Source organism: Eutrigla gurnardus (genome assembly GCF_963514095.1).
Source record: "Eutrigla gurnardus genome assembly, chromosome: 9".
In the NCBI taxonomy this organism is placed as follows: Eukaryota; Metazoa; Chordata; class Actinopteri; order Perciformes; family Triglidae; genus Eutrigla; species Eutrigla gurnardus.
In genome coordinates this window covers 10,726,131-10,966,963 of record NC_139923.1, presented here as the reverse complement: position 1 = coordinate 10,966,963, position 240,833 = coordinate 10,726,131, and the positions used below count along the sequence as shown (strand labels likewise).

The following is a 240,833-nucleotide window of genomic DNA, read 5'->3' as shown; positions in this document are numbered from 1 at the left end:
TCTCACCATATCGGGATTTCCATTAGAAAGAGTGTTCTACATATCAATCCGAGCTTTAATTAAAAAGCTGCTATATTCACAGAGCCTTCGTAAGCGTGCAGGTCGTCCTGCTCTTCTCCATGAGTGGGCGAAATGGTGCATTTGGAAACCAAATGAGATCATTGTTGCCAGGCTCAAGCCTTTCATCTAATTTTATTGTCGTTACCAGGTGACTGTCACCCTCTAGTAAACACTTGATATTGTCATCAGCAGCGGTACCTTTACTCATACGCTTGGAAAGGTGACTCAGTACATAGTCAATGCAGTTATATAGAAATGTATGTATTCCTCATATGAAAAATGGGAACAAATTAAAATGTATATTTTGTATATGTCTGACAGAGACAAATTGATGAGGACAAAAAATCAATGTAATTATCAAAAAATGATAAGTACATAGTATATATTAATTCCCAATTTATTGAGTTGTAAAAATACAGCATTAACATTTTCACTGTACCAATGTTTAGTGTCATTAAAAGATGAGAAAAATGGTTCCATGTGAATGATCTTTGGACAAAATGCTGACTTTGATGAGTGAAGTGCCACAACAGGCTGATTGTTTACAGATGTTACCAGACTACACTGTACTCGGGAATGTGCACTAGTGAGACCGATTCAACACTCCGTGTAACTCCTGTTTGGACAATTAGGGGACAGATCTCAAGTGCCAAATATATTGAAATGTTCAAAATGTTCATTTTCAGTGAGGTTTTACAGCCTCCAGAATTATTTTGAGTCACTGAAAAACAGCTAAATTTGAAACACTGGGTGGCTGCAATGCCAGACATTGTATCTGAGTAAGTGCAGTAGATTGAAGGAAGATGGGACATTTTTTTATTTCATTTTTATTGTGGACTGAATCTCTTCCTTCAGTATCTGCTACTGATTTTAAAATATTTAACCTACTTTATTAAATTTTCCTGAAATTATATAAAAGGTTTCTGGCTGTTTTATATCAACCCTTTCTTTAAAATAAAATCACAATCTTTAATGCTAAAAACGTTTTCTCTGTCACATAAGTAACACAAGTAAAAGCTTCTGAGCACAAACAAGAAAGAAAGATCTTTTATAAAAGAGGTCAATTATTTATTACAAAAATAGCATTCACAGATCAATAAAAACTTAAGCAGAAACACAATAGAATTTTGTGTTGTTAAAAATATGAAAAAAATACAGTCTTTGTAATTCCACCAGTCGTGATCACCTGACATTCTCGTCTAGACTTTCCAATGGAAATCCAAATAGTCTGACTTGAAGCAGGATCTTTGGAGGGGAAATAGCGGGCGCTATAAAAAGCAGTGGTGAGTCTGAATGGGTGGCTCAGACAGGAAACCGTTTCCTCACCATGTCTGCCATTTGGGGATCAGTCTCTGACAGCATGGACTGCAGGTGCTGAAACTGCACAAGAGGAAGAAGGGCGGGGTGGAAACATAATGTTTATTTTCCACTGGAGCCTGTGGTGTATAGCAGCAGTCCATTACACACCTTAATCTGATACAAGCTCTAAAATTAATCCTAAACCCTTTTGTGAAACAATGGCACCACAAGCAGCGGTTTGCACAAGATTAGGCTAATAGAGAAAATTCAAGGTGTAATTAACTTAAATTAATAAATAATTAAAAAATTACAATTTTTAATATATTTAAGAAGCTGTAACCAACCATAATTGTATAATTATTGTATAATAAACCATTTCGGTGGTAATAAAATTAAATATCTTATTTGATTTTTGATGAGAAGTTTAAACTGTTGTGTGTGAACTGTTAGGATTGTACAATTACCTTTCATTTTAAATTTAAAAGCAGCAGGTTGACTGGAGTTGCTCCATACTTGTTTACATGTCTGATTCATTAAAACCATTTTGGAGAAAGTACTTACTGAAGTCTTAAAGTCCGGCAGTAAACTGCCCACAGCTGTGAGAGCAGTCTTCTCTGTAAGGTAACCTTTTTTTACCAAATCTGCCACCGTGTCCTACGAACAACAAACAAAACGGAATCAATATAATTCAGTGGCCCTTAAAGGGATAGTTCAGAATTTTGGACATAAGACCTATTTTCCAAGTGAGCCGGTGTGTTCGAGACGTCTGGAGACGTTTTCAAGAAATTTCATTCAGTTCTTCTAGTTGCTGAGTTCGCTTATGCTATGGGTAGCGCAAGTCAATGGTTCTAGTTAGACAGGCATTAAAAACAGTCTTGCCCACTCCACAGTGCACCCGAGGCAAATCAATCGTAACGGCAGACTATCGATGTACATATCTGTGTTGATAGAATGTTTGAAATAAAACCAACCTGGCATTTTTAAGGATTTATGTCTCAGCAGCAGCAGCAGTGTGTCATACTTCCTAGTAGACTATGGCAGCGGCGGAGTGATATCACCTAGCACTTATAAGTTACCGGTTCTATAATAGTTTGTTTACCTGCTGTCATTGCTACAGACGCAGAGTAGCCTGCAGTGCTAGTTTCTTTAATCTCACAGAAATAGCCACTTTTGGAGAATATACTGAAACTTTTGAAGACTCTGATGAGGAGTTTTTTTCCACCCAAACCCAACCGTACCTGTACGAGCCTGAATATACAGAGGAAGAATTGCGCGAGAGGGATGCTCAAAGGGCAGAACGTGAACGAGCGTCTGTGGAGACCGAGATAGCTGAAGCTGAGAACCGGGACCAAACAAACGGAGACTGGTGGAGTTTTGAGTCCGACGGAGAGTCCACATGTGTGGATTCGCGGAGCCGCCCGCTGTTGGTTTGCGGTCCAAGGGCTTTTCACCCAGCTCTGAGGGCACGAGGCCCGACTATTCGGCGGTGTTCATGTGTCTATTTACCGGAGGGAATCCCTGCAACGCGTCCGAGGGTTTACGGTTCTCTGGACGGCGCAGTGGTCCGGGTTCGCGGTGCGTAATTGTGGGTTCGCGTGGCCGTGGGCTGCCCGGTGTTTGATTGAGCTCCGAGGGCTTTTCAGACAGCCTTGGGGGCTTAAGGGCCGACAAATCGGCGGTGTTCAGGTGTGTATTTACCGGCTGGATTCCGAGCAGCGCATCTTAGAGTTTTGAGTCCGACGGAGCAAAGTAAAGTTCCACTGCTGCTGAGAAACTAGTTCCTCAAAAAATGGATGATTCATGCGATGCGAGATTAGTTTTGTTTCAAATATTATTCTATCAACACAGATATGAACATCGACAGTCTAGTGTTTTAATTGATTTGCCTCGGGTGCACTGTGGAGTCGGTATGAGTGTTTTTAATGCCTGTCTAGCTAAGAACCGTTGACTTGCGCTAGCCATAGCATAAGCGAACTCGGCAACTAGAAGAACTGAATGAAATTTCTTGAAAACGTCTCCAGACGTCTCGAACACACCGGCTCACTTGGAAAATAGGTCTTATGTCCAAAATTCCGAACTATCCCTTTAAAAGAGAAAAGGAGGGGGTGGTGCAACTTTTTTGCATTTAAAAATATCAGTAAACAATCTGATCCAAGAGGAAAGTCTTCATTTGGTATCATTACCTTGGGAATTTGAATGCAGATGTCAGCTAGAAACTCCACTGTGATCTCTGTTAGAGTCTGGAGCTGTTCATTTTTTCTGTCTTCTTTGCTGGTGCCATCATCTTTGTCCTCACTGTTGCTCTGAAGCACCCACAAAATGGTTCCAATAAGGGGAAGACCTGGAGTCAAAGGACAAAGGTATTTGCACAAAATACTAAGTTATGATTGTCATTATATTTTTCTCTGCATAATGCTACCATTTAAAAAAACAACAACATTTTATCGACCTTGATAATCCTGTGGGTCAGCTAAGAAAAATAATTAATAATGTAGATAAATAAATGTTTATCTAAATATAAGCAATGATAAACCCATTTATTTTTTAATAAATTCACCTTATTAAAAAAAAAAAAAAAACAGCCTTGTATTATTTGTTGCTTTAGAAATATTTCAAGTATCTTAATGAAAAGTGGTACAAATCTTTTTGCCTTGATATTTGATTGTCTGTCATATGGATTAACATACAATTTACCATATGAAATTGAATATGATTGAAACAGATTTGAGGAGCGGCCATTCACTCGACCTTTTCAGGTCTCAGCCGTTTCTGTGAGTACAACTAATATTAAATCAACATTCTCTCTGCTACATGCATTCAAATCTGTTATAAAACTCACTTATTTCACTTCTGCTGCACCACTGATCCTGGCACCTATAAAGAGCCTGCAGCACAGCAAATGCCTGAACCAAAATGCTCGTCTGCTCTTGCAGGACAACTGGAAGATCAGTTGGCTGGCAGAGGTCCTCACACACAACGTCGCAGACAAAGTCCCACACCGCTTTGCCGGGTCCATCAGGGGCAGCTAGAAGACAACAACAAAAATGTCCCATATGTTGAGGTTACTTGAGTCTTCTGTTCGATTTGACCAAGTCACGAACTACGATTAACACATTTCACTGCTGTGATGTGCCAACAGCTCAACTTGATAGGACTGCGCTTACCTAAAGTCTGAATGCCTTCATCTATGGTGGTGAGGAGTTGGAGGGAGTGAAGGTAAACCTCTAAGCCATTCCGACTCTCTGATCTGTGAAAGCAGTTTAACACTGTTGAATACTGAGCATCTACTAAATTAATCAGTAGTATCTTAAATACCGTGCATGTAGTTTGAACTCTGCTGTATTATCAATAAATAATGAATTGCTTTAAAGACAACGTCAACAATACCAACAAATATGCAAGTGCATTGCATCAACAAGTCATAGACAAATGTGAGAAAGAGCATCTGTGAGTCATGACTAAGGTAAATGTTCATTTAGGTTTTGGGCCATAATTCAACTCAATATGCTTTTAATGGTAAACATTTTTTCCCTATTGAAAGTAAATGTAATCATTCAACACAACACTATTCCATAACATTCTATTTCTGATTCTAACCTCAGCTGCTTGGCTGCCTCAAGAAGACACGAGGCCACATCCAGAGGGCTTTGACCATCCTCATCCTCCTCACTTGGTTGCGCTGTGATCCAACTCTTCATCAGCTCTTCATCAAGGTCAAACAGTTTGTCAAGCAGCTCTCCAACCTTCTCAAGCAGGTCAGCTGTGAAACATAGTGTAAGACTTTTAATAAGTAAGAATTTAGTAAAGTAGACAAAGGGTTATGAGGAGTAGTAAAGGTGCCCTGTGGAGTTTACATTTAGTGTTAATCATTCAAACACATTATGTGTATCATTGAGTTTTTAAAAAAAATGTGTTGAATGCATGTCCTTCTTCTGAAAATAATTTTCAAAGCTGATTTATTCATATTAATATTTTAACTCCAGCATTGCTAATTGCATCCAGTACTAGAGGTCAGAAACTCCACAGGGAACCTTTATGATATGGTATGTCAAACATTTGTTATTTCTTCTACACAAGTAAAAATCATCAGCTTATTAAAAGGAATGAGTAAAGGTGTGGTACTGTTGGTAGAACTGCACATGATGAAAAAGAGGTTGGAGCGCACAGACGTCTGCTGACGTATTCGCTGAAGCCACAGGGAACAGACATCCTTCTGAGAGACACAGGTCAGGAGCAATCTGCAGACATCACCAGCAAATATGAATACATCTCTCTCAGTCTGTCTGTCTCACGTGTCCGCAGAAAATGTTAATCTCACCTGCATGTTTCCAGAATGGTCGGAGGATCTGTATCTCCAAGCAGAAGCAACAGCACAGCACTGTGGACACACAGGGAGTTGCATTAAACATAAGAGTGTACAAAATCTATTACAAAACTATGATGACTTTCACCCACCCTAAGTCTTCATTTTGGCTAAGAGTCAGACATGTATCAGGGAAACAAGCAATGTTTCCAAGGATACCCACACAGATTTCCTAGAGGAGCAAAATAATAATTTAGGACATGTCGTAGGATTATATTTTGACATAGAATAGTTGAACTGGAAAGGATTTGACTCACTGTGAGACGTGGACAACGAGATTTGGCTACGACTCCAAGAAGGATATCTGTAGCTTTGAATTCCTGCAGAAAACCAGCCACATCCTACATACAGATGGTAAATAAACAGGCATTAGTAATCACAAACTATATTAGAGAAATGTTGATTAAGCAAGTTTGTGGTGCTGTTGTAATTTTGTTATACTAAGAGGGATTTCTATGATTTTGCTCACCCATTATATATATTAAGCCACTTAATAAAGTAATTAAATGTAATCCTACCTATCGCTGCTGCAACACTAAAGTAAAAACAAACAAAACCCTGACAAAGAATGTAATGCAGATAGGACACAAATAAAGAAATGTACCTTATCCATTGCCATATCCCAGACTCTACATAGATCTTGCTCATCATCATCAGGGAGCTGCATCTGACCTTCAGAGTCCACCTCTGAATGCTCAGTGACCATCTGCAAAAAAAATCACCATTTTCCCAAATGTTAAGACATGTTAGGCATATTGGACACTGTGTAGCAGAGAGCGACAGCACACAGAAACAATACCATTTAAGATGCTCCCATCAATTTGAAAAGAAACCTTTTCATTCCAGCGGACTTCATGTTTAAATCCATGAACATACTTATTTTTCTTTTCTTTCCTTCCTCTCTTTATTCATACGGTACCCTTACTGTGTGTTGTAATTAATGTGGAGGGTGTAGTGTGAGGCATGCAATGTCTGCATCTGTTTGATGGTGTGTATTTTCTTTAAATGGGTTTTTGAATTTTAGGCTGCCTTTTAAGATCTGGCTAGGGACAACAGATGGAAATTAGCATTTGCAGCTAACTCTGACTTATTTCAACTTGTCTTATAAATAAGCATTGTCCCGATCAACTAAATAAATGAAATTAAATGCGTCGTCTCATTAAAGAAATGGCTGATCGTCACATCAATCAAGAAAAATAACTCCAGATCTCCAGTGCACCTGTGATTGAAACGTCCTGAAAGGGTCAGTCAAATGCGGCATTAGCAATAACATCCAACCTACATGGATGAGACGGGTCAGGGTGCTGAAAAGCCAGTGCTTGCTGTAAACGGTGTCTCCGATTGCGTCCAAATACCCGTCCTCCTTTGCTTCGGCTGCGTCTGGGGGTGGTGATGGGTTCCGGTCCATTGCAGGAGATCGTATTCCAGTTGGAGACGAGGATCTCTCAGTCTCCACTTCCTCAGCAGCATCGACACTAGCGTCTATGAGAAACAAAGCGTAAAGTCGCACGGATTAGAGCTGGCTGTAGCCTTCATTTTGGCTCCCGGTAACTTTCAATAGACTCGACTGTATCATCTGACTGTTAAAACACCTTCCGTTAGCTGAGAGCATCGACGGAGGAACTAACTACACGCTGAATGCAACTTTACATAAGTTACGATGTAGCTAGCAGATGCAAACCCCGCTATTAGGGGCGGTTTGCAGTGTCATACTCGTAAACAGTACTCCCTACTTCCACTTACCCATAATGACAGCTCTTTACAAACGAAAGTACCTGGTAACATCAATGCAATATATCACTGCATGTGTTTAACACCTCACAGCGGCGTTTCCATACATTTCAGATGTATTTCAAATAGCCTCCATTTACAACATGTAACTGCGCATGCCCCAATCTTCTTCTTGACGTAGACCACCTCAAGTTAAAATGATGCCGCCACCTGCAGTGCGCAGGGGGAATTACAGGGGAAGAGGTTGTTTCCGAAGGTGTTGCTGCGAAGAGGAGTTGCTATGTTTGCGTTAACACTAAATAACGTTACTTCTTAAAAACAGTATTTTCTTTCTAGAGTAACATTAGATTAGTTGCTTTCCGACAGAACAATTTCTCCTCAATAATGTATAACATTATATGGTAATCGTCAACATAAAATAATGTTAGACTGAGGAGACCCACAGTTTGTTACTGAAATCAAAGTAAACAAAATACAGGTACATTTGCAGATTAAAACTCACAAGCATAAATCATACTGTCTAGTGTGGTCATGTAATAAATTACACTGTTTTTCCAGAGTGAGCATTGGCTGGTTTACTTAGTCTTTAGCACACTGAATCCCCTTAGGTTTAAATATATAAAACAAGACATTTGAAGACATCTCCGTGGACTCTAGATTTACAGGTCGTTTTTTTTGTTTTTTTTTGTTTACAATTATGAGACATTTAGAGACCAAGTTAGAAAGTAAAAAAGTAATCAATACATGAATTGATTATGAAAATAATATTTTTGGTTGCAGCCCTGATAGCTACATAGTTTAGCTTTAAACAATGCCATGTTTTCAACCAAACCTTCTAGCCTACAGTGTTTGGCTTCTGTTTATCACAGCACACAAAGTGTTATCTGCGGACTTTCCTGAAAAAAGGAAGGCTTGTTTTTTTTGTTTGTTTGTTTGTTTTTCACCTTTGCATCTCCAAATAATCCCATCAAACTACCGAAACCAACAGAAAAACCTCTGGGAATAGTCTGATTGATCAGACTCTTGAGTGTTAGTTAGCCCCCAGAAAACGTATATATCTCGTTCAAATAAAAAATTGAATATATTCCAAAATATGAATGAATATATAAAAAAATACTGCAACCACTTCATGTATTTGACCATTTTTTGTATATATTTCTGATATTGCTCTATGTTAAAAGTGCTGTGTTCTGACACACTTCCTTTTTTAAGTGTCATTTCAGTCTGATGATGAGAAGTGTTGGATTTTAAATAGTATATGTCAAAATATCAAATTGTGTCCTGCCTCTAATCAAAACTGTCTTGAAGTAATATATCAAGTGTACTGTTCTCCCAGAATCAACACTGTTTATGGTATCATGGAATAACATTATGCCATCCTCATCATGCAGCTGTCCAACTGTGGGTGTGGTTCTAAGCCCTGTTTGCACTTGGAGGAGCCTAAATAGCTATTCAAGTCCATACAAAACAATGTTATGTTTGTTTCCGAGATAAAAACGAATGTCACATGCATGAACAGTTCTGAAGGGTCCGAAAGTGTGTGTGGCATAAAAGATCAACCTACCAACTGGAGCAGTTAAGAAAGTTGCAAATAATCTGTTCAAACACCTGTTAGTAAAAAACAATTGCATGGGGATTACTTGGTGTTCCACTGAACTGTTAAATGGTGTCTGAGCAAACGGTTACTGAAGCCACACCTCATTGTGTGTCATTGTCGCGTCTTTGTCCAAGAGTTGGAAAGTTTGCGCCCTTTATACGTCAAGTTTCCTGTTAACGAGACACTGCAAGTAGACGATGTCTGTAATCAAGGATGTAGTAGTACAGTCAGTTGAACATCCTGTGTAATACATGACCCAAGCGCAATTTAGATAATTAAAACAAATATTTAACTAGAAGGACACTCAGAGCACACAGACATTCGCCAAGGCCATGACCTCTCTTGCAATGTTAATGAAAGTGAACTACTTTTAATGGTTGATTGTGTCCTACAGCTTTTTCATAATCAAATAATATCATATTACCTATGTTGAAATGTCCCAGAATTTTTGCATTTGTTGCATTTGCATTTGCAACATTTATGGTTGTAAAATACAGTTAGTGAAAAATAAATCATTAATATTCTTGGAAATCTCATTGTGTCCTCTAGGTCCTGAGATTTACAAACTAATGGATTATAATTTAGTTTGCAACCTTATTATATTTAATAACCAATATTCAATGTCAAACCAAATCTTGTTCATATTATAACAGTTCTAGTTCCGATATTAGGTCCCCCACATACTACTTTCTTGTTAAATACAGCATTCCTTTCATCGTAAATAAATATCATATTGCGGCAGGATCATATAATATTAATACCAGGTAGTTATACCATCTAGTTAAAACTATAGTAAAAATGAGAGCATCATCTATGGTCTTTTATTAATTAGTTTAAGATTATTAGTAGAACAATATTTAGGGTAAGGATTGGGTTAAAATCAGGATAGGGTTAGGTCACCACCTTTGCCTTACAAATTAAAAGCATTTCCTCAAAAAACATTTTGAAAGCAATCTTTTTCTTTTGATATTTTGGAGGAATGTGGCATGAGCAATTATGGTTCTCCTATTTGAATTGTGTTGTGTAGTAATAGCAGTAACAGATGGGAGTACCTCTTACTTTTAGGTTTGTTGGGTTTTTGTGCTAGGGCCATCAATGATAAAGGCTCCGAGCGTGCACAAGGAACCCTAAGAGTAAGCCATTTGTTGGATCTGGTTTGATAAGAACCAGGATTCAGATGTAGTAGGGAGGAGATGTCAGGAGGAAGTTTACCACTAATAGCTTTAAAAACAAACAGTGGCACCTCATAGAAAGAGACGGCCAGCCAACCTTACTATAGAGAGCGCAGTGGTGTGTATTATAACATCTAAGGGCGGAATGATACACAGAGTCTCATTGTTTCAAATGTAGCCGCATGCCTATAGATTATATCACCATAGTCTAATACTGATAAAAACTACTGCCTCAACGAAAAGACAAAATTAATCAATTCACTTTTCCATGTGTCAGCATTTTTGAAGTGATGTCCATGTATTGTATAAGTCATAGTATTCACTGTGACTATGATTCAAAAGAAAATGGATTTCCCCAGTGGATGACTTTGTTAATGGTCCAGCCGCCTATCAAATGTAAAGCTGATGTCATATTGTCAAAATTTCATTTATTTTATTACTATTTAAGATTGCTATTCGTTGTAATCATGATCATTATAATGAAGTAGATGCTGCTTTAATGCTTTCTGAAATGAAGTTGTGTCATTTTGCTTTGTTGACACTGTTCATAGTCATACAGTCATTTATACGGGCTTATCCTGTGTGTATCCATGTTGCATGCTCAAGCGTATCCCAGCTGACACTGGGCGTGAAGGGGTTGGACAATATTCCAATAATGCAAATACATATTTTGATTTCTTTAATCATGTCATAACACAATTCTCATTTGAACATATCATATCATCACAACACAACATTAAAAAGTTAAATGAAAAAAAGTTCACAGCATGGCGTCCTCGTCTTTGACCCTGATTTAGTGTTAAGTTAGTTAAGTTTCATTCAGAAGTAACTACTTATTAAAGCATACGTTTAATATAATACAAGGAGCACACTGTCAACAAAACATTTTTATTGCAGCCCATTCCTCTAGGAATAAAAACTCTTAATCAATGTGCATATTTGTTCAATCAAGCGATGAGGATGTCAGATTGATTATATTGGACTTGTGAAAGACGTCACACATCCATTCAGCACATGTTTCCCATGTCTTGGCAATAAAACTTCCAACTCAGACAGAAGGCGTGAGCAAAAAAAAAAAAGGGTGCAATCTCAATATAAAGGGCTGTCAAGTGCTGGTCAACTATTACCAACTTTGGTGACAACAAGCCCACACTGGCAACATGAGGTGGAGATGTGTGTGGTTGTGTGTCCTTGCTTTGTCTGTTGCCAGTGTCATCAATGTCCAAGCCAGACTGGGTAAGTTTCTGTAGTGGGGATGGATAACTTTGCTTTATTTATACATACTAATGAATATTGCATAGCATTGTCTCCAATATGAGTCATTTGGGAACTCAAACTCTTGTCTACACTTCAAAATCTTCCCCAGTTCGCAACCATGTCAGCAGCATCTGCAGCACGTGGGGCAGAGAGCACTTTAAGACGTTTGACGGTGATGTGTACCAGTTCCCTGGTCTGTGTGAGTACAACCTGGTCTCCGACTGCCACGAGTCCTACCAGGAGTTCTCTGTGCACATGAAGAAGAAAGATAAAGATGGAAACCCGACAGTCAGTCACTTGGTGGTCAACATCAATGACCTTTTGTTCTACCTCACCAAGGACATGGTCACTGTGAATGACATCCCGTAAGTAAAATGCCATATAGCTGTGAAAACAATGGTAGTTTATTTTCTATATTTGTGCATTATTAAAAAAGTCTCTTTCTCCCAGTGTCAAAATGCCATACTACAATGCAGGAGTACAAGTGGAACAAAATGCGGTTTACATCAAGCTCCAGTCTAAAGTCGGCATTACTGTCATGTGGAACGGTGACGATGCAGTCATGGTATGATACACCAGGCAGCAATGTGTCTACACAGCTAGTATCTTGTATGAAGCACATTTAATAGACTTTACGGCATGTATACATGAACAATTAAGGTAAACCCTTTTATGATGATTATTTTTGTAAATCTGAGATTGGATAACATGTTTCTTTTAATGTATGTGTAACAGACCTCCCAGAGATACAGTCATGATATTGTTCTTACAAATACCTTGAGTAGGGTTAAGGTTAGGGTTCCTGGGAAGAAGGGGTGGATGGAGGGGATGAGTTACACTGGACAATACAATACAAACAGTAGTATTATGGAATTAAATCACAATCAAAGTATTGATTCCTATTCATTCCATTCATTTCAAGAGGCAATTCACTGGCATACGGTTTGCTCTTACATTTTTTTAAAGTTACAACCTCTTGCTATGTTACAGGTGGAACTGGATAATGATTATGCAAATCGTACTTGTGGACTTTGTGGAGACTTCAATGGTGTTCCTGTCCACGATGAGTTCATTCATAATGGTATGTATGGTTAGTCACTCTGTGTATAAATGCATTTCTCCAATCGTCCACTGTATCTTTGACATTTGACAATATAATAACAATCAAATGCAGGTCGCAAAATCAGCCCCATCGAGTTTGGCAACAAACAGAAAGTTCATCGCCCGAACGATAATTGTGAGGACCCCGATGAAGAGGAAGATGAATCAGTGGTCGCTGTGCTGGATTCATGCAAGGAGTTTGTGAGTTTATTATCCACCTTAGCAAGAGTGATATTTGGTGATATACACAACAAAGTAACTGTTTCTCTTTTTTCATTTTAGCAAACCAACTGTAACCAGATGCTGCGATCAGAGCCCTGGAGCTCGTGCACCAAACTGATAAACCCCGAACCTTACATCCAGGCCTGCGTGCAGGACATGTGCGGCTGTACCAACGGAACAAATTACTTCTGTGTCTGCAGTACACTGTCTGAGTTCTCCCGACAGTGTTCCCATGCAGGAGGGCAGCCTCCCACCTGGAGGACACCTCAGTTCTGTGGTAAGAGTTTGCAGTCTCTGTTCAACTTTGTTATCATCTTTATATTTTATATGGTACGGGATGGACAGAGGGATAAAGGACTCAAATCAGCTCAGGGAAAAGCAACTCATTTGAAATGTTTCTGTCTGAAGATGATTTCAATTTCTCACGCAGCTTTAGCATGAGAGGATTATTAATATGACTTTAATAGTAATTGATGTGATTTGAAATATAGCACAAGAACATTAATGTAGTTAAAACTACAAACATGCAAATACATATACTGTTGAATAATTCACACCTACTTCAATGTTGTCCCATATCTTCACAGCTAAAGAGTGCCCACATAACATGGTTTACAAAGAGAGCGGCTCCCCTTGCATGGATACATGTTCGCTTCTAGACACAAGTTCACTCTGCGAGGACCACAAAATTGACGGCTGCTTCTGCCCTCCTGGTAAATGCTGTTCAGCTTTCACATGTTTCACTTTTCATTCACCTCATAGATTCTAGCCTCTGAAAGTTCATGTTGCATGTGTCTTCTCCAGGAACTGTGTTTGATGATATCTCCATGAGGGGGTGTGTTGCTCAAGCTGAATGTCAGTGCAAACACAACAAAATCTATAACTCCGGTGAGGTCCACCGACAGGACAGAGAGGAGTGGTAAGTCAAATATTTCATCAACATATTTGATCTTGTCTTCTCATTCATATTCATTCATATTGTTATATATTTTTTTTTATTTCAGTACATGCATTGAGGGCAGATGGGCTTGTGAGAGCCTTCAAACACCTGCCACGTGTGCAGTTGAAGAGGGCTCACATGTAACTACCTTTGATGGGAAAACCTACAACTTCCATGGAGAATGTTACTACACCCTAGCCAAAGTGGAAAGCAAGGTGTGTGAACCACAACTTAGTACAATTAAATGGCAGAATGTATACTGTATAATGAGCCGATGTAAAATGTAATATTTAATTGCACTCACTATTTATTATACTTCTTTAAGGACCCTGCAAGTCCGAAGTTTACCATCCTGGTGCAGTTGGTGCCATGTGCGAATCAAGAGTTTGACACTTGTCTTAAGAGCCTTAAAATCCTGCTGAACAATGACAGAACCAATGTGAGTTAAAATCTGTCAGACGGGAAGACTGTAGTCATATTAAGATTCACACTGATATCTGCAACCACAACCCAACTGACTGATTCTGTTCTAATTCAGGTGTTAATGTTTACTTCTGATGGCACAGTGAAGCAGAACATGCAGCCCATCACTCTGCCATACCACTCAGGTGGGTCAGACAATGAGGAACTCTGAAAGAAACATGTCATTGCCATTTGTCATTCATGCAATGACATCAGCAAATTATTTGATCTGTTTTTGTATTTTCTTTATCCAAAGGTGGCGTCAACATATTCCACGCTTCGTCCTTTCACATCATGCTCCAGACCAAATTTGGGTTGCAAATTCAGATCCAGCATGTGCCAATCATGCAAGTCTATGTCAGCCTGGAACAAAGCTACAGATCAAAGACACGCGGTAAGTTTTTTGTCTGAACATCATCAAAATGTATGTCAGAATACAGTACATTTACCAAATACATGAAACACCCACTAGAAGATATTTGGTATATATTTACAGTATGTAACCACCCATGAATACATTTTATTTTAAGTCAATTAATCAAAACCTAATTTAGTATTTCCTTTTTAGTGGTTTCAGCCAATAAAATAGTAGTATGAGATAAAATCTACTTAAATTCTAAAATATTTTGTTTCTTCAGGTTTATGTGGGAACTACAACATGGTCCTGTCTGATGACATGAAGACTCCTCAGGGGATCGTAGAGGGAACGGCACCAACCTTCAGTAACTCCTGGAAGGCTAACCTAAAATGCAGAGACGGAGAGGAAAGACTCGAGGACCCCTGTTCCCTCAGTGTCGAAAGTGGTAAAAAGCCCTGGATGATTCTTATTTAACTGTTCCTTTCATGTTTTCATGTCTGCGTATCTTAGATTGTTTTTCAGATTTGAATACTTATTTCTAGTCTGCAAGTATATTGTGCTTAAAGGAGTGTTGGGGCACTAGGAGCCGATTTGGTTATTAATAGAAAATTATTAATATCAAAAAATGTATTGATATTAATAGGATTATAAAAACAAGGCACCAGCCTGAAATCAGGGAAAAGATAATCGAACCTTGACTCAATATGAAGGGGTTTGTATTCAAATGCAACAGCAAGGTCCAATTTCAATGTTCACAGAGTCCGTAACACTCTGTGGCTCTATTCTCTGTTTTTACTCTTATTAGGCTGACTTGCGTTGCAGAAACAGTCAGTACACAAGGCTCAGTGCCACAGGCTAAAAGGAGCACTTACGTTATCAACCAATTGCATTGATTATGTGGCATTCAAATGTTGGACCAAATTATTCAACTCTGAAAGAGTGATTACATTTAGATGAAAAATGTTGCCTTAGCAATAGGATGACACAATCATAATCAGCTGTTTGTAAGTACAGTTAGATTGCATTCTTTTGGAATTTCTGAATTTTTGTAAAATTTTATGTTTTGGTTACATTTTAAAATTTTGACAAAAGTATACTAATGGAATTAATATTGCACAATAATGAAATCATGTCAACAGTACTCTCCCTCACACTGGGTACCATTTATGTTGGGGCACGAGCAGGGGCAGATTCGGTTTTTCTTAATTAATGAATTATTAATATCAATTCAATTATTGGCACCACCCTGAAATCAGGAAAGGATAACTAAACCTTGACTCGAGTTGCTATGAGGTTTGTTATGCAAAGATATAGTGTCGTAATGTCTACCTGAGCAGAGAATGAAGTCACTCTCCCTCTGTATGTGTTGTTATCCCAGCTTCTCCTTGCTTTGTTGCTTCCAATCTCGTATTAGGCACTTTTAAGGCAATTTGACAGTTTAACAGAATAGTGGACATTAAAAATAAAGGGTTATTGTTTCTCCAGAGGTGTATGCTAAACACTGGTGCGCCTTGCTACTGAGTCCAGACAGCACCTTCGCGCAGTGCCATTCGGTGGTGGATCCTGAGATGTACTACAAGGTACTGCAAACCCTTTTTGTTTTTCTTTCATTTAATAACATTTTAATGGGACTGGAATTTTATGAAAGTGTTTACTATCTTCTGCAGCGCTGCACTTATGCCAGCTGTAACTGTGAGAAGAGTGAGGACTGCCTGTGTGCCGTCTTCTCCTCCTACGCTCGGGCTTGTGCTTCAAAGGGGGAGTTCTTGACAGAATGGAGAGGCAATGTGTGCGGTAAGGATTTTATTTTACTATGATTTCTTGATGAACATCCTCCTTTTGATTAGTTCCTTTTAAATCTATTAAGTAACCATCCTCGTATTGTTGACAAAACAGATAAATACACAAGGAGCTGCCCAGTATCACAGGTCTTCTCTTACAAGCACCAGAGATGCCAGTTGACCTGCAGATCACTGGGCACTATGCAGCAAAGTTGCACTTCAGACTTCTTGCCTGTGGATGGCTGCTCCTGCTCTGAGGGTCTTTACCTAAATGAAAATGGCATCTGCGTCCCCTTGGCAAAATGTCCCTGCTACCATGACGACGTGTACATCAAGTCAGGAAAGTCCATCAGCATCAAAGATGAGCACTGGTGAGTCACATTTGTGACATTTAACTTCAGTTATCCTAGACTGAAGATTTAGCATGCTAGCAATGCCTGCAGTATATATGATTTAATTAAGCTAAATTGTAAGGTTTTAAGAACTTTTGTGCTGTATGTAATTTTATATATTTGGTGTCTTATTCTAGTGTGTGTACCAACGGAGTGCTTCATTGCCATTCATGGAGAGCCCGCTCATCAAGTACTTTTTTTTTAACAACTGAAGATTTTGGTATTAATTCTGGTCTCGTTGATGTGTAATATTTATATTAAATTGGTGTCTACTTCTGTTACAGCATGCCTTTCTCCAAAAGTCTTCTTCAACTGCTCCACTGCGGGCACAGGAGAGCTGGGAATGCACTGTGCTCGAACTTGTTTAAATCTGGACAGTGATGAATGTGTGAGTCTTTTTTTAGAGACTGCAGCAACCAATGGAGTGCCCGCCAAAGAAAACAGCACTCAGCGAACTCTTTGGCCACAAGTTATTGTTAATACATATGAAATAAATTATTTTAATTTGACCATGCATGGTTCAAAAACATTACAAAAACCCTCACACTTTATACCATGTAGCTTTCATTTTTAAAGACACATTGTCAAATAGAAATGACAGTGTTTGAAACCAATGATCTGTATATCTCAACGAATCAAGAATCGAATCGAATCGAATCGTGATCTTAAAATCAAATGTCAAACAGCAGCTTGGATTTGGAGAATCATGACACATCTATCATTATTTCTCATATCCTATCACTGTGATCTCTCTTTCTTCCCAGGACCAAACAGACTGTGAATCTGGCTGTCGTTGTCCAAGTGGCCTTCTTGAAGATGGCAAAGGTTCCTGTGTGAAAGAAAATGATTGTCCATGTCAGCATGATGGGCATATTTTTGCCCCTGGATCACAAATCCCTGACCAGTGCAACATCTGGTATGACCTTGTTTTTAATCAGACGTACAATATGGCAGAAATATGATTTCATTTTTTCCCCTGTTTGTTTTACTTGATTGTAGTATTAAAAACGCTGTATTATATTTAACCATTTCTGATCCAGTACCTGCAAAAGTGGGAGCTGGGAGTGCAGTAAGAAAAAATGTCCAGGAACTTGCATTATTTATGGGAGTGGTCACTACAATACCTTTGATCGGCAAACGTACGGGTTTCAAGGACATTGCGCCTATGTTGCTGTTAAGGTAAGCAAAGCATGTAATAATCATCCAAATGACAAGCTGTGTCTGAAATCCTTCCTTTCCTCACTCATACAGTACAGCCTACATAATGGACACATTAAATTGAGATTTCATTCACTTACTTATCAGCATATTTCTTACATATCAGGATCCTCAAATACAATGGCACATAGCAAATGTAGCTCTAGTTAGGGAGTGATGTTTTACAAATCTAGGACCTTTCCTAAGCTTACTTGAAAAAAATGCAGATAACTATATGATTTAACTATAACTTACTATTTGACTTTCCATTTTATTCCATCTCATTCTAGCTTTTCTTTAACATGTTTAAAGTATTTTGGACTATAAAGCCAAGCTGAAGTTTGATTTGAGGGAATCAGCAAAATGTTTAATGACACTCTCGCTCTCTCTGTGTCTCTCTCTTAAGAACAAATGCGGCAATAAAACAGTCCAGGACAACTTTGGAGTCATCACAGAAAATGTACCATGTGGAACTACAGGCACCACATGCTCCAAAACTGTCAGAATCCAACTGGGGGTACGACCTCATACCAACCCCTGATATGCATTCTGTGCCCACAATTATTGAACACAATCAAATAACCCTTGTATAATCCTATATAACAATGCACCCACTACAGAGAATGGAAGTCAAACTTTCAAAGGGTAAATATGAAGAGATGGACCTTGGACATGGTGCTGCGATCCAGTATAAAATAAGGAAGGTTGGCTTGTATTTGGTAATCGAATCTGCCGTTGGTCTGGCAGTGATGTGGGATGGCAAAACAACTGTTCACATCATCCTGGAACCACAGCACAGCGTGAGTCACAGCAATTGTATAAATGACACGAAAGAGGGGCTACACGGTGGTGTAGTGGGTAGCACTCTCGCCTCACAGCGAGAGGATCCCAGGTTCGATTCCTGGGTCGGTTCCTTCTGTGTGGAGTTTGCATGTTCTCCCCGTGTATGCGTGGGTTTCTCCCACAGTCCAAAAGACATGCAGGATGGGGATAGAATGACTCTAAATTGCCCGAAAGGTGTGAATGTGACCATGAATGGTTGTGTGTCTCTACATGTTAGCCCTGTGATAGACTAGCGTCCTGTCCAGGGTGTACCGTACCTTCGCCCAATGATAGCTGGGATCGGCTCCACCCCCCCCGGAATACAGGATAAGCGGTAGACAATGGATGGATGGATGGAAGAGTATATTTCTGATATGCTGTACCTTTTTTTTCCATTTGTAGTATTTACAGATACCTTTAAACCACTTACAAAAGACACTAGTGGTATTGATTTACAATAAATTAACATTCCTGAAAATGTATTGAATAAACAACATTCTTAACATGATAGTCATCTGTTTGTCAACTTGAAGTAGATCAATGCCTGGAAAATGTGTGTTTGTTGTAATGCCAAAGAATATTAATATGGAATATTTATGTGAAAGAGGTCACGACTCCTTTTGTTTGGCTGTACAGGGAGAGGTATGTGGCCTGTGTGGAGATTTCGATGGTGATGGACAGAACGACTTCACCACCCAGGGTCAGCTGGTAGTGAGCAATCCATTAGAATTTGCAAACAGTTGGAAAGTATCAAGTCAGTGTCCAGATGTCGATATGAATGCTTACCCTTGTGAAGCAAGACCCAATCGACATCACTGGGCAAAAATGATGTGCAGCATCATAACTGGAGATACGTTCAAAGGGTGCCACAAAAAGGTAATGAAACATTTTTTATCTAATTTATCATTATTTAAAGTTTGATGGTTGAAAACAGGACGGCACGGTGGTGTAGTGGTTAGCACTGTTGCCTCACAGCACCTTCTGTTTGGAGTTTGCGTGTTCTTGTCATGTCAGTGTTGGTATTCTTCATTTTCATAAATCTATGATCCATCTATATCTATATTTGATAACTGAACAGGTACCTCCCCATCCATTTTATGAAAACTGTGTGAAAGACTCATGTGCCTGCGACACTGGAGGAGACTGCGAGTGTTTCTGCTCAGCTGTTGCCGCTTATGCTCAAGCTTGTAATGAGGCTTCTGTCTGTGTTGCATGGAGATCTCCAGAAATCTGTCGTAAGTAAACAACAATTTTACCCTTATGAACTGTGGCTTCAAAAATGTTTTTGTTGTTTGATTGTTTGATTGTTTGATATATATATATATATATATATATATATATATATATATATATATATATATATATATTCACATTTGTGAATGGACACCCAGGGCCCTAGTTTCGTAGAACAGGCGCAGTCGAGGTGCAGCGCACCTGCGCCACGCCGACGGGGTGTGTCCACCTGGACTTTGCAAGTTTCGTGCACCGCGCAGGCAATCCTCCTGTGACTCCTCCCATCACTCCCACCTGCGCAAGTGGGAAAGAGGGAGGAAAAGAAGGCGTGAGTGGGAGACGAGGAGGCGACAAGGCGTGGACTGCGATTAACACAGCCGATTCAGATCTTCACCAATCAAATGAGCTCCTCTCCTCACCTTTAATGCGTTAGGGGAGGTTCAGTGCAAGTTTCGTCATTTGACAACCCAATGACAGAAGAAGTGCCGCCTCCCACCACGTGCATCATGCGCTGTGCGTGCGTATAGACATAGTAATTATAATGCCGATATTATATCACTAAAGAAATTGTAGGCACATTTTAGGCATGTCTTTCCCAAAACAGGGTCAGGGCGCACAGCAGTAGACATAATGGTGGCGAGAACCCGGTGCCTGCACGAGCCGGCCGGGCCATTAATCATCATCATCATCATCACCGTCTTCATCATCTGCGCTCCACAGCTGCACCGGATTCCCCCGTCCAACACCAGGGTTAGGGCGCGCCGGTGAGCCAAACTGCCACTCCGCCAGCTGTAATTCGCCTTGCGCCAAGAGTAGACCAGGTCGGAGCTGGCAGGCTTTCGGCGCAGTCTCGGCGAGGCTTTTTGCCACGAAACTTCCGCTGCGCCAAGCTGAATCTACGACGCCTCCCCCTGCTGCGCCGCCACAACCATCTTGGCGCAGGCAATCCACCAAACTGCCAAACTGACCGTGCGCAAGGCTGCGCTGATTGAAACTTGCATTGCGCCAGCTCCGCCACCCTGCGCTATCCTGCACCATCCTGCGCTGCGCCACGAAACTAGGGCCCCAAATGTAAATAGGCACTAGTGCAGGGGTTTATGAAGATATTACTTTCAAAGACGACAATGATTTATTTACATGATGTACACTAAGCAAAGGTGACCGGTTTGCTGGTTCAACTTCTGGCTGGCAAAGCTGTTTGCTTGTCATGACCTTACTCTCTTAATCCACATTTCCTGTTTCTCTGTGCTATCACTATTTAAGAAAAAACATATTTGCAATCCCTAGGCCTACATTTTTTCCTTAATGTAAAAATATAACATACCTGGTATCTTTTTTTCTTCAACAGCTGTCTTTTGTGATTACTACAACAAACCAAATGAATGCAAGTGGCACTACAACCCTTGCCACAAACCTTGCTACAAGACCTGTTTACATCCAGAAGAAACTTGTAGCAAACCTTTACCTAACCTGGAAGGTAAGAAAGAGATTAACTCACAATGTCTCACCTCAATTCTGAATAACTTAGTATCTTAAATGTTGAACCGATCCAATTTGGCTCACTTTATGTGGCAAAATAAGAAGAGGTTCAAAAGACCAACTGGCCAACTATAATAAACTATATGAATAACAATACTTTTACTGTAAAAAAAAAAAACAGACAACAATGTATTATGTTTTTATGCTGTGATTTGTACAGGCTGTTACCCTGTATGTCCAGAGGATAAACCCATATTTGATGAGGAGACTGGGATGTGTGTGGAGGAATGTCCAGGTTGCTTCTACAACAATACTAGATACAAAGAAGATGAAGTAATTTACAATGTCACTGACAATTTGGGAATGTGCTACTATGCAATATGCAAGAATTCAACTGTGATTTTTGAAAATGAAACTTGCTCTACTACTACTACTACAACCCACGAGCCAACCACAACTACACAATTGACTACCCTATCAACTGAACCTCCTACTACTACAACCCAGGAGACAAGCCCACCAAGTGAAGCTCCTACTACTACAACCACAACCACACAATCTACAACCCTAACCACTGAACCTCCTACAACTACAACCCAGGAGCCAAGCCCACCCAGTGAAGCTCCTACTACTACAACCACAACCACACAATCTACAACCCTAACCACTGAACCTCCTACAACTACAACCCAGGAGACAAGCCTACCCAGTGAAGCTCCTACTACTACAACCACAACCACACAATCTACTACCCTAACCACTGAACCTCCTAAAACTACAACCCAGGAGCCAACCCCACCCAGTGAAACCACTAGGACAACCAAAGAGCCAACCACAACCACACAATCTACAGCAACACCAACTGATACTAGTTCACCGTGTATTACAACATGTGATTGGTCAGATTGGTATGATGTGCATAACCCTCTAGAGGATAAAAGTGACTGGGAAACATACGAGAACATCATAAATAGTGGTAAAAAGATTTGCAAAAATCCCAAAGAAATTGACTGTCGGGCAACAGATTATCCTGACAAAGACTTCAATGAATTTGTGAGTCAGACTGGGCAAGTTGTTACTTGCGATGTGGGGTATGGTTTGATATGTAAACAAGAAGACCAATTCAGACCTCCACGGAAGTGTTTCAACTATAAGATCAGAGTATGTTGTGAGGTAGGGATATGTCATCCCACTACCCTGACAACCCCATCAACCACACCCCCTACTACAACTGGAGAAACAACCACAACCACACAATCTACAACCCTAACCACTGAACCTCCTACAACTACAACCCAGGAGACAAGATTTCCCAGTGAAGCTCCTACTACTACAACCACAACCACACAATCTACAACCCTATCAACTGAACCTACTACTACCACGACCCAAGAGCCAACCACAACCACACAATCTACTACCCTAACCACTGAACCTCCTACAACTACAACCCAGGAGACAAGCCTACCCAGTGAAGCTCCTACTACTACAACCACAACCACACAATCTACAACCCTAACCACTGAACCTCCTACAACTACAACCCAGGAGACAAGCCTAGCCAGTGAAGCTCCTACTACTACAACCACAACCACACAATCTACAACCCTAACCACTGAACCTCCTACAACTACAACCCAGGAGACAAGCCTACCCAGTGAAGCTCCTACTACTACAACCACAACCACACAATCTACTACCCTAACCACTGAACCTCCTACAACTACAACCCAGGAGACAAGCCTACCCAGTGAAGCTCCTACTACTACAACCACAACCACACAATCTACAACCCTAACCACTGAACCTCCTACAACTACAACCCAGGAGACAAGCCTACCCAGTGAAGCTCCTACTACTACAACCACAACCACACAATCTACTACCCTAACCACTGAACCTCCTACAACTACAACCCAGGAGACAAGCCTACCCAGTGAAGCTCCTACTACTACAACCACAACCACACAATCTACAACCCTAACCACTGAACCTCCTACAACTACAACCCAGGAGACAAGCTTACCCAGTGAAGCTCCTACTACTACAACCACAACCACACAATCTACAACCCTATCAACTGAACCGACTACTACCATGACCCAAGAGCCAACCACAACCACACAATCTACTACCCTAACCACTGAACCTCCTACAACTACAACCCAGGAGACAAGCCTACCCAGTGAAGCTCCTACTACTACAACCACAACCACACAATCTACAACCCTAACCACAGAACCTCCTACAACTACAACCCAGGAGACAAGCCTACCCAGTGAAGCTCCTACTACTACAACCACAACCACACAATCTACTACCCTAACCACTGAACCTCCTACAACTACAACCCAGGAGACAAGCCTACCCAGTGAAGCTCCTACTACTACAACCACAACCACACAATCTACAACCCTAACCACTGAACCTCCTACAACTACAACCCAGGAGACAAGCCTACCCAGTGAAGCTCCTACTACTACAACCACAACCACACAATCTACAACTCTAACCACTGAACCTCCTACAACTACAACCCAGGAGACAAGCCTACCCAGTGAAGCTCCTACTACTACAACCACAACCACACAATCTACTACCCTAACCACTGAACCTCCTACAACTACAACCCAGGAGCCAACCCCACCGTGTATTACAACATGTGATTGGTCAGATTGGTATGATGTGCATAACCCTCTAGAGGATAAAAGTGACTGGGAAACATACGAGAACATCATAAATAGTGGTAAAAAGATTTGCAAAAATCCCAAAGAAATTGACTGTCGGGCAACAGATTATCCTGACAAAGACTTCAATGACTTTGTGAGTCAGACTGGGCAAGTTGTTACTTGCGATGTGGGGTATGGTTTGATATGTAAACAAGAAGACCAATTCAGACCCCCACGGAAGTGTTTCAACTATAAGATCAGAGTATGTTGTGAGGTAGGGATATGTCATCCCACTACCCTGACAACCCCATCAACCCTATCTTCTACAACCCAGGAGCCAACCACAACCACACAATCTACAACCTTAACCACTGAACCTCCTACTACTACAACCCAAGAGCCAACCACAACCACAACCACACAATCTACAACCCTATCAACTGAACCCACCACTACCACCACCCAAGAGCCAACCACAACCACACAAACTACTACCCTTACCACTGAACCTACTACTACTACAACCCAAGAGCCAACCAAAACCACAAAATCTACAACCCTATCAACTGAACCCCCTTCTTCTACAACCCAAGAGCCAACCACAACCACACAATATACAACCCTTACCACTGAACCTACTACTACTACAACCCAAGAGCCAACGAAAACCACAAAATCTACAACCCTATCAACTGAACCCCCTTCTTCTACAACCCAGGAGCCAACCACAACCACACAAACTACTACCCTTACCACTGAACCTACTACTACTACAACCCAAGAGCCAACAACAACCACACAATCTACAACCCTATCAACTGAACCTACCACTACCACCACCCAAGAGCCAACCACAACCACACAAACTACTACCCTTACCACTGAACCTACTACTACTACAACCCAAGAGCCAACCAAAACCACAAAATCTACAACCCTATCAACTGAACCCCCTTCTTCTACAACCCAAGAGCCAACCACAACCACACAATATACAACCCTTACCACTGAACCTACTACTACTACAACCCAAGAGCCAACGAAAACCACAAAATCTACAACCCTATCAACTGAACCCCCTTCTTCTACAACCCAGGAGCCAACCACAACCACACAATCTACTACCCTTACCACTGAACCTACTACTACTACAACCCAAGAGCCAACAACAACCACACAATCTACAACCCTATCGACTGAACCTACCACTACCACCACCCAAGAGCCAACCACAACCACACAAACTACTACCCTTACCACTGAACCTACTACTACTACAACCCAAGAGCCAACCAAAACCACAAAATCTACAACCCTATCAACTGAACCCCCTTCTTCTACAACCCAAGAGCCAACCACAACCACACAATCTACAACCCTTACCACTGAACCTACTGCTACTACAACCCAAGAGCCAACGAAAACCACAAAATCTACAACCCTATCAACTGAACCCCCTTCTTCTACAACCCAAGAGCCAACCACAACCACACAATCTACAACCCTTACCACTGAACCTACTACTACTACAACCCAAGAGCCAACGAAAACCACAAAATCTACAACCCTATCAACTGAACCCCCTTCTTCTACAACCCAGGAGCCAACCACAACCACACAAACTACTACCCTTACCACTGAACCTACTACTACTACAACCCAAGAGCCAACAACAACCACACAATCTACAACCCTATCAACTGAACCTACCACTACCACCACCCAAGAGCCAACCACAACCACACAAACTACTACCCTTACCACTGAACCTACTACTACTACAACCCAAGAGCCAACCAAAACCACAAAATCTACAACCCTATCAACTGAACCCCCTTCTTTTACAACCCAAGAGCCAACCACAACCACACAATCTACAACCCTTACCACTGAACCTACTACTACTACAACCCAAGAGCCAACGAAAACCACAAAATCTACAACCCTATCAACTGAACCCCCTTCTTCTACAACCCAGGAGCCAACCACAACCACACAATCTACAACCCTAACCACTGAACCTACTACTACTACAACCCAAGAGCCAACGACAACCACACAATCTACAACCCTAACCACCGAACCTACTACTACTACAACCCAAGAGCCAACGACAACCACAAAATCTACAACCCTATCAACTGCACCTTCTTCTACTACAACAGAGAAGCCAACTTCAACCACTGAAGGGCCAACTTTTGTTTCGACAACTTTCACAACATTACAAACAGCTGAGACAGGTCCCATATTGCCAACGTCCGTGTATCCAACTGGCGCTGTCAGTGCATTCACTGCAACTACTACTACATCCAAAGAGCCAACCACAACCACACAATCTACAACCCTAACCACTGAAGCTCCCACTACTACAACCCAGGAGACAACCACAACCACACAATCGACAACCCTACCAACTAAACCTACTACTACAACCAAAGAGCCAACCACAACCACACATTCTACAACCCTATCAACTGAACCTACTACTACAACTGAAGAGCCAACCACAACCACTGAAGGGCCAACAACCACTGCCACTACAGAATGTTTCTGTATATTTAATGGGAAGCATTATAGGCCAGGTAAGAAATAACAATTATATCTTTGATAGTAACAAGTTCAAATAGTTCTTAAATACTCTGTATTTCCTTTTACCGTTTACCACTGTTGGATTTTTTCTTTCTCTCAACTTTAGGGGATGTAATATTTTACTTGGAACACATTGGATCAGGTGTATGCCTCACAATGATATGTTCTGATATTTGTGAGATTCACAACGAGACTACAATTTGCGGGACCATGACCACGACCTTGCCTACACCCACCCCAACCAAAACTCCTGGATGTCCTGAATGGGATGTACAGGTAAGAATCTTAATTTATCTTCTTCTAAAAAAAAAAGAAAAAATACTTCAAAAATATTTTCTCCTTTTTTCTCTTTACACAGCAAAATGAGACCTTCTGGTTGTGCAACTGCACCATGGCCAAATGCATTGAGAACAATACAATTGTAATAGTACCCTATGAATGTCCACCCCTTGAGAACATCACTTGCACCAATGGAAAGAAACCAGTTCTTGTGTATGATGAGCACTACTGCTGCCAGCATTATGCTTGTGACTGTAAGCCTCTTTGTTTTGAAAAGGATGTATGATTGATGATGTATTTATTTACTCATGTTTTTCTAGTAAGTACATTTTCGATTTTTAACAGACATTTTTGTTTCCATTTAGGTGTATGTGAAGGCTGGGGCGATCCTCATTACATTACATTTGATGGATTCTACTACAGTTATCAAGGAAACTGTACATACGTCTTGATGGAGGAGATTTCACCAAAATATCATTTAAACATTTATATTGACAATGTCTTATGTGATCCCACTGAAGACGTATCCTGTCCACGATCAATAATTATATCCTACCACTCCGAGGTTGTCACACTTATAAATCATAACCTTCTTGGCACTGCGCAGTTGGAGGTAAAATATGGTCATTTGAAAGTTTTATAGTATGTTCTGAAAAACGTAGCAATGACTGATCCTTTTGTCACAGTATATCATATTTTTGCTTGTCATGTAATGTCTTAACTTTTCCGCTGTAGGCGCTGAAAAATGGAATAAGACTGAAACTGCCTTATTCACAAAATGGTCTTAAAATCTTGGATTCTGGCATTAACTTGGTTTTGGAGATCCCTCGCCTAAAAGTGGTCATTACATTTGGAATAACGGGCTTTAGTGTCACCCTTCCATATCAGCTCTTTGGCAGTAACACACAGGGCCATTGTGGTAAGAACATCTCTCTCCAGTGGCCATATTGGTTAAAAAAATAATAATAATAACCTGTTTGAAGTTGACTATAAAATGAACTCTTTTGTGACTCTACCATCAGGAACATGCACTAACAACCAGGCTGATGACTGCATGTTGCCTGGAGGCCAGCTAGTCGAAAATTGTGCCGTGATGGCCGACTATTGGCCTGCAAAACACATTTACCAACCCAACTGCCAAATACCATCTGTGCTGCCCACCAATGTTCCTGAACCTCTACCAACCTTAACTCCATGCAGACCAGACTCCATATGTGACATGGTTAAGAGCAGGTAGACATCTAATCGATTGAAGTAGTTCACTTTCATCCCCAAAAGTCTGACATATTAAAATTAAATTTCTATCTGTGTTTTACTTCCACAGTATCTTTGCAGCATGCCATCCCTTTGTCTCTCCTGACAATTTCTACCAAGGTTGTGTTTTTGATAGCTGCCATGTTTCCAACCCAGCAGTGGAGTGCACAAGTTTGCAGACATATGCTGCTGCCTGTGCTCAGGCTGGGGTTTGTTTGCACTGGAGGAATCACACCAGGCTGTGTGGTAAGCAAAACCTCATTGGTTGTTTTTCTTTACTTGTATGCTCAGGTCGGAGGATCCATAGAGGTTGAAATAATTTCCTTTACTTTTGTTGTATCTAGCACACATCAAGCATGTTGCTGCACATTTGATTATATACAGTAGGTTGGCAGAATATATTAGTATGAAGGACCAATTCAGTTCTTTTCGTCACTAACAGCAAATGACTGCCCGTCAAACAAAGTTTACAAACCATGTGGACCTGCAGAACAGCCAACCTGTGAAGACAAGTAAGTTTAATCATAAATTAAATGTATTCAATTCACAGTTCTTTGTGCACTTTAGCATTTCCTGAAACAAAGATCATAATGGACAGTGACAACAGATATTTCTTGTTGACCACCTGCTGGCAATAAGTAGAGCAGAATACAGTGTGTCAAATTAACTATGTTTTCGAGATTTGAAGAAATAACATTTCTTGACAATTCAACACTACAGTCCAAATGAACCAACCATGAACTACACTACTGAAGGCTGCTTTTGTCCTGATGGAATGAAACTCTTCAACAAAGAGTCTAGCATATGTGTTGAGAAGTGTGGTAAGTGTGGTGTATATTCCTAAGTCTTATCATTGAGCTGAATACATCATATCAATGAAGTGCTCTTTGTCCAACAGGATGCCTCGATCCTGAGGGCGTTCCACGCGAGGTGAGTCTTCTGTTCACGTTTGGTTCAAATTCTAATCCGTGTTGTTTACCCGCCAGAGTTAATTACATCATGACTATGGTTTGCTCTTTTAGTTTAATGAGGAATTTGAATACAAATGCCAAAACTGCAAATGTGATGAGTCCACCAAGACAGTGATTTGCAAGGCCAAGGAGTGCCCAACAACACCTGTAGCAAACTGCACTGGACCTGGGTTTGTCCTCGTCAACCAAACGAATCCGTCAGATCGCTGCTGTTCGTCCTTTGTTTGCCGTAAGACATGTAGCATCAATGCAACATTTGTTCTCCAGAGGTTTCAGAATGTTAAACATTGATTATGATATTGATGGCTCTTAATTATTTACTATCATCCCCCACAGAATGTCAAAGCAACACTTGCCCAGTCAACAGAATGAATTGTCCAGTGGGATATATGCCAGTCATCTTTGTTCCTGAGGGAAAATGCTGTCCAGAACATAGATGCGGTGAGTTCCTCAAATCTAGAGACAGAGAGAAAAACACACACAACGGAGCAGCATTTCCCTCTGGCAGGGAGGGTTAACACACACACTTACATATGTCCCATGGACATAACAAATCATAGTTTGAATTTACATAAAACCTAATGATGGTAGTGGTGTTTTTATGTTATTTCCCATTTTCTTACTCTTTTCTAGAGCCTAAAAGAGTTTGTGTCCACAAAGACTCTGAATACAAGGTACATTAGAAATAGAAACATATAATATCTGACTATGGATTTCTTAAAATATCGCTTTGTCAATGAATGATTTCGGCTAGACACATTCTGATTGGCCAAAAACACAAGTATGAATACGTTACTTTTTTATTTGCTAGCCTGGCACTTCTGTTCCTGGGCCTCTATGCCAGGACTGTGTCTGTACCAATGAGGTGGACCCCACTTCTGGTCTATTCAAGATAAGTTGTGAGTTTAAGAAATGTCAAGAAAACTGTGACATGGTAAGAGAACATACACCTATTATACTCATACATGCAATACATATAATATGAAATACAAGTTATTTTCTTACCAGAATACACTAACTGGGAAAATGTAACCCCCCCCCCTATCAGGGATATGAATATCTGGAAACTGATCCAGATGAATGCTGTGGGAAGTGTGTACAGACACACTGTATCATCAGTGTTAATGATACCAAGAAGCTCTTGAAGGTAAGTTGGATCTCCTCTGTTGGCTCTGAATCGACATGATCATTTTTAATAGACTGAAGTACAGCAGTATTTTGATATGTGTCGCGTGTGTTTGTCTGCATATTCGTCTCACTACTCTCCAGCCAGGAGATACCTGGTCACCACCCGTGAATAAGTGTCAACACTACACCTGCATTAAAGTCGGTGACACTTTAACAACGTTTAAGTCACACATTGTCTGCCCACCATTCCAGCAGAGCAACTGCCAACCTGTAAGTAACATTTAATCACCTTCACCAAATGTATCTGGATTATCCGTGAGAACTGTTTAAACTAAACATGCCGGTGTTGTGAATTTACCCTCTCAGGGCACAGTGGAGACTGCAGCAAATGGCTGTTGTAAAATTTGTGAGTATGATATTTTCTTTACTTTTTGGTTGGGAGTTACTTGAAACATGACAAGCTAATTGTGCATCTCATTTGTAAAGGTGTGGAGAAGGAGAAGGCCTGCAAATTAGTATCCATGAAAACACATATTATGCACAAGGGCTGTCAGTCCTACCAGGAGGTAGATATGCCATATTGTGAAGGATCCTGCAACACTTTCACCATGTAAGGATGACATCCCTAATATGTCCCATTCCTCTCGATATTCACAAACCCATTAGGATGTGAACATTTTTACAACTGTATGTAGATTTATTAATCAACCCTGCCACTACTTTCTTTAGGTACTCTAAAGAAGCAGCTGTTCTGCAGCATACTTGCTCCTGCTGTAGGGAGACACACTCCAGCCGTCGCACTGTTGACTTGCACTGCCTGAATGGCGATGTGGTTTCCCATTCATACCTCCATGTGGAGGAGTGTGGCTGTGGCCACACCGACTGCACCAGAGCTGCTGCACAACCTGCTCGCAGGAGGCGAAGCTCACCACGTGTGTGATAAAACATCATCACTGTCATCACCTTAATGGATGTGGCACATTTCTTCCCATATTGTCTCAATCATTAAATCTCTTACAAAGTCTTTGCCATTGTAGAGAGAATATTTATCATTTGATCAAATAAAAATATGCAACTCTGTACATGTCTCATCTCTTCTGTCTTGTTCATGCCATATTTTATTGTTTGGTTTTTGTTAGTGTTTTGCTGTTTGTTGTCACCTACACACTTGTTATGATTATGAGCATTTAAATATAGTCTTAATCAACTATAATATTTATTTAAAAATATATGTATTTTTCAGTTCACAAAGACCCCAAAAGATACATCCTATAAAGTCCTTCACAATGATAGGATAGTATATTATGGTTTTGTATCAAATAAAAAAAAATAATGCCAAAAATATAGCTGGCAAAATGGACAGAATACATACGACAGGATCAAACATCTTGACTATATATATATATATATATATATAGCCGGAAAATACTTCAGTGCCATTATTTGCTCTGTCCCTCTCACTAATGTCTTCGATCCATTGTGCTTCTCATTTCAAGCCTGTGCATTATTCTGGCACACTGCTTTGTTTAAACCACCTCAGTGATACAAGTTGTGCCTATACGGATAAGAAAATAAAACTGCCCATAATAAAAACAGTTTCATGGTAATTTGGCAATTGGACTATCCTCCCTGTATCAACACAATACCTCCATGGAAACATTGTTTGCAAATTGCAGTCATGCTTGCTGATGAGCTGACTCTCGATCGGAGTGACAGCTTGGCAACGTTAGTGCCATGGGAGCAGAGAAGACGGAAGTTTATTTACACATGAAGCTTGAAGAATTCACAACATATGTCCTTCTTCATGCTAACATTTCATTAATTAAAATTCTTCTGCCAGTTTGTTGTTCATCCGACTCTTTTCACATTTTTCACTGAGGGGGCTGCATTCAAGGGCTGCACAGTGGTGTAAGAGGGTTAGAGGGAATTAGGGTTCAGCCTTCAGTCAGAGTGGAGAGATTTTCTCCTCATTCTGACACATTTCAAGCAAATGGCCCAACACCGGAGAGTCAGTTCCTCAAGTCAGGACTCAGCAGTCCATCTGCATCTATGGGATGAAGGGCACTCCTTCATGGATAGCAATGCTTGCATTCTGGCCTAGAAAGACAGATGGTTTGTGCTGACGACTTTGCCTCTCACAGTGTTAACGATGAGGTTAAATACTTACTCCTCAGTAGTCAGAAGAAGCCTGTTGGATGAAAGACAAAACATCTTCAAAAATCTAAAGCAAGTCCAGTTGCCCACAACAAAGCTTTCAACGATTACCAGGACCTGGATGACTGAGAACCTTCAGAGACATTTACTAGTTTCTTGTTTTCCCAGTGCTTAGTATTTATAGCATTCCCTGCTGCCAGCCTTTTGGATTTACCTGTTTTCCTGTATTCTTAAATAAATCACCATTAGTCTGTTCTGCGTTTGGGTTCAATCCTACAATTTCCGAACTTTTGGAACAGTTTGACCTAACACTTAGGCAAGGAATACAAGACTAAATACACAAGGAACTAATTCACTGTTGAAGCTCAGGTGTGAAGGAAAGCAGTTGGAAAAAATACAAAAACAAAACTTACTTTCTACGTTTGCGTAGTTTTCAATTTAATTTAAAGAAATTGTCTATAAAGACAGAGAATGTCTGATTGGACATTTAATGATGCACACCTGAATACAGAGGAAATGTTTTCATAAGCAACCACTTCATGGGTATGATCTTCATGGAGACAAAAATCACAATGGTTGACACCCATGATTACTCTTTTACGCCTCCTTAACTGCAAATATCCAATAAGCTATATAACATGACATCGGTAGTGTGGGACCAGTTCACTCAAGGATCATGAGAACAGCCAGGATGCTACTTAAATGGGTGATACCATGGCTCACCCTCTACCTTGGAAAAGCTGCAACTGGCACAGGTATGTACACTCAATGGCACAAAGAAAGCTGCTAATAACAGGAAGCTGGAGAGAAAATGTTATAGAATCCACCTAAAGTGTTGAATGAGTGTTTTTTATTTAATTATTTTACAAATATAAATGGTATGCTGAAACATGTCAGTATAATGCACCACTACATCCTCCAATGATCAGAAAAACAATACACAATACCAACGCCGCTGTTGTGGCTGGTAATCAACACATCTTCCATCAAAAAAAACGGAACTTAACTTTCATGAGGGAAGATTTATGGCAAGACTCGTTATTAGACTATATTATTTTTTAGCTAGGTAGACCTGATAAACTGCCAACTGTATGGTTTAATTCATTGGTAATGCTATATGAACGGCAGACACAAAGACACCAGCAGCACATTTAATAATTTGTGGTTAAATATTGTAAATTCACAGAATGTGGTACTAATTCTGTTACTTAGATGTTTGATTTCCATAATGTAAGTCTTGAAAATGTTTGCCACGAACTAAACTATAAAACAGAAAATGATGTACGTATTTAGGGCTGTCCGCAACTAAAGAAGTTATTAGTCGACTAACATAAGATTTTGTTACCATTACCAATGTTAAAATGCCTTAGATTTTTTTGCAAAATGTTATCTTTCTGAAATACAGTTCTTGAAAAAGGAGTAATTAATATTCTTTAACATCTCATGAAGTCCTATAGGTTCTGAGATTTACAGACAAATAGATTAAGTTTCAACATTAATATCTTGACTAACCAATGTTCAGTGTCAAACCAAATCTTGTTCATATTACAACAGTTCCAGTTCTAGTTCCATTTTACTTGCCAAATACTGTCTTATTAAATTGTTTTGTTAAATTCCAACATTCATATTTTCTGTATGTAATTATGTAATATTAATACCAGATTAGGCTAAGTATGCTAGTAGAGCCCTAACCCCTGCTGTTAATATTTGTTGCACATCAGTCTTTTTTTTTTCACTGCAGCATTACAGAATTTAACAGTTAACACCTGCTTCAATGAGGATCATCCTGAGATCAATAGTCTGACTGATAAAGACTGTTTCACCCAAATCAGTGTAGTTAGAGAGACCTGCAAACATGTTTGGACTGATGCTGTCTTCTCACAAGCTCATGTTTTTGACTTTGGCCTCTCGGGCTCTGTTGACAAAAAATGCACTAAATATTTAACATTTGGCACAGAGCTATAAAGAGTCATTAATGCTTTCACAAGCAATATCCTGCCCATCAGTTTTTCTATGTTCAGAGCCATTGTTAACAAAAGTGCCACATGAAAAGTATAAGTTAGATTAAATTAACAACAACATGTTCCTACACCGGAGCTGTGGATGAGTTGATAACGTAAATGATTGAAGTCATGTCCATATGTTGTATGATAAGTAGATATAGTAATCATTTTCAGGCATAACCCTACTATGACTATGATTGAAAAGAAAAGGGATTGTCCTGAAAAAAAACAAGATCCTTGATGGATGGGTTTGATCATGATCCAATAATGGTAGTAAAGGTGGTGACAGTTGTCATAATTTCATTTCATTTCATTACTATTTTTACATTGTTATTTGTTGTAATGATGATCATTATAATAAAGTACATGCTACTTTAATGCTTACTGAAAATGAAGTTGTGTCTATTTGGTTTGTGGACACTGTTCATAGTCATACAGTCATTTATACGGCCTGTGTTGCATGCTCAAGCGTATCCCAGCTGAAACTGGGTGTGAAGGGGTTGGACAATATTCCATCCAGGACAGGACGCCAGTCTATCACAGGGCCGACATGTAGAGACAGACAACCATTCACACTCACATTCACACCTACGGGCAATTTAGAGTCACCAATGAACCTATCCCCATCCTGCATGTCTTTGGACTGTGGGAGGAAGCCGGAGAACCCGGAGAGAACCCACGCTTACACGGGGAGAACATGCAAACGCCACACAGAAGGAACCCGAACCTGACCCCAACCTGGGAATCGAACCCGGGACCCTCTCGTTGTGAGGCGACAGTGCTACCCACTACACCACCGTGCAGCCCTGGACAATATGAAAATACATATTATGAATATACATAATGAAAATACTCATATGATTTCTTTAATCAAGTCATTACACAATTCTCATATGAACATATCATATCATCACAACATTAAAAAGTTGAATTAGAACAGTTAGATTCAATCAATTTGACTTAAATCTGAGATTGATTACAAATTTCATTCAGGAGGACTACTTATTAAATAATACGTTTAATATAATAACTCTGCTTTATTTACACATACTAATGAATAATGCAAAGCATTGTCTCCAATATGAGTCATTTGGGAACTCAAACTCTTGTCTACACTTCAAAATCTTCCCCAGTTCGCAACCATGTCAGCAGCATCTGCAGCACGTGGGGCAGAGAGCACTTTAAGACGTTTGACGGTGATGTGTACCAGTTCCCTGGTCTGTGTGAGTACAACCTGGTCTCCGACTGCCACGAGTCCTACCAGGAGTTCTCTGTGCACATGAAGAAGAAAGATAAAGATGGAAACCCGACAGTCAGTCACTTGGTGGTCAACATCAATGACCTTTTGTTCTACCTCACCAAGGACATGGTCACTGTGAATGACATCCCGTAAGTAAAATGCCATATAGCTGTGAAAACAATGGTAGTTTCTTTTCTATATTTGTGCATTATTAAAAAAGTCTCTTTCTCCCAGTGTCAAAATGCCATACTACAATGCAGGAGTACAAGTGGAAAAAAATGCGGTTTACATCAAGCTCCAGTCTAAAGTCGGCATTACTGTCATGTGGAATGGTGACGATGCAGTCATGGTATGATACACCAGGCAGAAATGTGTCTACACAGCTAGTATCTTGTATGAAGCACATTGAATAGACTTTATGGCATGTATACATGAACAATTAAGGTAAACCCTTTTATGATGATTCTTTTTGTAAATCTGAGATTGGATAACATGTTTCTTTTAATGTATGTGTAACAGACCTCCCAGAGATACAGTCATGATATTGTTCTTACAAATACCTTGAGTAGGGTTAAGGTTAGGGTTCCTGGGAAGAAGGGGTGGATGGAGGGGATGAGTTACACTGGACAATACAATACAAACAGTAGTATTATGGAAATAAATCACAATCAAAGTATTGATTCCTATTCATTCCATTCATTTCATGAGGCAATTCACTGGCATACGGTTTGCTCTTACATTTTTTTAAAGTTACAACCTCTTGCTATGTTACAGGTGGAACTGGATAATGATTATGCAAATCGTACTTGTGGACTTTGTGGAGACTTCAATGGTGTTCCTGTCCACGATGAGTTCATTCATAATGGTATGTATGGTTAGTCACTCTGTGTAAGAATGCATTTCTCCAATCGTCCACTGTATCTTTGACATTTGACAATATAATAACAATCAAATGCAGGTCGCAAAATCAGCCCCATCGAGTTTGGCAACAAACAGAAAGTTCATCGCCCGAACGATAATTGTGAGGACCCCGATGAAGAGGAAGATGAATCAGTGGTCGCTGTGCTGGATTCATGCAAGGAGTTTGTCAGTTTATTATCCACCTTAGCAAGAGTGATATTTGGTGATATACACAACAAAGTAACTGTTTCTCTTTTTTCATTTTAGCAAACCAACTGTAACCAGATGCTGCGATCAGAGCCCTGGAGCTCGTGCACCAAACTGATAAACCCCGAACCTTACATCCAGGCCTGCGTGCAGGACATGTGCGGCTGTACCAACGGAACAAATTACTTCTGTGTCTGCAGTACACTGTCTGAGTTCTCCCGACAGTGTTCCCATGCAGGAGGGCAGCCTCCCACCTGGAGGACACCTCAGTTCTGTGGTAAGAGTTTGCCTCAGTTCTGTGGTAAGAGTTTGCAGTCTCTGTTCAACTTTGTTATCATCTTTATATTTTATATGGTACGGGATGGACAGAGGGATAAAGCACTCAAATCAGCTCAGGGAAAAGCAACTCATTTGAAATGTTTCTGTCTGAAGATGATTGCAATTTCTCATGTGGCTTTAGCATGAGAGGATTATTAATATGACTTTAATAGTAATTGATGTGATTTGAAATATAGCACAAGAACATTAATGTAGTTAAAACTACAAACATGCAAATACATATACTGTTGAATAATTCACACCTACTTCAATGTTGTCCCATATCTTCACAGCTAAAGAGTGCCCACATAACATGGTTTACAAAGAGAGCGGCTCCCCTTGCATGGATACATGTTCGCTTCTAGACACAAGTTCACTCTGCGAGGACCACAAAATTGACGGCTGCTTCTGCCCTCCTGGTAAATGCTGTTCAGCTTTCACATGTTTCACTTTTCATTCACCTCATAGATTCTTTCAGATTTCATCTTTCTAGCCTCTGAAAGTTCGTGTTGCATGTGCCTTCTCCAGGAACTGTGTTTGATGATATCTCCATGAGGGGGTGTGTTGCTCAAGCTGAATGTCAGTGCAAACACAACAAAATCTATAACTCCGGTGAGGTCCACCAACAGGACAGAGAGGAGTGGTAAGTCAAATATTTCATCAACATATTTGATCTTGTCTTCTCATTCATATTCATTCATATTGTTATATTTTTATATTTTATTGTTATTGTTATATTGTTATATTTTTATATTTCAGTACATGCGTTGAGGGCAGATGGGCTTGTGAGAGCCTTCAAACACCTGCCACGTGTGCAGTTGAAGAGGGCTCACATGTAACTACCTTTGATGGGAAAACCTACAACTTCCATGGAGAATGTTACTACACCCTAGCCAAAGTGGAAAGCAAGGTGTGTGAACCACAACTTAGTACTATTAAATGGCAGAATGTATACTGTATAATGAGCTGATATAAAATGGAATATTTAATTGCACTCACTATTTATTATACTTCTTTAAGGACCCTGCAAGTCCGAAGTTTACCATCCTGGTGCAGTTGGTGCCATGTGCGAATCAAGAGTTTGACACTTGTCTTAAGAGCCTTAAAATCCTGCTGAACAATGACAGAACCAATGTGAGTTAAAGTCTGTCAGAAGGGAAGACTGTAGTCATGTAAAGATTCACACTGATATCTGCAACCACAACCCAACTGACTGATTCTGTTCTAATTCAGGTATTAATGTTTACTTCTGATGGCACAGTGAAGCAGAACATGCAGCCCATCACTCTGCCATACCACTCAGGTGGGTCAGACAATGAGGAACTCTGAAGGAAACGTGTCATTGCCATTTGTCATTAATGCAATGACATCAGCGAATTATTTGATCTGTTTTTGTATTTGTCTTTATCCAAAGGTGGCGTCAACATATTCCACGCTTCGTCCTTTCACATCATGCTCCAGACCAAATTTGGGTTGCAAATTCAGATCCAGCATGTGCCAATCATGCAAGTCTATGTCAGCCTGGAACAAAGCTACAGATCAAAGACACGCGGTAAGTTTTTTGTCTGAACATCATCAAAATGTATGTCAGAATACAGTACATTTACCAAATACATGAAACACCCACTAGAAGATATTTGGTATGTTGGGGTAGTAGCAGGAGCAGATTTGGTTATCAACAGCTAATTACTAATGTCAATATGATTATCGATATTAATAATTATATTTAATATATTATCATGATATAATCATGAATAAACGGGGCACCACCCTGGGATCAGGGAAAAGATAACCTAAAACTGTATTCAGTCTCAATATAAAGGTTTTACACTCACATGCCAATCATCGTGATCATTGGCATAGAAGTATAAAAACAATCGAACAATTAAAAAGGCGTGAAATTCGAGCACTAGCCTTCACAACCTGCTGTTATCCAGTGACATATACACAACAAGCACAAGAGACCGCTAGTTATAATATACTAAGATTGATTAAAATCAGTAATAATGATCACAATCAATAACACTGCAATTAACAAAGCCTTATTACCTAATTACCTAACACACAAAGCTAAGCTAAACAAGGGAAGAGACATGTGTGGAGTGTGTGTGTGTGCGGGTGTGTGTGTGTGTGGAAGAGAGAGAGAGAGAGAGAGAGAGAGAGAGAGGGAGAGATGGCTGGGCGCGACCACCAGGTAGAGCTATACCTCACAGCGTTCAGGGGCAGAGCCGCTGACGTCCGATAGAATAGAGAGAGAGTGAGAGATGGCCGGGTACAGCCACCAGATGGAGCTATTTCCCACAGCGTGCAGGGGCGGAGCCACTGACGTCTGATAGAATAGCGAGAGAGGGAGAGATGGCCGGTACAGCCACCAGATGGAGCTATGTCCTCAGTGTCCGGAGACGGAAACAGCTGGCGGAGGATACGTGTGGGGGGGGGGGGGGGGGGGGGTCGTCTGTGTGCGTGTGTGTTAGCGGGACCCAAACAACGAGAGGGAGAGAATGCGGCTCAGGCTCAGGAGGCGTGTTACTATCACACGGGAGATCGTGAAGGAACTGGCGTTCGTTCAGCGGGACCCCGTTCCTTTAACTGATAGTAGAGCGCATACTGAGCTCGCGAATATGGCTGAGGTTAGTAAAAACACCGTTACAGAAATCAACCCAGCGGCGTGGGTACACAATCAGCCTTCGAATACAACAATACAGAAAGCCACGGACTCAGCAGTCCGTGATCAAAACTTAAAACACGTTAACAAGAATTACAAGCCAGTCCTACACTATCGAATCTCTGCTTCTGCCCAGACAAATAGCCTCTTACTTTGTCGATGTGAGGTTTTCCGTCCTGTGCGGTGATGGCGTTTCTTGACGCCGGCGACGGACGGTGGTTCGCGAGTCCTCGTTCGGCGACGGAGGGTGCGACAAGCCGGCTGAATCCAGACGAGGGTGGGTCGTAGAAGTTATCCTCCTCGCGGGTCAACTTAGTTGAAGAAAACAGTTGGTGTTTTCTCCCTTCTGCAGGCAACAATAAAATCGCGGGGCTCTGCGATTTAGTTAGCTGACTTCAGACAAGAACGGGTCGTAGAAGTTATCCGTCTTGCTGGCAGCTGGGACGAAGAAAGTGTTTTTCTTCCTTCCGCGGGTAAACAGCGAGTTTGGGGGAAAGACCGCGGCCTAGGACAAAGGAAAATGCTGCAGACGTAAAAGTTCACCTCCCGTTGTAACGCGTGTCACGGTGGAGAGAGGAAGTTCTTAAGGCGGCGCCGGGTTATATACCTCACGGCTGCTCCCGCTGGGGTACCTGTGCTTGTCAGCCAATAGGGCACCAGTTGTGTGACGTTGCACTTCGCACCTCGGTGAGAAGTGAAACTAAAATGGCGGTTGTAGTTTTTTATCCCCTTTGTCCCTTTGTTCGGTCCCAACAGGTATATATTTACAGTATGTAACCACCCATGAATACATTTTATTTTAAGTCAATTAATCAAAACCTAATTTAGTTTTTCCTTTTCAGTGGTTTCAGCCAATAAAATAGTAGTATGAGATCAAATCTACTTAAATTCTAAAATATTTGGTTTCTTCAGGTTTATGTGGGAACTACAACATGGTCCTGTCTGATGACATGAAGACTCCTCAGGGGATCGTAGAGGGAACAGCACCAACCTTCAGTAACTCCTGGAAGGCTAACCTAAAATGCAGAGACACAGAGGAAAGACTCGAGGACCCCTGTTCCCTCAGTGTCGAAAGTGGTAAAAAGCCCTGGATGATTCTTATTTAACTATTCCTTTCATGTTTTCATGTCTGCGTATCTTAGATTGATTTTCGTGATTATATTTAGATCAAAAATGTTGCCTTGGCAATAGGATGACACAATCATAATCAGCTGTTTGTAAGTACAGTTAGATTGCATTCCTTTGGAATTTCTGACTTTTTGTAAAGATTTTAAGTTTTGGATACATTTTTAAATTTTGACAAAAGTATACTAATTGAATTAATATTGCAAAATAATGAAATCATGTCAACAGTACTCTCACTCACACTGGGTACCATTTATTTTGGGGCACGAGCAGGGGCAGATTCGGTTATTCTTAATTAATTCATTATTAATATCAATTCAATTATTGGCATCACCCTGAAATCCGGGAAAGGATAACTAAACCTTGACTTGAGTTGCTATGAGGTTTGTTATGCAAAGATATAGTGTCGTAATGTCTACCTGAGCAGAGAATGAAGTCACTCTCCCTCTGTATGTGTTGTTATCCCAGCTTCTCATTGCTTTGTTGCTTCCAATCTCTTATTAGGGCACTTTTAAGGCAATTTGACAGTTTAACAGAATAGTGGACATTAAAAATAAAGGGTTATTGTTTCTCCAGAGGTGTATGCTAAACACTGGTGCGCCTTGCTACTGAGTCCAAACAGTACCTTTGCGCAGTGCCATTCAGTGGTGGATCCTGAGATGTACTACAAGGTACTGCAAACCCTTTTTGTTTTTCTTTCATTTAATAACATTTTAATGGGACTGGAATTTTATGAAAGTGTTTACTATCTTCTGCAGCGCTGCACTTATGCTAGCTGTAACTGTGAGAAGACTGAGGACTGCCTGTGTGCCGTCTTCTCCTCCTACGCTCGGGCTTGTGCTTCAAAGGGGGAGTTCTTGACAGAATGGAGAGGCAATGTGTGCGGTAAGGATTTGTTTTACTATTAATTCTTGATGAACATCCTCCTTTTGATTAGTTCCTTTTAAATCTATTAAGTAACCATCCTCGTATTGTTGACAAAACAGATAAATACACAAGGAGCTGCCCAGTATCACAGGTCTTCTCTTACAAGCACCAGAGATGCCAGTTGACCTGCAGATCACTGGGCACTATGCAGCAAAGTTGCACTTCAGACTTCTTGCCTGTGGATGGCTGCTCCTGCTCTGAGGGTCTTTACCTAAATGAAAATGGCATCTGCGTCCCCTTGGCAAAATGTCCCTGCTACCATGACGACGTGTACATCAAGTCAGGAAAGTCCATCAGCATCAAAGCTGAGCACTGGTGAGTCACATTGGTAACATTTAACTTCAGTTATCCTAGACTGAAGATTTAGCATGCTAGCAATGCCTGCAGTATGATTGTAAGGTTTTAAGAACTTTTGTGCTGTATGTCATTTTATATATTTGGTGTCTTATTCTAGTGTGTGTACCAACGGAGTGCTTCATTGCCATTCATGGAGACGCCACTCATCAAGTACTTTTTTTTTAACAGCAGAAGATTTTGGTATTAATTCTGGTCTCGTTGATGTGTAATATTTATATTAAATTGGTGTCTACTTCTGTTACAGCATGCCCTTCTCCAAAAGTCTTCTTCAACTGCTCCACTGCGGGCACGGGAGAGCTGGGAATGCACTGTGCTCGAACTTGTTTAAATCTGGACAGTGATGATTGTGTGAGTCTTTTTTTAGAGACTGCAGCAACCAATGGAGTGCCCAGCAAAGAAAACAGCACTCAGCGAACTCTTTGGCCACAAGTTATTGTTAATACATATGAAATAAATTATTTTAATTTGACCATGCATGGTTCAAAAACATTACAAAAACCCTCACACTTTATACCATGTAGCTTTTTTTTTTAAAGACACATTGTCAAATAGAAATGACATGAAACCAATGATCTGTATATCTCAATGAATCAAGACATCTAACAAAATCGAATTGTGATCTTAAAATCAAAAGTCAAACAGCAGCTTGGATTTGGAGAATCTCTCATATTCTATCACTGTGATCTCTCTTTCTTCCCAGGACTCAACAGACTGTGAATCTGGCTGTCGGTGTCCAAGTGGCCTTCTTGAAGATGGCAAAGGTTCCTGTGTGAAAGAAAATGATTGTCCATGTCAGCATGATGGGCATATTTTTGCCCCTGGATCACAAATCCCTGACCAGTGCAACATCTGGTATGACCTTGTTTTTAATCAGATGTACAATATGGCAGAAATATGATTTCATTTTTTTCCCTGTTTCTTTTACTTGATTGTAGTATTGAAAACGCTGTATTATATTTAACCATTTCTGATCCAGTACCTGCAAAAGTGGGAGCTGGGAGTGCAGTAAGAAAAAATGTCCAGGAACTTGCATTATTTATGGGAGTGGTCACTACAATACCTTTGATCGGCAAACGTACGGGTTTCAAGGACATTGCGCCTATGTTGCTGTTAAGGTAAGCAAAGCATGTAATAATCATCCAAATGACAAGCTGTGTCTGAAATCCTTCCTTTCCTCACTCATACAGTACAGCCTACATAATGGACACATTAAATTGAGATTTCATTCACTTACTTATCAGCATATTTCTTACATATCAGGATCCTCAAATACGATGGCACATAGCAAATGTAGCTCTAGTTAGGGAGTGATGTTTTACAAATCTAGGAGCTTTCCTAAGCTTACTTGAAAAAAATGCAGATAACTATATGATTTAACTATAACTTACTATTTGACTTTCCATTTTATTCCATCTCATTCTAGCTTTTCTTTAACATGTTTAAAGTATTTTGGACTATAAAGCCAAGCTGAAGTTTGATTTGAGGGAATCAGCAAAATGTTTAATGACACTCTCTCTCTGTGTGTCTCCCTCTTAAGAACAAATGCGGCAATAAAACAGTCCAGGACAACTTTGGAGTCATCACAGAAAATGTACCATGTGGAACTACAGGCACCACATGCTCCAAAACTGTCAGAATCCAACTGGGGGTACGACCTCATACCAACCCCTGATATGCATTCTGTGCCCACAATTATTGAACACAATCAAATAACCCTTGTATAATCCTATATAACAATGCACCCACTACAGAGAATGGAAGTCAAACTTTCAAAGGGTAAATATGAAGAGATGGACCTCGGACATGGTGCAGCGATCCAGTACAAAATAAGGAAGGTTGGCTTGTATGTGGTAATCGAATCTGCCGTTGGTCTGGCAGTGATGTGGGATGGCAAAACAACTGTTCACATCATCCTGGAACCACAGCACAGCGTGAGTCACAGCAATTGTATAAATGACAAGGAAGAGTATATTTCTGATATGCTTAACCTTTTTTTCCATTTGTAATATTTACAGGTACCTTTAAACCACTTACAAAAGACACTAGTGGTATTGATTTACAATAAATTAACATTCCTGAAAACGTTTTGGTTACAATAAACAATATTCTTAACATGATACTCATCTGTTTGTCAACTTGAAGTAGATCAATGCCTGGAAAATGTGTGTTTGTTGTAATGCCAAAGAATATTAATACGGAATATTTGTGTGAAAAAGTCACAACTCCTTTTGTTTGGCTGTACAGGGAGAGGTATGTGGCCTGTGTGGAAATTTCGATGGTGATGGACAGAACGACTTCACCACCCAGGGTCAGCTCGTAGTGAGCAATCCATTAGAATTTGCAAACAGTTGGAAAGTATCAAGTCAGTGTCCAGATGTCGATATGAATGCTTACCCTTGTGAAGCAAGACCCAATCGACATCACTGGGCAAAAATGATGTGCAGCATTATAACTGGAGATACGTTCAAAGGGTGCCACAAAAAGGTAATGAAACATTTTTTATCTAATTTATCATTATTTAAAGTTTGATGGTTGAAAACAGGACGGCACGGTGGTGTAGTGGTTAGCACTGTTGCCTCACAGCACCTTCTGTTTGGAGTTTGCATGTTCTTGTCATGTCATGTGTGGGTATTCTTCATTTTCATAAATCTATGATCCATCTTTATCTATATTTGATAACTGAACAGGTACCTCCCCGTCCATTTTATGAAAACTGTGTGAAAGACTCGTGTGCCTGCGACACTGGAGGAGACTGCGAGTGTTTCTGCTCAGCTGTCGCCGCTTATGCTCAAGCTTGTAATGAGGCTTCTGTCTGTGTTGCATGGAGATCTCCAGAAATCTGTCGTAAGTAAACAACAATTTTACCCTCATGAACTGTGGCTTAAAACCTGTTTTTAGATAGGGCATCAAATATTTCACCCTGTATTTAATTGTTTGATATATATCTATATCTATCTATCTATATATATTAACATTTGTGCATGGACACCAAATGTAAATAGGCACTAGTGCAGGGTTTATGAAGATATTACTTTTAAAGACGACAATGGTATATGTACATGATGTACACTAGAAGCAAGGGTGTCATAACCTTAATCTCTTAACCTACATTTCCTGTTTCTCCGTGCTATCACTATTTAAGAAAACAATTATTTGCAATCCTTAGGCCTACATTTTTTCCTTAATTTAAAAAAATAACATACCTTGTATCTTTTTTTCTCCAACAGCTGTCTTTTGTGATTACTACAACAAACCAAATGAATGCAAGTGGCACTACAACCCTTGCCACAAACCTTGCTACAAGACCTGTTTACATCCAGAAGAAACTTGTAGCGAACCTTTACCCAACCTGGAAGGTAAGAAAGAGATTAACTCACAATGTCTCACCTCAATTCGGAATAACTTACTATCTTGAATGTTGAACCGATCCAATTTGGCTTACTTTATGTGGCAAAATAAGAAGGGGTTCAAAGACCAACTGGTCAGCTATAATAAACTATATGAATACCAATACTTTTACTGTAAAAGAAAATGACAACAATGTATTATGTGTTTATGTTGTGATTTGTACAGGCTGTTACCCTGTATGTCCAGAAGATAAACCGATATTTGATGAGGAGACAGGGATGTGTGTGGAGGAATGTACTGGTTGCTTCTACAACAATACTAAATACGAAGAAGATGAAGTAATTTACAATGTGACTGACAATTTCGGAATGTGCTACTATGCAATATGCAAGAATTCAACTGTGATTTTTGAAAATGAACCTTGCTCTACTACTACTACTGCTACTACTACAACCCAAGAGACAACCACAACCACACAATCTACAACCCTATCAACTGTACCTCCTCCTACTACAACCCTAGAGACAACCACAACCACACAATCTACAACAACACCAACTTACACTAGTTCAACGTGTATTACTACATGTGATTGGTCAGATTGGTATGATGTGCATAACCCTCTAGAGGATAAAAGTGACTGGGAAACATACGAGAACATCATAAATAGTGGTAAAAAGATTTGCAAAAATCCCAAAGAAATTGACTGCCGGGCAACGGATTATCCTGACAAAGACTTCAATTACTTTGTGAGTCAGACTGGGCAAGTTGTTACTTGCGATGTGGGGTATGGTTTGATATGTAAACAAGAAGACCAATTCAGACCTCCACGGAAGTGTTTCAACTATGAGATCAGAGTATGTTGTGAGGTAGTGATATGTCATTCCACTACCCTGACAACCCCATCAACCACACCCCCTACTACAACTGAAGAGACAACCACAACCACACAATCTACAACCCTATCAACTGTACCTCCTCCTACTACAACCCTAGAGACAACCACACAATCTACAACAACACCAACTTACACTAGTTCAACGTGTATTACTACATGTGATTGGTCAGATTGGTATGATGTGCATAACCCTCTAGAGGATAAAAGTGACTGGGAAACATACGAGAACATCATAAATAGTGGTAAAAAGATTTGCAAAAATCCCAAAGAAATTGACTGCCGGGCATCAGATTATCCTGACAAAGACTTCAATGACTTTGTGAATCAGACTGGGCAAGTTGTTACTTGCGATGTGGGGTATGGTTTGATATGTAAACAAAAAGACCAATTCAGACCTCCACGGAAGTGTTTCAACTATGAGATCAGAGTATGTTGTGAGGTAGTGATATGTCATTCCACTACCCTGACAACCCCATCAACCACACCCCCTACTACAACTGAAGAGACAACCACAACCACACAATCTACAACCCTATCAACTGAACCTCCTACTACTACAACCCTAGAGACAACCACAACCACACAATCTACAACCACACCAACTGAACCTCCTACTACTACTACAACCCTCAAGACAACCACAACCACGCAATCTACAACCCTAACCACTGAACCTCCTACTACTACAACCCTAGAGACAACCACAACCACACAATCTACAACCCTATCAACTGTACCTCCTCCTACTACAACCCTAGAGACAACCACAACCACACAATCTACAACCCTATCAACTGTACCTTCTCCAACTACAACCCTAGAGACAACCACAACCACACAATCTACAACCCTATCAACTGTACCTCCTCCTACTACAACCCTAGAGACAACCACACAATCTACAACAACACCAACTTACACTAGTTCAACGTGTATTACTACATGTGATTGGTCAGATTGGTATGATGTGCATAACCCTCTAGAGGATAAAAGTGACTGGGAAACATACGAGAACATCATAAATAGTGGTAAAAAGATTTGCAAAAATCCCAAAGAAATTGACTGCCGGGCATCAGATTATCCTGACAAAGACTTCAATGACTTTGTGAATCAGACTGGGCAAGTTGTTACTTGCGATGTGGGGTATGGTTTGATATGTAAACAAGAAGACCAATTCAGACCTCCACGGAAGTGTTTCAACTATGAGATCAGAGTATGTTGTGAGGTAGTGATATGTCATTCCACTACCCTGACAACCCCATCAACCACACCCTCTACTACAACTGAAGAGACAACCACAACCACACAATCTACAACCCTATCAACTGAACCTCCTACTACTACAACCCTAGAGACAACCACAACCACACAATCTACAACCACACCAACTGAACCTCCTACTACTACTACAACCCTCAAGACAACCACAACCACACAATCTACAACCCTAACCACTGAACCTCCTACTGCTACAACCCTAGAGACAACCACAACCACACAATCTACAACCCTATCAACTGTACCTCCTCCTACTTCAACCCTAGAGACAACCACAACCACACAATCTACAACCCTATCAACTGTACCTCCTCCTACTACAACCCTAGAGACAACCACACAATCTACAACAACACCAATTTACACTAGTTCAACGTGTATTACTACATGTGATTGGTCAGATTGGTATGATGTGCATAACCCTCTAGAGGATAAAAGTGACTGGGAAACATACGAGAACATCATAAATAGTGGTAAAAAGATTTGCAAAAATCCCAAAGAAATTGACTGCCGGGCATCAGATTATCCTGACAAAGACTTCAATGACTTTGTGAATCAGACTGGGCAAGTTGTTACTTGCGATGTGGGGTATGGTTTGATATGTAAACAAAAAGACCAATTCAGACCTCCACGGAAGTGTTTCAACTATGAGATCAGAGTATGTTGTGAGGTAGTGATATGTCATTCCACTACCCTGACAACCCCATCAACCACACCCCCTACTACAACTGAAGAGACAACCACAACCACACAATCTACAACCCTATCAACTGAACCTCCTACTACTACAACCCTAGAGACAACCACAACCACACAATCTACAACCACACCAACTGAACCTCCTACTACTACTACAACCCTCAAGACAACCACAACCACGCAATCTACAACCCTAACCACTGAACGTCCTACTACTACAACCCTAGAGACAACAACAACCACACAATCTACAACCCTATCAACTGTACCTCCTCCTACTACAACCCTAGAGACAACCACAACCACACAATCTACAACCCTATCAACTGTACCTCCTCCAACTACAACCCTAGAGACAACCACAACCACACAATCTACAACCCTATCAACTGTACCTCCTCCTACTACAACCCTAGAGACAACCACACAATCTACAACAACACCAACTTACACTAGTTCAACGTGTATTACTACATGTGATTGGTCAGATTGGTATGATGTGCATAACCCTCTAGAGGATAAAAGTGACTGGGAAACATACGAGAACATCATAAATAGTGGTAAAAAGATTTGCAAAAATCCCAAAGAAATTGACTGCCGGGCATCAGATTATCCTGACAAAGACTTCAATGACTTTGTGAATCAGACTGGGCAAGTTGTTACTTGCGATGTGGGGTATGGTTTGATATGTAAACAAGAAGACCAATTCAGACCTCCACGGAAGTGTTTCAACTATGAGATCAGAGTATGTTGTGAGGTAGTGATATGTCATTCCACTACCCTGACAACCCCATCAACCACACCCCCTACTACAACTGAAGAGACAACCACAACCACACAATCTACAACCCTATCAACTGAACCTCCTACTACTACAACCCTAGAGACAACCACAACCACACAATCTACAACCACACCAACTGAACCTCCTACTACTACTACAACCCTCAAGACAACCACAACCACGCAATCTACAACCCTAACCACTGAACCTCCTACTGCTACAACCCTAGAGACAACCACAACCACACAATCTACAACCCTATCAACTGTACCTCCTCCTACTTCAACCCTAGAGACAACCACAACCACACAATCTACAACCCTATCAACTGTACCTCCTCCTACTACAACCCTAGAGACAACCACACAATCTACAACAACACCAACTTACACTAGTTCAACGTGTATTACTACATGTGATTGGTCAGATTGGTATGATGTGCATAACCCTCTAGAGGATAAAAGTGACTGGGAAACATACGAGAACATCATAAATAGTGGTAAAAAGATTTGCAAAAATCCCAAAGAAATTGACTGCCGGGCATCAGATTATCCTGACAAAGACTTCAATGACTTTGTGAATCAGACTGGGCAAGTTGTTACTTGCGATGTGGGGTATGGTTTGATATGTAAACAAGAAGACCAATTCAGACCTCCACGGAAGTGTTTCAACTATGAGATCAGAGTATGTTGTGAGGTAGTGATATGTCATTCCACTACCCTGACAACCCCATCAACCACACGCACTAATACAACTGAAGAGACAACCACAACCACACAATCTACAACCCTATCAACTGAACCTCCTACTACTACAACCCTAGAGACAACCACAACCACACAATCTAGAACCACACCAACTGAACCTCCTACTACTACTACAACCCTCAAGACAACCACAACCACGCAATCTACAACCCTAACCACTGAACCTCCTACTACTACAACCCTAGAGACAACCACAACCACACAATCTACAACCCTATCAACTGTAACTCCTCCTACTACAACCCTAGAGACAACCACAACCACACAATCTACAACCACACCAACTGAACCTCCTACTACTACTACAACCCTCAAGACAACCACAACCACGCAATCTACAACCCTAACCACTGAACCTCCTACTACTACAACCCTAGAGACAACCACAACCACACAATCTACAACCCTATCAACTGTACCTCCTCCTACTACAACCCTAGAGACAACCACAACCACACAATCTACAACCCTATCAACTGTACCTCCTCCAACTACAACCCTAGAGACAACCACAACCACACAATCTACAACCCTATCAACTGTACCTCCTCCTACTACAACCCTAGAGACAACCACAACCACACAATCTACAACCACACCAACTGAACCTCCTACTACTACTACAACCCTCAAGACAACCACAACCACGCAATCTACAACCCTAACCACTGAACCTCCTACTACTACAACCCTAGAGACAACCACAACCACACAATCTACAACCCTATCAACTGTACCTCCTCCTACTACAACCCTAGAGACAACCACAACCACACAATCTACAACCCTATCAACTGTACCTCCTCCAACTACAACCCTAGAGACAACCACAACCACACAATCTACAACCCTATCAACTGTACCTCCTCCTACTACAACCCTAGAGACAACCACACAATCTACAACAACACCAACTTACACTAGTTCAACGTGTATTACTACATGTGATTGGTCAGATTGGTATGATGTGCATAACCCTCTAGAGGATAAAAGTGACTGGGAAACATACGAGAACATCATAAATAGTGGTAAAAAGATTTGCAAAAATCCCAAAGAAATTGACTGCCGGGCATCAGATTATCCTGACAAAGACTTCAATGACTTTGTGAATCAGACTGGGCAAGTTGTTACTTGCGATGTGGGGTATGGTTTGATATGTAAACAAGAAGACCAATTCAGACCTCCACGGAAGTGTTTCAACTATGAGATCAGAGTATGTTGTGAGGTAGTGATATGTCATTCCACTACCCTGACAACCCCATCAACCACACCCCCTACTACAACTGAAGAGACAACCACAACCACACAATCTACAACCCTATCAACTGAACCTCCTACTACTACAACCCTAGAGACAACCACAACCACACAATCTACAACCACACCAACTGAACCTCCTACTACTACTACAACCCTCAAGACAACCACAACCACGCAATCTACAACCCTAACCACTGAACCTCCTACTGCTACAACCCTAGAGACAACCACAACCACACAATCTACAACCCTATCAACTGTACCTCCTCCTACTTCAACCCTAGAGACAACCACAACCACACAATCTACAACCCTATCAACTGTACCTCCTCCTACTACAACCCTAGAGACAACCACAACCACACAATCTACAACAACACCAACTTACACTAGTTCAACGTGTATTACTACATGTGATTGGTCAGATTGGTATGATGTGCATAACCCTCTAGAGGATAAAAGCGACTGGGAAACATACGAGAACATCATAAATAGTGGTAAAAAGATTTGCAAAAATCCCAAAGAAATTGACTGCCGGGCAACAGATTATCCTCACAAAGACTTCAATGACTTTGTGAATCAGACTGGTCAAGTTGTTACTTGCGATGTGGGGTATGGTTTGATATGTAAACAAGAAGACCAATTAAAACGTCCAGGGAAGTGTTACAACTATAAGATCAGAGTATGTTGTGAGACAGTGATATGTCATACCACTACTCTGACAACCACATCAACTACACCCCCTACTACAACTGAAGAGCCAACCACACAATCTACAACGCTAACCACTGAACCTACTACTACTACAACCACAGAGCCAACCACAACCACACAATCTTCAACCATAATCATTGAACCTACTACTACTACAACCACAGAGCCAACCACAACCACACAATCTACAACGCTAACCACTGAACCTACTACTACTACAACCACAGAGCCAACCACAACCACACAATCTACAAGCATAATCACTGAACCTACTACTACTACAACCACAGAGCCGACCACAACCACACAATCTACAACCATAATCACTGAACCTACTACTACTACAACCACAGAGCCAACCACAACCACACAATCTACAAGCGTAATCACTGAACCTACTACTACTACAACCACAGAGCCGACCACAACCACACAATCTACAACGCTAACCACTGAACCTACTACTACTACAACCACAGAGCCAACCACAACCACACAATCTACAACCATAATCACTGAACCTACTACTACTACAACCACAGAGCCAACCACAACCACACAATCTACAACCATAATCACTGAACCTCCTACTGCTACAACCCAGGAGTCATCCACAACCACACAATCGACAACTCTACCAATTAAACCCACTACTACAACCAAAGAGCCAACCACAACCACACAATTTACAACTGTATCAACTGAACCTCCTACTACTACAAGAACCCAGGAGCCAACCACAACCACACAATCTACAACCCTAACCACTGAAGCTCCCACTACTACAACCCAGGAGACAACCACAACCACACAATCTACAACCCTATCAACTGTACCTCCTCCTACTACAACCCTAGAGACAACCACAACCACACAATCTACAAAAACACCAGCTTACACTAGTTCAACGTGTATTACTACATGTGATTGGTCAGATTGGTATGATGTGCATAACCCTCTAGAGGATAAAAGCGACTGGGAAACATACGAGAACATCATAAATAGTGGTAAAAAGATTTGCAAAAATCCCAAAGAAATTGACTGCCGGGCAACAGATTATCCTCACAAAGACTTCAATGACTTTGTGAATCAGACTGGGCAAGTTGTTACTTGCGATGTGGGGTATGGTTTGATATGTAAACAAGAAGACCAATTAAAACGTCCAGGGAAGTGTTACAACTATAAGATCAGAGTATGTTGTGAGACAGTGATATGTCATACCACTACTCTGACAACCACATCAACTACACCCCCTACTACAACTGAAGAGCCAACCACACAATCTACAACGCTAACCACTGAACCTACTACTACTACAACCACAGAGCCAACCACAACCACACAATCTTCAACCATAATCATTGAACCTACTACTACTACAACCACAGAGCCAACCACAACCACACAATCTACAACGCTAACCACTGAACCTACTACTACTACAACCACAGAGCCAACCACAACCACACAATCTACAAGCATAATCACTGAACCTACTACTACTACAACCACAGAGCCGAACACAACCACACAATCTACAACCATAATCACTGAACCTACTACTACTACAACCACAGAGCCAACCACAACCACACAATCTTCAACCATAATCATTGAACCTACTACTACTACAACCACAGAGCCAACCACAACCACACAATCTACAACGCTAACCACTGAACCTACTACTACAACAACCAAAGAGCCAACAACAACCACACAATCTACAAGCATAATCACTGAACCTACTACTACTACAACCACAGAGCCGACCACAACCACACAATCTACAACCATAATCACTGAACCTACTACTACTACAACCACAGAGCCAACCACAACCACACAATCTACAACCATAATCACTGAACCTCCTACTGCTACAACCCAGGAGTCATCCACAACCACACAATCGACAACTCTACCAATTAAACCCACTACTACAACCAAAGAGCCAACCACAACCACACAATTTACAACTGTATCAACTGAACCTCCTACTACTACAACCCAGGAGCCAACCACAACCACACAATCTACAACCCTAACCACTGAACCTTCTTCTACTACAACTGAGAAGCCAACTTCAACCACTGAAGGGCCAACTTTTGTTTCGACAACTTTCACAACATTACAAACACCTGTGACAGGTACCATATTGCCAACGCCCGTGCATTCAACTGGCGCTGTCATCACTGCCACTACTACTACTACATCCAAAGAGCCAACCACAACCACACAATCTACAACCCTAACCACTGAAGCTCCCACTACTACAACCCAGGAGACAACCACAACCACACAATCGACAACCCTACCAACTAAACCTACTACTACAACCAAAGAGCCAACCACAACCACACATTCTACAACCCTATCAATTGAACCTACTACTACAACCCAAGAGACAACCACAACCACACATTCTACAACCCTATCAACTGAACCTCCGACTACTACTACCCAGGAGCAAACCACAACCACAAAATCTACAACCCTACTAACTAATCCTACTTCTACAACTGAAGAGCCAGCCACAACCACTGAAGGGCCAACAACCACTGCCACTACAGAATGTTTCTGTATATTTAATAGCAAGCATTATAAACCAAGTAAGAAAAATACAACAATTATATCTTTGATAGTAACAAGTTCAAATAGTTCTTAAATACACTATATTTGTTTTTACCGTTTACCACTGTTTGAACTTTTTCTTTTTCTCAACTTTAGGGGATGTAATATTAGACATGGAACACATTGGATCAGGTGTATGCCTCACAATGATATGTTCTGATATTTGTGAGATTCACAACGAGACTGCAATTTGCACGACCCCAAAAACGACCACGAACACGCCTACACCCACCACACCCAAAATTCCTGGATGTCCTGAATGGGATGTACAGGTAAGAATCTTGATTTGTCTTGCACATTAAAATACATTTCTATATATTGCATAATATTTCAAAATATTTTCCACTTTTTTTCTCTTTCTATTAGCAAAATGAGATCTTCTGGTTTTGCAACTGCACCATGGCCAAATGCATTGAGAACAATACAATTGCCATAGTACCCTATGAATGTCCACCCCTTGAGAACATCACTTGTACCAATGGAATGAAACCAGTTCTTGTGTATGATGAGCACTACTGCTGCCAGCATTATGCTTGTGACTGTAAGCCTTTTTGTGGTGAAAAGGATGTATGATTGATGATGTATTTATTTACTCATGTTTTTCTAGTAAGTACATTTTCGATTTTTAACAGACATTTTTGTTTCCATTTAGGTGTATGTGAAGGCTGGGGCGATCCTCATTACATTACATTTGATGGATTCTACTACAGTTATCAAGGAAACTGTACATACGTCTTGATGGAGGAGATTTCACCAAAATATAATTTAAACATTTATATTGACAATGTCTTATGTGATCCCACTGGAGAGGTATCCTGTCCGCGATCAATAATTATAATCTACCACTCAGAGGTCGTCACGCTTATAAATCATAACCTTATTGGAGCTGCACATTTGGAGGTAAAGCAATATATGGTCAAGTTTTATCATATGTTCTGAATATGTAGCAATGACTGATCCTTTTGTCACAGTATATCATATTTTTGCTTGTCATGTAATGTCTTAACTTTTTCCCTGTAGGCGCTGAAAAATGGAATAAAACTGAAACTGCCTTATTCACGAAATGGTCTTAAAATCTTGGATTCTGGCATTAACTTGGTTTTGGAGATCCCTTACCTAAAAGTGGTCATTACATTTGGATTAACGGGCTTTAGTGTCACCCTTCCATATCAGCGCTTTGGCAGTAACACACAGGGCCATTGTGGTAAGAACATCTCTCTCCAGTGGCCATATTGGTAAAAATAAATAAATAATAATAACTTGTTTGAAGTTGACTTTAAAATTAACTCTTTTGTGACTCTACCATCAGGAACATGCACTAACAACCAGGCTGATGACTGCAGGTTGCCTGGAGGCCAGCTAGTCGAAAATTGTGCTGTGATGGCCGACTATTGGCTTGCAAAACACATTTTACAACCCAACTGCCATATACCATCTGTGCTGCCCACCAATGCTCCTGAACCTCAACCAAACTTAACTCCATGCAGACCAGACTCCATATGTGACATGGTTAAGAGCAGGTAGACATTATCTAATCGATTGAAGTAGTTCACTTTCATCCCCAAAAGTCTGACATATTAAAATTAAACTTCTATCTGTGTTTTACTTCCACAGTCTCTTTGCAGCATGCCATCCCTTTGTCTCTCCTGACAATTTATACAAAGGCTGTGTTTTTGATAGCTGCCATGTTTCCAACCCAACAGTGGAGTGCACAAGTTTGCAGACATATGCTGCTGCCTGTGCTCAGGCTGGGGTTTGTTTGCACTGGAGGAATCACACCAGGCTGTGTGGTAAGCAAAACCTCATTGGTTGTTTTTCTTTACTTGTATGCTCAGGTCGGAGGATCCATAGAGGTTGAACTTATTTCCTTTACTTTTGTTGTATCTAGCACACATCAAGCATGTTGCTGCACATTTGATTATATACAGTAGGTTGGCAGAATATATTAGTATGAAGGACCAATTCAGTTCTTTTCGTCACTAACAGCAAATGACTGCCCGTCAAACAAAGTTTACAAACCTTGTGGACCTGCAGAACAGCCAACCTGTGAAGACAAGTAAGTTTAATCATAAATTAAATGTATTCAATTCACAGTTCATTGTGCACTTTAGCATTTCCTGAAACAAAGATCATAATGGACAGTGACAACAGATATTTCTTGTTGACTACATGCTGGCAATAAGTAGAGTAGAATACACTGTGTCAAATTAACTATGTTTTTGAGATTTGAAGAAATAACATTTCTCGACAATTCAACACTACAGTCCAAATGAACCAACCATGAACTACACTACTGAAGGCTGCTTTTGTCCTGATGGAATGAAACTCTTCAACAAAGAGTCTAGCATATGTGTTGAGAAGTGTGGTAAGTGTGGTGTATATTCCTAAGTCTTATCATTGAGCTGAATACATCATATCAATGAAGTGCTCTTTGTCCAATAGGATGCCTTGATCCTGAGCGCGTTCCTCGCGACGTGAGTCTTCTGTTCACGTTTGGTTCAAATTCTAATCCGTGTTGTTTACCCGCCAGAGTTAATTACATCGTGACTATGGTTTGCTCTTTTAGTTTAATGAGGAATTTGAGTACAACTGCCAAAACTGCAAATGTGATGAGTCCACCAAGACAGTGATTTGCAAGGCCAAGGAGTGCCCAACAACACCTGTAGCAAACTGCACTGGACTTGGGTTTGTCCTCGTCAACCAAACGAATCCGTCAGATCGCTGCTGTTCGTCCCTTGTTTGCCGTAAGACATGTAGCATCAATGCAACATTTGTTCTCCAGAGGTTTCAGAATGCTAAACACTGATTATGATATTGATGGCTCCTAATTATTTACTATCATCCCCCACAGAATGTCAAAGCAACACTTGCCCAGTCAACGAAATGAACTGTCCAGTGGGATATATGCCAGTTGTCTTTGTTCCTGAGGGAAAATGCTGTCCAGAACATAGATGTGGTGAGCTCCTCAAATCATAGTTTGAATTTATATAAAACCTAATGATGGTGTTTTTATGTTATTTCCCATTTTCTTACTCTTTTCTAGAGCCTAAAAGAGTTTGTGTCCACAAAGACTCTGAATACAAGGTACATTAGAAATAGAAACATATAATATCTGACTATGGATTTCTTAAAATATCGCTTTGTCAATGAATGATTTCGGCTAGACACATTCTGATTGGCCAAAAACACAAGTATGAATACGTTACTTTTTTATTTGCTAGCCTGGCACTTCTGTTCCTGGGCCTCTATGCCAGGACTGTGTCTGTACCAATGAGGTGGACCCCACTTCTGGTCTATTCAAGATAAGTTGTGAGTTTAAGAAATGTCAAGAAAACTGTGACATGGTAAGAGAACATACACCTATTATACTTGTACACGCAATACATATAATATGAAATACAAGTTATTATCTCCAGAATACACTAACTGGGAAAATGTAACCCCCCCCCATCAGGGATATGAATATCTGGAAACTGATCGAGATGAATGCTGTGGGAAGTGTGTACAGACACACTGTATCATCAGTGTTAATGATACCAAGAAGCTCTTGAAGGTAAGTTGGATCTTCTCTCTTGGCTCTGAATCGACATGATCATTTTTAATAGACTGAAGTACAGCAGTATTTTGATATGTGTCACGTGTGTTTGTCTGCATATCCATCTCACTACTCTCCAGCCAGGAGATACCTGGTCACCACCCGTGAATAAGTGTCAACACTACACCTGTTTTAAAGTCGGTGACACTTTAACAACGTTTAAGTCACACATTGTCTGCCCACCATTCCAGCAGAGCAACTGCCAACCTGTAAGTAACATTTAATCACCTTCACCAAATGTATCTGGATTATCCGTGAGAACTGTTTAAACTAAACATGCCGGTGTTGTGAATTTACCCTCTCAGGGCACAGTGGAGACTGCAGCAAATGGCTGTTGTAAAATTTGTGAGTATGATATTTTCTTTACTTTTTGGTTGGGAGTTACTTGAAACATGACAAGCTAATTGTGCATCTCATTTGTAAAGGTGTGGAGAAGGAGAAGGCCTGCAAATTAGTATCCATGAAAACACATATTATGCACAAGGGCTGTCGGTCCAACCAGGAGGTAGATATGCCATATTGTAAAGGATCCTGCAACACTTTCACCATGTAAGGATGACATCCCTAATATGTCCCATTCCTCTCAATATTCACAAACCCATTAGGATGTGGACATTTTTACAACTGTATGTAGATTTATTAATCAACCCTGCCACCACTTTCTTTAGGTACTCTAAAGAAGCAGCTGTTCTGCAGCATAATTGCTCCTGCTGTAGGGAGACACACTCCAGCCGTCGCACTGTTGACTTGCACTGCCTGAATGGCGATGTGGTTTCCCATTCATACCCCCATGTGGAGGAGTGTGGCTGTGGCCACACCGACTGCACCACAGCTGCTGCACAACCTGCTCGCAGGAGGCGAAGCTCACCACTGGTTTGATAAAACATCATCACTGTCATAACCTTAATGGATGTGGCACATTTCTTCCCATAACGTCTTAATCATTAAATCTCTTACAAAGTCTTTGCCATTGTAGAGAGAATATTTATCATTTGATCAAATAAAAATATGCAACTCTGTACATGTCTCATCTCTTCTGTCTTGTTCATGCCATATTTTATTGTTTGGTTTTTGTTAGTGTTTTGCTGTTTGTTGTCACCTACACACTTGTTATGATTATGAGCATTTAAATATAGTCTTAATGAACTATAATATTTATTTAAAAATATATGTATTTTTCAGTTCACAAAGACCCCAAAAGATACATCCTATAAAGTCCTTCACAATGATAGGATAGTATATTATGGTTTTGTATCAAATAAAAAAAAATAATGCCAAAAATATAGCTGGCAAAATGGACAGAATACATACGACAGGATCAAACATCTCGACTATATATATATATATATATATATAGCCGGAAAATACTTCAGTGCCATTATTTGCTCTGTCCCTCTCACTAATGTCTTCGATCCATTGTGCTTCTCATTTCAAGCCTGTGCATTATTCTGGCACACTGCTTTGTTTAAACCACCTCAGTGATAGGCTACAAGTTGTGCCTATACGGATAAGAAAATAAAACTGCCCATAATAAAAACAGTTTCATGGTAATTTGGCAATTGGACTATCCTCCCTGTATCAACACAATACCTCCATGGAAACATTGTTTGCAAATTGCAGTCATGCTTGCTGATGAGCTGACTCTTGATCGGAGTGACAGCTTGGCAACGTTAGTGCCATGGGAGCAGAGAAGACGGAAGTTTATTTACACATGAAGCTTGAAGAATTCACAACATATGTCCTTCTTCATGCTAACATTTCATTAATTAAAATTCTTCTGCCAGTTTGTTGTTCATCCGACTCTTTTCACATTTTTCACTGAGGGGGCTGCATTCAAGGGCTGCACAGTGGTGTAAGAGGGTTAGAGGGAATTAGGGTTCAGCCTTCAGTCAGAGTGGAGAGATTTTCTCCTCATTCTGACACATTTCAAGCAAATGGCCCAACACCGGAGAGTCAGTTCCTCAAGTCAGGACTCAGCAGTCCATCTGCATCTATGGGATGAAGGGCACTCCTTCATGGATAGCAATGCTTGCATTCTGGCCTAGAAAGACAGATGGTTTGTGCTGACGACTTTGCCTCTCACAGTGTTAACGATGAGGTTAAATACTTACTCCTCAGTAGTCAGAAGAAGCCTGTTGGATGAAAGACAAAACATCTTCAAAAATCTAAAGCAAGTCCAGTTGCCCACAACAAAGCTTTCAACGATTACCAGGACCTGGATGACTGAGAACCTTCAGAGACATTTACTAGTTTCTTGTTTTCCCAGTGCTTAGTATTTATAGCATTCCCTGCTGCCAGCCTTTTGGATTTACCTGTTTTCCTGTATTCTTAAATAAATCACCATTAGTCTGTTCTGCGTTTGGGTTCAATCCTACAATTTCCGAACTTTTGGAACAGTTTGACCTAACACTTAGGCAAGGAATACAAGACTAAGACCAGTTCACTCAAGGATCATGAGAACAGCCAGGATGCTACTTAAATGGGTGATACCATGGCTCACCCTCTACCTTGGAAAAGCTGCAACTGGCACAGGTATGTACACTCAATGGCACAAAGAAAGCTGCTAATAACAGGAAGCTGGAGAGAAAATGTTATAGAATCCACCTAAAGTGTTGAATGAGTGTTTTTTATTTAATTATTTTACAAATATAAATGGTATGCTGAAACATGTCAGTATAATGCACCACAAACTACATCCTCCAATGATCAGAAAAACAATACACAATACCAACGCCGCTGTTGTGGCTGGTAATCAACACATCTTCCATCAAAAAAACGGAACTTAACTTTCATGAGGGAAGATTTATGGCAAGACTCGTTATTAGACTATATTATTTTTTAGCTAGGTAGACCTGATAAACTGCCAACTGTATGGTTTAATTCATTGGTAATGCTATATGAACGGCAGACACAAAGACACCAGCAGCACATTTAATAATTTGTGGTTAAATATTGTAAATTCACAGAATGTGGTACTAATTCTGTTACTTAGATGTTTGATTTCCATAATGTAAGTCTTGAAAATGTTTGCCACGAACTAAACTATAAAACAGAAAATGATGTACGTATTTAGGGCTGTCCGCAACTAAAGAAGTTATTAGTCGACTAACATAAGATTTTGTTACCATTACCAATGTTAAAATGCCTTAGATTTTTTTGCAAAATGTTATCTTTCTGAAATACAGTTCTTGAAAAAGGAGTAATTAATATTCTTTAACATCTCATGAAGTCCTATAGGTTCTGAGATTTACAGACAAATAGATTACAATTAAGTTTCAACATTAATATCTTGACTAACCAATGTTCAGTGTCAAACCAAATCTTGTTCATATTACAACAGTTCCAGTTCTAGTTCCATTTTATTTGCCAAATACTGTCTTATTAAATTGTTTTGTTAAATTCCAACATTCATATTTCTGCAGGATTATGTAATATTAATACCAGATTAGGCTAAGTATGCTAGTAGAGCCCTAACCCCTGCTGTTAATATTTGTTGCACATCAGTCTTTTTTTCTTCACTGCAGCATTACAGAATTTAACAGCTAACACCTGCTTCAATGAGGATCATCCTGAGATCAATAGTCTGACTGATAAAGACTGTTTCACCCAAATCAGTGTAGTTAGAGAGACCTGCAAACATGTTTGGACTGATGCTGTCTTCTCACAAGCTCATGTTTTTGACTTTGGCCTCTCGGGCTCTGTTGACAAAAAATGCACTAAATATTTAACATTTGGCACAGAGCTATAAAGAGTCATTAATGCTTTCACGAGCAATATCCTGCCCATCAGTTTTTCTATGTTCAGAGCCATTGTTAACAAAAGTGCCACATGAAAAGTATAAGTTAGATTAAATTAACAACAACATGTTCCTACACCGGAGCTGTGGATGAGGTGATAACGTAAATGATTGAAGTCATGTCCATATGTTGTATGATAAGTAGATATAGTAGGCTAATCATTTTCAGGCATAACCCTACTATGACTATGATTGAAAAGAAAAGGGATTGTCCTGAAAAAAAACAAGATCCTTGATGGATGGGTTTGATCATGATCCAATAATGGTAGTAAAGGTGGTGACAGTTGTCATAATTTCATTTCATTTCATTACTATTTTTACATTGTTATTTGTTGTAATGATGATCATTATAATAAAGTACATGCTACTTTAATGCTTACTGAAAATGAAGTTGTGTCTATTTGGTTTGTGGACACTGTTCATAGTCATACAGTCATTTATACGGCCTGTGTTGCATGCTCAAGCGTATCCCAGCTGAAACTGGGTGTGAAGGGGTTGGACAATATTCCATCCAGGACAGGACGCCAGTCTATCACAGGGCCGACATGTAGAGACAGACAACCATTCACACTCACATTCACACCTACGGGCAATTTAGAGTCACCAATGAACCTATCCCCATCCTGCATGTCTTTGGACTGTGGGAGGAAGCCGGAGAACCCGGAGAGAACCCACGCTTACACGGGGAGAACATGCAAACGCCACACAGAAGGAACCCGAACCTGACCCCAACCTGGGAATCGAACCCGGGACCCTCTCGTTGTGAGGCGACAGTGCTACCCACTACACCACCGTGCAGCCCTGGACAATATGAAAATACATATTATGAATATACATAATGAAAATACTCATATGATTTCTTTAATCAAGTCATTACACAATTCTCATATGAACATATCATATCATCACAACATTAAAAAGTTGAATTAGAACAGTTAGATTCAATCAATTTGACTTAAATCTGAGATTGATTACAAATTTCATTCAGGAGGACTACTTATTAAATAATACGTTTAATATAATAACTCTGCTTTATTTACACATACTAATGAATAATGCAAAGCATTGTCTCCAATATGAGTCATTTGGGAACTCAAACTCTTGTCTACACTTCAAAATCTTCCCCAGTTCGCAACCATGTCAGCAGCATCTGCAGCACGTGGGGCAGAGAGCACTTTAAGACGTTTGACGGTGATGTGTACCAGTTCCCTGGTCTGTGTGAGTACAACCTGGTCTCCGACTGCCACGAGTCCTACCAGGAGTTCTCTGTGCACATGAAGAAGAAAGATAAAGATGGAAACCCGACAGTCAGTCACTTGGTGGTCAACATCAATGACCTTTTGTTCTACCTCACCAAGGACATGGTCACTGTGAATGACATCCCGTAAGTAAAATGCCATATAGCTGTGAAAACAATGGTAGTTTCTTTTCTATATTTGTGCATTATTAAAAAAGTCTCTTTCTCCCAGTGTCAAAATGCCATACTACAATGCAGGAGTACAAGTGGAAAAAAATGCGGTTTACATCAAGCTCCAGTCTAAAGTCGGCATAACAGACCTCCCAGAGATACAGTCATGATATTGTTCTTACAAATACCTTGAGTAGGGTTAAGGTTAGGGTTCCTGGGAAGAAGGGGTGGATGGAGGGGATGAGTTACACTGGACAATACAATACAAACAGTAGTATTATGGAAATAAATCACAATCAAAGTATTGATTCCTATTCATTCCATTCATTTCATGAGGCAATTCACTGGCATACGGTTTGCTCTTACATTTTTTTAAAGTTACAACCTCTTGCTATGTTACAGGTGGAACTGGATAATGATTATGCAAATCGTACTTGTGGACTTTGTGGAGACTTCAATGGTGTTCCTGTCCACGATGAGTTCATTCATAATGGTATGTATGGTTAGTCACTCTGTGTAAGAATGCATTTCTCCAATCGTCCACTGTATCTTTGACATTTGACAATATAATAACAATCAAATGCAGGTCGCAAAATCAGCCCCATTGAGTTTGGCAACAAACAGAAAGTTCATCGCCCGAACGATAATTGTGAGGACCCCGATGAAGAGGAAGATGAATCAGTGGTCGCTGTGCTGGATTCATGCAAGGAGTTTGTGAGTTTATTATCCACCTTAGCAAGAGTGATATTTGGTGATATACACAACAAAGTAACTGTTTCTCTTTTTTCATTTTAGCAAACCAACTGTAACCAGATGCTGCGATCAGAGCCCTGGAGCTCGTGCACCAAACTGATAAACCCCGAACCTTACATCCAGGCCTGCGTGCAGGACATGTGCGGCTGTACCAACGGAACAAATTACTTCTGTGTCTGCAGTACACTGTCTGAGTTCTCCCGACAGTGTTCCCATGCAGGAGGGCAGCCTCCCACCTGGAGGACACCTCAGTTCTGTGGTAAGAGTTTGCCTCAGTTCTGTGGTAAGAGTTTGCAGTCTCTGTTCAACTTTGTTATCATCTTTATATTTTATATGGTACGGGATGGACAGAGGGATAAAGCACTCAAATCAGCTCAGGGAAAAGCAACTCATTTGAAATGTTTCTGTCTGAAGATGATTGCAATTTCTCATGTGGCTTTAGCATGAGAGGATTATTAATATGACTTTAATAGTAATTGATGTGATTTGAAATATAGCACAAGAACATTAATGTAGTTAAAACTACAAACATGCAAATACATATACTGTTGAATAATTCACACCTACTTCAATGTTGTCCCATATCTTCACAGCTAAAGAGTGCCCACATAACATGGTTTACAAAGAGAGCGGCTCCCCTTGCATGGATACATGTTCGCTTCTAGACACAAGTTCACTCTGCGAGGACCACAAAATTGACGGCTGCTTCTGCCCTCCTGGTAAATGCTGTTCAGCTTTCACATGTTTCACTTTTCATTCACCTCATAGATTCTTTCAGATTTCATCTTTCTAGCCTCTGAAAGTTCGTGTTGCATGTGTCTTCTCCAGGAACTGTGTTTGATGATATCTCCATGAGGGGGTGTGTTGCTCAAGCTGAATGTCAGTGCAAACACAACAAAATCTATAACTCCGGTGAGGTCCACCGACAGGACAGAGAGGAGTGGTAAGTCAAATATTTCATCAACATATTTGATCTTGTCTTCTCATTCATATTCATTCATATTGTTATATTTTTTTTATTTCAGTACATGCATTGAGGGCAGATGGGCTTGTGAGAGCCTTCAAACACCTGCCACGTGTGCAGTTGAAGAGGGCTCACATGTAACTACCTTTGATGGGAAAACCTACAACTTCCATGGAGAATGTTACTACACCCTAGCCAAAGTGGAAAGCAAGGTGTGTGAACCACAACTTAGTACAATTAAATGGCAGAATGTATACTGCATAATGAGCCGATGTAAAATGTAATATTTAATTGCACTCACTATTTATTATACTTCTTTAAGGACCCTGCAAGTCCGAAGTTTACCATCCTGGTGCAGTTGGTGCCATGTGCGAATCAAGAGTTTGACACTTGTCTTAAGAGCCTTAAAATCCTGCTGAACAATGACAGAACCAATGTGAGTTAAAATCTGTCAGACGGGAAGACTGTAGTCATGTAAAGATTCAAACTGATATCTGTAACCACAACCCAACTGACTGATTCTGTTCTAATTCAGGTGTTAATGTTTACTTCTGATGGCACAGTGAAGCAGAACATGCAGCCCATCACTCTGCCATACCACTCAGGTGGGTCAGACAATGAGGAACTCTGAAAGAAACATGTCATTGCCATTTGTCATTCGTGCAATGACATCAGCGAATTATTTGATCTGTTTTTGTATTTGTCTTTATCCAAAGGTGGCGTCAACATATTCCACGCTTCGTCCTTTCACATCATGCTCCAGACCAAATTTGGGTTGCAAATTCAGATCCAGCATGTGCCAATCATGCAAGTCTATGTCAGCCTGGAACAAAGCTACAGATCAAAGACACGAGGTAAGTTTTTTGTCTGAACATCATCAAAATGTATGTCAGAATACAGTACATTTACCAAATACATGAAACACCCACTAGAAGATATTTGGTATGTTGGGGTAGTAGCAGGAGCAGATTTGGTTATCAACAGCTAATTATTAATGTCAATATGATTATCGATATTAATAATTATATTTAATATATTATCATGATATAATCATGAATAAACGGGGCACCACCCTGGGATCAGGGAAAAGATAACCTAAAACTGTATTCAGTCTCAATATAAAGGTTTTACACTCACATGCCAATCATCGTGATCATTGGCATAGAAGTATAAAAACAATCGAACAATTAAAAAGGCGTGAAATTCGAGCACTAGCCTTCACAACCTGCTGTTATCCAGTGACATATACACAACAAGCACAAGAGACCGCTAGTTATAATATAGTAAGACTATTAAAATCAGTAATAATGATCACAATCAATAACACTGCAATTAACAAAGCCTTATTACCTTATTACCTAACACACAAAGCTAAGCTAAACAAGGGAAGAGACATATGTGGAGTGTGCGGGTGTGTGTGTGTGTGTGTGGAAGAGAGAGAGAGAGAGAGAGAGAGAGAGAGAGAGAGAGAGAGAGAGAGGGAGAGATGGCTGGGCGCGACCACCAGGTAGAGCTATACCTCACAGCGTTCAGGGGCAGAGCCGCTGACGTCCGATAGAATAGAGAGAGAGTGAGAGATGGCCGGGTACAGCCACCAGATGGAGCTATTTCCCACAGCGTGCAGGGGCGGAGCCACTGACGTCTGATAGAATAGCGAGAGAGGGAGAGATGGCCGGTACAGCCACCAGATGGAGCTATGTCCTCAGTGTCCGGAGACGGAAACAGCTGGCGGAGGATACGTGTGGGGGGGGTCGTCTGTGTGCGTGTGTGTTAGCGGGACACAAACAACGAGAGGGAGAGAATGCGTGCGCAATATTCAAAGGCTCAGGAGGCGTGTTACTATCACACGGGAGATCGTGAATGAACTGGCGTTCGTTCAGCGGGACCCCGGTCCTTTAACTGATAGTAGAGCGCTTACTGAGCTCGCGAATATGGCTGAGGTTAGTAAAAACACCATTACAGAAATCAACCCAGCGGCGTGGGTACACAATCAGCCTTCGAATACAACAATACAAAAAGCCACGGACTCAGCAGTCCGTGATCAAAACTTAAAACACGTTAACAAGAATTACAAGCCAGTCCTACATTATCGAATCTCTGCTTCTGCCCAGACAAATAGCCTCTTACTTTGTCGATGTGAGGTTTTCCGTCCCGTGCGGTGATGGCGTTTCTTGACGCCGGCGACGGACGGTGGTTCGCGAGTCCTCGTTCGGCGACGGAGGGTGCGACAAGCCGGCTGAATCCAGACGAGGGTGGGTCGTAGAAGTTATCCTCCTTGCGGGTCAACTTAGTTGAAGAAAACAGTTAGTGTTTTCTCCCTTCTGCAGGCAACAATAAAATCGCGGGGCTCCGCGATTTAGTTAGCTGACTTCAGACAAGAACGGGTCGTAGAAGTTATCCGTCTGGGATGAAGAAAGTGTTTTTCTTCCTTCTGCGGGTAAACAGGAGAGTCGTGCGGTCGCGGCGGTCTCCTCAGGATCAAAAAAAAAAAAGAAAGCGAGTAGAGAAAAAGAGAGGGAAAACAGTCTGTTGCTCGTCCAGCGAGTTTGGGGGAAAGACCGCGGCCTAGGACAAAGGAAAATGCTGCAGACGTAAAAGTTCACCTCCCGTTGTAACGCGTGTCACGGTGGAGAGAGGAAGTTCTTAAGGCGGCGCCGGGTTATATACCTGCTATATACCTGTTAATATTGCACAATAATGAAATCATGTCATATATATATATATATTAACATTTGTGCATGGACACCAACTGTAAATAGGCACTAGTGCAGGGTTTATGAAGATATTACTTTTAAAGACGACAATGGTATATGAACATGATGTACACTAGAAGCAAGGGTGTCATAACCTTAATCTCTTAACCTACATTTCCTGTTTCTCCGTGCTATCACTATTTAAGAAAAAAATTATTTGCAATCCTTAGGCCTACATTTTTTCCTTAATTTAAAAAAATAACATACCTTGTATCTTTTTTTCTCCAACAGCTGTCTTTTGTCATTACTACAACAAACCAAATGAATGCAAGTGGCACTACAATCCTTGCCACAAACCTTGCTACAAGACCTGTTTACATCCAGAAGAAACTTGTAGCGAACCTTTACCCAACCTGGAAGGTAAGCAAAAGAGATTAACTCACAATGTCTCACCTCAATTCGGAATAACTTACTATCTTGAATGTTGAACCGATCCAATTTGGCTTACTTTATGTGGCAAAATAAGAAGAGGTTCAAAGACCAACTGGTCAGCTATAATAAACTATATGAATACCAATACTTTTAATGTAGAAGAAAATGACAACAATGTATTATGTGTTTATGTTGTGATTTGTACAGGCTGTTACCCTGTATGTCCAGAAGATAAACCGATATTTGATGAGGAGACAGGGATGTGTGTGGAGGAATGTACAGGTTGCTTCTACAACAATACTAAATACGAAGAAGATGAAGTAATTTACAATGTGACTGACAATTTCGGAATGTGCTACTATGCAATATGCAAGAATTCAACTGTGATTTTTGAAAATGAACCTTGCTCTACTACTACTACTGCTACTACTACAACCCAAGAGACAACCACACAATCTACAACCCTATCAACTGTACCTCCTCCTACTACAACCCTAGAGACAACCACAACCACACAATCTACAACAACACCAACTTACACTAGTTCAACGTGTATTACTACATGTGATTGGTCAGATTGGTATGATGTGCATAACCCTCTAGAAGATAAAAGTGACTGGGAAACATATGAGAACATCATAAATAGTGGTAAAAAGATTTGCAAAAATCCCAAAGAAATTGACTGCCGGGCAACGGATTATCCTGACAAAGACTTCAATGACTTTGTGAGTCAGACTGGGCAAGTTGTTACTTGCGATGTGGGGTATGGTTTGATATGTAAACAAGAAGACCAATTCAGACCTCCACGGAAGTGTTTCAACTATGAGATCAGAGTATGTTGTGAGGTAGTGATATGTCATTCCACTACCCTGACAGCCCCATCAACCACACCCCCTACTACAACTGAAGAGACAACCACAACCACGGAATCTAGAACCCTAACCACTGAACCTCCTCCTACTACAACCCTAGAGACAACCACAACCACACAATCTACAACAACACCAACTTACACTAGTTCGACGTGTATTACTACATGTGATTGGTCAGATTGGTATGATGTGCATAACCCTCTAGAGGATAAAAGTGACTGGGAAACATACGAGAACATCATAAATAGTGGTAAAAAGATTTGCAAAAATCCCAAAGAAATTGACTGCCGGGCAACAGATTATCCTGACAAAGACTTCAATGATTTTGTGAATCAGACTGGGCAAGTTGTTACTTGCGATGTGGGGTATGGTTTGATATGTAAACAAGAACACCAATTCAGACCTCCACGGAAGTGTTTCAACTATGAGATCAGAGTATGTTGTGAGGTAGTGATATGTCATTCCACTACCCTGACAACCCCATCAACCACACCCCCTACTACAACTGAAGAGACAACCACAACCACACAATCTACAACCCTATCAACTGAACCTCCTACTACTACAACCCTAGAGACAACCACAACCACACAATCTACAACCACACCAACTGAACCTCCTACTACTACTACAACCCTCAAGACAACCACAACCACGCAATCTACAACCCTAACCACTGAACCTCCTACTACTACAACACTAGAGACAACCACAACCACACAATCTACAACCCTATCAACTGTACCTCCTCCTACTACAACCCTAGAGACAACCACAACCATACAATCTACAACCCTAACCGCTGAACCTACTACTACTACTACTACAACCCCAGAGACAACCACAACCACACAATCTACAACCCTATCAACTGAACCTCCTCCTACTACAACCGTCGAGACAACCACAACCACACAATCTTCAATCGTAACCACTGAACCTATTACTTCTACTACTACAACCCCAGAGACAACCACAACCACACAATCTACATCCCTATCAACTGAACCTCCTACTACTACAGCCCTCGAGACAACCACAACCACACAATCTACAACCCTATCAACTGAACTTCCTACTACTACAACCCTTGAGACAACCACAACCACACAATCTACAACCCTATCAACTGAACCTCCTACTACTACAACCCTAGAGACAACCACAACCACACAATCTACAACCACACCAACTGAACCTCCTACTACTACTACAATCCTCAAGACAACCACAACCACACAATCTACCACCCTAACCACTGAACCTACTACTACTACAACCCTAGAGACAACCACAACCACACAATCTACAACCCTATCAACTGAACCTCCTACTACTACAACCCTAGAGACAACCACAACCATACAATCTACAACCCTAACCGCTGAACCTACTACTACTACTACTACAACCCCAGAGACAACCACAACCACACAATCTACAACCCTATCAACTGAACCTCCTCCTACTACAACCGTCGAGACAACCACAACCACACAATCTTCAATCGTAACCACTGAACCTATTACTTCTACTACTACAACCCCAGAGACAACCACAACCACACAATATACATCCCTATCAACTGAACCTCCTACTACTACAGCCCTCGAGGCAACCACAACCACACAATCTACAACCCTATCAACTGAACTTCCTACTACTACAACCCTAGAGACAACCACAACCACACAATCTACAACCCTATCAACTGAACCTCCTACTACTACAACCCTAGAGACAACCACAACCACACAATCTACAACCACACCAACTGAACCTCCTACTACTACTACAATCCCCAAGACAACCACAACCACACAATCTACCACCCTAACCACTGAACCTCCTACTACTACAACCCTAGAGACAACCACAACCACACAATCTACAACCCTATCAACTGAACCTCCTACTACTACAACCCTCGAGACAACCACAACCACACAATCTACTACCGGAACACCTGAACCTCCTACTACTACATCCCAGAAGCCATCCACAACCACACAATCAACAACTCTACCAACTAAACCTACTACTACAACCAAAGAGTCAACAACAACCACACAATATACAACTGTATCAACTGAACCTCCTACTACTACAACTGAGAAGCCAACCACAACCACTGAAGGGCCAACTATTGTTTCGACAACTCTCACAACATTACAAACACCTGTGACAGGTACCATATTGCCAACGTCCGTGCCCTCAACTGGCGTTGTCATCACTGCCACTACTATTACATCCAAATAACCAACCACAACCACACAATCTACCTTAACCACTGAAGCTCCTACTACTACAACCAAACAGCCAACCACAACCACACAGTCTATAACTCTATCAACTGAACCTACTACTACAACCCAAGAGACAACCACAACCACACATTCTACAACCCTATCAACTGAACCTCCTACTATTACTACCCAGGAGCAATCCACAACGACAAAATCTACAACCCTACCAACTAATCCTACTTCTACACCTGAAGAGCCAACCACAACCACTGAAGGGCCAACAACCACTGCCACTACAGAATGTTTCTGTATATTTAATGGTAAGCATTATAGGCCAAGTAAGAAAAATACAACAATTATGTCTTTGAGAGTAACAAATTAAAATTGTTCTTAAATACTCCACACATTTTTACAAATTTCTTTTTACCGTTTACCACTGTTTGAACTTTTTCTTTTTCTCAACTTTAGGGGATGTAATATTAGACATGGAACACATTGGATCAGGTGTATGCCTCACAATGATATGTTCTGATATTTGTGAGATTCACAATGAGACTGCAATTTGCTTGACCACGACCACACCTACACCCACCCCAACTAAAACTCCTGGATGCCCTGAATCCAGGAGTTTTAGGAGTTTTCTTACTGTAGAATCCTTCTACAGGTAAGAATCTTGATTTGTCTTGCACATTAAAATACATTTCTATATATTGCATAATATTTCAAAATATTTTCCCCTTCTTTCTCTTTCTATTAGCAAAATGAGACCTTCTGGTTTTGCAACTGCACCATGCCAAATGCATTGAGAACAATACAATTGCCATAGTACCCTATGAATGTCCACCCCTTGAGAACATCACTTGTACCAATGGAATGAAACCAGTTCTTGTCTATGATGAGCACCACTGCTGCCAGCATTATGTTTGTGACTGTAAGCCTTTTTGTGGTGAAAAGGATGTATGATTGATGATGTATTTATTTACTCATGTTTTTCTAGTAAGTACTTTTTCGATTTTTAACAGACATTTTTGTTTCCATTTAGGTGTACGTGAAGGCTGGGGCGATCCTCATTACATTACATTTGATGGATTCTACAACAGTTATCAAGGAAACTGTACATACGTCTTGATGGAGGAGATTTCACCAAAATATAATTTAAACATTTATATTGACAATGTCTTATGTGATCCCACTGAAGAGGTATCCTGTCCGCGATCAATAATTATAATCTACCACTCAGAGGTCGTCACGCTTATAAATCATAACCTTATTGGAGCTGCACATTTGGAGGTAAAGCAATATATGGTCAAGTTTTATCATATGTTCTGAATATGTAGCAATGACTGATATTTTTGTCACAGTATGTCATATTTTTGCTTGTCATGTAATGTCTTAACTTTTTCCCTGTAGGCGCTGAAAAATGGAATAAAACTGAAACTGTCTTATTCACGAAATGGTCTTAAAATCTTGGATTCTGGCATTAATTTGGTTTTGGACATCCCTCACCTAAAAGTGGTCATTACATTTGGATTAACGGGCTTTAGTGTCACCCTTCCATATCAGCGCTTTGGCAGTAACACACAGGGCCATTGTGGTAAGAACATCTCTCTCCAGTGGCCATATTGGTAAAAAAAATAAAATAATAATAACTTGTTTGAAGTTGACTTTAAAATTAACTCTTTTGTGACTCTACCATCAGGAACATACACTAACAACCAGGCTGATGACTGCAGGTTGCCTGGAGGCCAGCTAGTCGAAAATTGTGCTGTGATGGCCGACTATTGGCTTGCAAAACACATTTTACAACCCAACTGCCATATACCATCTGTGCTGCCCACCAATGCTCCTGAACCTCAACCAAACTTAACTCCATGCAGACCAGACTCCATATGTGACATGGTTAAGAGCAGGTAGACATTATCTAATCGATTGAAGTAGTTCACTTTCATCCCCAAAAGTCTGACATATTAAAATTAAACTTCTATCTGTGTTTTACTTCCACAGTCTCTTTGCAGCATGCCATCCCTTTGTCTCTCCTGACAATTTATACAAAGGCTGTGTTTTTGATAGCTGCCATGTTTCCAACCCAGCAGTGGAGTGCACAAGTTTGCAGACATATGCTGCTGCCTGTGCTCAGGGTGGGGTTTGTTTGCACTGGAGGAATCACACCAGGCTGTGTGGTAAGCAAAACCTCATTGGTTGTTTTTCTTTACTTGTATGCTCAGGTCGGAGGATCCATAGAGGTTGAACTTATTTCCTTTACTTTTGTTGTATCTAGCACACATCAAGCATGTTGCTGCACATTTGATTATATACAGTAGGTTGGCAGAATATATTAGTATGAAGGACCAATTCAGTTCTTTTCGTCACTAACAGCAAATGACTGCCCGTCAAACAAAGTTTACAAACCTTGTGGACCTGCAGAACAGCCAACCTGTGAAGACAAGTAAGTTTAATCATAAATTAAATGTATTCAATTCACAGTTCATTGTGCACTTTAGCATTTCCCGAGACAAAGATCATTATGGACAGTGACAACAGATATTTCTTGTTGACCACATGCTGGCAATAAGTAGAGTAGAATACATTGTGTCAAATGAACTATGTTTTTGAGATTTGAAGAAATAACATTTCTCGACAATTCAACACTACAGTCCAAATGAACCAACCATGAACTACACTACTGAAGGCTGCTTTTGTCCTGATGGAATGAAACTCTTCAACAAAGAGTCTAGCATATGTGTTGAGAAGTGTGGTAAGTGTGGTGTATATTCCTAAGTCTTATCATTGAGCTGAATACATCATATCAATGAAGTGCTCTTTGTCCAACAGGATGCCTTGATCCTGAGAGCGTTCCTCGCGAGGTGAGTCTTCTGTTCACGTTTGGTTCAAATCCTAATCCGTGTTGTTTACCCGCCAGAGTTAATTACATCATGACTATGGTTTGCTCTTTTAGTTTAATAAGGAATTTGAGTACAAATGCCAAAACTGCAAATGTGATGAGTCCACCAAGACAGTGGTTTGCAAGGCCAAGGAGTGCCCAACAACACCTGTAGCAAACTGCACTGGACCTGGGTTTGTCCTCGTCAACCAGACAAATCCGTCAGATCGCTGCTGTTCGTCCTTTGTTTGCCGTAAGACATGTGGCATCAATGCAACATTTGTTCTCCAGAGGTTTCAGAATGCTAAACATTGATTATGATATTGATGGCTCCTAATTATTTACTATCATCCCCCACAGAATGTCAAAGCAACACTTGCCCAGTCAACGAAATGAACTGTCCAGTGGGATATATGCCAGTCGTCTTTGTTCCTGAGGGAAAATGCTGTCCAGAAACCTAATGATGGTAGTGGTGTTTTTATGTTATTTCCCATTTTCTTACTCTTTTCTAGAGCCTAAAAGAGTTTGTGTCCACAAAGACTCTGAATACAAGGTACATTAGAAATAAAAACATATAATATCTGACTATGTATTCCTTAAAATCTTGCTCCGTCAATGAATGATTTCTGCTAGACACATTCTGATTGGCTTAAAACACAAGTATGAATACGTTACTTCTTTAGCCTGGCACTTCTGTTCCCCGGCCTCTATGCCAGGACTGTGTCTGTACCAATGAGGTGGACCCCACCTCTGGTCTATTCAAGATAAGTTGTGAGTTTAAGAAATGTCAAGAAAACTGTGACATGGTAAGAGAACATACACCTATTATACTTGTACACGCAATACATATAATATGAAATACAAGTTATTATCCCCAGAATACACTAACTGGGAAAATGTAACCACCCCCCCCCCCCCCCCCCCCCATCAGGGATATGAATATCTGGATACTGATCGAGATGAATGCTGTGGGAAGTGTGTACAGACACACTGTATCATCAGTGTTAATGATACCAAGAAGCTCTTGAAGGTAATGTGACAGGATGGTCAGTTAGTTTCCACCGTTCCCCCTCCTCCTTGCTTGATCCACACCAGGTGTGTCAGTGCGCTGCACTGATTGTAGGGCGGAGCCGCCAGCGCTCCTGGCGCAGGTGTCTATTTAATCCAGTCTGTCCTTCATCTCCCTCATGGCTGGTATCTTGGCGTGGCATGGCGCTGTGTGTGGTCTAAGCTGTGTGGTGGTTGGCGTCGCCGATTTTGCCGGACCCTCGATTTTGCCGGACCCTCTCCACCTTGAAATTGTAAGTCCTTTGCGTTGCGCTATTGGGGTATTTCTGCGGTCTCTGGGCATTACACCTGCTTTATCCTTGTGCCTTGCAGCGTGGCGGTCAGCTGGCTACTGCTGTGTGGGATTGGAGTTGTCCGTGCTGCGGATTCACTCTCTCCAGGATTTACCTGTGGCTTGTCGCTCTCCCTCTCCTCTGTGTTAGCAGAGCTGCACCTGTGCTTCGGGGTATGTGATCTGTACCGGTTACCCCTTTCGGTCAGATAGTGATTAGTATTAAAATTGAAATCTTTTGTGCATGCTTTCCAGGTACGCTCTCGGCCTGGCTGTGCGCTGCGGTGCTCCACTTACCGGCGTCTGACGCTTCGGTGCACCGGGACTCTACTGCTGTCTTGTAGTGTTTTAATGTCCAGTCTCACGATCACCGTTTACTTGCTCCCTTTCCCACTTACTATTGGTCCTATTGGACCTTAAGTGCTCCACCGTTGTGTAGTCAACCAGTGAGCTCTGATTTATTATCCTTAGTATGTTTATTGATTGTTTTGCATGAATATTGTTTCCTTTTTTAGTTTATTATGACTAATTGCTTTGCTTTTGTGTGCTGTTAACTGTTTGCTTTTCTTTGTTTTTGTTTAATGGTTATGTTTGTTTTCTTTATTCCAAGGTTTATTTGTTGTATATAATTGATTGTGTCGTTTTGTTTTTGAGCCACTGCTACCTGAGTGAAGAAAAGGTGGTTGAAATATTGCAGCATTTAAAAGAGTAGGATGTCACTGACTAAACTATTTAACTTGTATTTTTATATTGAGAATTAATTAAATTAATTATTTTCATAACTCACGTCTTGTCTGGGTGCATTCGGACTTGTGTCCTTTAAAACTAATTTCCTGGGGGCGAAATTCCCCCTTGGGGCGAAATTCCCCCAGGTGGCGTTGTCGAGCAGCACTTTATCCGCAATTTAAATTGTTAATTTTGCACATGCCACCCTCATGCCACACTTGGCGTTGTCGGCAGGATTTGCACCCTTAGAGACAGACGTGATTTATTTTTAGTAAAATAATATTTTTAATTGAAAAAAAAAAAAAAAAAAAATTTACTCAGTATTGTGTCAGTGGGAGACGTACATTACTGAACCTTGTTTTTTTGTGTATTTAGAGACAAGACAGCAGTAGTTGTCCAGATATTTAACCTGCCTGTTATTTCAGGACTCCATTTGGTGTGAAGCTTTGGTGCGGCTTGCCCCCTACAGTCATGGAGGAGGAGATGCAGCAGCTCAGAGATTTGGTCGCCCAGCTAAGGGCAGAAAATGAGCGCTTGCTCCTGGAGGGTGTGGCCCTCCAGGCGGGTCCCAGTGGGGCTGCCTCTGTCCCGCCTGCCGTGGCGAGTGGTGCTCCGCCTGCTGGTCCAACGGTGGCTGAGCGGTTGGTGGTCGTGCCCAGGGACCGCAGATGCCCCATGTTTAATGGTAAAACTGGCATTGGCATAACTGGGTGGGTGGAGGAGGTCCAGGCGTGTATGCGTGCACGCCATCTGTCCATGGTTGACCAGGCTTTCTTCATTTTTGACCATCTGGAGGGTGAGGCCAGGGAAGAAATAAAGTATCGCACCAGTGTCGAGAGGAGCGACCCAGCTAACGTACTAGCAATATTGAACGAGTTGTATGGTTGTGTTAAGTCATATGTATCCTTGCAGGAGGCTTTCTTTTCCAGTAAGCAGCAGGAGGGAGAGACATTGTTGGAGTTCTCCTTGGCTTTGATGGCTCTTATGGGGCAGCTGAAACAACGTGCACCTGATGGTTTGCTTAATGCAGAGGTCTTACTTCGGGATCAGTTTGTGGAACATGTCTTGGACAGTGCTCTTCGCCGGGAGCTGAAACAGTTTGTTCGCCGCCAACCCACTGCTACCCTGTTGGAGGTGCGGGAGGAAGGTAGGCAGTGGGAGAGAGAGGGATTCCCTGGGGGTGCAAGGGAACGCAGCCACTCCCTTCCCTCCATGTACAGCCTGCAGTATGGTGTGCAGGGCAGTTCTCGGTCAGCTCCTCCTGTCTCTCCACATGGCTCTGAGCTGGGTGAATTAAAAGAACTGTTGAAACGCCAGCAGGAACAACTCGATCAACTCACCCGCACTGTTGCCTCCATGCAGCCTTCCTTTCCACCAGCTAGATCCTCACGTAGTGGTCTGATCTGCTGATCTGATCTGCCGGCGCTGCCGCCAACCTGGTCACTTTGCTAGGGACTGCGAAGGAGAATGGGTCCGTGCTGGCCCCTCTGCTGGTCTGTCTTCTACTGTGGCCAGGTCCTCCAACTCCTGTCGCCAGCCGGAAAACTAGAGCCCACTGAGCTGCCGAGCCACAGTTCAGATGGGGAGTTAGCAGGCCCACAGGTAGCAGCTGCGGCCGGGTTAATGGCATCCTGTCCAAATATTGACGTTGTCATGAGTGGGGTCACTGTTTCCTGCTTGGTGGACACCGGGTCAATGGTGTCTACAGTCACTGAGAGTTCTTTCTTGAGCACTTTGCACTTAGGGGGAATGATCGACTCCAGTCATGTCATTGGTTGCAGCTTCGGGCTGCTAATGGTCTCGCTATTCCTTACCTGGGTTACCTAGAACTGGATGTCATTCTTTGTGGGAAGACGATCCCTCGTTGTGGTATTCTGGAGGTGAAGGACCCTGTCAGCACTGGGTCTTCTGTCCCTGGGATTCTGGGGATGAATGTCATTCGTCGCTGCTACCGAGATCTCTTTGGAGCCCATGGCCTTTCATTTTTTAACCTGCCTGCAGTCACACAGTCTCCTGATCCCGTTATTCAGGCCTTGCAGCAATGTCATCAGGTGGTTAATCAGCGCCATGCTCCATTCACTGGTGCTGCTAGAGTTCGAGGCTCCAGAGTGGTGCGTGTCCCTGGTGGGGTAATGCAGATGGTTGCTAGCACTTGCCCTGAACAGTTCTCTGGGCAGTCATTATTTTTCAAGCCCCCAGAGTCTGGTTTGCCTGCTGGGTTGCTGGCTTCCCCCTGTCTCGTTCAGGTTGTGCGAGGTACAACTTACATCCCAGTGGTTAATGTTGGGACCACCGAAATTGTCCTCTACCCACGAACCTGTCTTGGCATCCTGAGTCCAGCTGAAGTGGTCAGTCTTCCCCCAGGTGTCACAGAGGTTAGACCCTCTGCCACTGTTTCTTCTCAAATGGCAGCTGGTTCAGGGCACAGTGACATTAAATGTGTTGATTTGTCTAGTTTGGCAGAATCAGAGCAGGTGCAGGTCCGGTCATTGTTGCAGAGGTTTAGTTCAGTCTTCTCTGCCCATGAGGGTGACCTTGGTTGTACCAATCTGGTCTCACATGACATCCCCCTGCTGGATGACATCCCAGTTCGGCAGAGGTACAGACGTGTTCCACCTTCAGAGTATGAGGCAGTCAAGACTCATATAAATCAACTTCTTGAAGTCCAGGTGATAAGGGAAAGCAGCAGTCCTTATGCCTCTCCAATTGTCTTGGTGCGGAAGAAGGACGGCAGTCTACGCATGTGTGTCGACTACCGCCTGCTTAACGCAAAGACGCGAAAGGATGCTTTTCCGTTACCTCGCATTGAGGAGAGTCTAGACGCGCTCTCTGGGGCCCAGTGGTTCTCCACTCTTGACCTAGCGAGCGGTTACCATCAGGTACCAGTCTCAGAGCAGGATAAGCAGAAAACCGCCTTTTGCACACCATTCGGCCTCTTTGAATGGAATCGTATGCCGTTCGGGCTGTGCAATGCACCAAGCACTTTTCAGCGTCTGATGCGGAGGATGTTTGGAGACCAGCAGTGTCAGTCTCTCCTTTTGTATCTGGATGACATCATTGTGTTCTCCCCTTCAGTCTCCCAGCATGTTCAACGGCTGGAGGTGGTTCTGGATCGTCTCCAGAGGGAAGGCCTAAAGGTCAAACTGGAGAAATGTTCATTCTTCCGGCGAGAGGTCAGCTACTTAGGTCACATCATCTCTGACCAGGGTGTTGCCACTGATCCTGCGAAGATTGCAGCCGTAGCCAAGTGGCCGCGTCCCAGTCAGGTGTCGGAGCTGCGCTCATTTTTGGGCTTTGCCAGTTATTACCGGCGTTTTGTTGAAAGCTTTGCTAAGCTAGCTGGCCCGTTGCACAAATTGGTGGCCAGGCTGGCTGGTACAAAGTCCAAGAAGGGATCTGGACAAGTGTTCCAGATTGCGTGGACTCCAGAGTGTGAAGAGAGCTTTGAGGCTCTCAAGTTCAAATTGACCTCTGCACCTGTGCTTGCTTTTGCTGATTTTTCAAGCCCTTTTATTTTAGAGACGGATGCCAGCCACAGTGGACTTGGTGCTGTACTCTCACAGGAGACCGAAGGTGGTGTTAGGCCAATAGCATACGCAAGTCGGGGCCTTCGACCGACGGAGCAGAACATGGTCAACTACAGCTCCATGAAGTTGGAGTTTCTCGCTTTAAAATGGGCTATGACAGAGAAGTTTCGTGAGTACCTGTTGGGGCACAAGTGCATGGTTTTTACTGATAACAATCCCTTGAGCTATCTGCAATCAGCCAAACTAGGGGCTGCTGAACATCGCTGGGCTGCTCAACTTGCAGCATTCGATTTTGGGATCAAGTATCGATCTGGTCGCAGCAACAAAAATGCTGACGCACTCTCCCGGCTGCCCACATCCAGTGCTAACTTAGCAGAGCAGGTCTTGCCCAGCACCTCTGTCCCTGAAATCCTCCAGTCAGTGCCTCGTTCTGGCCAGGTTTCAGCAACGCAGGCTGTCGTGTCGGTCTTTCCCCTTCAGTCTTTCTCTGACCTCTGTGCTTTGCAGGAGGCTGATCCCCTCCTGAAGGACATCTTGCCGTTCTGGCGGAGGCAGATCCAGCCTACATCAGAGGAGAGAAGGCAGCTCCCCAAGCTGGCTCTGACTTTATTAAAACAATGGGCTCGTCTTGTGGAAGAGGAGGGCGTGTTGTACCGCCGGGTCCATCGTTCAGATGGGGGGGAAGAAATCCTTCAGATTGTCTTGCCAGCTGTCCTTCAACAGGACATATTGACACAGCTCCATCAAGAACATGGGCATCAGGGTGTGGAGCGCACCACAGAGCTTGTGCACCAGCGCTGTTATTGGCCGGGGATGACCTCTGACATCAGGCAATGGGTCCAAGGTTGTGAGCGTTGCCAGGTTGCGAAAGACACCAGAGCAGTGTCTGGTAGCTTCATGGGGCACTTATTGGCATCACGGCCAAATGAGATTGTAGCCATAGATTTTACATTGTTGGAGCCCTCGCAGAGTGGTTTTGAAAATGTTCTGGTGATGACATGTGTTCAGTAAGTACACTTTGGCTGTCCCAACTCGGGATCAGAGGGCATCCACTGTTGCCCACGTTTTGCTAAATGACTGGTTTTTTAGGTTTGGTGTCCCAGGTCGCATTCATTCTGATCAGGGCAGGAGTTTCGAGAGCTTGTTGATCCAGCAGTTGTGTCACCTGTATGGGGTCAGCAAGTCACGCACTACTCCGTATCACCCTGCTGGAAATGGGCAGTGTGAGCGGTTTAACAGGACGCTCCACAATCTCTTGCGTACCTTGCCAGCCTCACGGAAACGTGACTGGGTCTCTTGTCTTCCCCATGTACTTTTTTGTTACAATACCACCCCTCATCAGGGTACTGGCGAATCACCACATCTTTTAATGTTCGGTCGTGAACCCCAGCTCCCCATTGATTTCCTTCTGGGTCGTGTCCAGGACCCGGCGCCAGGGAGAGTTGAAGACTGGCTGGTCGAGCACCAGGCCAGGCTTCAGGTGGCTTTTGGGAATGCTCGAGGGCGGTTGCTGGTGGCCGCTGAGCGTCGTAAAGAGCGCCATGATCAGGCGGTACGTGATGTTCCGCTTACAGTGGGCCAGTTGGTTTACCTTCGTGATCACAGTACCAGGGGTTGCCATAAGATCCAGGACATCTGGAGCTCAGTTGTTTATCAGGTCCTGAGAGCTCCTTCTGGTGGCGGACCTGTCTACACCATTGCACCAGTGGATGATTTGCAGAAGACCCGGAACGTCCATCGTGACCTGCTTAAGGCCCAGATCGGTCCTGAACCGGTTCCTCTTCTCCATCAGTCTCCCCCTCCAAGGACCTCAGAAACCTCTGATTCTCTTGGGGGTGATCTATGGGTTCTGGTTCCCGACACTCCCGCACCACTTGTTTCTGGGGCCTCAAGGCTATCAGGGTCCACAAGGCCCCATCAGGAGGCTTTGGCCAGTCGGCCTGTTCCTGCGACCCCTGCAGCAGTTCCTTCTGCTCAGAGGCATCTAGCACCTGCTGGTCAGCCAGTACTGCGTCGCACTCCTCGGTCAACAGCTGGGCAACATTCAAACATGAATCATCTTCCTCGGCCGGTGTCAAATGCACAGTCTGCGGTCTTTCGGCCTTGGTGCTAGTGTGTTTTGTGCTTTACCCATCGTCGGGGCGACGATGCAAAATTTGGGGGTAGAATGTGACAGGATGGTCGGGTAGTTTCCATCGTTCCCCCTCCTCCTTGCTTGATCCACACCAGGTGTGTCAGTGCGCTGCACTGATTGTAGGGCGGAGCCGCCAGCGCTCCTGGCGCAGGTGTCTATTTAATCCAGTCTGTCCTTCATCTCCCTCATGGCTGGTATCTTGGCGTGGCATGGCGCTGTGTGTGGTCTGAGCTGTGTGGCGGTTGGCGTCGCCGATTTTGCCGGACCCTCGATTTTGCCGGACCCTCTCCACCTTGAAATTGTAAGTCCTTTGCGTTGCGCTATTGGGGTATTTCTGCGGTCTCTGGGCATTACACCTGCTTTATCCTTGTGCCTTGCAGCGTGGCGGTCAGCTGGCTACTGCTGTGTGGGATTGGAGTTGTCCGTGCTGCGGATTCACTCTCTCCAGGATTTACCTGTGGCTTGTCGCTCTCCCTCTCCTCTGTGTTAGCAGAGCTGCACCTGTGCTTCGGGGTATGTGATCTGTACCGGTTACCCCTTTCGGTCAGATAGTGATTAGTATTAAAATTGAAATCTTTTGTGCATGCTTTCCAGGTACGCTCTCGGCCTGGCTGTGCGCTGCGGTGCTCCACTTACCGGCGTCTGACGCTTCGGTGCACCGGGACTCTACTGCTGTCTTGTAGTGTTTTAATGTCCAGTCTCACGATCACCGTTTACTTGCTCCCTTTCCCACTTACTATTGGTCCTATTGGACCTTAAGTGCTCCACCGTTGTGTAGCCAACCAGTGAGCTCTGATTTATTATCCTTAGTATGTTTATTGATTGTTTTGCATGAATATTGTTTCCTTTTTTAGTTTATTATGACTAATTGCTTTGCTTTTGTGTGCTGTTAACTGTTTGCTTTTCTTTGTTTTTGTTTAATGGTTATGTTTGTTTTCTTTATTCCAAGGTTTATTTGTTGTATATAATTGATTGTGTCGTTTGGTTTTTGAGCCACTGCTACCTGAGTGAAGAAAAGGTGGTTGAAATATTGCAGCATTTAAAAGAGTAGGATGTCACTGACTAAACTATTTAACTTGTATTTTTATATTGAGAATTAATTAAATTAATTATTTTCATAACTCACGTCTTGTCTGGGTGCATTCGGACTTGTGTCCTTTAAAACTAATTTCCTGGGGGCGAAATTCCCCCTGGGGGCGAAATTCCCCCAGGTGGCGTTGTCGAGCAGCACTTTATCCGCAATTTAAATTGTTAATTTTGGACATACCACCCTCATGCCACAGTAAGTTGGATCTTCTCTCTTGGCTCTGAAGCGACATGATCATTTTTAATAGACTGAAGTACAGCAGTATTTTGATATGTGTCACATGTGTTTGTCTGCATATCCATCTCACTACTCTCCAGCCACACTACAAATGCACTAATGCCAGTGACACTTTAACAACGTTTGAGTCACGCATTGTCTGCCCACCATTCCAGCAGAGCAACTGCCAACCTGTAAGTAACATTTAATCACCTTCACCAAATGTATCTGGGTTATCCGTGAGAACTGTCTAAATTAAACATGCCGGTGTTGTGAATTTACCCTCTCAGGGCACAGTGCAGACTGCAGCAAATGGCTGTTGCATGTTGCAGTATGACATTTTCTTTACTGTTTGGTTGGGAGTTACTTGAAACATGACAAGCTAATTGTGCATCTCATTTGTAAAGGTGTGGAGAAGGAGAAGGCCTGCAAATTAGTATCCATGAAAACTCATATTATGCACAAGGGCTGTCAGTCCAACCAGGAGGTAGATATGCCATATTGTGAAGGATCCTGCAACACTTTCACCATGTAAGGATGACATCCCTAATATGTCCCAATCCTCTCAATATTCACAAACCCATTAGGATGTGGACATTTTTACACCTGTATGTAGATTTATTAATCAACCCTGCCACTACTTTCTTTAGGTACTCTAAAGAAGCAGCTGTTCTGCAGCATACTTGCTCCTGCTGTAGGGAGACACACTCCAGCCGTCGCACTGTTGACTTGCACTGCCTGAATGGCGATGTGGTTTCCCATTCATACCCCCCATGTGGAGGAGTGTGGCTGTGGCCACACCGACTGCACCAGAGCTGCTGCACAACCTGCTCGCAGGAGGCGAAGCTCACCACTGGTGTGATAAAACATCATGTCATCACCTTAATGGATGTGGCACATTTCTTCCCATATTGTCTAAATCATTAAATCTCTTACAAAGCCTTTGCCATTGTAGAGAGAATATTTATCATTTGATCAAATAAAAATATGCAACTCTGTATATGTCTCATCTCTTCTGTCTTGTTCATGCCATATTTTATTGTTTGTTTTTTTCGGTGTTTTGCTGTTACATACACACTTTTTATGATAATAATTATTTAAACATAGTCATCACCTATTGTATTTTTAAATACTTTATTTATGATATATATGTATTATTATTTTCACACAGACCCCAAAAGATAAATCCTATGTAGTCCTTCAACATGATAGGATAGTATATTGTTGTTTTATGTCAAATAAAATATGGCTGGCAAACTGGACAGAACTGGATACTGACCAAACTTCTTGATTGCTTTCGGGGACGTAGATAAGGGAAATATAGGTGGAGCGAGAAATGACCTGCACTGCTTATGTGACAACATGATAGTGCTTTATTCTATAAACTACTGAGAACAATTCTTCCAATATCCAAATAAAATATTGACATTTACAGCATTCTTTTTAGAAAATGGCAACTGGTTAAAATAGGAAAAGATGTTTTCAGACCTTGAATAATGCAAATAAATCAAGTTCATAATTTTCATTAAACAACCCAATACTAATGTGAAGAGTTCAGAAATTAGTATTTGGTGGAATAACCCTGATTTTCACAACTGATCACAACTGATCACAACTTTCATGCATCTTGGCATCTCTCCACCAGTCTTTCACATTGCTCTTGGGTGACTTTATGCCACTCCCGGAACAAAAAATCAGCCAGGCTTTGTTCTGTGGCTTATGACCTTCCATCTTCCTCTTGATCACATTCCAGAGGTTTTCAGTGGGCTTGATCAGGTCTGGAGATGACAGGGTTATCTGGTGGTCCTCCTTCCACACCTTGATTGATCTGGCAGTGTGACTGGAGCATTGTCCTGCTAGAAGAACCAATCCTGAGTGTAAGGGAACATTTTCAGAGCAGAGGGAAGGAGGTTTTCTTCCAAGATAATCTTGTACGTGGCTTGATTCAAGCGTCCCTCGCAGAGAATCTGCCCGATTCCAGCCCTCCTGAGGCACCCCTAGATCATAAGGATTCTCCACCAAATATCACAGTGGATGCAAGGACACAGTGGCTTGTAGGCCTCACTGTTGGGCAAAGCTAAAGTCCTCTATGGTCCACTCCTTTTCCACTCCTATGGTCCTCCTCTTTTGCAAACCTCAGCCTGACTGATCTTTGCTGCTCTGAAAGTGTTTTTTGTGACTTTGCATGACTTCAGTACTGCCTTCAGTCCTGGAGTGGTCTCTTAATTTCTTCCAGAGCTGTAGATGTGTCAAGGAACTGGCCTTTAATAGCAAATGTTTATAAAGATACCATAGACATGGTGGAAAAGATCTCCGCTCTTTTAGGGAGCTCTCAATAAATCCAGTCATAATGATTCTGCTGTGTGAACCAAGCAGATAAATAAAAGTTCAATCAACATTACTTATAAACTAGAAAAGAAATTTCAAAGAAATTGCAGCAAGAAAAAACTTGCCATTCTTTGCTCTTTTTCCCATGAAGCAATACTATCCATGATATAACTGACACTAAAGCATCTATGCTTAATTCTTCAGGAGCTTCCCTTTTTGTTTTGAATGAACAGTCACCTCTCAATATCATCTCGCTACACCAGAAGCTCCTCACAACAGGACGCTGATTGGTCTGTTCTCTGGCTTCCTGGACACGAGAGCATGACTTTAAGCCTGACAAGATGGAAGTTTTAGTGATACGGGATTTTATTCTCACATGAGCTAGTGACAGAATCCAGCTGCTGTGCAAGCGAACAGGCAAATATCCCCCTCAAGATTTACTCGCTAATTAATTTGATCCATTGCTTCTCAGTTCAAGCCTGTCAGATATTCTGGCACACTGCTTTGTTTAAACCACCTCAGTGACACAAGTGCTGAAAGTTTTGCCGATACGAATAAGAACATAAAACAGCCCTGCCCACAATAAAAACAGTTTCATGGTAATTTGGCAACTTGACTATCCACCCTGTATCAACAGAATACCTCCTGTCATGGAAAAATTGTTCTTCCTCATCATGCAACTGTGCACAGGGAGTGGTTCAAAACCATGTTTGTCCTTGGAGTGACAATGTCCATTGTGAGTACCATGGGAGAGGGGGTGTTTGAAGTCCACAGAGAAGACAGAGTGGGAGCAGAGAAACGGCAATATCTTAACACATAAATTCCTTCTGCCGTTTGAAGCATTCAGAACATGTTCTTCTGCAAGCCAACATTCCATTCATTAATATTCCTCCACTAGTTTGTTCTTCATACAACTCCTGTCACATTGTTTACTGAGGAGGCTTCATTCAAGGGCTGCATGGGTGGTGAAGTGGTTAGCACTTTCCCCTCATTTCAAGAGGAATACAAATTTAACAGGGAAACTAATTATGCTAATAAAAAGTGTGAAACGGCGCGTATATAGCCTGACAACGCCACCCAATTAGAGAGCTGGGACTCTTAGAATATTGGAACAACTTTCTTTTTGTTTGCAAGTCCTTTGGTTTGGTGGGAGCAACACAACAGATTTACCCAAAAGACAGCTTGAGTATATAAAATATATATGTTTATTACAATATGCAGTTGAATAAAAACAAGGTGTACACCATTCCACACATCCAACTTAAAAGCTGGCCCCTGCGGTTGCGATAGTCCCCAGTCCACAAGGGGTCCCCCTAACACAAGTCCGTCTCGCGCCCAGCAGTGACTTCAACGCAGCCGGCGACCTGCCAATCACCCGCACACACCAACGCAATCACTCACACAACAGAGAGAGAGAGCCACCAGTATCATCAAATTGTGAGCCAACTTATCCAACTCCCAGTCCGGTTGCACAGCACTTCCACACAGCCACAGGCGCAGGACGAACACGGCAAGGCTCCAGTCACCACACCGGCGGCGGCAACGATTCCAGCAGGCGAGAGGACGGAGAGTCAACGGATGGGAAAACGGATCACAGCAGGAGGGCAGGCGGATCAGCCGGTGAGAAGCCGGACAGCAGGCGGAAAATCACGGCGGCCACCGAGCTTGATATGAGAACGGGCACACTAGCAGACTTCCGCAAGACAGCACAACAGTCCACACAATCGCGCACACCACAGACAGTTAAGTGAAACCAACAACTAACAGGCGCGACAGACAGAGTCCACGGGAACAACCAACCGGCACTGTTTCAGTTCCTTCTTTTTTAAGCAGCCTGTGAGTATCAATTGGCATCGCAATTGTCCACACCTGTTACACTCCAATCAGTTGGGCATACAACATTGACAACAAAGGGGCGTTTCCTTGTGTTCCCCAAATCATGACCATGACACCCCCCCATTCTTTTACATTGGCAGTCCCTGACAAAGAAATATCATAAATGACTTACATAGCTCCATATCTCTCTGGGGGCTGCCCCCTATTGACACGGTTTGACCTCCTAGGGGCCACATCATTACCTTGGTCATCTGGAGCAGGAGGGCCTATCCATGGCACATACATCATAGGCGGTAGGGGGCGGTATTTCTCCCTTACTGGGGGTGCGTTGCTGGTGTGGATTTGGTGTTGCACTACATCAGTATGCCCAAAGTCTTCCTCATGGAGGGCAAACACCCTGACCCACCGCTGTAGGAGCACTTTAAAGTCTTGCTTCTGTTGTTCAGTCAAATCCTCTCTGCCTTGCAAATCTTTCATTACTGCAACAGGTGGCTCCAATTGTTCTCCCTCCCCAGCTTCCACAATATCCACCGTAACAGTTCCATCATCTTGTACGGTGAGGCTTAGATCCGTTGTGCCATGAACGTCAGCACGGTCGACACAGAACACCTTGGCCAACTTCTGGTAACGGCCTACAAAGACAGGACAAGAGGTCACATTCTGTATACGAATCGGCATTCGCCCACGCTCAACAAATGCAACTGTTTTTGCCACAGAGAAAGACCCTGAATGAGGCAATGCTTCGATTAGACCACAATAACCTTGTCCCCTCTGGCCCATCCTCACCCGCCCCCAGACCACCATCTCACTTCTGGCTGGGATGGTCAGGCCCCTACGGCTTGCTGGACGCACAAACCCCATGTATCCATCATCCCCCTCCATTACAGCTGTCCGTTGGCATACAGCGAATGCACCAGTCCAGGCCTTTCTCGTCCCTTGATCCTGAAAAACAGTCTTTGGTCCATCCGGGTGATTAAATAAGTCATGCCAGCAGGTGGTGATAACATTCATGCCAATCAGTAGTGGGGCAGTTAGACATTGGTCGGCTACAATAACAACCCCCCGCCCTGAGATACTGGCACCCCCTACTTCAAAATCCATTACTGCATAGCCTTGATAGGGAATGGATAACCCATTAGCTGCTCGAAGTGTCAATCTGTCGGGGGCTGTACCATGTGATAGAGTGTCTGCTGGATAATGCTGATCGAATACACTCTGTTGCATCAATGTCACTTGTGAACCAGTGTCTATTAGTCCTATCAGGGGCACATTGTTCACTTTAACCTCAACTTTGGGGCAATTTCCCACAAATATGGTCCCTCGTCCGGCTTCCCCCAAATTCCCTGCTACTTGGACCTCAGTAGCAGGACATACTAGTTTAAATTAGCATTAGACTCGGATGGGGACCTACAGAACCTGGCAATATGCCCTGTGTGCCCACACCGGCGGCATATAGGCTTACCATCTGCAGCCCAAGTATTGGGTATGTAGGTCTGGAGCCTCCTCCGGTGTGGCGGCTGATTAGGGTGCTGGGGATATGGCGTAGGCTGGCCTTCCATTGGTTGTAACTGCCAGGTCATTTCCTGCCTTAATGCATTCATCTGGCCCCTCACTTCCTGGAGGAGCTCTTTTCGGAAGGTCTCAGCCCAGGCATCTTTCCCTGTTGCTGGTTGGGAAACAGAGGACTCACCCACAGCTTGAGCAACGATTTCATGTCCAGCCCCAGGCCGCTGTTCACGTTCCAGCTCAAAAGTTTCTTCTAACACTGCATTGAAGGTGGCGTCCGGGTTACGGCGTGCATAAGCCCGGATCGTACTCCTCAGTTCAGCATTACGGATTCCCATCAATAGCTGGTCTAACAAGTGACTTTCATCAAGGGGGCCATTCGGGTCTCGTTTCTTTAATCTACGGAACAATTCCCGCAGCCTGAGGACATAGAATCTCAAACCCTCAGTGGAAGTCTGAGTACAGCTAAAAAATTGCGACCTTAAAATAGCCACAGGGGCTTGATCTCCATACAGAGTATCAAGACGGTTTAAAATTTTTGCTACAGTGTCACGGTCTGTGTCCCCTAAAACACAAACCTCCCTTTTAGCTTCATCCGTTAATGCCCCCAATACTATGCTGACTTTTTGCTGTTCATTAAACTCCCCTGATTGCAATAAACTCTGAATTTGCTCTTTCCACTCATTCAATTTTAAATCACCACCCACCCCTTTAAATTTAGGGATCCAAGGTGCACCCGCATACATCGGCATCATCATCATTTTCGAAATAAAACGAGAAAAAATATAAACAGGCTATGCAGTTTGAGTGACCTGAATGTGAAGCTCCAAACCAAATCCTGCCGACATACGCCAAATGTGAAACGGCGCGTATATAGCCTGACAACGCCACCCAATTAGAGAGCTGGGACTCTTAGAATATTGGAACAACTTTCTTTTTGTTTGCAAGTCCTTTGGTTTGGTGGGAGCAACACAACAGATTTACCCAAAAGACAGCTTGAGTATATAAAATATATATGTTTATTACAATATGCAGTTGAATAAAAACAAGGTGTACACCATTCCACACATCCAACTTAAAAGCTGGCCCCTGCGGTTGCGATAGTCCCCAGTCCACAAGGGGTCCCCCTAACACAAGTCCGTCTCGCGCCCAGCAGTGACTTCAACGCAGCCGGCGACCTGCCAATCAGCCGCACACACCAACGCAATCACTCACACAACAGAGAGAGAGAGCCACCAGTATCATCAAATTGTGAGCCAACTTATCCAACTCCCAGTCCGGTTGCACAGCACTTCCACACAGCCACAGGCGCAGGACGAACACGGCAAGGCTCCAGTCACCACACCGGCGGCGGCAACGATTCCAGCAGGCGAGAGGACGGAGAGTCAACGGATGGGAAAACGGATCACAGCAGGAGGGCAGGCGGAGAATCAGCCGGTGAGAAGACGGATCACAGCAGGAGGGCAGGCGGAGAATCAGCCGGTGAGAAGCCGGACAGCAGGCGGAAAATCACGGCGGCCACCGAGCTTGATATGAGAACGGGCACACTAGCAGACTTCCGCAAGACAGCACAACAGTCCACACAATCGCGCACACCACAGACAGTTAAGTGAAACCAACAACTAACAGGCGCGACAGACAGAGTCCACGGGAACAACCAACCGGCACTGTTTCAGTTCCTTCTTTTTTAAGCAGCCTGTGAGTATCAATTGGCATCGCAATTGTCCACACCTGTTACACTCCAATCAGTTGGGCATACAACATTGACAACAAAGGGGCGTTTCCTTGTGTTCCCCAAATCATGACCATGACAAAAGAATGGAGTGAAGTTTTAGAACAAGAAGAAGCCTTTTACTTCAAAATAAAAGAAAATAAATAAAAAACAGTGAAAGGGAACAAACGGGACAAAAAGGAAAGAAAAATCGAAATAAACGTAGAGCCTTCTTAAACACTCCGTCTTATGCTGACTGCAGGAGGGCATCTCCCGTGGTTGGATCAGGATCGGGTTACAGTCCAAGAGGACTTTTTGTATACGCTACACGTGAAAAATACACACACAATCTCGCCCTCATGGTCAAAACTCGATCCTTAAATCACATTGCAAATAATTATCACACAGATATGTCAAAGTAAATGAAACATCAATTGTAAAAATTTCTCTGCATAAAATATTCTGAACGGACTACTCTTGAGAGTTGAAAGGAAGTTTGATTCAACATAAAACAGTACACTTTATCAAGCAAGTCCATCGTAATTGGTTAATACACATGTGTTTGTATCCATACATATATATTAGGGCCGGGACTCGATTAAAAAAATTAATCAAATTAATTTGAGGCTTTGTAATTAATTAATCGAAATTAATCGCATTTTAATCGCATATAAATATTTGACCTGAGAACAGTGAGAAGTAATTTTTTTCACATGGATTTTTAGTATACCATTAAATAATGACTGAATACATAAGCAACACAATATTGTTTATTTTTGTTCAACCAAGTCCAACAGACCAGTGCTATTTTTGCCATTAAGTGTAGCAATAGCATATTTAGAAATATAGTACATTTCAGAAATTCAGGTAGCCTATAGGTAGGTAGACCTTCTGTAAACTATAACACTTTGTTTTTTTAAGTAAAACACAATACTTTCAAGTACATTCAGAACATTGGAAACCCTGACTATTGGAAAACATCTCTCTGTTGTCGAGGGTTAACCCTCTGACGCTAGCTACCACGCTAGCGTCCACGCTAGCTGCTATATGTTTTGCATTAAGGTGATACTTGAGGCTCGATGTGATGCGGTGATATGCTAATTCCTTGTTGCATAGCTTGCACACAACCATGCTCTTATCGACGCTTAAATCAATTCGTTTTTTATAACAAAATTAGCTAAAAAGTTAGCTAAAAAGGGTTTGGTCGTAACTCAAAGAGCCCCCCTCTCGCTTGGCACGAAAAGGTTCTGTGTAACAGATAACAGTCCATAGGTTCGTAATTTAGTCCTGAATGAGAAACAGTGTCAATTTTTTCTATGTCAAATTTCCTGCTGAAAAAAAGTTAATTACAAAACATTGTTTTGAGGCACCTTACAGTCTGGTGATTTGAACGTAGATCATCTTCCTGTTTCATTCAAGTTGGAGGAGGCTTTTGCCCACTCTGATGGAACCGACTTGGTCATTTATTAAGTTCAGGTGTCATAAACCGGTTCAGCAAAGGGTGAGAATGGTCAGAGGATCTGTGGAGTCTCCCTTTTGGACAGTTTAATTACTTTGTTTTGCACAATCTTTTCAAAAGGAGGGAAAAGGCCCCCTACTCAACACAACTCTCTGTCCATGAGTTGAATATTTTCACTTTCGATCCTTTAAAGCAACACTAAAGAGTTTTTAGTGCCTTAAAATAATGTTTCCAAAATAGTTTCAGTGGTTCATCACCTCAAAACCGGGTGAACGGCACTTCCGCATTCGCTCTGCGGCCCTCTATCGGCTGTAACCGCGCTATGTTACTTTGCCTCGTCGAATAGTGGTTTTGTAGTTCTAATGAGACTACAAATTTGACCTGCCTTGCGGCAAGCATTACAAAAGCGGTAGGTGGAGGCTCTGCATTGAGATCAGTGGGCGAACACTCGGCAGGTGCATGGAAGATACCTTGCAGCTAGGTAGTTTTTAAATTGGCGTCATGGCAGAGCCTGCAAAGAAAACGGGAGCATGACAAGTACCCCTTTTCCACCGAGGCATTTTGAGGGCCAGTTCGGAGCCGGTGCCCGATCGCGAACCAGTTCTTCCGGTTTCCACAGACAAAGAGCCGGCTCTCGGCCTGGAAAACTGGTTCCCTAGCGGCCCCAACTCCTTGCTGGGCTGGAACCGGCCCCGGAGAAGGTCTTGCTTACGTTAGGGGCTGGGGGCGGGGATAACGCTCGAGGCAACGGGGGAAAATACGTCGCTGCGGAGTGCAGAGTTTTACTAACGTTACTGTTCCCGGTAAGTTTCACTTTTAAAATGTTTCACCTCGTTGCAAACCAACGGCACATTTCTGTTTAGTTTACCAAGCTAGTGATTACGTTCGTAACAGCAGCAAGTAGTAGCTATGCTTCCTTGGGTAATGTAAGCTGACCGGCCAGGGAAACCTCAGACGTATACAGTGACGTAATGACGTGGCTCTCTGGGCTCTCTAGCCGGTGGAAACGCAAACAGGTTCTCAGACGGTTCGCAAGTTGAACCAACTGCGAACCAGCACGGGCACCGGCCCGGTTCCTGAACTAGGTTCGCGTTGGTGGAAAAGGGGTAAAAGAAAGAGCTCGAACGAGAGTGAATATCATACCGGCTCACACTCGTTGGCGAGAGCTGAAGGAGGCTACAAAATGCAAGATGGGTGGTGACTTGGCTTTGTTGCTGCTGGACTTGTAAATAATACCGGTAATCATTTTTTTCCAACAGTGTGCATCTGTGTACAATACATTGTTGATTATTTTATTGGCTCATGTTAGCTAAGGCGTTAGCTACTGTGCTAATATATATGTAATTATCGCTATGGCTCATGTTAGCTAATCTCAGCTAAGGCGTTAGCTACTCTACCTTGTCACTGGACATCGTTCAAATCGTTCATCGTTTCCAGAGCCGGTTCTGCATACAAATAACATGCGTGTGACAGTAGGCTGCGGTAGGCTAAATTATTTACGACGGCAGTAATGGACAATTCTGCTTCCAACCTGTAGGGGGACCGAAGAGGAAAACTTCTTAAGTGTTGCTTTAATAAAAATGTGTCCTGATAGTTGAGAAATCAAGGGAACTGTTGTTCCTGCAAACGCCTTACTGGTGTTTCTGTGATCAGTTTTAATGTTACGTTGTTGTACAGAGATCCCGAAGCAGAGGTTGAGCCTAAATAAAACTGTTTGTTTTGTTTATTGAAAAAAGAACCGATGAAGCAAAAACAGGCAGCGGCAACATGCAGGGAGCGGATCGGCTGGTACGGCGGACACTGAAGGCAGGAGGTGTTCGCCCGGGGCGCCATAAGAGCTGCAACCGACACTGACTTCACAGCAGTTAATATTACTTGTAGAAAGTATTATTTGTACATTTGATTGTACAGGCTTGCATTATTTGATTTTATTTATCTAAAAAAAAGGAAAGGTGAAATCAGTTCAATGAGTTCATTTTGAATAGCACTAAACAATATTTGGGGCCATATCCATTTAAAATACTAATGGCAGTAACACAGAATCAGTTCAGAATAATGTGCCAAATTCAGACTAGCGTGGAATTAGTGTAAGAATGACCTTTTATTTTATGGCCACCTATCAAATTTGAGCTATTTCTTCCTCAAATCAGCATAAATTCCAGGCTCAATGCAGATTTGGAACAAACAGATGGTTTGGTTAGGACTAGATCATAATCTAACACTTGTTTCAATTAGGTTGCTGCTGAGCTATTATTTTTACAAACAGTGCGTAGACAGGTCATACAGTGTTTTGTACTGAAGTGAAGTTAGTCAGCCAGAATCAGTACCAAATGTCACAGCATTAAAACCATTAATAATGTTTTTTTTATAGAAGTTATAGATGCTGGCTTAACTGCTCTCCCGACATAGTAATCAGTCAGCAATTATGTGGTTTAAGTCAATTATGGTCTCAATCTCTAAATTCAGGTCCTCTAGTAAGTGCTCAGGTGTTCATTTGAAAAACGATTGCTGCGGCAATGAGATTTCAAGGCTTGCAGAAGGCTTTGATGTCTGCCGTGTGATAGTGTGAGGATTGATTAACAGGTGTGTTTGACATTGCAACTTCATTGTTTGCTTTATTTGGCAGCTTGGTTCAGGTGTTAATTAAAGAGCTTAACCGACTATTTAATGTAGTAATTTGTAGGTGTATCTGTTGTTTTTAGCATCAACACCTCTCTGACAGTCTAAACAAAATATTTTAAATAGAATACAATAATGTATAGATTTAATATTTTTAGATGTTTACATTCTGGAACTGTAATATTATATAATTCTTTATGAAACAGAGTAATACAATCTAGTTACAAAATGATATTCATAACATTTCAGCATAAGGTTGATTGTTGTTTTGATCTATTAATTATTTCAATGTGAGGACAAACTGATCTTGAAGGACTTCATACTTATTAGTCATTTATTTGCTGTCAATTCCTGGTTTCATGGAGAATTTCAAATTCACTGTGACTGATCACATTGTCATACCCACAATCCCATGATGTGAAAGTTGAATGTTGTACACTGACCCGAATACTGATTTCAGTTTATTTCGGTTTGCAAACAAGCAGACATAAAGCTAAACCAAAATACCCAAGGGATGGCAACCTGAGACTGTGTATCAAAGTAAGTGCCGATGTATTGTATTCATCAGTTTATCAAAGGTGCAACTCTTTTGCACCTTTGATAAACGTCTCAACTCTTCCATTGTCTTGTTCATCCAATTGGTAGCAGTTTGGGTTTGGCTGTTTGTATTTGTATGATTCTAATAAAGTTTAGAATATAATTGCAATAATATCTGTTACTAATCATTGTTTCCACAGGGTTGTGCCTTCATCTTTTACAGTTCCACGATGATACCATCGAAAATTGCTCTGTTTGTCAACAGAGCAATTTTCTCTTGTGGGACTGAAAATGTATACAGACCTCAGAAATTAAAAGTTGTGTATACAGTTTCCTATTCTAAAAGCAAAACAGAGGGGAAAGGGACATGCTGGACTTTCAGTACAAGCAGGGGAACTAAGAATTTACTCAGATACACAGATATGGAGGCACAGCCAACTAAACTAAAAAAAATGAAATGCTATGGATCAGTAAGAAAAGTACATTTACAATCGAAAAGTATAACATAAATGAACCATAAACACCATACAGTGCAGTGTTTCACCAACTGAAAATATATAAGGTGGTTCTTACCACAGATAAACATTGAAATAGCTCTATGAACACTGAGAATGACTGATAGGATGCTTAATGACACACACCTGTATGAAGATGAAATGTTGTCATAAGCAACCACTTCATGGGTGTGATCTTAATGGAGACAAAACCCACAATGGTTGACACCCGAAATTACTTTTTTTTACCCCTCCTTAACTGCAAATATCCAATAAGCTATATAACATGACATCGGTAGTGTGGGACCAGTTCACTCAAGGATCATGAGAACAGCCAGGATGCTACTTAAATGGGTGATACCATGGCTCACCCTCTACCTTGGAATAGCTGCAACCAGCAAAGGTATGTACACTCAATGGCTCAAAGAAAGCTGCTAATATCAGGAAGCTATCCTGGAGAAAAAATGTTATAGAATCCAACAAAATTTTTGAATGAGTGTTTTTTTCTTCATTATATTACAAATATCAATGGTATGCTGTTATCTGACATTATTGATAATGTTTCTTTCTTTTTTCATTAATAGTCCATACAGTGACCAAAATACCAGTAATTACAGGTAAAAAAAAATGATGAAACATAGCAAACCTTAAAATAATGTACAGTTTGCACTACAATGAAATGCATGTGTTTTTTTCTCCACAATCAAAGTGAGACCTGCTCACAACAGCCAGATCTGCAGTACTTGGGGAAACTATCACTTTAAGACTTTCGATGGAGATTTCTTTCAGCTTCCCTCCACTTGCAACTACATCCTTGCATCCCATTGTAAGGAAAGCTATGATAGTTTCAATATTCAGTTCCAACGGCAGGAGATGAACGGGACCATCTCCATTAAGAAGGTCTTCATGAAACTAGAGGGGGCTGTTGTGGAATTAGCCAAGAATTCCAACAAAGTCAATGATAAACTGTGAGTGTGTTTTTTATTTTTTATTTATGAACATATTATAAGTAGAAAAAGAAAAAAATGGGAAGTATATCAAAGTAATTTTAATTTTTCTGTAGTAGTACACCACTACGTATATTTCGTAGTGGTCTGCGATACTGAAAGATTTGGTATCGATCCGATACCAAGTAAATGAAGGGCCAGTATCGCCGATACCGATACTTTTTAATAATTAAGGTGGATACATCATCAAATTGCTAAATCTGAATGGATTTTTTCATGACCTTTAAGAGTTTTTGTGATTTTTCCTTTAAATTATTAATTTGTTAAAACCCAGGACACAATTTGGGCAAAGTGTATATGTAAATACAAAATATTTTATATCAAATGTTTTCGCCTGGCGCTGCTGAGTGATGTCACGTGATGGTACAACATCAAATCACAAGAGAGGGGAGGAGGAGCAAAATGTGCTGCTAGTGGTGTGAGGAGCAGCACTTGAAAGCAGCAGACACAGACAGACAGGTCGCCAATTTGATAAAACTGCTGCAGTGCATACAGGAGACAAATTGAAAGTAAAGTATCGATCTCATCACACTGGTATCAATCAACGTTGGCATCGATATTATCGATATTTGAATTGATCCGCCCTCCACTAGTATTTGGTAATGGCCTTTTTGCTGCCAGCAAGATCAAGAGGCAATCTTAGTCCTTCAGGGACTAAGTCAAGTCCTTTAAGGTCTAAGTAAAGAAGATTAAGTAAAGTCCTTCAGGGACTAACTAAAGAAAACTAAGTAAAGTCCTGCTGGTACAAAGTAGAGAAAACTAAGTAAAGTCCTTCAGGGACTAAGTAAAGCCCTACAGGGACTAAGTAAAGAAAACTAAGTAAAGTCCTTCAGGGACTAATTAAAGTCCTAGAAGGACTAAGTAAAGAAAACTAAGTAAAGTCCTTCAGGGACTAAGTCAAGAAGACTTAGTAAAGTCATTCAGGTACAAAGTAGAGAAAACTAAGTAAAGTCCTTCAGGGACTAAGTAAAGAAAACTAAGTAAAGTCCTTCAGGGACTAAGTCAAGAAGACTTAGTAAAGTCCTTCAGGTACAAAGTAGAGAAAACTAAGTATAGTTCTTCAGGGACTAAGTAAAGCCCTGCAGGGACTAAAAAATAAAACATTTTATTTCTAGTCACTTTCTATTTTATATAGCTTTTGTATAGATTCTAATGTATGTTTAATGTATGTTCTGTTATTGCTACTGGATGCTTGAATTTCCTTTGGGATCAAAAAAGTATCTCTCTCTCTCTCTCTCTCTCTCTCTCTCTCTCTATGTAAAGAAAACTCTGTAAAGTCCTTCAGGGACTAATTAAAGTCCTACAGGGACTAAGTAAAGGAAACTCAGTAAAGTCCTTCAGGGACTAAGTAAAAAAGCTAAGGGAATTTGGAGTAAAACGGAAACATAAACCTAGATTTGTTTTACATGATTGTAGCTACATCATTCTCGAAAGTCTGAACAAGAAAAACATTTAGGCATTATCAAAATGAATATATGCATATTCCAGTCTCTAAATTCTTTCTGTGAGTTTTTGCAGTAAGTGGTTGCAGTGATGTTTAAAGTCTTATCATGTTAATTGTCATGTTTTTTTTTTTGTTTTTTTTTACCCCTTTAGTGTCACTATACCATTCAGCCATTTTGGCATTTCAATTATAAGAACCTTCTCCTATGTCAAAATTACGACAAAGCAGGGTTTGGTCGTCATGTGGAATGAAGAAGACGCCCTCTGGGTATGTGTATACATTATGTCCTCATAATTTACACGTATCTAAAAATTGTATCTCAATATTGATTTGAATTATTATTTTGATAACCTATACTGTGCCCTGAAAATATTAACCATATTTAATTTTAATGCTATTTGAGAGGTTAGAGAATGTACTTGGGTGACAAGTACATGAAGTAGTTCTTCAACTCTTAACTCTTCTCACCTTGTTTTAAGGTTGAGCTTGATGCAAAATTCAAGAACCAGACCTGTGGACTGTGTGGTGACTACAATGGAGTCCAGGGTTATGATGAGTTCATCAAAACAGGTGAGAACTAAATAATAAAACTTAAAACAATCTGCTCAGATTCAGACTTCACATTTGTTAAAAATGTTTCCATTAGAAACGGGGGAGCTTGTACCTCTCGAGTATTATGGGGAGTCCTGGAAAGTCAGCGATCCGATGAAAAAGTGTGACGAAATCTCCTCTCCCGACACACAGTCCTGTACAAAAAAAGTATGTGATAATGGATTTCCTTCAAATAATTGTATATATATATATATATATAATATTTAGCCTAGGTACAATTTAAATACATAATATACTTTGACCCACAGACAGACCTCTGTGCTGGCCTGCTGTCAGGACCTGCATTCCTCAGCTGTCAAAAGCTGATTGATACCGACTCCTTCATCAAAGCCTGTGTGAAGGACCTGTGCCAATGTAACAGCAGTACTTCATGCTTGTGTTCAACCACATCAGAGTACTCGCGTCAGTGCGCTCACGCAGGCGGGAAACCACATAAATGGAAGACCACACAACTGTGTGGTAAGAACAGCAATCAAACCAGTTGTATGTTCAACCTTTTGTGTTTTTACTGTATTTATATCACTGTTAGAATCATTTGTGTGTGTGTGTGTGTGTGTGTGTGTGTGTGTGTGTGTGTGTGTGTGTGTGTGTGTGTGTGTGTGTGTGTGTGTGCTGAACAGCAAAAAAATGTCCTTTTAACATGGAGTATAATGAATGCGGTAGTCCCTGTACTGACACCTGCAGCAACCCCAAAAGAAGCCAAGTATGTGAGGATCACTGCTTAGACGGATGCTTTTGTCCATCTGGTAAGTTTCCTGATTTAAAAACCAGCAAAGATGATGTTTGTAGTCCAGCAGTGTTTATTTCTATTCATTAATTCATGCTCTCTAATTACTTCATTTGTGCTTATGACTTTTGCAGTTGTTGTCCCAAATGTGTTAAATTAGTAATTCATGCTGTTGAAGTATAAATTTGTTATAATAACAGAAGCTGTTGTTATGGTAATAGTTAGAAGTTATAGATTTAACAGCAGGCAAGCACCCGTGTTTTGGTATTTAGTTGCCTACAAATTCAGTTACGTTGTGTTAATATAGTGAGTTTATCACATTTGTTGCATTTGTCCGGATTGGAGATAGCTTTGGCTGTGATCGGATTTTTTTAATTATTTTGGATGGAGATTGAGGGTTAACTCAAGTTTTTTCCAAGTGGACAATGTTTTTATCTTTCACATCCTTAAAATATGTGACAATTACAAAAATGTAGTTTATGTTAATAATGTGTACAAATTATTAATGGGGTTTGCAGAAGCTAGAACTGTTTACTTGACAGACTGAAATAATCATGTGATGATGCTTCTCCCAAGGGACTGTCTTTGACGACATCACACAAAGGGGGTGTGTTGCTGCTGATACGTGCTCTTGCTTACACAATGGCAAGCCATACAAACCAGGGGAATCATACTCAAGGAAATGTCAAAACTGGTAATTACTCTTACTTCAATGTAATGTTTCAAACATGTATTTAAAACATTCTGTCCATCTGAACTGACTGAACTTTGTTGACAGCACCTGTACCCAGGGACAGTGGCGCTGTGAGAATCTAGATTGTCCTGGTATCTGCTCCATACTGGGTGGCTGCCACATCTCCACCTATGATGATAAAACATATTCTTTCCACGCAGACTGCTCTTATGTTCTCTCTAAGGTGAGGCATTTAAACTCATGCATTACTCCACAAACAAAGTTATAATGCCTGTAAATAAGCAAACATTTTATCTTCTTGACTTTAGGAAACAAATGGGACTTTCACTGTCCTCGGTGACCTGGCCAAATGTAAAACGTCAGATAAATCAACTTGCCTGACTGCAATCACTTTACTACTGCCTAAACACATGGTAATATTACTCTCCTAATACAGGTAAAACCAATGATAGGATTTTCTCCCTTTCATATCTGAAGTTTTTAACTTCTTGTTACTTTTTCCCACTATAGATGATTGTAGTTGAAGCGAATGGACAGGTTTTGTATGACAGATTGATCACTCAATTGCCGATTATCATGGGTGAGTGGTTGGTCCTTTTCAATGTTTATTCTCTGATTCAATTTAAGTTTAATCGTAATTAAATTTGTAAATATTTTCCCTTGCAGATGACATGATGGTCTTCAGCCCATCAACATTCTTCATTGTAATCCACACCAGCTATGGGCTGCATCTCGAGATTCAGCTCTCACCCATTATGCAAGTCTACATCAAAGCCAGTGTTTCTAATAAGGGAAAACTCATGGGTGTGTTTTACTTATTGATTATAGTGTAAAACAGCCACCATTTACAGTGATTATTGTATTAAGTATTACGTGACATTATCTTCATCCAGGTCTTTGTGGAGATTTTAATGATGTGGAAGCTGATGACTTCAGAACCACAAATGGATTGACAGAGGGAACGGCTGGGACATTTGTCAACACATGGAAGACCAAAACAAGCTGCCCCGATGTGAAAAACATAATTGGGGAGCCCTGCATATTGAGCATACACAAGGGTATGTCGCAGACATCATAATTATCGTAGATATTTTAACATCGATCATTACAACATTTAACCATTGAACATATTTATTTTTTGTAGAGAAATATGCCAAACACTGGTGCGCCTTGCTATCAGACCCAAAAGGGATTTTTGCAAAGTGCCACTCTGAAATAAACCCTGAAGACTATCAAGCGGTAAGCAGTTATTTCTTTTTGTATGCAGTGTACTGTATGTGTGTATGTATTTGCCTTCCATTACATTACATTGACAATTTAACATTTCAACGATTCATTGAGCTTGTTTCTGCCTCTCTCTCTCTCTGCAGTCTTGTATTTATGACACCTGCAACTGTGATAACAGTGAGAAGTGCATGTGTGCTGCCATATCCTCCTATGTCCATGCATGTGCCACTGCAGGTGTCTTATTAAATGGATGGAGGGACACCACGTGCCGTAAGTTAAACCTAAACTTTCAAATGTGAAATAAAAGAAATCCATATTTATCCATAATATTTAAACAACTAAGTGAACATTTTTCCTTTCAAAAGAGAAATACATGACAGGCTGCCCTTCAACGTTTGTGTATGACTACCAAATGACTTCCTGTGGTCGCACCTGCCGCTCTCTTAGTCAGTCAGACTCAACATGTGAGGTTGAATTTACCCCGCTTGATGGCTGCGGCTGTGCTGAAGGAACTTATCTCAATGAGGAGAGACGGTGTGTATCAGCCTCGCAATGCTCCTGTCATATGGGAGACACAATGGTACGCCCCGGGCAGGTCATCAAAGTTCTTGCACAAACTTGGTGAGTATGTCAGTATTTATAGTAAAGTCAAAACAGCAGAACAATATTTCTGATTATTGTTGGGGTTATGTTTTGCTTTTGTTAGCTATCTGATGGTAGATAGATGGGGAATCACATGCAACAAAGGTCTCCCGTAGGAGGAGCATTGGAGAATTAATTGTAACTGTGCAAAATTATCCTAGATTATTGAGTCCCAAGTTGTGGGTCGATTTGATAATCTTTTTTGTAATGTAAATGCAGCATAGAGCTACTACTTTTATTATGAAGTGCTGTTTCCTGTAGCTTCTTTGAACATCATTGTTCTAAAAAATCTAGGTTGTAAACAATCTTTCTTCTCTTTATTCTTATCAGTAAAGTGCTTCATTGACCTTATTATTATGCCTTACATGTTGCAGTGTAAACACAGTTGCAATGGTTTTAATAGTTTGGGATTGTAAGTCATAATTGCACTTCTTGTTGTAGTTATTGTTATTTCGTTGGCTTTTAAGCCAAATTTGCACTTTGTTCATTTTTATTTTCATTTTGAAGGTGTGGCATATGGTTCACTAGATAGTAAGAAGGTTCTGGGTTTGACCTCTTAGTTGTGTGGGTTTCTCATTGTTTAATCCCCAAATGTCCAAAAGCAGTGTTCAGGGAATTGAAATCACTGAACTGACCACGTAAATGTTTATCTTTTTGTATGTGGAATAGACCAGACACTGCTTTTTTGCTCATTATGTGCTAAAATAGTCACCAGCTCCCTGCAAACCTTTAAGTTACCCTATATGTGTAGGCAGTGACTTGAGGACGACGGAAATTTGTAGATCTCCTTTGGCTCGGGCAGTTGAGAACCACTGCCCTAGTTTTTTGTTCCGAAACAAATCAAGCAAAAACTTGAACCTTGTGTGTCTTTCCGTTTATTTCAGCTCCTGCCTTAATGGAAAACTTAAATGTACAGGACACCAAATGAGTGAATGTAGGTACAAAGCACTCAGCTTTTCATAGTAATCATAACACAGTATGAGCCACACCAAGCAATACCGTGATGTCCTTTGTAACACACTATAATTGTCACCAGCATGCACCAAGCCAATGATCTTCTTCAACTGCTCAAGAGCAAAGCCAGGAGACAAGGGACCTGAGTGCCGAAAAAGCTGTCTGACACTGGATACAGAATGTGTAAGATTGGGATACTGGTTCATGACAGTGTTGAGTATTCTACACATACTAACGCAGCATGTTAAATACTTTGCCCTCCCATTGTATAGGTCAGTACACAGTGTATATCAGGCTGTGTATGTCCCGATGACCTACTGTCTGATGGTAAAGGGGGCTGTATTAAGAAGGAGAACTGTCCCTGTACATATAATGGTGATTCCTATAATCCTGGACAAACTGTCACTGTGGACTGCAATACCTGGTGAGTCCTTTAATTCTTTCCACACCAATATAGGGCTGTTTCAGGTCACTGCTGTGTGTGTGTGTGTGTGTGTGTGTGTGTGTGTGTGTGTGTGTGTGTGTGTGTGTGTGTGTGTGTGTGGGTGTGTGGGTGGGTGGGGGTGGGTGTGCGTAGGTGTGCGTAGGTGTTTTTATTTTGTGGATATAACAAAATATAACTTCACATAACTTAACTTTACATCTTTTTAAATCATAGCACCTGCAAAAGCAGAAGATGGAAATGTACAGATCATGAGTGTGATGGAACCTGTACAATATACGGAGAGGGGCATTACATCACTTTCGATGAAAAGAAATTCTCCTTTAATGGGGACTGTGGTTATGTCTTCACTCAGGTATTGTACAGACATATATAAAGCCTTTGTGATTTGTCAAAATTAATTTTTGTAATACTGACCTCAGTATCTTGCAGGATTACTGTGGGGATGATATGAATGGCACCTTCAGGGTCCTGACTGAGAGCATCCCATGTGGAACAACTGAGAGTATTTGCTCCACTGCTATCAAGCTCTACTTAGGGGTACATGACACTATTATATGCATTTAGATTGATTTTGAAATGCTGAAAATAACATTGCAAGGTTACAAATGAGCATGTTTTGTTTCTTTCAGAACAATGAAATTGTTCTTTCAGAGGAAAATGTCAAAGTTATCAAACAAAGCAAAGGGGAGGACATACCCTTTCAAGTCCACAGTATGGGCATATATCTTGTAATTGAGGCAAAGAATGGTCTTGTTCTTATTTGGAATAAGAAGACAACACTCATGATCAAACTCAAGTCCACTTTCAAGGTGGGTGAGGAGATAAATAGGGGTTCAGATAAATGGTAATAAGGTTGCCATTTTAACAATTTAACTAGATCTGCTTTTATCCCAGGGAAAAGTCTGTGGTCTGTGTGGAAATTATGATGGGAATATCAAGAACGATTTCACCACCAGAAACAAAGAAGTTGTGGTTGAAGCCCTTGAGTTTGGAAACAGCTGGAAAGTGTCACCCAACTGTCCTAATGCAAACACACACAGAAACCCCTGCAGTCTGTACTCACACAGGCAAGCATGGGCATCAAAACACTGCAGCCTTATCAACAGTAAAGTATTTGCTGCTTGCCATTCAAAGGTAAAAAATCTGCCACGTAACTGTCAATGCAATTGCTTTCTGTATAATTAGTGATACGAATATCATTCAGCATCTACATACATTTACAATGGTTTCTTTCAAAAAGGTTCCCCCACAATACTATTATGATGCTTGTCTGAGAGACACGTGTTCCTGCAACACAGGAGGAGATTGTGAGTGTTTCTGCTCAGCTGTAGCAGCCTACGCAGCAGCCTGTAATGAGGCTGGAGCCTGCGTGAGATGGAGAACTCCCATAATCTGCCGTAAGTGTTTCATTTGTGTTTCTATTGGGGAGATGAAGAACACTAGGTGATCAAATCTTAAAAATAAAACGTGAGTCAGGCTTGTAAACCTGACTCACATCTTAACACAATTAAGTAGTGTTTATTGTATTGTTTTAATACTTATTTATTTTGTTTCATTAGCTCTTTTCTGTGATTTTTACAACCCTGATGGTGAGTGTGAATGGCACTATCAGCCTTGTGGAAAACCATGCATGAAGACATGCAGGAATCCCTCAGGAGTCTGCTACAATCACATTCCAGCACTAGAAGGTAAAAAGCTATGCTTGCTGTTGTGCTATTGACTTTTCATTCACCTTTACCACTCAGAGAGTCTCACATGATTTTGGCCAGACTTCCTGTCTGCACCTATTCTCTGCCATTAACAGTAACATTTAACTTTTTAAGGTTGCTATCCAAGTTGCCAGAATGAAAAATCTTATTTGGAAGAAGTGTCAATGAAGTGTGTGTCACAGGAAGAATGTGGCTGCTATGATAATGAAGGGAAGCATTATAAAGAAAGGGAGGTCATGCCTCCAAAGGAAAACTGTCACAACTGGTAGGTTACTTTCCATCTTGTAATTCTGCAGCTGGTGCAAAAGTTAATGATAACCTTTATATTCATTTACAAAATCTGACATTATGAAATGTTGTATAGGCCTACTCTTGTTATACAATCATTGTTGTAAACTTATATTTTGTAGTACAGTTTTTTTTTTTTTATTGCAGCATAAGGATTCAAGCCTCATTTACTTTCATTTGCTACTCAAGAAACACTCCGGATACCCGGGGTTTTAAATGGACAGTCCTGACAGAAAATTTGTTGGCCTAGGAATTTTCATGGTTTGAACTGTTTGCAGGATAATTAATTAGAGGATGATTATGATCATTATTGGAATCACTCATTGAAGAATGTAGACAAGGGGTGGAGGGTTTCAACTTCTTCTATGAGTGTGCCTTTACCAAATAAAGTGACCAAATTGTTATTAAACACAGCTATTGCACATGTCCTCCCACTGGGCACACAGCTGGTTACCAGATACCAAATGCAAGGTAATTCTTTACAGACCAATGAACATCCTGTAAGGGCTACGGCTATGGGCATGGTTTAGGTGTGTGCAACTGTTTCTAAACAACAATGGCCACTCCTGAAAAGATTAGTAGAGATGTTGTAATAGCATCAGTTATATCAGAACTGGAGTTTTTTTTTAATTGAAAGAACAACGAACGGGACTGAAGACTTTGCTTGTGGAAAATATATTTTAGCTCTTCTTCCCACTGACCCCAGCAAGATTTAATTGACAAATACTTCATCCAATCGCCTCCCAAGTCTTTTTTTAATTGCCTGCCCTTTTCCAAAACTGTGTCATATCACAGCTTCTCGGAAAGTTCTGTGGAATTGAAACATCTGATGGTTCGGGAGAAGATAGGAATTCTGCATGTTTAGATTTTGAGGTATTAAGCTGTATCTGATTGGTTGGTGTAAGGACTAAAATCAGATTGGTTCAGCAAACAGAGCTGTCCTCTGCATGTGAAGATTGACAATTGAATTAGAAGTTGATGAAAATATGTGATCAAACAACAAAATTTAATATTAGACATTATGAAATTATGTAATATACAAAAAATGGTTAACTCTATTGATGGTATTCAATCACAAACAACATTAAAGAAACTACTGTCTGACTGTGTTTAAATTTTTGTGCTCTTGTTTACCTTTTAGTTACTGTGCTTCAACAAAGATGGAGTGCACCTATGACATCCATGGTGAGGTTGGCTTTAACCATTAAAAAGATAATGGCTTGAATATACTGAAACATGTAAAGATTCATATAATTCTATAATTATTTGTTTTGCAGCTTGTACTTGTTCATACAAAGGACGTATGTATAAGTATGGAGATACAGTGTATGACACACATGATGGAGATGGAACCTGTATTACGGCTGTTTGTGGAGAAAATGGAAATATTACTAGAATCATAGAAGCTTGTTCTACAACAGCACCCACCCAAACACCAACGACAACCGTCTTTGATTTTAAAACAAGCGGTGAGAATGAGAGATGTTGAAGATGTATATATGTGAAAGATTTCCCAAATCTGCTTTATCGGTTTATTTTTTCCCATTTGAAGATGACATGATGATTGAAATTAATTTTTTTTGTCAATAACAGGAGCGTCTCTTGTACGAAGTGGGACAACTGAGGCTGTGACCACCGTTCAGACCTTCTGGACACAAAGAGTGACAGAGCATATGACAACAAACACAATCACAGAAAGACCCAGCCAAACAACAGAAAGGGGACGAACCTCTGCAGCCACAACAACCGAAGAACCCACCACCCCAAGAAAACACACAGAAATGTCTACCCCAAACACAACTCAAACTCAAACAAAAACACCCAGAATCCCAAAGGAATCCACAACAGTACCCATATTCACTGGAAAATCCACTACAATATCCACAAAAAAGTCCAGCACTGCTGCTGCCATAACCACAGAAAAAGCTACCACAACAGCGTCCGACTGCTATGTTTGTAAGTGGTCGGATTGGAAGAACAATCATTACCCTGGAGTTGAAGATGGTGGAGAATATGAACCAATTGAAAAAATTACTGACCCAGATCTGAGTATTTGCAGAAAACCTTTGGAAATAGAATGTAGAGCAACACAATACAAGGATTTATCTTTGAAGCAACTTGGACAAAAAGTAGAATGCAACCCAAGAGATGGTCTAATCTGTCATAACAAAGACCAAGGTATACCTCCTATGTGTCATGACTATGAAATACGAGTAAAATGTTGCATTAACATGTGTGAGCGCTCAACCACAATTGCAACCTTAACAACCAAGACAACCAAAGGAATGTCCACTACAGGCTCAGCAACAACCATAGCAGAGCCCACCACAACCAGAGAAAAGCCTACCACAATTACAGAAAGGCCCACTACATCAACCACAATCACAGAAAAGCCCACTGCAATAACTACAATCCTGGAAGAATCCACAACAGTACCCATATTCACTGGAAAATCAACAACAATATCCACAGAAAAGTCCAGCACTTTTGCTGCCAAAACCACAGAAAAAGCTACCACAACATCAACTGACTGCTATGTTTGTAAGTGGTCGGATTGGAAGAACAATCATTACCCTGGAGTTGAAGATGGTGGAGATTATGAACCAATTGAAAAAATTACTGACCCAGATCTGAGTGTTTGCAGAAATCCTTTGGAAATAGAATGTAGAGCAACACAATACAAGGATTTATCATTGAAGCAACTTGGACAAAAAGTAGAATGCAACCCAAGAGATGGTCTGATCTGTCATAACAAAGACCAAGGTATACCTCCTATGTGTCATGACTATGAAATACGAGTAAAATGTTGCATTAACATGTGTGAGCACTCAACCACAATTGCAACCTTAACAACAAAGACAACCAAAGGAATGTCCACTACAGGCTCAGCAACAACCTCGGAAAAGCCCACTGCAACAACCACAATCACAGAAAAGCCCACTGCAACAACTACAATCCCAGAAGAATCCACAACAGTACCCATATTCACTGGAAAATCCATGACAATATCCACAGAAGAATCCAGGACTGCTGCTGCCATGACCACAGAAAAAGCTACCACAACATCATCTGACTGCTATGTTTGTAAGTGGTCGGATTGGAAAAACAATCATTACCCTGGAGTTGAAGATGGTGGAGATTATGAACCAATTGAAAAAATTACTGACCCAGATCTGAGTGTTTGCAGAAAACCTTTGGAAATAGAATGTAGAGCCATGCAATACAAGGATTTATCTTTGAAGCAACTTGGACAAAAAGTAGAATGCAACCCAAGAGATGGTCTAATCTGTCATAACAAAGACCAAGGTATACCTCCTATGTGTCATGACTATGAAATACGAGTAAAATGTTGCATTAACATGTGTGAGCGCTCAACCACAATTGCAACCTTAACAACCAAGACAACCAAAGGAATGTCCACTACAGGCTCAGCAACAACCATAGAAGAGCCCACCACAACCAGAGAAAAGCCTACCACAATTACAGAAAGGCCCACTACATCAACCACAATCACAGAAAAGCCCACTGCAACAACTACAATCCTGGAAGAATCCACAACAGTACCCATATTGACTGGAAAATCAACAACAATATCCACAGAAAAGTCCAGCACTTTTGCTGCCAAATCCACAGAAAAAGCTACCACAACATCATCTGACTGCTATGTTTGTAAGTGGTCGGATTGGAAGAACAATCATTACCCTGGAGTTGAAGATGGTGGAGATTATGAACCAATTGAAAAAATTACTGACCCAGATCTGAGTGTTTGCAGAAATCCTTTGGAAATAGAATGTAGAGCAACACAATACAAGGATTTATCATTGAAGCAACTTGGACAAAAAGTAGAATGCAACCCAAGAGATGGTCTGATCTGTCATAACAAAGACCAAGGTATACCTCCTATGTGTCATGACTATGAAATACGAGTAAAATGTTGCATTAACATGTGTGAGCACTCAACCACAATTGCAACCTTAACAACAAAGACAACCAAAGGAATGTCCACTACAGGCTCAGCAACAACCTCGGAAAAGCCCACTGCAACAACCACAATCACAGAAAAGCCCACTGCAACAACTACAATCCCAGAAGAATCCACAACAGTACCCATATTCACTGGAAAATCCATGACAATATCCACAGAAGAATCCAGGACTGCTGCTGCCATGACCACAGAAAAAGCTACCACAACATCATCTGACTGCTATGTTTGTAAGTGGTCGGATTGGAAAAACAATCATTACCCTGGAGTTGAAGATGGTGGAGATTATGAACCAATTGAAAAAATTACTGACCCAGATCTGAGTGTTTGCAGAAAACCTTTGGAAATAGAATGTAGAGCCATGCAATACAAGGATTTATCTTTGAAGCAACTTGGACAAAAAGTAGAATGCAACCCAAGAGATGGTCTAATCTGTCATAACAAAGACCAAGGTATACCTCCTATGTGTCATGACTATGAAATACGAGTAAAATGTTGCATTAACATGTGTGAGCGCTCAACCACAATTGCAACCTTAACAACCAAGACAACCAAAGGAATGTCCACTACAGGCTCAGCAACAACCATAGAAGAGCCCACCACAACCAGAGAAAAGCCTACCACAATTACAGAAAGGCCCACTACATCAACCACAATCACAGAAAAGCCCACTGCAACAACTACAATCCTGGAAGAATCCACAACAGTACCCATATTGACTGGAAAATCAACAACAATATCCACAGAAAAGTCCAGCACTTTTGCTGCCAAATCCACAGAAAAAGCTACCACAACATCATCTGACTGCTATGTTTGTAAATGGTCGGATTGGAAAAACAATCATTACCCTGGAGTTGAAAATGGTGGAGATTATGAACCAATTGAAAAAATTACTGACCCAGATCTGAGTGTTTGCAGAAAACCTTTGGAAATAGAATGTAGAGCCACGCAATACAAGGATCTATCTTTGAAGCAACTTGGACAAAAAGTAGAATGCAACCCAAGAGATGGTCTAATCTGTCATAACAAAGACCAAGGTATACCTCCTATGTGTCATGACTATGAAATACGAGTAAAATGTTGCATTAACATGTGTGAGCGCTCAACCACAATTGCAACCTTAACAACCAAGACAACCAAAGGAATGTCCACTACAGGCTCAGCAACAACCATAGCAGAGCCCACCACAACCAGAGAAAAGCCTACCACAATTACAGAAAGGCCCACTACATCAACCACAATCACAGAAAAGCCCACTGCAATAACTACAATCCTGGAAGAATCCACAACAGTACCCATATTCACTGGAAAATCAACAACAATATCCACAGAAAAGTCCAGCACTTTTGCTGCCAAAACCACAGAAAAAGCTACCACAACATCAACTGACTGCTATGTTTGTAAGTGGTCGGATTGGAAGAACAATCATTACCCTGGAGTTGAAGATGGTGGAGATTATGAACCAATTGAAAAAATTACTGACCCAGATCTGAGTGTTTGCAGAAATCCTTTGGAAATAGAATGTAGAGCAACACAATACAAGGATTTATCATTGAAGCAACTTGGACAAAAAGTAGAATGCAACCCAAGAGATGGTCTGATCTGTCATAACAAAGACCAAGGTATACCTCCTATGTGTCATGACTATGAAATACGAGTAAAATGTTGCATTAACATGTGTGAGCACTCAACCACAATTGCAACCTTAACAACCAAGACAACCAAAGGAATGTCCACTACAGGCTCAGCAACAACCATAGAAGAGCCCACCACAACCAGAGAAAAGCCTACCACAATTACAGAAAGGCCCACTACATCAACCACAATCACAGAAAAGCCCACTGCAACAACTACAATCCTGGAAGAATCCACAACAGTACCCATATTGACTGGAAAATCAACAACAATATCCACAGAAAAGTCCAGCACTTTTGCTGCCAAAACCACAGAAAAAGCTACCACAACATCATCTGACTGCTATGTTTGTAAGTGGTCGGATTGGAAAAACAATCATTACCCTGGAGTTGAAAATGGTGGAGATTATGAACCAATTGAGAAAATTACTGACCCAGATCTGAGTGTTTGCAGAAAACCTTTGGAAATAGAATGTAGAGCCACGCAATACAAGGATCTATCTTTGAAGCAACTTGGACAAAAAGTAGAATGCAACCCAAGAGATGGTCTAATCTGTCATAACAAAGACCAAGGTATACCTCCTATGTGTCATGACTATGAAATACGAGTAAAATGTTGCATTAACATGTGTGAGCGCTCAACCACAATTGCAACCTTAACAACCAAGACAACCAAAGGAATGTCCACTACAGGCTCAGCAACAACCATAGCAGAGCCCACCACAACCAGAGAAAAGCCTACCACAATTACAGAAAGGCCCACTACATCAACCACAATCACAGAAAAGCCCACTGCAATAACTACAATCCTGGAAGAATCCACAACAGTACCCATATTCACTGGAAAATCAACAACAATATCCACAGAAAAGTCCAGCACTTTTGCTGCCAAAACCACAGAAAAAGCTACCACAACATCAACTGACTGCTATGTTTGTAAGTGGTCGGATTGGAAGAACAATCATTACCCTGGAGTTGAAGATGGTGGAGATTATGAACCAATTGAAAAAATTACTGACCCAGATCTGAGTGTTTGCAGAAATCCTTTGGAAATAGAATGTAGAGCAACACAATACAAGGATTTATCATTGAAGCAACTTGGACAAAAAGTAGAATGCAACCCAAGAGATGGTCTGATCTGTCATAACAAAGACCAAGGTATACCTCCTATGTGTCATGACTATGAAATACGAGTAAAATGTTGCATTAACATGTGTGAGCACTCAACCACAATTGCAACCTTAACAACAAAGACAACCAAAGGAATGTCCACTACAGGCTCAGCAACAACCTCGGAAAAGCCCACTGCAACAACCACAATCACAGAAAAGCCCACTGCAACAACTACAATCCCAGAAGAATCCACAACAGTACCCATATTCACTGGAAAATCCATGACAATATCCACAGAAGAATCCAGGACTGCTGCTGCCATGACCACAGAAAAAGCTACCACAACATCATCTGACTGCTATGTTTGTAAGTGGTCGGATTGGAAAAACAATCATTACCCTGGAGTTGAAGATGGTGGAGATTATGAACCAATTGAAAAAATTACTGACCCAGATCTGAGTGTTTGCAGAAAACCTTTGGAAATAGAATGTAGAGCCACGCAATACAAGGATCTATCTTTGAAGCAACTTGGACAAAAAGTAGAATGCAACCCAAGAGATGGTCTAATCTGTCATAACAAAGACCAAGGTATACCTCCTATGTGTCATGACTATGAAATACGAGTAAAATGTTGCATTAACATGTGTGAGCGCTCAACCACAATTGCAACCTTAACAACCAAGACAACCAAAGGAATGTCCACTACAGGCTCAGCAACAACCATAGAAGAGCCCACCACAACCAGAGAAAAGCCTACCACAATTACAGAAAGGCCCACTACATCAACCACAATCACAGAAAAGCCCACTGCAACAACTACAATCCTGGAAGAATCCACAACAGTACCCATATTCACTGGAAAATCAACAACAATATCCACAGAAAAGTCCAGCACTTTTGCTGCCAAAACCACAGAAAAAGCTAACACAACATCAACTGACTGCTATGTTTGTAAGTGGTCGGATTGGAAGAACAATCATTACCCTGGAGTTGAAGATCGTGGAGATTATGAACCAATTGAAAAAATTACTGACCCAGATCTGAGTGTTTGCAGAAATCCTTTGGAAATAGAATGTAGAGCAACACAATACAAGGATTTATCATTGAAGCAACTTGGACAAAAAGTAGAATGCAACCCAAGAGATGGACTGATCTGTCATAACAAAGACCAAGGTATACCTCCTATGTGTCATGACTATGAAATACGAGTAAAATGTTGCATTAACATGTGTGAGCACTCAACCACAATTGCAACCTTAACAACCAAGACAACCAAAGGAATGTCCACTACCGGCTCAGCAACAACCATAGAAGAGCCCACCACAACCAGAGAAAAGCCTACCACAATTACAGAAAGGCCCACTACATCAACCACAATCACAGAAAAGCCCACTGCAACAACTACAATCCTGGAAGAATCCACAACAGTACCCATATTGACTGGAAAATCAACAACAATATCCACAGAAAAGTCCAGCACTTTTGCTGCCAAAACCACAGAAAAAGCTACCACAACATCATCTGACTGCTATGTTTGTAAGTGGTCGGATTGGAAAAACAATCATTACCCTGGAGTTGAAAATGGTGGAGATTATGAACCAATTGAGAAAATTACTGACCCAGATCTGAGTGTTTGCAGAAAACCTTTGGAAATAGAATGTAGAGCCACGCAATACAAGGATCTATCTTTGAAGCAACTTGGACAAAAAGTAGAATGCAACCCAAGAGATGGTCTAATCTGTCATAACAAAGACCAAGGTATACCTCCTATGTGTCATGACTATGAAATACGAGTAAAATGTTGCATTAACATGTGTGAGCGCTCAACCACAATTGCAACCTTAACAACCAAGACAACCAAAGGAATGTCCACTACAGGCTCAGCAACAACCATAGAAGAGCCCACCACAACCAGAGAAAAGCCTACCACAATTACAGAAAGGCCCACTACATCAACCACAATCACAGAAAAGCCCACTGCAACAACTACAATCCTGGAAGAATCCACAACAGTACCCATATTCACTGGAAAATCAACAACAATATCCACAGAAAAGTCCAGCACTTTTGCTGCCAAAACCACAGAAAAAGCTACCACAACATCATCTGACTGCTATGTTTGTAAGTGGTCGGATTGGAAAAACAATCATTACCCTGGAGTTGAAAATGGTGGAGATTATGAACCAATTGAGAAAATTACTGACCCAGATCTGAGTGTTTGCAGAAAACCTTTGGAAATAGAATGTAGAGCCACGCAATACAAGGATCTATCTTTGAAGCAACTTGGACAAAAAGTAGAATGCAACCCAAGAGATGGTCTAATCTGTCATAACAAAGACCAAGGTATACCTCCTATGTGTCATGACTATGAAATACGAGTAAAATGTTGCATTAACATGTGTGAGCGCTCAACCACAATTGCAACCTTAACAACCAAGACAACCAAAGGAATGTCCACTACAGGCTCAGCAACAACCATAGCAGAGCCCACCACAACCAGAGAAAAGCCTACCACAATTACAGAAAGGCCCACTACATCAACCACAATCACAGAAAAGCCCACTGCAATAACTACAATCCTGGAAGAATCCACAACAGTACCCATATTCACTGGAAAATCAACAACAATATCCACAGAAAAGTCCAGCACTTTTGCTGCCAAAACCACAGAAAAAGCTACCACAACATCAACTGACTGCTATGTTTGTAAGTGGTCGGATTGGAAGAACAATCATTACCCTGGAGTTGAAGATGGTGGAGATTATGAACCAATTGAAAAAATTACTGACCCAGATCTGAGTGTTTGCAGAAATCCTTTGGAAATAGAATGTAGAGCAACACAATACAAGGATTTATCATTGAAGCAACTTGGACAAAAAGTAGAATGCAACCCAAGAGATGGTCTGATCTGTCATAACAAAGACCAAGGTATACCTCCTATGTGTCATGACTATGAAATACGAGTAAAATGTTGCATTAACATGTGTGAGCACTCAACCACAATTGCAACCTTAACAACAAAGACAACCAAAGGAATGTCCACTACAGGCTCAGCAACAACCTCGGAAAAGCCCACTGCAACAACCACAATCACAGAAAAGCCCACTGCAACAACTACAATCCCAGAAGAATCCACAACAGTACCCATATTCACTGGAAAATCCATGACAATATCCACAGAAGAATCCAGGACTGCTGCTGCCATGACCACAGAAAAAGCTACCACAACATCATCTGACTGCTATGTTTGTAAGTGGTCGGATTGGAAAAACAATCATTACCCTGGAGTTGAAGATGGTGGAGATTATGAACCAATTGAAAAAATTACTGACCCAGATCTGAGTGTTTGCAGAAAACCTTTGGAAATAGAATGTAGAGCCACGCAATACAAGGATCTATCTTTGAAGCAACTTGGACAAAAAGTAGAATGCAACCCAAGAGATGGTCTAATCTGTCATAACAAAGACCAAGGTATACCTCCTATGTGTCATGACTATGAAATACGAGTAAAATGTTGCATTAACATGTGTGAGCGCTCAACCACAATTGCAACCTTAACAACCAAGACAACCAAAGGAATGTCCACTACAGGCTCAGCAACAACCATAGAAGAGCCCACCACAACCAGAGAAAAGCCTACCACAATTACAGAAAGGCCCACTACATCAACCACAATCACAGAAAAGCCCACTGCAACAACTACAATCCTGGAAGAATCCACAACAGTACCCATATTCACTGGAAAATCAACAACAATATCCACAGAAAAGTCCAGCACTTTTGCTGCCAAAACCACAGAAAAAGCTACCACAACATCAACTGACTGCTATGTTTGTAAGTGGTCGGATTGGAAGAACAATCATTACCCTGGAGTTGAAGATGGTGGAGATTATGAACCAATTGAAAAAATTACTGACCCAGATCTGAGTGTTTGCAGAAAACCTTTGGAAATAGAATGTAGAGCCACGCAATACAAGGATCTATCTTTGAAGCAACTTGGACAAAAAGTAGAATGCAACCCAAGAGATGGTCTAATCTGTCATAACAAAGACCAAGGTATACCTCCTATGTGTCATGACTATGAAATACGAGTAAAATGTTGCATTAACATGTGTGAGCGCTCAACCACAATTGCAACCTTAACAACCAAGACAACCAAAGGAATGTCCACTACAGGCTCAGCAACAACCTTGGAAAAGCCCACTGCAACAACCACAATCACAGAAAAGCCCACTGCAACAACTACAATCCCAGAAGAATCCACAACAGTACCCATATTCACTGGAAAATCCATGACAATGTCCACAGAAGAATATAGCACTGCTGCTGCCATAACCACAGAAAAAGCTACCACAACATCATCTGACTGCTATGTTTGTAAGTGGTCGGATTGGAAAAACAATCATTACCCTGGAGTTGAAGATGGTGGAGATTATGAACCAATTGAAAAAATTACTGACCCAGATCTGAGTGTTTGCAGAAAACCTTTGGAAATAGAATGTAGAGCCACGCAATACAAGGATTTATCTTTGAAGCAACTTGGACAAAAAGTAGAATGCAACCCAAGAGATGGTCTAATCTGTCATAACAAAGACCAAGGTATACCTCCTATGTGTCATGACTATGAAATACGAGTAAAATGTTGCATTAACATGTGTGAGCGCTCAACCACAATTGCAACCTTAACAACCAAGACAACCAAAGGAATGTCCACTACAGGCTCAGCAACAACCATAGAAGAGCCCACCACAACCAGAGAAAAGCCTACCACAATTACAGAAAGGCCCACTACATCAACCACAATCACAGAAAAGCCCACTGCAACAACTACAATCCTGGAAGAATCCACAACAGTACCCATATTCACTGGAAAATCAACAACAATATCCACAGAAAAGTCCAGCACTTTTGCTGCCAAAACCACAGAAAAAGCTACCACAACATCAACTGACTGCTATGTTTGTAAGTGGTCGGATTGGAAGAACAATCATTACCCTGGAGTTGAAGATGGTGGAGATTATGAACCAATTGAAAAAATTACTGACCCAGATCTGAGTGTTTGCAGAAATCCTTTGGAAATAGAATGTAGAGCAACACAATACAAGGATTTATCATTGAAGCAACTTGGACAAAAAGTAGAATGCAACCCAAGAGATGGTCTGATCTGTCATAACAAAGACCAAGGTATACCTCCTATGTGTCATGACTATGAAATACGAGTAAAATGTTGCATTAACATGTGTGAGCACTCAACCACAATTGCAACCTTAACAACCAAGACAACCAAAGGAATGTCCACTACAGGCTCAGCAACAACCTCGGAAAAGCCCACTGCAACAACCACAATCACAGAAAAGCCCACTGCAACAACTACAATCCCAGAAGAATCCACAACAGTACCCATATTCACTGGAAAATCCATGACAATATCCACAGAAGAATATAGCACTGCTGCTGCCATAACCACAGAAAAAGCTACCACAACATCATCTGACTGCAATGTTTGTAAGTGGTCGGATTGGAAAAACAATCATTACCCTGGAGTTGAAGATGGTGGAGATTATGAACCAATTGAAAAAATTACTGACCCAGATCTGAGTGTTTGCAGAAAACCTTTGGAAATAGAATGTAGAGCCACGCAATACAAGGATTTATCTTTGAAGCAACTTGGACAAAAAGTAGAATGCAACCCAAGAGATGGTCTAATCTGTCATAACAAAGACCAAGGTATACCTCCTATGTGTCATGACTATGAAATACGAGTAAAATGTTGCATTAACATGTGTGAGCGCTCAACCACAATTGCAACCTTAACAACCAAGACAACCAAAGGAATGTCCACTACAGGCTCAGCAACAACCATAGAAGAGCCCACCACAACCAGAGAAAAGCCTACCACAATTACAGAAAGGCCCACTACATCAACCACAATCACAGAAAAGCCCACTGCAACAACTACAATCCTGGAAGAATCCACAACAGTACCCATATTCACTGGAAAATCAACAACAATATCCACAGAAAAGTCCAGCACTTTTGCTGCCAAAACCACAGAAAAAGCTACCACAACATCATCTGACTGCTATGTTTGTAAGTGGTCGGATTGGAAAAACAATCATTACCCTGGAGTTGAAAATGGTGGAGATTATGAACCAATTGAGAAAATTACTGACCCAGATCTGAGTGTTTGCAGAAAACCTTTGGAAATAGAATGTAGAGCAACACAATACAAGGATTTATCATTGAAGCAACTTGGACAAAAAGTAGAATGCAACCCAAGAGATGGTCTGATCTGTCACAACAAAGACCAAGGTATACCTCCTATGTGTCATGACTATGAAATACGAGTAAAATGTTGCATTAACATGTGTGAGCACTCAACCACAATTGCAACCTTAACAACAAAGACAACCAAAGGAATGTCCACTACAGGCTCAGCAACAACCTCGGAAAAGCCCACTGCAACAACCACAATCACAGAAAAGCCCACTGCAACAACTACAATCCCAGTAGAATCCACAACAGTACCCATATTCACTGGAAAATCCATGACAATATCCACAGAAGAATATAGCACTGCTGCTGCCATAACCACAGAAAAAGCTACCACAACATCATCTGACTGCTATGTTTGTAAGTGGTCGGATTGGAAAAACAATCATTACCCTGGAGTTGAAGATGGTGGAGATTATGAACCAATTGAAAAAATTACTGACCCAGATCTGAGTGTTTGCAGAAAACCTTTGGAAATAGAATGTAGAGCAACACAATACAAGGATTTATCATTGAAGCAACTTGGACAAAAAGTAGAATGCAACCCAAGAGATGGTCTGATCTGTCATAACAAAGACCAAGGTATACCTCCTATGTGTCATGACTATGAAATACGAGTAAAATGTTGCATTAACATGTGTGAGCACTCAACCACAATTGCAACCTTAACAACAAAGACAACCAAAGGAATGTCCACTACAGGCTCAGCAACAACCTCGGAAAAGCCCACTGCAACAACCACAATCACAGAAAAGCCCACTGCAACTACAATCCCAGAAGAATCCACAACAGTACCCATATTCACTGGAAAATCCATGACAATATCCACAGAAGAATATAGCACTGCTGCTGCCATAACCACAGAAAAAGCTACCACAACATCATCTGACTGCTATGTTTGTAAGTGGTCGGATTGGAAAAACAATCATTACCCTGGAGTTGAAGATGGTGGAGATTATGAACCAATTGAAAAAATTACTGACCCAGATCTGAGTGTTTGCAGAAAACCTTTGGAAATAGAATGTAGAGCCACGCAATACAAGGATTTATCTTTGAAGCAACTTGGACAAAAAGTAGAATGCAACCCAAGAGATGGTCTAATCTGTCATAACAAAGACCAAGGTATACCTCCTATGTGTCATGACTATGAAATACGAGTAAAATGTTGCATTAACATGTGTGAGCGCTCAACCACAATTGCAACCTTAACAACCAAGACAACCAAAGGAATGTCCACTACAGGCTCAGCAACAACCATAGAAGAGCCCACCACAACCAGAGAAAAGCCTACCACAATTACAGAAAGGCCCACTACATCAACCACAATCACAGAAAAGCCCACTGCAACAACTACAATCCTGGAAGAATCCACAACAGTACCCATATTGACTGGAAAATCAACAACAATATCCACAGAAAAGTCCAGCACTTTTGCTGCCAAATCCACAGAAAAAGCTACCACAACATCATCTGACTGCTATGTTTGTAAATGGTCGGATTGGAAAAACAATCATTACCCTGGAGTTGAAAATGGTGGAGATTATGAACCAATTGAAAAAATTACTGACCCAGATCTGAGTGTTTGCAGAAAACCTTTGGAAATAGAATGTAGAGCCACGCAATACAAGGATCTATCTTTGAAGCAACTTGGACAAAAAGTAGAATGCAACCCAAGAGATGGTCTAATCTGTCATAACAAAGACCAAGGTATACCTCCTATGTGTCATGACTATGAAATACGAGTAAAATGTTGCATTAACATGTGTGAGCGCTCAACCACAATTGCAACCTTAACAACCAAGACAACCAAAGGAATGTCCACTACAGGCTCAGCAACAACCATAGCAGAGCCCACCACAACCAGAGAAAAGCCTACCACAATTACAGAAAGGCCCACTACATCAACCACAATCACAGAAAAGCCCACTGCAATAACTACAATCCTGGAAGAATCCACAACAGTACCCATATTCACTGGAAAATCAACAACAATATCCACAGAAAAGTCCAGCACTTTTGCTGCCAAAACCACAGAAAAAGCTACCACAACATCAACTGACTGCTATGTTTGTAAGTGGTCGGATTGGAAGAACAATCATTACCCTGGAGTTGAAGATGGTGGAGATTATGAACCAATTGAAAAAATTACTGACCCAGATCTGAGTGTTTGCAGAAATCCTTTGGAAATAGAATGTAGAGCAACACAATACAAGGATTTATCATTGAAGCAACTTGGACAAAAAGTAGAATGCAACCCAAGAGATGGTCTGATCTGTCATAACAAAGACCAAGGTATACCTCCTATGTGTCATGACTATGAAATACGAGTAAAATGTTGCATTAACATGTGTGAGCACTCAACCACAATTGCAACCTTAACAACAAAGACAACCAAAGGAATGTCCACTACAGGCTCAGCAACAACCTCGGAAAAGCCCACTGCAACAACCACAATCACAGAAAAGCCCACTGCAACAACTACAATCCCAGAAGAATCCACAACAGTACCCATATTCACTGGAAAATCCATGACAATATCCACAGAAGAATCCAGGACTGCTGCTGCCATGACCACAGAAAAAGCTACCACAACATCATCTGACTGCTATGTTTGTAAGTGGTCGGATTGGAAAAACAATCATTACCCTGGAGTTGAAGATGGTGGAGATTATGAACCAATTGAAAAAATTACTGACCCAGATCTGAGTGTTTGCAGAAATCCTTTGGAAATAGAATGTAGAGCAACACAATACAAGGATCTATCTTTGAAGCAACTTGGACAAAAAGTAGAATGCAACCCAAGAGATGGTCTAATCTGTCATAACAAAGACCAAGGTATACCTCCTATGTGTCATGACTATGAAATACGAGTAAAATGTTGCATTAACATGTGTGAGCGCTCAACCACAATTGCAACCTTAACAACCAAGACAACCAAAGGAATGTCCACTACAGGCTCAGCAACAACCTCGGAAAAGCCCACTGCAACAACCACAATCACAGAAAAGCCCACTGCAACAACTACAATCCCAGAAGAATCCACAACAGTACCCATATTCACTGGAAAATCCATGACAATGTCCACAGAAGAATATAGCACTGCTGCTGCCATAACCACAGAAAAAGCTACCACAACATCATCTGACTGCTATGTTTGTAAGTGGTCGGATTGGAAAAACAATCATTACCCTGGAGTTGAAGATGGTGGAGATTATGAACCAATTGAAAAAATTACTGACCCAGATCTGAGTGTTTGCAGAAAACCTTTGGAAATAGAATGTAGAGCAACACAATACAAGGATTTATCATTGAAGCAACTTGGACAAAAAGTAGAATGCAACCCAAGAGATGGTCTAATCTGTCATAACAAAGACCAAGGTATACCTCCTATGTGTCATGACTATGAAATACGAGTAAAATGTTGCATTAACATGTGTGAGCGCTCAACCACAATTGCAACCTTAACAACCAAGACAACCAAAGGAATGTCCACTACAGGCTCAGCAACAACCATAGAAGAGCCCACCACAACCAGAGAAAAGCCTACCACAATTACAGAAAGGCCCACTACATCAACCACAATCACAGAAAAGCCCACTGCAACAACTACAATCCTGGAAGAATCCACAACAGTACCCATATTCACTGGAAAATCAACAACAATATCCACAGAAAAGTCCAGCACTTTTGCTGCCAAAACCACAGAAAAAGCTACCACAACATCATCTGACTGCTATGTTTGTAAGTGGTCGGATTGGAAGAACAATCATTACCCTGGAGTTGAAGATGGTGGAGATTATGAACCAATTGAAAAAATTACTGACCCAGATCTGAGTGTTTGCAGAAATCCTTTGGAAATAGAATGTAGAGCAACACAATACAAGGATTTATCATTGAAGCAACTTGGACAAAAAGTAGAATGCAACCCAAGAGATGGTCTGATCTGTCACAACAAAGACCAAGGTATACCTCCTATGTGTCATGACTATGAAATACGAGTAAAATGTTGCATTAACATGTGTGAGCACTCAACCACAATTGCAACCTTAACAACAAAGACAACCAAAGGAATGTCCACTACAGGCTCAGCAACAACCTCGGAAAAGCCCACTGCAACAACCACAATCACAGAAAAGCCCACTGCAACAACTACAATCCCAGAAGAATCCACAACAGTACCCATATTCACTGGAAAATCCATGACAATATCCACAGAAGAATATAGCACTGCTGCTGCCATAACCACAGAAAAAGCTACCACAACATCATCTGACTGCTATGTTTGTAAGTGGTCGGATTGGAAAAACAATCATTACCCTGGAGTTGAAGATGGTGGAGATTATGAACCAATTGAAAAAATTACTGACCCAGATCTGAGTGTTTGCAGAAAACCTTTGGAAATAGAATGTAGAGCCACGCAATACAAGGATTTATCTTTGAAGCAACTTGGACAAAAAGTAGAATGCAACCCAAGAGATGGTCTAATCTGTCATAACAAAGACCAAGGTATACCTCCTATGTGTCATGACTATGAAATACGAGTAAAATGTTGCATTAACATGTGTGAGCGCTCAACCACAATTGCAACCTTAACAACCAAGACAACCAAAGGAATGTCCACTACAGGCTCAGCAACAACCATAGAAGAGCCCACCACAACCAGAGAAAAGCCTACCACAATTACAGAAAGGCCCACTACATCAACCACAATCACAGAAAAGCCCACTGCAACAACTACAATCCTGGAAGAATCCACAACAGTTCCCATATTCACTGGAAAATCAACAACAATATCCACAGAAAAGTCCAGCACTTTTGCTGCCAAAACCACAGAAAAAGCTACCACAACATCAACTGACTGCTATGTTTGTAAGTGGTCGGATTGGAAGAACAATCATTACCCTGGAGTTGAAGATGGTGGAGATTATGAACCAATTGAAAAAATTACTGACCCAGATCTGAGTGTTTGCAGAAAACCTTTGGAAATAGAATGTAGAGCCACGCAATACAAGGATTTATCTTTGAAGCAACTTGGACAAAAAGTAGAATGCAACCCAAGAGATGGTCTGATCTGTCATAACAAAGACCAAGGTATACCTCCTATGTGTCATGACTATGAAATACGAGTAAAATGTTGCATTAACATGTGTGAGCACTCAACCACAATTGCAACCTTAGCAACAAAGACAACCAAAGGAATGTCCACTACAGGCTCAGCAACAACCTCAGAAAAGCCCACTGCAACAACCACAATCACAGAAAAGCCCACTGCAACAACTACAATCCCAGAAGAATCCACAACAGTACCCATATTCACTGGAAAATCCATGACAATATCCACAGAAGAATCTAGCACTGCTGCTGCCATAACCACAGAAAAAGCTACCACAACATCATCCGACTGCTATGTTTGTAAGTGGTCGGATTGGAAAAACAATCATTACCCTGGAGTTGAAGATGGTGGAGATTATGAACCAATTGAAAAAATTACTGACCCAGATCTGAGTGTTTGCAGAAAACCTTTGGAAATAGAATGTAGAGCCACGCAATACAAGGATTTATCTTTGAAGCAACTTGGACAAAAAGTAGAATGCAACCCAAGAGATGGTCTAATCTGTCATAACAAAGACCAAGGTATACCTCCTATGTGCCATGACTATGAAATACGAGTAAAATGTTGCATTAACATGTGTGAGCGCTCAACCACAATTGCAACCTTAACAACCAAGACAACCAAAGGAATGTCCACTACAGGCTCAGCAACAACCATAAAAGAGCCCACTACAATATCTACAATCACAGAAAAGGAAGCAACGACTACTGCCACAACCACTGAAGAACCCAGCACCCCCGTCAAGACCACAGAAAAGCGTTCCACTAAAACAACTGAAACATCCACAATCCCAGAAGAATCTACAACAATCACAGAACTCCCCATTTCTACTGCTGTAACAACTAAACACCCCACTACAACAACCCCTGAAGTTGTTACAAATGCAGTATTTACAACATCGTCATCATTAACAGGACACGTTTTATCGAGAACAACCACAACAGTCACAGACAAGAAAACTATTGAAACCCCAACTGTTACATTTTCATCTCTTCCGGCTTCAACAGCAGGCAGGACAACTCTGTGTTTCTGCAAGTACATGCATCAGTTTTTTCCTCCTGGTAAGCAATTTGTTTTTGCCATTCCATTTTTAACATTTAGTCACGGTTGCAACTGTTTTAACAATGTATCTGGGTACATCTGATCAAAACAGGAAGCCTCAACTATAATGAGTTTATTTTCATTACAGGTCCAATTCTGTTTGCATTGATATCCATAATCACAATACACTGTCTGAGTGGGCCTGCCTTCTTTTTTAATCTTGGGCAAAACTATAACCAGAAGTGGTCAAATTGGCACTATTTATGATGGTGTAGAGTCGCAGTAGATTGGATAATCGATCCTGACATAGACTTGACATAATGTTCATTTTGAAAACATGAATGTGGTTAGATTTGTAGTCACACAAGTTGCATTTGATAGGCAACCCTGGCACTGTGATTTGCTTTACTCACATCATTAGACATTTTTGGTCTAACCGCATTGTTTCTATTCTCATATAGGTAGCTTTATGTACAATAAGACTGATGGAGAAGGCTGGTGTTTCACTGCATATTGCAGTTTGACATGTAATGTTGAGAAGCTGGTTCGGCCATGTCACTCTACAACCCCACCAACTCCTACAACCACCACAACAAACGCTGGCACTACAAGGGAAATTGGCTCCACGACTGTCAATGCAAAAACTGGATCCACAATGAAACCTTCCAAAGACTGCTCATATCTCAAGCCACCTCGAAAGGTATTTGAATTTCGTTAAACAAGGAACAGATCGGAACAGATCATGAATATAGATAGATAGAAACTCAAAACTGAGGCTATTATTTCTGGGGTCGCATTAACAGAGAACATAAAAGAAATGTTTACACACATCAAAAGACTAATTAAAAAAAACATACATATACACAACATACAAAACCAGATAAACAAACAGAGATATATATTAATACATAAATAAAACAAATGTCTATTTGTTGTCTGTCTGTCTGTCTGTCTGTCTGTCTGTCTGTCTGTCTGTCTATCTATGTCTAACAATTTACAGGTAAGTCATATAATATTGCTTAGTACTAATATGTCACTTAAGGACATCAACATAAAATCATAAAATAAAATCATCTAAGAATTTCAACCCATTGGTGGGATTGATAATAACACCTGTGAATGTATTGTATCTAATTAAAATTAAAAGTGATTTCCTCATTTCATGGATTTCATAAACTATAGATGTATATGTTGTGTGTTCTTCTTTTTTTTTACTGGAAGTAGATACCTAAAATTAAGACTTTGCCCTTTACAGGATGGAGAGTCCTGGAGCTCAAACAATTGCATCACAGAAACATGTGACAATGGAAGAGTAATAACAGAACATGTGCCATGTGCAACAGTTACCATGCCTGTATGTGAAAATGGGCATTCACCAGTCAAGGTTTATGACAAAGGAGGCTGCTGTTACCACTATGAATGTAAATGTAAGTTCAAATGAAAGCTGTTTAAATGCAAATTCAAGCAGCATCATTAAACTGCTACACTAAAAAGAAATACAATATATTCAGCATTTTATAGATATATAACACTCAAAGTAATCTCTGTGTAATTTTTGCAGGTATTTGCGCTTCCTGGGGAGATCCTCATATTGTGACATTTGATGGCCAGTATTACAACCTCCAGAAAAACTGCACAGCTGTCCTTGTCAAAGAGATTATTCCTCAACACAGTTTAAAAATTCTGAGCAACAATCCAAACTGTGAAATGTCTGGATTTGAAGCCTGTACTAAAACCCTGACTGTGTATTACAAAAACTATGAAGTTATCCTCACACAGGAGAGAACCAAAAGAACCGTGAATATGGTACAGTTTGCACACACCTTATTTAAATGGCTTTACTTGAATATATTTAAATTAGATGCAGTGATACTGATGATTAAAAATGCTTCACCTTTACAATGTTACAATTGTTTAGGTGTTCATCAACGGCACGCGGGTATTCCCAACCTACTGTAACGATGACTTCATCATAACAAGTACAACCACTGAGCTGAGTTTGACAATCCAGGCAATTGAAGCAGTTGTGACACTCAAAGACCTTTTATGTAGCATTGAGTTGCCGTTTTCCCTTTTCCACAACAACACAGAGGGACAGTGTGGTAAGTTGATATGTTCAGAGATGAAAAGATATACATAGTGCTGGATTTAACATGAAAGTGCCATGGGTTGTAATATCTGTCATGTTAATATTTACTTTCACAAGGTACCTGTGACAATAACAGGAAAAATGACTGCAGATTACCAAATGGCCAGATTGATACCACATGCGCTCAAATGGGACAGTGGCATGAACCAAATAAGGATAAGTCAAATTGTGAGAATACACCATCTTCGCCGACGCCAACAACCACACAAACCCCCTGCAAGCCTGATATATGTGAAATTCTGATCAGCAAGTAAGAATTTAGAGAATACATGAACACAATATGTCAATTCATTTTTTGAGTATCACTCTGGATTAACAGCCTTCTTTCTTTTGATTTGTACATCAAGGGTGTTTGAAGAATGCCACAAAGTCATCTCACCAAAACCATTTTACAAGAGCTGTAAATATGATGTTTGCCACATTGGTAAAATGGGTTGTTCCAGTATAGAGGTATATGCCAGGATGTGTGCTAGAGCGTCGATCTGTGTACCCTGGAGGAATGCTACAAAAGGACAGTGCGGTAGGGCGGTTTCATTTTAGTACGAAGCTAACATTGATTTTTCCAAATGTCTAGATTTCCCTTTTTTCATCATGTTGATGTTTAAATCCATTTTCTCCTGTAGAATATAAATGTCCACAAAATAAGGTCTACAAGCCTTGCGGGCCAACTGTTGAACCAACTTGCAATGCGAGGTAATGCTCAGCCCTATTACCAATATCATGAGACAAATAATGTCAGCAGTTTTCAGCCTTGGAGATAGTGGGGTTGATTTCAAAACCGTACATACCCTTTTTGCCCCCTCCAACTTGTCTCCATGGCCAATCATGTTTAAAACCCCGATCTCTCCTTGTCCTAGCCCCTGTAGTCCTACGATCAAAACCCTTGTTTCTTCTTCATATTTGCTGCATGAAATCAGGACGTGCTATACTGTCTTGTCTTCTTCACACTGATGACAATAACCAGTTGGATGTTTTGACACAAACCTATAACCATTTCTTAATCTACTCATGATTACTTGTTCTTTTCTGTTGGTTCCACTACTTCTTACCCCTGCTACTTTAATTTGTAGTTCATGTAAGAATCTTCCTCTCACTATCTCACTATTCAATACTATTGCCACTGTTTGCTTATTTTGCTTATTTCTCTCCAAATTGTGCTTTTCCCCTCTTATTTATCCCATCTAATAGTTTTGAAGCAATTCACTTAAAGCCCCAAATGTCAACCTCATGGTGGCGGGAGAGGGAAAGTCAGAGTCATTAGGATTCATAATCTGGGGACAAAAGTTTGTGACAATCATTTAAAAGAGTTGAAATATTTCAGTCTGGACCAAAGTGATGGACCAACAGACCAACACTTCTATGCCACTAGCATGGCAAAAAAACCAATACGTATGCTTGTACTGCCTTTCACTCATTATAATGATTGTTTTTCACCATCAATTGTCTTTATGTTTAGATACAATGAGAGGAATGCAAAACAATGCCAGGGGAGAAACGGCAAAGAGAATCAAGTTGGTAACGGCTTCATGGAAGGATGTTTCTGCCCAGAGGGGATGACTCTGTTCAACTCAAAATCAGACCTCTGTGTCTCATCCTGTAATAACACTTTCTGTTTAAAGAAAAATGTAATTGATTATTTGTGAAGGAACTAATGTTCAAATAATTAATTGGGTTTTTTTTTATTGTTGAAGGTTGCACTGGTTCTGATGGTCAACCTAAACAGGTAAATGCTACAACATATGACTGATTAGCATTATTCACAAAGTAATTTGTTGCCGTTCCAACATCAGCCCATTTCCGTCTTTCAAACAGATTGGTGAGGTTTGGCAGTGTGGCTGCAAGCAGTGCGTTTGTGATGAGGACACTCTGAGTGTTGAATGTGAGACTCTCGCATGTCCCACTCAACAACCAATAATGTGCACTAAGGAAGGTGAAGTGTTGGTGAAGCGCAAAGTGGACTGCTGTGAAAGACTGACCTGTGGTGAGTGATTCAAAGCACCGGAACATATCTGCTGACAAAGTTATGACATTTTTTTAAAAAAGATTATTCAATGGGCACTGATTATACACACAAACAACAGTTTTCTCGTCACAGGGAGTCATAATAAGAAATGGTATTATATCTCTTTCCTCTTCTGTATAATACCTTTCTAAAGCCAGGGAAAATACACTCAGATGCTGATGCAGTCTTAATACATGAATCCGGCTAAACCAGAATACCTTCATGAAGGTTGTAATGTTCAGTTTTGTTGAAACTGTTGTGAGGGGTTGATTCAACTTTATGTTCATTTTGGAGGATGTGGTTTGCTGTTGAAGTTGATTGCATTATACTGACATGTGTTTCTGTTATTTAAACAAGCCCCAGTGATATAAATTATATATTACTGAAATCACTGGCTAGGTAGACACTTATTTATACACTGTATGATACAGTATATATACACAACATTAACTTACATATGATAATAAGGTGCAAATAATCCAGAACCTCTTCAATCATGCTTTACAGTTATGATTTCAGACTTCCTGTCCACCTCCCTACACTCATATTTAGAGTAATGCTTTTGTCGGGGGGGGGGAGACGGATCAAATGTTCTATAGATATTGCAATATTATTGTTATCCTGAATTCTTTTATTTTATGTGTTGTGAAAATCTGATATAGTGTCCTGTATGACCATATGATTAAATATGGCATCTGCTGCTGTCTGTAATGAATCTGTTAGTCAGTCAGTTAAAAAATGCTACTTGTTGTATTAAATGAGCCATCTTTATTTTCAGGTATGTAACAAGTAATTGCCTATTTTACAAGAGTACATCGTTTAATTTTAAGCTATACTCACCAACCCCTGAATTGTCTCACCTTCACCATCAGAATGCAATAGGAGCCGCTGTTTGTTGCCAATACATAAGTGCAAACTGGGATTTGAGTTGGAGATCCACATGTCAAATGACACCTGCTGCCCATCTTACCACTGTGGTAAGCTTTCTAGGATTCAGTTCCAGTTGCTTAAAGTGTGTGTGAGAGACATCAAAACCAACTAACCGCACGCCTTTAATGTAATCATCTTTCCATCTTCATTTTTATCTAGTACCCAAAGGCGTCTGTGTCTTCAATAAAACTGAGTACAAGGTAAGGAATAATCTACTGAATTTTTTTAATTAAATTTGCTGTTTTAAGAATACATGTTCTTGTTAATGTGTTACTAAAACTCTGTAATCTTTAAATTACGTATAATATTAATTAAGTATAACCTATGATTATTATTTAAATTAAACCTCTTCACCATCGTTCTGTATTTTCACCTTGTTGTTAGACCAGAGTGACATTTATTTTGCTGGCCTTTATATGACATATGGCTCAGACATTGCATTTTATTGTTTACAGCCTGGTATGGATTTCTCCAAAAACCCATGTGAAACATGCCAATGTACTGAAACTCAGGATCCCAGGAGCAAGTTGAATGCCATTGTTTGTTATACGAAGACATGTTCCCATGTGTGCCAAGAGGTATGTTTTGCATGTGACTTGTAAGAGCATTGCTGTGTATACTGTGGATTTGTACAATAGTTGCTGATGCATAGCCTTTGTTGCGTGCATTGTAATATGTCAGTGTTGTGTTGAGTGATGATACCAGTTTGAAAAGTGTAACAAAATTACAAAACTTAAGAAAACTGCAAGAACTATTTTTTGTTGTTGTTGTTGTTGTTATTATTATCCTTTTTCTATGCACTATTTTTTTTATTTATTTGTTCAGGTTTGAAACATCTGTCTGTACTATTTGAGCCATCTGAATACAATGGGGGCGAATGTAATTTGTGTTGGTGGTGTTTCTGCTGGAGACATTTTCCACTGTTGATGGTCTACACCATAGATTATCCAGAGTAGCAAGGATACATTGTCTCTGAAAATTGATACTACACAAAAAAGTATAGTGTTTTGAGCGCCACAAACTAAATTGCATTCACCTCCATTTGAACGGCAGCAGGAATCTCAGAGATGGATATCTCAAACATTTGCACATTAGAATGGAAAGATCCCTCTTTGGGGTTAATAAGAAAAAAGTGTTATTTTTGTAATTTGGATGAAACAATCCTCAGGGTTGAAGGTATTTTATAAATACTACTACATACTAACTTATATATATTTCATTGTCTGAAATTGCAGATGATGTTGATTTGTGCAATTTTTTTTCTGAATAGGGCTATGAGTATCAACAGCAACCTGGACAATGTTGTGGAACATGTAAAAAGACAAGCTGTGTTATGGAGCTCCCAGGCTTCACGTCTCCAATAATTATTAAAGTAAGTACACTGTAAAGGAAACAACTTACGAAGCCAGGGTTGTTTCTGCTCACTTATTGATGTCTTCATCTCTGACAGCCTTCTCAGTCTTGGGCACCACCGAATGACAACTGTACCAAGTATGATTGCCTAAAGGTGAACGATGAGTTCATAACCTCTAAAAGGCAAACAACATGTCCCTCATTTGATCCAGATAACTGCGTTTCTGTGAGTATAATCTCAGGACTGAAATTAGCAGAAATTCTTATTTCTGTCAGCTTTGTTTATACTGATGCTGACTTATTTTATAATGCATTTTGCATCCAACCTGCAGGGTATGGGAGGGGGTAGTTTTAATTTGTGCAATTTGTACCATACACATAAAAGCATTTACCTATCTGATATTTAGCTTTTGATTTAGGCTAATTTGCCAAAAAAAACACAAATGTTAAAACTCTTGGGTTTAGATGTACTGTCATTGTCTGCAAAATAGTCACTGTACGCCTTATAAAGATAGATGTATCTGTAAATGTGCTGGAATGAGAAACACCGTTTCTCATATGTAGCTTATTTGAGAGTTGCCTACATATTTTACACTCCACATTGTCTATATTACAGGGAACAGAACAAAGTGACATCAACGGTTGTTGCAAAACCTGTAAGTACGAGTCAATAAAATTAATTCAAATCACACAATTTCCCTGTTGTCCTCTTTTACTCTTACCTTGCATTAACCGTGGTTAAAAAAAACTGCAGGGATGCAATTAAAGTCTATTTTTATTATTGATTAATTTGTCGTTATTTTCCGGATTTAATAATGTACAAGCATTTGTGTCCAATCAAATCTATAATGGTGTTTTTGCATGAAAACAAATGCTAAAAATGTTTTTGCAGCTAGATGAAAATGGTGTTCATGTATCATTCACAGGTATTCCACGCCCAAACTGTCAGATGAACAGGAAAACCACCTATTTAAAGAAGAGGAACTGCAAATCGGTTGTGCCAGTGGAAATCACAACCTGTGCGGGATCATGTGAATCTTCCTCATCAATGTGAGACTTAGAACAAAGTATCTGTGGGATATACAGTACAAATTACTTTACTAAATCATTCTGAAAGTACCTGTTCAGATTTCATGTGACCAACAGGTGACTAACACTGTTCTTGTCTGTAACTGTCTCTATTTACAGGTACTCTGCAGAGAACGGACGTATGATGCGTTCGTGCTCGTGCTGTCAGGAAATGGCCACCAGTAAGAAACAAGTGGAGATGATCTGCACTAATGGCAGGAAGATAAAGTACAAATATATTACAGTCGACAAGTGTGGTTGCAAAGTCACTAAATGTAACAATAAGAAAGACTAATGTAAACATTTTGTAGACAACATTTAAACTAGGCTTTATTGAGGGAAATATCTAACTTTAATACATTTTTATCAATTCCTCTTCAAAAAGCTATTGGAGTTAAGACTCAATGTGTGAAGAAACACACCTCTTCAGCATCCTCAAGTAAGGGACAATATGTTAAACCTTTAAATAGCAGAGATGCTGTGGTCTGAAATGTCCTACAGCCCTGGAGAATTGTCCCTTTGTATTCCTCAACATTTTCTCGTTAATTGTGAGGGAGGCAGGACCACATAGTAACACATATTTGTGTCCTGGTGTCTTTGAGCTTTTGAAGTATTTGTTCCTTTATAAAAAAAATATATAAAAAAAATGGTGTTCTCAGTCTTAATTTGTTTCTATTTCTTTTACTGTATATGACTTGAGAGTTAATAGATACCAGAATGACTTCAGATGTAATATATAACATAACATATATAAGTACATTGTCATATTATTTTCACATCTTTTGGGGATTATATTTGTCATAAAATGTGGAGAGACAAAAGGTTTCAATGGATTTAAATTTTAAATGATTGTTGGTCATTATATCTCACTACCATTTGAATATATAAATAAAAGAGTGTAAAGAATGTCCAATTTGATCTGATGTGTCAAACTTCTGCAAATCTGAATTTCTTCAGTGTCATTAAAACTCTTAGGTTTACTGGCAATTGTGTGTTTTTGTTTTTTCATATCAGCTATTTTTAATATACATTGGTCTTGTGTTTGCATGATGCATTGTTGGTAGAATCTCTTCATTTAAATGTATTTTTCTTCCTAACTCTTATGGAACAATTGCAGATGTACAATTTCCTGTGGGGTTAAAGTTTAAAGTTTTCTGATTCTGATTCTGAAAAGATGTCTTACGCCTAGAGCAGTGCTCCAACTTTTATAATTGTATAGGTATTATTCAATATATAATTTAATACATATTATTTTTGATTATTTGATATGTAGTCTGTCACCTACAAACACATACATTGGGAATACTTCCAATAATTAATCAAATAAAAAAAACATTTTTTGCAAGTGATGCTTCTAAAGGCCAAATAAATACATTTCCCCTAAAAAACAGCAAGCAAAACATTGAATCTACTACTTAAGGTACACATTTCTCTAGTCATAGGTTCACAATCAAAACATGCACTAAAACTAAAAGACATATATATATATATATATATATATATATATATATATATATATATATATATATATATATATATAGACGGGTGCTATATGAATATACACTCAACAAAAATATAAACGCAACACTTTTGTTTTTGCTCCCATTTTTCATGAGATGGACTTAAAGATCTAAAATTCATTCCAGATACACAATATTACCATTTCTCTCAAACATTGTTCACAAATCTGTCTAAATGTGTGATAGTGAGCACTTCTGCTTTGCTGAGATAATCCATCCCACCTCACAGGTGTGCCACAACAAGATGCTGATCTGACATCATGATTAGTGCACAGGTGTACCTTATACTGCCCACAATAAAAGGCCACTCTGAAATGTGCAGTTTTGTCTCACAGCAAAATGCCACAGATGCCACAAGCATTGAGGGAGCGTGCAATTGGCATGCTGACAGCAGGAATGTCAACCAGATCTGTTGCTCGTGCATTGAATGTTCATTTCTCCACCATAAGCCGTCTCCAAAGGCGTTTCAGAGAATATGGCAGTACATCCAACCGGCCTCACAACCGCAGACCACGTGTAACCACACCAGCCCAGGACCTCCACATCCAGCAGGTTCACCTCCAAGATCGTCTGAGACCAGCCACTCAGACAGCTGCTGAAACAATTGGTTTGCATAACCAAACAATTTCTGCACAAACTGTCAGAAACCGTCTCAGGGAAGGTCAACTGCATGCTCGTCGTCCTCATCGGGGTCTTGACCTGACTCCAGCTCGTCGCCGTAACAGACTTGAGTGGGCAAATGCTCACATTCGATGGCGTCCGGCACGTTGGAGAGGTGTCTTCACGGATGAATCTCGGTTTACATTGTTCAGGGCAGATGGCAGACAGCGTGTGTGGCGTCGTGTGGGTGAGCGCTTTGCTGATGTCAATGTTGTGGATCGAGTGGCCCATGGTGGTGGTGGGGTTATGGTATGGGCAGGCATCTGTTTTGGATGAAGAACACAGGTGCATTTTATTGATGGCATTTTGAATGCACAGAGATACCGTGATGAGATCCTGAGGCCCATTGTTGTGCCATACATCCATGAACATCACCTCATGTTTCAGCAAGATAATGCACGGCCCCATGTTGCAAGGATCTGTACACAATTCTTGGAAGCTGAAAATGTCCCAGTTCTTGCATGGCCAGCATACTCACCGGACATGTCACCCATTGAGCATGTTTGGGATGTGCTTGACCGGCGTATACGACAGCGTGTACCAGTTCCCACTAATATCCAGCAACTTCGCACAGCCATTGAAGAGGAGTGGACCAACATTCCACAGGCCACAATTGACAATCTGATAAACTCTATGCGAAGAAGATGTGTTGCACTGCATGAGGCAAATGGTGGTCACACCAGATACTGACTGGTTCTGAGTCCCCAGACCCCCAATAAAGCAAAAAAATGCACATTTCAGGGTGGCCTTTTATTGTGGACAGTCTAAGGCACACCTGTGCACTAATCATGATGTCAGATCAGCATCTTGATGTGGCACACCTGTGAGGTGGGATGGATTATCTCAGCAAAGCAGAAGTGCTCACTATCACACATTTAGACTGATTTGTGAACAATGTTTGAGAGAAATGGTAATATTGTGTATCTGGAATGAATTTTAGATCTTTAAGTCCATCTCATGAAAAATGGGAGCAAAAACAAAAGTGTTGCGTTTATATTTTTGTTGAGTGTATATATATATATATATATTCATATAGCACCCGTCCAAAGGACAGGGCCAAATGATAGGGTAATAAATAACCAGTAACCAAGTTTCTCAAGTACTGTATTAAAGGGAGAGTAGGTCATTTGGAAAAACCACAGAGACATTGACTTTGACTGAGTATACAGTGGACCTTGCTAGATATACTCAACTTCCCCAAAATCCATTGCGGCTCGTCTGACTTCTGAAACTTTTTGGATAATGGCGGACGAATGCTGGCGACAGCCCGACACAAACTGAGTACAAAGTATACTGTAACACGATTTTTGTTTTCAGCTGATTTTTAAATCGTATTGATAATGAATGTCACTTCATTGTTGTTGGAATTGTACGTTAACTTGAAGGTCCTGCTAGCCGGCTAGCCTAGTGACGGTAATTTACCACAGAGGTTAGCGAGCATTAGCGAAGCGGCAAATGTGCCGTTTTTACCGACATTACCTAAGAATATAGTGCTAATCTTAAAACGTGGTTATATAATAACTTACGGTGATTAATAACGCCATGTATCGTTGTCCGTTAAAGGGACGGATGCAGACACCGAGCACCTCATCTGGTGGAGGGAACGATGAGGAGAAGTTCACTGGCAGTGACGGCGCGGGGGGGGGGCCAGCAGGGTCAAAGGCTGCGCCCCCCCTTTTGCCCCCCCTCCCCTCGAAATATTTATGGATTAAAAACTATAACAAATATAGAACAAATTAAGACACTGAGACATTAACAATCAATCATCTGAAGAAATACTGTTTATAACGTTCCTATGGTGATTGTTTTTTTTTTTTTTCCTGTGTCGTGCGATTTGATTGGCTGGTTTGCACGCAGATACGGCAGGCTGAATTTGACGTTCACGTTAGCGGTGGTTGATGCATAGCGGCTAGTTAGCGATTGTGTCAACAGAGCGAAATGGACCGATTTGTGATAGCCAAAAAGCGAATAAGAGTGGACGATGGTGGTGGTGATTTACGGACGCAGGACAGAGTGATGACGGACTTGGAGGGTGAGGATGAAAGCGAGGATGACGAAGGGGCGGTAGTAGGTGAGGAGAACAGAGAAAGGAGGAGGAGGGGAGAGGAGAAGAGAGAAAGACAGCATTGAAGAGCGAGTGAAGCAGAGTTTAGAGGACAAGAAGGGAGGAAGAGGAGAGGAAGACAGGAGTTGGGAGTGAGTGAGGAGAAGAAGAAGGGAGGAAGAGGAGAGGAAGACATGAGTGGAGAGTGAGGAGGAGGAGTTTAGAGGAGAGGAAGACAGGAGTGGAGAGTGAGGAGGAGGAGTTTAGAGGAGAGGAAGACAGGAGTGGAGAGTGAGGAGGAGGAGTTTAGAGGAGAGGAAGAGGAGGAAGACAGGAGTGGAGAGGGAAGGAGAGGAGAACAGAAGGAGAGAGAAAACATATTTAGTGAGTTCAGAGACAGTTGTAAGAGTATACTGTATACAACTATACACTGTGCTACAATTCTCAGTCACACTCTTGTAAATCCACAGATGTTCTCTGTGGTGGATTTGTATTGTTTTTTGTGCTTGTTTGGCACTTCATTTCATTAAAAGTAGTTAAATATGCCTGTGTTTGTTTTATGATAAACGTTTAGTAACATGCATTCGACAATATGTAGTGTATCAGCACGGCCACGGGAACAGTACATCTATATCTATTATAGTATTATTTGTTGGTGTCAGAATTCACTAGCACCTCCTATAAACAATCAGACCCCCTCATTGCCCCCCCAATAATAATTTTCTGGTGCCGCCGCTGACTGGCAGGAGGAAAGCTGCTATGAGAGGCTTCACGTAAGAAAATGTGGTGTTAAATGTTATAATTCTGATATGCAGGGCTCCGTTTAAGTTTATATATATATATAGATGGGAGATGTACTGCTCTCCAAAGATGTCTACCTGAAATGTTTCTGCTGAACAGTTATTTTAGTCTGCAAGAAATCATTGTAATGAACTGTAACACTTTTCTATGTGCTGATCCCCTTCATATAGGATGTTTACTAAAGAACAACGGATGGAGGGAAGGTTGAGCCTGGATGGGTAAAGAAGAGGGAGACCCTCATGCAGAAATACAAGGTGATTTGGAAGCAGTTTTAAAGTGTTGAACACTTTATAGCATAAAATAAATAAGAAGAAATGGTCTTTCTTATATAAGCAGGCAAAGTCAGTGCTGGGTAATATCTACAATGTTTTAAAACATCAGAGTCCATTAAGTTGATCCCATTTGGAACAGTATTACAGTACATATTATGATATATGACTAGTGGTGAATAGTTTAGCTAAAACATGATTATGAGAAGTGTTTGTTTATGTTGTTTGCATGAACTGAAGGTGTCAGTATTGAGGGAGGAGAGGCCACTGCTGCAAACCGATAGTGTTTGTTGTCATGGATGAGGTGATGGGGCAAATCCCTGCTATTACCCCACTACACCCCATCTCCTTAGCCATGATGCCAACCACTGCAGCAGGGTCTCTCCTCCAGAGCAGGAGGGAAATAGACCTGCAGGCCTAAAACATAAGTCAACAATAATATATATATTCAGATATTTATTATTTAGATTTGTATAGAACATCAGATATAATCATAAAACATTTAACAGGAATCATTTGACTGTAAGAACTGTGTGTGCTGTGTGGTATTACTTATAAACTGCACCACTGATAAACACAAATAAAACCTCAACAAAAGTCATGCAGTTCCTGCAACACAGGGATCTGGACATTTGGAGCAGACACTGCAGCTACGAGCCTCTGAGGATGTCCCAGGACTGCTGGAGTGGCTCGTTGGCTTCGTCGCTGTCACCCCCATCACCACCGTGGAACTATGGACATGGAACTCATCTATGTTCTGTTAGTAAGCAGTGGACGAGGTTCTCCGTGGAACACCTTGAAAGACGAAAGTCCTTCCTTAAATCCCGCTACCCAAAGTAGAGGCCCAGCGGAGAAACATGAGGATTGACCTGCAGTACGGCCCTCTGGCACCAACCTGTAACAGAAAACATCATAAATTACATTTATTCTGAATGTTTTCCTATTCATTTGTTGATAAACAGTACTTATTTCTTCTATTGCAACCTGTATATATAACATGGATTATTTGTCTGATAAATTATTCAATAGCTCACTACTTGTTTGTTTTTTATCCCACCAAACTCATATTATTAAAACGACTAATATTAGCCTACATGTCTGGTGATTTTGTTTATGCATGCATATGCCTGTCTATTGATGATCAAATAATAAAGGAACTTATTTAAACCAGATAAGTCATACTTACTTCAGAGGGAAATCCAAATTCAATGTACATGAGAATAATGTACCGACGTCGACAGGCCAATTGCCTCAGTCATCTCCGTGGTGAATGTGCTGGTGTGCCTTGGTCAGAGGTATAATACTATCTATGAACGGACGATGATCGATAGAATCTGCTAAATATTCGCGATCGATGGCGAGTGAAGCAGCTACGAGGAAGAAAGAGGAAAGGCGTGGGAGCGCGCATATATAATAAACTGTAGAAAACATTTGACAATGGTAATTTGACCTAAAAATATTTAGAAATATTTCATTAAGTGTAATAGTAATCATGCTTTATATTTTGATAAGTAATTTCCATTAAACGGGAGCTAGAACCGCAAACGTAATCGTAATCATCAAACGTTCATTTAGGAGGCAATATGCAATATGTACACGTTGAGTATGTAGTAGGCAGTAGGCCTACGTTAGTATGGCATTTCAGACACAGCCCTTGAGATCGGCAGAGTGCAATCAGGAAGTAAGCATTGACAAACAGGCAGGCCATATTCTCCGTCCCGACTTTTTTGATTGGACTGGGTTCTTGCAGTCCTGCCACTGCCAAAGATGACATCCTTTTTCATTTTTTTTTATGCCAGGGCATTTAATTAATTAATTGCTATTGGTATGTTGTGAGGATTTCAAGTAATACAACAGAAAGTGTTTCTGCATAGAATCACCTAACCTTTAAATACACAATTATTTCTAGTCCACTACACTTCAGAAGCAAATATTATACTTTTTACTCCACTTTATTATAATTATATTTATAATAATCATAAACATATACACATCCATGTATTAATAATTGTTATATAACAATATATAATACAAAAATAATTGACAGTACCTATTTTTATGCATAACTTTTACTTCTAACAGACTATGCTCCAAAGTTGTATTGCAACTTTTACTAAAGTACAAGAGCTAACAAGCTTACTTGTTCTACCTCTGTGAATAACATATTAACTGACTTAGTTCATCTTGAACCTTAGTGGTGCAAAACCTTGCAATTTATTACATCACCATAGAGACCATTTGACAACAAGGGATTTTGGGAGCAAGCTCTTTGGCTGTGTATATGAGTGAGTGAGAGGGTTCTCCGCTGTAAAAATCCAGTAAACCTGATATTTAGCTTTCTGTCATTTATCAAATAAAGTAAGGGAAGTAACACAATTAATGGACTCTCTCTCTCTCTCTCTCTCTCTCTCTCTCTCTCTCTCTCTCTCTCTCTCTCTCTCTCTCTCTCTCTCTCTCTCTCTCTCTTTCTCTCTCTCTCTCTCTCTCTCTCTCTCTCTCTCTCTCTCTTTCTCTTTCTCTCTCTCTCTCTCTCTCTCTCTCTCTCTCTCTGTTTACATGCATTAGACATAAATAAAGTTGTTGTCATTTACATTATCCAAACTTACCCTAACTTTCTTTCTGTTTGCATTAAATTCATTGAATTTTACTGTGCAAAATGTTTATAAAATGTGCTATATAAATAGTTTAATATCATGATTAGTAATATGTGATTAGTAATGGATTTGTTTATACTGTATGTTTAAATTGTGAAATATGTATATACGTGTGTCTTGCTGTATAGAAGGAGTTCAGCGGAACTGATTCTTTGTCGCCTTAAGCAGTCGGAACTCTTTTAATGTAACACACCGCCTGGCAGTCATGTCGGCGCTTAAGTCTGGACGTTCACTGTTTGATTAGTCAAAATTCAGTTTAAAATAACTCGTTGTTAGTTTAATATTAAAGAATTCTTTCTTTTGATAGTATGTGTTGAATGACAGCGAGGTACCCGTCGCAGCATCGATTTATTTTGAGGTAGAGTAAGTTTTAAGCCGACTTCCCCGTCAGGCTCTTTCTCTTTTTGATTGTTAACGTTAGCTAACGTAACGCTGCTTAGCTCAGTTTATATGATAACACCGTGAACGCTTGTGGTTAGATTGCGTTACCTGACAGAGGATGAAAGCGTTGTAGGGCGCATGACGTTTATTCGGTGTGTCGTAGTGAAATCAAGCTGGAGTAGTTCGTGCTTGCATCTCACACAAAGTGCTTCATATCTGACCTAAGTCCCGGTGACGTTACTGGCTCAGTCTTGCTACCGTTAATTCTGTAACTGCAGTTCAAGAAATGGTTTAGTAGCGTTGAATACATGTTTAGGAGGTAACACAGACCGTTACCATTTCATTTGTGAGGCTGATTAGAGCAATACCCATGTGCAGGACATGATAGGACAGGATTATTAATGATAAATAACTTTTCAGTTTGAGCCATGGCATCACTATCAGAGGAGGTGCTACTGGTGGTGAAAAAGGTCCGCCAGAGGAAGCAGGACGGCACACTTTATCTGATGGCTGAACGTATAGCCTGGGGTCCGGAGGGCAAGGACCGCTTCACAGTCAGCCACTTGTATGCAGATATTCGCTGTGAGTACTTGCCATCCAATTACTGGTAGTGCTAAAACACATAATGGTGGAGTTTGTGATGTTCTCACACTACATTTGTTCTTTGTGCAGGTCAGAAGATCAGCCCAGATGGTAAATCCAAAATTCAGCTCCAGCTGGTGCTTCACACTGGTGAAAGCACCACGTTCCACTTTTCCAATGACAGCAGTGCACTCAAAGACAGAGACGCCGCCAAGGAGCTGCTGCAGCAGCTGCTGCCCAAGTTCAAGAAGAAAGCCAACAAGGAGCTTGAGGAGAAAAACAGGTGAGACAGAGTTATGTTATTACACTCATTCAATCACATTAAGAATCCAAAACCAACAATGAATTTATCCTTCTAACAAGTATTGTCTGTGTAAACAAATAGATCCAAAACTCATCATAAACACACTACACTGTTGCACTGCCCAAGTCCCTTCATTGTGCTTTATTTTGTGTCAATCCTATGCACGTATACTGTTCTGCTTTACTCCGGATTTAGTAATTTAGATGTAAAAATAAATAAATACAGCACCTATCTATGTTCATAGAACTAGTAGTATAGTTATAACTTGAGTATGGGAGTTAGGCTCAATCTGCATATTTAAGACTGTTTTTGAGAGGTGTTAATCAAACCTTTTGATAATTTGGAACCTTTTTTTAATGCAGTGTTTCTAATATTTAATCTAGTTTATTGGTATGAATGTGATCGGAAAAGTACAGTTCTTCAATATCACAAACTACAGCCTCCTAAATGACCTTGCAGTTGCATCAACAGTGAACATTATAACCTCCATGAAGGTAGATTTACTGCTGTATTAGTCTGTATTAGAAACAAACTGGGTTTACTTTTTGTAATTTAGTTTATTTAAAGTATTTTCCAGGTCCTAAATTGATACTTCAAAGGAAATTAACTAACATCTATTCATTAATAATTTCTTTGTCTTTGTATTTTCTCCTGTAGGATGCTTCAAGAAGATCCAGTGCTTTTCCAGTTGTATAAAGATCTTGTTGTGAGTCAGGTGATCAGTGCAGATGAATTCTGGGCCAATCGGTTAGGAGACACAAACAACGCAGACCCTAATTTATCAAACAACAAACAGGAAGTCGGCATATCTGGAGCCTTTCTGGTGAGTTCATCAAGTCTGACATAACTGGGAAAACAATCTAATGTTAAATGTCATAGTTGATTCAAACATTGACATCTTCACCATTAACAACATCGTTTTAAACGTTAATTTTGTGCATTGCAGGCAGACATTAGACCTCAGACAGATGGCTGCAATGGCTTGAGATATAATCTGACCGCTGACATTATTGAATCTATCTTCAGAACATACCCTGCAGGTAAACAATCACATCAAATCTGCTGGTATCTCTTAAGATGCATTCTTGTTCACCTCAGTTCCAGATATTAAATGTGCTGCTGGTGTTCCTAGACACTGCAACTAGGTTGGACTTGATCTATTTATATTGACTTTGTACTTGCAGTGAAGCAGAAGTATAGTGAAAATGTGCCTCATAACCTGACGGAGAAGGAGTTCTGGACCCGCTTTTTCCAGTCCCATTATTTTCACCGAGACCGCCTCAACACAGGAACACAGGATATCTTCTCAGAGTGTGCCAAGCAGGATGAACAGGGTAGGAGTGTTTGTGGAGAGGTCACATATACTGTACATGCAAGGATTTTCTATGTGTATTATTTTAACATTTAATTAGATACTGCAAACGAAAACAGCTCCGCCTCAAATCTGTTTTCACATCTGTCTCATGCAGGATTAAAGTCTATGGTGATTCAAGGAGTGAAGAATCCTTTGGTTGACCTCCTGTCATTAGAGGATAAAACATTAGATGAGGTGAGATTTAATGATAAGCAAATCATAGTCACATCATACTACGCCAAAAATATTTACTTTGTTTAGCTTCTTTTTTTTTCCCCCTCTTCATTCTTCTACCTCAAGAGTTGGTATTTTTTGTGACGCAGGGTTATGGAGCTTGTATAACGGTTGCCTCAACTTCCAATTTGAACCGGACGGTGAAAGAGAGCAGCAACTCTGCTATTATAAAGCGGTTCAATCATCACAGTGCCATGGTGCTGGCAGCAGGCTCACGCAAGGGGTGAAGAGATTACTTTTGAAAGAAACACCACTTGCTCTGTCTCCAATTTTTGCTAACTGTGTCATGTCTTTAAAGGGAAACACCGGCTGACCCAGCTAGTGAGACGAGCAGTACAGATGGAAACTCACGGGATTCTGACTTCTTCCAGCCTCCTGTAAAGAAGGTATGATGGCTCTGCAACTTTAACAGATTTTAAGAATATCTAACTCTGTAACAGACCTAATCACTTTTTTTGTTTGCAAAACTTCTTTAGGTTAAATTACAAGAGGCCATAGAATATGAAGATCTGCGAAGGGAAAACAAGCCAAAAACAGTTGCACTAAACCTCAAGAAGTCTGACAGGTATAGTAGATTAATATGTTCATCTAACACCTATCAAAATGATACATTAACAGGCGGGTGATGATTTGAAACTACTTTTGTTTGCCAAACCATCACAAAACAAATTATTCAACTTAGAACATATGAAACAGAAAAGTAAATAGATATTTCTTTATTTCACGGATTGTATTTTTGGTTGACTTCATGGTGCCATGTTGTGATATCTTTTTTTCTCACTCTCTCATTTTGTTTATAAGGTACGCTCATGGCCCTGTGCCACTTAAGTACACACAGTTCAAAACGAGCCAGGATATCATCAGCTCTATCAACTTCATCCAGCAAGAGATGGTCGATTACAAACCCAACCTCACTCAGGTTAGATCCCACACGCTGATTCACGCATTCACCATATTGCAATCAGGTTGGCTGGACGGAATACGCAGCCTGTGATTGAACAGTCATTGACCTTTGGACAAAGATTAATGATCATCTATGAAGTTTTATCCATTCAAACGCAGCTCAGTAACAGCAAGTCCAATAACAACACATTCTCAGATCAATCTAAATACTGTTCATTCATGATATGTAACATGCATAGATTATTCAATATTTAATGTAATTTATCTTTTGGTAGGGTCTGAAGATTTAGATTGTGACAAATTAGGATCTGCTGATAATCCTTCTTGAAAATGCAACAAATATAGCAAAATATAATCAGATTGTTTCAGTGTTTTTAAGAAATAATCCAGACATTCAGTTTTCCTGAGAAGTCAAGAATATGGTAATAGTTAAATTATGAACGGTGCCTTCAAAGGGTTAAACACAGTAATACTCTTTGCAGGTGTTGTCCAGCACAGCAGCTAGTTCTGCCATTGCAGCACTTTCTCAAGGTGGCGTCCTCATGCAGACGGTAACACAGCAAGCCATAAATCGTAAGTGTCTTGTACAGTTGCTGAATAACTTTTATTGGTACGTTATATTAAATTAGTATTTCTTATTGTGAAAGTTGACCAAGTTGGTGCCTGTAGCCCATCGGTAATGTGTGAGGTCCCTTTCAAAAGTACACTGACTGGGAGTTCTGTAGAGATGTAGGGGGGCATTAAAATCTCCATTCCTCTCTAAAATATCTGGATTGTTAACTGATGACCAATAGATTCAGAATCCGTCATGCCAAATGTTTATTTTAACTGGCAGCACTTTATTTAGTATTTTCTTTTTAATAATTTTTTTTTTCTTCAGAGATGGTACCTACTGAGTTACAAGGAGAGTTGAAGCATCTTTACACAGCTGCTGGAGAATTGTTGAGACACTTCTGGTGCTGTTTTCCTGTAAACACACCATTTTTGGAGAATAAGGTGACTATTGATAACTTCATTAAAATGAAATCAAATTATTGTGACACACAGTTAATTATTCATTAATTCCCCGTCTTTAAAGCCATGACTTTGGCAACAAAACAATAAAATTGGCACTTCTTCTAGGATTTTCCATGTTTTATTGTTTTACAATATTGAATTGCAGTAGATGTAAGCTAAGGTTTCTCACAATAATCCCAACGTTTTCTCTGTCGTATACATTTAATTCAGATAAATGTATAGATATTTGTTTTCACTTTGACATGAACATATTTTCTTTTTTTAATCTAAATTGCCTGTCCATTAGCAGTATTGTATATAGTTAATATATAGTTCACTGCCACCAGCACTACAGGTGCCGATCGCCCTAGTAAGTTTTGTTTTTTTTCAGATTTTTGCTCATCATCTCATACTTTTTCATATAGGTGTTGAAAATGAAGACGAACCTCGAGAGATTTCAGATGACCAAACTTTGTCCTTTTCAGGAGAAGATTCAGCGTCAGTACTTATGTGCAAATGTAAGTCTCTAAGCTATCAATGATGACAGAGTGTCTTTATACAAGGTGGGTCTTCTTATTAAATGTCTTTAACACTTTGCAGCTCACAGGGCATTTGGAGGAGATGTTGCAGACAGCCTATAGCAAGTTCCGCGTCTGGCAAACCCGTCGCATGTTGAGGACAACCTGAGGTTGGATCGTTTGTCAAAGAGAGGATGAGGAATACATTACAGTATATGGAAAAATGACCTGAGACGGTTCTCCAGACTGCTGTGAAGAGACCACAGATCACGGCCTGATGGGATCAGATTCACACAGGCTTATTGAGGATATAGACGGACGCTGCTACATCCCCAACTGTTCAACAGAGACTAACTGCATCTCTCTCACAGATAATTGTAATTATTTTTCTTTCTCTTTTGTTTGTGTTTTTCTCAACGGTTGAGAGATTGGTGCCTATAATGGTTAAACGGGACTTCTACAATGGTGTAATATGACCAAATGTGAAATGCAAGCAGAGGACTGCCAACATGTGTTTCATTAGTGTGCAGAGCAAAGATGTCCGTTCGTGGACAACCTTCCAGTAAATCTGAAGCAAACGGTGAAGTGACTCTAGCAATACTGTAAAGACATTTCACATGTGTGTGTGCGTGTGTGCGCGTGTGTGCGCGTGTGTGTGTGTGTGTGTGTGTGTGTGTGTGTGTGTGTGTGTGTGTGTGTGTGTGTGTGTGTGTGTGTGTGTGTGTGTTGGGGGGCTCAAATCACACTGTCACTGGTTTGTAATGTCTGCACCTTCTGTCTGCACTGATGACAAAGATGTCACTGAATTAAAGTGAGCTTTTGTTCATGCCACGGTCTGTTTGAAACTGCACTACTTGATAAAGTTCATTACGAGAGAGCTGCAGATGTTGCCTTCCTACATGCGTGTCGTTGGTTGGTTCAACGCTAGCAGGGCGTCCGGTGTTCGAGATTAACTGGTGGCTGAATTAACTGGTGATATTCTTTATACTAGGCAGATGTTTGGGAGGCGTGTCCTTCTGAGGACCCCTTGTTGACTATCCAGGAAATAAACATTTGATCGCTTCTTGTCTTTATCACGTTCATGTGTCGGTGTGTTTGGAAACATTACGGTCCGCTGTAACATTATAACCGTTCGCCAGCCCGTCGGTGAGCTGCCGCTGTCAGGACTCTCCTAGCAGGACTAGCGAATGAGACAGTAGGTGACTGTCCCGATGCCTGTTCAATACACTGCTAACGTTAATAAATCTGTTGAAATGTGTTCTTGTCGTCAGTCTCATATGTTTAATCACACATGGTTAGTAAACTGCTGTCCAGACGGCCCGATAGCTGGTTCTGCTTTAACCCACCCTGCAGGAGAAGCAGTTTCCAGCCCGCTCAGAGCGGTGAGGAGACTGTGGTCAACTGTGGTCTGCTCAGATTAACCTGTGATACAACATCTGCTACCTACCTGAGCGCTCTGCTCAGCTTTCTGCTCAGCTTTCTGCTCGGTCTAGACAGAACCGCTTGGTACCATCAGACATCTGGGCTGTGGAAATATGTTGTGTGGCGACAGAAAAGAAACAAAGACATGTTTGGCGGAGTTCAACGCGGCACATGTGAACACGACTTGGCTGTCAAGTAGCGTCAAGACCCGCAGATACCAGCGCACTGACCTGTGTGGACCTGCTCTGTCATATAAACACTTCCAAATAAAACATGATGCAGCTAAATGTGAGTTTACACACTGTAGTCATGCAGCACACTGCCAGAACTACAATCAGTCATTACTGTAGCAGAAGGAGACACAATGGATCAGTAACAATTCAGAATCACTTTTATTGTCCAAGTATATGTAGACATACACTAAAAATACAAGGCAGTAGCATGTCCTTAATGTACAGAAATGTGACAGACATATCTCATCTGCCAGTTGAGGTGTGTTCCTGTCCTGTTTGAATCCAAACCAGACTGAATTAGTCTGTATGTGGAGTCTGTTCTAATGTTCTTCCAGACTGGACTATTGCAGTGTGGAATGGGATCAGCAGCTCCGGAGGCAGGTTGGACCTCCAGAAGTAGCCAACACGGGTCTGTAGCTTCCTTATAATTTTCAATCAAAGTACACACGCAGGACAAAAATAGTTAAGGTCTGCTGGGGGACTTCCAACGCAACTTGTGTGGTACCACAGACTGCATGTGGTACACTCAATCTGAAAGGGAAAGAGATAGATGTTTAAATATCGACAAACATTTATCCTGATACTAGGGTTAATTCTTAGCTGTGGGCCTGTATGTGGAGTCTGTTCTTATGTTCTTCCAGCAGTTCCAGTGCCTCCAAAAAGTGCAGACATGCAAGTTAGGTGAATTAAAGTAGACATTTTCAATATCTGTTCAATTGTGACTGTTCACCCGGTGATGTTGAGGTGACCCATCCAAAGTGCATCCCAGTCTTCCAGCCAAACTCTGGGCAGGATATGAATTAAACTTCTTACCCAGTCGTCAATGTCAGCTCCCGAGCTGAGCTCCCCACAAGCTCGGCACAGCTGGGATAGGTCATCTGTTAAGGGGGGAAAAGCCATTAATGTAGTGCAGTGCCAGTATGGACACATTTCAGTGTAGCTGGTACAATCCTGAATACCTGAATTTTCCACCAGAGCCTGTGCCATGTTAAGCCGTAGTGTCGCCACCCCCTCCTGGTCCACACGATACTGCACAGTTTCATTTAGAAGTATCTGCTCTGCAAGCTAAAGTGATAACAGGGAGTACAATTCTGAAGGGGTTCCAATTATGTCAGAACATGCATGATCAAATTGTTACCTTGCACACAAAGACTCCACATGAGGACCCATCAGTCTGTCTTGGATGCTCTATGGTCGAGCATGTCCACCTTCCTACAGCGGGTCGTTTTTTGCGAACCAGTGCCCTGCACACAGAACGATTACAGTTTGGCAAGTGTATCATGAGCCCCAAAGAGATCATTTCCAATTAAAGATCAGCTGAATGGTGAAAAGGCTTCGTGTTGCTACCTAAAGACCAGCCAGTTGGCATTTAATTCACCTTGTTACATCTTTGCAGTGATTTATGTGTTCTGCAGAGGCCCCAAATGGGTCCAGGTACAAGGACCTCATCTCCTTCAGATACATGATCTATGGAGAGGCAAACAAGATGACAGCCAAGCCTTCATACATCAGATGGTCTCATAGTTTCATCTACATCTGTTAACTTTAAGATTACTTACAATGAGTGTCCAGTGTCCACCGTGACAAACCGCTCCAGCTGCCACAGCATACTTTAAGAGGTCCAGCTTACCAAAAAAGTACATAAAAACAAACATTATGCATGTACTGTGGAGGGAAACTGACAGACAAAGAGACTCACCGATCTTAAACTGCCTGTATTTCTTCCTTGCCAGAGTGAGGTCATGAGATACGAATCGATGATGAGTGCCCCAGCTCTCTGGCCCACCATCATCAAATACGCATTTATGATCTATGAGAATAATAATTAGTCGTGACAATGTGAAAGACAAATATCAGGCCAATATAAATGTACCTCTCCCTCCAGCAGCTTTCCTGGGGCCAAGACCAGCAGATCTTCAGAGAACAATTTGTATGGGCCGATCTTGGACCACAGCGTCTTCCTCTTCCTCCCACTCCATATGTCTCTGATCACTGTAAACATAGCAATACCAGTCATTTGTGAAATTCATATTTTATATGTACTTTGTCAGGTTACTGACAAGTTTCTGCAGGATTACAGTCATCCTGTGCCTTGCTGGATGAAGGTGGTCTTGCTGGCAGGGCACTGGATGTGGTTGGCATCTCACGGTCTTGTGGACCAGCCAGAGGAGAAGGATCCAACACCTTTTTTAATTTGGCAGGGATCCTCTCCTCTGGCTGGAAGTAATGTGTCAGGAGGTCTATATTCGACATAAGTTTGGCCTTCCCCTTTTCAGAGGCCAGGACCACATTTTTCCCCTCGAGTTCCATGATCCGGTATGGACCCATCATGTCACTCTCCATCTTGCCCCCTTTCCGTTGCTCCCGTCTGATGTTCTTTTTAAGAACTACATCTCCAATTTTGAACTGGTCATCTTGGCCCCTTTCGCGCTTTCTCCTTCTCACCATTTCCTGGCTTTTTGCGATGTTGGTCCTGACCTCTCTGTACGTGTCCTGCTGCATTTTTAGTCCTTCTGGAAGCTCCTCTTTTGTGACCAGCCTTTCTACTTTCTCTTCGGTTACCTGGCACAAATCACAGTTAGTATGTAGAGGACATAGATGAGCCCCTTTTTTAAGGATGAGAACATTAGAGCAACTTACTTCATACTCCTTTGGTACCTCTGAAGGATACCTGGCCTCCCTCCCAAACATCAAAAAATATGGGCTATACTTTGTCGTCAACTGTTTCTTTGTCCGCAGACCAAACATAGTTGACTGCAGAAACTGGTCCCAGGATTGTGGTTTCTCACCCACCAGTTTGTTCAGGGACCTCAAAAAGGAGACAGGAAAGAATTTAGATACTCATGCACAGTATGACAAAACACATATTAGTTTAGCTCAATATTTCATGAAGAGCTTAAGTTATTGAACACAAATATACCTCTGTATGGTGCCATTAAGCTTCTCCACTAGGCCGTTGGTCTGGGGATGGTAGGGGCAACAGAGGCTCCTTTTTATGCCCAGCTTCTTGCACAGGCCGTAGTTGACCTTGAAATGATCAGTTGGACTAACATTAAATAGGTGAGCACAGCAGCAGTTACATATCGGGCAGTCATAATGCTTCATCATGGTACCTTGTTGCGGAATTCTGAGCCCTGGTCTGTTAGCAGTCGTTTAGGTGCACCAAATTTGTAAAAGAAATCAAGAATACAACTGGTCACCTCATCTGCTGTTTTGCTCTTTAGTGGGTAAGCCTCTGCCCATTTAGTGAAATAATCAACCATGACACATATGTACTGGTTGCCACCATTGGTTACTGTGAGTTTACCCACTAGATCCATCCCTACGAGCTCCAGAGGCTCAGTTACCTGGGAGGAAAAAAAAAAACACATTATAGTATTTCTATTTCAGTGTTGTGATTGAAAGCTGACAAAATGTGCCATTGATTCCCTTACCTCTATCGGGTTGTATTCCCTCTTCTCTTTCACGTTCGCTCTCTTGGCCTGGCACTGTGGACACTGAGCAATCTAAACATAACATGAGTTCCAACAGCATGATGAATGTGTTCACACAAATGATTTCATGATACATTATATTGAAAACTAATAAAACATACTAGCAGTATATGAACAAACACATCACACTCTACTGTACAAGCTGAATGAGTGTTCCACCTCATTTTAAAGATACAAACTTACCCACTTGCGAATGTCCTCCTCCATGCCAGGCCAGTAATACCGGCTGATGATGGCACTGTGGGTTTTTTCCACGCCACAGTGTCCTCCAAAATGGCTGCAGTGGAATTCTTCAAATATATCATTTGCTTCCTCTGCACTTAATACAACCTTAGCAAGGTGCTCAGCTTTATTTTTTCTGCGCCTGCAGATGTAGTGCAGATCTCCATCTGGTGTTTAAATAACATAATGCTACATTTGTTAGTTTTACCATGGCAGATGATCACTGTGTTCTGAACTTCAGATGGCAAGCATTCTTACCTTTAATCCGGGAGGTGTCCGCTCTCCTTTTGATAACATATTTTTGTTTGGCCGTTAACCCCTCAGGATACTGGTTGTGGAGCTTGAAATTGAGCACCTCCTGCACAATTTTGGGATCCATCACCCCTATCTGTCCCTAGCTCCTACCTCCACCTGTCTCACCTGCTCCAACCTACCTACTCACCCCTTCACACACAAACAGATACACAACAAGATACAAACAGGACAACCACAATAAAGACAAATAAACCTCTCAAACACACACAGCCACACTCTACTACTCACAGCAACCACTCAACTATCGACTACTCACTCACTCAGCTACTAACCAATCACCTAACTATGTCTGACTTATATGTTTTATCTCTCTCTATCTCTCACTATCTCCGTCTCCTCACAAACCCACAAAGTTGGGGCATGTCAGTTGGGTTTATATAGTCTGTACCATGTACCAATGAAACCTGCTCCCAACCACCCACAGGTTAATTTAATAACACTGATTAACTGTAACTCCTGATTAACTCCTGCCCAGAGTTTGATTGGAAGACTGGGATGCACTTTGGATGGGTCACCTCAACATCACCGGGTGAACAGTCACAATTGAACAGATATTGAAAATGTCTAGTTTAATTCACTTAACTTGCATGTCTCTGCACTTTTGGAGGGCACTGGAACCGCTGGAAGAACATTAGAACAGACTCCACATACAGACTAATTCAGTCTGGTTTGGATTCAAACAGGACAGGAACACACCTCAACTGGCAGATGAGATATGTCTGTCACATTTCTGTACATTAAGGACATGCTACTGCCTTGTATTTTTAGTGTATGTCTACATATACTTGGACAATAAAAGTGATTCTGAATTGTTACTGATCCATTGTGTCTCCTTCTGCTACAGTAATGACTGATTGTAGTTCTGGCAGTGTGCTGCATGACTACAGTGTGTAAACTCACATTTAGCTGCATCATGTTTTATTTGGAAGTGTTTATATGACAGAGCAGGTCCACACAGGTCAGTGCGCTGGTATCTGCGGGTCTTGACGCTACTTGACAGCCAAGTCGTGTTCACATGTGCCGCGTTGAACTCCGCCAAACATGTCTTTGTTTCTTTTCTGTCGCCACACAACATATTTCCACAGCCCAGATGTCTGATGGTACCAAGCGGTTCTGTCTAGACCGAGCAGAAAGCTGAGCAGAAAGCTGAGCAGAGCGCTCAGGTAGGTAGCAGATGTTGTATCACAGGTTAATCTGAGCAGACCACAGTTGACCACAGTCTCCTCACCGCTCTGAGCGGGCTGGAAACTGCTTCTCCTGCAGGGTGGGTTAAAGCAGAACCAGCTATCGGGCCGTCTGGACAGCAGTTTACTAACCATGTGTGATTAAACATATGAGACTGACGACAAGAACACATTTCAACAGATTTATTAACGTTAGCAGTGTATTGAACAGGCATCGGGACAGTCACCTACTGTCTCATTCGCTAGTCCTGCTAGGAGAGTCCTGACAGCGGCAGCTCACCGACGGGCTGGCGAACGGTTATAATGTTACAGCGGACCGTAATGTTTCCAAACACACCGACACATGAACGTGATAAAGACAAGAAGCGATCAAATGTTTATTTCCTGGATAGTCAACAAGGGGTCCTCAGAAGGACACGCCTCCCAAACATCTGCCTAGTATAAAGAATATCACCAGTTAATTCAGCCACCAGTTAATCTCGAACACCGGCCAGGAAGCGTCCTCTCATTAGCCGAGTGGAGCCGTGACAGGTCGGCTGGCTGGCGTCAGAGTGACCGCTGACTTTCTCCGTACACAAGTGAACGAAACCAGCGATGTAACAACGGGTTTGGTGTGGATTTGTAGCCGGTAAGTGTCAGGCGAGTCCCAAGCACAGATATATCTGTGTTCTTAACTGGTTAACCGATAGTGTTGACGCTAACTGAATGGAAACCGTCTTAGCTAGCGGGCGTGCTCGCTAACGTTAACTTGTTATTGTAAATATAGTGGCACTGAGGCGAGTTGGCGCACTGAATAGACCCTTTCGGATATGAATTATGATGAAGTCGTATATATGTATTTACATACACATGTCATGCTCGTATTGTTAAGGCGCTTTAGTTTGGAGAGAAACGTTAGCATTAGTGTCAGCAGATTGGTCTCGTGATGCTGCCTGAATCGGCCCACTGAGTCGCCCCTTTTTAAGTTTACAGCGCAGCAACTTAATACCACATATTTTACTGTGTTTGCAACGAAAACAAGCCAAAAAGATAATATTATAGTTGACTGATTTGCCGTCACTGACGTAAACCTTAACGGCTGAGCTCGAACGCACGTTTGTTTACTGTTATTTACGTTGGGAAGTTATGCTAAAGGTTAATTAGAATGACCTCAGGGTTATGATCTAGACTTGAGGCCTTGCCGTGTGTATTTTTGCCCTTCGTCAGTTCAGCTAGGGTCCAATCCTCGTCATCCCCAAATGTGCATTCCTGTTGCAGTAGTGTTAACAAACAGAGGGACAAAGGTCAGAGTTGACTGCTATTTCTCAGCTTCTTTGTCAAATACTTGAATGCTTAGGAGACAATTAGGTTCTGTCATTTTGTTTTAAAACTAGTTTGTAGCATACACGTTGATGTTTTTATTTTTCCAACAGTACCTAATTATTCTAATAATCTGCAGCTTTAGTTTTGCTTCTTCCTCATAAATAAAACCAAAACAAACCAGTCAAAGCCAAACTGCATCACGTGGTTTGCCACATTCAAAGCTGATTGGCGCCCTCTGGTCCTGTCCAAATGGTACATTAGAGACGATAACATGTTTGTTTACCAGGGTAGAGATGGTCTAAAGTGGAGTCATCACTGGTCAATTTGAGACGGTAGGTACACTTCTAGAAGTCATATGAAGCCACGAGGGCCGTGGTATGCGAGGATGTGATTTCTCCCCCCATGTGTTGCTCAGTGTCATTCTCTCTCAGTTTTAGAGGATCACCAGAGAACATGCCTCTTATACCACCTGTGCCCGAGAACCACAGTAATGTACTGGCAGAGTTTGACTGCCTCGATCCACTTCTGTCTGCTCTCCGTTTGGACTCCGGCAGGCTCAAGGTAGGTTTCACCATCACTTGACCGTCGGCTTTATAATAAAGTCACACGTGGATGACTTATGGTGGCTAATTATTTAATGTCTGTCACCCTAAAGAGACCTACATACTCGTTTTGATTTTTTTTTAGGTTGGGACGGGGGGAGATAGCAGGTATATGTCAGATAATGGGATACATCATCTGAAAGCTGGGAATGTGAAGATTAATTCAGGGTTAGTAGTTTGCTCTGGTCATAAAATTTACATAAATTTACGACAGTATGTCAGCCAGGATCACCGGCAATACTGCAGGTCTCTGAGGGTTAAAGTTCTACAGAGTAAAAAATAAATGTCTAATTTCATCTTACTAGGGCCTGTGCTATGTGTAACTTGGATTTGCCATACAGAGAAACCCAACAGTTACACTAGAATTTAAAGGCAGTATAATGGTCTCGCTGAATAAAACATCAGATTCACTCTCAGGCAAAGTGGCTACACTAAAAATGCAAATTACAACATGGTACCACCAAAATTGTATATCTTACAATGTAGCTCCATGAACAGATGAGTGAACTCTGTGTTACAGTGTACCTGTTTGGCAGTGTCAAGGAAGTGGCTCGCATTAGGAACATCAGCAGGAGGGTTACACTTGATCCAGAAGGAGGGCTGGAAACAAAGGCTCATCCTCACTCACAAGGTAATACACTATGTGATTGAATGCCCATTGTGCAGAAATACAGACTTTATTGTGCTGTTAACTGATACAGCTACACATAGTAAGGGACAGAGTGGCTCTTATTCACCAACTGCTTCTGCAGTTGTTTTACATTTTTTATACTGGTACTTATAAAATACTTTATATTGGTGAATGAGGCCCACTGTTCCTTAGTGTTATTTCTCTTGTAAACCCATCATGCATTCTTTTTCAGGAGGGATCCATCACTCAGGTGGCGTGTTGCCCTCACGATGAAGACTTCATTGCTGTTGCAACAAGGTTAAAGTCTCTCCTTGACGTAAAGCAATCTACACATGTCTGTGTTTAGTTGTGTTGCCTGTATTGTTCACAGTGTTTGCCTCTGCTCCAGTCAGGGCCTGGTGGTGGTGTGGGAGCTGCAGCTGGAGCGGCGGGGTCGTCCAGAGAGAGTCAGTGTGTCCTGGGAGCACAGAGGTCAGGCCATCACTGCCCTCTGCTGGGACACCAGCGTGCTCAGAGTTTTCGTCGGGGACACAGGAGGCAAGGTGTCCTTCGTCCGAGCAGGATCATCCAAAATGGGCAAGGTAGTGTGACTGCTGATTAAAAGTGGAAATTGTTTGTTTTCTCTCAAATAATGAGAGTTTGTAACTGAGAGTTTGTGTTGTTTGTGTTTTTGGTTCTTACACTTTTTGTGGCCAATCCAAATAATCCCGTGTCCCTCCTTGCTGTATTCCAGTACTATTTGATTGACCATATTTTACATATCTTATAGTCCTATAGATGCCATAAATATTTGAAATGGTTTCTTTGTGTCTAGGGGTCAGCATTCGTTATGTTCCCTGTTCAGACCGTCACCACTGTGGACTCCAGAGTGGTTCAGCTTGGATACCAAGATGGCCGCCTGCTGGTGTCTTCCCTGAGCCGCTGCTACCTCTGTGACACTGAGAGGTGAGTACCAACATGGCTGCATGTCTTTAGAGGGAGAGACTCTCAGAGGGCCCATGTTAATGTCCCCATATTGGTAAACATTTTCCTTCCTTTTAAGTGTCTTTTAGCAAGATGTTGATTCCACATTTGATGGTGTGTGTCTGTATCATTTGTCCCCCTAATTAAATGAAGGAAATGGTAATTCAATAAGGCTCATTTTGCATATTCCTGAAAAATGATACCTGGACGTTTCTCAGGAGTGGTGTATTTTTCCCTCTTTATCTGCCTACAGGGAGAAGTTCTGGCGTGTTGGAAATAAGGAACGTGATGGGGAGTATGGAGCATGTTTTTTCCCTCAGAACAAGGGTTTATTAGTTGGTCAACCACCCTTGCTGTACTCTGCCCGGCCAGGGTCTCGAATATGGGAGGTCAGTTTTAATGGCGAGGTTCTGAGCACCCATCAGTTCAAACAGCAACTGGCCTGCCCTCCTCTACCGCTCATCACGTATAGGTACTGATTGTTTCTGCTTTTAAATTGTCTTCTTTAAGAGGTCAAACTCCTTATTTGTCTTTTGTTTTTGAATTTGTCTTTATTTCTTCTGTTACCTGCAGAGATGATCCACAAGATTACAACCCAGTTCAGAGGAGCCCCCAGTCAATCGCCTTTCCCAAACTGCTTTATTTTGGGTAATGTTGGATATAATGATCTGCATTTTTAGACTTAGATATTTTTGAATGAGATGCAAACATGTTGATTACACCAGAAAACATTTATCAAAAAACATCACCAGATTGTTGTATCATAACTGCCTGTCTCTTGACGAACACTTTATTTTTACGTGTAGAGATCAAAACTTGCTGACCTGGACTGATTCATCTATATATATCTTCACACCTCAGAACGGACAAGTGCTTCTCTGGACTGAAGTCAAAGGTTTTTTGAGCTTCTTTCTCCCAAAATACCACCAGTGTTCTTTTGGAGTAGTCACGCAAACATTTTATTCATAAACACAAGCTTTAAATATGTTGATATAGAACCACTAGTCATCAATAATATCAAGGGAGGAATCCATCAGAGTAACTGTTTAAGCATTGATCATATAGCCCTTTTGTTACTGTTTTTATTAACTGTACATTGATCCGAAACGGCTTTCTGGTTTTGCAGACTTGGTTGACATTGCAGTCTATCGCAACGAGCTCTTCTGCCTCCATGGCAGCGGACGTCTGTCGCACCTCTCTTTGTTATCTGCTGAGCGCTGTGTTGAGCGCCTGCTGCGGAGGGAGTCCTGGCCTCTAGCTGCGACGGTCTGCTGTATGTTCCAGCACACAATCATCCACAGTAGGGTAAGATGGCTGCCACTGCCATGTTAACTGGCCTTGTCTCTACAGTAACCTAGATTCCATTCCTATCTGAGCTAAGATGTTCATATGAAGTTCTGACATCCCGTGTTTCCGAGGATAGAGCACCTGTAAACCTGAGGTGTTTCACTTTGAATGGCCTGACCATAAAACTAACCAGAATGTGCAGGTGCTAGATATGTATGACTAACAGTATTATAGTTTCTGTACATACGTAACAAGGGATTATCTCAGTAGGTAATATCATGAACTTCTCAACACGGCACATACGTAACATGAACTATATGTCCAAGTTAGTGGGTTTGTGCAGATGGTGAAAACCAAATGTCAAATACACATTAACGTTTTAAGTAAATTCAGCATTTTAGAGATCAAATATCTTAACTAGGTTTCTCATAATCTGTATATAATAAGAGCTCCCCTGTGTTGCCATAAAGCATTAACCAAATCCGTTCTCGTCCTTCCTGTTTGATTCAGGCCAGGAAATCAATTCCAATCGACCGCCTTGAACATCTCAGGTCCCAGCTGAGCTCCAGCACACACCTGGACCTGATTAGCCAGCTAGAGGACATCATCACTAAACTGGAACCTCTGGACTCAGCCTCCAGCAGCCGTAGAAGTAGCATCTCCTCACATGTAAGTTAATGTAACTTTCTGGAGAGCATTTCCACGTAATGGCAACCACCATAACTGAAGTAGATGAGCAGAAGCATCCCACTTCAATTTGACTTTCCTATGGGACCCATACCATTCAGTTCAAGTGTCTGTGGCATCACATCAAATTGGTTGTTGTGGATTAGCAAGTTTGAACACGGCAAGCAGACTAATTTGCCATTAAACAAAATAAATACCACCATCCTTTGAATAATGTTCATTCAGTACATCTTCAATTCTATGTGCCTTTTGTAACTGAAGCACACAGCTTCTGTATTACCTTATGCACATTTAAAAAAATAAGTGTGTGCTGATATCAGATATATCATTATCCAGGAGAGCTTCAACGTCCTGGACTGTGGAATCTATCGTGTGATCAGCCGCAGAGGAAGTCAGTCAGATGAGGAGACAGGCTCACTCATCAATCATTCCATGTCAGAGGAGGAGCGGCTCAAAGAGTTCAGTTTTGTGCAGGAGGATGATCAGGTGGATCAGGGTAAGAGACTGTTAGCTGCCGAATGAACAAATGCTGTCAATAGAAATGACTGCAGCAATCTTATGCATACAAAAATTATTATTAAAATGTAGTGTTCTTGTCAGTATTTACCTCTAATTTTCTTATCCCTCTAAGATGCACATCAAACTGTTTTTGAGAGAGCAGAGCACAAGAACAGTATATGCAACATAAAACTGTACTGTTCTTCTAGTTGTCAAGTCATAATATAGTCTGCCATTAGAATTCATTAAAAATGTCATACTATAGTATTTCATGAACATTTTATTTGTCATAATATAGTATTCCATAAAAATATCAAAAAGTCATAGTACAATTCATCATAAAATGCCAAAAAATAGTCTGTATAGTATGTCCTGAAAATATCAAAACGTTGTAGTATGTCATAAAAAAAGGAATATCATGGTATGTTTTTAAAATGTCAGAAAAACACATACTATCAGATTTCATTACTTACGACTTACGGCCACACCACCCTGAGCACGCCCCATCTCGTAAGCTAAGCAGGGTCGGGCCTGGTCAGTACTTGGATGGGAGACCGCATGGGAATACCAGGTGCTGTAACCGGATAAGCGGTTGAAGATGCCATATTTCATTGAAAAAAATCATCAAACAACTAAAGCCAAACCGAAATATACAAACAAGGAACGTATTCACACACTTTTCTTCATTTTCTCTTTGTTTCTTTCTTCACTCTTCACTGTTTTTCTGTTTCTCTCTCTCTCTCTCTCTCTCTCTCTCTCTCTCTCTCTCTCTCTCTCTCTCTCTCTATCTCTCTATCTCTCTATCTCTATCTATCTGTACTGTGTGTGTGTGTGTGTGTGTGTGTGTGTGTGTGTGTGTGTGTGTGTGTGTGTGCCTGTGTGTGTGTGCCTGTGCCTGTGTGCGTGTGTGTGTGTGTGCCTGTGTGTGTGTGTGTGTGTGCCTGTGTGTGTGTGTGTGTGTATGTGTGTGTGTGTGTGTGTGTGTGTGTGTCAGTAGCAGGAGCAAAGTCCTTTTCTGCCTCTTCTGAGTTCAATGTGAAAAGAGATTGAAGTTATTTTCAGTTATTAAATCCATTAAAATATCTGAATAATAAAAACCAAAACTTGTCAATTAAGATATTTTTAATTTGGAGGAACTCTAGCTGCCTAAAGATTTATCAACATAAACACATGAAAATAATTTTACTCTTCGACATTCTCTCTTTTGTCATAATGATCATATGTCCCTGTTTCCGAAACGTTTTGTATGTTTGGCACTAAAATATAATAATAATGCATAATTAATTGAATCAATTGTGTTGCTGTGCTGTATCGCTGGATTTACTGTGAGAACTGAATGATCACTTTGATGGCTGACATGCTTTACAAATATAACCGTCACTTTGCCACTGCGTTAATATCAAGTTTCTTGTCTGTTCCATTGCATCACACATAAATCACCATTTTGGTTCAGTTTTTTTGCATTGTGCAGCATTTAATTTATGTGTTCTCTGTAATGGTGTCCCGCACCTATGCTCCATCTGCTTTGATTATGTCCTCGGCCTTTCATCATTCCCCTCCAGTATTCCATCCATCTGTGTTTGTCTTCTGGCTCTTGCCCCCATCTTTGTTCAGATCCACAGAGCAGTGAGCGTATGGAGGCTGAGCGATCTGAGCAAGGCTTGCAGTTCCATCTCCCCCTCTCATTCCGTCCCAAACCCCCTCGCATCGCACTGCAGGCCGTCAAAGACAGGTGAACATCCAGAGGAATAAAGGACAGACATGCTAACAGCTTTTAATACAGGAATGTGTCACAGCAGTCATACAAGCATGATGCTGTAATGTGAGTTTTCTTCAACACTGATTTGTGGATTGTGCTTATTTTTGCTCATGAGGATTGAAACTCCTACAATAACTATAATTATTCAAGTGCAGCTGTGCTTTTAGAGGACCTCCTTCCCCTTTCCACTGAAGACTGAGGTCTAGTTTTGTTCACTTGTTTATCAGGTGCAGGTTTCATTTCCAAGCATCATACTCATTCGTCATTTTCAATTGGTTGTACTTCTGTTTGCCTTTCAGGTTGTTAGACTGTACATCTGTTAAAATCATTGGTGAAATGTTGTTTTACTACTTTTTTTTCTTTTCTTCTCAGTGTTTCTAGTTTTGTTAAAAAGACAACAGAGAAGATCAACACCCTCCAGATGAACTCTGAGCTCTGGCAACGGCCTGAATTCAGAGAGGGCGGACAGGCTGACATGTCAGCCACAGCCCCATACTCCGAGGAAATGGACAATGAGTAAGTAGACACCAGTCAAGGTGGACAAAACCTCTTTCTACTATGAAAATATGCACCATGTCAATTCTACTTGTCTTGGTCTTTTGGCTAAATTTCAGGCTAATAACTTGTCTTTAATAGTCAAAGTATATCCAATATAACCAATGTGTCGTATTTGTCATCACAGAGTTTATGATGAAATGGCTATCGCAGAGGCCGACATGCAGGAACTTCGATCAGCAACAGAGCGAGCTATGTAGGTTTTTATAGAATCCCATTTTTATAGAATCCCGACTACAAGATTGTACAGCCTTTTAGTAGAAGCTGAACTAATATTTAAATGTTACCTTTTCCCAACAGCTCCCAGATCCAAGATCCTTTGGTGCTACTGGATCCAGTCTGCCTTGGAGAAACCCTGTTGGAGTGGCTGGAGGTGCTGGAGCAAATACTCGGACCTGTAGAGCACAAGTCAACTGCTGCGAGCGATTCAAATGTGGATGCACCCGGAGAGGAGAGGTGGAATTATCTAAACTCCTCTTCAGAGCAACAAGGGGAGTCTTTGTTCTTGTCAGGAGAACCAAAGGAGAGCATCACAGAGGAGAAGAAAGACGAGCCTGCTGAGCTTGGAGAAAAAGAAGACCAGTGTGACTCCACTGAGAAGGAGCCTGAAGTTTCAAATGGGAGCCCCCCAGATCCTGTTCGAGTGGTCTCTCCCAAACCTGTACCATCAGATCTCCTGGCTAATCTCACGCATCTGGCAACACTGTACACAGAGCTGAGCTGCTTTAGAAACCAGGAGAATGAACACGCATTGGCTTGCACAACGTTTCTTCGCCGTTATTTCTTTCTGCTGGACCATGAGCGGCTGAGAAGAATGTGTCTGCTGTGTTATCAGGAGCAGCCGGAGGTGCAGAGCTCCTTCACTGAGGCCATGCTAGGTCAAAAGCTTCTCCTAAATCTTTGTCTTTTTTACCTTTTATTTTCAGATTTCACAAATACAGAAAGGGAAAAAATAGTATAATAATGTAATTTAACTTTTGTCATTCTCTGTAGTTCTCACTCAGACCAGTAAGGTGGTGGAGGTTATCCAGAGAGGTGATTTGCTGAGATCACTGCGCAGTCTGAGAGAGCTGCAGCCCTGGAGTGCACCTCCTCTCCTTGCTCACTTACACAGGTCAGTGCACACATTTCTTTCCAACACGCTCAGTATACTGATCAGTTGTAAAGTAAGTTGGCTTTGTTATTATTCAGGCTGTATCAGAAGCACCAGGAGGCGGCTGTACGCTCATTTACGCAGTTCTACCCAACAATAACCCCTGCTGATGTTATGACCATGGCTCAGCAAAGCCACTTCCTGGCATACCTGGATAATCTGGTCCTATCACAAACGGAGGAGCACAGGTAAATATTTACACATACATGCATCATAGCAGAAACATCTGTCTGTATAAGACAATGAGACACGTTGAACTCCCTTTGATGTGGGTTTTTACATAAATTTCTTCCCCTAGGTTGTCATTTTTGCAGTCCCTTCTTGAATCGGAATCACTGAGACAGGATTGGCTGCAGCTTGCACTTTCCCACGATGCCCCTCAACGCTGTGATACCCTGACCCCTGATGGACAGCCCAGGTCTGGTTCTTTCAGTGTAGAAAAAAAAATGCTAAATAAGATTTCGGATTCATTTTTAAAATAAAATGTACTTAAAAGCCGTGACTGAATGGAAGCGAACTAAGTTACTATGAAGGCATTTCCCTTCTGGATTCTATTATAGCCACAACAAGGTCAAGGTGAACTGACTCCATGTAACCGTGAGTTCATGTGACTCCTGCTGCAGGTGGCGTTCTCATTGTTTCAGTTGGGGCTATGGACGCCTCCTCTCTCTCCTGATCCGTCTTCCTGCAGACCGGTCCTCCAAGCAGAAGATGGCAGAGACTTGCCGCTCTCACGGGTACTTCCATTTTTCTTTGACTCAACAGTTTGTTTCTTTTTTTTACTGTTTATGTTTGTAAGTTTAAAATGTCATCTAACCTTTATAATTCACGTGTGCAGGTTCTGGATGGGCTACATCTCCATCTGCTGTGAGCTGCAGCAGCGTGCAGAAGTGTTCTCTACCATCTGTCAGCTGGATGACATCAGTCTGCTGGAGGAAGCTGATGGTAAAACAGTGTTTTGGGCAGAGAGCAGAGTTTATAACAGTGGTGTGTGTGTGTGTGTGTGTGTGTGTGTGTGTGTGTGTGTGTGTGTGTGTGTGTGTGTGTGTGTGTGTGTGTGTGTGTGTGTGTGTGTGTGTGTGTGTGTGTGTGTGTGTGTGTGTGTGTGTGTGTGTGTGTGTGTGTGTGTGTGTGTGTGTGTGTGTGTGTGTGTGTGTGTGTGTGTAGATCAATAAAAATTCAGGTAATTAATGATTTACCTTAATGACTGCCTGTACTGATTGGACTGGCCTCTCTGGCAACCACAGAAATGGAACACAATCAAACTATTGCCAAAAAGGGGGGAAACCCATGGTTTAATGTTCGTACTGTCTCTGTTGTTTTACAGGTGTTGAGCCTCAGAGCTTGGAAGAGTGGAAGCTCTTGATCCAGTTATCTCAGCGGTGCAGCGGTGCGGTAGACTCAGATCAGGTCACAGGTGTAAATGGGAGCAGCTGGTCCAACGGCTTAGCGGACTGCGGTGGAAAGATCAGCCCAGAGAACCTGACCCTGATGTTGGCTCGAACAGCCGGGCCTGACCGCGCCATGGCTGTCCTGGAGGAGTGTGGAGTGCAGCTGGTCCTCTCGCCACACTCCAAACTGGTCTGTGAGCTTCTGAGGGTCACTGAGAAAAGGCAAAGGTGGGTCAGGCTGCCGATTACGAAGCTTTAATAAGTACACAAGTTACCTAGTCCTATTTCTGCTTTATTATTATTATCATCATTATATTATATCCACTGCTGCTGTTATCTTTAGTGGTTATCATTTTCTATTATTGTGCCAGTACTGTTTCTATTAGTCCTCTTATTTCATGGATCATTTCTGTCATATGGATAATCAATGTAATATGACTGGGCTTCATAGGTGTTACAGTACCATTTCTTGTGTCTTGTGTTTCAGGGCGATGATCCAAACAATGCTAGAGCGCTGTGATCGCTTCCTGTGGTCTCAGCACGCCTAACTTAAGATCAGCAGTAGCTTCTCTACGCTAAATAAGATAACTAACACTGTATGGAAGTGTCAGTTCAGTAACTGCTGTTGTAGATGCAACTCTACTATTTGTCAAAGCGTGCCTGTTTAAATTAAGATACTAATCATTCCAGTGAAAACAGTATTATCTTTTTAAATATTAATATTACTTACATTTTTTTGCACAAGTTCTTTTTTTCCTTTATTTATTCAGTGTAAATGGGGTTTTTTTCCCTGCATGTTCAAGTTATCAAATATCTATCACAAAAAAAACTGTCAACCATTACACTGAAATGTTCTAACTAGCTAATATCATGTGAATAAAAGCTGTGTTTTATTTTTTTGTTTCTGTCAGCATGATTATATTCAATTCTGGTAAATGTGTGTTTTCATTTTTGATGGACAAACAGTGTTTAATCCCACATATCCCTACTAGTATCCAGTCATGCAGAAAGTTTTGGTTTATTTGTTGAGGTTCTGAGAGCGTTAGACCAAAATAACCATGTCAAATAATAACAAGAGAGTATCACAGATGAATGTGATGCCGTGAACCGGCCCTTTATCTACCTGCATGTCACATATTTGCTTGTATTTTCTTCAGCAGGACATTTTTGAAAGCAAAGGATTTCTACATTTCAGATCTTGAACATCACAGACAGTAGATTATGGGTCAACAGAGATAGTATTAATAACATCGTAATGAAATGGGACTGATGACTCATTTGATTGTATCACACACCTGGAGCATGAAAGGGAAGACCCAGTTAGCCTGGTGCCTCACATTTGAGCCTTAAAGGCTTATACTGGACGCGACTGCTTTAAGAGTCACATCTTCTTAACCGGTTCTGAGACCTTTCTGTTCTTCTTGTCATCCTCATCCACTGTTCTTCAATCATTTCCCAGAATCCTCACCTTCCGACCCACCAGCCTGTGTCACTGGTATGGGGGGGGGGATCAGATTGCAGGTTTTGACATGTGGCAAAGACGGACACACTTGATCTTTAAAAAAAATATCCATAAAAGAAGATGTACATGTCATTGTGGAATTCCATACGGCTGCTTAACAATAATAAATCCAACCTGTCTTTTCCATCTGCTTTTAAATTTGCTTGGACATTCGATATTTCAACGACTTTATCTGTTTGGTTTAATGTGTCCGCTGCAGCAAAGGTATTTTCTCTCCAGGGATGGGTAGAATTGTCTAATTTAATTGACATGATCTGAATATGACAGAAGGTTTTCATCATGAGGACAGAAGTCAACTTGATTTGAATGTTATTAGGTCGAGGCGGTGAGTCCAGTGTTTGATGTTGCGTTCCTGTCACCAGTAGAACAGATAAGGGGGGATTCTGCACATACCTGTTGGCCCCGCTGCCAGTGAATAAATGGCAACCCCGACATCTGGAGCTGAACACACATGCACAGGTCTGGCTGTCAAGATGAGTCGTGGTCAGTGCGGTGGCAAGATACTATGAGCGTGATTAGTTTCTGCATGGGTTGAAGAGTTTTAACGTTCTAGATGGAGGCAGCGCTCATGGTGAGTTTCTTTTATTCCCTTCTAAATTTAATAAAATAAATAGTTCTTGTGATATTTAGTTCAGGGTTTTCTGGTTTCAGGTGTCTGTCTCTCTGCTTGGACTGGCTCTTGTCCTTTTCTCCTTCCCTGAGCAAGCTTCCCTGAACAGGGTACTTGACAAAACCTCAGGTAGGATTTCTGGTTGATTATTACTGGTGAGACCCAGTAATAAAACTCAGTCTGACTCTGTTTTCCTTTGGTGCTGGCATCAGGACCTGTGTATTCAGGATCTGTGTTCGTGAAGGAGGCTCTACAAAGGGCGATCGAGCTGACTGATGCTGCTTACGCTCGCACTAGTGAAAGGTAAAAAAAAAATGCCCTGGGCACCATGACAATATTTCAGTCCCACTGAAAAGCATAAATTAAGCGATTAATGTTTCCAGGGTGAAGAAGTCTGTGTCTGAAGGCGCTCTGAGACCCAGTGACCTGCTGGCTCAGTTTAAACACACTGAAGCCAGGACCAGGACTCAGATCAGGGCTGCAGAACTGTTGGACAACACAGTGGAGCTGATCAGAGAGATGGTCTACACCGCCACGATGGTGCAGCCCGACCCTCGGGGTACTGAACAGCAGAGTAACAAACAGATGTGTCAGCACCTGTATGTCTACTAGTACAACAACTAGTACTTAGTACTACAACGACTTAATTTACATGCCAGGCCCTCCTTAGACTGGCTGTCAGCAGGTTTCAGGCTACAAACATGTTTTCAGATACACCAACGGAAAGCTGTCTGCTGGTTTTTGGGTGTGCAAACTATTTCACATTTTGTGTAAAAAAAAAAAAAAGTCAAGTAAATATTTGTAAAAGTGAATAATATATGATATGATTACATAAATAATAACGGGTTGCTTAGACCCACGGTGCCCTTGTAGGTCACAGAATCAATCAATGTAAATACAGATACAGATCATTCTAAATAGGTTTGTCTTCTATGAGGCAAGAGCAAATTATATGATCAACCACTCAAAAAAAGTTAAAGTTAATTTTTTTCCTTCTCCCAAATATTGAAGTTATTATTTATACTTCCATGTTGTGTTAACTGTATGTTCCCAAAGAGATGCTGAGTGACGGAGACATGGAGAATCTGCTGCAGGCGACTGGCTGCTCCACTGAGCTGCAGACACCCAGCTGCAACACAGACTGTCTGTCTGAGCGCTACCGATCCATCACAGGAGAGTGCAACAACAGGTTATTGCTCACACAAAAGAAACCATGTATTCACAGAGCAGCGCGGGGCCTGAAGAGATTTAGTTGGGTTGTTTGTTTTTTATATAACTGTATCTGTTGTATTGCTGTCCTGTTTAGACAGAAACCCCGATGGGGGTCTGCTAACATCCCATATTCCCGCTGGCTGCCTGCAGAGTATGAGGATGTGGGGGGGATACCCAGAGGCTGGGACCCAGAACACACCTACCATAACGCCACTCTGCCTCCAGTAAGAGTCCTGCAGCAGCTCTCGGTCGTCCTCTGTCCCGGCAGCTGCTGCAACTCCAACACTCCTGATTCTGTTTGTCGTCCAGGTGCGCCTGGTGTCTCAGGAAGTGCTGTTCACGCACAATGACAACATCTCTCTGGACGACAGTCTCTCCCACCTGCTGGTCGAGTGGGGTCAGTGGATAGACCACGACGTGGTGCTGACGCCTCAGAGCCCCAGTACATCAGCATTCAGGACAGGAGCTGACTGCACACGCACCTGCAGCCGGGACACACCCTGCTTCCCCATACAGGTGGTCGATTTTATAAGATACAATATTTGAATTCATTTTCCAAGATATGTTTGTGCTTAAGACGGCAGTGGATGTACATGTTTAAATAAATAGTTAAATTGTTTTGATTTTCCCTGCATGCATACAGAACTTAATATAAATACAAGATACATCCTAAAATAAGTAGAAAAAAATATTAGAAAAAAGAAATTGAATAAAGGTTTGATTGAAGGTGCATGACAATAATGAAGTGCTTACAATGTTGTAAATTACATGCAATTAGTAACTCCTACAACAATGCATCTATATTACAATATTTTCTGAGTTAAAACAACAGCAAATTAGTTTTTTCTCTCATCACTGACTATGAAAAAATCTATCCTCTCTCCCCAGATCCCTCTGTCAGATCCTCGCAACGGCATTCAGAGTTGCATGCCTTTCTTCCGATCTGCTCCCAGCTGTGTCGCTGGAGTCCCGTCTCGTCGCCACCGAGAGCAGCTCAACGCCATCACCTCCTTTGTAGATGCCAGCATGGTGTACGGCAGCTCCCCCAGTCTGGCCTCGACCCTGAGAAACCGCTCATCTCCTCTGGGCTCAATGGCCCTCAACTCCCAGCACGCAGACCAGAAGCTGGCCTATATGCCATATCTGCCACGCCTGCAGGCTCACCTGGACCCCTGCGGCCCTCGAAACACCACCACGTTGGGGGCACCGGAAAGATCCAGGCACCAGGAGAACACCACATCCTGCTTTCAAGCTGGTGAGCGAGAACATGGAATGGCTTGTCTGTTCTCCGCGGGCTTCGGTGGAGCTGTTGATTATGATTTGCGTTTTCACAGGTGACTCAAGAGCTAATGAGCATCTGGGAATGATTGCACTCCACACGTTGTTTCTGAGAGAGCACAACCGGCTGGTCAAAGAGCTGCACCTGCTCAACCCTCATTGGAGCCCTGATACACTCTATCAGGAGGCGCGCAAGATTATGGGAGCCATTCATCAGGTATCTCTAGTAGCTTCCACCTGTTCACTTCTACCTGCATGAGCACGGATGAGCCCTCTCACCTGTTTCCCTTAGATCCTGACATGGGAGCACTACCTGCCACGCATCCTCGGCGAGGACTCCATGTCTCGGGGGATGCCTCCCTACGAGGGATATGATCCTGAGGTGGATCCCAGCATCGCTAACGTATTTGCAGCTGCCGCATTTCGTTTTGCCCACGTCACCGTGCAGCCAGTGGTGACCAGGCTGGGGCCAGGATATACCCCTAACTCCCAGCATCCCCTGCTGCCGCTGCATCATTCTCTCTTTGCCTCTTGGAGGGTCGTGCAGGAAGGTAAATCTATGATACTTTCATACAGTCGCCTGAAAATACATGCAATAAACTAATTGTATCTGTTGCCGTCTCTCTCTGTTCTCCTGGTGTGTCAGGTGGTATAGACCCTGTGCTGCGTGGTCTGTTGCTGTCTCCGGCCAAGCTGCAGACTCCAGGTCAGATGATGGTGGAGGAGTTGACCGAGAGGCTGTTTCAGGCACAAGGAGGGATGCCTCTGGACCTCGGGGCTCTTAACCTCCAGAGGGGCCGGGATCACGGCCTGCCTGGTACCAGGGCTCTTATTTTTGGAACAGTTCAGTGTTTTACCATCATGGTAGCATGTTACATTACAGCTCAGTAATAACCATGTAATAGCTTAACATTATAAAAAGATTTGTGAGAAACGTGTTTCATTTTAATTATGTTTATTTACAAAATGGCATAAAAGCGTCCTAGCATAGTATGTCATCAATAAGTCATAGTACATTATGTCATAAAGACGTGAAAAAAATGAAAATTTAAAAAAAGTGATAGTAGCCTGTCATAAAAACTCATCGTATAGTATCACATTTAAATAGTCATATTATCATATGCCACTAAAATGTGATAAAAATGTATTATGTCATTAAAAGAAAAAAAAACGATATCATAAAAATGTCAAAGGGTCAGTATAGTTTGTCACAAAAATGTGTCTCTGAAGGTCTGTGCTTGATTCCTGAACCGGCTCCAGATATAGGGACATAGCCTTTAATACAGTATATATTTGCTGGAGCAGAATGTTGGTGAATTGAAGTGTATTAATGTATTGTGATGTTTCGTAGAGGTTGTCTCTGTCTCAGGTAATTAAAGCCCTACCTTTAATGCTATCCACTCACTTCCTGTCCTCCCTCCCTCCATCAGGATATGGCTCATGGAGAAAATCCTGCAGACTCTCTGTTCCCAACAACACATCAGAACTGGCCGAAATTCTGAATAACTTCACTCTGGCTCACAAATTCCAGCTGCTGTATGGGACGCCACACAACATCGACGTGTGGGTCGGGGCCATCTCTGAGCCCCCCCTGCCCGGAGGACGAGTCGGACCACTGCTGTCCTGCCTGCTGGCGAGACAGTTCAGAGCACTGAGAGACGGGGACAGGTGAAACTGAGTCCTCTGATGGAACATTATGACCATTATAGTGCAAGAAGAGAAATCTAAAGCTGTATTTTGTCTCTCGAGGTTTTGGTGGGAGAGGGAGGGAGTGTTCACCAGCACCCAGAGGAGACACCTCCACACCGTCTCACTGTCCCGCATTATTTGTGACAACAGCCACATCGCTCAAGTCCCCGCTGACCCGTTCTCACGCACCCAGAGACCAGAGGACATGCTGGCCTGTTCGCACCCGCTGATCTCCCACCTCAACCTCAGCCCGTGGAAAGAACCTGACACAGGTAAGGAAGTGGGACATATCCTGTTATTGTTATTATATTGATGTTATTGTATTTTCACATGGACCTGCCTAATCTCTCTTCCAGACCCCAGCTGTGGTCCGATGCCGAGAATTCAATCTGGCTACTCCCTGCTCTGTGACTCTGTGATTCTGTATCAGTGTCACTCTGGCTTCAAGCTGCAGGGATCTCCGTCTATCAGCTGTGATCCAGAAAGCCAGCAGTGGAGCCCCACACCCCCGACCTGTCACGGTCTGGTGACATGGATGGAATAGATCAATATGTTTCTAAAGACCAGTGCATCTCAATATGGTTCACATGTTCAAAATCACATGAACGTCTCATGACATTGATACCAAATTGTTGCCTGATTGTTGCAGATATTGATGAATGTAAAGAGCAAACTTCTCCCTGCCCACAAAACCTGGAGTGCGTCAACGTACCGGGTTCCTTTATTTGCTCAGGTTGGTTCAGATCATATGATGATGCACGGCCTCTTCATTCAAGCACATTTTCTTTTGCACATTTTGTGGAAGTATCCTTTCTTTCTTATATCATCGATGCATTTAAACATACACAACATCAAAGCATCTCCTCCTTCTGATCCAGAATCCTCCTCGCCGTCTGTCGTCTCTTTGGTCACGTCAGTGATCGTAGTGATCGGTGGTGTGGCCGCGCTGCTGATGATCATGTTCTGCTGTCGAAGGTAAGTCACTCAATGTCCAAATCGAGCTATTTTGTAGCTTTGTGACGATGCATTTTCCAGCTGATCCGAGAAGGTTTTTAAATGGTTTATTTAAAAAAAATAAAGAAACACTTCATCAGAAAACTTCTAGTTAAAAAAAAGCACATGAAAAGTAACCAATAACTAACTAAGTTATTATACAAATTCAGTAAAAAGTACAACATTTGTCTCTGAGATGTAGCGGAGTAAAAGTGTTAAGTTGCATAAAATGGAAATACTAAGTAAAGTACTTGAGTAAATGTACATGTTCTATGAATAATGAATGTGTCCCTGAAACATAATAAACATAACACTTGTTTTAAAGTAAAATATGAATAACTAAATATCTCTTTTGCAGATATTTTCCCAAGAAAGAAGAGTTGGTCAATGTTGGATGTTGCCAGGGGAAGAGTTAAAAAAAAGTTTGGTCAATGTTTGTCTTCATGTTCCTCTGCAGCATGTTATATGAACATTATCTTACCGTCTTAATCATTTTAAGTATTGCAAATGTATTGATCTGTGAGCTATCTGTAGAATACTTTATCTTGTTAATTTATAATACCATTAAAATACCATTTAACACAAAGGCTGGACAAACGTTTAACATGAATTGTGTTAGAACGACAGGTTGTAGCTCTAAAACATGCCAGGATCTGCTCATATGATCACGTTTTGTCCTCACACTGCACATTATGTCACTGACCAGTCTTACAGGGTTCATTCATTCACTACAAGTCAAACTATTTAAGAAGGTTGTAACCTGTATGATAAGGCCATGCAAACAGCATAACAAGCTTACAAAAGTCCTTTCAATCCGGAAACTAAAATCTTACCGGAAGGTCTGTTCCCAAAACAGATTTTCATACCATAAAGCCCCTCTGAGCGGGATATCGTCTCAGTATCCCTGTCCCTGTTTCCTGCTTACAAAGCTGTTGGGTAACTGTGTTTCAGAGCGCTCGGTATCGGGTTAACCGGGTTCCTGGTGACGACCTTAATCTAAAGCCAAATCAGCGTTGTGCCCTGAGAGAATTAGGTCTCTGTGTTAAAATGAAAAACAGCAATGAATCATCTTTCCCAAACTTCAGTCTAAACTTCACAAAAGGTCATAAACAGCTGATTAATTTATCGACTATCACATTTTGTCCGAACAGCCCTAGAAATCAAACACAGTACAAAAGTGATGCAGTGAGGCTACAATGCCTCATCTTTAATGGAGTGTTGTGATTATCAGTACACTAAAGTTAGGAAGCTCCAAGCCTTAAAGGAGGCTAAGAAGCAGTTATTGCACTTTGACACAATATTCTTCATTTTTACCTTTAACAGACAGTTTTCTGTAAAAAAAAATAATAATAATAATAATAATAAATCTATAGAAGTACAGCCAATATACATTGTATAATATGGCTGTGTTTTGCATTCATGCAAAGTGATTTATGGCTTTTACTCTGTACATACTATTCATTGCAGATGTGCAAATCTACAGTTGTGCATATTGCCATCACTTCTATTAAAGCTTCTTCATTTTCTGACTATATTGTAAAACTCACTATTTTGAGCCTGAAGGTATCATAACTAAGTAATTAATATGTCTGCTTATGAAGCACAGGCCACGCTGATGTGAAGCTGTTTCGTTGATGTGTGAATACAAGGCATCTAGAACAGGTAGTGCAAGAGTGCGTCAACAAAATAACGGCCATGCTGAGACAAAAGGTCTGTGGCAGTCCGAGCAGATAACGGAGAGTAACTAAGAGATGCTAGTGACCATGATATTTGTATAAGAATAACAAACCAAATCATTGTCAGATATTGTCAATCTCACAGTAGAGCTATTACATTACATAGTTATATAAGTATGTAATATTTGAGGTAAGAGACCAACTAAACTGTCTACACTACTTTCATGCGGTGTGCTCATTTTTTCAACAGACTAACGCCTGGAATATAATACATCATCTATTTGTATTAACATGAGAAGCTGTGTGTACTCCACCGGGGAGACTCAGAAACAATTCTCCTTAGCAGTGGAGAGAATTCCTGGAGGCCTGCAGTATAATGGAAACATGTATTTTACATACATGGAACTATCATGTTATTTTATTTCTTTCTACTGCTGGTTTAACTCTGGTCTTCCTGCATAAAAATGGCACATGACAAATGTATTCCTCCCTTGATGATCAACCTCTACTGCACACCAATGCTATACAACCTCTGCAACACAAACTGACCCATGACCTGTTTGTTACCACAGTTTTAACGCTGACCTTGAATAATCAAGGTCCTTGGATTGTGCCGTCCTGTCAGGTACTCTAGTCCTGGTCATTGAGGTAGAAACCTAACTTGGCCACAGTCATCTCTCTGCGAAGACGCATCACCTCCCAGAACATCTGCTCGGCTAAGGCAAAGAGACAACAACAGATACAACATGTCAGCATCCTGAATAAAATTCCTCGTAGGCAAAGCAAAAAGCAAAGGAGGCACAACAGACTCATTCTAAAACACATTTTAGTGTTAACTCACCATTGTGTCTCACCAGGCCCTGCTGGATGTAGCGGATATAAGTAAAGAAATTGCAAACAGCCGTGATCTGGAAAGGTTAAATAAGGACGAGGTCACATGTAGATAAAACTTAACAGCAGTGTGTCTAATGAAGGTTACAGGGAATAGGCAGGGATTTACCCGTCCTCGGCTGGAAGGAGAGATGTAATAGTAGCTCCCCTTGTCTCCAAGTTTAATGCGATGTCTGCAGAGGCGTGACATCCCGCTTAATGCACATTTTCTACAGACAGAAAGGCCATCTGTCAGACAATCACAGCAATAAGACGCAGACGCACACACAGTCACTGCTTTATCACAGCAAACACAAGTTCCAGTCCGTCAGGTCCATCAGGTATTATTAATGATCAAGCTTGGGTAAGTGAGACTAAATAAGCGAGAACACATTCCAGACACAGAAACATTTTAGTAGAGAATCAGCAACAAAAATGGCAGTGCACAATCAGACAAAGTTACTCACTGCAAGAGGAGAAAGGTTTGTTTACGTATATCCTGACACATGCAGAAACTTTGCTTACAACCTTTCAGACACCTGGAGAGGCAGACTTCATTTCATGCTACAGTCATTTGTTAGTGAAAAGCTGAAGTGATTGTTCCTGAAGAGGACTTACGTCTCTATTGCTGCCCTAAAGCCACTGTAAAGAAAAGATTTGTTTTTAAATCAGACAGTGATTAGAAATGTGCCCGTTAATTAATCCCCTCTAAGATCAGAGGTGAGACAATGAAAGACTTTCAGCTATGACAACTACTCATCAGAGGAAAATACAAAACCAAAGAAAAGGATGGTTTCCGTGTCAACCTAGCCTTTGTTTAGCAGTGAATCGTGAAAGAGAGGACAGGATGGTGGATGACATGTAGACGTGACAACTCACTTTGGGCCTCCACACTCGACGGCGGAGGCTTTAACCATCGGCAACGCTGACATGGCCACGGGCTCGATGGTCAAAGAGTTGTTTTCCACTGCACTCTGCACCAGCTGGGACAGCTGGGGAGAACAATAAGCAATAACGTTAACATGACTTCAAACTAGGGGTGTCACGGTAACCATGATATTTAAAAAATGAAATATTGGCATCAAGTTAATAGCCTTATACACATCTGATAATGGTAATGGAAATGATCTAGCACCTCTTAAGTGGTAACAGAATCTCTCTCCACCTCCCTACACTTTTGAGTGTGATTCATTTGCCAGAAAAATGGCAGGGGGGGCTTGAGCCGATCCCAGCTGACTGATAGACTTATTATTTTATTATTTACAAATTGACTACAAACATTGTAATCGTGATTCTGATATTGTGACAGCCCTACTTCAAACACTAAAAGATAATGCAGTGGTAGATTCTGACCTCAGATCTGGTGAAGGAGAGGCAGGGTCCAATGTCTTCTCTGTAGATGCGACTCAAGAAGGCAGAGGAGCGCTCTGTACTTGGATCCTCCTTCCACATCAAAAACTCTGCATACAGAACCGAGTCCATCTGAAAAAGAATCCATCACATTCACTTATTTAACCGTTTGTCTGATGTGTCAACTAAAGCCTCTCCACCCACCCTTCATAACACTGTGGAATTATAGAAGCTTGCAAATAATCCAATAAATCTAACAGCGCAAATTATAAAAAGATTATCGATTTTTTAGCTTGGGAATGATGGACTTTATCTACTTTTAACAGTTTTTTTTTTAACAGTCTTGTAACGCAAGAGCAGGACCTCCCAGCACCTTTCCAAATGATCATTACATCATTGGTTTTGATTGACAAACATTAGCAGATTAGATTTATTTTAAATGTAGCTTCTGTCCCTGTTACATATTTCCCACTACTTAAAGCCAAACCAGCATTTTTAACAGTCAAATCATACAACAAACTTCCCCCAACCAGTCAGAAGCCACAAACAATGTTGCTTCACATTGTTTTGTCAACTGCAAATGTGTTTCACTAATTAATACTTTGAAAAAAGATGACTAACAAGATCAAACATTAACATCACGTCTAAACTAAGGATGCACTGATACCAAATTTTTTCAGGCAAAGTACTTACATTTCAGTACTCGCTGATACCAAGTTCCAATATGAGTACTTAGTAATACCATTACAGTTCTGACAATAACTTTGGAAACATGTTTAATTTCACCTTCACCTCCTTTAACCTCACCTGACAAATTAAAGATCCAACATGATGCCGTTGCTGAAATGTAACATTCATGTTTTCTGATGCAAACAGAGCATAGTTTGCAGTAGGGATGTTAATAATTAACCTGCTATCAGTTAAACAGTTACAAGAAATATTAAAAGTAAGAGTCAGAGGAGAAGCTGATCCACCTTGAACGTCAACCCGCCTTAAGTGTTCCTGAGCCTGAGCAGCCAGAGTTGTTGATAACATTGAGGCTAACCCGCTTCACTTTAATTACCAACTCAATGACAAGAAAGACACGGTAATTGGATTTAACTATGTTTGTGCATCAGGTTATTGTTGCAGCGGGAGGCTTATTAGGCCCAGCTAATAGGTTTATGTCACGTTGCCTTAGTTGTGTTGGGTGCAGTTATATCGGAAGGAGTACGAGTACAGGAGCACAGTATCCAATACCTGATGGTGGTATCGGTGCATCCTTATTAATGAGAAAGCTGTGAAAAACAAACTTCTGAAAATATCAGGTCCATGTCCATCTCACAGCCACAGTGAAAACAGCAGCAACACATGTATAGTTAATGAGACACAGTGTATGATTGTCACTACTCTTGGGCAGAAATAACATGCTCGTTGTATCATAAAAGCATAGAAACAACAGAGAACAGATCCGTCGGCCAGCAGCCACATTTGAAAGAATTAGGAGACCTGGTCGAAGGGATGCAGTTACCTGTCTGCTGTGAGTGCCCAGCCCCTCCCCCTGCTGCTGCCAGTAATGGTCAAAGGCCACACTGACAGACTGGCCAGGAACAAGGCAGAGTATCAGAGAGAGGAGAGCAGGAACAGCAGGCTGAGAGAGGAAGAGATACAGGAGACAGACAGGAAGAACAAGTCGGAGGAGGTTAGCACTGGGAGAAAAGAGAAAAGCAAAGAGAACTTGAGTTACAAGTGACTGGAAACAAGGACGAGGCATAGAAACAGAAATGCACGGAGGAGAAGAGAAGCAAACGTATAAACTATATTCGGGTTACCTCTCGGTCCTCTTTGGCCACAGACTGAATGGAAACTGAGGAGGGTTCTGGTTTTCCAGGTGAGGATGGAAAGCCACCGCTCGCACTCTTGTTGCGGACGTGGCCGCCGCCGTGTTTGTACGCTCCCCTGGTCCCCGACGGCTGCAGCTGTGGATGCAGCTGCCGGTTCGGTGACGAAGGCGTTGATGTCAACACAAGAGTCTTGAGCGCCGTCACCTCTGCTTGCAGAACATCAATCTGGGAGCCAGACATAGTAAATATAAAACATTTTTTTACAAAAAATAAAATCTACAACAATCTTTTTATACACCAAATGTATATTGGAATAGCCGTCCCATATTTAAGACAAATCAGTTTCATTCAAATATAACGTTCAGTATTCAATTCAGCTGCAATGAATGATATCTAATGAGACAAAGGGTTCATGAAAATCACTCAGCCCATGACACATCACCTTAAGTTCACACACCTTTCCCTGAGCCTCCTTCAGCTGTTTCTCCGCTGCCGCTTGTTTGACGTTCGCGTCATTCACCATCTTGTGGGCTTCCTGTCGTGATGAAGATTGAAAGATTAACGCACGGTATGTTGTCCATCTGTACTGTGGTTTTAAAAGGAGATCTCCAATATCTGATCAGCTTGTGAACAGTAAATCTGTTAGAAAGTTAAAGCAGTGATAAGGGTCATACTCGATCTTTTCAATCCCGCATCAATAGCATCACCCAGTCCGCGTATTTCCATCTCCGTAACATAAACCACCTTCAGCCGCTCTGCCCCCCGGCTCTGGAACTCATTACCACCCGACCTCAGAAATATCACCTCACTCCCACTATTCAAAGCCACACTATTCAAATTCAAAAACCCATCTGGTTAAAACTGCCTTTCCCCTATGGTTTAAATTGCACTGTCTAATTGTAACCATATCTTAACTGTCCCAATTTTAACTGTCTATTCTAACTTGTTTGTTTTGTATTTTATTGGTTGTTTTTTATTCACTGTACGGTGTCCTTGAGGGCCCTGAAAGGTGCCTATAAATAAAATGTATTATTATTATTATCATCATCATTATTATTATTATAAGGAACTTTGGGCCCTTTGGCAGTAAAACAAGCATCAACATCAACAATATCACAAAAGCTTTGTTTAATTTAAATGAATGTATATCTGATGATATGTAAAGGTCTGTTTGAATACATGTTAAAGTCTGTATACATATCATATTGTATAATGCGCATAATTAAAATGGAAAACATAGAATTTGGGAAAAATAAAACCGTTTCCAGAGGTCTACCTGGGTTTTAAACACTGAGTCAAAACTAAACATCTGAAACTTTACGGTAAAAAAAAAGAAATATGCTGTTTCCCAACAGTGGAAAGGCTGACATTTTACAGTGTGATTGATGTAAACGTTTTTACTGCAATGCAAATTATGAGTTTGAGGACTTGTAATGGATCACATTACTTCCTCATCCCTCATAAGCAGGTGTCCACATGACAGTGCAGTCAGCAGAGCAATGGTTATTGCTGACCTCAAACAGACTGGCAGTCAGCTCCTCCAGCTCCTGCTCCAGCTGAATCCTGACCTGTGACAGACGCTCACACTCCTTGTCCTTTAGTTTCAGTTCCTGAAGTGTGCAAGAGAAAAGGTCACAGCCACATTTAACAAGGAAGGACATTTGCATTGTCGTCTTTTCTTTTTTTCAGGTCACACACACAGACGCTTTGTGTGTCTGTGTGCGTTAGTATGAGGTAGGTTACGACACCTTCTTTGCAGCGTCCAGCTGTTCCCTGAGGATCTCCGAGCCCTTTTCTCTGATCTCCTTTTCTCTGATCTCCAGCGAGGAGCTACGAAGCCGGGAGAGGTCGCCATGGGCCCTACCTGAGGTGGGCACAGCCTGGCCTCCTCCCTCCACTCTGGACTTTGGCTCTGGATCCAGATCTACCAACCTTCACACAAGCAGAAATATAATCAGTATTGTTCTATGTAGGGGAACATGAAAATGGCATGTCCGCGCCTTAAAATGTTTGCTTTGTGTCGTACGTCATTGTGTGTGTATGTTTTCATTGTGGGTGCCAAGTCTCTGAAGATATGTATTAACTTTCTATATAACTCTGGATAAACAGATAATGATCCTAATGACACTACTAAGTCGTCATTTTCATGTTGGACATATAGTCATCATAAAAATAAAAAAAAGATACAAATATATAATAATATATAACACTGGGTTGTTTATTAGATAGGCTACACCTGGCTAAAAATAATACATGTTTGAAATATTAAGGTGTACTGAACAACAACACATTACATTTCATTATTAAGTTCATTCAAATGTCTGACCACATCAACACATCTGCCTGCAGCTGTAATGATGAACCATGTTCTCAGTTAGAAATCACGTTGAGACCCCCGGGTTCCTCTGTTACTGCGTTAACAAGCACAACATTAACCCACAAAGTCGGGCAAAGCCACATAAACGAGGCGCTGAGCCGCGGGTTTAGCTAGCTGGTCGTTAGCTCGCTAACAGAACTTTTTAGTGTCCCGTCGGTGTCCGCCCTTACCCTCTCAGTGTCCGGGACAGCAGATATCCACCTCCCGCCCTGTCCTTGAGTCTGTCCGCTTCTACACTCCAGTGTCCTTCGGCTGTCGTGTTTGTTTTAAATGAACAAATACTGTAGTAACTGCGCTAACGTTAGCTGGTTTCAGTTAAAATCTCAGCCGTCTTAAATCAGTGGAGGAATGCGGACGCTGACGTAGACAACCGACAACCGCAGCAGCGATTTGATGGGAACTTAAAAAAAGAAAAGGTTTTTAAAGTGTAACACCGACTTTTGTCAACACCTTTGCAGCAACGTACTTCACTGTTCCTCTACTCATCCCCGTGTGCTTATTTGTCCGGGCAAGAAAAGTGTCTCTGCCCCGTTTCTGCCTCTTCTCGCCGGTCACATGACAGCGCATCCACGCCCTGACCGACGAGCCCGGCCGCTGTGAGCGGCGCGGCCCGGCCTCACACACCCGAGCTGACATCCAGCACACAGGGAGCTGTTTATCTGTGAGTGGAGGCATGGGAGGCTCTAACTGTTTGACCCCTGAGGGAAACACGGGGTTCAAGCCCCAGATATTGTTCAGCAAACATAGATATTTAGTATCATTGACTGATTGCCCTGCTAGGCCCTGGGTGCAATGTTTACAGTTTTTATTAATCTATATGCAAGAATAGCTGGCCCCAGATTTCTCCTGTCGGTGGTCATGTGATTAACTTTCATTAAGTAACGTGGAACATTTAAACAGTAGCACAGTATAAAAATAATAAAATATCCCTTTTATAAATAACATGCATCAAAACCTAAGCCCTATATAAACACATACAATATCAACCTATGTGTCGACCAATAAGTAAAATGTATTATTTCAGTAAAGAAATACCAAATAAATGTTGGAGGGTCTTCAGAACCAATCTCCATCAGTGTCTCCGTTAGTTGTCCACCAAAGAGCACTAACAGTTACATTTATTTTTTAAATTCTAAAATGTTCTGCATGCACACCTTGGTCACAATTCTTTAAGAAACACATTTAACAGGGATTTAACAGATTTTTTAAAACTCTTGAATATCAATATCGTCTTAAATCCAATGTCAATCAGGCTCTACTAATAACACACAGAGTTACAATGCAAACTCCCTTCCACATTAATTCAACCCCTAACTGTGTAATCACAACGTTCCTGATTTGACTTCTTAACTTTCATGTGGGGACTTTTGTTGCACACCATCCTTCATCTCTTTCACTTACCGTATTTCCTGTAAGCTCTCCACTGTGCCCTCTAATAAAGCCAAAATATGAAATCAACACACGTTCTCATTTGACCCCCGCAGCAGGCCCACGGACTGAAAACATGCCTGAATGTGCTGCATGGGTGCTCTTCACTCTCTTTATCTGATATCTGCAATGCAGAATAAGACTAAATATATAACCCTGTTTGCAGGTTTGTATTTGACTTGACCAACTGGCTGCTGCGTTTTTGATGTTGGATGTGCAAAATTAACTGAAATGGTGTCTTCTGGAGGTGAAGGGGGTACCGATATGGACGAGAGTGAAGCATTTGAATCTTCTATATGCAGCATTGTGCATTTTAAACAATCATGCTCAATGCTGTGATACTCACCGTCCAACAATGCAGCCTTCCTCCTCACTCTCCCTGCTGCACTTGTGTCTGGCGGCTGGCTGTCCCAGGGCAGCAGGTGTGCCGAAAAACACTGCAGAGGAATACACCGCTATTCCAGACCTCCCTGATTTGAGGACTTCATATCCTGGGCTGGCTGAAGACGGTGGAGAAGAGGAAATCTGGATGCTGTGAATTCCCTCGAAAGCATCCATGTCTTCCTCGGACAGCACAGAGACTTATCAGGAACGTCAAGATGTCTCCATTAACGTCTTGTGTCAAGCACCTACAATTCAGAAAAGACAAGAGTTACATCCTGCAATTTCAAATCGTATGAAAACTTAATAAGCTTCACTAAACGAAACCTCACAGTAAAGTCTTGCAGTGCAGTACAAGTCATGACCTCTACGGCGTGTGAATAACACACACACCTTCCCTCTCTGAATGCTGCAGAGGAGCTCGGGCTCTTTTATTTGCAGGTTGTCATACTAAAGGAATTTGTTTCTTCTGTGAGATATCCAGTGCAAACAAAACTTCAACCCGAGTTACAAGATACAGTGTCATGCATGCTTCACACACATGAGGAGAGCCACTTAATCCAGGGTTATTTAAAGACAGAAAATACACAGATTGTACTCACCAAAGTGTTCAAAATTGATCCTCGGTAGTTGCCAGAGCATCAAAAATCTGTCAAAACTGCTGAATTGTGCTCCGATAATCTCAAGATTGAACTCTGTCCGCACTTCGCCCTGCTTTTGGTCTGCTGGTTACACAGGAAGGGTTAATCACTAACACCCTCTGGCCAGTTAGAGCGGAGCTGTGCACATTTCTTCCAGCAGAGGGGGAAGGACGACAGTCTCACCTGATCAAAAGTAGAAGTAAATACTGAATGATACCTCAAACAGAAAAAAAAAATCAAAGTTCCCTCTAGATGTTCTCTGAAATCAAGAGTTGATCATATGTTTGATTTGCAGAGAGAAATAGCTGGGTGATGAGCTTTTATTAAATGCTTCCATAGTGTCATATTTCCAAAATCTGAACTATGCAGCCCTCATGCCTTTAACCAACCTATTAGTGGCAGTCTGGGTGCTCCGCTCTGCTCAGATTTGTTCAGATTAACAGGACCCGGCCTCACAATGCAGCTTTGTTGCTGGAACAGATTAACACATCAAGTGACCGGAGGTGTAGGAGTCCCTTGATGTCTTTTTCTTTCCTGCTTCCTATTCTCCAACATCATTCCAACGGACGCTGCCCCTCCACATCTCGGGCCACAGTGAGAGCGATGGCCAGACGTTTCCATACTGTATGGTAAGTAACAACTTCACAGCCTTGTATTTGACATGTTCACATGTTGTTTTTGCCTGTTGTAGCTTTGTAGACATCTCTTCAGATGTAGTGGTGTATTGTTTATCTATAAAATGAGGGGAAAATATAATTTATGTAATTTTAAATCAATTTCAGTTGATTTAGTGAATCCAAACAGATTGAAGACTAAGTAGAAAAAATATATAAAATAACTAATGCTGCTGTTTCACTTGATCATTTTAGATTTGTGACCAAATTGGCCTTATGAGAGCCAGGTTGATTGCGGAGAACGCCACCACATTGGTTTCCTTCATGTCACGACACAGACAGCCGGCAAGTTGGCCAGCGAGCAGCAGCAATGACCATAACGTACTCTCGCAGAGTTGCTGATGCAGGTCTGGGGACCTTCTTTCACCTGCTTCTGCGATGGAAGGGCAGCATCTATAAACTGCTCTATAGAGAGCTCATCATCTTCACTCTTCTCTACTACTTCTTCAGTATTGTTTATAGGTACTCTCATAGTAAAAATCCATTTCATGTTACTTATGAGGACACAGATACCCGATATATGATTAATACAATGATGACATAATGAATATCGGCTCAAATCAGCTCCAGTAGTAGCATTATTCAAAGGAAGATTCATACGTTTTATTATAGCTCTTAACGGGTCTCAACATGGCGACCCACTGAGCCAGCGGCTTGCAGCTAACAGTGCTAACAATGCAAACAATGCAAACAATGCAAACTACAGCACGATGACACCGTCGTTCAGGACGGTTATCAGCTGGAATGGCTGTATGAGAGCAGTGCGGAGCAGCAGCCATGAGCTAGCCGGTGGGCCACCGTCACATGCACTAAAAGGCAGCCCAGCTATGTAAACAAAGAGAGGATCTGACTACAACACACACAGAGTGGGCATTACTTTATACTCTAATGGGGTCAGTACACAGAAAAAGTACAAAATAATGTATTTTCTTAAAGCAGTGTATTTCTGCCGCCATGAAAAGAGAAGCATTAGTTGAGTTTCTCATTATAACAAAAAACATTTTTCATTCTAATTTAAGATTCTTTTCATATCAATATCTTGTTATGTTCTAACAAGAAGTGGAGTAAATATGTTAATCTTAGACTATGAAGGTGTTTTTATTTATAATACTTTATGTTATTGCTTCACCAGGTTTGTGTTAAATGATGACCAGAAGAGGCTGTTTGAGAAGCTTTCAATATACTGTGACCGCTATGCAGAGCTCATCCCTGTGTCGTTTGTGCTGGGTGAGTTCAGGCCGATTGTTTCACGCGCCCACATCTAAATTTCAATGTAAGACGTTCCTGGAAACCAGGTTGGCATACAGTTTGACTTTATCCTGCCAGGTTTCTATGTTACCTTGGTCGTGTCCCGTTGGTGGGGCCAGTTTGAGAATGTCCCCTGGCCGGACCGCTTGGGAGCATTAGTGGGTGGTCATGTGCGTGGAGCTGACGAGGCCTCGAGGCTGACCCGACGAACTCTGATGCGATACGCCAACCTCTCTGGTGTGCTCATCTACCGCTCTGTCAGCACAGCGGTCTACAAGAGGTTTCCTACCATGGAGCACGTGGCGCAAGCAGGTATATGACGTGGCAACGAAACCACCAAGACTCCCTGTTCTTGGTCGTTAGCAGTCTTACAACTATGAGTTCAGAACTAAAAATGTACTCTGTTTGTGTCATTCCTTCATTTCCACATTGTGCCTCTCAGGTTTGATGACGTCGGAGGAGCTGAGGCACCTGGAGGACTTGCGCTCTCCTCACAACAAATTCTGGGTTCCCTGCATGTGGTTCGTCAGTCTGGCTCTGAGGGCTCGGACTGAGGGTCGCATCAACAACGATGTAGCTCTCACAGCCATTCTCACTGTAGGTCTTCGTGTGCATCCATCTGCAGGCCCAAAGTGCCTGAACATTTACATACTGTAGACATTTTAGCTCTGAAACCATTTTCTAAAATGTGCCTGTCCTCCTTTTTCCCGTTGCTTCAGGAGTTGAATAGTTTACGGGCAAAGTGTATGAAGCTATACGGCTACGACTGGATCAGCCTGCCTCTTGTCTATACTCAGGTTTGTTGACATCCTATGTTAAAACTGAAATAAAGTAGATGAAAAATGGATGGAACAATTTTAATTTTGTATAAATGTCAATGATTAGATTTGAAAAAAAAAATCACTGCTAATAACAATGATGCAGAGTTAATATTGGTTTGCTGAAAAATTGAATTGAATTTTCTGTGTTAATAATGAAAATAATAATCATTATCATGTACCTAAAATCATTTACCTCAATTTGATCAAATTTAATGTGACCAAGGAAAACACAATTGAATCATCAAAAAAGCAATGCAAACTCCGTGAGAGAGTGAAAAACACCTGACTCATGTCTTTTAACCAGGTGGTGACAGTGGCGGTCTACAGCTTCTTCCTGGCTTGTCTGATCGGTCGTCAGTTCTTGGATCCAGCTCAGGGTTACCCTGGTCACGATCTGGACTTCTACCTGCCTGTTTTCACCCTCCTGCAATTTTTCTTCTATGTTGGTTGGCTGAAGGTGAGGATCAAGTCACGCTGATGCTGCACAAGAAATGTAACTAATTTGTCCTTCTGAGCTTTATTGTGGTCTTCTCTGCTCGTGGTTCTCAGGTGGCTGAGCAACTCATAAATCCTTTTGGCGAAGATGATGATGACTTTGAAACCAATTGGCTCATTGATCGCAATTTACAGGTTTGGAATCAAACCACTTACTTTTTCACGAGCTGCAAGTCCGAGGTCGTCCCGTTTTACTCGCTGTGATTTCCGTTGCCTCCCAGGTGTCCTTGTTGTCTGTGGATGAGATGTACGACAGCCTGCCGCTGGTTGAGAGGGATATGTACTGGAACGAGTGTGAACCTCAGCCCCCCTACACTGCTGCCAGTGCTGAACACCGTAAACCCTCCTTCATGGGCTCAGCCCTAGATATCAGGTAATGTTTTTATTTTCTGGCAGAAAATGCTCAAATACTGAAAGAATACTCTCCTAACCATCATATAACCCACCTATTCAATCTAAACTAGTGTTCCTAAAGAGGAGATGGAGTTTCAGTCCAATCTGGAGCAAATAAAAGAAAATGAGGAAGCCAACTACTCCACCCCACTCCTCGGAGGGCTGGGTCGTCTTCTCGGTGTCCACTCCCCTAACTTTCCTCGCTCATCCCGTGTCTCTCTGCTGCGCCGCCGCCCTGGAGCTCCGCTAAGCCGCTTCCCTCTTTACCTGCACCCAGACCCATCAACTCCAAATCAGAGCCGCCAGCCTTTGAACCACGAGCGAGATCCGGACTATGCCTTCTCCACCATGCCCTTGTACGAGAGGCCGGGTTTCTACAGCTGCCCACAAACACCCATCCACTGCGCGCCCCCTGCGGTGCCTCGCCCTCGTCCTGCCCGGCGAACTCAGAACGAGTGGGACCGCAGCTGCAGCTCACTCGCTCATCCAATGGTGGGCTCGCAGCAGTTGCCTCCCGACACCCCCAGCCACATGCCCCCACCGCCCTCCTCTGCTTTCCCCTGGCTGAGTGAGGATGGTGAGGTGTCAAACACCCCTACTTTTTCCTTCCCTGACCCTCCACCTGAACTCTGCCCAATATCTAAACTCAGACCTGGACACGGCCTGCTCTCCCGCCGCCCACCACCTCCCCGCCTCACTCTGGACACCCTCCCCTCGGCTGACACCCAGGCCGGACCCCCAAGTGCTCGGGCAGCAGGAAGCGGAGGAGAACGGGTGTTCACTTTCACTCCTCCCTCTCGCACAACTGCCGCAAATCCCATTAATCCCAACAGCAGCTCTAGCAGCATTAATGCAACAAGCACCAACGGCACTGGCATGACGGGAAGTCTCTGCAATGGTGCAAGTCACACTAATTTTAGTAACCATGGGAACTTCAGCACCAACATGAGAGCAAGCAATGGGGGCACCAACGGTGGGCTGAGCAACATGAATACAGTTTCCACTTCAGCGTCATCACAGCAAGAAGCCAATCAGCAACACTCACCCAATGATTCAGGAATCTCATTGGCTGAAGGGGACCTGCTGAGCGTTCTGGTGGACAGCAGCGTGAACAAGGCGGCACGAGGGAGGGAGCAGGACTGAAAACCCAGGTGTGACGGACTGTTTTTGGATCACACGTGGCATTCAGGCCCTTATCAATGTTATATCTGAACTTCATCACAGCCATCTGGAGCCCGACACACAACTGAGAAGTATTTGTCACAAACACTGAGTTAATCTCTACTTTCTGTTAAGCTCTTATAGAACAATTAACCTACTTGTAAGACAAAAAGCACCTTATGAGATTTAACGGTCAACATGTGAAGGACTTTCCTGTTCCTTCTGAAACTCAACAAATAGCCAAAATGTGTATATTCTTAAAGAAAGTAGTCTTTTAGAGTTGTTTCCATCAGTGTACACTTTAATAAATATTAAGTATCAGATATTATGTTTTGTTTGTTTTTTCAATAAAAAAAATAGAGGTAATTTATTACCATTTTATTTCATTATACAAGGAAGCTGTGAGTGCGCTTAACTAGAGAATAGACCTACCACCCTAAACAATGGTTTAAATTTTCAGAGTTCTCTTCTTTAAATATCCTTAAATATTGACAGGCACAATATATTGTATAAAAATATGAAATGCGACCTACTAAATAACAATAAGAAATGTGGACCATATGTGGTTTATTGTGAAGGGTGGTGTTGGGAACCAAGCAGTAAAGGAATCTCAAATTATAGTAAATGTTGAGATAACTAAACTTACCACAAGCTCCATTTAGTAGCAGTTCCGGAGCTTTCTGTCTTAGCAGCAGATCTTCCTCAGCAGACTCGACCCCGTTATCATGGATTGTTAAATAAATTAAAATGTTCTGAGATATCCATGATAACATGGCTTTCAATAGTCAATTTTTTTGAAGGTAGAAGTAAAATATTAAGCCATTTTTATGGTCTGTTGGGTATCATGAGATTTAAACCCTTTATAAAGCGGTTTTCCATGCCACAGCATGCTGACTCACTGTCAGGGTTTGTTGCTACAGCTCAAGTCAAAAATATCCACCAGTTTGTTAAAAGAAATTGCTTGTTTATTTAAATAGGCCCATCACACCCATGCTCCATCCACACAGGTGACCTTATTTGGACTGATGTGACCTCTTCTCAGGAAGGAGTGGATAAAAGGAGTTCTAGCTTTTGGCACCTGATGGAAGGGAGAATTTACACTTAGCAGATGTGCAATCAGCTAAAATAACTGAAAAGTGTAAGTGTACACCGGCCACAGAAATGTTTGGCTGCACATGTATTTATGTTTCTTAGGTCAAATCCAACCAAAAGCTGAAAAGCTTTCTTGCTCAACCTTTTTAATGTGCCTGAATAAATCCCAAACATAAGAATTTGATTATAATTTACAGTCGGTAGCTACACACATTACACAAATGAAAGCTTTTACTGATCACCTGGCAAAAACGTTCCCACTCATCCCACTGAGTTATAATAAACACCCATTTTCAAGTCCAAGTCCAAGAATGCAGCATTGATTTCACTTACATCCATAATATATTCTATATACTAGTAAGAATATATCCTAAAAACATGACAACTAAAACCTTAAACATGGAACATCCAGAAAAAAAACATGTTACTTTATTGGAAACAACCATAAAACAAAGATAGATTAAAGTTTATACAGCGATGTATATCTGTATCAGTGTGCAGACATTACTTGCTCCCAATGGGAGGAGAGTTCCACACAGCAGAGCTAGTGCGTTTAAAATAGCGAGGCTTGCTCTTGTAAAAGATGTTTTCCAGTTTTGGTGGTTCAACTGTTCCGAAGAAAGAGTCCAGATCAGGAGGGTTGAAGTACTGCTTCATAATGATCTGCTGCAGATTGTTACCTGGGAGGGGAAACATTTAAAAACAATGATGTCATTTCAGATGACTCTAACAACACACCGTGATATAGAACAAACCCTGAATAGGTCTGCTAAAAATAGGCCGACAGGCATGTAACAATCACAATTATATCAATTTGGACCAACTCACAATAGAAGAATTGGAACAACTGGTTTATAAACAACAGCAGGTCAGGTCTGATGATAATAAATGACAGTTATATTAAGTCACGCCCACCTTCTGCCCAGGATGGAATAGGTTTCCTTGGGGCAGACTCGTCATCAGTAGAGTCATCACTGTTTTGGTCCATCCCATAATCTTCAGCACTTTTGGACGGAGGTTTGTTGCCACCCTTCGGAGTGATGGAGTAAGACTGTGGAGATTGCTGCAAAGGAGGATAAAACGTACATACTGAGGCTTTGCTGTGATGAGAAACAATGTCCATCATGTTTTAAAGACAGAAATTAATTAAATACATTTGCCGTTTAAAATTACCTCAATATCCACAGTCCTATTGAGGCAACCACCTTTTCCAACAGGAGTGGTCATAATGGAGCGCTGTAAAAATAAAGAAGGTGGTGAATATGCCTTTTAGTGCTGCTTACAGATCCCCTATGGATTCTAGACCTCTAGTAGCACCATGGAGCGGTTGTTTGTCCACATCTAACGAACAACGAAGATGGGAAGTTAACTGCTAGGGAACATGGATGTAAACAATTCTGGATTTTAAATGCTTTATAAATTATTTATGAGGGTGGAAATGCACCCAAAATGTTTGTAAGTTCTCCAGAATGCACACAATGCATTTTGGTGAGTAACACTGAATGTAAATCAATAAGTAGATTAACTTGTTTCTTTACAAGAAAAGCAAACAAAGACCTTTAAACTTTCAGGTAAATGCTTAATGTGTATTAACATGGACAGTGAATAACAAATCATAGATATTGCTCAACAGCAATTAAATGTATGACAATCAAACACGAACCCATACCCTGCCTTACATGCACCAGTTGGGCACACTTAAAAATAAAGTTCAATTCATAAACATCCACATGTTAATCTATTTAATATTTAATGAATTACCAAAAGCAAAAACTGACTTTCAGAGTGGCTGGTTTAGATTCTTACCTCGATATCCACAGTCACATTCAGGCAAGTCGCCGCCTTCTTTAAAGAAAAGAAACCAAGAGGAACATTTAGCTACAAAAAAGGACACTGGGATACAATCGATGCAAGTCTTTGAGTCATCTTTTGCTTCTGTTTAACTGTGTAGGTGGATATAAACTAAAAGTAGAATTTCCCCCTGCTGGTGTACCTTTGCTTGAGCAGCCTTTTTAGCAGCATCTTCTCTCTCTTTTGCAGCTTTCTCTTCTGCAGCTAACCTCTGCTGCTCCTCCTGGTGGAACAAAAAGCACATGAGCAACCACACAGCTGAGCACCCAAAACAACAAACCCAGAGTTTACAATTAACAATTAAGAGGTGCTTCATGGTGGTCAATATGGATATGGTCACACTGTCTTAGGGAGGCATGGCAGTTAGTCAACTACCGTTATTTCCTACCATCCAGGAAAATTGGGTTAAAGAAATCAACATCCCAGAGCATTTCCCCCTCTCAATCAGAATATGTGGAGATGGACATTTCTTTAGTGCCGACACAGGGCCTTGGAGATAGGTCTGGCTATTTGAGACTAATAGGTGTCTAACGTCGCCTAACAACACACAATGGGATACAAAAACATGTAATAACCAACATTACAGCAGATAAGAGATACCTTGGAGGTATTGAGGAAACGTTCAAGACCCATAGAATAACAATTATTACACATAATTGCTTTTAAAAGACCATTACCATCTACCTTCTGTTACCAGAGTTTAACAGACCCGTTTTATTGGTCAGGTTCATGAGTGTTTATTTGTTGTTGTAGCTATAAACACATCATGTAGTTCAATTTCCCTAAAACAACTAAGGTGAAAGCAACACTCAACCACAAATCTGAAATGATTGTGCATCTGTATAAATAGTGAAGAGGTAGATTGTGCTACGATTCACATTCTAACCATGTACGTTTTTAAACTTGTTTATTTCCTGACTGATGCCCACTCACGATAAAAACTATTTCTTTTGGACTACTCAAACAATTGTTGTTTGACGTGTTGAAAACATTTGGTTCTGAAATAAAATTTCATACCATTTTTTTCTCAAGCGCTTTGGTTTTCTCCTCCAGTTCTCTCCTCCCCTTCTCTCTCGCCGCTCTCTCCAGTTCCCGTTGCAGAGCGATGGCCTTTTCTTTTTCCACTCGCTCCCTGAACAGACATTAAGTCAGTAAAACAAACCAATGCAGTTTTCAGTTCATTGCAAATTGAGCTGGTTGAAAAGACAACTCAGGTAACTTAGTTTATAAAGTAACTGTTATGGTACTTTTGAGTATTAAAGACAACGGATAACCTTTCAGCAGCAGTGAGTCGCTCTCTCTCCCGCTCTCTCTCCTGCTCTCTCTCCTGCTCCAGCGCTCGGCGAGCTTCAGCCAGCTTACGAGCCCGTTGTTGTTCCTCCTCCTCTGCCTTCTTCTTTGCCAGGCACTCCTGCTGCCGCTTCTCTTCCTCCTGCAGTATTAAAAAAGGCACACAACATAAGAAAAAGCCTGAGTGCAATATGAAGTGGTTCACGACTAGATTAGAAATTGTACTTTGGAATCAACAGAGAAAATTCATAAAGAGTAATTAGATATGCACCGCACCAAATGCAATTGTCTTTGCCGAGTCCGATTGCCTTTCTAAGAACTATAATTGACAGCTTTTTTCAGTCCCAAAAGATACATTTAATTGTTTTTAAATTACACCGTCAAAAATACAAAAGGGTATCCTTTAACTTACTTTACCGTCATCAATAGCAGTTATTTGCATAAAAACCCAGAATTCAAATGATTGGATATATCCAATTATTTATAATGATATAAATAAATCATTATAAATGTATAATATTTTTTTATTAAAAAATATTCTTGGCATCAGTCTATTATCTTCTTTAGCACGTGTCGAAAGCTTGATTTCTCACAGTTTTGGGAAATGTTGAAGGGCTCATTTAAGAAGACGTTTCATAGTTTTTCCAAAGATGAGTGGAGAAACATGAACTGAATGTCTGAGCAGGGCGCCGGTCTCTATCGCCGTTGTTAGGGACTGTTGTAAAAGTGCAATACGACCCATTTCAAGCTTCTAGAACTTTTGTTTTCCAACATAGGAATCTCAAACCATTGCCATTAAACAGCCTTTTAGTATTACACACCTGAAAAATAAATAAATTAGCAGGTCATGGTTATCATTTACTTATTTCCTGGATTATGCAGATTTCAAGGTTTCTTTTTTTCAATAGTTTGCTCATTTGTCAATTTATTAACATCAAACCACCTCTCGGATGTCTGACACTGTATAAGAACACAGATACACTTTTGCTTTACATAAAGACATTTTCACTATAAATTGAAGCCTAAAATGTCACCAGAATGCAAGAAATTAAGTGTCTGATGCTCAAAACTGTGCTTGGTGACAGTGAAGGGGCCTTGGTCCTCTGTGTGTTATAACACTATATCAGGTTGTCTGGTTATTTTAAGTGAGAGTGCACTCCATTGGCCAAACTACGCAACAACACATTCAGCCAGATTGTGCGTTAATACTGATGTCTATCGTGTTCAACCGCAAACCCGGGAACCCTTTGACATACACACAAAATCTCCCTCCCTGCCGGTGTTCACCTACCTAGGATTAAGAAAAACATTTAAATAACAGGTGGCTCTTAGTTATAACATTTAGGTGCACTACCTCCAAAAACTGTTGTAAATGCAGCTAAATGGAGCCCTTCTACATGTAGTCTGTGATCAATTTTTTTTTAAAGCACAACAATTCTTTGCAGTGGCACAGAATTTATATATGGCGCAAAACTATGCACAGTTAAGGCAACAGAAATGACGAACGAATAAGTGTTATCTTACTGCTTGCTGGAGTTTCTTCTTTCTAGACTCTTCTTCCAACTTCTTCTTCAGCTCCAGCTCCTCTTGGCGTTTAGCGGCCACCTTCTTCTTGGCCTTCTCATCGTGACGCTGTGCCAAGAAGCACCACACAAACGATTAGACAAAGGGTTCAATCGGTATCGAGTTTTCAGAGACACAAAAATGTTGCATACCTTATCATTTTTCTCATCAATCTGGGCCATTTTTTGCTCAATCTTCTTTTTCTTTTCCGTTTCCTTCTGCTCTTCTTTTACTTTGGCCTCAAACACTCTTCTTAGCCTCTCATCCCTCTTCCTAGTACACACAATTTAAGAATTAAATACATAATAAAAACAGGAAGAATAAATGATTAAACTGTTCAGTCAGAATTAGTAAAGAGGTTGAGGTTAACCTTTTGAGTTCGTCCTGTTTCCTTTTCTTCTCCTCGTCCATTTTCTTCATTCTTTCCTCCTCCAGCTCCTGCTTCCTCTTAAGTGCTTCCAGTTTGTGACGTTCTTTTGTCTGAGAAAAGAGAAAAATAAGGATTTAGGAAACTGGTGTTGTCAGAAAGCAGCTAATTCCAACACATTGTAATGGTCAGCAAATATCAAAAGAATCTAAAGTAGCAGGTGGAGTTCATGCATGTTGAAAACATCCCCGCACCAGTGGAGTCGACAGATGAAGCAAAAATCCACCTTGACAGACTGTTATATTTCTATGGTCTTGGAGAGAAAAATTAGTTAAATCAAGTCTGTGCTCACACTGCTAGACTGCAGAGGTCTTCCTGTCCTGCGATCATTAGTGTCCAAACTACTAAGTTACTGTTAAAATAAGACAGCCATCATTAAAGCCTACAACTCCCATGGAGGAGTGATAGTCAAGATAGATCTCGTCTCTTTAAACGTGCTATATCACCAAGCAAAACCTAGCTACTGTCATATCTATGGTACCTCATGTAACAATTAGTGTATCTGACAAAAGACAAAGCAAAGAAACCACGTGTCACTCTGCACATCACCAGCAAGTGCAGTTGAATGCCGTCTGATTACAAGAACAAATTACTCGTAAAACACGATCCAGGTGCCAAAAAGGGAACAATTACATAATTCCAGTGTGATCTTCTCACCCAATAAATCACATAACAAAGACATGGCCATTTTATCAACAACCCAAATAGTGACACAGCTTCTGGTTCAGATGGATTTTTACTTCAATGTGTACTGTTGTAGTCAACAAACAGTGAGGTTACCAAAGCTGTTATAGGTGGTTTGAAGGATTATTGGTGCAAAAGATATCAAAGAAGGAGCATTATTGTATGTGGGATATCTTTTTGCTATAGAAGCCCCTTCCAACAAATGGACCCTGGGAAATTGCCTTTCCTTGAATAGAATTTCTATTTCATGTTACCTAGAAACACGGTGAAATAATACGTGTTCTTTGTGTTGGATTACATATCTCCCGAATTATAGGAGATGCTTGTCGCACATTGATGCAACTCATAGGAACACCTCTAATAAAAACACCGTCATACTCAGTGTTACTAATGAAATGGGGTGTCGTACCGTATTTAACGGCAGGGTATTAGGATACATTTCTCATACCGGTAGTCTGTGCAACACTAATTTCTGCAGTATAGTCTGGTTCTACACGAAATTCAACTTTGAGGGATTTATCCAATAATGTCTGCTTCTGTTCTCACTAGAGACAAAACTGTCTTCAAAATGCCAGAGCCTTCATTTTGGATCCAATACAGACCCATTTACATTTCCATGTAAATGCAGAAGTGTGAAAGGGGCTTATCTAAGGTATGTAGTGATTGAGGAGACATTCAATCAAGTTGTACAATGGGATGTTAGACACCATAAAATGCCCACAAACAAACACTTCTTTCACATTACACTTACCACGATACCAACGCTTAACTGGGGAGGGGAGAAAGCACATCCAAATAAGCACCACATTTGTGTCATCCACAATATTTCAATATAGCAATTTAGGAAATGCTTAGAGCTGAAATTGTAATTCAGTTTCTATGGAGTTATGCAGATACAAGACAATTATTTTCCAATTCATTACGTTACTACATGTCTGTTTTAGCCAGTGCACTTTAGACAGTAAGTTGAGCTGTATTGGCATCAATCCAGACACATTTTAATGGATTCTATGGGTGAAAATAAAAAGAACCTGATCCTTTGTTTGCTAAACTCTAATGTGTTTTGTCGAGCTAAGCCTGCCCTAAGTGTTGCAGGTGGGCTCCACAGTGAGAGCATACCACTGCATGTCAATGTTATTGCTTTGCAAAGAGTTCTGTGTGTAGCTTACCTTGTCATCAATCTTCAGAGGAGTGGTGTGTTTAATGAAGGACTTGATAACAGCAGTACGGCCGAGGGAATTTGGAGTCTCCATTAGCAACCGATTCTTCTGCACAGTGTGAAAGAAAGATCTCATGTTGGGTCTCATTGCCTATGTATCAATAACAAAAGAGAAATGCAAAAGATTACCATTTGACCCATTCATTATTTGTACATATACCAATATCTTCCAATTCTTAACCTTCAAACTGAGCACATCTCATCTTACACTTTGACTTTTCTTGGGAGGAGAGAGCCTCTTTGTGGGACTTTCCTCTACAGTATCTGGTGCTTTGCGTTTGGTGCTCTGGCGCAACCTGGAGAAACAGAGAGCCATTTTTAAAGACGAAGGATTTAACAAGTTGATAAGTGTTTTAATGTTGTTGCACACATCGACAGGGCAGTCGTTAAATGCAGCAGACATATAGCACTCACTTGGAGGCTGACTGGGAAGTCCGTTGCTTCTCAGCAACTGAAACACAAACACACATTTAGGTAAAAAAAAAACAGTTAGATACCAATCCAGGTAAATTCAACCAGAACTATCAACTCTAAATCAACAAAACTCACTTAGTAAAATGGCAAGTTCCCATACCTGTTTTCTTGTTGAGAGTGCTTAATGTTTGTTCTCTGGTACGCAATGATGGGGAGGCCAGTGTGGCAGCGTTTGCAGCCGCAGATCGAGTAATTCGCCCCAGAGACAGATGTTTGATCTGGTTGATCTGGATGATTTGATATAAACAAAAATAGTGAATAATCAAAAACCAAAGGACAAAAATCCAATTTAAGGCTGACACTGAAAATATAAAAGGACATTCATACCTCTGGACTTTCTTCCCACTCTGTAGCTGCAGCATTATCCTCCGCCTCTGCACTTACAGTGTCGAGCATGCTATAGCAGTGAATAAATACAAATAAACATTAAATTCATGTCTAGTCATGTGACAGTAATTTACCCGTCACTGTTACAGATGTTCAAATTCAAACAGATTTTCTTTGCCATTTAGACATCATTGTATTCACCTATGCACATAAAAATGTTAATTACTTACGCCTCTCTATCCTCTTCCTCTGCAGAGGTCACAACATGTTCCTCTACAATCACAAAAAAGAAGTCAAATATAATGTTCAGAATAATCAGTGTGGAAGAATTTCTCATTTAGTTTTTTCGGGGGGTAATTCTTAACCAAACATGGGGCATTTCTTACCATCAACGTTGCTGCTACATGTGGAGTTGAGCATGTTAGTCACCTTCCGCTTCAGCATGGAGCGGCGTGACGCACGGCGAACAGACTCCTGTGTCATACTGTGCCGCAGGCCAGCCAGCGAGTGACGTAGCTTGAGGGAGCACCTTACAGAGCTCCGCCGTGAGCTTTGAGCTGCACCAGCGATTGCAATCTTAGCAGCTGAACGGCCAGGAGAAGGCAGCACGTTCTTAGAATACTCAGCAGACAACCGGTCTGTTGCAGAGATACTGACCACAATCTCAGGGGAAGGTATCGCAGGTGGAGACTGGGCGGTGCTACATATGTAGTCGGCATCGTCTTCTGCAATGTTCACAGTGTGATTTTTGTCCATCTCCTCCTCGACCAGCTCCGGCTTCTTGTTCTGCACCTCCTCAGTTTTACAGCTGCCATCGTGTTCACTCACATCCTCTGCCACCTCTGCCGCCGTTTGTTTGTTTTTGCGGGTGGTGCGGGCTGTGCGTTTAGGCTGGGTGGTGGTGTTTGTTTCAGAGGTGGAAGGCTGAATGTTCTCTTCTTCAGCTATGAAGTTCAGTGATTTGACAGAGGAGCCACGAAGGTTACTGCGTTTTCCCTCTGAAAATCTGTAAAGTAAGACACATAGGCCCACGTTTTAAAATGACATCACATTTAAAATGTGAAACTTTTACCTTCACTAAAAATCAGTAATGACAGTAACAAACCTTCGTCTGGTTTGATTTCCTTCTTGATGCCCCAAGGACACACGCTTTCTCCGACTATTCTTCTTCTGTGATGGAGTTTTTGGCATCAATTCTGGTTCAGCATTAAATTCTCTGCAATAAAGAAATAGCTTCACTTGTAAAACCGTAAAAGACGATTTTAAAGAAGATCAGATTCCTGAAGATGGAGTCATGTGACACAAATAAAGCGAAAACTTTATTTAGTGGGTTTTTATTTCACTAATTCAAACCTACCTTGAGAACATGCGGTTGGCCTCTTGTTGGATCTCCTCAAGCCAAACCATGTGGACATTATTAATGTCATTGGTGAATTCTTTCGCTTTGCCATCAAACATTTGCATGAGGGATCGTACAGATGATTGCACGGAGTTCATGTTGATGCCTGCAGGAAAGATGCATTGTTAAATCAGGTAATCAGCTAGTAAACAATGAGTCATTGAAGCATCACTATAGAGACCAGACTGGTTGTTCATGTTTTGAAAGGCTTTATATCTGAACCCACTTTTATTTAATCTCCTGAGCTGCAACCTGGAAAAATCCAGCCAACAAAGTCCATGTACATATCATCGTGCATTAATGACCAAAACTACTGTGGCCATGTCATCTTTAATGGGAGGTCCTTGTTTATTGTTTATGTTTATTGATAACAAAACATGTTACTATTGACGTTTTACATGAATTAATATATATTTCATTATAACGGCAATTAAATGTAATGTAATATCACATCGTCTGTTTTGTCAATTGCCCTCATATCCAAGATTTTGGCAAATCAGTTGTATCAGACAATTATTTGGTTGTCTTTTTGGCTTGATTTTAGTCGTGCATTGACAGATTAATTTTTAAATTGTCTTTGGAAATGTCATCGGAGCATGCGCAGTGTATTCTCTTTTCGCGGACGCCTTGCTATGTATGAGCTGTACTGTTAGCTGTAGCTATTTAATAACAATGTGGTCAACAACAACACAACCCTAGTCGTTCTTCTTAGCTTGACACAACCTAAACTCAAGCGTTTTATGACGTGAACTAAACTAGCTAAGGTTTCCCAGATAACACATTGACGTTAGCTTAGCTAACATGAAACACTGCAACATGCGACCAACGGGCAGGCAACACTGAACAGTCAAATTATGTTAAATGGGAAGCCAATATTGTGATAATATTTAACGTACAAGCGGACACGGTTAGTTGGCGTTAATTAAACGGAGTTGTAAACATTATTTCAAACCGCTCTGCAATGTTTGCAATGACTCTCGTAGCGTTAGCCAAAAGCTAGTGTCGTCTTTGTTGTCAAAAAAATAGTCTTACCTTTGATATCCACCAAGTCTCAAAAAAGGTAATCCGATGCTCGTTGCTCCGCTTACTTTAAAATCTAAATCAATCGCATATTGGCATGCAATAAATGTTCTAAATAACGGAGCTCCACTTTTCTTTACGGCTCATCTGCAAACTCAACTACCTGAAGTTTCCGGACGGTAACTGCAATCCTCCTCACTCACCCGCTGAAACCGTTTAACGCGTTTAAAACTTCACCAGCCAATAGCGAGAGGAGCCTCGGTGACGTTGTAGAGGGGTTGGTCGATTTGAATACCATCGCACCGCGCCGCTGGGATCAGTAGCGAGCAATGGCTTCTGGTGGGGGAAGTGTCTACGTGTGAAGACAAATCGAGCAAACCCAAGGACATTCTGGGTGGAGTTACAGCCCAGATTTAAATCAACCAATTGAAAGTTGGCAGGATTTCCTCCGCCCTGCTTATGCTACTGGTCGTTCAGTAATACCAGAAATATGCCAGAAACCACATACAAGAAAAGTAAATCCACACAGTGAGCCAAGAGGCACATACAGTTATTTTATAGAAGTAAAGAAACATGTTAGGACTCTGTCACATCCTGTCCTGCAGAGTCTTGCATTGTTGCTGCCTCCCACCACTAAACAAAAAAGCAGGATATTTGAAGTAATGCAAAGCAAAGGCTGTGAATGTCCAGCTCACCAAGGTAAACCCTTTAGGCTGTTTACTTCTTATCCAAAGAGATAGAAAACAACAAGGGAAATGAAGCTTTGCAGATAATGTAATGTGTTTTATTTGAATATATTTAATTTACAATACAATATAATTGGTTAATGGCATACTAATACTATAAGAATTACATACATTTTGTCCATGATTGTTAATGCCCAAGTGAATGAGAACACAACAAACTTAACAGTAGATTATAAAATACCTTGCACAACATATTTTAATTGGTGGGTAAATGATAAGTGATGATGGGACTTTGCAAATGTATTACCTCTGAAAATCATGAGCATGTTCTAGTCCTGCTCAATGTGGTAAGTGTCCCGAGATGATTTCTGTTATGATATGACACTATAAACAAAATTGAATTGAATTGAATTGAATTAGTCGGATTATGGTGACTGTTTCAGAGAGGCCAACAGGAAGACGTCGAAGCCAGTTTACGAACACACCCTGGCTCTCGAGGAAAAGTTACCGGCTTCCCTGAAAATGAAGATGTATACAAGTAAATTAATAACAATCAAAGTAAAGATAAAACAGTACTGAGTAAATACATATAAGACTTGATGCAACAAGATAATTCACGGAAAATTACATGCACTTTATTAAAAAAATACCCCTCAAGCAAATTATTGAGAAACTGTTTTCCTCTGAGGATGATTTTTTTTTTGCAAACCAGCAGCGTCACATCCTCCAGTGTGTTACAACACAGCCACCCAAGAATCACCGTTATATAGTCCACTGAAATCAAAATGTCTCATTCTGACAAATACGTCACTCTATTATTGACCAGAGTCCCCAGTTTTCTCAGCTTTGTGGGAGTGCTCTTCATTATTTTCTCAATGGATGAACAAATGGATGAAACAAATTGTACTATTTCTGGAGTTGTAAAAGATTAAATGCATGCAGTTCAGGACTGAATTTTCCTCATTATTGCCAACAAGCTGCTATCATTGCATGTCTTGTGTGTGTGTGTGTGTGTGCGTGTGTGTGTGTGTGTGTGTGTGTGTGTGTGTGTGTTACCTGGTATGAGGGGGATTTCAGTTCCCGATGCCTTCAGGACAACACACAGGTCACAGGACTTAGTGATGCCAGCTGGGTTTTCCCCTTCCCTCAGTATGATACAAACTTCTTCTTTCCTCAGCAGCCAGTCCATCTGACGGCCCAGGTAGTTCACACCACGGACGCAGAGCTCAGAAATGTCGTTGGGAAGAATTGGGGAGAAGTCCAGGCATTCCTTCTGAACTCTAGAAACAAAACATATCATCACAATATTTGTATGCCTACGTGCTACAAGCGTACATATTGAGGTGTTTTCATTGTTAACTGACCTGAAGCCAGTATAACCAAACAGCACAGCCTGCAGGAATCCCCCCATCCCTGTGAGGAAATTGACTGCACCAGAGCCATCGGATGATTCACTCCATACCTGTGCAGAGAGGTAATCACACATTCACTCGATTTCAAGTAAAGAGGCATTTATTAGCATTATGTAGCTGTGTGAGTCAGAAGGGCACCTGGAATGGTCCCTGGATGTTTTTGAAGCACTTCTCAAGTAAACGTTGAGCTTTCTCAGCCTCACTCAGCTCCAGCCAGCCGATTGCAAACATTCCCTTACAATGGAAAGAAAAGGCATTGGTACAAACACACATTAGGCTACTTAATAAAGAAGCAAAAGCAACACCAGGCTTTGCAAGTATATATAGTCATATATATCACCAGCAGCTGATAAACTAAACTTACTAAATTAAAAAGAAGACAATTTAAAGTTACTTTGCAGATTAAGTTTTCCAAACCCTGTGATGACAATTTCAAATGTAATGTATTGGAACAGATTAAAATGGAAACAGTCTAAAGTAGATCAAATTAGATCCATCTCCACCTGCCACATTCAATTTGGAAAGAACAATCAAATCCTACATAATACTGACAAGCCATTCTGCTGCATAACCAGTACTTTTTGTAAAGTAAAGTATATTTTTGTAATTAATCATCTATTTTAAAAGCAGAAGTCATGTTTTTTCCGGCTACACCATGGACTGCTGTACCCATACCTCCCTGTTAAATTATATATTTCATATTTATTCCAGCTCCTTCTGCACTACACCATTGCACTCAAGACTCAATCTCATTGTCCTGTGCTGTATATATACTTATATTTATATTCTATTTATATCTGTACATAGTTGTCAGATGTTGTGTTTACCTTTTATTCAGTTTGTTATTCTTGTTTGTTTAGATGTCTATTTATGGGCGTGTATATTTAGAGCAACAAATTCCTTGTATGTGTTTACACTTGGCCAATAAAGCTGATTCTGATTCATACAACATACTGTGTCTCACCCAAGTCATGGCGGGACCATCAGGGTCTGTTACTGGTTCATACGCTTCAAGGTCATTTTTCCTGATCTCCGGGGACATCTGCAGTCCGAGAGGATAGCCCAGCATCACCGTGTCTGCCTGCTTCACTGGATCACCTGTGAGAGGTACAAAAGACATTCTGTCACCTTGTTACGGGCATGTTTTTCTGGTGCAGGTCAGTGTCAGAGAGTAACAAAACTTAACCTTTGACATAGCCATCAAACTCAGGATGGTACTGGTTTTCTTTGTCAAAGGGTATTTTGAGGTGATCAGCCACTTCTTGCCATTCTTTTGGTGCTTTATGTTGGAGGAGGTCAGCCAAGTCTACAGCGAACTGGAGACTGACAAATGAGATTTTTTATTTTTATTTTTTTTTGCATTATTAGTAATCATGAGTTAATATGCACTGCGGGGAAATATTCAAATACTAGTACCTGAATTTGGCCACTGTGTTTGTGTACACAGAGTCATTGACATTGTAGTAATACTCATCAGGTGGCATGACACCTGAATGGCACAAAAGGGAAATGCTTCATAATATTTTAACAGAAATATCTGTGCAATTATATAATAACAAGTACATTTTATCATACAGTTATACTTCAAAGTTAGCCAAAAAAAAAAAGATATCATCTTCTAAGATAAATCTAGAAATAGAAAAACTTATATTTAAAAATATAAAAGAGAAAACAGTTAAAGATAATTTTTTTTTTTTTTTTAAAGGCCTCAACACTGGGAGCCATGTTTAACTTCATTGCTATTTCACTACAGAAAGATCATGAGTTCTTTCTGTAGTTATTTCTGTAGAGGTCAGATGTCTCAAACTTAGCTTCTATTACAGAATTGTGCTGTTGGTCACATTAAGGTAAATAGATACAGCATGATGGTCTTCTAATAATGATCTTTTTACCTAAGAGATGATACTGCTCGTCGGCAGCGTCCCATGATGCTCTAGAAACCCAGTAATCGGCCACACCATATATCACCTCGCTGCCCTGGCCCTCTGTGAACATGGACAGATCCTGCAACAAAGAGCTCAGTTAATATCACACACAAACCAAAGTGAGTCACTGTGGTGAGTAGGGCTACACCTCTGTGAGGTAGAGATAGTGTTGGAAGGCCAGGGTGACATCCCCATTGATGTGAATCTCTTGTTGTCCATAAATGTCCTCTGGACACACCTCCCTCCCTGACACAGCACTCTCCCATGGGAATTTCAGCCCCTGTAAAGATAACATCTTTTCTTTAGAAGACACAGTTTCATGATTATTGTTAAAATGTACAACAAGAGAACACACAACAAGATTAACAGTAGCAGCCTTTGCATCCGGGGGCGTGACCAAGCAGCAATGTTTGACTTGGGAATGAGAACGGCAGCACACCCTGATTATTGGCTGTTCCACACCCACTTGGCATTATTATGAATTTTCTTGGCTAGACCCATCCAGTCTAGCATCCCTGTGCCAGGATTGAGCAGGAGTCATGCTCACAGAGGTACCGGTACTTGATTTGTTCTGGTCCTATGCCCTGACCAATGGGCTACCCGACCCTAACTACTCAGTGCCTAACCTTAACCAACTGTCTGCTTCAACCAGCTTTACAGGGAGGGTTTTGCCAAGACATGCAGTGGGATTCATAATAATGCCCCCACATGAGGTCCAATTGTTTTTTTATGATGCCCAGAAAGAGTCCTGAACACAGAAAATTACAAGAAAAGAGGCAATACAGGCAGGCCCCACTCATCATCCTACCTTAAGGCCTTGCTTTTGGGCATTGTCTTTTGCACCATCGATAGTCCCCACCCTGTACTCCAACACAGCTCGTGCTAGCTTGGGATAGAAGAGGGCAATGCCAGGATACATCCAGATGTCCTGTCCAGGAAGATGGGGTCATTAAGTGAGTCATCATACAACCCTAATAAAACACACACTTAGCTAGCCATCAACTGTCACTACCTGGTCCCAGAAAATGTGGCCCCAATAGTCCTGTCCATCCCCACCATTAGACAGTCCACCTGGACTGACTCCACCAAAAGAGGTGGAAGTGTCATGTATGGAGGGGAAGGCGCTGAGGAGGTAAAACATACAGCCAATCAGAGCCTTGCAGAGTCTTTCTGACCCTGCCACCTCCACCTTGCTCTGCAGCCACAATTCATCCCAGGCCTTCTCGTGAGAGGGACGCAGATCACCAGTCGCCACCAGATCCAGGCCCTCGTCATAAATGGCCTCAGCGGTGTCTAAACTGTTGGTCACAACCAGGATGAAGCCCCAGCGAGCCTGGCTCTGCTCTGGAAGCAGTGTCAGAGTGGGGGTGATAGGGGTCCAGATGAGATGCACTGTGGGACAGGAACCTCCTGGAAACTCAGCAGTGGTCACATTTCCTTGGATGTGACTAATGGGGGGACAGATGTAGACTGAGTAAGATATCATACCTATACTATAGTCAAAAAGGTGCTTTAACATGTTTTTGTTAACCTTACCTTCCTCCTTTGTAATCGGGACCAGACTCGAAAGCGATGTCTTTGCTCTGAGGCGTGAATGAACTGACCAGCTTAACAGTGATGGGCTCCTCTGACGTCACCTGACGCACCAACAGAATCTCCATCACCATCATGTTGGGGTAGTATCGGTGGGAATACAAAGACTGTGAGGCCGTTACACTTGCTGAGCTCTGGCTGTGGGTAAAAATGCCTGGATGAGAATATGAGAGAATTAGCAGCGGCCATTTCTTCACAGCACAGATTCCTGCAGTCAGAGAGTCATTCACTGCAGGGAATACCTGTGTGGGTGTCCAGACTGTACGTGTGCTGGGCTGGTTCGTCCAGCTCAACATTCACAGCGAGTGGACAGGGGACATCTGCCCGGTGACAATGTCCACCCTCCCCGTTATACACACCGCCCATGTGCATGGTTTTGTTGTACACCCTCCATCCCAGAAGGCCATTGGCCAGCGGAGGGAGGAAGCGGCGGTCACTGGGTAGAGCGTTGGTGGAGAAGATGTAAGGGTCTTCATCATAGGACATGGTGGCGAGGTGGTCTTTACTTGAAGGTCTGGTTTCCCCAAATACAAAAGGGTTTGTAAGAAGGGACAATATTATACTCACTCAATGAGATTATGATGGTGTGTGTTGTAGTTATGTGATATTACTCAAATATCTAAAGTTGGATGAGACATTAGATCATTGCTGGAAACTTTTACTGTGGAATCACACACACACACACACACACACACACGCACACACACACACACACACACACACACACACACACACACACACACACACACACACATCACAGGTTCCTACCAAAAGGGTATTTGTACATCGTGTACTTTGACACTTTTATGTCATCCTAAAACATCCTAAAACAAAAAGGTGAACAGAAAGTAAAAAAAAAAAAGAGCAACTCACCCAACAAAACAAAAACAGACACAGACTCCTCAGCATTTAAGCATGAAATTATTAATTGCTTTGGGAAAAAAACATACAATCTCTGAGATTATCTAAGACTAAGAATGTTGCAGTCAACAGGCTGCATAGACCTCCAGCACAACTCCCTTCCACACACTACTACAGAGGGCAGGAAGAAGAATCTGTTACTGCTACGAGGAGGAAGGCTGGGGGGAAAACAAAGTGAAGATTAAACCTGCAGAAGTTTCCAAACCGCTTGTTCTTAACTGTTTAACCTACAAAAACAGCGTGTTTGTGTTGTAATTCCTTGTAGAGTCCATGTCTACCAGCAAATATCTCAAAGGTATTTAATAACGGGGTCTAAGTTAGCCGTGTCTATCACAACTGTAGGAGGAGTCCATGGAGCTCTTTGTGCTGCAAAGAAAACCTGGACATGATGAAGGATCGACTGGAAAACATGGCATGGATGTCAAACGGAGTGGGCCCATGTCTAAACCCAGCTGTACAATTCACACTGACTATAAGCACCACTGGGCTGGATGTGTATAATATATTAATGAATGTCAAGTGGACTAATCACACTATGTACGATGTCAACGCCCAGCTTTAAGAAAGAGAACCTTAGTTCCAGTTGGACAGTCTGAACAGTCTTGTTACAAGCTGCCACCTTGGCCTGCATAGTCACAATTAAAAGGCTGCTTGGCTGAGACTGAAGACATACTCGGCAGGTCACAGTGAGAGTGTTTACATTTCCATCCTATCTCTTCCAAGAAGCATCACGTCATTCTCTCCAAACTAAATCATGTCATCTCCACTCTGCTTACCAGCCGCTCGAAATTCCCCTCTCACTTTTATTTTAATTTCACTCCTTACCCAACCGGTCTACACCATCATTTTGGAGAAAGCATTTGCAATGAGGTCAATAATTTAACTGAGTGCTGTTTATTTTTATTTTATTGAATACTGTTTTGATTACATATACATGTTCCATTTACTCTTATTGTTCGTGTTCTATCTTCTCCTGGAGGCAAGGGGTGGAAGTTATGTATGCAGTCCCACAATCACTTCTAGCAACATTTGTTTTTATTTAACATTGTACATCTAGAGGATAATGTGTTAACCATATCCTGTTTGCATTCAGCTGGGGCCCTCTGTTGCATGTCATTACTCGCTTTCTGTTCATTTCCTGTCATTTCTCTGTTGCTATGAATAATGCGTAAATTGGCCAAATAAATACTTTTAGATAAATGCCAAGGTAATGGCCTTTTGAGATATGGGGCGCTGGGACTCCGATGGCAGGTCAACCTGCTAAGGCCCCGATTGAGTGTCTTTCTGACACATTCCCAAAAATGGCTATTGTTAAGAGTCTCTAAAGCCAACCAGTATTCCTATGCTGGAATACTACCTTATTTTTCACATAAAGGCCAGTTTTAACATCATTGACATACTGAAACTGTAAAACAGCTGTATGATGCCTCTGTTATTCTGGGTGAGTTTTCTATTTATATACCCTTGTCTAAAAAAAACAAATCTAAAAAACTGTAATTGACAAGTTACATTTATTTCAACCTCGTCCCTGAGGCATTTCCCTTGTAGCACCACTTGGTGGCGCTGAGGATCTGTTTGTGTAGCATCTGGCATCATGCCGGGGGTCAGAGCCACAAACCCTGGGAAAAGCAGTGCTTTGTCCATATAAGGCTGCAATCCATCCGCTTCCCTCTTCCTCCCCAGCTCCCTTCCCCTGTCTTTCTCAGACCTGAGGGATATTTACAGAGAGAGTGCCTCGGCCAGCCTGCCCTTCCTTATTAGGAGCTCAGCTTGTTGTCAGTGCTTCTACCCTGCAGGACAGTGGTCCATCTCTCTGCTCTCAGATGAGACAAACAGATGGATGATGACTGGTGGTTACTCCACTTTAGTCCAAACGGACAGGAGCTCAAAACACAGCGGGACTCTCAGACGTCTACTGAGCACTCGTCCCGCATGTAAAGACACTCATCCCTACCGCTGTCAGTCAAGCCACTCGTCATGTACTGTCCACCTGGGAACAGCAGCAGAATTATATAACAGTCCAAACATAGCGTAAGTATCTGTGTTGCCGCTTCCTCTCTTATGCTCACTGTGTTGCAGCTGTTCTGTTAGTTCCCCCCCCCCCCCTTCCAGTGGTGAAGGACATCTGGCAACCAGAAAACAGAACAACTGGGATCAGGGATGATACAATGTTGACAAAGCAAGCAACCAAGTGGCTACAAATATCAAAAGTGAGAAATTTGTTGAACCCATCGGTCACAACACCTTACTGCGAAGACGGGAGCCCAAGCAGGATTCAGTGTTGTGGATGGGAACGACGTAAGGACACAACCTTGTCAAAGAGTAATGTAATAACCAGGCAGTCGCTACAAACACGCTTTTTTTTTTATTAGAGTGCAGACATCCATTCAATATATTAGAAAAGCAACATGTGAAGAAAAGCTACATGGAATTGTACTTCAAAGGGGGGTATTATTCAAGACTAATATTTGTACACATATAATATACATAACCATGCTCCCTTGCAAGAAAGGAATTGACAATGAAAAACTATGAAAATAATATCTGTATCAATGGTAATAATCAAAAACCATCCATTGCATAATAGGCTTTGACAGAATGTCCATTTCTATAATTGTGCAATGACCTTTGACCTTCAGCTATGGGCAGCACCCTCTCACTCAGTAAGTGAGAGGGTGCTGCTCTGAAATAGGTTCGTCTGTCTGGAGGACGGGCAAAGCGTCGCACACCTTTTGTTGCTTTGCAGAGAGTAAAGTGCTGTGGTCGACTGACCTGGTTCCACGGTCATTTTTAAGAGCATGAAGTGTGTCTGTGGTCACAAAAACAAAAAATGCATGTGGGGAAGTGCATGGGTGGAGAGGTAGGTGGGTTCAAACACTTGCATGTGGAGACCAAACAACCCATCGGAGCTTTGTGGACTTCCCCGTCGTCAGGACGGTGCTCAACGTTAAGACAGAGCCAGAAACGCGCTTCAGAGCCGTTTGTCGTTTGTTTTTAAATAAAGAGAACTACACCAAAACCTTTACTGCTTGACAACACGTTCGATTTTAACTGTGAGTGGGAGTAGGTAAAAAAAATTGTGAATATGTGACGTGTGTGTTCACGAAAAAAATAAATACTAAGTGGGAGCTTTAAGGCCCAAGCTGCCTCGTGCGCTCGTGGAATGTGCATGGAGGAAGTATGTGATGCACGCATAGGAATGTGTGTGCACGTTAGTGTTCCCCTGATGCACAGTCATAGTAGAAGTGTTGCACCAGCCGCGGGCATTCTGGCTGTCGTCGAGTCTCATGTTGCTACTGTGGGAGCCTCTGACCATAGATACAGGCCTTCATGCCGCAGGTCTTCCTGTGACAAAAGGGCAGTAAAAAGGCACACAAAAGCCACTGCAGCTGTTCACAGAGAGGCATCACAATCCAAGTCAAGCTGTGGTGTTCATGTACATAGGGTATTCTGCTACTCCCCCCCCCCCCCCTCACTCTTTGGCACTGGGAGGAATGTGTGGTAGCAGGGAGGGATGGATGGATGGATGGAAAGAAGGAGGGAGGGGGGGGGGGTTCCCTGCTCTTCGTCTCTCTCTCTCTCTCTCTCTTTCCATCTATTTGGAGAGTTTGCTGATGACACGGATCAGTGCTCCATTTTCATCTTTAAGACGTTGGTTGTCTGCTCTCAGGTCGACCAGAACCTGGTGGTAAAAATGTTTTTACGTTACTGGATATTATAGTAGTACAGTTATCACAGCAGATAGATTGACAATTTATTCATATCGATGCAATAAATGGATCGAACGAAGTTCAAAAAAAAAAAAGGATGCCCAATTCATTTTTAATAGAGTTGAGTGGAAGACAGCGGGGTCATTTTTAACGTTGGTAGGTTTTTGGGAGATAAAAGCAGTGATCTTTTGCTGTTTTTGCTTCAGTGTAGTGCAAAAGGTTGTTGTTGATGTTTGAATCCTCTGTGGGATACATCAAAGTGTCTAAAGCCTTAAAAGAAGAGATACAAATAAAAAAGACTGGTGGAAGAGAGCTAGAAATAACCAGACATCATTTTCAATCACTTTTGAAGTAGGGTATTTTATGGGGAAAAAAATATATATATATATATATATATTATATATATATATATTTATATATATTTTTTGCATTCTAGAATAAGAGCATGTTAAAAATGTGAATATAGTTTGACATTTTGGGAAATACATGTATTTGCTTTGTTGCTGAGAGTTAGATGATATGATAAACTCTCATTTCTATACGGCCAATATGACATGAATATGAATATCCAGGTATGAATGACTCCATTATTTTGGAGACCTGCTTAACAATCCCCCCCCAGTCTTCATGCTAAACTAAGCTAAGCAGCTGCTGACGGTCTCAGTCTTCACAACTAACTCTCTCAGCAAGATATCCGATTAAGATATTTCTCAAAATGTTGAACTATTCCATTGAAGAAAATGACTTTACCTTCTTTATTCATTCTCTATTACTGGAGACATCAGACAATTATGAGACTAAATTGTATCGGTTGGCAAACAGAAACATCCATTAAAGTGATGGTTCGGAGTAAAATGCACCCTAGATCACTTCCACCATGACATCCAGCCAAATACCCCCTCAGAAGCATTTTTAGCGATGGTCAACATTGGTCAAGATAGGGCTATCAGCTGAATGGCTTAGTACTGGCACGATGGTACAGTGTGTATATCTCGTAAATTTCCCCACTAATAATGCATGGAATGTTAAACTTACATAGGGTCTGTACTCACAAAACGAGGCATTTGAAAGTGTGTAAGTACACCAGGAGTTTATTTAAAAGAACACTTGTTGACCTGAAAATGCTTCTGAGGGGGTATTTGGCTGGATGTCATGGTGGAAATGATCTAGGGTGCATTTTACTCCGAACCATCACTTTAATGTGGCAAAACAACCAAATTAATCACATGTATCAGAAAACAATAAATCACACCCCCAGGAAACAGGCGGAGAACGGGTGTGGTGTAGAACACATCTCTACGGTGTACCTCCACAACACTGCTGCCTGCACAAGCTAGAGCCAAGCTAACCAAGCAGAAGCATGCAAAGTGTCTGCGGCCCGTGATAAGACTCGCCTCCTCACCTTAAGCTCCTCCTCCAGCTCTGCCATTCGCCGCTCCAGCATCCTCCGGTCCTGACGCCAGAGAAACGTGAGGGAGGGGGGGGTGATGTAGAGAGGAAGAAGGACCAGAGAAGGTGAGTGAAAACAGGTGAGAAAGTGGTTCAGGTGGGGAGAAGAGAGGAGAGAGAGCGTCAACAGAAAGCAGGGGTGGCAGTTGTGAGGCAGTTGAAGCTCAACAATTGGAAAGGCAGATCTCCGCCAGGTGTGTCTGCAACGCCCACAGCTGTATTGTGTGATCGGACGAATACAACACACACACGTGACCCATTGCATGATCCTGCTGGCGGAGATAGCAATAGGTAACACCATCAGTGGGGATGCATTACCTTTCTCTCCAGGTCCAGCATGGCTGAACAGTCACTGAAGCGCTCCTGTCTCTGTTGGATACAACAAATCAATGACATTAACATCATCAGAACAACAGCAGGGCTATAGGATTTCCCTTCGCTAATTTGTAAGACAGGATGCTGGTGAAGGGTAAAACATAGTGTAACATTAGCATACGTAATTATAAAGTTGCCAAATAAGCTACACAGCATTGTTATATAACTTTAGTGACCATCAGCTTCTGGTCATACAAGCCCAAATAAGGCTATAGAGTAGGCGTTGTATTTCTATGATGACGAGCACGCCTAGTAAGTTCCCTGTTAATGCACTTTATTACAGAGTTGACTATACTGAGAGTGTATTAATGAAGCGACATGTTCAATTGTCAAGGTAACTCATTTTATTCCGCATATACCATAAGCTCCTCGGTTGGTGTTTTTTAATGTTATAGTTGTTCCTGTTAGGACAGGCAACAAGCTGAGTTTGCGTTATTCTACATTTCTTTTTTTTTTTTTTTTTTTTACTGCAGACAAATATTGGTTTCAAATTCGGTTATCGGTCTACTAGATTAATAATAAAAATGTGACCTTTGAACACCAAAATCTAATAAGTTCATCCTTGAGTCCAAGTGGACATATCGCAATAGTAGAGATATGGTCTGTAAGGACTGACGACCACCCAAAATCATAAAGCCTCCAACCACAGTCAAGACAGAAATGATGTTTTCATCTTCAAAGATAGAATTTGGGATGAACAGAGAATAAAGTTGGAGAAAACAACATGACGAGTGAACGCCACCTGACTGAACACAGAAACAGGGACTCAAAGAAGGTAATGTCAATACTGGTCTTTAACAACACTGATACATAACCTTTGGATTACCGGTTTGACCACCTTCAAATGTTTAGTCTTTCTAGACAGTTTGTGTTGAACCGTGTATGTGTCTCGTCACCTGTGTAGCCTTTTCCAGATCCAACCTGGTCTGGCTGATAATCCTCTGGGTGTCCTGCAGCTGAGACTGGAGCTGACTGTTTTCTCTGGAGACCTCCTCGAACAACTAACACACAAAAAAACACACAGAGCAGTAAATAACTGGGCAAAACACGAAAAAAAAAAAGAATGTCATTTCCATCTGTTGACCTTCTTAAAATCCTTGTCAGATCCTCCTCCCTGGCTGCAGTCGTTAAAGGACCTGAGTCGGTGAGCAGATCAGAGGTCAGAGACGCCGCTATCATTGAGACTGTGCTGACAGAATGAAGAAAGAGGTTCAAATCAAATAAGCCAAAGGTTGAATTCATACCTGGAACCCAAGTGTTGGTCCGTCTGTAAACAGAGAAGACAAGCAAACAAGTTATGCATGGCCTCTTAGGTTTCACTCTGCTGAAACAGCACATCAACACGCACACACACACACACACACACACACACACCTGTGGATCCAGCCCACTGCCTGGGAACTCTTCCTCTCCACTAGGATCATTTTCATCACTCTGCAGAGGACACAGACAGTGTGCTCTTATAAAAGTCAAGTTACAAGTGATTTGTTTTTTTCGTTTTGTCAGACAGAAAGCTGTTAGCGGTTTACCTCCCCGGCCCGCTGTGCCTTCCTTCTGGACCGGGCTTGTCGCCTCTCCCTGCGCTCCCTGGCCCATCGCTCCGTCTCGCTCTCCCCCGTGCTGGCCTCAACATCTGGAACGGAGCCAGACAGCAGTCGTTTTAGAGCAAATCAAATGTTTCAACAAACACCCACACTGTTGAGCTCTGTGCTCCGTGTGACGAGGTACGAGTACCTCTCCTGTCAGACGTCTGAGGGCGTGGAGTGCCAGCGGGCTGTGTGAGGCCCAGCAGGTCGGACTTCTGCAAACTGGCAATACGAGACCTCCAGCTCACTTCCTGTAAACACAGCATCCCCCGCTATGTGAGGTCACATGGCATTATATAAGAGCAGCCGACACAGGCCTATAACTCTGATATATGGCTCTCACCCCCTCCTCTCCCTTCTTCGCTCTTGCCTCCTTTTCTTTCTCCTTCTCTTCCTCCTCCTTCTTTTCTCTCCCTTTGTTGTCCGTCTTCATCGTCTTCTCTGCCTCCTGCAGATCTGTTAGCGTCACCCCCTTGATGGGAAAAAGAGAAGAAAAACACAGTTTCTTTTGTACCAGGCTGACACATGGGTCCTCTGTGAACATCGGGAGTGGCGGAGGTTTGTACCTGAGTGGAGCGGCGGGACTGCCGTGCATGTCTGGAGCGAGCCTTCCTCTGTGCCTCGGCTTCCTCGTCCCGCACCGGCGTCAGATAGGATCTACAAAAGGCACACATGTTTAGATTCAAGCAGCACCATCAGGGCCACCATTTAGCCCTTTGCCACACACAGCCTTGACTCACTTGCGCCTCTGCTTGGCCTCCTGTTCGCCTGTGGTCGTGCTCCGAGAGTTGGAGGAGGTGGTGTCGGCAGACTGATCCTTCTTTTCTGTCGGTTCCTGTGAAAGTCTTTTGGAGAAAGATAAGACGGTCAGGTCTTTCAGAGAAGTGAGGAAAATGAATTGGAAAATGAGTAAAAAAAAAAATGAAATACCTCAGGGCTGAGACACTATTAATGCGGCTGAGTCCAGCAGAGATTGTTCCTGTGCTAGCTGAGGTTACGGTGGGGTCATCCAGTCTCTTTCCATAAGATGAGCTGGAATCAAGACAAAGCCCATTGGAAAACACAAAGGCATCTTTCACAGCGCCACACACACAAATTAGTATTCACTACTGGGGGAATGTAATAAGCTGTGACACAGCGATAATAGAATCACACACACACACGCATTCACACACAGGAGAGCAAACTGATACAAGACAGTGGGCAGCATGACTGACCTGTGAAGCAAAGAGGGGGTGGAACTAGTGAGATCATTCCCTGATTGACTATGAAGGCGCCGGGTGTAAGAGGAGCTACGACTTAGCCAGCTGAGTGGGAGACAAGGTGACAAGGGCACATATGCAGTGACAAAACAGATTCCGGTTTCACAAGCACAGAAGCACACGTAAGCGCCGGCCCACCTGTTGGAGTTGTCGGGGCCGCTGTCTGGAATACTGAAGAGCCTCCGCGTTGGGATGGGCGGTACCCGAGCGAGCCTCGGCTCCTGAGGACAAGGGGTTGAGATCGGTTCATTTTTACGTGACTCAGCGAATGGAAGCCGTAAAAGAAGCCTTTATTTGGAGTCAAGTTAGATTTATCAAACAATGACTGGCTTCATGGGTGTATAAACCCTTGAATTAGGCGAGCGCCCGCGGTGTGCACCTTGGTGTCGGCCTCAGAGCTGAGGCGGGGGCTGGAGGCGGAGCGTGTCATGCCCAGGACAGTCTCTGGTGGTCTGCTGAGGTCCTGGCTGGTGTCAGACAGTCCAGCTGAGCCCAGAGTCACCGAGCTGCCTGCCTTCCTCAGAGACGTTCTCCAGGAGCCCGGGGCCTCTGGGGCTGGGGGCTTGCCTGGGTCCTGCTACAGGATGTTGATCAGTATTGTTGTCATGCAGCCGAAGCCCACATTTGATTTGATTTGTTCTCTATAACATCCCTATATATTACCTTTTTTACTTGGCTCGCAGCAGTATTCGTTGGCATGGAGGTAGGAAGCAGGCTGGTGGTGTTGCGTTTGTTATTCAAGTTGTTGATGATCTCTCGGTTTTTCGCTTTCTCTGCAACCATGTAAAGGTCCGCAATCAATAAATCAATCATGCATGAATCAGTGACAAATCCCATGTCAGTTATTCTCAGGCAACAGCGGCTTCTCTTACCCGACTCGGCGTCACTCTCCGATTCACTCTCCTCCTCTGAGCTGGAGCTGCTGGAGGCCTTACCCTGGCTCTGAGGCTGGCCCGGTCCCGTCTGACTCTCCTCCTCCTCATCCTCGGCCGGGCTGCTCTGCAGGGCTGGAGGCGGGTGCTTCTCGCGCTCGTGGAGGCAGATCTTCTCCTTACTGCTCATACGAGAGATAGAAGTCCTGCAGGGGCGGGGCCAAGGTGGGGTGGAACGACAGGTGGCATGCAGGGAGCTGATCAGTGAGGGCAACCATTCCATGTGCAGCCAATTAGAGCGTGCATGCGCCAATAAACACATCAGTGGGTGGAACAGTGGGTCATTTCTGTGATGGGTGATGTGTAGCACTGCTGACTTATCACTAGATCACCATTTAGCTCTATGTCACTTCAACCTACATCTTTTTATTTAATCACTTATTTTCTGTTGTCTTACTTCAGTATATGCAGCATCCACACAAAGGTTTGGAGCAACTAGGGCTGCCCTCCTCTCAGTCACTTGATCTGTCTTTTTGGTCTCAGTCAACTCAGATTTCTTTTTTTAATGCTTTTTTTCATGCTGAATTGGGTTTTTGTACAATTCTTTGTAGAGAAACTTTGAAAGATCTGTTGATTAAATCAACTAACAATTAGTTGACGTGTGTTAGTCGACTAAGAATGTCTTTAGTCGAAGACAGCCCTAGTCGAAACCATTAACTGTGAATGTAAATAATGTGCTTTGTAATAAAATCCTTAGTGTACTATTTTGGCTTTCGGTATGCAAGAAGTTCACTTGTATTGTACTTAAAGTTCTAAACTACTACCACTCTAGAATTAGGAAACGTTATGGTAGTGGCAATGTGCATCACTATCTTGATTTGTCAGTTATTTAATATGCTAGATCAGCCAAAAACAGATGTGTAATTGTGTTTTCACCTTTCAAGTTTTGCAATGGATTTTCCAGACGATTCACTGCATAGCATAGATGTAGAAGTGATATAGATATAGATGATAATGTACCATGATGGAGGCAAACCCCCAAAGATCTACACATGCTGCTTCAAAAGACATTTATTTATATCTCATTTGATGATTTTCTTTTGACTTTTATTGAGTTTTGAGTTAAGTTTAGTTAAATTAAATAATAATAATAATGAATGAATTTTATTTTTATTTCTCCAAAACAAACAGTAGCAGTTTGGTTCAGCATGAGACTGGGACACAGAATGGTGCTGCCTGCTACGTCTATCCAGTGTAATGTCAGTGGATAGAAGCAACACGGTTCAAAGGAACGGAGACGGGTATCATCATACCTGCATGCAAACTACTGGCACTGGGACTACTGGGATTACTGGGATTACTGGGATTCAGCGTAGCGTGTGCCCACACACAAACACACACGCACACACACACACTCATGCCCGCACACCAACACAATGGCACTGACCTGCGTGGACGCACTGGTACCATGGAGATCTGCGGGCTGGTCTCAATAACAGGAGTCTGTTTTTCTTTCTCGCTGCGTAACTGAAGAGAAATATAAACACACATAAACACAGAGCACATTTGCCGCTCTACAACTATCAATTATATCAGGTTTATCTAACTGAGTGAAATAGTTGCCGAGCCTCTGTGCAGGCAGACTCACAGCGTTCTGCTTCTTCTGCAGCTCCTCTAGACTGTCTGCGAGGTTCTCGTCCGCAACATCTAGAGGGGTTTGGCCCTACAAGGACATTCAAAGTGGCTCATCAGTCATGCTGCAAATAAAGGCTTCATTTTATATAACCGCTCACACAGAGGAGAGGTTGTTTGCCTCGCGCTCACCACATTGTTGATGGCGCCCATATCGCACATGTTGTCAGCCAGCAGGGAGCACACCTCCTCCTGCCCCCAGTGAGCTCCCGCATGCAGGGGCGTCCACCCGTCCAGGTCCCTGCTGTCCACGTCCACCACACACTGTAACAGCACCCTGACGACGAGGGGAGGAAAGAGCCAGTGGATGAAAGCCCTCTGACTCAGTGTGATACCAAATTAAGACAAAAGCTAACAAACTGTCATTGCTCTCGTGTTTGCAGACTGATTCTCACTTCAGGACTTCGATGTAGCCTTTGGCAGCGGCGACGTGCAGAGCTGTTGCGTTGGTGTTTGGGTGAGGTGTTAGGGTTCCACCTCCTGCCAGCACCGCATTGGCATCCTGGAGCATGACCCTCTCCTCCTCCTTTCTGGCCTGGTCCACGTCTATTGCTGAGATTGAGAACGCAGAAACACACAAATAACAATTTGACATTTTAGAAAACAGAAAAATCACTAGGCAGTTGCATGAAGGATGTCAGTAATGTGCATATTTGACAGTGACAGTGAAAGACCCTTGGTGCACTTCAGTACTATGAAGGTTGCAGAACATTTTGTGCACAGCGACTCCTCATTTCTTTACCTTTTTTTGTCTTTTCTGAGAGAGGCGTGTGCTTTAAACGTGACCATATAAAACAGGAGAAAAAATGCAAATCTCCAAGTAGCCTATACTCTGTATGAGCTCCTAATTTTTCACTCATAAAAGAATGAACTGATGCCAAAGCTGTTGAGAACTCATTCAAACTACATGGAAATACAGCGAAAGCACCGCATCACCTGTGCTCACGATATTTTATCAACAGCCTTGGAGTTGCCATTTGCAAATTATAATCAGATCGTTCATGTAAATACACTGTAAAACCATCGAACACATCTAGCCATCAGCCTGCAGAATGCTCTCAGTTCATTTAGCATTATTAACGTAACATAGCGATACTGTTGGTCCCACAATGAAAATACTTGAATTACTGGCATACGGGCAACATTACAACATATCATTGTGATATATTTCTGACAGAATGGCACATCTTCATTCAAAGTCAGAATATAGTTAAATAAATGTTGTTCTATAAATAACTAATAAATACTGTTAATTCATTTGAGTGTAAAAACCAATACATGTTTCCTTTATTGTCCTCTCAGTTGGGAAAAATATAGCAACTGATGCTTATTTTAATTAAAATTAAAAAAAATGATAAAATAATGTTTATAAAAATAGACCTACACTAGTTTGTTTTGTCCAACAAACAGTCCAAAATGTTAAGCTAATCCATTACAATGATATAAGACAGAAAAAACACACATGCTCACATTTGTGGAGCAGGAGGCAGCGAATGTTTGGCAAATGTTTTTGGGTGAAAAATGACTTAAATAAAACATGAATTCTGTTGGTAACATAAACATGTCACATATTGCACTTGAGATGACCATAAAAGATCACATGCATACGCAGGCGGGTCTCGAACAGGACAGACGACATGCAGCGGACGGAGCTCTTCCTCACCTTGTTTTTTGATTTCACCTTTGAGTAATCTCTCCATGGCGTCTTCTCTGGCCACGTCCAGAGGAAGCTCGCCTTCACTGTTCACGGCCCCGACATGAGCGCCGTGCTCTATCAGGTATCTGGAAGTAATACAGAAAGTATTAAATTAAAAAAGCAGCATAGAGTGTGGATTGGAGAATGAAACAGTTAAACTCATATTATATTTCCTAAATGTATAAACACTGACATCCTAAAATATTATACATATTATTGATAGTAATAGCATTTTATCTTCACTGTAAGCCTCATACTTTGGTATTTACAGTACCTTGCAGTATTCACCCCCCTTGGTTATTTTCCTATTCTGTTACATTACATACTGGTGTTGAAATGGATATTTATTTGGATATTATGTAATGAACCTACACAAAATAGTTAAAATTGGTGAAGGGAAATGAAAAAAACTTGATGTGGTACTACAAATCAAAAACAAGGCACATAATTAGTGTGCAGTCTAAGTGCATGTACACCTGTTCTCAAATTGCAACACCATAAAGACCAAGGAGCTCTCCAAAACAGCTCAAGGACAAAGTTCTGGTGAATCATAGCTCAGAGTTGGCTTGTAAAAAACAAATCATCAGAAACTTTGAACATCCCACAACACACCATTAAAATCATTATTACAAATAACTATTAAAATAACACCACATTTGGCACGTGGGAGACCCAAAATTCTTTTTTTTTAAACTCACACTAACAACAAGTCTCCCTCGTTCTTTCACTTCCTTGCTGATAAAAAGAGGCGATGGATAAAACACACCAGTTAAGATAACGTTCCATTTGTGCACGGAGCATATCTAAGTTAGCTAGCCACCTGTAAAAGCCCAGCTCTGTGGAATATGTGGCTCAAAGCGGTCGTATGGACAGACGCACCAAGCTCCTTCAGGGTTATCGTCAGTCTCTTTGTTTGCATCTCTGATTAATGCCCTGCTTGCCGGGACTGTGTGTTTTGGTGGGACGCCCTCTCCTAGCAGGTTTGTTGTGGTGCCATATTTGTTCACCATTTTGTAACAATGGAGTGGTGCTCCGTGGGGTGTTCAAGTTTTGGATATAGTTTTTAGAACCTTGATCGGTTCTCCTCTAGAGGTTTCACCTGTTTGGAGAGCTTCTCTTCCTCGATGATGCTGCAGATTGTGAGGCCTTTCAGAACAGATCAATATATCAGGCATCATGCGACGGCACACATGTGGCCTTTGTGTTACTTATTATGTGACTTCTGACGGTAATCGGTAGCACTGGATCCTATTTTAAGGGGCTGTCGCCTCACAGCACGAGAGTAGAGGGCTCTGTTCTTCAAACCAGCCGGCCCTTCTGTGGAGCGTTTGCATGTTCTTCCTGTGTCGGCGGGGGGTTTTCTCCAGGTTCCCTTGCTTCCTCCCACATTTCACAGACACGCAGGTGAGGCTAATTGTTGACTCTAAGTTGCCAGTAGGTGTGAATGTGAACGGTTGCCCCTTTGACACAGAAAATCCACTGTTACGCCGTGGTTGCTTTTTCACATTGAACCAAACAACGGTGGCATAATGCCGTCCCAGTGTGCAATTTCAGATTGCACGCCGGCATCACAGGAGCAAAAGAGGCGTGACGTTTAACACGACGGCGTCAGCGTTCCACCGTGCCGGCTGTCCCTTTCACCACTCTGCTGCCAGCTCAGCAGCGGAACAACTGTGTCCCGCCATGAACAGGCTGTGTGAAAGGGGCTTACAACCTGTCCAGGGTGTACCCTGCCTTCACTCTATGTCAGTGGCTACAGCTTAACATTTGATTTCCCATCTCATTTCTCCAGTTTGACTGTTTGGTGTAGGTGCATTATATAAATCCTTTTAGATTCCAGGTCGTAATGCAACAAAAAGGGGAAAAACACCAAGGGGGTGAATACTTGTGGAAGGCACTGTAAATTAAAAAGGCAGGAATGTGTCATTGTGGTGATGGTCAACACTCACTTAGTGATCTGGATGAAGCCGCAGGAGGCTGCAGCGTGCAGAGGAGTCCAGCCCTCGTTGTCTCCTCTATTGACATCACTCCCGCTCTCCACCAGAAACTGCACCATCTCAGCATTTTCATCAATGCAAGCCTGCCAGAGGACACACAACCACATGATGGATCGCTATCAAGTGTTTATTGTTGGTTGTTCGTTAGAAGAATCCTCACTACACACGTAAAACCAGACAGAAACCAGACAGCCGACGTCAGGCAGACTCCAATTTAAGTCATTAAGGTCCATTTAAGAACTTAGACACAATTTTTGGTTTGTTGTGAAAGTTAAAACTGCAGACACTTCCAAAATCTATTAAATGTATCTTAAGCCCTGGGGCAAAAACACTGACTTCTGTGTCTACTTGTGATGACTTTCTGTTAAGTGGGCTGTTAAAAGCCCTCAAGTGCTTTCCAAGTCAGTCATTTTGTGGCGTGAGAGAAACAGCAAATCTATTTAGCTGCTTCGCCGAAAGCAAAGTTGAGATGAGATCCCAATGTGACACAACACAAATCCCGAGATTAATCCCATGAGGAGCTCGTGGTTTTATGCTATGATATGTTGCTTTAATTTCAGCTCATATTTTTTTTTTAAAGAAACCCCACAAAGGGATCTGCTTATGCTCCTTTTTCCAAGTGAACCCATTTTTTTTGTGCTGCAAAAAGAGCTCTGGTTATTAAATTATTCATTGGGTTAAAATTATTTTTAGCCTTTTAAAAAAAACATATTTCAAGAATTTCCTAGAAATAAGAGTTGAAATTAAAACAAAACCGAATGAGATAATTGTCCTTTGTATGAAAACAGTAAAATATTTAGATATTCAAAAGGGTTAGAATGCAACAACTACCTACAAGAACAATGTATACAGATACAAAAATTATCCCTCTCAATCACCACTTATGACCCACTAGAAGTAAGTGGCAGTGTCTGTAACTATAGAGACTCGGGCCATCTGCCTGTATTTCCTCCCACCTGGGAAAGTAACGCCCGGCCAACAAACAGGGCCTACATGGAACCACAGTGAAATGATCAGAAAATGGTCATAAACAAAGAATTGGGCAAACTGCTGCCAGCACAAGATGAAAAGTTAAGTGATCACCAAAGACAATTCAATTCATTCTGCCAAACAAAATATGTAAATATGTTTATTTTTCACTAAAGTTGTATATTTCATCCACAGCCACAAAGGTTGACCTCACAGTGATGCTAGAGGAAACATCAGGAGATCACCAAAATCAGAAGGATTTCTCCTATTAGGACCATAAACGGAAATCCATCAAATGGTTGTTGAGATATTTCAGTCTGGAGCAAAGTGGTGCACCGACGGACAGATGAACATTGCCATCCCTGGAGTCATGCCGGCTAAAATGGTAGCCGGTTGTAGTGTAAACCTGCAGGTAGCTCTAAAACAAATCAAAATTATCCTGAATTTTGTGTTAGTAAAAACATTAATGACTGATCATCTGCAATGCAGTAAAAAAAGGGGGGCTGACAGTAATCACTTTTATTGGGAGGGATAAAAATCAACGATGTATTCTTCTTTTCTCACTGTGACAGTAACTAAACAAGGACCATGTTTCTATGTCAGATTTCATCACTAACATCTGATGAGATAACATCTGTTCGGAAAAGTCTGCACCAAGAAATAGATTCTCATCAGTTCCCGTCCCAGCAGCAAGTGTCACACAGAACATAAGCTGCATAAGAGGCTTTGCTTTTGGTCTAAATCAACTAATCACAAAGCTTTACAAGTCACCGCCCTCCACCATAATATACGATAATTAGTTGAGTAGTAAGTTGGAAAAGGAGCCTGAGATGAGACTTGTAGTGCAGAGCAGAGCCAGAACCTTGCGAGCCAATGGCAGCGTTCACTGGCAGCAGAAGGGGGATCCCTCTGATCAGGCTGAATGAATGAACAGAGGGCACTTCTTGCGCCCTTCGCATTACGAGGGTGCACACACAGCCTCCCAGCAGACTCCTTCCCTGGGTCATCAAGTGACTCATTGTGGAAATTGCCTTTGACAACAGCAGTTTGTGCCGTTTGAGGAATGTTTTCCATTTCTTCATCCGAAATCCCTAAAGTCCCCCACCATGGGGAATTGGCAAGGGGAAGGAGAAAGTGAGACAGAGAGGAGGAGGAGGAGGAGGAGGAGGAGGAGGAGGAGGAGGAGGAGGAGGGGGGGCAAACGAGAGAGAAAAGCATAGTGGAGAAGACAGAAAGGCTTTGGATGGAGACGATGGAAAGTTTGGAGAGTGTGGGCCTATATTTAATTCTGGTTGCCAGGCAACCGGTGAGCAACAGGGAAGAAAGGGATGGAGGGCAGGAGAGGGACCACACTGGGTGACAGTCCAACATGTGGATCAACCAAAGAAAGGCATGTTCACCCAACATCCAGGGAGGAACTTGCCCCTCTGAGCCGGTTATGGGAAAGTAACTTCATCAAATAACACACAGTTGGCTTTAGGGAGAAAGCACCAATCAGCTCCGAGCATGATGTCACCGCGAGCACACAGCTAGAACCCAGTTCAGCTCCAGTGGGCAGGAAAATCACCACATCTTTTTTTTTTCTTCTTTTTTTTTTTTTGGATATCAAAGTTAAACCCACGTGACTGAGAGTTCAACTGGGAGACGAGCGAGACGTTGATGACACGCAGCATCATAAAAGCAGAGGAAATACTGCATCAACGAGGGCTCGTGTGACAGTGATGCTGTCCAGACGGTTCCTCTGTGTTATGACTGAACTCGAGGGGAGGGAGGGAGCCGAAGGCTGAGCTGCGTTGAGACTAGAACATGCCGAGGAGAAGTGCGACCAATATGGGACGCGCAAAAGCAAACGGTCCCAAAAACTTCGCATTTTAAACCCCCCTTCCTTGATTCGTTGAGAGTGGTCGCCAACAGCCTTCCATTTTGCTTTCTTCCTTGAGAAAAAAAAAAGACTTAAGACCTGTTGATCAAATGATGAAAATAACCTATTTGACTGATACTCCACCAGGGGCTGCGTGTGCCACAATCCAGACACTTCTATCTAAAAATGATCCCGCCGGTTCGAGGGCGACCGGTTTTTACAGTCTGCAACCCACTGCGACCCCCATACCTCTAGTTTGGATGCTCGAAAAGAAGCCTGTAACTTACTGAATACAACAGTGCGGGTGGCCCAGCCGCCCGTCGGCTGATAAACTAACACACAGGCCGGGATGTTGCTGCTGGGACTCCTAAAAACAAATCTAGGTTATGATGTGGTGGCTTCGGTTCAAAGTACGCATACTTTAATGATTAAAAAAAAAACGTTTTAACGTCAACTCCGACATGCGATACGTTAGCTGGGAGGATCGTTCGTGAATACACGTTAAACCGTTAACGCTAGTCCCGCGACAGTTAGCGGCATCTCAACGCTTAACTCGCAAACACGCAAATCAACAAGTTGGTAAACTGCTAGGAAGTAACGTTAACGTTCGTACCTGATGAAGCGCTGTCAGACCGTCTATGTTGGCGTGGTTGATGTCAGCTCCCTGCCGGAGTAGATCTGCCACCTCCTCCCGGTCTCCGGCGGAGCAGGCGGCCATAAACACGGCTCCTTGGGCGAACCGGACTTTCGCCCGCCGCGTCCCGGAACCGCTCAAATTTTCCCGGGTCTCCGATCCCGTCCGATCCGTCTCCGAGCCCAGCCATCGCTGCAGCTGATCCTGCCGTCGCTGTTTGGCAGCTTCGGACCGGGAATGGTCAGTGGCCGCCATCTTCCCTGGTCTGTCCCGGACAGATTCAGCTCATGGTGCGAGAAGCAGCGGAGTGCTTGGTTTGGATTGAGCCTGCTCCGGGATGCGCCCCCTGGTGGAGGCACGCTGGAAACGAAGCCGTGAACTTCACAGCGAACTTCTAACTAGTGGCAGTGTTATGCTGCCTTCAGGGGCTACTCGGTAATTCCTATATCAGTGGGAGGGACTGTGTATTTTCTTCATACTGCATTACTGCATTGCTTTCACACTGCATGGACATTGTATTGTCTTTTCTTTTCTTTACAACTGTCAAAACAAATGCAAGATAGACACCACAAGTATAATTTTCTCATATACTAGGTTATGACTTGTGATACTATGATGAATAATTTTCTGAGCTAGATTTGGAAAAAGTAACAACAATAACTCAACTTTCCAGTAATATAATGTATATAATTTAGCACTATGCTATTTCAGGACCAACATTCTCAATTTGATTTTTAATCAGGATTTAACTTTAACACATAAGTGTGCAAAGCTTTTTTCCCCCTCCTGCATGACATTTAAATCTTATTGATTCATTGACTGGTTTAAAATGTACTGACAAGAAAAAACACGCACGCACGCACATACACACACACATACACAAACACACACACACACACACACACACACACACACACACACACACACACACACACACACACACACACACACACACACACACACACTCAAAGCTAAACATTAAAATACACGTTTTACAATTAACCATAGAGCCCTTAAGAGGCGGGCTAAACAAACGATACATACATTCTGTATGACAAAACATATAGTGAGCCTATTTTTCCGACATCACGTGAAGGCTTTATTACGTATCTGCTCAACGATAACAGACCGTGTGGAATCCAGTTCAAATAATGGTTACGTCTCCGGTTGACTGTCTCGAGTTGATAGAAACAATCGTTATCCACAAAGCCAACATACTTATCAGTGATTTTACAGCTGTGGGTTTTGCAGGTCCACATATTCCTCAGGATTTTATGAATAAAATAATATAACATAATGATACAGGGAGTAAATGTATCTTTTATTTTTGTTTTCACAGTTCTTATGTTACTACTTCAGTAACTGTCAAATGTGTCCTGCAGTGTATTAAGCGGCTCCATTATTCCTGTGCTTTACACTCACAAGTTCGGACTGTGATTATTTGTCATCTTGCTGGGAACATTTGCACCTGGAAGCCTCCCAAGAAGTCCTTCAGGTCCTTGATTCACTGTTTGGTTACTGTTACGAACGTGCTCTGTACACTTTTCATCGTAAGTCACAGCCATTTCTGGGTAATATGAGGGTCATCGTTGTTCAACCGAGTATTCACAGCGCAGTTAATGTTCAACAACACCAGTTTATTTAATGATCACATCAACATTATTCCCTGCAACATTTTGACAATGTTATTTTCACTTGGCAATGATTTCATCAAAGGTCAAGGCACAAGAGGTCTCATTTATTCTAGTACATAGTACAAGAAAATTATTCAAACAGATAGGTTAGTACTTACAAACCTCAGAAAGTGCAATTCTGATTAAACAGATTTTTTTTCCATTATGAAAATATATTTTTTTAAATTAATGTAAAATACGTAATTTTCAAGCATCCATTCGATATAATGTAGATTTAAAATGAAATGTAACTGACGTGCGAGTAAATCAAGATGATAGAAATACATTGATATGATTGGGAAAACAGAGCTGAGTGGTTTTGTAATTTTCACTTAAAAAAAAAATTGTACATTGACAGTCACGTTTCAATAAATGAACCTGTAACAAACAGATTGGTGCATCCACGGTTAGTCAGAAGTGACTGAGATGCAGGAGGATCACTGTGCTTGATGACTGATGGGTGTGACTACATTCCACTAAACACAAACAGTCACTCGTTTTAACAATGCTACTTCAAGTGTGCATTTTTGTTTGCATCGTCCTGTTATTCAAGTTTGTACAAGTTTGAGCACATATTCTAAGTTCAAATGCATTCTGTAGCCCTACAGACACTGTGTTTATGGGCTTGCCTGGTTATGCAGTCACAAAAGACTAACTTCAATGTCCTGTTTACTCAAAAATATTCAACATACACTAAGTGTAAATATGGTAAATTATTACCGTTTCCAACCACTATAATTGGGGCTTATTCAATTGCAAATGTCTTTCTGGCATCTTAAAAACACCAGGGTGTAAAAAAACAAAATCTGATTTAAATTATTTTAAAATGTTCCTTAATCAAGAATAAATATATCTGCTCTCAGGAACTGCTGATGGTTTCTTCAGAGTGGGCAGCAGGTGGAATATCAACCACAACCATTGTGAGGCCTTCACCGGGCAGGACGGAGGGAGGGCTATTATCAGGTGACAGCAGTCCAGTTTCGAAGGACCCTTGCAGGTCCATGTTGATACACAGCACTCCAGACAGCAGCTGCCTCTTGTACTGGTCGAGACGCATGAAGACATCCAGAACTGAAGAACTGCCTCCATTCACCCAGTTGGGAAACAGGTTGGTGGAGCTGAGCTGGGACGGGAGGTGCTGGTAGTGGTGCAGCTCCAGCTGCCAGGACAACCTAGAGTAAGAAGTGTGAGAGTCAGATGACAACAAGACGATGTGAAAGGGATTGATTGTAGTGATGAACCTCTACTGAGCTTTACAATGAGTTTCATTATTTTTACGGCCTTTACAGAATTGGTTCAGTCTCACCACTCTGAGTGTTGTTTTCAGATGCGGCAGGTAGCGGTTCCCAGTAAAAATAAGAAACCCACTGTACTCTACCTGCTCAGCACCAAACACAATTGATATTTGAAAGAGACCAAAAACAGAGGTAATATTGGAGTTAAATTCATCAGGTGGACACAAACACTATAAATGAATGAGAATGTTGCTCGGTGTCTGCCGGATGTGCAATAAGCGACTGTTTGCTTTTCAACTTAAAAGCTGATGATGTGTCAACGTTGTGTTGACAACTTGTTTTTGCTGCCCTCCAACTGGCAAACCATGTTCACATACTGTAGAGTGATATAGCATACGTGATGTTTACTTTATTCTGGCATTAAAAAAATATGTATAAGTATACGGCATTGTCACCTACCTGGCAGATACATGTTGGGAAATGCTTTTGGAGGCCTGGCGAAGAACATGCTGTGCAATTTTTAAAAGCTGCTCTCGAATCCATCCCACATCTTCTTGCACGTCTGGCAGCCACTCTAGAAGTCTGCACACAGGATATGTCACAGCTATCAGCACAAGGCCAGTACACTATTTTATGCCATTTGAATGTGTTTCTGGCCAACAGTGTTACTGTTACAGGGTAGTAAGTTCCACTAATCTATAAACAGTCTAACATTTTATTCAAAATAGAGGAATTACTTTTCCTGCACACAACTACACATAAAAGCCCCATATAAGTAGACATAGCGAAGTAGTCCTGTACTATTCTGAATGCAGATCAAATAAAGAGGACCAGAGGAAATTAAGCACTACAGTACCTCAGAGTCAAGGACATGGCAGACTCTAGAGGGAGAGTGTAGGGGAGCATCATGGCTGATGCCATCCTGACAGGAAGCAGGTTGCCTAGCGACTGCATCAGGCTCCTCCTCTCCATGCAGGCCTCAACTAGAGCTGCAGAGGGAGGCAAAGAGAACAGTTACCTCAAGCTATTCATAGAATGATTTATGCAGCACTGTTCATGAGCTAAACACGACACGCATTAAATCACATGTATGAAATAATACAATTTTAGCACAGCGAAATAATAGTCTATCATGTAAGCAAATACAGCATTTGTCTTTCAGAATCGGAACATCAATCTCCTTTAATGGCCAATTAAGTGTAAACACGTAGGAAGAATGTGACTCTGGTATTTTCCTTTCCGGTGTCTCTCACTGATATACATGAGTTGTGCCCGAGACCGATCCATGTTTGCAAAGGAATTACTATCCAATGGAAAGTGCTTCAAACATTACCCATAGTAGGAGTGATAGTACTGTTCCAGTACCAACTCATTTGTATGTATTACAAGGACCATATTTAACGGACCGTTATCCATCGTGTTCTGAATTTTATACATAAATCAAATCAATCAGCCCTTTTAGCTGTCATTTCTTGTCAAACACAACATGTGAAAAAGTAAATACAATTTAAACTATGGATGGAACTTCTTATATTTCATGGAAATTAATGGAAACCAATACGTGCCTACATAGTAGAAGAAAGTACCTTTCAAAATTCTACAGCATGCTGTGAATTATGTGAAGTATTCATTGATGGTATCAGTGGTCATAAAAAGTAAATGTAATTCATAGCACATAGCTTTACTGTCCTTGAATATGAATGACAAACCATTGTTTATGGGTTGATGAAAACCTCCCACTTCTAGATAAATACACAATTAAAACCCATTGAATTATCTGAAAAATCCATTTTCATGTTAAGTTGAGTAGGCTAGATACCAAGCCACTACTATCACTTCTTCTTGTTTATAATATGCTACCTTTGTGCAGGATGGGTGGAAGGTGTTCGATGATATCCTCTATTGAAGATCTGCGACAAACGATCACCGCTGCCTCTCCCACATGTGGCTTTTCCTCCTCTTCATCATTTTTATTGTCATCCTCCTCCTCCTCCTCCTCATCATTATAATTCTCAATGTCTTCGCCATTAGCCAGCAGGGGCCGGTCTCTGTGAGGTCCGCTGGAATTAAGCAATCCTGCAAACAGAAGCATAATGTCAAAGTATTATCTATTTCTTATCTGTGATCAATGGTGAGGTCATTTCTTAATTTGTTTACATATTCAACTAATTCGTAAGAATCAACAGATTTATAAATGGTGATTTTGTAATACCATGTTGATTATGTGCTTACAAATTGTCAAAACATATATGAACAAACACACACGAGTAACTCTAATCAAAGCAAAACACAGTGTATTGATTTGGTGAGGTGGTCAAAGGAAGCACATGTTCTGATAGCATATCAGGATGAGACTGTGTGTGGCTGTGAGGGATATCTGGCCAGAGGACAACCAAAAAATCAATCAGGCTTGTTATTACTGACCCAAATATTTTAAACATGACTCAGAGAAAAAAAAATCAATAAGATTTAGAAAATAAAATAAAGTTTCTTACCATTCCTCTTTAAAAAGTGCAGAGCATCTTTATATCCCTGTTTACACATTGCCTTCATGACCTGCATTCCAAAACAAACAAGAAGTCCACTGAGTTAATTCTTATTCGATCTAAGGCTGTGTTTTCAGGGCATCAGAAAGCTTGTAATCAAGTGACCTACCATCGGGTCTGGAGGGAAGAGTGCCCTAGAGACTCTGTAGAGGTTGGGCAGAGTGAACTGGATGCTGGTGTTGGTGAACCGCAGCTCGTGTATGTTGCTGGAGGTGTCTCGGGGGCAGATGTCACTCTCTCCGGAGAAGGGGGACACGGTGATCGTATTTTTCAGCTCATACTGAGGCAGGTTGTCTGAAATTCCTCCGTCAACATATCGCTGAATAATAAAAGATAAATGAAAATAAACATTAGCTCAGAACACACAGAAGCGTATTGCCGACTTTCTATATATGACAATAGTGACATCACATCCTGTGTGTGGGTTAATGTTTGCTTTCATTGAAGCTGGTGAACCTTTAAACTTTCTGCGGTGGAGGGCACGATGTGTGTGTCAACAGATAACACCAGCGTGACATAATTTTTCCGAAATTGGAGTCCCTGAGAGTCAGAGGACAGAACAACATTGAAGACTGAGCCAACACGGTCACATGTGGCTCTACCACTCTCACATTTTGGCCCGGCACAGAGAGGCACATGTAAGCTCTTAAAACCCATCACAAAGGCCACAGAAGGGGTGGGAGTGCTAGTATTGCTCAATGATATTGCCCAGAAGACCTTTGCGCTAGATATGTCCAGCAAAAAGAAAAAAAGAAAAAAAAGAGAAGTTCTGCTTTCCCCTTTGGTTCTGAGATCTCTAGCAAACACTGACTGCTGAGGAATTTTAGAATCATTTTGTGCACATACGTGCCAGAATAAACACATTCTTGAGAAGGACGCCTTTGATAAGTGACAGATGTGGAATTTACCAAATATAACAACAACAAAACACAATGAGAGGAAATAAAAGTACATCAACAGCAATACCTGGTCCTTAATTTAAAATCTATTGAAGTAATTACGGTAATTTCCATTCATTAGACCACATAAAGGATATCGACATCAGAAGGACAGTACACACATGGTGGATAATATTGAATCTACTCACCACTCCTTGCAGTGTGGGAGGTATGATGCCACAATACACTGGGATATAGGCACTGCAGACACATGCCTAGTGAAGAAAAGAGATACTATAGGAACTGGAATTACAGTTGGCTGATGAAGCTTTATTATACTGGTATTACAGTCTAAAACTATACTAGTTATCATAATGTCATATTTATGACTTAAATATTATCTTTCTCTCATCTTAAAGGGTAAAATACAGTCAAATGAAATGTATTATTACATTACTGTCAGTCACATAAACAGTCACCATCTATCATCTGGGGATTAGTTTTTCCTTAAAAAAACATGTTCCAACACAAAACATTTTTTTTTACAAAAGATATAAAATGGCAAAAACAGAAAAGAGTGAAATATCCTCAGACTGAATTCCCACCTGCACCACCTCCTCCTTGTTGTTGAAGTGCGACACCAGGACATTTTCTCCATCCGTCACTCGGGTAAGAGAGATTCCCAAACGCCCGTTGGCCACATGGTGACAATCATCTGGCAGAGTGTTCCGCAGCATGTGACGCACGATCTTCACCAGGTTAAAGGAAGGATGCATGGGTCCGAGGAATCGCTTCCTCGCCTCTTTGGCAACATCGATGATGCTTGCCCCAGCCTCTCCTGTGAACACATCACTTAAACTATCAGATAAAGATAAGATAGAACTTACTTCACCCTGTATGACATTTTATGATTGAATAAGTTGTTTATATTATAACATCAGTAAATTCAGTTTCAGTTAGATATTAGATATTGTACTCAATTATATTTGGAAAAGCAACAGAAAAGCCTACAAAACAAACAGGATTTCCCTAAAAGGTGGAGCCCTGCTATGGGTATACTGATATAACTATGTTTTTTATTTCACCTTGCTTTATTCTATTTTATTTTATATTTTTCTTTGTCAGTATAGTCTCAGTCACTTTTGTTGTACCTTGACTGTTATCTTGTGTATGAAACAGCAGATATGATGAATATGATTCTGTACATGATTTTGAATGAAACTTAAATAAAAACTAAGTTAAAAAAAACAACAACAAAAACAAACAGGATGAGATTATATTTCTGTTGAACCTTTTTCTCGTCTAAGCCAATGTTTAAGATTACATCTATATGAGAAGATGGCTTAGTTGGTATGGCATATTCATTCTGACATGATCAGGATTCCATATTAGTCCTTTGACAACGGTTCTAACGGGTTGAAAGTAAGTACATTTTGGGATACTTTACTTGAGTGTTTCCATTTTGTAATACTTTATGCTTTTACTCTGCTACAATTGAGAAGAACCTGTTATTATTTTACTCCACTATTTATCTGACAGCTGCAGTTACTAGTTACCTTGCAGGTGAACATACTGTTAAAAAGACACAAGTGACACATTGTTAAAGGTCAAACTATTCAACAGTATATAGACTAAATAATAAGCCACTGCTACAGTAGCTGCAGAATATATACCACAATAAAAAGGGCAAATAAGTATGTTTAGCACCCTTTAAAAAAAAAAAACTTGTCACCCAAAAGATACCTACCAAGACAAACCCCGGTGACCAGAGCAGTGGCAGTGAGAGCCCCAGCTGATGCCCCGTATATGTGCCTGGCGTCCCGCACCAGAAACGGAGCCTGCTCCAGCAGACAGCTGGCGACCCCGACGTGGTAGATCCCGAGGAAGCCACAACCCGCAAACGAGATGTTCCACGGCGAGTCGAGGGGAAACATACCGACGCCCGTCCGACCGCTGCGGTGTCAAGAGAGGATGAGAGGTCGCTGGCGAACGGTTAGACGAAGTTCGCAGTCAGATATTAACGACTACAAGACAACTAAACGCGTGTATATGTTATTTATGAAGCCTCTTCACATGCCGTCTTTACGAACTTGTAGCTTTCTAGCTAACGGTAGAAGTCACATTTCCATTGTAGGTAACGTCGCCAAATTGACATTATATGACAATACAAAAAAAGAAACCTTACGCTGCCGCTCAAACCCGTTGTGATTAAAAACAGCCCTAACTTAAATAGCTAAAGACTGACGTGGTACACCACGGGGAGTTGTTATTATTCCGCTATAAACTCGCTAAAGTGGTCGGCGTGTATTTGAAGGAGGGACTTTGTCGAATCACAACCGACACCGCGGAGCAAGATGACCAATCACAATTGGAACAGTTGACGAAAGGACCAATCACAGTTCGCACCGCTGTAACGCTGTAAAGTCAACAAGCGGGCACCCGGTTGGCTCTGACAGCAGTCAAATGTTTGTCCCCAGGGAGGACAACGTGTTTTGTTTTGTCCTTTCTAAATGTATCCGCCATTAGTGGTGTCAGTTCACATGCACGAGGCTATATCGGGGATTTCTTTCGTAACAATTGTTATCAGTAGGAATGATGTGTGTTGATTTCCATCTTTCGAATATTGGCCCGATTAACCTATTGTTAATTGATTAACCCATCGATTTGGCAAACAAACATGCGACTGCCCGCACAACGCCGTCTGTTCTTGTTTATTTACGGAAGTGGTGAATTTAGAAATGAAGAACCACTTGTGGTGTTTTTCAAGAAACGGCCTCAAAATCATCTTCATTTTAAGAAACATGTCCTGTAATGGGAATTAAATATGTTTACGATGATACATTGCAAATCCTTTTGCCACTCCTGATAATAAGGATATACACATTTGGTTGGTTTGCAATTTCCTCATACACAACAGTACACCGTACTGAAATCACAAATATCTTGCACTCGAAGCACATTCAACAACAAACAGGAGCACTTCCTTGAATAAACTATTCACAGAATTTCGCTGCAAATAGTTCATTTTTTGGGCACTGATCCACATTGTGTTTGGGACATAATTCCTTAGAAAACATGTCCTATTGTGAAACCACCATCAGCTAGGGTTCATTGTCTTACATTCATCCTCTAACAAGTATGGGGTGCCAATCCTCCCGGGCCCCTAAATCCTGGTGGTTGGATGGGCTGTGGGGGCCAATAGGGGCATAACAGCATTTTATTACCTTTGGGCAACTGAACAGGTTAACCAAGCCATACTGACAGTTCAGATAAAGACAGTCTGCTTGCATGCACCACAATAAAAATTGTATTAAAAATAAAACATTTCATATTTTTAAATATTTGTGTTGTTTAAAAAATAATTTGGTCATGTACAAGGACTCAAAGAGAAGTCGTTTTGTCTGAGCTCCAAGAAATGTGATTCAATAGGTGATGATGATGATGATGATGATGATGATGACGATGATGATGATGATGATGATGATGATGATGATGATGATGATGATGATGATGATGATGATGATGATGATGATGGCTGTATTGGGAGGTTTCCTGACAATTATTATATTATTGTACCCAAATAAGGTATTTGAACCACCACATATTTTTGCGTAGGATTAATTGTCTGTTAATTCAATATCAATAAAGTTGTCTAGAGCTTGAGCCATGCGCAAATGTTTGTACTATGTACACCAAGACACCACTATACAAAAAATGCAGCAGTAAAGCAGATTAAACAGCGCCGCCCGCTGGTCGAGAAGGGACTGACAGCGAGTGCACACGTTGACACGGCTGTCCCGCCCTGAGTTGAAACTTTGGCGGTGCCATCATCAAAGCGATTGGTTTAACACAAGACGTTACCCGGAAAGGCGGGGCTACTTATTTTTTTGACCGGTACAGAGTGTTAGACTCCCGCCCGTCGCCTGTCGGTGCACGTCGTGCTGAAAAACGAACGAGCAAGTGTGACGTAGGGCCTTTTCTTTGAAAACACTGTCGGACATAAGGAAGTAAGAAAGCAGAAGAGGGAATCGAGAGAGGGCAGAGGAACAGGTTATGTCGGAGACTAATGTCACACATTATTAAGTATATAACATCAGAAACACGAGTGTTACTAAAGTAGACACAGAAGGCATTAGATGTACTTTTTTTTTAAGCTCATATCACGTAAATATTGACTAGCTAATAGCTAACATTAACGTTACTGCAACTGTTACACCACTCAGCAAACATGTAGTAAACTAGTAAAAAAATCCTCATCTTTTCTCGCGGAGGTCACTTAGCTCAGTCCAACTGTAATTGACGTATTTAATGGTGTCAGGAGCCACGGAGCCGTCGTGCAAAAAGAAAACTCTGGACCAGTATTGGACATGACCTAGTAGAAAACCCTTAGCTAGTTGACGTTAGCCGTGTAGTGTTTTCAATGGAGAGAAACAGCGAGGAAGGGGCAGCTACTGACGAAGAGGATGAAGACCAGGCAGCCAGATGGAATGTGAAACCAGGCAGGTCAGAGGATGAAGAAGTGGAAGTGACACCTGCATGCAACCCGTCCACAGGTGGAGTACCAGACCCTCATACTGAAATGTCGGCTCTGAGGCTCTGCAGAGAACTGGTGTACCAGGATCAGGAGAAAGCAGAGAGGGAGGCTGGACCAACGGTATCCAGTGGTGTGATGTCTGAAAGTCAAGCAGACTTTGCTGAGCCAGAGAGGGATGTCCCCTCTGTGTCGCCCTCCAGCCTCATGGACACATGTGATCCCTCTGTATCAAGCCTCTCCTCCTCTTGCTTCTCCACCCACCACCACACCAGTGTTTCTTCATCTTCCTCTGTCTTGTCATTGACTCCACCCTTGCCTCCCACTGTGGAGCTTTCAGCTTTACTGACTGATACAAGGCTGAACCTGGATGTGTACAAGGGTGGAGCAGCTGCACTGCCTCTGCTTTGGGGGTCCATCCCAGGGCAGCTGAGGGGACTCCAGTACCTGAGACTGGGCTCTGAGGATCAGCCAGGCCTGGACCATGCACTGGATGTCCTGCCACATCTGACAGAGCTGCGTTCACTGGCTGTTCGGGGTACTTCTCTCATTCATTTCCTGTATTATCAGCCTATTTTTAGAATAGGTGGTAAAATGGTTAATTCAATTTACAAAAGTAGACAGCATATTCTGTGTCGATGCATATGATTATGGTTGTAATTCTCTAATGTTTTCCCCCCATTTCAAATCTTTCTGCTTCTAACTGCACTTTTCTTCCTAATTCAAGGACACTGTTTTTATGACTCACAAGGTGCTCCGCTGCCTGGCCTCCTCAGCACTTTGCCCTCGTCTGTTTGCTCCCTTTCTCATCTGGTGCACCTGGATCTCTCCTTCAACCAGCTCTCCTGTCTGCCCCCCTGCCTTCTCAGCTTGCCTGTGCTGTCCTCTTTGCTCCTCTGTTACAACCACCTCTCAGCTTTGCCTCCTGATATAGGCCAACTGTCCTCCCTCACCCACCTTTCCCTCCTGGGGAATGAGTTGGTTTCTCTTCCCCGGAGTCTGGGTCAGCTGAATGCACTACAGACACTGGATGTTTCACACAACCTCCTCCAGCAGCTACCTGATGAAATTGGCTCTCTGGAGGAGCTTGTTACGCTGGAATTGTCTCATAACAAGTTGAAGCAGCTACCAGAGAGCATGGGTAAGGGCTGTATGGTTGAGTTGATATGTCAATGATAGAGCATCACAGTAATACACTGGGTTCTCATTTAATTTGATGAAATTTGTGAATGCAGCACTAAAAGAAGGTCTATTTTGTTGCCCAGGCTCCCTCCTTGCCCTCAGGGAGCTTGTGATCTACAGCAATGACCTCCGCCTGATCCCACATTGTCTGAACAAACTGCCTCTGCTGAAAATAGATGTGCGTGACAATCCTTTGGGACGACCACCAACCCCTCCTCCTCTCCCTCCTACACCTGGTGAGCAGAGAAAAAAAGGGTGCTAATATCCTTTTGACTGTATCCTAACTAGATACAGCTTCTACAATTGCATATTTACTCTATTGCATCACTATTTTCTCACCAGATCAAGCAGAAACAAAAATCCAAGAGTTGCACCTCAGATTCGACCAGCACAGGTACTCTTGACATGGAAGTATTTTTTCAATCTGCAGTAATATTGTCAATTAAGGTGTTTCTGATTAGATTAAAGATGTCATGCTCCTTTTGCTCCTTAGTTTCTGTGTTTCGCCTGCGGGGTGTCATGTGTTTATTCCAGGGGGGGCTGAGCTGCTGTTCCCCCCGGGTTGCTTGGTGACAACCACAAGACTGCAGTGGATTGACAAAAGGCCAGAGAAGAAGTGGGTGTGGCTGGAAGAGCATAACATCTTGCTGAGTCGTCCACTGGAACTTCGTCCTCATGGAATTACATTTCTAAAGGTACTGAACTTAATTTGCCTAGTACGTACCACATCTACTATAGGGACACTCCTCAGATTTTACACACAAAGATCAGTTTATTGTCGTTTTATTTTGTAAAACCGATGCATAATGATGTTAGTGGTTCTGAAGGGGCTTTGACAAGCCTGAAAAATAACCCTGATTAAGTCATAGTGATGTCATCATGGTTCAGGGTTACCCCCGTTTGGGCTTAGAGACAAATCTATCCTAACAGGAAGTCTATATCACATACTGACGGTGTGGAGTTTAAAAGACATGGGCATTTACCAGTCAGTGAGGATCCATGGGAAAATGTTATCAGTTGCATTATGGGTAGTGTAGGATCCAGAGTTTGTGGTGGGTGACCCACTGGGGACTAAAAGTCAGGATATCTCAACCTCTGCTGCACAGATTTTGATAATTAATTATTACGTATGTTTCAGAAGTCTCAATTCTATGGAAGTGTACTAAATTGCTGGACTACTTCTTAAAATGAGTATTGTGAAGACATAGATAGACAGACAGAATATAGAATCTTTTGTGTTTTGATCCTTGCAGGTTATTCTTGTTCCATCTTGCCACTGTCTGATTTCCTGCACTTGCATGACGTGAATGTACTTCAACTTTGAAAATCTGACAGCCCGTGGAGGTGTGTGTGCCATATCGCCGTGCAAAAAGAAGGGAGGTGGTGGTGCAGAGGTTTGATGGACAGTCATGGAGTACTCTGCCCACTGTTCTGAGGAAAGGAAGCGAGAGCCATAGCAGCCACCCGGGTGGACGCCCAGCCAGGGTAAAGTTTAAACCTCCCACTACAAAATAATTTTATTACAGCTGTGTTAACGGTTTTTTTTTCACCCTCGTAGTACACATTGTAATATTATTGTTGCTGTTCTTGTAGCTGGCCTGCTCTTCAGTGAGCCAGTTCTCCTGGTTTATGGCTGTGTCCCGTCCAGTAAAGGACAGTTTCTCTGTTACACCAGCTGGAGCCCTGCTGGTGTCCCGCGCTGACCCTGGAGTCAAGCTCCACTTCCCTCCAGACTCCACTGTGCAGGCCCGCACTATAACCTTACAGGTAACTCTACATTAAATGGAAGTCTATGTCAGTTTTTTTCCTTTGTGGTATGTGTGTTTTGCAAGGCTTTAGTTTGTCTCTCTTTCTGTAGGTGCTACATGTGTCCATGTCAGAGGTGCAGGCACAGTGTGGTGATCCTCAGGCTAGAGTTAGCCCTCTCCTCTGCCTCTCCCAGACCCCCAGCATAGATTTCCTGCAGCCCATCAAAGTTCAGGTTCCTCTGCCATCAGGAGTCACAGGTATAATATGCCTTCATTATCATACATGTTTATAACAGAATGTATTTGCAAGTAACAACATGTCTTTTGCTTCTGCAGGTCATTCAGTTGATATGTCCTGTTTGCATCTGCTACACGGAGACCCTACTGCCCAAACCTGGACGGACATTACATCTCAGGTGTCTCTCTACGTCACCCATTTGTATGCCATTTTCTACATCACACATTTCTCCTGGTAAGTTTTCATAATCTATTTTCATGATCTGTGTTTGATTTATATATTTTAACGCAGCTTTGTGTGCACCATCACAGGTACTGGCTGTGGTACACCACTCAGAGCGTTGTGAGTGGGGTAGTCAGGAAGGTCTATCAAAGGCTAAAGCAGTTTAAAGTCCAGTTTCTGGTCCTCCAGAGGAAGACTGATCCTTCACAAGTTATGCTACAGTGTTTACCTACTAACAAGGTTTGTGATTCTCCTCTCTGTGCTTTAACTGTTTAGTTTAATAGATCATATTACATTAAGTCTGTATAGCAGCCCTCGTCTCTCAGCCTCGGCACTGTGAGTCCAACTGATTTCAACATGGCATCAAAACATTTATGCATGAAAGTTAATCAGTGATTGTGATGCCTCCTGCCCAGGTGGATGGCAGAGTGCTGTCTTTGTCAGAGCAATATGATGGACCTCAGCCTTCAGACCTGTGTGACCTGCTGGAAGGGGAGCAGTTCTTCGCCGGCTTTGAGAGGGGCTTAGATATCAGCGCAGGTCTGAAGTCCTCTTTGAGGCTCTATTAAGTAAAATAAATTTGTCCTGCTCCCTTTTCTTCTTTCATGTGCTCTTGTGGATTGTTCTGAAACATCTATTTCTACAAATTCTTACTTATGTTTTTTCTATTTTTTTTCTCCAGAGAGACCAGACTGTGTGGCAGGAAGACTGTGTTTTGTGTTTTACTCCAACCTGAAGAATCTGAAGGAAGTCTACATTTGTCCCACTCAGGGTCAGAAGGGGCCAGTAAGGGGACAAGTAAGACAGACATCATATTCAACAGAAAAGAAAGCAGGGCACGACATTAAGGTTTTTCAGCCACTTGCCAAGTAATCTGAGATGTTTTACTTGTAGGCCTATAAAAAAATAATAGTGATTTGGACCATTGGACAAAAAGTTAAAGAATTCTAACTGTTATCATTTTACTTTGTTGTTGCCGTAATGCTGCCAATTTATTAAGAAATGAATGATTGTATTTTATTTAAATGTTGGTTAAACAGTTTTGGGAGGCATTAGTAGTTTTAATAATGTATTATAAGCTGCTTAGAAATAGTGTTATGAAGCAAAATAATTTCTATATATCTATTTCATATTGCTGTGATAACATCTCCTTCATTTCTAGTTGTATTTCACCATCATTATAGTGTAATTATCCTTCACCCAATAATAATGTTACTGATCTTGAGCACATCACAATAACAGTCAATGTCACCTCTGTTAGCGTTAGCTGTTAGCTCTGTTATAAGCAGGACTGTGTTGGAGAGAGACCCTGTGCTGTAGGCAGAAGAGCCGGTCACTGATTACTCAAAGTAACCAGCTCTCCTCTTAGTGGACTGGAAAGCAGCACATGACTGGAAATAATGATTTCTGCTGTGATTTCTGTGTTTACACATATAATTACATCCCCACATTACATAGCGGAACACCTGGTGCAAGGACTACATAATCTCATCTACATTATATTATGACTCATCTGCATACTGTAGATTACATTCTACACTAAAGTAACATTCAGACAGGATTTAAGTGGAACATCACCTAAATTAAGAATTCCAACATGTTATTTCTGTGGCGAGTTAATTCAATACTTATGTAAATGAGCTCCGCTCTCAGAGCCAGAAAGTAAATCTCAAACTTGTGAAATCAATAAAGTCTGGAGCTGCACCAAATGAATGGGAGTTTGTGCACCCACACAGACTGTTTTTTTTCCTTTCTTTTTTTATACTCAAATGCACTTTATTCTATTGTAGTGGTCTCAGTTGTGAATTTGAAAACCTACCAATAACCACAGACCATCACCCTGGGTGCTCTCAGTGTCTTCTGCAGGATAACATCTCATAATTCATTGTCTATGGAAGTGTACGAGTTCAGCACAGCTGCCTGCTCAGTACTATTTTGAAATGCACTTTGTTGTTTGTCCCATCAATCAGTCCGTGTGCATTGGCTTGACAGCACATTGACATTATGTTTTGTTCCTCTGTTACAGGTGTCTTTTTATAGAGGGGAGATTCCCAGCAATCTGCCCGAGGAAGTGGCGAGAAAGAGGAAAGGACCTGACAACCAGTGGCTTGCAACTTTGCCGCTAAGACTTCCTGTCAGTTAAAGCAAGTTTTTTCCTTGTTTCATATGATGACTCTATATTTGCATGTGCATGAATGAGCAGGAACCCGTTGAGTGAATTTTGTCTTACAATATTGGATGGTAACCTTGTGATAGTGAATATGCTTGTATTAATTAGAAAGAGAAATATGTACAGTGTTCCTTCCATACACATTTATTATGTAGCATCTAGAACAACCTCTCTGTTTTTGTCACAGGCTCAAAACTCAGAAAATAATTTCATCATTGAAGAGGTCCAGTACCCTCCTCTCAACCTTGGTGACCCGGAGAGCGGCTACCTGACGGAGGCCAACCTGCTGTCCATCTCGCTTCAGATTGGACAGGACTGGCGTGTTATTGGCATCAATCTTGGCTTAAACTACGAGGAGTTGGACCGCATCCAGTACAAGTTCCGGTAGGAATGACAAACTGTCATGTTCAGATGAAATGCCTTAATTTAACGCAAGAATATTGGTAATTCACAGGATGTGATACTTTCTGTTACATTCTGTCTTCTACGCTATCTTATAACTTGACTTATAATGTACTTACTGCTGGGGGTTTGAGATCTAAATTCACTGCAGTTATGTTTATTTTAAGGCCACAACTCAAACACCAAAATGCAATTCATATCTTGACTGGGAATTAAAAGAAAGTGTGTTAAGGAGCTGCAAGAGGGATTTAGTGCACCTGCGTGTGTTAGCAGAGCCAAAGCCTGGAATTGGAGAGATGTAGCGTGAGTGAAGGGAAACCGCAGTGGGAGAAGAATTGTAGAGAATTTTGATCGTTTTAATCTGCACTGTCAGCCATCACTAAGCCATCTGGGACACTGCGGGAGATTACACACAGAGAGATGCTCATCTGTCCCTCCCCCTTACTCATCGTGCTCAGAAAATCTCTGGTGACGCATCCCGTAGGTGGAAGAAAAATGTATTATGTAAAATAATGAATACATGTTGTGTAGATGTTTTCTGTGAGGCTTTTTTTATGTAGGACATCATTCACATGCGATTTTAATGATGTGTGTGTTTGATGGAAGTTTCCAAAACAGGTGATGCTCAGCAAAAATCTTCTAGTTTATACATGATTTATCATCTAGATTCTAATGCCACACATGAATAGGTGGTGTAAGTACACTTCACAAGGCTGTTTTTCCAGGTACAGTATATAGAAAAGGATTGTATCCTACTGATATTTTAATTGAATCGTACAATAGTGCTCATCACCATAGCTGGTATAAAATACAGAACAGTTTATTTGTTTAATCAATATACATTTTGACAACAATTATCTTTCAATCCTTTAATAGATCTCTCAATGTTAAGTGTATTGTGTGTTGTGTCCTCACCAGCGACAACCTGGGAGCCTTGGTGCTGGACATGCTGTTCCACTGGGCCCGGGGACAGAGGACTGCAGGACCAGGAGCAGCGTCGAGGCTGGTGGCTGCTATGATGGAGAGCGGCAGGAGAGACCTGGCAGATGAGATTGAGGACATTATCAGCATAGGAAGGAGAAAGTACTCAGAGTCACTGAGGAGGGTGGGCCTGGAAGAAAGCACAGCATCAGATGAACCCACGCTGGGTGCAGATGGCTGACTTAGACTTGAGTAAGCTGCTTGTTTACAATGTGCCCCCATCATCTCATACTGCTGTCTAAACAACGGTTCCTGGGGAACAAGAAGAATATTTCAATCATGATAGCCAGTTAAAAGCTCGTGGCACATTTTAAGAAGATTGAAGAAATGGATTGACTGCATGGTGCAACGGAGAGCTTGTTTTTCCACTTTTTAAAAACTGTCTCAGTATTCAAAACTCAGGAAGCCCATTTCTGCCAGGAAAAGATTGTGAAAAATTATATAAGATTAAAAATAAAAAATATTCATGGTAAATCAAAATCATCAAAATTCTGAAGTCACAATTTGTTACTTAGTATTTTTTAATTACAGCAATAGCATTATTGACACATCTTCATAATTTTAACTTAGTATCTAATAATTCTAGTAATCTTTCATAATTGTGACTTAGTACGTCAACATTTTGGCTCATTAAGTCAAAAGTCATATGTATTACCATGAATATTTTTAAATTAATTTAATGTTCTTAGTTTATATTCCATGGCTGAAAGCTGACTGTGATAGCCTAAGAGGCAAAGCAAACACTGAGACAAGCTGTTGGCCTTTCAAAGCCTGGACTACTTACTGAAAGTGCACAGAAGGCCATTTTTATGGTTGATTAAATATCTTCCTGGAGTGCCTTTGGTCACCTAGAAACCAGCTTAGCTGCAGCAAATAGTGGCATATCAGGATATTAGATATATCTTTTTTTTTTTTTAATGTTTGTATGCATTTCCACTCTTTTCATCTCATCTAAAACTGTTCTGAAAGAAATGTGTCAGCTGTTTTTTAAACATGCTGATGGTCCTGTTCTGAGTCATTGGTCGTTTCGCACATCATCTCCAATATTTCAGCTGTAGCCATTTTTCTATTTTAGTGTTCAAGGTCATTGGGTTGAGATGAATCGTCACGATGACGCTGCTCCACACACCCCACCCTCTACATTTTACTGCAAATACAAAATCTGTCTGTACTTCTACTACGTACCACTAGAGGACCCCCTTTTTAAATCCATTTTCTCTTTTTTTATACCGAGCCCTACTCCATCGCCAAGCCGGCTGCCCCCTCCTCCCGCCTCCTCCT

The 240,833-nt window shown here is 41.5% G+C and overlaps 18 protein-coding genes across 29 annotated transcripts in view; 12 read left to right on the top strand and 6 right to left on the bottom strand.

The window, feature by feature from the left end:
- Positions 1-1,106: 1,106 nt before the first annotated feature.
- saal1 (serum amyloid A-like 1) lies at positions 1,107-7,608 on the bottom strand. Its single transcript, XM_084017291.1, has 13 exons — positions 7,466-7,608; positions 7,005-7,204; positions 6,327-6,428; positions 5,980-6,063; positions 5,815-5,894; positions 5,678-5,737; positions 5,482-5,597; positions 4,957-5,119; positions 4,524-4,606; positions 4,199-4,384; positions 3,543-3,700; positions 1,921-2,013; positions 1,107-1,440 (listed from the first exon to the last, which is right to left on the bottom strand). The coding sequence occupies exons 1-13, from the start codon at positions 7,467-7,469 to the stop codon at positions 1,363-1,365; spliced, it is 1,407 nt and encodes a 468-aa protein (XP_083873417.1). The 5' UTR covers positions 7,470-7,608; the 3' UTR covers positions 1,107-1,362.
- A 3,774-nt stretch (positions 7,609-11,382) lies between these two features.
- On the top strand, positions 11,383-31,436 carry LOC311018829 (mucin-5B-like; the record flags this gene model as incomplete). Its single annotated transcript, XM_084017898.1, has 45 exons — positions 11,383-11,458; positions 11,589-11,844; positions 11,930-12,044; positions 12,470-12,560; positions 12,654-12,781; positions 12,863-13,079; positions 13,390-13,515; positions 13,607-13,721; positions 13,807-13,957; positions 14,068-14,181; positions 14,281-14,350; positions 14,461-14,598; positions 14,843-15,007; positions 16,048-16,142; positions 16,230-16,356; positions 16,459-16,714; positions 16,873-16,925; positions 17,020-17,123; positions 17,500-17,651; positions 17,776-17,914; positions 18,339-18,449; positions 18,553-18,732; positions 19,391-19,630; positions 19,833-19,989; positions 21,336-21,464; positions 21,687-24,135; positions 26,419-26,717; positions 26,831-27,000; positions 27,083-27,257; positions 27,369-27,616; positions 27,739-27,922; positions 28,026-28,236; positions 28,328-28,503; positions 28,700-28,769; positions 28,978-29,078; positions 29,156-29,187; positions 29,280-29,457; positions 29,565-29,669; positions 29,862-29,902; positions 30,040-30,162; positions 30,277-30,375; positions 30,498-30,626; positions 30,723-30,762; positions 30,843-30,966; positions 31,086-31,436. The coding sequence occupies 45 exons, from the start codon at positions 11,383-11,385 to the stop codon at positions 31,294-31,296; spliced, it is 8,670 nt and encodes a 2,889-aa protein (XP_083874024.1). The 3' UTR covers positions 31,297-31,436.
- A 1,741-nt stretch (positions 31,437-33,177) lies between these two features.
- On the top strand, positions 33,178-59,248 carry LOC311019265 (uncharacterized protein). Its single transcript, XM_084018563.1, has 44 exons — positions 33,178-33,265; positions 35,647-35,902; positions 35,988-36,102; positions 36,528-36,618; positions 36,712-36,839; positions 36,921-37,137; positions 37,472-37,597; positions 37,707-37,821; positions 37,938-38,088; positions 38,199-38,312; positions 38,412-38,481; positions 38,593-38,730; positions 40,756-40,920; positions 41,545-41,639; positions 41,727-41,853; positions 41,955-42,210; positions 42,350-42,402; positions 42,497-42,600; positions 42,953-43,104; positions 43,229-43,367; positions 43,790-43,900; positions 44,004-44,183; positions 44,497-44,736; positions 44,940-45,096; positions 45,480-45,608; positions 45,826-54,612; positions 54,731-54,906; positions 55,001-55,175; positions 55,287-55,534; positions 55,655-55,838; positions 55,944-56,154; positions 56,249-56,424; positions 56,621-56,690; positions 56,899-56,999; positions 57,077-57,108; positions 57,201-57,378; positions 57,486-57,590; positions 57,678-57,718; positions 57,856-57,978; positions 58,089-58,187; positions 58,310-58,438; positions 58,535-58,574; positions 58,655-58,778; positions 58,898-59,248. Exons 1-44 carry the CDS (start codon positions 33,187-33,189, stop codon positions 59,106-59,108), a joined length of 14,718 nt encoding a protein of 4,905 aa, XP_083874689.1. The 5' UTR covers positions 33,178-33,186; the 3' UTR covers positions 59,109-59,248.
- Positions 59,249-60,673: 1,425 nt separating this feature from the next.
- Positions 60,674-84,570, top strand: LOC311018827 (mucin-5B-like). The gene is given in 37 exon segments (XM_084017896.1): positions 60,674-60,761; positions 63,154-63,409; positions 63,495-63,567; positions 63,770-63,926; positions 64,020-64,147; positions 64,229-64,445; positions 64,780-64,905; positions 65,015-65,129; positions 65,212-65,362; positions 65,473-65,586; positions 65,686-65,755; positions 65,867-66,004; positions 68,135-68,263; positions 68,483-70,203; positions 71,140-71,401; positions 71,444-71,731; positions 71,862-72,020; positions 72,436-72,683; positions 72,804-72,987; positions 73,093-73,303; positions 73,398-73,573; positions 73,770-73,839; positions 74,048-74,148; positions 74,226-74,257; positions 74,350-74,527; positions 74,635-74,730; positions 74,787-74,827; positions 74,958-75,080; positions 75,206-75,304; positions 75,869-75,927; positions 76,765-77,589; positions 78,795-80,755; positions 80,970-81,157; positions 81,290-81,863; positions 83,711-83,834; positions 83,954-84,071; positions 84,073-84,570. Coding segments are annotated over 37 exon segments (9,684 nt in total). The 5' UTR covers positions 60,674-60,682; the 3' UTR covers positions 84,166-84,570.
- Positions 84,571-98,484: 13,914 nt separating this feature from the next.
- Positions 98,485-127,101, top strand: LOC311018826 (mucin-5B-like; the record flags this gene model as incomplete). The annotated part of the gene is made up of 30 exons (XM_084017895.1): positions 98,485-98,511; positions 98,724-98,814; positions 98,891-99,003; positions 99,105-99,315; positions 99,477-99,602; positions 100,160-100,277; positions 100,362-100,500; positions 100,586-100,690; positions 100,788-100,857; positions 100,944-101,081; positions 101,171-101,335; positions 101,422-101,516; positions 101,648-101,774; positions 101,870-102,125; positions 103,031-103,080; positions 103,183-103,283; positions 103,373-103,524; positions 103,759-103,897; positions 103,975-104,082; positions 104,175-104,354; positions 104,440-104,679; positions 104,786-104,942; positions 105,105-105,233; positions 105,369-105,519; positions 106,684-106,727; positions 125,160-125,398; positions 125,954-126,125; positions 126,260-126,504; positions 126,617-126,800; positions 126,905-127,101. The coding sequence occupies 30 exons, from the start codon at positions 98,485-98,487 to the stop codon at positions 127,099-127,101; spliced, it is 4,269 nt and encodes a 1,422-aa protein (XP_083874021.1).
- Positions 127,102-127,355: 254 nt separating this feature from the next.
- LOC311018825 (intestinal mucin-like protein) lies at positions 127,356-130,199 on the top strand (the record flags this gene model as incomplete). The annotated part of the gene is made up of 8 exons (XM_084017894.1): positions 127,356-127,367; positions 127,471-127,540; positions 128,304-128,443; positions 128,539-128,570; positions 128,660-128,828; positions 129,722-129,826; positions 129,939-129,979; positions 130,164-130,199. Exons 3-8 carry the CDS (start codon positions 128,374-128,376, stop codon positions 130,197-130,199), a joined length of 453 nt encoding a protein of 150 aa, XP_083874020.1. The 5' UTR covers positions 127,356-127,367; positions 127,471-127,540; positions 128,304-128,373.
- A 77-nt stretch (positions 130,200-130,276) lies between these two features.
- LOC311018358 (intestinal mucin-like protein) lies at positions 130,277-132,703 on the top strand. Its single transcript, XM_084017284.1, has 6 exons — positions 130,277-130,357; positions 131,050-131,151; positions 131,230-131,358; positions 131,749-131,788; positions 132,059-132,182; positions 132,321-132,703. The coding sequence occupies exons 2-6, from the start codon at positions 131,113-131,115 to the stop codon at positions 132,493-132,495; spliced, it is 507 nt and encodes a 168-aa protein (XP_083873410.1). The 5' UTR covers positions 130,277-130,357; positions 131,050-131,112; the 3' UTR covers positions 132,496-132,703.
- Positions 132,704-140,346: 7,643 nt separating this feature from the next.
- On the top strand, positions 140,347-145,846 carry gtf2h1 (general transcription factor IIH, polypeptide 1). Its single transcript, XM_084018326.1, has 15 exons — positions 140,347-140,506; positions 140,950-141,111; positions 141,202-141,394; positions 142,073-142,238; positions 142,362-142,455; positions 142,600-142,749; positions 142,885-142,964; positions 143,093-143,226; positions 143,302-143,389; positions 143,480-143,568; positions 143,805-143,922; positions 144,389-144,479; positions 144,787-144,902; positions 145,328-145,420; positions 145,503-145,846. Exons 2-15 carry the CDS (start codon positions 140,958-140,960, stop codon positions 145,587-145,589), a joined length of 1,653 nt encoding a protein of 550 aa, XP_083874452.1. The 5' UTR covers positions 140,347-140,506; positions 140,950-140,957; the 3' UTR covers positions 145,590-145,846.
- A 6,931-nt stretch (positions 145,847-152,777) lies between these two features.
- hps5 (HPS5 biogenesis of lysosomal organelles complex 2 subunit 2) lies at positions 152,778-164,129 on the top strand. 2 transcript variants are annotated; one of them, XM_084018325.1, is made up of 24 exons: positions 152,787-152,918; positions 153,879-153,924; positions 154,024-154,153; positions 154,715-154,825; positions 155,058-155,122; positions 155,214-155,406; positions 155,640-155,770; positions 156,042-156,260; positions 156,362-156,436; positions 156,595-156,683; positions 156,915-157,093; positions 157,586-157,744; positions 158,099-158,258; positions 159,875-159,992; positions 160,392-160,535; positions 160,702-160,770; positions 160,875-161,452; positions 161,568-161,688; positions 161,766-161,915; positions 162,026-162,145; positions 162,351-162,464; positions 162,566-162,672; positions 163,055-163,346; positions 163,606-164,129. In XM_084018325.1, exons 3-24 carry the CDS (start codon positions 154,046-154,048, stop codon positions 163,664-163,666), a joined length of 3,363 nt encoding a protein of 1,120 aa, XP_083874451.1. In that variant the 5' UTR covers positions 152,787-152,918; positions 153,879-153,924; positions 154,024-154,045; the 3' UTR covers positions 163,667-164,129. The 2 variants fall into 2 exon arrangements, with proteins under 2 accessions (XP_083874450.1, XP_083874451.1); XM_084018324.1 differs by lacking the exon at positions 153,879-153,924 and having other exon boundaries at positions 152,778-152,918.
- A 719-nt stretch (positions 164,130-164,848) lies between these two features.
- epx (eosinophil peroxidase) lies at positions 164,849-171,455 on the top strand. Its single transcript, XM_084017776.1, has 17 exons — positions 164,849-165,211; positions 165,292-165,379; positions 165,463-165,553; positions 165,634-165,809; positions 166,307-166,439; positions 166,557-166,686; positions 166,772-166,978; positions 167,351-167,717; positions 167,797-167,957; positions 168,033-168,291; positions 168,387-168,557; positions 169,171-169,408; positions 169,490-169,701; positions 169,786-169,950; positions 170,079-170,162; positions 170,308-170,404; positions 170,781-171,455. Exons 1-17 carry the CDS (start codon positions 165,194-165,196, stop codon positions 170,836-170,838), a joined length of 2,655 nt encoding a protein of 884 aa, XP_083873902.1. The 5' UTR covers positions 164,849-165,193; the 3' UTR covers positions 170,839-171,455.
- A 148-nt stretch (positions 171,456-171,603) lies between these two features.
- rab3il1 (RAB3A interacting protein (rabin3)-like 1) lies at positions 171,604-181,055 on the bottom strand. 3 transcript variants are annotated; one of them, XM_084017777.1, is made up of 13 exons: positions 180,930-181,055; positions 180,293-180,575; positions 177,890-178,073; positions 177,656-177,751; positions 176,599-176,676; positions 176,130-176,366; positions 175,829-175,948; positions 174,322-174,450; positions 173,848-173,960; positions 173,587-173,610; positions 173,099-173,198; positions 172,940-173,006; positions 171,604-172,814 (listed from the first exon to the last, which is right to left on the bottom strand). In XM_084017777.1, exons 2-13 carry the CDS (start codon positions 180,502-180,504, stop codon positions 172,729-172,731), a joined length of 1,446 nt encoding a protein of 481 aa, XP_083873903.1. In that variant the 5' UTR covers positions 180,505-180,575; positions 180,930-181,055; the 3' UTR covers positions 171,604-172,728. The 3 variants fall into 3 exon arrangements, with proteins under 3 accessions (XP_083873903.1, XP_083873904.1, XP_083873905.1); XM_084017778.1 differs by lacking the exon at positions 175,829-175,948 and having other exon boundaries at positions 180,930-181,043; XM_084017779.1 differs by lacking the exons at positions 173,587-173,610; positions 175,829-175,948 and having other exon boundaries at positions 180,930-181,043.
- Positions 181,056-181,947: 892 nt separating this feature from the next.
- On the top strand, positions 181,948-185,929 carry best1 (bestrophin 1). 2 transcript variants are annotated; one of them, XM_084016981.1, is made up of 9 exons: positions 181,948-182,104; positions 182,775-182,869; positions 182,969-183,202; positions 183,333-183,487; positions 183,610-183,687; positions 184,016-184,168; positions 184,261-184,341; positions 184,428-184,579; positions 184,671-185,929. In XM_084016981.1, the coding sequence occupies exons 1-9, from the start codon at positions 181,953-181,955 to the stop codon at positions 185,740-185,742; spliced, it is 2,172 nt and encodes a 723-aa protein (XP_083873107.1). In that variant the 5' UTR covers positions 181,948-181,952; the 3' UTR covers positions 185,743-185,929. The 2 variants fall into 2 exon arrangements, with proteins under 2 accessions (XP_083873107.1, XP_083873108.1); XM_084016982.1 differs by lacking the exon at positions 183,610-183,687.
- Positions 185,930-187,259: 1,330 nt separating this feature from the next.
- incenp (inner centromere protein) lies at positions 187,260-197,309 on the bottom strand. Of its 3 annotated transcripts, none has more exons than XM_084018591.1 (21): positions 197,119-197,309; positions 196,045-196,192; positions 195,793-195,903; positions 195,074-195,693; positions 194,918-194,960; positions 194,688-194,757; positions 194,461-194,587; positions 194,301-194,337; positions 194,095-194,182; positions 193,837-193,977; positions 193,419-193,436; positions 191,927-192,036; positions 191,709-191,829; positions 191,518-191,625; positions 189,978-190,138; positions 189,721-189,835; positions 188,846-188,926; positions 188,659-188,697; positions 188,026-188,088; positions 187,768-187,915; positions 187,260-187,532 (listed from the first exon to the last, which is right to left on the bottom strand). In XM_084018591.1, the coding sequence occupies exons 2-21, from the start codon at positions 196,182-196,184 to the stop codon at positions 187,357-187,359; spliced, it is 2,517 nt and encodes an 838-aa protein (XP_083874717.1). In that variant the 5' UTR covers positions 196,185-196,192; positions 197,119-197,309; the 3' UTR covers positions 187,260-187,356. The 3 variants fall into 3 exon arrangements, with proteins under 3 accessions (XP_083874717.1, XP_083874718.1, XP_083874719.1); XM_084018592.1 differs by having other exon boundaries at positions 189,978-190,135; XM_084018593.1 differs by lacking the exon at positions 193,419-193,436 and having other exon boundaries at positions 189,978-190,135.
- Positions 197,310-197,868: 559 nt separating this feature from the next.
- On the bottom strand, positions 197,869-203,208 carry pgghg (protein-glucosylgalactosylhydroxylysine glucosidase; the record flags this gene model as incomplete). Its single annotated transcript, XM_084018216.1, has 13 exons — positions 197,869-198,308; positions 198,849-199,072; positions 199,157-199,254; positions 199,343-199,438; positions 200,169-200,302; positions 200,391-200,527; positions 200,621-200,693; positions 201,097-201,208; positions 201,278-201,409; positions 201,938-202,057; positions 202,142-202,577; positions 202,666-202,876; positions 202,965-203,208. 13 exons carry the CDS (start codon positions 203,206-203,208, stop codon positions 198,232-198,234), a joined length of 2,094 nt encoding a protein of 697 aa, XP_083874342.1. The 3' UTR covers positions 197,869-198,231.
- Positions 203,209-205,989: 2,781 nt separating this feature from the next.
- LOC311018564 (protein phosphatase 1 regulatory subunit 12A) lies at positions 205,990-222,077 on the bottom strand. 5 transcript variants are annotated; one of them, XM_084017589.1, is made up of 25 exons: positions 221,726-222,077; positions 218,235-218,365; positions 216,253-216,371; positions 214,985-215,141; positions 214,722-214,866; positions 214,546-214,620; positions 214,345-214,424; positions 212,898-213,103; positions 212,689-212,798; positions 212,405-212,602; positions 212,164-212,246; positions 211,981-212,070; positions 211,694-211,795; positions 211,504-211,608; positions 211,330-211,420; positions 211,107-211,235; positions 210,912-211,014; positions 210,707-210,810; positions 210,552-210,611; positions 210,422-210,444; positions 210,262-210,313; positions 210,074-210,178; positions 209,121-209,171; positions 208,756-208,806; positions 205,990-207,325 (listed from the first exon to the last, which is right to left on the bottom strand). In XM_084017589.1, the coding sequence occupies exons 1-25, from the start codon at positions 221,999-222,001 to the stop codon at positions 207,239-207,241; spliced, it is 2,733 nt and encodes a 910-aa protein (XP_083873715.1). In that variant the 5' UTR covers positions 222,002-222,077; the 3' UTR covers positions 205,990-207,238. The 5 variants fall into 5 exon arrangements, with proteins under 5 accessions (XP_083873715.1, XP_083873716.1, XP_083873717.1 ...); XM_084017590.1 differs by having other exon boundaries at positions 212,405-212,599; XM_084017591.1 differs by having other exon boundaries at positions 212,898-213,079.
- Positions 222,078-223,354: 1,277 nt separating this feature from the next.
- Positions 223,355-230,336, bottom strand: pnpla2 (patatin-like phospholipase domain containing 2). The gene is made up of 9 exons (XM_084018035.1): positions 229,826-230,336; positions 228,684-228,916; positions 228,288-228,353; positions 227,310-227,519; positions 227,150-227,210; positions 226,515-226,730; positions 225,511-225,643; positions 225,114-225,236; positions 223,355-224,591 (listed from the first exon to the last, which is right to left on the bottom strand). Exons 1-9 carry the CDS (start codon positions 230,010-230,012, stop codon positions 224,279-224,281), a joined length of 1,542 nt encoding a protein of 513 aa, XP_083874161.1. The 5' UTR covers positions 230,013-230,336; the 3' UTR covers positions 223,355-224,278.
- Positions 230,337-232,089: 1,753 nt separating this feature from the next.
- pidd1 (p53-induced death domain protein 1) lies at positions 232,090-239,980 on the top strand. Of its 2 annotated transcripts, XM_084016561.1 has the most exons (15): positions 232,092-233,147; positions 233,337-233,750; positions 233,875-234,027; positions 234,134-234,185; positions 234,285-234,486; positions 235,127-235,276; positions 235,385-235,558; positions 235,650-235,797; positions 235,876-236,011; positions 236,089-236,239; positions 236,416-236,539; positions 236,682-236,797; positions 238,026-238,133; positions 238,357-238,553; positions 239,490-239,980. In XM_084016561.1, exons 1-15 carry the CDS (start codon positions 232,499-232,501, stop codon positions 239,731-239,733), a joined length of 3,018 nt encoding a protein of 1,005 aa, XP_083872687.1. In that variant the 5' UTR covers positions 232,092-232,498; the 3' UTR covers positions 239,734-239,980. The 2 variants fall into 2 exon arrangements, with proteins under 2 accessions (XP_083872688.1, XP_083872687.1); XM_084016562.1 differs by lacking the exon at positions 239,490-239,980 and having other exon boundaries at positions 232,090-233,147; positions 238,026-238,143; positions 238,357-238,491.
- Positions 239,981-240,656: 676 nt separating this feature from the next.
- Positions 240,657-240,833, top strand: part of slc25a22a (solute carrier family 25 member 22a) — a 12,527-nt gene continuing 12,350 nt past the window's right edge. Inside the window, exon 1 of the mRNA XM_084016563.1 lies at positions 240,657-240,833. This exon is cut by the window's right edge and continues 139 nt beyond it. The gene's annotated coding sequence lies outside the window, so the exon portion shown is untranslated.

Excerpts from the sequence above, each read along its gene's own strand:
- saal1 (XM_084017291.1), bottom strand. Across the intron at positions 3,701-4,198 it reads GTGCAGCAGAAGTGAAATAA|GTCTTCCCCTTATTGGAACC; the intron begins GTGAGTTTTATA and ends CTTTGACTCCAG. Across the intron at positions 1,441-1,920 it reads TGCCGGACTTTAAGACTTCA|TTTCAGCACCTGCAGTCCAT; the intron begins GTAAGTACTTTC and ends CCTCTTGTGCAG.
- LOC311019265 (XM_084018563.1), top strand. The coding sequence starts at position 33,187 with ATGAGAACAGCCAGGATGCTACTTAAATGGGTGATACCATGGCTCACC. Across the intron at positions 41,854-41,954 it reads ATGGAGAGGCAATGTGTGCG|ATAAATACACAAGGAGCTGC; the intron begins GTAAGGATTTGT and ends TTGACAAAACAG. Across the intron at positions 57,000-57,076 it reads CATATGTGTTGAGAAGTGTG|GATGCCTTGATCCTGAGCGC; the intron begins GTAAGTGTGGTG and ends TTTGTCCAATAG.
- LOC311018358 (XM_084017284.1), top strand. The coding sequence starts at position 131,113 with ATGGAGCTCCCAGGCTTCACGTCTCCAATAATTATTAAA. Across the intron at positions 131,152-131,229 it reads CGTCTCCAATAATTATTAAA|CCTTCTCAGTCTTGGGCACC; the intron begins GTAAGTACACTG and ends CATCTCTGACAG. Across the intron at positions 132,183-132,320 it reads TGTGAATCTTCCTCATCAAT|GTACTCTGCAGAGAACGGAC; the intron begins GTGAGACTTAGA and ends CTCTATTTACAG.
- gtf2h1 (XM_084018326.1), top strand. The coding sequence starts at position 140,958 with ATGGCATCACTATCAGAGGAGGTGCTACTGGTGGTGAAAAAGGTCCGC. Across the intron at positions 142,456-142,599 it reads CTTCAGAACATACCCTGCAG|TGAAGCAGAAGTATAGTGAA; the intron begins GTAAACAATCAC and ends TTGTACTTGCAG. Across the intron at positions 144,903-145,327 it reads CACCATTTTTGGAGAATAAG|GTGTTGAAAATGAAGACGAA; the intron begins GTGACTATTGAT and ends TTTTTCATATAG.
- hps5 (XM_084018324.1), top strand. The coding sequence starts at position 154,046 with ATGCCTCTTATACCACCTGTGCCCGAGAACCACAGTAATGTACTGGCA. Across the intron at positions 154,154-154,714 it reads TGGACTCCGGCAGGCTCAAG|TGTACCTGTTTGGCAGTGTC; the intron begins GTAGGTTTCACC and ends TCTGTGTTACAG. Across the intron at positions 161,916-162,025 it reads TCACAAACGGAGGAGCACAG|GTTGTCATTTTTGCAGTCCC; the intron begins GTAAATATTTAC and ends TTCTTCCCCTAG.
- epx (XM_084017776.1), top strand. Across the intron at positions 165,380-165,462 it reads GGTACTTGACAAAACCTCAG|GACCTGTGTATTCAGGATCT; the intron begins GTAGGATTTCTG and ends TGCTGGCATCAG. Across the intron at positions 168,292-168,386 it reads TTGGAGGGTCGTGCAGGAAG|GTGGTATAGACCCTGTGCTG; the intron begins GTAAATCTATGA and ends CTGGTGTGTCAG.
- rab3il1 (XM_084017777.1), bottom strand. The coding sequence starts at position 180,504 with ATGGATGCTTTCGAGGGAATTCACAGCATCCAGATTTCCTCTTCTCCA. Across the intron at positions 175,949-176,129 it reads TGGCCAAAGAGGACCGAGAG|CCTGCTGTTCCTGCTCTCCT; the intron begins GTAACCCGAATA and ends TTCCTCTCTCAG. Across the intron at positions 173,961-174,321 it reads TCTCCTTCACCAGATCTGAG|CTGTCCCAGCTGGTGCAGAG; the intron begins GTCAGAATCTAC and ends TGTTCTCCCCAG.
- best1 (XM_084016981.1), top strand. The coding sequence starts at position 181,953 with ATGACCATAACGTACTCTCGCAGAGTTGCTGATGCAGGTCTGGGGACC. Across the intron at positions 183,688-184,015 it reads TGCCTCTTGTCTATACTCAG|GTGGTGACAGTGGCGGTCTA; the intron begins GTTTGTTGACAT and ends TCTTTTAACCAG. Across the intron at positions 184,580-184,670 it reads GGCTCAGCCCTAGATATCAG|TGTTCCTAAAGAGGAGATGG; the intron begins GTAATGTTTTTA and ends AATCTAAACTAG.
- incenp (XM_084018591.1), bottom strand. The coding sequence starts at position 196,184 with ATGAACTCCGTGCAATCATCTGTACGATCCCTCATGCAAATGTTTGAT. Across the intron at positions 193,978-194,094 it reads CTCCCAAGAAAAGTCAAAGT|GCAATGAGACCCAACATGAG; the intron begins GTAAGATGAGAT and ends ATTGATACATAG. Across the intron at positions 188,698-188,845 it reads AAAAGGCTGCTCAAGCAAAG|AAGGCGGCGACTTGCCTGAA; the intron begins GTACACCAGCAG and ends TTTTCTTTAAAG.
- LOC311018564 (XM_084017589.1), bottom strand. The coding sequence starts at position 222,001 with ATGGCGGCCACTGACCATTCCCGGTCCGAAGCTGCCAAACAGCGACGG. Across the intron at positions 211,796-211,980 it reads ACCCCCTCTTTGCTTCACAG|CTCATCTTATGGAAAGAGAC; the intron begins GTCAGTCATGCT and ends TCTTGATTCCAG. Across the intron at positions 211,236-211,329 it reads AGTCCCGCCGCTCCACTCAG|GGGGTGACGCTAACAGATCT; the intron begins GTACAAACCTCC and ends TTTCCCATCAAG.
- pnpla2 (XM_084018035.1), bottom strand. The coding sequence starts at position 230,012 with ATGTTTCCCCTCGACTCGCCGTGGAACATCTCGTTTGCGGGTTGTGGC. Across the intron at positions 228,917-229,825 it reads GGTCACCGGGGTTTGTCTTG|GAGAGGCTGGGGCAAGCATC; the intron begins GTAGGTATCTTT and ends ATGTGTTCACAG. Across the intron at positions 228,354-228,683 it reads ACAAGGAGGAGGTGGTGCAG|GCATGTGTCTGCAGTGCCTA; the intron begins GTGGGAATTCAG and ends TTTCTTCACTAG.
- pidd1 (XM_084016561.1), top strand. The coding sequence starts at position 232,499 with ATGGAGAGAAACAGCGAGGAAGGGGCAGCTACTGACGAAGAGGATGAA. Across the intron at positions 235,798-235,875 it reads TCTGCCATCAGGAGTCACAG|GTCATTCAGTTGATATGTCC; the intron begins GTATAATATGCC and ends TTGCTTCTGCAG. Across the intron at positions 236,012-236,088 it reads TACATCACACATTTCTCCTG|GTACTGGCTGTGGTACACCA; the intron begins GTAAGTTTTCAT and ends GCACCATCACAG.